This window comes from Pseudophryne corroboree, chromosome 2 (genome assembly GCF_028390025.1).
Source record: "Pseudophryne corroboree isolate aPseCor3 chromosome 2, aPseCor3.hap2, whole genome shotgun sequence".
Taxonomy (NCBI): domain Eukaryota; kingdom Metazoa; phylum Chordata; class Amphibia; order Anura; family Myobatrachidae; genus Pseudophryne; species Pseudophryne corroboree.
Window position 1 is genome coordinate 1,008,650,333 of NC_086445.1, and position 259,048 is coordinate 1,008,909,380.

The 259,048-nt window shown below is 47.5% G+C and overlaps 2 protein-coding genes across 10 annotated transcripts in view; one reads left to right on the plus strand and one right to left on the minus strand.

Moving 5' to 3' along the window:
- Positions 1-1,038: 1,038 nt before the first annotated feature.
- LCA5L (lebercilin LCA5 like) lies at positions 1,039-186,069 on the minus strand. Of its 6 annotated transcripts, XM_063956580.1 has the most exons (9): positions 185,999-186,069; positions 170,061-170,517; positions 148,848-149,365; positions 135,304-135,441; positions 68,900-68,990; positions 20,671-20,771; positions 19,512-19,581; positions 1,673-2,004; positions 1,039-1,594 (listed from the first exon to the last, which is right to left on the minus strand). In XM_063956580.1, the coding sequence occupies exons 2-9, from the start codon at positions 170,377-170,379 to the stop codon at positions 1,472-1,474; spliced, it is 1,692 nt and encodes a 563-aa protein (XP_063812650.1). In that variant the 5' UTR covers positions 170,380-170,517; positions 185,999-186,069; the 3' UTR covers positions 1,039-1,471. The 6 variants fall into 6 exon arrangements, with proteins under 6 accessions (XP_063812650.1, XP_063812649.1, XP_063812648.1 ...); XM_063956579.1 differs by having other exon boundaries at positions 1,039-2,004; positions 68,909-68,990; XM_063956578.1 differs by having other exon boundaries at positions 1,040-2,004; positions 148,848-149,362.
- Positions 186,070-232,011: 45,942 nt separating this feature from the next.
- Positions 232,012-259,048, plus strand: part of SH3BGR (SH3 domain binding glutamate rich protein) — a 154,448-nt gene continuing 127,411 nt past the window's right edge. For 2 of the 4 annotated variants that reach the window (XM_063956585.1, XM_063956586.1), the window contains exons 1-2: positions 232,012-232,163; positions 234,804-235,075. In XM_063956585.1, the coding sequence (XP_063812655.1) occupies positions 235,031-235,075 (45 nt within the window). In that variant the 5' untranslated portion in view covers positions 232,012-232,163; positions 234,804-235,030. Of the gene's footprint in view, positions 232,164-234,803; positions 235,076-242,275; positions 242,401-259,048 lie in introns of those variants that run through there. The other 2 variants (XM_063956587.1, XM_063956588.1) reach the window with 2 other exon arrangements.

Consider the following 259,048-nt stretch of genomic DNA (forward strand, 5'->3'; position numbering starts at 1 on the left):
AGTAGAGTATATAGGGAGTGAGAGGGTTACCTAGGATGAAGATACAGACACATGAGGAAAGTGACAGAAAAGGAAACAGAAGGGACACATGGAAGACATAAGAGAGGTGAGACAAGGTTGTTTAACATATCCTGATACATTGTGCACCACATCTAAAATGTTGTGTGTGTGTGAGTGTGGGGGGGACTGCTGTGGGCATTGTGTGTGTAAGTGGCACTGCTACTGTGGGCATTGTGTGTGTGTGTGTGTGTGTGTGTGTGTGTGTGTGTGTAAAGTGCACTAATATGTGGGGCAATGTGAATATGATTGTGCTACTGTGAGGTGTTATTTTGAATTGGGGGTACTATTGTGTGGCCACGCCCCTTCCTGGTGAGGCCACACCCCTTTTTGCAACGCGCACGGGTGGTGAAGGAGACTAGTTCTCCCACCTCTCCAGGACCACTTTAAGCCCTGAGAATAGCCCCATTGCCAATGGCATCACTTAAAAACTACTGGATGAATTTAACTATTGTATAGCTTAGTGACCTAGAAAGAAACTGAGGTATGTATGATCTCGATGAGACATCAAGGATTGGAGCAATAAAGGAAAAATCAGATGCTTAACACTCGGCGTACTGGAAGTTTGTGCTCTAATCATGCTTCTGCAGAACTTTACTCCACCCAAGTTATACAACAGAACCTGATTTATACTTAGTGACTGCTCTTCAGAGGAACCTAATTGAGGCAGAGATTCGGGATGTGGCGCAGGTGAGACTGTGTTTATACCACGTAGACCCCTTATCCTCAACAATTTTCCTTCTCAATTCAAGTGCCCGCTGTTTCCTGTAAGCATCTGCTTCACTATGACGATCAACAAGTCTCGGGCAAACGCTCAGGACTGCAGGCGTAGATCTCAGGACCAGCTGCTTCTCCCATGGGCAGCTTTACATGGCTTGCTCACGAGTTATTAGCCCCAAGCAGCTTTTTGTGTTAATCCCTAAAGGAAAAACTGCAAATATTTTTTTACAAAGAAATTTTGTAATCAATGTGTACAATATAAAATATATATCACAATATTAGATGGCACTACTGTCTTTGTAAAATTAGTTCCGCTGAGCAATTACAGACATCTACGTAAGCGAAGACGTGGGCCAACGCTAGTAGTAATAATTACAGGCAAAAACTTATATAACCACAAATTAAATATTCATTACAATTTAAACTGTAAAGTAAGTCAAAGAAAATCAATACAGTAAACAAATAGGCAATACTTGTAATGTGCATTAATTTATCATTAAACATTTTATTTGTTTGTCATAAGTTTAAATGTCAATTATCTATTGTAAAGCATGAATATGTTAGAACATTTTATTAATAAACTCTTTCATAATGAATATGTTTACAGAACCTTTGCAAATTGCATAACGATGACCTGGCTTTATATTTGGACTTTAGCTATTTTCTTGTTTAGGAACCATTACTATACATGAAACTAGTTTTTGAAGCTGTACCTAGGTCCAAAGAGTTCTTCCATCAGCATGTTCTTCTTGTCACGATGGGACATTTCTGCTCTTTTTTCTGTCTTGTCTTCCTTGACGTCATTCCACTTGTTGGCCTTGTTTTTTGAAAAAGAAGGTTCAAGGCCAAGACTTGAGTCACCGTGAAACATAAGATTTCTGCGGACACTACTTACGCTAGAAAGTGGTCCAGTTGCTGGAAGACCTTGGTGGAGGTTTTCAGTAGCTTCAGTGAATTTGTAATTCCTTCTGAGCCTTGGTATGAATGATATAGATTGAAAGGTATCGCCTGATTCTCCTCTTCCCTCTCCTGTTTTAAATTTATTTTCATGAAACAACTCATCGTGCCGGCTGTTCGTACACTGTAGGGGGTCCTGTTGTCCTTTACCCAAAAGCTTGTCTAGTTCCTCTTCTAATGTTTCATTTTCAAAATACTGCTCCGTTTTCCCTGAATCGGTTTCCAATAAGCAACTTTCTTCTGTCTGCTGGACGTCATGTGTCGAGGTGTCTGAAAAATTACAAAACAATCTCTAGTATCACAAGAGAGCAACACTACTGCAACTTTCATGTACATGTGAGAAAATGCAGGTGTACCAACCACCATTTGACCATTTTGCACATTTACAGGTCCATACGTCACTTCTGCTATTGCTATTTGTGGGATTGGGGTCTGCAATAGGACTGTGTGGCAACAATAAAAACATGTTTTAAAATCTCTATTTACATGTTATTGAAAGTGATTCGCATCCAAACATTTTTTTTTGTCCAATCTTTTTGTCTAATGCTTTCACCACTGTCGAGTTTTTCCGCACAAAACCGCTAAGAAATTGTCGGGTTTTTTTTATTACTTCATAAAGTTTAAAAAGTGTTTCTAAGAAAATCTTAAAATATTTTCTTGAAATGCAAAAAATAGCTAAGTGGTGTTTTGCACCCCCCCCCAATCTCCTCCCCCCCCCCCCTCCGATGTCCATAGGCCCACATTATAAAATAACCTTCCATCCCCCATTGGCAATAGACCCCCCCAGTGGTCTTAAATCAACATAATAGTACCCCCCACACCATCTTAGTAGTAAAAACATAAATACGTTTTATAAACCGAACCCCCAGTAAAAAATTTTTTACCCCCCACAATACCCTGTGACCAGGGTATATAATTTTTTTATTATATTCCACCCCCTCACTCTTGCCTCAGTATATTTTAAATATTTAACTTTATCTCCCCCCTCACCCACCCACAATGGTCAAAGTTTTCTCCCTGGGTGTTACCTCACCCCAACTCCCCATGCGCATATACACCCCCACGCATTTCCCCATGCAGAGCACTGTGGAGTGTGTGCAATGGGGACTGATGATCCCCTGCTGCACCTGATCTCCGCACATGCAGTGATCAGCTAAACTGCGCAGGGAGAGGAATGAAGTTCCCCGCACGTGAATGCCGCACGGCATTCTGGGGCACGGTTCCGGCAGTGATGTCATTGATCAGGGACCGCTGCATCACTGCTGAGTCCTCCCACACTAAAGAAGCAGCGGACGCCGCGGGACAGTAGGTAGCATGTGATGCGACCAAGCCAGGAATTTATTTAATAAAAAATGCTTGTTATAGAATGTTCACTAGTTTCTATGAAGAGGCTAAAGTGGACCGTACAACTTATGAGTTGGAAATAGATGTTGGGCACAGATGGAACACGCTGACAAAAAATCTTTGACAATTATGACCACCAAAAATTTCTGGAGCCTCGTTTCAGAGTTTTTCTCACTCTATATGACCAGGGAAATGGAAGGTTGTGCCATGATAAGAGTTTGGAGCATAATCCTGGAGAAGGAGTACAATTCTCTTGAGCAGTAAACTTTGGTAAAACACTCCCAGGTTTCAATATGGGTTTATATTCAATAGTACTCCCTTCATCCAAATGAACGAGAGAGGGCATCATCTTTTCAATTCTTCATCTCAGGATGAAAATAAATACTTAGATTGAAATGATCAAAGAAAAGTGAGCACTGTGCTTGCCAAGGATTTCATCACTGAGAACTTTGTAAATATGATAGCGAGTCACAGTGCGCTGGAGCCTAGCTACTCCTTACTGGGTCCGGTGGCACCAGTCTTCCTTGGGTAGCTGTCAGAGGTGGGTGGCCGTCTTCTGCTGTCCGGCGCCCACACCAATAGTCAGCCTTCTCTCTGTTCCCCAGCGATCGGTGCTGCCGGAGCCAGCTCCTTTGCTTTAGCCACCCTGGATCTCCCCGTTGTTTATATCACTGCCAGCTTGTTAGGGTCACAGCCTGTACTCCAGCTTCTGTTCTGATAGAACTCCCATCTGTGTACTAATCTAGTCCATCTGATAATATTATTCACCTGCTCCCTTTCTACTGCTTCTAGTGATTTCCTGGTTCCGACTTTGGCTATCTCCTGACCTGAGTCTGCATACTGCATTATCTGACTGGTTTTGACCCATTTCTGATGACTATGCTCCAGTATGCCTCAAGGCGAGCAGTCTTGCTGCATGTCTTAAGTTCCTCCAGAGTCCACCAACCCTGTACATTAGTAACCAGTAGAGGGCCACAACCTGCGTACTGAAAGCAGTGAAGCCCAATTCTCATGCAGGGGTATATGCAAATCCTACAAGTATCGCCAGTATCCACACCCGTATCCATACCATCCCAGCGAGAGTTGTGACAACTTAGAGGATAAACTGCACCTTCCAATAAGTGATATTTCAATTTTATAGCCAGAAGCTCCTTGTCTACAATTCCATAGTTCTTTTCAGCTGCCAAGTTTTTTGGGGGAGAAGAACTCACAGGGGTGAAATATTCGAAAGACACGTGACTCAGAAATAACTGTCTGAAACAGAAAATTCACCTGAAGAAAAAAATCTGAAGTACTGTAGTCTCTCGTTGATTTAAAATAGGTGCTGTGAGGAAAGCTTAATTAATAATAATAATAATAATAATAATAATAATAATAATAATAGTAATAATAATAATAATAATAGTAATAATAATAATAATAATAATAATAATAATATTTATATAGCACTTTTCTCCTAATAGGACTCAAAGGCCCAAATGTATTAAGCGTTAACAAGATATAAAGTTGAGATGGATTTACCTAACAATTTCCATAAGCATTTTCCTATCTATAATTTTCTCTTTATAAACACCATGCTCCACAAACTGTTTTTCCTCATAGGTATCCTCTATAAAATGACATCGTCCTTCACTATTCCTGTTATGTATCGCTCTGTACACATTGCAGCCTCATTAATCCACACCCCTCTTATTAACACTCATGAGCTTTTAACCTATCTATGTACACTAACTGTCACATCCTCTACCTGTCACCATAAGAACCTATCACACACCTCCCCCAACTATACCTATCTCTCTCTTCTTCTACTTCTACTAGCTGGTGACATATCCCCAAATCCAGGTCCCATCCACATACCACGCTCACATTCAGCTGATTCACAACGGAATATAAAATCAACAAACCTTATCAACATCACATGTCTCCCATCTACCTCCAAGTCACTAAAATGTGCTTTATGGAATGCACGCTCTGTTTGCAACAAATTAACAGCTATTCATGACCTATTCATAGCAAAAAAATTCAATATGCTGGCTATAACAGAAACCTGGCTCACACAATCAGACACTGCCTCCCCTGCAGCACTGTCACATGGTGGCCTCCACTTCACCCCCCCCCCCCCCCCAGGCCTGGTAACATCAAAGGAGGTGGTGTTGGAATATTACTGTCCAAATCTTACACACACATCGTTTTACCACCTGTTCCCTCACTCACATTTACATCCTTTGAAGTACACTCTATTAGGATTTTCACCCCTTTCTCTCTGCGTGTTGCAGCTATCTATCGCCCACGTGGGCAACCCAAAAAGTTTCTGGAAGATTTTTCTGCTTGGCTCCCTCACTTTCTATCCTCTGACATCTCCACCATCATTATGGGTGATTTCAATCTCTCTATTGACAGTCCACAATCTCCCCATGCCTCTAAACTACTCTCTCTAACCTCCTCTCTTGGCCTCTCCCAATGGACTGACTCCCCTACTCATCAGGAGGGCCACTGCCTTGATCTTGTATTCACCAGACTATGCTCTGTTTCTGAACTCACTAACACTCCTTTCCCTCTCTCAGATCACAACCTTATCACATGCATGCTCTCCTCCATTACTTCAAACTCCATGTCCCTAAAGTCTACAAGGACACCTCTTACCCACAGAAATATTAACGCTATTAATTTTCAACAACTATCTACCTCTCTGCAACCACTGCTCTCACCAATTTCTACATTCACCTCTCCAGAGACTGCTGTGTCACACCTTAACCAAACTCTAGTAACAGCACTTGATGAAGTGGCTTCAGCTACCCATCACACTCCACGTAGACTTAGATGTCAACCGTGGCACTCTAAATACACTAGACACTTACAAAAACTCTCACGTAAAGTTGAACGCCAGTGGCGTAAATCTCGTAGTTCAAGTGACTATCTCACATATAAGACCACCTACCACTCTTATCGTAATGCTCTGGACACTGCCAAACAAACATATTTTCAATCTCTCATCTCTGCTCAAGCCTCTAACCCCAAGCGACTTTTTAATACATTTAAATCACTTCTTGTCCCTCCCTCACCTAACCCACCAGCCACTGTCAGTGCGCAAGATCTTGCTTCCTATTTCAAGGACAAGATTGACAAGATCCGAAATGAAATGGTGTGCTCTTCCACAGCAAGTGACCTGCCCAATTCCCTGCCTGAACCCTCTAACACCTTCTCTTCCTTTGATCCTACAAATGAAGATGAAGTATCTGCACTCTTTTCATCTGCCTACTCTAATACCTCTCCCCTTGACTCTATACCCTCACAAATTAGTAAAGCTCTGTCTACTGTGCTCATCCCAACCTTAACGAAAATCTGTAATCTCTCCCTGTCTACTGGCATCTTTCCTTCTCTATACAAGCATGCAGTGATTACTCCCATTCTGAAAAAACAAAACTCTGACCCGAACTCTCTCTCTAACTACCGTCCCATCTCTCAGCTCCCATGCCCCTCCAAGCTACTGGAGAGACTTGCCTACACTCGCCTCACACACTTTCTTAACTCACACAGCCTACTGGACCCACTTCAGTCAGGATTTCGTGCCCAACACTCCACAGAGACAGCACTGACTAAGGTAGTGAATGATTTGGTCACTGCTAAATCTAAAGGACATTACTCTCTACTTATTCTCCTTGATCTCTCTGCTGCTTTTGACACTGTTGACCACTCTCTTCTCATACAAACACTACAATCCCTAGGTATTCAGGACACAGCCCTTTCTTGGTTCTCATCCTACCTATCTAATCGCTCCTTCAGTGTTCGTTTCTCTGATTCCACCTCTCCTTCGCTACCTCTCGCAGTTGGAGTACCGCAAGGCTCAGTCCTAGGGCCTCTGCTTTTCTCTATCTATACCACATCTCTTGGCAAACTAATCAACTCTTTCAGATTTCAGTACCATCTGTATGCGGATGATACTCAAATCTACCTATCCTCCCCTGATTTGTCACCATCTGTATTGGGACGTGTCACTGAATGCCTTTCTGCCATTTCATCTTGGATGACATCTCGCCACCTCAAACTTAATATTTCCAAAACAGAATTAATTATATTTCCACCGGCCAATAGTAGTTTCCAACCTGATATCTCTATCACTGTTGAGAACTCTGCAATCACCCCTACCCCACAAGCTCGCTGCCTAGGTGTCATTCTTGACTCTGAACTGTCCTTTGTTACCCACATTCAATCTGTCTCAAGATCATGTTACATACATCTAAGAAACATATCCAAAATACGCCCTTATCTTACACAAGACACAGCAAAAACTCTAATCCATGCTCTCATTATCTCCCGCATTGATTATTGTAATAGTCTCCTGACCGGTCTTCCCAAACATAGGCTCTCACCACTACAATCCATTTTGAATGCAGCTGCGAGGCTAATCTTCCTTGCCAGACGTTCATCGTCTGCAGATCCGCTCTGTCAGTCCCTCCATTGGTTACCGGTATTCTACCGTATTAAATATAAAATACTTTTACTCACATACAAGGCTATTAACCAAACTGCACCAACATACATCTCTTCACTCATCTCAAAATATCTCCCTACCCGACCTCTCCGCTCTGCACAAGATCTATGTCTCTCATCCACACGCATTACTTGTTCACACTCAAAATTACAGGACTTTATCCGGGCTTCACCCACTCGGTGGAATGCCCTCCCACGCACAGTAAGACTCGTCTCTAGTCTCCAAACCTTTAAATGTTCCCTGAAAACTCACCTCTTCAGACAAGCCTATCAAATTCCAGACCCACCCACATAACCTTCAGTGCTTCCCTATCTAATTACATACTCTGTAGAGTATTCATAACATCACATATCTTGTCTTTCTTTAGTCTCACACCCTCCTGACACTTGGATAACTTTGTGGGGTATCATCATACAACCCATTAAGAACCTAGCAATCTGGTGGACCATTATGCAATAGGTAGCATCTATCCTTGTGTATCTATGCCTATTTCCCTATAGATTGTAAGCTTGCGAGCAGGGCCTTCCTACCTCTATGTCTGTCTGTTTTTACCCAGTTTTGTTCTATTACTGTTGTTCTAATTGTAAAGCGCAACGGAATATGCTGCGCTATATAAGAAACTGTTAATAAATAAATAAATAAATAAAGAGTGATAAATGACCAGCCAACCAGCTCCTAGCTGTCATTTTTCAAACACAGCCTGTGACATGGCAGTTAGGAAGCTGATTGGCTGGTCATTTATCACTCTTTATCCATCTCAACTTTATCTCTTGTTAAGGCTTAATAAATTTGGGCCAACGTGCTTTACATTTGTCTTTACAGCTCAAAATACAAAACAAGCTTAACAGTAGATATTTGTGAAATGCTGAGTAAATAGATAAGTCTTTAGTCTGTTTTTAGATTTCAAACATGGAAACCTCGGATAACGCTTCAGAAAGCCATATTGTCAGGTTAGCTCCCTTTCAGGTAAAGGCGGCGATGGTTGCTACTATAAAAGAATATCTCATGATGAACTGTCTATAGTAATTGGCAAAGCCAAGGAATCGTTGAGTGGCTTTCAGGCCAGAGGGTTGTGGCCAATCCTGTATAACTTTACTTTATCTGAATCCATATGAAGTCCCAGACCAGATTATCTGTATGTACCCCTGGAAGGGTACAGTTGATTTATTGAAGCACATTTCCAGCTTACAGTAAAGATGTTTTTTTCTAAGATAAGAAAGAACTTCCTGAACATGTTTCTGATGAGAGGAGAGTCTTGAAAAAGAATAGCTCAGAAATGAAGGGAAGGGGATATATGTTCTTGACAGTGATGGTATTGAGCCCTCAGATGTCAATGCAGAGATGAAGTTCTCTGTGTTGTAGATGTGCAAAAAGAAGCCTCCTCCTGCTAAAGAAGACAATTTGCAAATAAAACCACATTCCAAGTGTTCCCTAATGTAATCTGACATAACCTGGCTTTCATGCATGGATAGCAGATATACCCGACCCTTGGAAGGGGTTTACCAAAACTTATTTAATAGCACAGTCTATAGTGTTATGGGGAGGAAGCTTTTCAAATTGTTGCTTGCTGAGCACATCAGCAAAACATATGTTTTGTGGAGGGATAGAGACTTTAGATTGAGCCACAAAAATGTGAGACATAGTACAGGGTATTACATTTTGCAGGCATTGGGAATAGCACGCAGATCTCCATAGATAGACTTTGAATAGTGTTCCAGTCCATTGGAGGAGAATGACACTGAAGCCATGGTAGTCACAAAATAATAGAGTTTATTGCTTGAGGTATTTCTTCTTGATGGAGGGCATCAATTGCATTGGTTCCTCCACTGTCATAGTCGGAGAGGAAGGCCGTTGCCCCAAAGTCACATGCAGATTCTCTTTCTTGAACTCACTCTCTGAAATAAATATATACTTTATTGCAGAGCGAGATTTAATCATTGAGATAGGATAACTCATCCATTATTCTTCCATTAAGACTCTGGGAGAAGGCCTCACCAGAGCTTAGAAGCAAAGATTCAGAATTGCACTCCATATTGTTCTACAGGAGAATGTTCTTGGTGTTCTTGAAGGAGACTAATCTGCTAGGCTCATTGAAAACTTTCTTAAAGGCCTCCAAGTAGGCAGAACAATGTTATATTAGAAGATCATTACGCTCCCCGGAGGGGGAGCCCAGGTGAGTGCCTGACCAGATAAGAGGGAAATAATAAATGCTACTTTTTCAGATCCAAAATTTCCTGGTTGAGGCTCAAAATGTATGATCTGCACTTCTTAGGATCATATATTGGGGTATAGTACTGGTGACCGGCGGTCTCCTGACCGCCGGTCACCTTACCGACGCCGGGATCCCGGCAGCATACCGACGCCGGGATCCCGGCGGGGAGGGGCGAGTGCAGCAAGCCCCTTGCGGGCTCGCTGCGCTCGCCACGCTGCAGGCTCGGTGGCGACCTGCGGTCGCCACGGGTTCTATTCCCACTCTATGGGTGTCGTGGACACCCACGAGTGGAAATAGTCCCTGTTGGTCGGCATGCCGACCATCGGGATAGTGAGCCGTCGGGCTCACGGAGGAGGTCATGTGACTGTCGGTCAGCTGACCGGCGGTCACATGAATACCTCCCATATATTGGGGTATTAGGAAGGCAAGATTTGGACCACCTGATGCAGCTGGTGGCATCAGCATGGGGGTATTAACTTGGTCACGTGCCATTATGGATGGCTGTAAAGCATCCAGGCAATGGGCCAATATGACAATAATTAAAATCTACAAGAAAGGGGGTCATTCCAAGTTGATCGCTAGCTGCCGTTGTTCGCAGCGCAGTGATCAGGCATTTCTGCACATGCGTATGCACTGCAATGCGCACACGCGACGTATGGGTACAAAGTTCTTTGTGGTTTTGCACAGGTTCTAAGCTTTCAGTCGCACAGCACAACGCATGAAGAGGGCGTTTCTGGGTGGTAACTGACCGTTTTCAGAGAGTGCTTAGAAAAACGCAGGACAAGTCGTCCCTCCAACGTTAGAATCAATGCACACGAAGAGTAACTACAGGGCTGGTCTTGTTTTGCACAAAATGTTTTTGCAGGCGCTCTGCTGCACAAGCGTTCACACTTCTGCAAAGCGAAAAGACACTCCCCTGTGGGCGGCGACTATGCGTTTGCACGGCTGCTAAAAACTGCTAGCAAGCGATCAACTCGGAATGACCCCCAAAGTCTATAAGGAGGGGAAGTGAGGCATACCAGTAGCCTAGCAATGAGCAGCCAGTAGATGCGATTAGCAGGGTTTTCTTACACGACTCACATTTGTGTTTTTTTGCTGAGTTGTTCATGTGGACAGATGTAATTTGGAAAAAATATTAGATGTATAAAGATTAATTTATCAGAAAATAAACATCATATGAGAGAAGCTCTAAACAATTTCATTAAAGAATTTGATTCCCCTGTAGCAAAAAATATTTGGCAAACAAGCTCATTTTCAGTTCATTTAGGTATGTAATAATTGGTTGTGTGACCCCCATTGAATAGAGGTGGCAAAAGAGATCAGCTCTTAAGAATGTGTTTGGATATTCACACTAAAGAGAGTAACTCCGAAGGGAGTGAGCTGACTGAATTACTCCATGAGGAAATAAAGCATGCCTATAAATATTTTATAAGTTTTAGCTCCTGTGGGTTTTCAGATGTCATTTCTCATTTTGTTATGAATTAAGGGTAACCTATGGATTTTTCAACCTTTCTCTATCCTTTGTTTGATTTTAAAAATAAAACAGGTGGTGTCTGCCACTGTTAACAAACACAAGAGCAAAAGGCCTTGGGATCACTGGATGAATCAATAGGTCCCGTCGCAATACCCATTAATAGATTTTTACTAGCATTAAAAACCACTTGAAAAAGCATAATTTTAATAATATAACATGTACTACAATGTCAGTTAATTGTAATTGAAATTTCATTGAAATTTATATTTTCCATTTCTGTTGATTTAGGCTAGGAAATTAGATTAAAGAATGGGGGAAACATACCAGGTGGCATTTGTTAAAAATTACTCCTGGCTCAATCCTGGTGAGTTGCAAATTCGCCACAAATTCAATTTAGCAGCTATCTTTAAGATAAGGCCCAGCCAGTCAAGAGTTTCTTCATGATAAGACATGGCCAATTAGTAGTTATCATTTGGATAAGACACAGCCAATTAGGAGCTCTTATTTCTCTGTTTGGATTGACTTCAAAAATAATTTGTACAATTGTTTTTTGTATTTCATAGTTTATCATTCAAACAAAAATTTCAACCCTAATTTTAACTATTTTAAGCAATTCCACGGATGGTTTCATGGATAGCATTACTGCCTCACAGCACTGAGGTCATGGGTTTGAATCCACAGCCCTAACTGTGTGGAGTTTGTATATTCTCCCTGTGATTGCACAGGTTTCCTCCTGGTAGGTTAGTTGACTCCTGACAAAAAAAGATCCCTAGTGTGTGTGTGTGCATGTACATATAGTGCATTCAGAAAGTATTCACAGCGCTTTACTTTTTCCACATTTTGTTATGTTACAGCCTTAATCCAAAATGGAATACATTTATTTTTTCCCTCAAAATCTACACACAATACCCCATAATGACAACGTGAAAAAAGTTTTGTTGAGATTTTTGCACATTTATTAAAAATAAAAAAACTAAGAAATCACATGTACATAAGTATTCACAGCCTTTGCTCAATACTTTGTTGATGCACCTTTGGCAGCAATTACAGCCTCAAGTGTTTTTGAATATGATGCCACAAGCTTGGCACACCTATCTTTGGGCAGTTTTGCCCATTCCTCTTTGAGGCACATCTCAAGCTCCATCAAGTTGGATGAGAAGCGTCTGCTGTGCACAGCCATTTTCAGATTTCTCCAGAGATGTTCAATCGGATTCAAGTCTGGGCTTTGGCTGAGCACGCAAGGACATTCACAGAGTTGTCCTGAAGCCACTTCTTTGATATCTTGGCTGTGTGCTTAGGGTCGTTGTCCTGCTGAAAGATGAATCGTCTCCCCAGTCTGAGGTCAAGAACACTCTGGAGCAGGTTTTCATCTAGGATGTCTCTGTACATTGCTGCATTCATCTTTCCCTCTATCCTGACTAGTCTCCCAGTTCCTGCCGCTGAAAAACATCCCCACAGCATGATGATGCCACCACCATGCTACACTGTAGGTATGGTATTGGCCTGGTGATGAGCGGTGCCTGGTTTCCTCCAAACATGACGCCTGGCATTCACGCCAAAGAGTTCAATCTTTGTCTCATTAGACCAGAGAATTTTGTTTCTCATGGTCTGAAACTCCTTCAGGTGCATTTTGGCAAACTCCAGACAGGCTGCCATGTGCTTTTTTACTAAGGAGTGGCTTCCGTCTGGCCACTCTACCATACAGGCCTGATTGGTGGATTGCTGCAGAGATGGTTGTCCTTCTAGAACAGGGGTGGGCAATTATTTCAGCTGGGGGGCCGCTTAACACTTCCAGCGAATATTCGAGGGCCACACACAAAATACTCAAAAAGAGTCCCCTTTTTACACATTACGGCAGACAGCGTGCCCTTTTTTTTACAAATTACGGCAGATAGCGTCCCCCTTTTTACACATTACGGAAGACAGCGTCCCCTTTTTACACATTACAGCAGACAGCGTCCCCTTTTTACACATTACAGCAGACAGCGCCCCCGTTTTTACACATTACGGCAGACATCGTCCCCCTTTTTACACATTACGGCAGACATCGTCCCCCTTTTTACACATTACGGCAGACAGTGCCCCCGTTTTTACACATTACGGCAGACAACGTCCCCCTTTTTACACATTACAGCAGACATCGTCCCCCTTTTTACACATTACGGCAGACATCGTCTCCCTTTTTACACATTACGGCGGACATCGTCCCCCGTTTTTACACATTACAGCAGACAGTGCCCCCGTTTTTACACATTACGGCAGACATCGTCCCCCTTTTTACACATTACGGCAGACATCATCCCCCTTTTTACACATTACGGCAGACATCGTCCCCCTTTTTACACATTACAGCAGACATCGTCCCTCTTTTTACACATTACGGCAGACATCGTCCCCCTTTTTACACATTACGGCAGACATCGTCCCCCTTTTTACACATTACGGCAGACAGTGCCCCCGTTTTTACACATTACGGCAGACATCGTCCCCCTTTTTACACATTACGGCAGACATCGTCCCCCTTTTTACACATTACGGCAGACATCGTCCCCCTTTTTACACATTACGGCGGACATCGTCCCCCTTTTTACACATTACAGCAGACAGTGCCCCGTTTTTACACATTACGGCAGACATCGTCCCCCTTTTTACACATTACGGCAGACATCGTCCCCCTTTTTACACATTACGGCAGACATCGTCATCCTTTTTACACATTACGGCAGACAGCGTCCCACTTTTTTACATATTATGGCAGACAGTCCCTTCCCCCCTCCCCTAAACCAATATTGCAGATTTTAACTCCGCGGCCTCCCCACCCCTAAACCTATATGGCAGCTGAAGCGCTGATCCAGGGGCTGGCTGGACAGGGGGTTTACCTGTTTGTCACAGTGGCAGACGATCCCCACTGTCCGATGATCCACGCTGCTGCTGCTGCTGCTGCCGCCTGGAGTCGCTGCTGATGTGGCCTCCACTGCTCCCGCTCGCTGGCCACCGCTTCTTCTCCTGACTCAGCCGCCGCTCCTGCTCACTGCAGTGCCCGCCCCCCGTGCCGCCCAGCGCGTGCATGGTAACAGAGGAAATCCCGGTCAGCTGACCCTGTGACGTGACCGGGATTTCCTCAGCGGCGCCGCGTCTGAGACCACTCTGGTGGGGCACAGCGGGCCAGGCACGATCGGTCCGCGGGCCGCATCCGGCCCGCGGGCCGCATGTTGCCCACCCCTATTCTAGAAGGTTCTCCCCTCTCCACAGAGGAATGCCGTAGCTCTGACAGAGTGACCATTGGGTTCTTCGTCACCTCCCTGATTAGGGCCCTTCTCCCCTGATTGCTCAGTTTAGACAGCCGGCTAACTCTAGAAAGAGTCCTGGTGGTTCCGAACTTCTTCCATTTATGGATGATGGAGGCCACTGTGCTCAGAATTATTTCACACAACTTTAATCAGTAATTTATCAAGAGTATAGAGAGAACTTTTTAAATGACCCTTGATCCTGGCTGCATTTATCATTCACATACTGTACGCGATCCAGCAGTGGTAACCTGATACATACTAATTAGGTGAATTATTATTTTCATGCATGTGCTCTATTTTGATCTTACTTGGAATAATAGGATTTTGGTTACCTACCGGTAAATCCTTTTCTCGTAGTCCGTAGAGGATGCTGTGGTCCACATTAGTACCATGGGGTATAGACGGGTCCACCAGGAGCCATTGGCACTTTAAGAGTTTGAGAGTGTGGGCTGGCTCCACCCTCTATGCCCCTCCTACCAGACTCAGTCTAGAAACTGTGCCCGAGGAGACAGACTTCTTCCAGAGAAGGATTTTACACAGATAGTTGCGAGATTTACACCAGGTCACACATACAAGGCACATCAAGGTAACCAGCTTGAAACGCAGCAACCGCTGAAACATTACTTACCAAGTAACAATGCAATACTCAACTAAATCGAAATTGTACTTGACCAAATAACGATAGCAGGAAAACGAAGCGCTGGGCGGGCACCCAGCATCCTCTACGGACTACGAGAAAAGGATTTACCGGTAGGTAACAAAATCCTATTTTCTCTTACATCCTAGAGGATGCTGGGGTCCACATTAGTACCATGGGGATGTACCAAAGCTCCCAGAACGGGAGGGAGAGCGCGGAGGGTTCCTGCAGAACTAATTGACCAAACTTCAGGTCCTCAGTAACCAAAGTACCGAACTTGTAGAACTTTGCAAACGTGTTCGACCCAGGCCAAGTAGCCGCTCGACAAAGCTGTAAAGCCGAGACACCCCGGGCAGCCATCTTCCTGCAAGATGGAGATCGTTTCTGCTGAGAAAGTCCGCTTCCCAGTTGTCTACTCCTGGAATGAAGACTGCTGACAGCGCCAACGCGTTTTTTTCTGCCAGAGGATGATTCTTGTTACCTCTGACATTGCAGCTATGCTCTTCGTTCCGCCCTGTCGGTTGATGTAATCCACTGTCGTTACATTGTCCGCCTGCATTTGAACGGCCTGATTTCTCAGAAGAAGGGCCGCTTGGAGAAGACCGTTGTAGACGGCTCTTAGTTCTAGAATGTTTATCGGCAGGCCGGCTTCCAGACATGACCACCTTCCTTGGAAGGTCTCCCCTTGAGTGACTGTGCCCCAGCCTCGGAGTCTTGCATCCGTGGTTAGAAAGATCCAGTCCTGAATCCCGAACCTGCGGCCCTCCAGATGGTGAGGTAGTTGTAACCACCAGAGGAGTGAAATCCTGGCCTTTGGAGACAGACGTATCCCCTGGTGCATATGTAGATGGGATCCTGACCACTTGTCCAGGAGATCCAGTTGGAAGGGCCAAGCATGAAACCTCCCATACTGTACAGCCTCGTAAGAGGACACCATCTTCACCAGAAGGCGAATGCACTGGTGAACCGACACCCGGGCTGGCTTCAGGACATCCCGGACCATTGTTTGTATCACCAACGCTTTTTCCTTTGGAAGAAACACCCTCTGCACTTCTGTATCGAGGATCATTCCCAGAAAGGACAACCTCCTGATTGGTTCCAAATTTGATTTTGGAACATTCAGGATCCAACCATGTTCCCTGAGCAGGTGGGTTGTGAGAAGGATGGACTGTAACAGCTTCTCCTTGGACGGTGCCTTTATCAGCAGATCATCCGGATAAGGAATTATGTTCACCCCCTGTCTGCGGAGAAGAACCATAATTTCCGCCATCACCTTGGGGAAAATCTCGGTACTGTGGAAAGGCCAAATGGCAGAGCCTGAAACTGATAGTGACAGTCCAACAGTGTGAATCAGAGATAAGCCTGATGCGATGGCCAAATCGGAATGTGGAGGTACGCATCCTTGATATCCAGGGATACCAGGAATTCTCCCTCTTCCAGACTTGAAATCACCACCCTTAGAGACTCCATTTTGAACTTGAACTCCTTCTGAAAGGGATTTAGCGATTTTAGGTTCAGAATGGGCCTGACCGAACCATCCGGTTTCGGTAGCACGAAAAGGTTTGAATAGTAACCTTTGTTTTGCAGAGGAGGAGGGACCGGTACAATAACCTGTGCCTCCACCAACTTCTGGACGGCTGCCTGCAGGATAGCTCTGTCTGCCAGCAAAGCTGGCAAGCCTGATTTGAAGAATCGGTGAGGAGAGAGATCTTGAAATTCCAGCCTGTACCCCTGGGACACGATATCTTGCACCCAGGGATCCAGGCCGGACGACACCCAGACGTGACAGAAAAGCCTGAGTCTCGCTCCCACCGGCCCCACCTCCGGGGCGTGAAGTCCACCGTCATGCGGAGGACTTCAGCGTACCTGAAGCAGGCTTTTGTTCCTGGGAACCCACCGCAGCCGGTTTCTTGGATTTGGGCTGGCCTCCCCTAAAGAAGGTGTTGGACGGTCTGGCCTTTCGGGGCTTGGCAGCCTGAAAGTGCTGTGATGCAGTTGAAGAAAAGGGATTCTTCGTAGCAGGTGCAGCTGAGGGTAGAAAAGGTGACTTACCCGCTGTAGCCGTGGAGATCCACGCATCCAAACGCTTCCCCATGGAGAGCCTGACCTGTGTAAGGGTCTCCACACTTCTCCTGTATTCCATGTCGGCAAACCACTATCGCAGCCACAGTCCTCGACGAGCTGAGATAGACATAGAAGAAATTCCTGCAGCCATGGAACCCAGGTTTTTCATGGATTCTACCAGAAATCCTGCCGAATCCTGAATGTTACGCAAAAACAATTCTACATCAGATTTATCCATAGTATCCAAATCTTCAAGTAATGTGCCTGACCACTTTACTATAGCTTTGGCAATCCAAGCACTGGCAATAGTGGGACGTAATATAGCACCTGAAGCCGTGTACATGGATTTGAGCGTATTATCAATTTTACGATCAGCCGGCTTTTTCAAGGCGGTGGATCCTGGAACAGGTAAAAACCACCTTTTTTGAGAGTCTGGATACAGACGCATCAACAATGGGCGGGTTTTCCCATTTTTTTTCTATCCTCCTGAGGGAAAGAAAACGCCACCAGGACCTTTTTAGGGATCTGGAATTTTTTTCTCTGGGTTTTCCCATGCTTTTTCAAAAATAGCATTTAATTATTTTGACGCAGGGAAGGTTAGCGAAGCTTTCTTATTTTCAGTGAAGTAAGCCTCCTCAACCTGCACAGGTGTTGTATCAGTAATATTCAACACATCTCTAATAGCCTCTATCATCAACTGCACCCCTTTTGCAAGAGATGCTGCCCCCTCAACACCTCCCCATCACCGTCCGCAGTGTCAGAATCGGTATCCGAGTCATCTTGCGTAATCTGTGCAAGAGCACGTTTTTGGGAATATACAGCGGGGGGCCCTGAGGTAACAGAACTGGGCCAGACTGCCATAGAGTTCTGTAAAGCCTGAGTTGCAGACTTATTCTGTGCAACCCTAGTAGAAATCTGAGAAATCATAGATTTGATAGAGGATAACCGCTCAGGCTCCCTTGCTGGTATCTGTGCTAAAACAGTGCAATCCTGATTACATGGAATGGGATCATCCTGAGAGGACATATCCTCTGCAGCATATGACACAGAGTCCCTGGACATAGCTTAATGGAGACCACAGACACTCCACACACACACAGGGGAGGGCAGACAGGGTTTCACCCCCAAGAATGACAAGAGAGACACAGAGATTGGAGCCAACCCACACACAGCGCTTTTTAGGTAAATGGAGACCCTCAACCAGCGCGGACTGTGCACCTTAATAGGTTACACAGCCTGTATACAGCCTTTCCCCCCTTCTACAACCCCCTGGTACAGTGAGAGATAGCTGGAGTTGTTCTGGAGGGACTTGCTCTTCACTGACAGCGTTGTGCAAGCAGGAAAATGGCGCTGAACGCTGCTGGGTCCGCTCTGAGGAGAAGCTACGCCCCCAAAATGGCGCTGTCTTCCCGCTCTTCATAGAGTTATAATGGCCTGAGGAATTATGCTGGCAGAGATCCCGGGACCCCGACAGGCTGTGTGACCAGTGTAGTGTTTAGGCGCTGGCTCAGGGCGCCTCTCACAGCGCCGCACTATGTACCGCTGATCCCCGAAGCACAGTTAGTACTGCTCTCCAAACCCTGTTGCTGCCATCTTCACACCGGCCCCCCGCTTGCTAGGGGGGGTCGGTGACTCACTCGCCACCAATCTTCTGGCTCTGTGAGGGGGTGGCGGCATGCTGCTGAGGTTAGCGATCCCCTGTGGCAGGGAACGATCAATCCCCTCAGCGGAGATAGTGGCTCAGACCCCGCAGGGCGGACACTACTCCCCCCCTTAGTCCCACGAAGCAGCCTCCCTGTAAAATAACAAACTCTAAAAAAAACTTTTTCTAAAGAAGCTCGATGCCTTTGCACTTCAGGAGTAACTCCCGGCCAGCGCAGCTTTAGCGTGCTGGCTGGGAGCTACTCCTCGCTCCTTGGCCCGCAGCGGCTGCATATGACGTCACTCAGCCGCTGCAGCCCGCCCCCCGTTTGGACCGGCCACGCCTGCATTGGCCGGATCGCGTCTACGAAACGGCAGCCAAACACCGCCGTTTCGCCCCCTCCCGCCCATCGATTGCCTCTGCCTGTCAATCAGGCAGAGGCGATCGCTGTCCTGCTACGGCCTTCAGCCGTCCCGCATGCGCAGGCGCAGTACGCGCTGGCACATGCACAGCAGGGACCCGTTCGCACTGCTGCGTTAAAACGCAGCGAGCAAACAGGTCGGAATGACCCCCATAGATCTAAAGACAATCATTTATTTTTAGATTTCTCCTTGAGACTAACCTTCATTTGTCCTCTGAGAATCAGAATTGTTTTCTTCCTCTCTTCCTTTGTCAGTTTCAAATTCATTGCTCTGTAATTATAGCCATATTTTATACAACTGATCAGAAACAAAATATATGTTAGAAAAATATTAGATATTGGGCTTATTTAGATAATAATGGTATAATTTAAATTATCCGAACCAAAACCGTTACTGTGCCATATTATTTACACATGATATTGCCATTATGCTATCCCGTCCATAATACATAAATATTAATATGCTAACTATTGCTAGTGTTCGGGTGAAACATCGGCAAGTATGTTTCCATATGAATTAAAGTATGCATTGTTTAAGTATAGAATTAGTGTGATAAATAGGCCCCTAAATCCTCAACCAGTCCCATTTGCTAGACAACCTGTGCTGGTGTCTACTGGTTTCCATTTGGTGTTTCCTCCCTCCGGGACTGCCAGGCCGGGCTGCAATAGGCAGAGAGCAGGCTTCCTATAGGAAACTACTCCCTGCCTCATCGTCAGCTCTATCCAGCTTCTATGGGCTGCTGCCGATGCAGCCCATGGAAGCCAGGGGTATGCGCATGCGACCTCAAGCCACCGCTTGTGCGCATTCGCAGGTCCCGACACCTGCCCGATAAATTGCACAGGCGCCGGCATCTGTGTGTGTATGTGTGTATATATATATATATATACACACACACACACACACTTTTGGAGCTTAAAAAAATGTTCATAATAAATTTTAAACACAACATGAATACATAATGGTGGAGAGGAGTCTGCTCGTCTGTACTGAACTAACTAACAGATTATCAGAGTTGTGGTCTAGCTACCTAATATGTAGTAGTGGGATGAAGTCAATATTCCGGCGGTCAGGATCCCGGCGTTAAGGATACCAACGCCAGTATCCCAACTGCCGAGAATGCCGGCAGTGGTGCCAGGGCTATTCCCACTCGTGGGTGTCCACGACATCCATAGAGTGGGAATAGAAGCTGTGGTAAGCGCAGCGAGCCACCAAGACCACAATGGGCTTTCTAGCGCTCTCGACCCGCTGCTGGCATTCTGGCGGCCGGGATCCGGGGTCGGTATTCTGATCTTTGGGATCCCGCCCGCCGGGATTCCATCCCCAACCCGTAGTAGTAGTGGTAGGTGTGTACTGTGTTACCTGGGCTTGGAGATCGGCTCCTTCTTCCACCACACATATATTTTGCTGATCTAGTACTAACATGTCACTCATTGTCTGGGTGCTTTTTGTCAAAGTCAGTCCTGCAAAACAAAATGGTAGATATCACTCAGGGTCAATCATGTGATATGCGCAGAACGCTGCCGATACAGTCGGCCAATTCCTTTACTCATTTTTCCATGTACCCCATAGAGTAAATGTACTTATTAGCAGTTATTCATATACAGTAGCGCACACATGTTACACAGCTCTTTACAGGGAATATTCAGTCAGTCACATCAGTCCCTCCTATCTGGTATCCGGTCTCTAGGTCGACCACACTTAGGTCAACAATGTCTAGGTCGACCACTATTTGTCGACAGTAACTAGGTCGACAGGGTCTTTAGGTCGACATGTTCTAGGTCGACAGGTCAAAAGGTCGAATTTTTCACAATTCTTCTCTTTTTTTTTACTTTTTCATACTTAACGATCCATGTGGACGACTGGGAATACTAACCTGTGCCGAGCGGAGCGGTAGCAGAGCAAGGCACCTTGCCTGAAGCATGGTGAACGAAGCGAGCCATGCGAGGGGACACGGTGCACTAATTGGGGTTCCAGGTCACTGTACGAAGAAAACGACACCATTTAAAAAACAAACAAACAAACAAACCTCATGTCGACCTTTTGACCTGTCGACCTAGAAACCAAGTCGACTTAGTTACTGTCAACCAATACTGATCGACCTAGACACTGTCGACCTAAGTGTGGTCGACCATCCATACCACACCCCTCCTATATATATTACCTATCACATAAATACATTACGGCCTTTTTCGTCAGAAAAAAGGGGGGGAAAGAGGCGCCTCCTTGATCCTATGTTGAAACGCTGCCCGCTGCTCTCAAAGGAATAGGGTATTAGCGATCCCTAAACAAATGGAGACAGAAAAGACTAAACAAGAGAGCGCAGGCAGACTTAGCAAAATTCACAATTTATTAAAACAGTGATCACAAAATAAGATAATAATAAAATGATTATGAATTAATTCCGTACTACCACTCCATATATTCCACACATTTAGAGTGCACTAGTATACTAGTATAATGACAATATGAAGTAATCCTGGAAATTTTAGGCAGCTGGTGTTTTAAGTGCTGCGGATCTTATCCATATAATAGTCTCATACTTGTATTAATTTGTTCAAAGTGAAAGTCACATGTATACAAAGTCAGTGCACTGTTGATTTGTGTTAAATATCTGTGAGTTACCTCCAATAGACAGAGCACCAGTTCCGTTTGGTTTAGTATATCCTCATATAGGGAATTAACGCTTACCGCTTCCTTGATGTGAATAAAGCACTCCCGAGTGCTCGGGTGTCTGTTTGTTCCAGCGGCTGTATCCACTGCTCTCTCCTTACTGAGTCTTGTCAGACTCCTGACTGCTCACCACTCCTATGGATCATCTGACGGTGCTGTAATTAACCGAAGTGCCGTTGATCCAAGGAGATAAGTTGATAGCCACGGTCCCCGTGTTTGCAAAAGGGACCCGTGCAGGTGGCTTTAATCGGGCAGATTCGGACCCGACAGTGGAAGTGAGCTGGCAGCCACGGTCCCCGTAATTCAAAAACGGACCAGTGCAGGAGGCTGAACTCGGGCAGATTTTTACCCGACAGTGGAGTAGAGCTGGAACAGATAAAGTCCGTGAGAAATGGAGGTAGTAGGATGAAAGGTAGTCGGATCCTATAGCAACCCTGACGCGTTTCTCGACCGGCACAATCTGGTCGTTTCCTCAGAGGGTTATAGTGAACCTATCCTGCTGGTACCTCATATTTAAAGGACTCCCAGGACGGTCATTAGTGCAGGCACCTGCGAGGCACCTGTTTAAATCATTACTGAACGTGTGTGCAGATAGAATTACAATCAATTCCACAGACAAATCTGGCAGTTTTAAAAGAGCATATCTAAACAGACTAATTCGTAACTCAACCAAATAACATAATAAGATAACTTTCAGAGTAATACTTTTATACATTTATGATATTTCATTATTATTATTAGAATTGTTTCATAGCGGAGCGGGAGACAGCAACATATTGATCTCAATACAACAGTTTATAATCCAAATTGTAACAGTATTAAACCATATCTGTTGTATTGATCAATAAATTCATTTATCTATATGGAATATTCTCACTCAAATTGATCCAATAGTATCTCGTAGAATAGGGAGAAATCCATAAGAGTTCCTTATGAAAAAATAAATAAATTTAACTAGACTAATATTATATAAATTATACAAATATAAATAAAAATAAATAGAAAAAAATTAATAATAAAATATACTACTCATCAGTAGGTATATATAATTACTTCCCCAGTACTACAAATGGATAAGCCATTTGCTCTCCATTTGCATAAAATATATGTATATAAATAAATCTAAATAATAAAAATACTAAAAGTAATAAAAATAATAATAAATGGAAGGTGGGAATGGACGAATGCATCACACGATGGTAGAGAGATATATTTACACTCGATCTGCCAAAGTGGGAGGCACTCGCCCACTCCCTCAGCAAGAACAGAAAAGGAAGACATACATAATCAGGACAGCTCATGGAGACACCTGTAATTTACCCTACAATTGGTGGACACAATAATCTTCCATAAGGTAAAAAGAGACAGAGACAGAAGGAGAGACCAATTAAATAGCATTGAGTTCCACTGTGTCATTAAGACCATGTGGGCTCAAAGTATGTAACCGGAAAATCCAAAATGCTTCACGCATGCAAAGTTTTCTGTATCTGTCGCCTCCCCTCATAGTGACTTTTATATGTTCAACTGCTCTAATGGTTAAACCATTAATAGCTCCTTTCTGACACCAAGAGACATGACTAGATAGACTATGCGTTTTAATATTCTTTATAATGTTCCTCTTATGTTCCATGAATCTTTCATGGAGGGGACGAATCGTGCGGCCAACATACTGTATTCCGCATTTGCATTGGATGACATATATCACAAAGTTGGTCCTACAGTTCATAAAGCCTTTTATCTCAAACTCTTCAAATCTGCTGAAGGATTTAATCTTAGTGCATTTATTTTCTGCAAAAAGACACGTCATACATCTATCCTTACCACATTTGAAGAATCCATTCGGTTTAGATGGTAATCTCATTACATTTTCTCCTATTTCTTTGGGTTTTCTTTTAAATAGACTTGGTGCTAGTTTTTGTCTCAGTGAATCAGCTTTTCTAAATACCACTAGGTTTCTTCCGGTTAGGGTAGTCTCTAACACTTTATCTGATTTTAGGATAGCAGAATTCTTTGTGATGATTCTTTTAATATCCTTCGCTGCTGTATTGTACTGTGTAATGAATGCTATTTGTCTATCATTTGGGTCTTGTTTCTTTTTGACTACAGGATGAACTAGTGTGGTCCTCGATTTAGATTGTGTCTCTATAAGAGCTTTATCCAAAATGTGTGCTGGATATCCCTGCCGTATAAATGCCTTATACATGCTTTCTGCTTGGTTCTTAAAGGCCTCCTCAGTGGAACAGTTCCGACGTAACCGCTGGAACTGTCCTTTGGGTATATTTAATTTCCATGGTTTGTAGTGCCCACTGGTGAAGTGTAAGTAATTATTACAGTCCACATCTTTAATATAAGTGGAAGTGACTATTCTACCATCCTGAATAGTGACAGTGATATCAAGAAAATTGATAGATATTTTACTAAAAGTGTTAGTGAATTTAAGACCCAGTGTGTTTGAATTAAGAAAACCAGTGAGTAGTGAAAAAGGTGAGACATCCTCATCCCAAATAAAAAATAAATCATCTATATATCTGCCATAGAGGACCAGGCCCGCACCGAGATGCCCCCCCCAAATGAGGCGCTCCTCGAAGTGCCCCAAAAAAAGGTTGGCAAAACTCGGCGCGAATCTGGTCCCCATGGCAGTGCCCCTAACTTGTGAATAAAATTGTGAATCAAATGAAAAATAATTGTGCTCCAAAATAAACCTCATGGCTGATAAAATAAAAGATCGAAGAGAACCATCAACCTCTGTGTCAAAGTACAGATAATGATTAGCCGCCAAGAGACCCAAATCATGTACTATATTAGTATATAGGGATTCTACATCATACGTGAGAAGTATGTAGGAATCCTTCCAAAATACACCATCCAATTTTTGAAGAAAATGTGTCGTATCTCTAATATAGGAGGGCAAGGCTTGAACATATTTCTGTAAATGTGCATCTATGTATGCAGATAGGTTAGATGTAAGGGATCCCACCCCTGATATGATGGGACGTCCTGGTGGGGAAACCAGTGACTTGTGCACCTTCGGTAGATGGTAGTATATGGGGACAACTGGGTATTTAACCATCAGGAACAAATAAGTTTCTTTATTAATGATCCCCTCATCTAATGCTGTTTCTAATAAGGACTTTAATTCAGCTTGATAAGTGCTTGTGGGATCTTTAGAAATTTTCTTATAGAAGGTGCCATCATTAAGTTGTCTATGAGCTTCAAAGAGATAATCACCAATGTTCTGGATAACCAGGCCACCGCCTTTATCGGCTTGTTTGATGATTATCTCTTCATCTCTCATGAGTCTATTAAGTGCTGATCTCTCGGATTTTGAAAGATTGTCCCGTATATTCATAGCATCCCGTTCGGTACACAGCTCCCTAAACTCCCTCAAGGTGGTGGTGTAGAAACCCTCAATGAAAGGGCCTCTGTGTTGCAAGGGGTAAAATTCAGATGACAATTTAAATTTCTTATAATCCACTCCATTGACATCATAAATTTTACCAGGCCCATTGGTGTCTGGGGTACTAACCATCCCCCCATTTTCACCAAGGATTGATTCTAAAATCCCAAGACACTCATTGTCCTGTGTATCTAGACATACTGGTGCCCCCTTGATATTTTGTCTATGTAGAGATTTATTAATAAAGTAACGTTTTCTACTTAGAGTGCGTACGAATCTATTAAGATCCACAAAAAGCGTAAAAAGATTAGGTTTATTTTCTGGGGCAAATTTCAATCCCTTATTTAGTAAGGAAATCTCTGCAGTTGTAAGAGTTCTTTTAGAGAGATTAAAAATATTCCTTGTATTTAAAACCTTCTTACGCTTTTTGTGGGCATTCTTGACTCCTCCCCTGCAGCCTCTGACCCTTCTTCTCTTCTTCTCTTTGGAGTGATCATCATTCGTGGGTTTTCCCACGATGAGTTCTGTGGGTCTCCCGGTGAGTGATGTCGCCTCTCTAAAAAATTAACCTTAGTTGACTTGTTGTGGAGTTCATCTTTTGTGTAGGTATTACCTGCGACTTTTGTGTCTCTTACATATGGAGCTTCGTATCTATTCCTATCTCTCCAAGAGTCCTTGCTCTGCGATCTAAATCTCTGAGAGCGTTGATTCTGAGGTTTTTTATATTGACTTCTATTGTCATAATAGGTTTGTCTCTGACTTTCTCTCCTGTCCCTAAATGAGTGTCCCCCCCCTCCATTCGATTGGTAATCATAATTGGATCTCCTATTAAATTTGGGGGAGACCCTATTAAACTGTCTTTTGGTAGAAGGGGTTCTATCTCTCTTATTGTATGTCCGTACTTGATCCCTATTGTAGTCCTCTCTATCACGATTAAGTTTCTTATTTTTTAGAGAGATAAGGGTATTCTCAAAATCCTGAACCTTTTTATTCACCCTCTGATCTTTCCCCTCAAAATCTGGGTGATTAGAATGAATTAGTAATGCTTCCTGTATTTTTTCTATTTTAACTTGAATGGTTTGTATTTTCTGTTCCCTATGTTTAATGAGAAGTTTCATCAGATTATGTGAACATCTATCCAAGGTTTCATTCCATTCGATTAGAAATTCGGGGTCGTCTTGAAAAGAGCATGATTTAAACAATCTTAGACCCCTTGGGATCATATTTTTGTCCAAATACTTCTGCAGTGTGACTTGATCCCACCAATGTCTGGTCTCTGCAATGAACAGATCCTCCAATTCATTAAAGAGACCAGACATGTCCACACAATCGTCTGTAGTCAGTTGCTCTACATGGTCGATTTCTTTGGATATATATTGCTGTCTCCTTTCTAAACGCTCCGCCATACATCTCAAAGTAGGCATAATTTAACCGTAATTAATGATCAAATTAATTAAATTAAAATGACACAAAATATCACAAAATACAATCAGATTAAACTTGAAACCCAGATATAATTTTTAAATATAAACCTAGGTGTAATATTTAGTTTAAAATGCACACACTGATCAACATAGGTTCATGTAGGCTGCCTCAAATACTAATAATTTGAAACAAACTAAAAAAAGGGGGGGAAAGAGGCGCCTCCTTGATCCTATGTTGAAACGCTGCCCGCTGCTCTCAAAGGAATAGGGTATTAGCGATCCCTAAACAAATGGAGACAGAAAAGACTAAACAAGAGAGCGCAGGCAGACTTAGCAAAATTCACAATTTATTAAAACAGTGATCACAAAATAAGATAATAATAAAATGATTATGAATTAATTCCGTACTACCACTCCATATATTCCACACATTTAGAGTGCACTAGTATACTAGTATAATGACAATATGAAGTAATCCTGGAAATTTTAGGCAGCTGGTGTTTTAAGTGCTGCGGATCTTATCCATATAATAGTCTCATACTTGTATTAATTTGTTCAAAGTGAAAGTCACATGTATACAAAGTCAGTGCACTGTTGATTTGTGTTAAATATCTGTGAGTTACCTCCAATAGACAGAGCACCAGTTCCGTTTGGTTTAGTATATCCTCATATAGGGAATTAACGCTTACCGCTTCCTTGATGTGAATAAAGCACTCCCGAGTGCTCGGGTGTCTGTTTGTTCCAGCGGCTGTATCCACTGCTCTCTCCTTACTGAGTCTTGTCAGACTCCTGACTGCTCACCACTCCTATGGATCATCTGACGGTGCTGTAATTAACCGAAGTGCCGTTGATCCAAGGAGATAAGTTGATAGCCACGGTCCCCGTGTTTGCAAAAGGGACCCGTGCAGGTGGCTTTAATCGGGCAGATTCGGACCCGACAGTGGAAGTGAGCTGGCAGCCACGGTCCCCGTAATTCAAAAACGGACCAGTGCAGGAGGCTGAACTCGGGCAGATTTTTACCCGACAGTGGAGTAGAGCTGGAACAGATAAAGTCCGTGAGAAATGGAGGTAGTAGGATGAAAGGTAGTCGGATCCTATAGCAACCCTGACGCGTTTCTCGACCGGCACAATCTGGTCGTTTCCTCAGAGGGTTATAGTGAACCTATCCTGCTGGTACCTCATATTTAAAGGACTCCCAGGACGGTCATTAGTGCAGGCACCTGCGAGGCACCTGTTTAAATCATTACTGAACGTGTGTGCAGATAGAATTACAATCAATTCCACAGACAAATCTGGCAGTTTTAAAAGAGCATATCTAAACAGACTAATTCGTAACTCAACCAAATAACATAATAAGATAACTTTCAGAGTAATACTTTTATACATTTATGATATTTCATTATTATTATTAGAATTGTTTCATAGCGGAGCGGGAGACAGCAACATATTGATCTCAATACAACAGTTTATAATCCAAATTGTAACAGTATTAAACCATATCTGTTGTATTGATCAATAAATTCATTTATCTATATGGAATATTCTCACTCAAATTTGAGTGAGAATATTCCATATAGATAAATGATAAATGATTATAAACTGTTGTATTGAGATCAATATGTTGCTGTCTCCCGCTCCGCTATGAAACAATTCTAATAATAATAATGAAATATCATAAATGTATAAAAGTATTACTCTGAAAGTTATCTTATTATGTTATTTGGTTGAGTTACGAATTAGTCTGTTTAGATATGCTCTTTTAAAACTGCCAGATTTGTCTGTGGAATTGATTGTAATTCTATCTGCACACACGTTCAGTAATGATTTAAACAGGTGCCTCGCAGGTGCCTGCACTAATGACCGTCCTGGGAGTCCTTTAAATATGAGGTACCAGCAGGATAGGTTCACTATAACCCTCTGAGGAAACGACCAGATTGTGCCGGTCGAGAAACGCGTCAGGGTTGCTATAGGATCCGACTACCTTTCATCCTACTACCTCCATTTCTCACGGACTTTATCTGTTCCAGCTCTACTCCACTGTCGGGTAAAAATCTGCCCGAGTTCAGCCTCCTGCACTGGTCCGTTTTTGAATTACGGGGACCGTGGCTGCCAGCTCACTTCCACTGTCGGGTCCGAATCTGCCCGATTAAAGCCACCTGCACGGGTCCCTTTTGCAAACACGGGGACCGTGGCTATCAACTTATCTCCTTGGATCAACGGCACTTCGGTTAATTACAGCACCGTCAGATGATCCATAGGAGTGGTGAGCAGTCAGGAGTCTGACAAGACTCAGTAAGGAGAGAGCAGTGGATACAGCCGCTGGAACAAACAGACACCCGAGCACTCGGGAGTGCTTTATTCACATCAAGGAAGCGGTAAGCGTTAATTCCCTATATGAGGATATACTAAACCAAACGGAACTGGTGCTCTGTCTATTGGAGGTAACTCACAGATATTTAACACAAATCAACAGTGCACTGACTTTGTATACATGTGACTTTCACTTTGAACAAATTAATACAAGTATGAGACTATTATATGGATAAGATCCGCAGCACTTAAAACACCAGCTGCCTAAAATTTCCAGGATTACTTCATATTGTCATTATACTAGTATACTAGTGCACTCTAAATGTGTGGAATATATGGAGTGGTAGTACGGAATTAATTCATAATCATTTTATTATTATCTTATTTTGTGATCACTGTTTTAATAAATTGTGAATTTTGCTAAGTCTGCCTGCGCTCTCTTGTTTAGTCTTTTCTGTCTCCATTTGTTTAGGGATCGCTAATACCCTATTCCTTTGAGAGCAGCGGGCAGCGTTTCAACATAGGATCAAGGAGGCGCCTCTTTCCCCCCCTTTTTTTAGTTTGTTTCAAATTATTAGTATTTGAGGCAGCCTACATGAACCTATGTTGATCAGTGTGTGCATTTTAAACTAAATATTACACCTAGGTTTATATTTAAAAATTATATCTGGGTTTCAAGTTTAATCTGATTGTATTTTGTGATATTTTGTGTCATTTTAATTTAATTAATTTGATCATTAATTACGGTTAAATTATGCCTACTTTGAGATGTATGGCGGAGCGTTTAGAAAGGAGACAGCAATATATATCCAAAGAAATCGACCATGTAGAGCAACTGACTACAGACGATTGTGTGGACATGTCTGGTCTCTTTAATGAATTGGAGGATCTGTTCATTGCAGAGACCAGACATTGGTGGGATCAAGTCACACTGCAGAAGTATTTGGACAAAAATATGATCCCAAGGGGTCTAAGATTGTTTAAATCATGCTCTTTTCAAGACGACCCCGAATTTCTAATCGAATGGAATGAAACCTTGGATAGATGTTCACATAATCTGATGAAACTTCTCATTAAACATAGGGAACAGAAAATACAAACCATTCAAGTTAAAATAGAAAAAATACAGGAAGCATTACTAATTCATTCTAATCACCCAGATTTTGAGGGGAAAGATCAGAGGGTGAATAAAAAGGTTCAGGATTTTGAGAATACCCTTATCTCTCTAAAAAATAAGAAACTTAATCGTGATAGAGAGGACTACAATAGGGATCAAGTACGGACATACAATAAGAGAGATAGAACCCCTTCTACCAAAAGACAGTTTAATAGGGTCTCCCCCAAATTTAATAGGAGATCCAATTATGATTACCAATCGAATGGAGGGGGGGGACACTCATTTAGGGACAGGAGAGAAAGTCAGAGACAAACCTATTATGACAATAGAAGTCAATATAAAAAACCTCAGAATCAACGCTCTCAGAGATTTAGATCGCAGAGCAAGGACTCTTGGAGAGATAGGAATAGATACGAAGCTCCATATGTAAGAGACACAAAAGTCGCAGGTAATACCTACACAAAAGATGAACTCCACAACAAGTCAACTAAGGTTAATTTTTTAGAGAGGCGACATCACTCACCGGGAGACCCACAGAACTCATCGTGGGAAAACCCACGAATGATGATCACTCCAAAGAGAAGAAGAGAAGAAGGGTCAGAGGCTGCAGGGGAGGAGTCAAGAATGCCCACAAAAAGCGTAAGAAGGTTTTAAATACAAGGAATATTTTTAATCTCTCTAAAAGAACTCTTACAACTGCAGAGATTTCCTTACTAAATAAGGGATTGAAATTTGCCCCAGAAAATAAACCTAATCTTTTTACGCTTTTTGTGGATCTTAATAGATTCGTACGCACTCTAAGTAGAAAACGTTACTTTATTAATAAATCTCTACATAGACAAAATATCAAGGGGGCACCAGTATGTCTAGATACACAGGACAATGAGTGTCTTGGGATTTTAGAATCAATCCTTGGTGAAAATGGGGGGATGGTTAGTACCCCAGACACCAATGGGCCTGGTAAAATTTATGATGTCAATGGAGTGGATTATAAGAAATTTAAATTGTCATCTGAATTTTACCCCTTGCAACACAGAGGCCCTTTCATTGAGGGTTTCTACACCACCACCTTGAGGGAGTTTAGGGAGCTGTGTACCGAACGGGATGCTATGAATATACGGGACAATCTTTCAAAATCCGAGAGATCAGCACTTAATAGACTCATGAGAGATGAAGAGATAATCATCAAACAAGCCGATAAAGGCGGTGGCCTGGTTATCCAGAACATTGGTGATTATCTCTTTGAAGCTCATAGACAACTTAATGATGGCACCTTCTATAAGAAAATTTCTAAAGATCCCACAAGCACTTATCAAGCTGAATTAAAGTCCTTATTAGAAACAGCATTAGATGAGGGGATCATTAATAAAGAAACTTATTTGTTCCTGATGGTTAAATACCCAGTTGTCCCCATATACTACCATCTACCGAAGGTGCACAAGTCACTGGTTTCCCCACCAGGACGTCCCATCATATCAGGGGTGGGATCCCTTACATCTAACCTATCTGCATACATAGATGCACATTTACAGAAATATGTTCAAGCCTTGCCCTCCTATATTAGAGATACGACACATTTTCTTCAAAAATTGGATGGTGTATTTTGGAAGGATTCCTACATACTTCTCACGTATGATGTAGAATCCCTATATACTAATATAGTACATGATTTGGGTCTCTTGGCGGCTAATCATTATCTGTACTTTGACACAGAGGTTGATGGTTCTCTTCGATCTTTTATTTTATCAGCCATGAGGTTTATTTTGGAGCACAATTATTTTTCATTTGATTCACAATTTTATTCACAAGTTAGGGGCACTGCCATGGGGACCAGATTCGCGCCGAGTTTTGCCAACCTTTTTTTGGGGCACTTCGAGGAGCGCCTCATTTGGGGGGGGCATCTCGGTGCGGGCCTGGTCCTCTATGGCAGATATATAGATGATTTATTTTTTATTTGGGATGAGGATGTCTCACCTTTTTCACTACTCACTGGTTTTCTTAATTCAAACACACTGGGTCTTAAATTCACTAACACTTTTAGTAAAATATCTATCAATTTTCTTGATATCACTGTCACTATTCAGGATGGTAGAATAGTCACTTCCACTTATATTAAAGATGTGGACTGTAATAATTACTTACACTTCACCAGTGGGCACTACAAACCATGGAAATTAAATATACCCAAAGGACAGTTCCAGCGGTTACGTCGGAACTGTTCCACTGAGGAGGCCTTTAAGAACCAAGCAGAAAGCATGTATAAGGCATTTATACGGCAGGGATATCCAGCACACATTTTGGATAAAGCTCTTATAGAGACACAATCTAAATCGAGGACCACACTAGTTCATCCTGTAGTCAAAAAGAAACAAGACCCAAATGATAGACAAATAGCATTCATTACACAGTACAATACAGCAGCGAAGGATATTAAAAGAATCATCACAAAGAATTCTGCTATCCTAAAATCAGATAAAGTGTTAGAGACTACCCTAACCGGAAGAAACCTAGTGGTATTTAGAAAAGCTGATTCACTGAGACAAAAACTAGCACCAAGTCTATTTAAAAGAAAACCCAAAGAAATAGGAGAAAATGTAATGAGATTACCATCTAAACCGAATGGATTCTTCAAATGTGGTAAGGATAGATGTATGACGTGTCTTTTTGCAGAAAATAAATGCACTAAGATTAAATCCTTCAGCAGATTTGAAGAGTTTGAGATAAAAGGCTTTATGAACTGTAGGACCAACTTTGTGATATATGTCATCCAATGCAAATGCGGAATACAGTATGTTGGCCGCACGATTCGTCCCCTCCATGAAAGATTCATGGAACATAAGAGGAACATTATAAAGAATATTAAAACGCATAGTCTATCTAGTCATGTCTCTTGGTGTCAGAAAGGAGCTATTAATGGTTTAACCATTAGAGCAGTTGAACATATAAAAGTCACTATGAGGGGAGGCGACAGATACAGAAAACTTTGCATGCGTGAAGCATTTTGGATTTTCCGGTTACATACTTTGAGCCCACATGGTCTTAATGACACAGTGGAACTCAATGCTATTTAATTGGTCTCTCCTTCTGTCTCTGTCTCTTTTTACCTTATGGAAGATTATTGTGTCCACCAATTGTAGGGTAAATTACAGGTGTCTCCATGAGCTGTCCTGATTATGTATGTCTTCCTTTTCTGTTCTTGCTGAGGGAGTGGGCGAGTGCCTCCCACTTTGGCAGATCGAGTGTAAATATATCTCTCTACCATCGTGTGATGCATTCGTCCATTCCCACCTTCCATTTATTATTATTTTTATTACTTTTAGTATTTTTATTATTTAGATTTATTTATATACATATATTTTATGCAAATGGAGAGCAAATGGCTTATCCATTTGTAGTACTGGGGAAGTAATTATATATACCTACTGATGAGTAGTATATTTTATTATTAATTTTTTTCTATTTATTTTTATTTATATTTGTATAATTTATATAATATTAGTCTAGTTAAATTTATTTATTTTTTCATAAGGAACTCTTATGGATTTCTCCCTATTCTACGAGATACTATTGGATCAATTTGAGTGAGAATATTCCATATAGATAAATGAATTTATTGATCAATACAACAGATATGGTTTAATACTGTTACAATTTGGATTATAAACTGTTGTATTGAGATCAATATGTTGCTGTCTCCCGCTCCGCTATGAAACAATTCTAATAATAATAATGAAATATCATAAATGTATAAAAGTATTACTCTGAAAGTTATCTTATTATGTTATTTGGTTGAGTTACGAATTAGTCTGTTTAGATATGCTCTTTTAAAACTGCCAGATTTGTCTGTGGAATTGATTGTAATTCTATCTGCACACACGTTCAGTAATGATTTAAACAGGTGCCTCGCAGGTGCCTGCACTAATGACCGTCCTGGGAGTCCTTTAAATATGAGGTACCAGCAGGATAGGTTCACTATAACCCTCTGAGGAAACGACCAGATTGTGCCGGTCGAGAAACGCGTCAGGGTTGCTATAGGATCCGACTACCTTTCATCCTACTACCTCCATTTCTCACGGACTTTATCTGTTCCAGCTCTACTCCACTGTCGGGTAAAAATCTGCCCGAGTTCAGCCTCCTGCACTGGTCCGTTTTTGAATTACGGGGACCGTGGCTGCCAGCTCACTTCCACTGTCGGGTCCGAATCTGCCCGATTAAAGCCACCTGCACGGGTCCCTTTTGCAAACACGGGGACCGTGGCTATCAACTTATCTCCTTGGATCAACGGCACTTCGGTTAATTACAGCACCGTCAGATGATCCATAGGAGTGGTGAGCAGTCAGGAGTCTGACAAGACTCAGTAAGGAGAGAGCAGTGGATACAGCCGCTGGAACAAACAGACACCCGAGCACTCGGGAGTGCTTTATTCACATCAAGGAAGCGGTAAGCGTTAATTCCCTATATGAGGATATACTAAACCAAACGGAACTGGTGCTCTGTCTATTGGAGGTAACTCACAGATATTTAACACAAATCAACAGTGCACTGACTTTGTATACATGTGACTTTCACTTTGAACAAATTAATACAAGTATGAGACTATTATATGGATAAGATCCGCAGCACTTAAAACACCAGCTGCCTAAAATTTCCAGGATTACTTCATATTGTCATTATACTAGTATACTAGTGCACTCTAAATGTGTGGAATATATGGAGTGGTAGTACGGAATTAATTCATAATCATTTTATTATTATCTTATTTTGTGATCACTGTTTTAATAAATTGTGAATTTTGCTAAGTCTGCCTGCGCTCTCTTGTTTAGTCTTTTTCGTCAGAAGCCAATTAACCTACTCTACCGGTATGCTTTTGGGTTGTGTGAGAAAACCAGAGTACCTGGATTTAAAACCATGCATATACAGAGAGAACATACAAACTATACACATATAGGGTGCTGGTTGGAATTGAACCCATGACCACAGTGCTGTAAGGCAGCAAATCTATCCATTATGCTATCATTTTTCCCCATGGAAAATTGGCAAAGTATACCTATTAAAAGGTTATGTTGGCAGCAGAAAATCTTATTGGGGCATATATCGGGACATATGTTATACGGCAGGGGCGGATTGGGATGGAAAACCAGCCCAGGAAATTCATGGAAGCAGCCCTAATGGGGGTGAGGTCTGATGAGGGGGTGGGGTCTGTTGATGTTGGCAGGGTGTTCTGGGCTATCTGGTGCAGTGACGTCAGTCCACACACTATGTGACTTAAACAGTAATGCAGGTTTATTTAGTGAACACAGGTGACACAGATGTAACAATTATAGCAGTAATCAGGAGCCCATATATCACACAAGGTAACAGCATTAGGTAGTGGTACTTATTAGGAGATGTCTGTGATGGTAAAGCATGGAGGACTGCACAGCCGTGCAGTCTGACTCCCACTGTAGAGAAGATGATGCATGCGCTGGAAACGCTGTGAGTCTTTGTAGCTGAGATCTGCTCCCAGTCTCAGCTCTGCACTCTGGTACAGCAGGACTCTGTCTCTCAGTCTCTGTGTGTCACACTCTCCTCACTCTCTCTAAGATGGAGGAACAGGAATTACATCATATGACTCCGCCTCCGAGTGACTCCTGGCACTAGAGGTCTAACACTAGGGAATGTACCCATAGACTAATGCACAGAAGGAGACAGGTACAGAGCGCACCATGTCCTAACAGTTGAGTGGGCGAGATTGCTCCTCAAAAGACATGATTGTACGCAATTGCAGCCTTCCTTGTGTATTTTCCTGCAGTTGTGTCTGAGACCAGGGGTGGATTGGGAACTAGGCGGTGATTCAGACCTGATCGCTGGGCTGCTAACTTTGCTGTCCTGCGTTCAGATAGTCGCCGCCCCTAGGAGTGTAAATTCGCTGTGGAAGTGTGCGATTGCATGTGTACTCCGAGGTGCAAAAATCCAGTGTGTTCAGTCTGTGCGCAGCCCAGGACTTACTCCTACAGTGCGATGAAAACAGGCTGATCGGGGCCGGAGCTGACGTCACACACCCTCCCTGAAAACGCTTGGGATCGCTTGCGTTTTCTGGACACTTTCAGTAAATGGTCAGTTACCACCCACAAACGGCTTCCTCCTGTCAATCACCTTGCAAATGCCCGTGCAATCGCAATTTTCACACTATTCTGTCACTGACCGGCGATGCCCCGTTGTTGTTGTCCAACGCGCGTGCACATTGCGGTGCATATGCATACGCAGTTATGACCTGATCGCCTGCTGTTCGAAAACGCCCAGCAGTGATCAGGTCTGAATCACCCCCTAAAAGTGACCCTGTAAAAAGTGGCCCAACATGGGCAGCACAAGAGGTATAACATACTGTGTAGCCATGGCAGCATCATGGCAGAGTTGCTGTACTGCAGAGATGGAACAACAGAATGAATGGGGACAATGCAGTGCACTGAGAGCGGTGGGCTGCCTGTCATGTGGGAGGTGGGGGCACATGACAACACACAAAACAGGCCCCAGACACGTTGGCCTACCAGGATTCTTCCTGGTGACCTTTATGGCCAATCCGCCCCTGACAGGGTCTGAGTTTGCTGGAGGTGCGGGATGCTGGCCAATGTCGGACTATATTTAAAGCAGCAATCATTTACAAGGGAAAACCATGTCTTGTAAATGATTGCTTATGAGATTGAAATACTCGAGAAAAAAATCTCATTAAAAAAAATTATATATTTTTTTGCAGCGTGAAAAATTATGAGGAACAATTGAATTCCCCAAATACAGGTGTGACGATTTAGAACAAGGTCACAAACTGGTAAACAAATTAGAGCTCAATAGGCGTTAAAGTTGTTTATTGGTCTCTATATCCAGTAATCATTATACGCTACAGTACGAATATACAGAAAGTTTATTCACAGTATAATTACTCTTGCATACGCCCATAGCACCCCATCCCTGAGAGCAACTGCTCCTTATATACCATAGCACCACAACCCTGGGGGCACCAGCCCCTCATACATCCATAACTTCCTTCCCTAGTGGCACCAGGCTCTTCATACACCCATAGAACCACGTCCCTGGGGCACCAGCCCCTCATTCATACATAATTCACTTCCCTGGGAACACTGGGGGCCTCATACACCCATAGCCCACCAACCCTGAGGGCACAGCTACTTATACACAAATAGCCCAACGTCCCTGAGGGCACCGGCTCCTCATACACCCATAGCCCACTATCCCTGAGGGCACTGGCTGTAAAGTAATATATTTATGTAATGAACCCCTGGGATGTGTCTGCTACAAACTCCATGTACTGAACAGTAGTTCAAGAACACACATCTCCCCCAGTGAACCAGTGATCAGTCTCCATTCCCTCACCATATCCTGATTTTTAATCTCTCTCTCACAAGTATAGGTCACCCTCAGATATATCTCCACTCTGTGCAGGCCTAGCTACCACATCTTCAAGTCACAACTTGCGCCATCCGTCTAATCGGAACTGGACCCATGATCCCACACTTCCCCACTGGTTGTCATTCTTATGCAAGAGCCCCCCGGGTCATTCTCGGTCCCCCTGTTTATCCACCATATATGCATGCCCTGCCACACCCCACTCCCAGACTCACCTCTCTGGGACCAAACTTTGTCCTACGCCTAGCTATGCCACAAAGTTCTGGAAAGGGGGTGGGGGGTGGAAGGAGGCCTCAAATCACTGCCACAGCCACTTGAGCCTAGTTCCCTAGTTCAGCCACACACCTATCTGGGACCAACCTCCATCCTACGCCCAGCTGTGCTGAAGGGTCCTGGAGGGAGGCGGATCTAATTACTGCAGCAGCTGTTCCACCTCCAGAACCGGCTGTCCACACAGAAAGTCATAGAAGCACTGCCCAACACTACTGGGGGCTGACAGGCGGCCCCACAGGGACATGGGCCTACGGGTAATCTTCCTGGTGAGCTCTATGGGCAATCTGCCCTTGGCCACAAGGGGTCCGCAGCCGAGACAGTATGAAAATAACAAGAAAAAAGTGACTTAACGTATAAAACATTGCCGAACATGCGCATGGTTTATAAATATTTCTTCAGAAGCAGTCATAGTACCCAAATGAGAAGCAGGGTGGCCAAACCCAATGGTTAGGTGCTGTTGTTAGCAGCGGGAGGGTACTTCTCCCAGATCCCCATACAGGTAGGCAAGTCTCTCAGAGCCCCCTCGCGGCCATCCTGTTATGACTAGTTCTTGAGTGAAGTGGCGGCTTGATGCTCCGCCCCCCTGCTTTACAATTCCAGTAATTGTAGCATTATATAGTGGGGCCACAATGACACAATTGTGCCATCACTCCCTGCATCGCCCACTTGGCCGTGCCATGCCCTCCGCTCCTCGCACCTGGCTGGTCCTTCCCAGTGAAGGCAAACAGAAAGTAGGTAAGTATGCAGTAATATTTACTGTAAATGTCTTTACTCATAATGGATGGTGACAAGTTAAGGGGGTGTCACAGAGGGATAGTTGCAATACCGACACCGGGATCCCGAACCCTCATTATCCCACCTGTCGGCATGCCGACCAGAAGGGACTATTCCCACTCGTTATTATCACAATCAGACCACGCACAACAAAGAACAGACCTTTGAAATAATATGCCATAGTGACATCACCAAGGTAATTTCCGGTCCTCTTGAGAAGACGTAGAATTACGCAGGAGAAAGAGATGATTTACCTCGCTCTACAATATATAACTATGTCAGAGGACAATGTGGAGACACTTGTAAAGGAAAGCATCACTTTTCAGCCCAGTAACAATTATTGTAATATGGTGTTAAAACGAGCAACTGCTGACTCGTTGAGGACTCTGGGGATTCTCCAGAAGCTGTGATACTAAAGTCTGTATAATTTCCAAGTTGAGAATTAGGATTTCCTACAAGCAGATTCTATAGGAAACAGATACAGAAGTAGAACGCCCTAAGCCACCCTAACAGCACACCCATCCCTCCGCACTATAGCATAGGTAAGCAGCTCCTGCGATCTTCTATATGAAGCACCGAACGGGCGCCCGGCATCCTCTACGGACTACAAGAAAAGGATTTAACGGTAGGTAATTCAAATCCAATTTTCTCTTACGTCCTAGAGCAGGCCTGGCCAACCTGTGGCTCTCCAGCTGTTGTAAAACTACAAGTCCCATCATGCTTTGCCACAGTTTTTCCGTTAGTGAATGATAAAACTGTGGTAGGGCATGCTGGTATGTGTAGTTTCACAACATCTGGAGAGCCACAGGTTGGCCAGGCCTGTCCTAGAGGATACTGGGGTTCCATTTAGTACCATGGGGAAGTGCCAAAGCTCCCAAACCGGGTGAGAGAGTGCTGAGGTTCCTGCAGAACTGCTTGACCAAACTGAAGGACCTCAGAGGCCAAAGTATCGAACTTGTAGAACTTAGAAAACGTGTTCGAATCCGACCAAGTAGCTGCTCGGCAGAGCTGGAAAGCCGAGTCATTGCGGGCAGACACCCAAGAAGAACCCACCGACCTAGTAGAGTGGGCCTGTACAGATCTTGGAACCGGCAAGCCTGCCGTGGAATAAGCATGCTGGACAGCGAGCCTAAACCAGCGTGCAATTGACTGCTTAGAAGCAGGACACCCAATCTTATTGGGATCATAAAGAACAAACAGTGCGTCCGATTTTCTGTGACGAGCTGTTCTCTTTACAGACACCTTCAAAGCCCTTCCAAAGACTTGAAGTAGCAGAGGTGTAGGTAACCACCGGAACCACAATAGGTTGGTTGTTTTGAAATGCCGACACCACTTTAGGAAGAAATTGCTGACGAGTTCTGAGTTCAGCTCTATCCTCATGGAAAATTGAATAGGAGCTTTTTGTGAGACAACGTCCCCCAGCTCTGACACACGCCTCGCCGAAGCCAAGGCCAACAGTGTGATTGGAGGAATTGCAGCACCAAATTGAGATCCCAAGGTGCCGTGGGTGGCACCAAGGGAGGTTGGATGTGCAGAACACCTTTCAAGAACGTCTGGACCTCAGGGAGGGAAGCCAATTGTTTCTAAAAGAAAATGGATAAGGACGAAATCTGGACTTTTATGGAGCCCAGCGGAGGCCCACATCCACACCTACCTGCAGAAAAGCAGGAAACGTCACAGATGAAATTCCACCGCAGAATAATTTCTGCTCTCACACCAAGAGACATATTTCTTCCAAATACGGTGGTAATGTTTAGACGTTATCCCCTTCGTGGCTTGGATCATAGTCGGGATAACCTTGTCAGGGATCCCTCTCCTGGCTAGAATCAGCCATTTAACTTCCACGCTGTCAAACGTAGCCACGTTAAGTCTTGTTGCAGAAGATCCTCGCTAAGTGGTAAAGGCCACGGATCTTCGAGAAGCATCTCCAGTAGGTCCGCGTACCAGGCCCTTCTTGGTCAGTCCAGAGCAATGAGTATTGCTTGAACTTTTTAAATTTTTATTATTTTGAGAATTCTTGTGATCAGAGGAAGTGGAGGAACACGTACACCATCTGATAGATCCATGGAGTCGTCAGAGTGTCTACCGCCACTGCCTGTGGGTCTCTCAGCCTGGAACAATAACGCTTGAGCTTCTTGTTGAGACGAGAGGCCATCATGTCAACTTGTGGATATCCCCATCAACGTGTCAAGCACCTGAACACTTCCGGGGGAAGGCCCCACTACCCCTAGGTGCAGGTCGTGTCTGCTGAGGAGGTCTGCTTCCCAGTTGTCTACTCCCGTAACGAAGACCTCTGACAACGCCACTGCATGTTTTTATGCCCAGAGGAGAATTCTTGACACCTCTGAAATTGCTGCTCTGCTTTTTGTTCCGCCCTTCGGGTTTATGTATGGCCTGATCTTGAAGAAGATATGAGGCCTGCAGAAGGGCGTTGTATATGGCCCTGAGTTCCAGAATATTGATTAGAAGGATGACTTCCTGACTTGACCATCTTCCTTGAGACTGCACCCCCAGGGTGACTGCTCCCCAACCTCTGAGTCTTGCGTCTGTGGTTAACAGAATCCAATTCTGAATACCGAACCTCCGACCCTCAACGAGCTGAGAAGTCTGTAGCCACCACAGAAGGGAGATCCTGGCGTTTGGCGACAGACGGATCCTCTGATGCGATCCGGACCATTTGTCCAACAGATTGAGCTGGAAGGGTCTTGTGTGAAACCTTCCGTATTGAAGCATCTCGTCTGGGTGGGCTTCAGGACCATTGACTGGATAACTAATGCCTATTCCAACGAAAGGAATACCTTCTGCGACTTCGTGTACAGTATCATTCCCAGGAATGGTAGCCTTCGTGTCGGCTCTAGGTGAGATTTGGAAAGGTTCAGAATCCACCCGTGATCCTGGAGAAGTCTGGTTGAAAGACAAATGCTGTCCAGCAACCTCTCCCTGCACGGTGCCTTTATCAGAAGATCATCCAGCGACGGAATTATGGGGGTCATTCCGAGTTGATCGCTAGTGAAAAATGTTTGCAGCGCAGCGATTAAGTGAAAATGCGGCACTTCTGCGCATGCGTATGAGGCACAGTGCGCACGGGCGACGTACTTTCACAACGGCTGATGTATTTTTACACAAAGTCTAGCAAAGCTTTTCAGTCGCACTGCTTGCCGCAGAGTGACTGACATGAAGTGGGCGTTTCTGGGTGTCAACTGACCGTTTTCAGGGAGTGTTTGAAAAAACGCAGGCGTGCCAGGAAAAATGTAGGGCTGGGAGAACGCAGGGCGTGTTTGTGACGTCAAATCTGGAACTGAACAGTCTGAAGTGATCGCAAGCTAGGAGTAGGTCTGGAGCTACTCTGAAACTGCACAATTTGTTTTTGTATCCGCTCTGCGATCCTTTTGTTCGCACTTCTGCTAAGCTAAAATACACTCCCAGAGGGCGGCGGTTTAGCGTTTGCACGACTGCTAAAAACTGCTAGCGAACGATCAACTCGGAATGACCCCCTATGTTCACTGTTTGCGGAGTAGAAACATCATCTCTGCCATCACCTTGGTGAACACCCTCGGTGCCGTGAAGAGACCAAATGGCAGGGCCTGGAACTGGTAGTGACAGTCCTGCAGTGCAAATCGTAGATAAGCCTGATGAGGCGGCCAGATCGGAATGTGAAGGTACGCATCCCTGATATTCAGAGACACTAGGAATTCCCCCTCCTCCAGACCTGAGATCACCGCTCTCAGAGACTCCATCTTGAATTTGAACGCCGGCTTAGCACTCACCGCTCTTCTTTCTTCTGGCTCTGTTAGGGGGTGGTGGCGTGCTGCGGGAATGTACGCTCGCCGTGGTGGGGCTTGCAAATAGTTCCCTCAGGAGCTAGTGTCCTGTCAGCGCGGAACAGGACCATTAACCCTTCAAAAGTTGTAACTATGTAACTCATAGTCTATAATGGCTAACGCCATTTGGTAATACAGCAGCCCCCGTTGAAACCTATTGTAGGGGGACTACTTTTCCAAGTAAAAATGGAGAACTGCAGGAGAAATGTCTAAAATTTGCAGCAGACCCCTATACTTATTTGTGGGTACCTCTGAAATTGGGTGATTTGGGGGATATCCTGCAAATATTATTTGATAAATAGGCCCCTTCTGTAAGGAGACCTGGAAAACATGCACTGTTCTGAGGGTTGTATTTGAGAAGCACTGAGTTAAATGTTGCCATTCATTGCAGAGTTGTTCCTACTTACTGTACCACACTAGCCAGTCCATGCAGCAATGCAGAACATTATGGGACAGATATGGAGCTGGCTGCAAATGTGCCCCAAATCACTACATACAGTCACAGCTGCGGGCATATGCAGCAAGTACCAGAAGACGCACCAGTGGCATTTGTGTCACTTTTACATTACGCATACATCACATACGCTTACACAGGGCCGGTGCAAGGTCTCTCTGCACCCTAGGCAAAGCTTCATCTTAGCGCCCCCTAACCTGCAAACCACACCCCCTTTTGGAGGGGAGATGCAGGTGGCCACTAGGTGATCTGGGGTGAATGACATCATTATACATATACAGAGAAAAGGTACAATACTCAATAGACACTGCATCTGCATATAGGGTCTGGTGGGTATATTTTATTGTAGAAACCCCCATGGGTTACTTACTTAAAAGTTGTTTCCTTGTTTTCCCTCATAATTGTCATGGTTCCTCTTACAGGCACAGCAGCATTACAGCGACGCTGCTGGGTGCTGACACGTAGTCGGGTGCTGCTTGCTGCTGGAGAGCCGGGATCCAGGGGCCTGGAGGAGGTGCATCAGGGCTATGAGGAGCGGCAGTGGGGGCACCCCTTGGGAGTCACAGTTACATCTGCCTTCACATGACTTGATATTACACGTGTCAGCACAGAGAAAGTGCTGAGACACTATGTGGTACAGCAGCCTGATAGCGGCGGCTGCACCTGATTAGACCCACAGCAGCAACCAGCGAAGTGTAATAGGAGGAGGCTGCATACAGAGACATACTTCAGTTTTTTGCTACATGAATTCGGTGGCGCCCTCCAGGGACGACGCCCCTAGGCAGCCGCCTAAAGCTGCCTAATGGTAGAGCCGGCCCTATGCTTACAACAGTGTCGGACTGGGGCATGCAGGGCCCAGCGGGGGAATGCAGTGGTAGGGGCCCGTGGTAGGGGTGTGGCCAATCTGCAGAGGGGGTGTGGCCTGCCACCTCATTGGTTTGACTAACCATTGGAGAGTGCAACGTCTGGGCCCCTTCATAAATATATACAGTAAATTCAGCTGCTGCATGCATGATAATGTACCAGATTCATAACAGCAATGCAGTGTATAAATATACACCATAGTCCAGTATAAGGTAACATATGTATGATGTATAATTCAAGTGCACAGTCTAGAACCTGATCCTTAGAGCAGGAGGTGGGCCCCCCCAGGCAGTGGGGCTCACCGGTGGCTTCCCCTGTACCCCTGTGGGCCAGTCCAACCCTGACTTACACCCATGCTTTTAAACATTTATGGTGCAAAACACACATTTATTAAGTTGCAATATGACTTAAAATCTTCTCTAACATCAGATACAACTGTCCATTTTGTGTATGAAGAACCCCCCCCCCTCCAAACACACACACACACACACACGCACGCACGCACACACACACACACAAACAAACAAACCCTTTATATATGCAATGAGCACCTCTAAGTATCAGCAGGGCATTTGCAGCCAATCACAAACTGTTCGCTAGAGTTAACATCATCATCATCATCATCATCGTGTATTTGTGTACACCATCGACCACCCGAAACAGCTTTTACAGACATGTATGCGTCAGTGTGTGCCCTGTACCTGATTTCCGCGGCATGAACCTGCTCTTCTTGTACTTGACCTATGTTACAACATCCCGTCCCTCCCCCATTCCACTTCTCAAGCACAGAAATCTGTATAAGTGCGTGTGAGTGCGGCTGGATCTCTGGCCATGGGCAGAGGGAATGTACGCAATGTATGCTACACAAAATGGCGTAGTCCTCACTCTGGCCCTCATTCCGAGTTGGTCGCTCTGTAAAAATCTTCGCATCGCAGCGATTTTCCGCTTAATGCGCATGCGCAATGTTCGCACTGCGACTGCGCCAAGTAAATTTGCTATGCACTTAGTAATTTTACTCACGGCTTTTTCATCGTTCTGGCGATCGTAATGTGATTGACAGGAAATGGGTGTTACTGGGCGGAAACAGGCCGTTTTCTGGGCGTGTGGGAAAAAACGCTACCGTTTCCGGAAAAAACGCAGGAGTGGCCGGAGAAACGGAGGAGTGTCTGGGCGAACGCTGGGTGTGTTTGTGACGTCAAACCAGGAACGACAAGCAGTGAAATGATCGCAGATGCCGAGTAAGTCTGGAGCTACTCAGAAACTGCTACGAGGTGTGTAATCGCAATATTGCGAATACATCGTTCGCAATTTTAAGATGCTAAGATTCACTCCCAGTAGGCGGCGGCTTAGCATGAGCAAATCTGCTAAAATCCGCTTGCGAGCGAACAACTCGGAATGACCTCCTCTGTACCAGCCCCAGGGGCAGATGTATTAAGCTGGAGAAGGCATAAGGAAGTGATAAACCAGTGATATGTGCAAGGTGATAAAGGCACCAGCCAATCAGCTCCAAGATGTAAATTAACAGTTAGGATCTGATTGGCTGGTGCCTTTATCACCTAGCACATATCACTGGTTTATCACTTCCTTATGCCTTCTCCAGGTTAATACATCTGCCCCACAGTGAGAACTTTTCTGCGCTATATAACGAAAAGAAGAAGTAATTGTGGTGTGTTCCTCTCCATATGCATTATTCACCTATTGGCTTTGTTCCCTGAACAGCCTGTAGCCCCTATATGACAAAGGTACGTTATATCTACATGTATGGTGACCATATGTTGTTCATGCCTCAGGTCCAAGACTTTGCTGAATCATCTATAGTTTCTCGTTCTCACCTGAAAACCGTCCTCAGGTAGAAAATTATCTTTTGAAAGTACAGTAGATATGTGTAAATAACTAGACAAAAATGAAAAGAGCTGCTGACCAGGTACTGTTATGTAATGTAGAAAGGAAGCCCGATTAAGCTGTTTTATTGCAACAGTGAGCTATTTATCCAGGCTATCTGTATATAAACCATACAACCTATAGATATGCAGTACAAAGCTGGCTGTGACAGATCAGTTCCCCTAAGAGTTACATTAGATTAGACTAGCAATTCCTATTTATATATATTTATTCCAAAATTATACATTAGGCTCGAGTCAGATGCTGCAGTGTCTGTGTGAGCATCTTTTTCCAGTCTTGCGTATATGACTATATTGTAGCCCTTCCCTGGTCTACAGCTGTCTCTCTGTATATACAGCGACTGAGAAGCTGAAATACAGCGTTGGTCAATCTTTAGATACAACCATCGTTCGTACCATCAAAACTTACACCTGTCCCATGCTAGATGCACAGTCTCCATCAGAGTATGCCCTCCTCCTCCAACGTGAGCCATTAAGCGTCTGAGCACGCAACCAGTTCCCTCACCTAACACGCCCATAAGAAGGAACATTTTTCCTTGTCTGAATAGTCACTGTCCATTACACATCAGATACCATGTGTCTCAATCGGTATACAGCTGCACTACCTGGGTGTGATTGCTCTGGAGTGTGTGAAGGATAAAAGGATTGTGGGATCCAGTGGACGGGGCTTCCGACACTGACTAGAAGCTGGACGATAGCTAGGGCTGGTGGGACATAACTAGTGTCAGGAAGCCATCTTATGTGTATAAATGTGTTGTTATAACACATGTGATGAGTAAAGAAGCCATCGGACTAAGTCAACCGGTGTGAAGAGTCATTTATCTGTACGCAGATTCTTACAAAGTGGTGTTATTCATGGGATCCTTCTGCATGCCGCGTTCTGCTGCCTTGCTGGGTCGGTGACTGGGGTTAACCGGATTGCAAAATCAGTTTATTGGTAAATGTGTAAAGTTGTGATACAGCAACAGGCGGTTTTGGCATTAATGGATTCGGGCAGTGAAGTCACCTTGGTGGCCAACACTAGTTCCAGAAGGCCGGATGGTCTGACTACCTTCATTAAAAGTCTATGTATCAACAGGGCAACCAACGAATATAACCGTGTCTATCTTTACGTTACCATGAGATGGCAAACAGTGCAAGAGGTAGCGGTAATAGTTACAGGGTTGCCATATCCCCTTATTCTGGGGTGAGATTTTCCCATTCCGGGAAATTATAGTTGACTTGCCAGTCTCCTTCATTCAAGTCACAATTATACAGAATCCAGTTTTTCAGCTATTTCTTTCATCCAAGTCATAGGCATTCCCAAAGTCAGATTTCTTCAGCTTCTTTCATTCAAGTCACAGTCACTCCAGAATCCAGTTTTTGCCAGTCTCCTTCAATCAAGTCACAGTTATACAGGATCCAGTCTTTCTTCAGCCTCATTTGAGCAAATCACAGTTTCTTCTTGTTCGTCTTCAGCTTTAGTCATTCCGGTACCAGTGCTTTTAGCAACCAGTTCTCATTCAGTCTCTACTACCTCTGAAATTACTCCCTGGATATACGCATGCCTTAGGTGATCCTGTGGTTCATGAGAAAAAACTATATTTGGCCTCCTCACTTCCTCCCTCCAGAGGCCTCAACTTCTCCAGCTCAGAACAGCTCGTCTGAGACCTCTCTCACGTTTGACCTGACAAGAGGAACCCTACATTTTGGATATATACAGCACAATTGATCTCTACATAGTATAAAATAAATTTACTGGTAGGCATGTGTCTGTTCGGGCTAATCTCGAGAATCACTGAATGGATTTTGATGCGGTTTTCACAATTCTGTAGAGAATTTGTTAAGGAAGGTTTAGGTGTATGAAACAGTAATCTATAACATAAGGGAGCCGAGCAGTGATGATTTTAGTTAAGCAAGAAAAGAAATGGCCATCCGAGCGCTTTCTTGGCCTACGTTGCCTAAACTGTTAAAGATATATCGCAATGATGGACTTTAATTCATACTATGTAGGCATTGATAAGTATTATCCGGTTTCTCCAGAAAAATGTATATAAGTGTTGTTTACTGATACAAATTTTTTCCGTTTTTTCCCCATGCCTACAGTATTTCATTTACAGTATGTGAAAAATTAATCTTTTTCCTCAAAGTAACACTAATGTCGAATGTTTGTTTTTCTATACGTTTTTCTATGTTTTACATTTTTATATACGTTTCAACTAAAGTCAATAGGAACGGAAGTCAAAAGAGGAAGGCCAAACTGGCATAGGACGGGGAAGGTGGCAATCATAGGCGCATGTGCTGACGGGTTGGGTATGGAATCCTGGCAGCTGGGATTTTGGCGGTCAGCATACCAACACCGGGATCCCAGCCGCCAGAATGCCAGCAGCGGGGTGAGCGCTAAAAAGCGCCTTGCGGGCTCACTGCGCTCACCATGCTGCGCTTGTTAGAAGTTCTATTCCCACTCTAAGGGTGTCGTTGACAGTGGGAAAAGCCCTGGTGCTGTTGTCGACATTCTCGGTAGTTGGGATCCCGGTGTTGGTATTCTGACTGCCGGGGTTCCGACCGACCGCATAGTAACTACATCCCGTGCGGCCTGTTGGTGTGAGTGTATACATGGCGCTCGCCCATACACACAAACTGAATTTGAAAGTGGTGGCTCCTATTATATTATTACTAGGTGATTAATCGCGCCCTACGGGCGCTCTTCACACCGTCGTAAGGGGCTACGTCCCCTTAACCCTTGCACATCCTTGTGGCGTGCAATATGTTTAATATATGGAGTATTACATCCAATCATAATTGTGTGAGTTGTTAAATATTGCACGGACAAAGGGCGTGCAATGGTTAAGGGGTGGAAGCCCCTTGCAATGGCGTGAACAGCGCACGCAGGGCTGGTGAATCACCTAGTAGGTGCTTTGGTTGGGGGAGTAGGGGATGCGGGGAAGAGGCAGATGGGATCCTGGGGTGCCATGGGAGGTGCGGTTGCGGTGGTGCCGCAAGTGGGGGAGGGTGCGTGGGTGCAGCGGGTGGTGGTCCGGAGCTGCTGCGGGTGGGGGAGGAGCAGTTGTGGGGTTTCCCCGGGTGGGGGAGGGGAGGATTCGGTGGTGCGGTGGGAGGTACGGGTGTGGCGTCACTGCGGGTGGGGGAGGGGGTCCGGAGCTATCGCAGGTGCTGGAGGGAGTGTGTGGGGGTGCCGCGGATGGGGCCCGGAGGTACTGTGAGTGGGGGAGGGGCGAGTAATGCTTATCCTGCTTCTCCTCCTGTCAGCAGCTAAGTTGCTGTCCTCCCTTTGGCAGTGGCTCTCCCGGAGACTGACACAGCATGCAGTCACTATTGTTTGCGCTGGTGTCCCAATGCGCCGCATTACAGGGAAGAAGATGTACGCAATAAACTACAGCTCCCAGCAGCCCTAAGGTGCGGAATGCTTCGGTGCTAAGGGCTGCTGGGAGCTGTAGTTTATTTAGTTTAGTGTGTCTACTTCCCTGTAATGCGGCGCGTTGGGACACTGGTGATAACAATAGTGGCTGGCTGGCAGAACTGTGTGACTGGCTGAATCAATGTAAAAGGTGAGAGTGCTGTGCAGTGTCAGTGACACTGCACACAGGGCCGGCGCTAGCCGCTCAGCAAAGGGATGCAGTGCAGGGAGGCACCAGGAAGGAGAGACGTTCTCCCTGCTCTGCATCCCTGTGCTGAGCTTCTGCTGCCAGAGCCGGCCCTAACCAATATGATGCCCTAGGCAAGATTTTGGCTGGTGCCCCCTAGCACCACCGCTGGTTCTGCCTCTGAGCTTGCACCTCTTTCCCAGCACCATCACCCCTCACCCATAGCAGTCCTTGTACCCCCTATATTTTAAATAGGAACAGTTCGCACATTTGACGCACAGCCCAAAAAGGGGCATCTTCTTGCTGGGAAGGGGCATGGCCACACAATAGTAACCCCAATTCCAATTACGCCACACAGTACTGCAACTTTATTCACATTTGATCAGGCGATAGTGTCCATAATTCATATTACATCCCACAGTAGTATCATTTTACCTTATAAACGTTACTCCTCACAGTAGAGCCCCTTATTCACATTACATCACACTGAATTGCTCCTTATTCACATTACACCACACCTTATTGCTCTTTATTCACATTAGACGACACAGTAGTGCCCTTTCTATATGCAACGCCACATAGTAGAGCACCTTATACACATAATGCCACACATTAGTAATGCATTTATACACAATTCCACACAGTAATGCCCCTTACACATATGAGACACATTAATGTCCTTATAAACATAATGCACCTTACACATTATGACAACCTTTATTAATGCCCTTTTACACATAATGTCCCTTACACATATGCCGCACATTATTAATGCCCTTATACACATAATGACACACATAGCGCCCCCTACACATTTGCTGCACATTTAGTGCCCCTATACACATAATGACACACATACAGTAGTACCCTGTTACACATATGCCGCACATTATTAATGCCCTTATACACATAATGATAGTGGCCCTTTACACATATGTTGCACATTATTAAAGCATTTTTACATGACACACATAATGCTCCTTACACATATTCCGAACATTACTGCACAACCAACCCACTCACATGCACACAGCACTCACACTTCCACTAACACTGTGACCTCTGCCTCTGCTTGGATACAGCTGTGTCCTCACAAATCTTGCATCAATGCTAACGTCGGGCACCTTTTTTTATGAAAATGCATCTTATTTGCATTGCTATGTGGCTAGGATGCACAAGCAGCTTTTGCTGATTAAACTGATATGCAGCATGCCAATATACTGTGTGAGACTGTGGCTGTATCTGCATATGAAATGCTACATACAGAATATAGGCATGCTGCATATTATTTTAATCAGCAGAAGCTGATGATGCCCCTAGGCATATCAAATGCCCTAGGCAATTGCCTAGTTTGCCTATGCCTATGGCCGGCTCTGTCTGCTGCTATCCCTGCTGCTGCCGGCTGCTGTCACACATGCAGCAGCGCCGGAAGCACAAAACCTTTTCTCCCCCTCGGCGCCGGCAGCACAAAGCCTCCTCTCCCCCTCGGCGCCGTCAGCACAAAACCTCCTTTCCCCCCTCCCCTCCCCTGTGTGACATTCAGTGGACGGGAGGGAGCCAAAGTGGGTGAAGCTAGATGGGAGTAAGGGGCGGAGCTACACGGTACCATGCTGCAGCAGGAGGATGAGCGTAGGGAGGCCAATCCCGGGATCGGGATCGGCGGGATCCCGGGATTTGGGCCCAAAAATGCCAGGATTTGAATCCCGGGATTGGAGCATCCAATCCCGGGATTACACTGCGCATGTGCAGGAGGGAGGGTGTGTAAGTAATACTACTTACAATTAGGCGGGCGGCAGCCATAGACGAACGCTGAACGCGGCGGCACTTCAAATGTGGTGCCGGCCGCCAGCCAATCAGAGCTGGCAGCAGCGGCAGCCAATCAGGAGCGACTGCTGCTGCCACTTCCCTGATTGGCTGCTGGTCCGCCAGCTCTGGTTGGCTGGCGGCCGGCGCTTCATTTGAAATGCCGCCGCGTTCAGTGTGTCCATGGCTGGCGCCCACCTAATAGTAAGTGGTATTACTTACACCCAGTCTCCCTCCCGCGCCGCTACCAACCCTCCCCGCTACCTACTGTACATCCTCCCGCCCAGCTACCTACACCCTCCCGCACCGCTACCTACACCCTCCCGCCCAGCTACCTACACCCTCCCGCCCAGCTACCTACACCCTCCCGCACCGCTACCTACACCCTCCTGCCCAGCTAGCTACACCCTCCCGCACCGCTACCTACATCCTCCCGCCCAGCTACCTACACCCTCCTGCACTGCTACCTACATCCTCCCGCCCTTCCCCGCCGCTACCTACACCCTCCCGCACCGCTACCTACCCTCCAGCGCTGCTCCCTACACCCTTCTTCACCGAACCCTACTGCAATCCCAGGATCCCGGGAATCCCGGGATTGAGCGTTTTTCAATCCCGAATCCCGGGATTGAAAAAACGGCCCGGGATTGGCCTCCCTAGATGAGCGCTATAGCTTTGGCCAGCCAGACTTCATTAGATAAGTGTCTGGAAAGAGAGTGAGTGTGTGTGTATATACAGTGTCTGTGTATATTGAATATATGTGTGACTGTGTATGTGTGTAATGTATGTACAGTATGTATGTGTGTGTGTGTTTGTATATATATGTGTCTGTTGTGTGTGTGTGTGTGTGTGTATGTGTGACTGCTGCAAAATGTGTGTAAGCGTCACTGGTACAGGGGGCGTTATGTGTGTAAGCGTCACTGGTACAGGGGGTGATACGTGTGTAAGCGTCACTGGTACAGGGGGCGTTACGTGTGTAAGCGTCACTGGTACAGGGGGCGTTACGTGTGTAAGTGGCACTGGTACAGGGGGTGTTACGTGTGTAAGCGGCACTGGTACCGAGGACGTTACGTGTGTAAGCGTCACTGGTACAGGGGGCGTTACGTGTGTAAGTGGCACTGGTACAGGGGGTGTTACGTGTGTAAGCGGCACTGGTACAGAGGATGTTACGTGTGTAAGCGGCACTGGTACAGGGGGTGTTACGTGTGTAAGCGGCACTGGTACAGGGGGTGTTACGTGTCTAAGTGGCACTGGTACAGAGGGCGTTACGTGTGTAAGCGTCACTGGTACAGAGGGTGTTACTTGTGCAAGTGTCACTGGCACTGGTACACACAGGGCTATTATATAGGAGATACCTGACATGTGTAAGCGTCACTGGTTCAGGGGGCATTACATGTGTAAGCGTCTCTGGTACAGAAGGCATTGCATGTGTAAGTGTCTCTACTACAGGGGTCATTATGTGCGCTGTGCGTTTGTAAAGTATGAGAGGGTGCAAATTTATAGTTTGCAGGGGGGCGCCAAACACTCTAGCAACGGCCCTGACTGCACACCCACTGCACTGCACAGCACTGTCACCTTTTACATTAATACAGCGTCCAGACATTACCCTCCGCGATATCACCCTCTCTATCCGCTACATTAACCATCTCGGGGCTTCCAGGCCGGCAGCCCAGGTGCTGTGTTGCGGAGTCAGGGCCTCTGGAGATCTGGGCGTGGCTGTGGCGGGGAGGCACTACTGTGACATCACACGCAGAACAGGCTCCAGGGCTCAGAGAGTATGCGGCGCAGGGAGGGCTATGAAAGTCTTCCGCTGCGCCGCTTTCATACACATCTATGCCGGTGGCCGCAGCAGCTTTTGTTCCACCTGCAGCGTGGCTAGGGAGTGGGGATTGTTGATGCCGGAGGGGGCAGGTGGACTGGCAGCAAGACATTGGTGGTCATTCCGAGTTGATCGCTCGCTAGCAGTTTTTAGCAGCCGTGCAAACACTATGCCTCCGCCCACTGGAAGTGTATTTTAGCTTAGCAGAAGTGCGAACGAAGGGATCGGAGAGCGGGTACAAAAAAATTTTGTGCAGTTTCAGAGTAGCTTCAGACCAACTCGGCGCTTGCGATCACTTCAGACCATTCAGTTCCTGATTTGACGTCATGAACATGCCCTGCGTTCGGCCAGCCACGCCTGCGTTTTTCTGAACGCTCCCTGAAAACGGTCAGTTGACACCCAGAAAGCCCTCTACCTGTCAATCACTCTGCGGCTGCCTGTGCGACTGAAAAGCATCGCTAGACCCTGTGTAAAACTACATCGTTCGTTGTAATAGTACGCCACACGTGCGCATTGCGCTGCATACGTATGCGCAGAATTGGCGAGTTTTTGCCTGATCGCTGCACAGCGAACGAATGCAGCTAGCGATCAACTTGGAATGACCCCACAGGACGCTGCAGTAAAAGGATGTTTTCCCCCCTATCTACAGCGCAGAGACTTGCTGCAGATGCAGTGGCATACCCTCCAGCTGCACCTTTTTGGCAGGTACAATCCCTTTTTTTATGGTATGTACCGTTTTTTGACTCTCCAAACTTCCATTGAAAGTATAGGAAAAGGGGCGTGACCAAGCTGCTGTACCCGTGGCCACGCCCCCTTTTCGAATTTGCATCAATGTTTATGTGTAAATTGTTGGAGGGTATGTTGCTGCAGATGCAGTGGGACTAGTTTGGGGTGTGGGGTTGGAGCTGCAGCTCCATCAGTCCCATTGCTAATCCTGCTCTGTGAAAACACAGCAGGCAAAGGGCAGAGCCTCCCATTGGATGTAACCTGTGTGGGAGGGCGTTTCTCGCCCAATCAGCTGTGGACTGGGTGTGATAGACCTGCTGCTAACCCAATGAGAGCTCCTAGCCACGCCCAGCGTTACAGACCCAGGCACAGAATCACATGGCTATTATATAGGAGATGTAATCTAAACCTGCCAAAATTATGCAAAGGGATGCAATTGCAAATAAAAACTTTAAAAAACTTTTTGATTAAAGCTATTATTTTAACTGGCTGTGGCACTGGAGAAATGGTTTAAATACCAAGAATCCCAATGATTCTATCAGATTTGCTGTCTAATTTCAAATGAGTTCAATTCCGGGTAAGAGTCTACTTTGACGTGACAATAAATAAAGCACAGGGACAAACACTTAACGTGGCTGGAGTTGACCTAAGTGAGAAATGTTTTACTCATGGACAACTTTACGTGGCCTTTTCGCATGTTACGTCAAAACAAAATCTTTTCGTGCTGATGTCAGAAGGAAAAATTACTGATGTCATCTACAAGGAAATCTCATAAGACCTCAGTTAAAAAAGCCTATCGCTGTAAATTTAAAATTGCTCCCGTACAAAGCCGAGGGCGGGTCACTAGTTGATAACAGAGATGTATGATGAAATCTTTAGATACATTGCTGAGGAAATTCAAGTTTTTAAGTCAGAAATGGTACAACACCGAATGGTATTAGATTACTTAACTTCAGTGACTGGTGGAGACTGTAATACATTAGAAACAGAATTTGGGGTTAAATGTCGCACCTACTGTATATCGCTAATGAAGCTGACTATCCAAATATATAATTGATCACAAAATGGATGAGATTATTTAAATAAAACAGGTTATTACAAAGGCACATCATGCATCATTGTCTAATATAGGAGAGGACACTGTAGCAGGCAGAACCGTCCATTTGGTCACCAGGGCTTGGTAAATGAGTTAAGGGACTGATGTCAGCATTGGGAAACGTCTTTTGCTGATATTAGGATTCACATGAGGGTGGTTCAGTAAATAAGGTAACAATACCTCTCGTGTAAATTACTTCAACTCACCGGTATAATAGTTTGGCCTTGATTCAGATAATTTTTCCACATAGTCCTCATAGCCTAAGCATTTGTTCCAATGGTACACCAAGAAATCTATCTCAGCATAGAAAAAAATCAATGTCAAGCGCCTGAAGACATTGGCGGCTTGCTGAACTTCACTGTCGGTTGCAAATTGCCTTCCACCCAGGTGCTTGTTCAATGGTCCAAAGAGATAAAAATCACTCAGTGCCAGGTCAGGGATGTGGGGAAAATGGTCCAGTACCTCCCAATTGTATTATCTTGAATGGCTGTCCTGCCGTTATCAAAGGCAGTGCACCAAACCCAAACCTGTTTCCGTGACATGACATTATTAATGTACACTTCAACAAATTGGTGATGAATGTCATCTGCTGACAGTGCCGTTTCTTGCGGCGGGCGAGCCGTGCAACCGCACGGGGCGCCCGCCGCGGCACTTCTTGAACACTTTAAAATCCATTCCCCCCTCCTCCGTCCTCCCGAGTACCTAGCTCGGGGGGCGGAGTTTCGTGGAATGACGCAATTGCGTCGTGACGTCACAATGCAATCGCGTCATTCCACGAAACTCCGCCCCCCGAGCTGGGTACTCAGGAGGACGGAGGAGGGGGAGCCAAGCCGGCGGCGCCGCGAAGAGGAGGGAGAGGCGGCGAAGAGCGGGAAGAGCTTCAACTGTAAGTCAGCCTCTCCCTCTCTCTCTCTCTACCCCCCCTCTGCCACCTGCCATCATATATACAAAGGGGACACTTGCCTGCCATAATATGTTAAATGGGGACACATGCCTGCGTACTGTGTAAAATGGGGACACCTGCCTGCGTACTGTGTAAAATGGGGACACCTGCCTGCGTACTGTGTAAAATGGGGACACCTGCCTGCGTACTGTGTAAAATGGGGACGCGTGCCTGCCGTACTGTGTAAAATGGGGACACCTGCCTGCCGTACTGTGTAAAATGGGGACACGTGTTTGCCGTACTGTGTAAAATGGGGACACCTGCCTGCCGTACTGTGTAAAATGGGGACACTCGCCTGCCGTATTGTGTAAAATGGGGACACTTGCCTGCCGTACTGTGTAAAATGGGGACACTCGCCTGCCGTGCTGTGTAAAATGGGGACTCTTGCCTGCCGTACTGTGTAAAATGGGGACACCTGCCTGCCGTACTGTGTAAAATGGGGACACTCGCCTGCCGTACTGTGTAAAATGGGGACACTCGCCTGCCGTATTGTGTAAAATGGGGACTCTTGCCTGCCGTACTGTGTAAAATGGGGACTCTTGCCTGCCGTACTGTGTAAAATGGGGACACCTGCCTGCCATACTGTGTAAAATGGGGACACTTGCCTGCCGTACTGTGTAAAATGGGGACACGTGCCTGCCACAATGCGTAAAATGGGGACACTTGCCTGCCGTACTGTGTAAAATGGGGACACTTGCCTACGTAATGTGCAAAATGGGGACTCTTGCCTGCCGTACTGTGTAAAATGGGGACACTTTCCTGCCGCAATGTGTAAAATGGGGACACTTGCCTACCGTGCTGTGTAAAATGGGGACACTTGCCTGCCGTGCTGTGTAAAATGGGGTCGCGTGCCTGCTGTAATGTGTAAAATGAGGATTTTTTTTTTTATCCTGTGGTGGCCGTGATGATGAGATCAGATGAGGCCACGCCCATCTTAACAAAACCACGCCCATTTTAACGAGGCCACGCCCCCTTGCCGGGAGCGCGCACATGCTTTTACTCTTTATATCTATGGGGAGGGCGCATTTTTTTTTTAATGCGAATGGGGGGGGGGGGGGGGGGGGTGCATTTTTAAATCTCGCACTGGGAGCCAAATTGGCTAAAAACGGCCCTGTCTGCTGATGTGCCCTTTAGATGCAGGAATCTGATCACACTATGCACCTCAATGTGTGACCAATGTGTGGCCAGCCCCGCCATATTACAGCTGATGTTGGGACAGTATAACTGAGATGAAGCGCAGTATAATGGCCATGAGAGGAAGCAGTGATCTACCTGCTCTGGTCTGGTGGGAAATTGTAATGAAATAGAGATCATTACTCACATGAGTGGTCTTGTTAGTTATTACCTTACTTATTGAACCACCCTCATATTAATACCATATGTATTGACAAAGCGTTTACAATATTTCTTTTAATGAATTGTGATAAAATAAGATTTTAAACCTACCGGTAAATCTTTTCTCCTAGTCCGTAGAGGATGCTGGGGACTCCGTAAGGACCATGGGGTATAGACAGGCTCCGCAGGAGACATGGGCACTATAAAGAACTTTTAGTATGGGTGTGCACTGGCTCCTCCCTCTATGCCCCTCCTCCAGACCTCAGTTAGAGAACTGTGCCCAGAGGAAAGGATTTTGTTAATCTAAGGGCAAGATTCATACCAGCCCACACCAACCATACCATATAACCTGGAATATACACAACCAGTCAACAGTATGAACAAAAAACAGCATCAGTCAAAGACCGATTCCAACTGCAACATAACCCTTATGAAAGCAACAACTATATACAAGTCTTGCAGATTTAGTCCGCACTGGGACGGGCGCCCAGCATCCTCTACGGACTAGGAGAAAAAGATTTACCGGTAGGTTTAAAATCTTATTTTCTCTTACGTCTTAGAGGATGCTGGGGACTCCGTAAGGACCATGGGGTTTATACCAAAGCTCCAAACCGGGCGGAAGAGTGCAGATGACTCTGCAGCACCGACTGAGCAAACGCAAGGTCCTCCTCAGCCAGGGTATCAAACTTGTAGAATTAAGCAAAAGTGTTTGAACCCGACCAAGTTGCTGCTCGGCAAAGCTGTAATGCCGAGACGCCTCGGGCAGCCGCCCAAGAAGAGCCCACCTTCCTAGTGGAATGGGCCTTTACAGAATTTGGTAACGGCAATCCAGCCGTAGAATGAGCCTGCTGAATCGTGTTACAGATCCAGCGAGCAATAGTGTGCTTAGAAGCAGTAGCGCCAACCTTGTTGGCTGCATACAGGACAAACAGAGCCTCTGTTTTCCTAATCCTAGCCGTCCTGGCTACATAAATCTTTAAGGCTCTGACCACATCCAGGGACTTGGAGTCCTCCCAGTCCCCCATAGCCACAGGCACAACAATAGGTTGGTTCATGTGAAAAGAAGAAACCACCTTAGGCAAAAATTGAGGACGTGTCGTCAACTCAGCTCTATCCACATGGAAAATCAAATAGGGGCTCTTGTGGGACAAGGCCGCCAATTCTGACACCCGCCTTGCAGATGCCAAGGCCAATAATATGACCACCTTCCACGTGAGAAATTTTAATTCAACTGTTTGAAGAGGTTCAAACCAGTGATACTTCAGAAAGTTTAAGACCACGTTAAAAGGTCCCACGGTGCCACTGGGGGCACTAAGGGGGGCTGAATGTGCAGCACTCCCTTCACAAACGTTTGGACTTCTGGGAGAGAAGCTAATTCCCTCTGAAAGAAGATAGATAAGGCCGAAATCTGTACCTTAATGGAGCCTAACTTTAGGCCCATATCCACTCCTGTCTGTAAAAAGTGGAGAAATCGGCCCAGATGGAAATCTTCCGTAGGAGCATTCTTGGCTTCACACCAAGAAACATATTTCCTCCAAATACAGTGATAATGCTTTGCCGTCACCATTTTTCTAGCCTTTAGTAGAGTAGGGATGACTTCCTCCGGAATACCTTTTTCAGCTAGGATTCGGTGCTCAACCGCCATGCCGTCAAACGTAACCGCGGTAAGTCTTGGAACACACATGGCCCCTGCTGTAACAGGTCCTCTCTGAGAGAAAGAGGCCACGGATCTTCTGTGAGCATTTCCTGAAGATCTGAGTACCAGGCCCTTTGAGGCCAATCTGGAACAATGAGTATTGCCTGCACTCTCCTTTGCCTTATGAGTCTCAAAATTTTTGAGATGAGAGGAAGAGGAGGAAACACATAGACCGACCGAAACACCCATGGTGTCACTAGGGCATCTACTGCTACTGCCTGAGGGTCCCGTGACCTGGCGCAATACCGTCGAAGCTTCTTGTTGAGGCGTGACGCCATCATGTCTATTTGAGGAATTCCCCAAAGACTTGTTATCTCTGCAAAAACTTCTTGATGAAGTCCCCACTCTCCTGGATGGAGATCGTGTCTGCTGAGGAAATCTGCTTCCCAGTTGTCCACTCCCGGAATGAAGACAGCTGACAGAGCGCTTACGTGATGTTCCGCCCAGCGAAGAATCCTGGTGGCTTCCACCATCGCCACTCTGCTCCTTGTCCCGCTTTGGCGGTTTACATGAGCCACGGCTGTGAAGTTGTCTGATTGAATCAGAACCGGGAGGCCCCGAAGAAGATTCTCCGCTTGTCGTAGGCCGTTGTATATGGCCCTCAACTCCAGTATGTTGATGTGTAGACAAGCCTCCTGGCTTGACCATAGTCCCTGAAAATTTCTTCCTTGTGTGACTGCTCCCCATCCTCGGAGGCTCGCGTCCGTGGTCGCCAGAACCCAGTCTTGAATGCCGAACCTGCGACCCTCTAGGAGGTGAGCACTCTGCAGCCACCACAGAAGAGACACCCTGGCCCTGGGGGACAGGCTTATTTTCTGATGAATTTGAAGATGGGACCCGGACCACTTGTCTAGAAGGTCCCACTGAAATGTCCTCGCATGAAACCTGCCGAAGGGGATGTCCCCGTAGGTTGCCACCATTTTTCCCAGTACTCGAGGGCATTGATGGACTGACACTCTTTTCGGTTTTATCAGGTCTCTGACCATGTTCTGGAGTTCCTGGGCTTTTTCCATCGGGAGAAAAACCCTCTTTTGTTCCGTATCCAGAATCATGCCTAGGAACGATAGCCGAGTCATCGGAACCAATTGTGACTTTGGCAGATTGAGAATCCAACCATGCTGTTGGAGCACTTTCAAGAAGAGCGACACGCTCTCCAGCAGTTTGTCTCTCGATCTCGCCTTTATCAGGAGATCGTCCAAGTATGGGATAATTGTGACTCCCTGCCTGCGAAGGAGCACCATCATCTCTGCCATTACCTTGGTGAAAATCCTCGGGGCCGTGGAAAGCCCAAACGGCAATGTCTGAAACTGGTAATGACAGTCCTGTACAGCGAATCTCAGGTGTTCCTTATGGGGAGGGTATATGGGGACATGAAAGTATGAATCCTTTATGTCTAGTGACACCATAAAATCCCCCCTATCCAGGCTGGATATGACCGCTCGGAGCGATTCCATCTTGAATTTGAACTTTTTTAAGTACAGGTTTAGGGATTTCAGATTTAAAATGGGTCTGACCGAACCATCCGGCTTCGGGACCACAAACAGGGTTGAATAATACCCTTTTCCCTGTTGAACCAGGGGAACCTTGACCACCACTTGCTGTTGACACAGCTTTTGAATTGCAGCTAACACCACCTCCCTTTTCGGTGGTGAAGCTGGCAAGGCCGACTTGAAAAATCGGCGGGGGGGCACCTCTTCGAATTCCAGTTTGTAGCCCTGGGAAACAATTTCGATTGCCCAAGGATCCACCTCTGAAAGAATCTAGATTTGGCTGAAAAGTCGAAGACGTGCCCCCAGCGGTGCGGACTCCCCTAGGGGAGCCCCAGCATCATGCGGTAGATTTTGTAGAAGCCTGGGAGGACTTTTGCTCCTGGGAGCTAGCCAACGCAGGTGTTCTTTTCCCTTTACCCTTACCTCTGGCAAGGAAAGAGGAGCCACGACCTCTTCTGGCCTTATGCGACCGAAAGGACTGCATCTGATACTGTGGAGTTTTCTTTTGCTGTTGGGGAACAAAAGGTAAAAATGTAGATTTACCTGCGGTAGCTGTGGCAACCAGGTCCGCGAGCCCCTCCCCAAACAACACTTCACCCTTGTAAGGTAAAACCTCCATATGTTTCTTGGAGTCTGCATCACCCGTCCATTGGCGGGTCCATAGAGCTCGCCTCGCAGAAATAGCCATTGCATTGGCTATGGAACCGAGCAGGCCAACGTCTCTTTGAGCGTCCCTCATAAATAAGACTGCGTCTTTAATGTGGGCTAATGTTAATAAAACGGTATCCCTGTCTAGGGTATCAAGGCCCTCTGACAAGGTATCTGTCCATGCAGCAACTGCGCTACATACCCATGCCGATGCTATTGCCGGTCTGAGCAAAACACCTGTATGCACATAAACAGACTTTAAAGTAGTCTCCTGTCTGCGATCAGCAGGTTCCTTGTGGACTGCCGTGTCCGGAGACGGTAGCGCCACCTTCTTGAACAGGCGCGTTAAAGCCTTGTCCACCCTGGGAGAGGATTCCCAACGCACCCTGTCCTGAGCAGGGAAAGGATATGCCATAAGAATCCTTTTGGGAATCTGCAGTTTTTTATCTGGAGTTTCCCAAGCTTTTTTAAATAACTCGTTAAGCTCATGAGAAGGGGGAAAGGTTACCTCAGGTTTCTTCTCCTTATACATGCGCACCCTCGTGTCAGGGACAGAGGGGTCATCCGTGATATACAAAACCTCTTTCACTGCAATAATCATACACTGAATACCCTTTGCCACCCTTGGGTGCAATCTTGCATCATCATAATCGACACTGGAATCAGAATCCGTGTCGGTATCAGTGTCAGCTATTTGGGATAGGGGACGTTTTTGAGACCCCGACGGGCCCTGTGACCCAGCCCAATCCGTGGATTGACCCCCAGCTTTTTTCCTGGACTCTGCCAGGTCCAGTCCCTTATGTAAAGAGGCCACACTTGCATTTAACATATGCCACATGTCCATCCATTCATGAGTCGGCGTCGCCGACGGAGACACACCACTCATTCGCTCCACCCCCTCATTGGACGAGCCTTCCGCCTCAGACATGCCGACACGCACGTACCGACACCCCCACACACACAGGGATATGTCTATAAGGGGACAATTCCCCAACAAGGCCCTTTGGAGAGACAGAGAGAGAGTATGCCAGCACACACCCAGCGCTTACAGATACTGGAAAATAACCCAGATAGCACTTTTATCACCAATCAATGTGTAATACACTCACTGCGCCTTGAAAATGCCCCCCCCCCCCTCTTTTCCAGCCCTCTGTCACCGAGTTCAGCAGGGGATAGTCCGGGAAGCCAGCTTCTCTGCAGCGTTCTGTGGAGAAAATGGCACTCTTAGTGCTGAGGGTCAAGCTACGCCCCCTCCAGCGGCGGGCTTTGGTCCCGCTGTAATTTTTAAAAAAATGGCGGGGGATCTCTACATTTACTGCCCAGCAGCCTAATGTGTCCTGAAAAGCCAGTCCGGAGTTTTATTGTTGCCCAGGTTCCCCCCCTGCGCCCTACACCCATCAGTGTCTGTACTGTGTGTGTAGTGTGTGGGAGCGCTTACCTCAATGAAGAACTGAAGTCTTCTGCCGCCTTGAAGTCTTCTTTTCTTCTTATACTCACCCGGCTTCTATCTTCTGGCTCTGCGAGGAGGGCGGCGGCGCGGCTCCGGGACGAACGGCGGGGTGAGACCAGTGTTCCGACTCCCTCTGGAGCTGTCCAGTAGCCTAAGAAGCAGAGCCCATCATTTAAGTAGGTCTGCTTCTCTCTCCTCAGTCCCACGATGCAGGGAGCCTGTTGCCAGCAGTGCTCCCTGAAAATAAAAAACCTAACAAAATTCTTTATTTAGAGAAACTCTGTAGAGTACTGCACCCTATCTCCTCTGGGCACAAAATCTAACTGAGGTCTGGAGGAGGGGCATAGAGGGAGGAGCCAGTGCACACCCATACTAAAAGTTCTTTATAGTGCCCATGTCTCCTGCGGAGCCCATCTATACCCCATGGTCCTTACGGAGTCCCCAGCATCCTCTAGGACGAAAGAGAAAAGAACATTAAAAAATTAGGAAGAAACAAAACACTCTCATTTGGAACTTATGGTAATGGTTCCAATAAATATATCCCAAACTGTATTTATCTAATCTACATAATTATCCTAAACTTGAAAGAGAAATATGATAGTTTTAGGTACTATCAAAGGGTGGATTGTTAATGGCAAAATAAAAATTGAAAGAAGACAATTGAATCTGTGATATATTGTATTGTCTATATTCGTAAACATTCATATATACAGTATTTGCAAACATTTCTTGTATTCACGATCATTTGCAGTTATGCTAGGTACACACTGGTGATATATTGGCCGTTAAATTGAATGGAAGATGACTTCCTGCCCCGCCCTCCATGCTGTGATCATCTTCCACCTGCAGCTCTGTTCTGACCCCAGCTAAATCCTCTTTTTACGGCTGTTTTACAGCCTCCAGCTCGCCTCCAAGGACCTACAGAGTCTCCCCCGGCTCCTCTGCCCTGTATGGAGAGGTTTCTTACCCCCTCAGATGCCGGGAAAAGCACAAAGAAATAGCGCTGACCGGCACCCATCTGAATCCAAGATGGAGCCCACGAATGCACAGCCGGGACCTGGGCTGCTCTCCACAGAGGAAAGTCTCTCCTCTCACACCCCTGCAGGTACCTCTGATGCTTATATTACTTATTGGCAAGTGGTACATGCAATTGCTGAAGCTATGGAACCGATGTTTAAAAAACACACAGATGCCTTCCAGAAGAGCATAGCTGCAATTGGGGGTCAGGTGCAAAAGCTGGCTGAAAGTGTGTACACTACTGAACATACTGCTGAGAATAATTGCCAAGATCTGCACACTTTAAAAACGAACTTTTCTGCATTGCAGAAGTATCATTTCCAGCTACTTTTGAATGTTGACTACCTAGAAAATAGGTTGAGAAGAAAAAACCTCCAGGTCGTGGGGTTACCGGAGACTTTAAAAGGACCTGATCTCTTTAAGTTTCTCAGCGTGACCCTTCCTCAATTACTGGGTATACCTGTTGGTGGTCCGGACCTCATTATTGAAATAGCACACCGCTTAGGCCCGCCGAGGAATACCCCGGATCACAGACAGTGAGTTGTTATATTTAAATGCCTTAACTATGTCCACAAAGAGCAGATCTGGTCTGCTTCCCGTAAGCACTGGAATCTGTCCTGGGGCGGACATAAGCTGCTGATTGTTCAAGACTTTTCTACAGAAGTCACTAGGGCTAGAAAATCGTTCTCTCCTGTCTGTCAGTCTCTGATACAAAAAGGCTGCAAGTTTGGTCTCCTGTTCCCGGCTCGTCTCCGGATTTACGCTGGTGATGGCTTCACTGATTTCACATCTGCCCCTGACGCGGAGAATTATCTACAGGAATTGGACGCATCTTCTCGTGCTGAGTCTCCTGCGTCACTGGCTTTAATTGCTGCTGATTGATTATTCTGATCCTATTTTTGGTCCCTGTTTTCGCTACTCTCCTTACAGCCTGCTATACATAGGTTTTTCTTTAGAGGCGACTCTACTGACGTTTGTTTCATCTACAGCTGGGTGTCATTAGGAGCTATGAAGCAGGACACTTGGCGGAGCACTTAACACTGTGCTAAGCGAAAGTTCACGGTTTGCTATTTGGGCAGTATGCATGTCATGCTGCCGTGTTTTGTTTATTCTCTGTACTATATGTATGCTTTTCTCTTCTGTTTGTACTTCTCTCCCCCCTGTGCGTCTCTCTTCTTCTGTTCTTCCCTATCCCATTCCCACCCCCCTACGTGGCTGGCAAATATATGTTCTGGGGCTCCTCTCTATGTAGACCATGATACTGTTTCCCTTTATGTTAGGTCAACTGTATACTCTGTGTACTCTCTATATGCTTTAATATGTTCTTATGGCTCAATTTAAATTAGGCATTTGGAACATTGGGGGATTTAATTCCCCCATTAAACGTAAAAAAATACTGTTGTATCTGAATAAACTGCACTTAGGGGGTCATTTCGACTTGATCGCACGCTAGCTATTTTTTGCAGCGCTGTGATCAGGTCAAAACTCGGCAAAATTGCCTTACTACATGCAAACTGAAAGATGATTCCTAAGCATTTCCTATTGAGCCCATTGTTTAGAGACACCTATACCGCTTGGTGAACAATTAATCGAAGGATTAAACGTAATTGGAAATTTACTCCCTTTATTCCTATATGTGGTAATCCACTGTTCATCCCGGCCTTGGAGAATGGGACTTTTACAGTTTGGAAACAACACGGTATAATGACCATTAAAAATGTGTTTGACCCTGGAGGGGATATTAAATCCTTCCAATCCCTTAGGGAAGAGTATGACATTTCCAATACCTCCTTTTACATGTACCTACAACTGCGCCATTATGTACAGTCCCTACCTTCTTTCTCTTCTTCCACGCTAGCCAGCGACCCCTTAGTACAACTTATCAGCTCATTGCAGACCCATTCTTATCATACTAAAATGTTGGTTGGCCTGTTAGCTGTTAATAACCATGTTACTGTGTGGAGGGCAACATATGACAGTTGGTCGAAGGATATCCCCTCCTTCCCCAAATCCACATCCGAGTTTTAAACAGTGCCTATATTTCTCAATATCAAAGGAGTCATCTGGTAGATGCAGAATCTGGACACTGCCATAAATGCAAATCACCCAAGGCATCTTTCTACCATAATTTTTGGCAGTGTCATAAGATCGCTCAATTTTGGAATAAAGTTGTGGTCTACATTAATAGACTTTTTTCATTGCAGCTTAAACCAGACCCTTTGGCCCTCCTCTGCTTATATTTCTGTAACTGGAATCTAGGCCCTCATGGTAACTCTATTATGCCTTTGCTTGTAATTAGTATAACTGCCGCCAGAAAGACTATCCTTTTGCATTGGATTGATAAACGCCCACCCTTTCTATCTTCAATGCAACAACTTCTGCTTGAAATATTATATTATGAAAGAAGGGCGGCCTTCCCTGATGTAGAAAAGGGGAAATTAAATTTTTACAAGAAATGGGGCTCTTTCATTGAATCCCTACCTCCACAAATGCAATCTCAAATACTACAGGCATTTGACTCCACCAGCTGGTTTATGCTAACGCAGCTTTCTTAAGGGATTTGTCTTATAAATGGCAATGTATAACATGTACTCCCTCCTCTGATTCTTCTTATTTGTTTGACTGCCTACCATATCAAGATACTATGTTATTATTGCTCTGATCTATTGTATATCCCATTCTGGAATCTTTGTTCATAGTTTGTCTGTTTACTTGCCACTACCCCCCACCCCTCTTCTCCCTCTTGTGTCCCCCCTTCCCCTCTCTTGTTCTCTTTGTGTTCCTCTCACTGTTTGTTGGGTCTTTATATATTTCATTTCTTGGCACGCTCTCAGGTTATTGGTTAGTGGAATAGCCTCCCATCAGAGGTGGTAGAGGCTAAGACAGTGGAGCAATTTAAACATGCATGGGATAGACATAAGGATATCCTTAAAGAGAAATAAAGATCAACCAAGGTTAGAAAAAAAAAAAAGGTAAAAAAAAAAAAGGGGGGGGGGCAGACTAGATGGGCCAAGTGGTTCTTATCTGCCATCAAATTCTATGTTTCTATGTTTCTAAAGTATTCTTCCAACTTTAAGTTGAGCCTGACCTACTGTTCTTTTCCTGTATATATTATGTATGCCACTTTTTATTCTTTACAGGGATGGATGGTGTATTTTTTACAAATGTGGACTTTATATTTCGTTTAGCCTCATCATCGGACTTCTTGGCATACGTATTATATGGACAAATTTGAGCTACTTGCTTGCTCTGTTAGCCCACATTGTGCCTACTTTAAAGACCTGACCCACTGCCCTGTATTGTATTGCTTTTCCTTTTTTGTATCTTGTGATATGATGTTTGCTGAAAACTCTTAATAAACAGATTTGTTAAAAAAAAAAATTGCATGGCAGATATATCGTGGGCGTATTGGCGGGTGTGTACCAGCGATATGTCTGTGAACGACTTCGTCCACAGACATATCACGTCGGCTCTGCAGCACGGCCGATGGTATCTGCAAATATATCAGCGCATGGTGCTGTGTGTACTTTACCATCCACATGGACTACGATTGGGAATAGTAACCTGTAGTGAGCACAGCGGTAGTGGAGCGAGGCACCTTGCCACGGCGACCGAAGCGAGGGGACACGTTACACTTATTGGAGTTCCACATGCTAATACAGAGAAAATAACATAAATATTTACTTAAAAACTGATGTCGATCTTTCCTGTGTCAACCTTTTGTCAACATCGACCTTTTGTAAATGTTGACCTTGCACATGTCGACCTTAGGGGTCGACCTAGACATTGTTGACCTAATAACTGTTGACATTATATAACACACCCATTTGATAATATCTGTAAATCATTTTTTTGTTAGAGGAATAAGTTCTAACAACATTGCCCCAGACACTTTACTACACTTTGTGCTTCAGTGGGAGCGACACATGGGTGATAAACTGCAGCAATGTTGTACCTATGTATCAATAGAAAGTGGACATCGGACCTTTATGGAGACCTCTTTAGATGTCTTACAAAGAGCTTTATTAAGTGCTAGTCATCTGCATTGAGTATACTCTGCTGCCCATTGTGGATTGGGAACCATTTGGCAGATATTATGGACATCCCAAAAGCGGCGATGCTTTTGCATTTCAGGAGTAACTCCCGGCCAGCGCAGCTCCTGCGGCTGGCCGGGAGAACATCTTCGCTGCCCAGGTCGCAGCGGCTGCGTGTCACGCCATGCAGCCGCAGCGGCCCGTCCCCCCAATGGTCCGGCCACGCCTTCTTAATGCCGCCGTCCAGCCCCCTCCCGCCCAGCGACTGCCTCTGCCTGTCAATCAGGCAGAGGCGATCACTACGGTACAACGGCCTTCGGCCGTCCAGCATGCGTCGGCGCATGCGCAGATCCGAACCGATCGCTGCGCTGCTATAAACTGCAGTGAGCGATCGGGTGAGAATGACCCCCATTATCTTTTGACAGCACAACCTATGTTCCTGACATCTGTTGCCTGGTAGTCATCCTCGCCTCCTCCTCTCTTCCACTCCCATATTCAATCTGTAGCACAACACTGTTGCTTCCACCTTTGCAATATCTCTAGAATCAGTCCCATCGTCACCATGGACACCAGCAAACTCCACTTGTCATTTGCCGCCTAGATTACTGCAATCTCCTACTCTCCGGCCTTCCTCTCGCTCATCTGTCCCTAATACAATCTATAATTAATAAATACCTTGCCCCTCTGTGTCAGCCTTCCCCTTCTGCAAATTGCTTCACTGGCTCCCCATAGACCACAGAATACATAATAAATTCTCTACCCTCACTTATAAAGCCCTCAATCACTCCACCACCAACTACATTTCTGTACACACTCCCACTCTTTCTGCTTCTTTACTGACCACTGCCTCATCCCTAGCTCTGATCACCTCCTCTCTCTCATACAGCCTGTGCTGCCCCTATACTCTGGAACTGACCCCCTCAGACTTTCTGCAGCCTCCACACCTTCAAATGAGCCGATAAGACTCACTACTTCCTGCTAGCCCATCAGCCCGCATATCTCACTGCTCAGTTCCCCTGACCACCCACCTACCCTCTCATTCAGTTACTCCACTCCCTTAGACTGTAAGCTCCCATGGGTAGGGTCTTCTTCCTTCGCACCATTCTCCCAGCATAATCTGTGTCACCAGTATGCATATGTCCCCCGTTTTAATTTATCCCATCATTGAATTTGATCCTGTCTGCCCATTAGTAAGTATTGACTTACTGAGTGCTGTTTGCCTCCTCCCATCGCTGCTGCTTCAGCAAGCCTTTACCTACACCCCAGTGTCTTTGTTGGTTTTTATTGTGTTTATAAGTATCCTATATATTTTTGCAATGTGTACGTAGTTTTTATTATTGCTGTATGGCATTGTGGTCATCTTGTTGTAGCCTCTTAGTTGGTCCTGTTTATTATGTAGAACTGACAGATTACGTCTTATGTTCCATAGCTTTGACCCCTTATTGTCAGTATTTCATTGTATGTGGGTGTAGAATGTTAATTTATTTTCAGTACATTTTCTTTTGTATTGAACTGTGAATTAACAATCTAGAAATAACACATACCTCTCTTACCAAACAGGCTCTCATATTTATATAGGTCTCTTGGCATTCGATTGGCATATATATTTTTTATATCCAATTCTCTGTCCTTTTCCTTTAAAAATAAGATATACAAGAAAATTACATGACAACATTACTAGCATAAGTAGGTGTATCTTATATGGCGATCTGTTTTCCAGAAAACTGATAACCAGGATGATAAAAAAGTAAGTGATTGATAATGTTCTTTAATCATATCATTCACAGGGGTTGGTATCGTGTGACTGACATAACACAACTACATCCCCATTCACAGAATTATAATCACAGTACCAGTCACTACCTTCTACAGTCAGAAAAACACATAACACAACACATCCCCATTCACAGAATTATAATTACAGTACCAGTCACTACCTTCTACAGTCAGAAAAACACATAACACAACTACATCCCCATTCACAGAATTATAATTACAGTACCAGTCACTACCTTCTACAGTCAGAAAAACACATAACACAACTACATCCCCATTCACAGAATTATAATTACAGTACCAGTCACTACCTTCTACAGTCAGAAAAACACATAACACAACTACATCCCCATTCACAGAATTATAATTACAGTACCAGTCACTACCTTCTACAGTCAGAAAAACACATAACACAACTACATCCCCATTCACAGAATTATAATTACAGTACCAGTCACTACCTTCTACAGTCAGAAAAACACATAACACAACTACATCCCCATTCACAGAATTATAATTACAGTACCAGTCACTACCTTCTACAGTCAGAAAAACACATAACACAACTACATCCCCATTCACAGAATTATAATTACAGTACCAGTCACTACCTTCTACAGTCAGAAAAACACATAACACAACTACATCCCCATTCACAGAATTATAATTACAGTACCAGTCACTACCTTCTACAGTCACAAAAAGGATCTATATGAAGGTGAAAGAGAACAGAGAGATCCAACTGCTGCTTTGTGATGTCATGCGCCTAAAGAACCCTACTTTCTAGGTAATCCTGTAGATGTGCAGGCCAAGGTGACGCCATCTGTAGAGTGCATTGTCTGCTCTGGTTGGAGTTGGGGAGTATAGGGAATGTTACTAGCAAAGCATTGTATGCTAAGTAATGCACTTATTGAGGCTAATTCTCAGTTGGGAATAGCGCAAAAAAAGGTTTAACTTTGTACCTGGACACACTACGTTGCAATGGCTGCTTTTGCATGTAGCCCACAAATGATGGACCCCCTTTTTTTATTTTTTTTAGCTAGGACACGCCCCTCCAAATATAAATCCCTCTGCACACCTTAAAACTCCCCCACCTGCAGAGCAACATGGCTTTTGCCAAGGTGCAAAGGGCTTAATTCAAAGGTAGATGCTAAGCTGTGACTTCTTTTGCCGCTGCGTATGCAAAAATAAGAATTTACTTACCGATAATTCTATTTCTCATAGTCCGTAGTGGATGCTGGGAACTCCGTAAGGACCATGGGGAATAGCGGCTCCGCAGGAGACTGGGCACAAAAAGTAAAAGCTTTAGACTAGCTGGTGTGCACTGGCTCCTCCCCCTATGACCCTCCTCCAAGCCTCAGTTAAGATACTGTGCCCGGACGAGCGTACATAATAAGGAAGGATCTTGAATCCCGGGTAAGACTCATACCAGCCACACCAATCACACCGTACAACTTGTGATCTGAACCCAGTTAACAGTATGATAACCGTAGGAGCCTCTGAAAAGATGGCTTCCAACAATAAACAACCCGATTTGTTTGTAACAATAACTATATACAAGTATTGCAGACAATCCGCACTTGGGATGGGCGCCCAGCATCCACTACGGACTATGAGAAATAGAATTATCGGTAAGTAAATTCTTATTTTCTCTGACGTCCTAGTGGATGCTGGGAACTCCGTAAGGACCATGGGGATTATACCAAAGCTCCCAAACGGGCGGGAGAGTGCGGATGACTCTGCAGCACCGAATGAGAGAACTCCAGATCCTCCTCAGCCAGGGTATCAAATTTGTAGAATTTAGCAAACGTGTTTGCCCCTGACCAAGTAGCTGCTCGGCAAAGTTGTAAAGCCGAGACCCCTCGGGCAGCCGCCCAAGATGAGCCCACCTTCCGTGTGGAATGGGCTTTTACAGATTTTGGCTGTGGCAGGCCTGCCACAGAATGTGCAAGTTGAATTGTACTACAAATCCAACGAGCAATCGTCTGCTTAGAAGCAGGAGCACCCAGCTTGTTGGGTGCATACAGTATAAACAGCGAGTCAGATTTTCTGACTCCAGCCGTCCTGGAAACATATATTTTTAGGGCCCTGACTACGTCCAGCAACTTGGAGTCCTCCAAGTCCCTAGTAGCCACAGGTACCACAATAGGTTGATTCATGTGAAACGCTGAAACCACCTTAGGGAGAAATTGAGGACGAGTCCTCAATTCCGCCCTATCCGAATGAAATATCAGGTAAGGGCTTTTATAGGATAAAGCCGCCAATTCTGATACGCGCCTGGCTGAAGCCAGGGCCAACAGCATTACCACTTTCCATGTGAGATATTTCAAATCCACTGTGGCAAGTGGTTCAAACCAATGTGATTTTAGGAACCCTAAAACTACATTGAGATCCCAAGGTGCCACTGGAGGCACAAAAGGAGGCTGTATATGCAGTACCCCTTTGACAAACGTCTGAACTTCAGGCACTGAAGCCAGTTCTTTCTGGAAGAAGATCGACAGGGCCGAAATTTGAACCTTAATGGATCCTAATTTTAGGCCCATAGACAATCCTGCTTGCAGGAAATGTAGGAAACGACCCAGTTGAAATTCCTCCGTAGGGGCCTTCTTGGCCTCACACCACGCAACATATTTTCGCCAAATGCGATGATAATGTTTTGCAGTTACATCCTTCCTGGCCATGATCAGGGTAGGGATGACTTCATCTGGAATGCCTTTTTCCTTCAGGATCCGGCGTTCAACCGCCATGCCGTCAAACGCAGCCGCGGTAAGTCTTGGAACAGACAAGGTCCCTGCTGGAGCAGGTCCTTCCTTAGAGGTAGAGGCCACGGGTCCTCCGTGAGCATCTCTTGCAGCTCCGGGTACCAAGTTCTTCTTGGCCAATCCGGAGCCACGAGTATCGTTCTTACTCCTCTCCTTCTTATGATTCTCAGTACTTTTGGTATGAGAGGAAGAGGAGGGAACACATATACCGACTGGAACACCCACGGAGTTACCAGAGCGTCCACCGCTATTGCCTGAGGGTCCCTTGACCTGGCGCAATATCTGTCCAGTTTCTTGTTGAGACGGGACGCCATCATGTCCACCTTTGGTTTTTCCCAACGGTTTACAATCACTTGGAAGACTTCTGGATGAAGTCCCCACTCCTCCGGGTGGAGGTCGTGTCTGCTGAGGAAGTCTGCTTCCCAGTTGTCCACTCCCGGAATGAACACTGCTGACAGTGCTATCACATGATTTTCCGCCCAGCGGAGAATCCTTGCAGCTTCTGCCATTGCCCTCCTGCTTCTTGTGCCGCCCTGTCTGTTTACGTGGACGACAGCCGTGATGTTGTCCGACTGGATCAATACCGGTTGACCCTGAAGCAGAGGCCTTGCTTGACTTAGGGCATTGTAAATGGCCCTTAGCTCTAGGATATTTATGTGAAGAGACGTTTCCATGCTTGACCACAAGCCCTGGAAATTTCTTCCCTGTGTGACTGCTCCCCAGCCTCTCAGGCTGGCATCCGTGGTTACCAGCATCCAATCCTGAATGCCGAATCTGCGGCCCTCTAGAAGATGAGCCTTCTGTAACCACCACAGGAGAGATACCCTTGTCCTTGGAGATAGGGTTATCCGCTGATGCATCTGAAGATGCGATCCGGACCATTTGTCCAGCAGATCCCACTGAAAAGTTCTTGCATGGAATCTTCCGAATGGAATCGCTTCGTAAGAAGCCACCATTTTTCCCAGGACTCTCGTGCACTGATGCACTGACACTTGTCCTGGTTTTAGGAGGTTCCTGACTAGCTCGGATAACTCCCTGGCCTTCTCCTCCGGGAGAAACACCTTTTTCTGGACTGTGTCCAGAATCATCCCTAGGAACAGTAGACGTGTTGTTGGAATCAGCTGTGATTTTGGGATATTTAGAAACCACCCGTGCTGACGTAGCACTACCTGAGATAGTGCTACTCCGACCTCTAACTGTTCCCTGGACCTTGCCCTTATCAGGAGATCGTCCAAGTAAGGGATAATTAATACGCCTTTTCTTCGAAGAAGAATCATCATTTCGGCCATTACCTTGGTAAAGACCCGTGGTGCCGTGGACAATCCAAACGGCAGCGTCTGAAACTGATAATGACAGTTTTGTATCACAAACCTGAGGTACCCTTGGTGAGAAGGGTAGATTGGGACATGGAGATAAGCATCCTTGATGTCTAGAGATACCATATAGTCCCCTTCTTCCAGGTTCGCTATCACTGCTCTGAGTGACTCCATCTTGAATTTGAACCTTTTTATGTAAGTGTTCAAAGATTTTAGATTTAAAATTGGTCTCACCGAGCCGTCCGGCTTCGGTACCACAAACAGCGTGGAATAATACCCCTTTCCCTGTTGTAGGAGGGGTACCTTGATTATCACCTGCTGGGAATACAGCTTGTGAATAGCTTCCAATACTGCCTCCCTGTCGGAGGGAGACGTTGGTAGAGCAGACTTCAGGAACCGGCGAGGGGGAGACATCTCGAATTCCAATTTGTACCCTTGTGATACTACCTGCAGGATCCAGGGGTCCACTTGCGAGTGAGCCCACTGTGCGCTGAAATTCTTGAGACGGCCCCCCACCGTGCCCGAGTCTGCTTGCAGAGCCCCAGCGTCATGCTGAGGACTTGGCAGAAGCGGGGGAGGGCTTCTGCTCCTGGGAAGAGGCTGTATGGTGCAGTCTTTTTCCCCTTCCTCTGCCCCGGGGCAGGAACGAGCGGCCTTTTTCCCTCTTGCCCTTATAGGGACGAAAGGACTGGGTTTGAAAAGACGGTGTCTTTTTCTGCTGAGAGGTGACCTGGGGTAAAAAGGTGGATTTTCCAGCCGTTGCTGTGGCCACCAGGTCCGATAGACCGACCCCAAATAACTCCTCCCCTTTATACGGCAATACTTCCATATGTCGTTTGGAATCCGCATCACCTGACCACTGTCGTGTCCATAACGTTCTTCTGGCAGAAATGGACATCGCACTTACTCTTAGATGCCAGGGTGCAAATATCCCTCTGTGCATCTCGCATATATAGTAATGCATCCTTTAAATGCTCTGTAGTTAACAATATACTGTCCCTATCCAGGGTATCAATATTTTCAGTCAGGGAATCCGACCAAGCCACTCCAGCGCTGCACATCCAGGCTGAGGCGATCGCTGGTCGCAGTATAACACCGGTATGTGTGTATATACCTTTTAAGATATTTTTTAGCCTTCTATCAGCTGGTTCCTTGAGAGCGGCCGTATCAGGAGACGGTAACGCCACTTGTTTTGATAAGCGTGTGAGCGCCTTATCTACCCTAGGGGGTGTTTCCCAACGTGCCCTAACCTCTGGCGGGAAAGGGTATAGTGCCAATAATTTATTAGAAATCAGCAGTTTTTTATCGGGGGAAACCCACGCTTTATCACACACCTCATTTAATTCATCTGACTCAGGAAAAACCACTGGTAGTTTTTTCACACCCCACATAATACCCTTTTTTGTGGTACTTGTAGTGTCAGAAATGTGCAATGCCTCCTTCATTGCCGTGATCATGTAACGTGTGGCCCTACTGGACATTACGTTTGTCTTGTCATCGTCGACACTGGATTCAGTATCCGTGTCAGGGTCTGTGTCGACCATCTGAGGTAACGGGCGTTTTAGCGCCCCTGACGGTGTCTGAGACGCCTGAACAGGCACTAATTGATTTGTCGGCTGTCTCATGTCGTCAACAGTTTTTTGCAAAGTGCTGACATTGTCACGTAATTCTTTAATTACTACCATCCAGTCAGGTGTCGACTCCCTAGGGGGGTGACATCACTAACACAGGCAATTGCTCTGCTTCCACATCATTTTCCTCCTCATACATGTCGACACAATCGTACCGACACCCAGCACACACACAGGGAATGCTCTGATAGAGGACAGGACCCCACTAGCCCTTTGGGGAGACAGAGGGAGAGTTTGCCAGCACACACCAGAGCGCTATATATATACAGGGATAACCTTATATAAGTGTTACTCCCTGTTATAGCTGCTGTATTTATATATTAGCTGCCAATAGTGCCCCCCTCTCTGTTTTACCCTGTTTCTGTAGTGTAGTCTGCAGGGGAGAGTCAGGGAGCCGTCCTTCCAGCGGAGCTGTGAAAGAAAATGGCGCTTGTGTGCTGAGGAGAAAGGCTCCGCCCCCTTCACGGCGGCCTTTTCTCCCGCTTTTTTCAGGAAACTGGCAGGGGATAAATGCATCCATATAGCCCAGGAGCTATATGTGATGCATTTTATTTTAAACTTTTACTTCTAAGCAGCTCAGGAGAGCCACCTAGCTTGCACCCTTCTCGTTCGGGCACAAAAATCTAACTGAGGCTTGGAGGAGGGTCATAGGGGGAGGAGCCAGTGCACACCAGCTAGTCTAAAGCTTTTACTTTTTGTGCCCAGTCTCCTGCGGAGCCGCTATTCCCCATGGTCCTTACGGAGTTCCCAGCATCCACTAGGACGTCAGAGAAATTATGCTAATACTGCAGAAGATGGTCTAACTATTGAGAGGCCCACCAACTACAGCTTTAATCCACCGTGGTACGAACAAGGGCGCACCATCAAGCGGACATCGGCCACACCCTATTGTTGCTCAAAATGTCTGTTGGAATTTGGCCACCAGGTTCAAAGGAACTGCGTCTTCCGACGCAGTCCCTGACATCAGTACATCACCTGCAAGCCGCTCTTACCTTGTTGGGCTGCATGCGCAGATTATCTTGGATGCATGCGTATGAGTAAAACTTCGGACGTTGGCATCCCAGTCTGAATCAGTCCCAAAGTGACTTGCTTTTTTGCTTTACTCCCAACTCAGAATCAGCCCCTTGGATTATAACATTGAATAGACTGGTGGTACTACAAATTACCATACTCAGTATGTATAGTGAGAGGTGAAGTGCCCCTTTAAGCAAATGCCTCCATTCTTCCAACTTCCCAGCCAGGCATTCTCAATTTCCTGTTGAGTAATTACTTTCTGCAATATTTTTTTTTATCCATATCCATTAATCATACAAGTTTTATTATGTTCAGAAAGTGCTGTTCTAACTCCAAAAGAAGCAGCATCAATTGCTAAAGAGAGTGGTTAAGATAAAATGGAATATATGACGAGCGTACTCAGACACTCTGCCAAATCTTTTGACAAAGTTTGGAGCCCTTGGTTGGCATCTCAGCATGTACCTTCCCTTTTTTTCCGCTAATATCCCATATGGGGTCGAAATTATTTATTAAAGTTTTTTAAATTTTCCTTTTTTGGCGGTAATCTTCCGCACGGGGTCCCCACCATGGGGTCACTCCACTTTTCTCCTTCATCTGTTCTTTCTCTTTCTTTTTCTCTATTTCTCTGACGTCCTAGTGGATGCTGGGAACTCCGAAAGGACCATGGGGAATAGCGGCTCCGCAGGAGACTGGGCACAAAAGTAAAAGCTTTAGGACTACCTGGTGTGCACTGGCTCCTCCCCCTATGACCCTCCTCCAAGCCTCAGTTAGATTTTTGTGCCCGAACGAGAAGGGTGCACACTAGGTGGCTCTCCTGAGCTGCTTAGTGAAAAAGTTTAAGTATAGGTTTTTTATTTTCAGTGAATCCTGCTGGCAACAGGTTCACTGCACCGAGGGACTAAGGGGAGAAGAAGCGAACTCACCTGCGTGCAGAGTGGATTGGGCTTCTTAGGCTACTGGACATTAGCTCCAGAGGGACGATCACAGGCCCAGCCATGGATGGGTCCCAGAGCCGCGCCGCCGGCCCCGTTACAGAGCCAGAAGACAGAAGAGGTCCGGGAAATCGGCGGCAGAAGACGTCCTGTCTTCAATAAGGTAGCGCACAGCACCGCAGCTGTGCGCCATTGCTCTCAGCACACTTCACACTCCGGTCACTGAGGGAGCAGGGCGCTGGGGGGGGCGCCCTGAGACGCAATAAAAACACCTTATATGGCAAAAAATACATCACATATAGCTCCTGGGCTATATGGATGCATTTAACCCCTGCCAGTTTTTCCTTAAAAAAGCGGGAGAAAGGCCGCCGAGAAGGGGGCGGAGCCTATCTCCTCAGCACACTGGCGCCATTTTCCCTCACAGCTCCGTTGGAGGGAAGCTCCCTGACTCTCCCCTGCAGTCCTGCACTACAGAAACAGGGTAAAACAAGAGAGGGGGGGGCACTAATTTGGCAGATAAATCAATACAGCAGCTATATAAGGGAAAAACACTTATATAAGGTTATCCCTGTATATATATAGCGCTCTGGTGTGTGCTGGCAAACTCTCCCTCTGTCTCCCCAAAGGGCTAGTGGGGTCCTGTCCTCTATCAGAGCATTCCCTGTGTGTGTGCTGTGTGTCGGTACGTTGTGTCGACATGTATGAGGAGGAAAATGGTATGGAGGCGGAGCAATTGCCTGTAATAGTGATGTCACCCCCTAGGGAGTCGACACCTGACTGGATGGTCTTATGGAAGGAATTACGTGATAGCGTCAGCACTTTACAAAAGACTGTTGACGACATGAGACAGCCGGCAAATCAGTTATTACCTGTACAGGCGTCTCAAACACCGTCAGGGGCTCTAAAGCGCCCGTTACCTCAGATGGTCGACACAGACCCAGACACGGACACTGACTCCAGTGTCGACGGTGAGGAAACAAACGTATTTTCCAGTAGGGCCACACGTTACATGATCACGGCAATGAAGGAGGTTTTGAACATTTCTGATACTACAAGTACCACAAAAAAGGGTATTATGTGGGGTGTGAAAAAACTACCCGTAGTTTTTCCTGAATCAGATGAATTAAATGAGGTGTGTGATGAAGCGTGGGTTTCCCCCGATAAAAAACTGCTAATTTCTAAAAAATTATTGGCATTATACCCTTTCCCGCCAGAGGTTAGGGCGCGTTGAGAAACACCCCCTAGGGTAGATAAGGCGCTCACACGCTTATCAAAACAAGTGGCGTTACCGTCTCCTGATACGGCCGCCCTCAAGGAACCAGCTGATAGGAAGCTGGAAAATATCCTAAAAAGTATATACACACATACTGGTATTATACTGCGACCAGCAATCGCCTCAGCCTGGATGTGCAGTGCTGGGGTGGCTTGGTCGGATTCCCTGACTGAAAATATTGATACCCTGGACAGGGACAGTATATTATTGACTATAGAGCATTTAAAGGATGCATTTCTATATATGCGAGATGCACAGAGGGATATTTGCACTCTGGCATCAAGAGTAAGTGCGCTGTCCATTTCTGCCAGAAGAGGGTTATGGACGCGACAGTGGTCAGGTGATGCGGATTCCAAACGGCATATGGAAGTATTGCCGTATAAAGGGGAGGAGTTATTTGGGGTCGGTCTATCGGACCTGGTGGCCACGGCAACGGCTGGGAAATCCACCTTTTTACCCCAGGTCACCTCTCAGCAGAAAAAGACACCGTCTTTTCAGGCTCAGTCCTTTCGTCCCCATAAGGGCAAGCGGGCAAAAGGCCACTCATATCTGCCCCGGGGCAGAGGAAGGGGAAAAAGACTGCAGCAGGCAGCCTCTTCCCAGGAACAGAAGCCCTCCCCCGCTTCTGCCAAGTCCTCAGCATGACGCTGGGGCCTTACAAGCGGACTCAGGCACGGTGGGGGCCCGTCTCAAGAATTTCAGCGCGCAGTGGGCTCACTCGCAAGTGGACCCCTGGATCCTGCAGGTAGTATCTCAGGGGTACAAATTGGAATTCGAGACGTCTCCCCCTCGCCGGTTCCTGAAGTCTGCTTTACCAACGTCTCCCTCCGACAGGGAGGCGGTATTGGAAGCCATTCACAAGCTGTATTCCCAGCAGGTGATAATCAAGGTACCCCTCCTACAACAGGGAAAGGGGTATTATTCCACGCTGTTTGTGGTACCGAAGCCGGACGGCTCGGTGAGACCTATTTTAAATCTGAAATCCTTGAACACTTACATACAAAGGTTCAAATTCAAGATGGAGTCACTCAGAGCAGTGATAGCGAACCTGGAAGAAGGGGACTATATGGTGTCTCTGGACATCAAGGATGCTTACCTCCATGTCCCAATTTGCCCTTCTCACCAAGGGTACCTCAGGTTTGTGGTACAGAACTGTCACTATCAGTTTCAGACGCTGCCGTTTGGATTGTCCACGGCACCCCGGGTCTTTACCAAGGTAATGGCCGAAATGATGATTCTTCTTCGAAGAAAAGGCGTCTTAATTATCCCTTACTTGGACGATCTCCTGATAAGGGCAAGGTCCAGGGAACAGTTAGAGGTCGGAGTAGCACTATCTCAGGTGGTGCTACGTCAGCACGGGTGGATTCTAAATATTCCAAAATCGCAGCTGATTCCAACAACACGTCTGCTGTTCCTAGGGATGATTCTGGACACAGTCCAGAAAAAGGTGTTTCTTCCGGAGGAGAAAGCCAGGGAGTTATCCGAGCTAGTCAGGAACCTCCTAAAACCAGGCCAAGTGTCAGTGCATCAATGCACAAGGGTCCTGGGAAAAATGGTGGCTTCTTACGAAGCGATTCCATTCGGCAGATTCCACGCAAGAACTTTTCAGTGGGATCTGCTGGACAAATGGTCCGGATCGCATCTTCAGATGCATCAGCGGATAACCCTGTCTCCAAGGACAAGGGTGTCTCTCCTGTGGTGGTTGCAGAGTGCTCATCTTCTAGAGGGCCGCAGATTCGGCATTCAGGACTGGGTCCTGGTGACCACGGATGCCAGCCTGAGAGGCTGGGGAGCAGTCACACAGGGAAGAAATTTCCAGGGCTTGTGGTCAAGCATGGAAACGTCATTTCACATAAATATCCTGGAACTAAGGGCCATTTACAATGCCCTAAGTCAAGCAAGGCCTCTGCTTCAGGGTCAGCCGGTGTTGATCCAGTCGGACAACATCACGGCAGTCGCCCACGTAAACAGACAGGGCGGCACAAGAAGCAGGAGGGCAATGACGGAAGTTGCAAGGATTCTACGCTGGGCGGAAAATCATGTGATAGCACTGTTAGCAGTGTTCATTCCGGGAGTGGACAACTGGGAAGCAGACTTCCTCAGCAGACACGACCTCCACCCGGGGGAGTGGGGACTTCACCCAGAAGTCTTCCACATAATTGTGAACCGTTGGGAAAAACCAAAGGTGGACATGATGGCGTCCCGCCTCAACAAAAAACTAGACAGATATTGCGCCAGGTCAAGGGACCCTCAGGCAATAGCTGTGGACGCTCTGGTAACACCGTGGGTGTACCAGTCAGTGTATGTGTTCCCTCCTCTGCCTCTCATACCCAAGGTACTGAGAATCATAAGAAGGAGAGGAGTAAGGACTATACTCGTGGCTCCGGATTGGCCAAGAAGGACTTGGTACCCGGAACTTCAAGAGATGCTCACGGAGGACCCGTGGCCTCTACCTCTAAGAAAGGACCTGCTCCAGCAGGGACCCTGTCTGTTCCAAGACTTACCGCGGCTGCGTTTGACGGCATGGCGGTTGAACGCCGGATCCTGAAGGAAAAAGGCATTCCGAATGAAGTCATCCCTACCCTGATCAAAGCCAGGAAGGATGTAACTGTGCAACATTATCACCGTATTTGGCGTAAATATGTTGCGTGGTGTGAGGCCAGGAAGGCCCCTACAGAGGAATTTCAACTGGGTCGTTTCCTGCATTTCCTGCAAACAGGACTGTCTATGGGCCTAAAATTAGGATCCATTAAGGTTCAAATTTCGGCCCTGTCGATTTTCTTCCAGAAAGAACTAGCTTCAGTTCCTGAAGTTCAGACGTTTGTCAAGGGGGTACTGCATATACAGCCTCCTTTTGTGCCTCCAGTGGCACCTTGGGATCTCAATGTAGTTTTGGGGTTCCTAAAATCACATTGGTTTGAACCACTCACCACTGTGGACTTAAAATATCTCACATGGAAAGTGGTAATGCTGTTAGCCCTGGCTTCAGCCAGGCGTGTCTCAGAATTGGCGGCTTTATCCTATAAAAGCCCTTACCTAATTTTTCATACGGACAGGGCAGAATTGAGGACTCGTCCTCAATTTCTCCCTAAGGTGGTTTCAGCGTTTCACTTAAACCAGCCTATTGTGGTACCTGCGGCTACTAGGGACTTGGAGGATTCCAAGTTGCTGGACGTAGTCAGGGCCCTGAAAATATATGTTTCCAGGACGGCTGGAGTCAGAAAATCTGACTCGCTGTTTATCCTGTATGCACCCAACAAGCTGGGTGCTCCTGCTTCAAAGCAGACTATTGCTCGTTGGATTTGTAGTACAATTCAGCTTGCACATTCTGTGGCAGGCCTGCCACAGCCAAAATCTGTAAAAGCCCATTCCACAAGGAAAGTGGGCTCATCTTGGGCGGCTGCCCGAGGGGTCTCGGCTTTACAACTTTGCCGAGCAGCTACTTGGTCAGGGGCAAACACGTTTGCTAAATTCTACAAATTTGATACCCTGGCTGAGGAGGACCTGGAGTTCTCTCATTCGGTGCTGCAGAGTCATCCGCACTCTCCCGCCCGTTTGGGAGCTTTGGTATCATCCCCATGGTCCTTTCGGAGTTCCCAGCATCCACTAGGACGTCAGAGAAAATAAGAATTTACTTACCGATAATTCTATTTCTCATAGTCCGTAGTGGATGCTGGGCGCCCATCCCAAGTGCGGATTGTCTGCAATACTTGTACATAGTTATTGTTACAAAAATCGGGTTATTATTGTTGTGAGCCATCTTTTCAGAGGCTCCTCTGTTATCATGCTGTTAACTGGGTTCAGATCACAAGTTGTACGGTGTGATTGGTGTGGCTGGTATGAGTCTTACCCGGGATTCAAAATCCTTCCTTATTGTGTACGCTCGTCCGGGCACAGTATCCTAACTGAGGCTTGGAGGAGGGTCATAGGGGGAGGAGCCAGTGCACACCAGGTAGTCCTAAAGCTTTTACTTTTGTGCCCAGTCTCCTGCGGAGCCGCTATTCCCTATGGTCCTTTCGGAGTTCCCAGCATCCACTACGGACTATGAGAAATAGAATTATCGGTAAGTAAATTCTTATTTTGTTTCCCATACTTTGTCCTCTTACGGTTCACTTTACCGTTATGTGTGAGCATACTCTTTTCTCTACAAATAAAATGGATCACTCAGTTGAGTGTAATGATTTCGTTTATTGCAAATCTTCTTGCTATGTGAATTTCTGTAACTGTTATACATTATTTTTTTTGTACTGCACTGTGATCTTTTCAATAAAAAGTTTATTAAAAAAAACCAACAACAACAAGTAAATATTGTATACGTATGGTATGCATCAAACCATGCCATAGCAGAGGCAGGAGAGGTGGTTCCACTTTGCATGGGGGAAGCATGACTGATGGTTGGTACCCTGTGTGCTCTGGCTAGTCCCCAGTGCAAGAGCCCCGGACACTGGGACAGACTGAGTGCCTCTGCCAGGTGGTTAAGAAGAAGCAAGATGCTTTAGTTCAGGGTTGAAAATGCAGAAACTGCTCATGATGACCACTTGTCAGGGTTAAAGAAGTTATGGTAGTTATAACATAATACTTGGTCCTCATGGAGCCCCAACTGTGCGTGTTTTCAAGTTATCCGCAGGAACAGTGGCTTCAAGGGGGGGGAGTGGGTACAAATTACCTGGGCCCGGGCTGCTGGGCCCCCCAAATATACCTGTGCTGTGGCCAGCTGATGGCACCATCTTCTTGGTGATATCTTCAGGAAGATGGTGCCGCACATATGGGTAAATGTGTGAAGCAGTGATAAGAGTGGAGAAGTGAGCCAGTGGAGAAGTTGCCCATGGCAACCAATCGGCTGCTCTGTATAAATTTATAGTATGCAAATGATAAATGTTACTTCAGTGCTGATTAATTGCCATGGGCAACTTCTCCCTTGCCTCACTTATCCACTCTTATCACTGCTTCATACATTTACCCCATAGAAAGCAAAGACTCTGGAACTGTGTCAGAGTCTTTGATCTCTAGTGACCAGCATCATCTTCCCAATTATCACTGGGAAGATGGCGTTGTCTGGGGAGGAGGGAACCGCTTCCAGATCAAGTAAGGTAGGAAGCGGGTGCCCTCCCCCCTGCCCCGTGTTAAAACTAGAGATGTGCACCGGAAATTTTTCGGGTTTTGTGTTTTGGTTTTGGGTTCGGTTCCGCGGCCGTGTTTTGGGTTCGAACGCGTTTTGGCAAAACCTCACCAAATTTTTTTTTGTCGGATTCGGGTGTGTTTTGGATTCGGGTGTTTTTTTCAAAAAAACCTAAAAAACAGCTTAAATCATAGAATTTGGGGGTCATTTTGATCCCAAAGTATTATTAACCTCAATAACCATAATTTCCACTCATTTTCAGTCTATTCTGAACACCTCACACCTCACAATATTATTTTTAGTCCTAAAATTTGCACCTAGGTCGCTGGATGACTAAGCTCAGCGACCCAAGTGGCCGACACAAACACCTGGCCCATCTAGGAGTGGCACTGCAGTGTCAGGCAGGATGGCCCTTCCAAAAAATACTCCCCAAACAGCACATGACGCAAAGAAGAAAAAAAAGAGGCGCAATGAGGTAGCTGTGTGAGTAAGCTAAGCGACCCTAGTGGCCGACACAAACACCTGGCCCATCTAGGAGTGGCACTGCAGTGTCACGCAGGATGGCCCTTCCAAAAAACACTCCCCAAACAGCACATGACGCAAAGAAAAAAAGAGGCGCAATGAGGTAGCTGTGTGACTAAGCTCAGCGACCCAAGTGGCCGACACAAACACCTGGCCCATCTAGGAGTGTCACTGCAGTGTCACGCAGGATGGCCCTTCCAAAAAACACTCCCCAAACAGCACATGACGCAAAGAAAAAAAGAGGCGCAATGAGGTAGCTGTGTGACTAAGCTCAGCGACCCAAGTGGCCGACACAAACACCTGGCCCATCTAGGAGTGGCACTGCAGTGTCAGGCAGGATGGCCCTTCCAAAAAATACTCCCCAAACAGCACATGACGCAAAGAAAAAAAGAGGCGCAATGAGGTAGCTGTGTGACTAAGCTCAGCGACCCAAGTGGCCGACACAAACACCTGGCCCATCTAGGAGTGGCACTGCAGTGTCACGCAGGATGGCCCTTCCAAAAAACACTCCCCAAACAGCACATGACGCAAAGAAAAAAAGAGGCGCAATGAGGTAGCTGTGTGAGTAAGCTCAGCGACCCTAGTGGCCGACACAAACACCTGGCCCATCTAGGAGTGGCACTGCAGTGTCAGGCAGGATGGCCCTTCCAAAAAATACTCCCCAAACAGCACATGACGCAAAGAAAAAAAGAGGCGCAATGAGGTAGCTGTGTGACTAAGCTCAGCGACCCATGTGGCCGACACAAACACCTGGCCCATCTAGGAGTGGCACTGCAGTGTCAGGCAGGATGGCCCTTCCAAAAAATACTCCCCAAACAGCACATGACGCAAAGAAAAAAAGAGGCGCAATGAGGTAGCTGTGTGACTAAGCTCAGCGACCCAAGTGGCCGACACAAACACCTGGCCCATCTAGGAGTGGCACTGCAGTGTCAGGCAGGATGGCCCTTCCAAAAAACACTCCCCAAACAGCACATGATGCAAAGAAAAAAAGAGGCGCAATGAGGTAGCTGTGTGACTAAGCTCAGCGACCCAAGTGGCCGACACAAACACCTGGCCCATCTAGGAGTGGCACTGCAGTGTCACGCAGGATGGCCCTTCCAAAAAACACTCCCCAAACAGCACATGACGCAAAGAAAAAAAGAGGCGCAATGAGGTAGCTGTGTGACTAAGCTCAGCGACCCTAGTGGCCGACACAAACACCTGGCCCATCTAGGAGTGGCACTGCAGTGTCAGGCAGGCTGGCCCTTCCAAAAAACACTCCCCAAACAGCACATGACGCAAAGAAAAATGAAAGAAAAAAGAGGTGCAAGATGGAATTGTCCTTGGGCCCTCCCACCCACCCTTATGTTGTATAAACAGGACATGCACACTTTAACCAACCCATCATTTCAGTGACAGGGTCTGCCACACGACTGTGACTGAAATGACGGGTTGGTTTGGACCCCCACCAAAAAAGAAGCAATTAATCTCTCCTTGCACAAACTGGCTCTACAGAGGCAAGATGTCCACCTCATCATCATCCTCCGATTCATCACCGTGTACATCCCCCTCCTCATAGATTATCAATTCGTCCCCACTGGAATCCACCATCACAGCTCCCTGTGTACTTTGTGGAGGCAATTGCTGCTGGTGAATGTCTCCATGGAGGAATTGATTATAATTCATTTTAATGAACATCATCTTCTCCACATTTTCTGGAAGTAACCTCGTACGCCGATTGCTGACAAGGTGAGCGGCGGCACTAAACACTCTTTCGGAGTACACACTTGTGGGAGGGCAACTTAGGTAGAATAAAGCCAGTTTGTGCAAGGGCCTCCAAATTGCCTCTTTTTCCTGCCAGTATACGTACGGACTGTCTGACGTGCCTACTTGGATGCGGTCACTCATATAATCCTCCACCATTCTTTCAATGGGGAGAGAATCATATGCAGTGACAGTAGACGACATGTCCGTAATCGTTGGCAGGTCCTTCAGTCCGGACCAGATGTCAGCATCAGCAGTCGCTCCAGACTGCCCTGCATCACCGCCAGCGGGTGGGCTCGGAATTCTGAGCCTTTTCCTCGCACCCCCAGTTGCGGGAGAATGTGAAGGAGGAGATGTTGACAGGTCGCGTTCCGCTTGACTTGACAATTTTCTCACCAGCAGTTCTTTGAACCCCTGCAGACTTGTGTCTGCCGGAAAGAGAGATACAACGTAGGTTTTAAATCTAGGATCGAGTACGGTGGCCAAAATGTAGTGCTCTGATTTCAACAGATTGACCACCCGTGAATCCTTGTTAAGCGAATTAAGGGCTCCATCCACAAGTCCCACATGCCTAGCGGAATCGCTCTGTGTTAGCTCCTCTTTCAATGTCTCCAGCTTCTTCTGCAAAAGCCTGATGAGGGGAATGACCTGACTCAGGCTGGCAGTGTCTGAACTGACTTCACGTGTGGCAAGTTCAAAAGGTTGCAGAACCTTGCACAACGTTGAAATCATTTTCCACTGCGCTTGAGACAGGTGCATTCCACCTCCTATATCGTGCTCAGTTGTATAGGCTTGAATGGCCTTTTGCTGCTCCTCCAACCTCTGAAGCATATAGAGGGTTGAATTCCACCTCGTTACCACTTCTTGCTTCAGATGATGGCAGGGCAGGTTCAGGCGTTTTTGGTGTTGCTCCAGTCTTCTGTACGTGGTGCCTGTACGCCGAAAGTGTCCCGCAATTCTTCTGGCCACCGACAGCATCTCTTGCACGCCCCTCTCGTTTTTTAAATAATTCTGCACCACCAAATTCAAGGTATGTGCAAAACATGGGACGTGATGGAATTTGCCCATATTTAATGCACACACAATATTGCTGGCGTTGTCCGATGCCACAAATCCACAGGAGAGTCCAATTGGGGTAAGCCATTCTGCGATGATCTTCCTCAGTTGCCGTAAGAGGTTTTTAGCTGTGTGCGTATTCTGGAAAGCGGTGATACAAAGCGTAGCCTGCCTAGGAAAGAGTTGGCGTTTGCGAGATGCTGCTACTGGTGCCGCCGCTGCTGTTCTTGCGGCGGGAGTCCATACATCTACCCAGTGGGCTGTCACAGTCATATAGTCCTGAGTCTGCCCTGCTCCACTTGTCCACATGTCCGTGGTTAAGTGGACATTGGGTACAACTGCATTTTTTAGGACACTGGTGAGTCTTTTTCTGAGGTCTGTGTACATTTTCGGTATCGCCTGCCTAGAGAAATGGAACCTAGATGGTATTTGGTACCGGGGACACAGTACCTCCAACAAGTCTCTAGTTGGCTCTGCAGTAATGATGGATACCGGAACCACGTTTCTCACCGCCCAGGATGCCAAGGCCTCAGTTATCCGCTTTGCAGCAGGATGACTGCTGTGATATTTCATCTTCCTCGCAAAGGACTGTTGGACAGTCAATTGCTTGGTGGAAGTAGTAAAAGTGGTCTTACGACTTCCCCTCTGGGATGACCATCGACTCCCAGCGGCAACAACAGCAGCGCCAGCAGCAGTAGGCGTTACACGCAAGGATGCATCGGAAGAATCCCAGGCAGGAGAGGACTCGTCAGAATTGCCAGTGACATGGCCTGCAGGACTATTGGCATTCCTGGGGAAGGAGGAAATTGACACTGAGGGAGTTGGTGGGGTGGTTTGCGTGAGCTTGGTTACAAGAGGAAGGGATTTACTGGTCAGTGGACTGCTTCCGCTGTCGCCCAAAGTTTTTGAACTTGTCACTGACTTATGATGAATGCGCTGCAGGTGACGTATAAGGGAGGATGTTCCGAGGTGGTTAACGTCCTTACCCCTACTTATTACAGCTTGACAAAGGCAACACACGGCTTGACAAATGTTGTCCGCATTTCTGTTGAAATACTTCCACACTGAAGAGCTGATTATTTTGGTATTTTCACAAGGCATGTCAATGGCCATATTCCTCCCACGGACAACAGGTGTCTCCCCGGGTGCCTGACTTAAACAAACCACCTCACCATCAGAATCCTCCTGGTCAATTTCCTCCCCAGCGCCAGCAACACCCATATCCTCCTCATCCTGGTGTACTTCAACACTGACATCTTCAATCTGACTATCAGGAACTGGACTGCGGGTGCTCCTTCCAGCACTTGCAGGGGGCGTGCAAATGGTGGAAGGCGCATGCTCTTCACGTCCAGTGTTGGGAAGGTCAGGCATCGCAACCGACAAAATTGGACTCTCCTTGTGGATTTGTGATTTCGAAGAACGCACAGTTCTTTGCTGTGCTTTTTCCAGCTTAAGTCTTTTCATTTTTCTAGCGAGAGGCTGAGTGCTTCAATCCTCATGTGAAGCTGAACCACTAGCCATGAACATAGGCCAGGGCCTCAGCCGTTCCTTGCCACTCCGTGTGGTAAATGGCATATTGGCAAGTTTACGCTTCTCCTCCGACGATTTTATTTTAGATTTTTGAGTCCTTTTTTTACTGATATTTGGTGTTTTGGATTTTACATGCTCTGTACTATGACATTGGGCATCGGCCTTGGCAGACGACGTTGATGGCATTTCATCGTCTCGGCCATGACTAGTGGCAGCAGCTTCAGCACGAGGTGGAAGTGGATCTTGATCTTTCCCTATTTTTGGAACCTCAACATTTTTGTTCTCCATATTTTAATAGGCACAACTAAAAGGCACCTCAGGTAAACAATGGAGATGGATGGATACTAGTATACTTATGGATGACGAGCGACTGCCGACACAGAGGTAGCTACAGCCGTGGACTACCGTACTGCGTCTGCTAGTATAGACTGGATGATAATGATATAAAAAATATATATATCACTACTGCAGGACAGGTATATATTGTATAATGACGGACCTGCTGGACACTGTCAGCACTGCAGACTCCTAAACTACTAGTATGAAGAAGATAGAAAAAAAAACCCACCACAGGTAGGTATACAATTATGGACGAGCGACTGCCGACACAGAGGTAGCTACAGCCGTGGACTACCGTACTGCGTCTGCTAGTATAGACTGGATGATAATGATATAAAAAATATATATATATCACTACTGCAGGACAGGTATATATTGTATAATGACGGACCTGCTGGACACTGTCAGCACTGCAGACTCCTAAACTACTAGTATGAAGAAGATAGAAAAAAAAAAAACACCACAGGTAGGTATACAATTATGGACGAGCGACTGCCGACACAGAGGTAGCTACAGCCGTGGACTACCGTACTGCGTCTGCTAGTATAGACTGGATGATAATGATATAAAAAATATATATATATCACTACTGCAGGACAAGTATATATTGTATAATGACGGACCTGCTGGACACTGTCAGCACTGCAGACTCCTAAACTACTAGTATGAAGAAGATAGAAAAAAAAAAACCACCACAGGTAGGTATACAATTATGGACGAGCGACTGCCGACACAGAGGTAGCTACAGCCGTGGACTACCGTACTGCGTCTGCTAGTATAGACTGGATGATAATGATATAAAAAAATAAGAATTTACTTACCGATAATTCTATTTCTCATAGTCCGTAGTGGATGCTGGGACTCCGTAAGGACCATGGGGAATAGCGGCTCCGCAGGAGACTGGGCACAAAAGTAAAAGCTTGAACTAGCTGGTGTGCACTGGCTCCTCCCCCTATGACCCCCCTCCAAGCCTCAGTTAGGATACTGTGCCCGGACGAGCGTACATAATAAGGAAGGATCTTGAATCCCGGGTAAGACTCATACCAGCCACACCAATCACACCGTACAACCTGTGATCTGAACCCAGTTAACAGTATGATAAACGAAGGAGCCTCTGAAAAGATGGCTCACAACAATAATAACCCGAATTTTGTAACAATAACTATATACAAGTATTGCAGACAATCCGCACTTGGGATGGGCGCCCAGCATCCACTACGGACTATGAGAAATAGAATTATCGGTAAGTAAATTCTTATTTTCTCTAACGTCCTAAGTGGATGCTGGGACTTTGTAAGGACCATGGGGATTATACCAAAGCTCCCAAACGGGCGGGAGAGTGCGGATGACTCTGCAGCACCGAATGAGAGAACTCCAGGTCCTCCTCAGCCAGGGTATCAAATTTGTAGAATTAAGCAAACGTGTTTGCCCCTGACCAAGTAGCTGCTCGGCAAAGTTGTAAAGCCGAGACCCCTCGGGCAGCCGCCCAAGATGAGCCCACCTTCCTTGTGGAATGGGCTTTTACAGATTTTGGCTGTGGCAGGCCTGCCACAGAATGTGCAAGCTGAATTGTACTACAAATCCAACGAGCAATCGTCTGCTTAGAAGCAGGAGCACCCAGCTTGTTGGGTGCATACAGGATAAACAGCGAGTCAGATTTCCTGACTCCAGCCGTCCTGGAAATATATATTTTCAGGGCCCTGACTACGTCCAGTAACTTGGAGTCCTCCAAGTCCCTAGTAGCCGCAGGCACCACAATAGGCTGGTTCACGTGAAACGCTGAAACCACCTTTGGGAGAAATTGAGGACGAGTCCTCAATTCTGCCCTATCCGTGTGAAAAATCAGGTAAGGGCTTTTATTTAATTCATCTGACTCAGGAAAAGCTACTGGTAGCTTTTTTACTCCCCACATAATACCCTTCTTTGTGGTACTTGTAGTGTCAGAAATGTTCAATGCCTCCTTCATTGCCGTGATCATGTAACGTTTGTCTCCTCACCGTCGACACTGGACTCAGTATCTGTGTCTGGGTCTGTGTCGACCCACTGAGGTAACGGGCGTTTTATCGCCCCTGACGGTGTCTGAGACGCCTGGACAGGCACTAATTGATTTGTCGGCTGTCTCATGTCGTCAACAGTTTTTTGTAAAGTGCTGACATTGTCACGTAGTTCTTTAAATACAACCATCCAGTCAGGTGTCGACTCCCTAGGGGGTGACATCACTAACACAGGCAATTGCTCTGCTTCCACATCATTTTCCTCCTCATACATGTCGACACAATCGTACCGACACCCAGCACACACACAGGGAATGCTCTGATAGAGGACAGGACCCCACTAGCCCTTTGGGGAGACAGAGGGAGAGTTTGTCAGCACACACCAGAGCGCTATATATATATATATATATATAGGGATAACCTTATATAAGTGTTACTCCCTTTTATAGCTGCTGTTTATAATTTAGCTGCCAATAGTGCCCCCCCTCTCTCGTTTTTACCCTGATTCTGTAGGACTGCAGGGGAGAGTCAGGGAGCCGTCCTTCCAGCGGAACTGTGAGGGAAAATGGCGCTTGTGTGCTGAGGAGATAGGCTCCGCCCCTTCACGACGGCCTTATCTCCCGCTTTTTTCTGGAAAACTGGCAGGGGTTAAATACATCCATATAGCCCAGGAGCTATATGTGATGTATTTCTTTTGCCATCCTAAGGTATTTCAGTTTTTATTGCGTCTCAGGGCGCTCCCCCCCAGCGCCCTGCACCCTCAGTGACCGGAGTGTGAAGTGTGCTGAGAGCAATGGCGCACAGCTGCAGTGCTGTGCGCTACCTTAGTTGAAGACAGGAACGTCTTCTGCCGCCGATTTCACCGGACCTCTTCGTTCTTCTGGCTCTGTAAGGGGGCCGGCGGCGCGGCTCCGGGACCCATCCAGGCTGAACCTGTGATCGTCCCTCTGGAGCTAATGTCCAGTAGCCTAAGAAGCCCAATCCACTCTGCACGCAGGTGAGTTCGCTTCTTCTCCCCTTAGTTCCACGATGCAGTGAGCCTGTTGCCAGCAGGACTCACTGAAAATAAAAAACCTAAAATAAACTTTTACTCTAAGCAGCTCAGGAGAGCCACCTAGCATGCACCCTTCTCGTTCGGGCACAAGAATCTAACTGAGGCTTGGAGGGGGGTCATAGGGGGAGGAGCCAGTGCACACCAGCTAGTTCAAGCTTTTACTTTTGTGCCCAGTCTCCTGCGGAGCCGCTATTCCCCATGGTCCTTACGGAGTCCCAGCATCCACTTAGGACGTTAGAGAAATATATATATATATATCACTACTGCAGGACAGGTATATATTGTATAATGACGGACCTGCTGGACACTGTCAGCACTGCAGACTCCTAAACTACTAGTATGAAGAAGATAGAAAAAAAAAAAAACACCACAGGTAGGTATACAATTATGGACGAGCGACTGCCGACACAGAGGTAGCTACAGCCGTGGACTACCGTACTGCGTCTGCTAGTATAGACTGGATGATAATGATATAAAAAATATATATATCACTACTGCAGGACAGGTATATATTGTATAATGACGGACCTGCTGGACACTGTCAGCACTGCAGACTCCTAAACTACTAGTATGAAGAAGATAGAAAAAAAAAACCCACCACAGGTAGGTATACAATTATGGACGAGCGACTGCCGACACAGAGGTAGCTACAGCCGTGGACTACCGTACTGCGTCTGCTAGTATAGACTGGATGATAATGATATAAAAAATATATATATATATCACTACTGCAGGACAGGTATATATTGTATAATGACGGACCTGCTGGACACTGTCAGCACTGCAGACTCCTAAACTACTAGTATGAAGAAGATAGAAAAAAAAAAAACCACCACAGGTAGGTATACAATTATGGACGAGCGACTGCCGACACAGAGGTAGCTACAGCCGTGGACTACCGTACTGCGTCTGCTAGTATAGACTGGATGATAATGATATAAAAAATATATATATATCACTACTGCAGGACAGGTATATATTGTATAATGACGGACCTGCTGGACACTGTCAGCACTGCAGACTCCTAAACTACTAGTATGAAGAAGATAGAAATATAATGAATGACGGACCTGCTGGACACTGTCAGCAGAATGCGTTTATAGAATAAAAAAAAAAAACACCACACGAGTGTTTAACTTTTTCAGGCAGACAATATACTGGTGGTCACTGCTGGTCAGTCACACTGGCACTCTGGCAGCAAAAGTGTGCACTGTTAAATATGTACTCCTGCTATAACTGCTCCCCAGTCTCCCCCACAATTAAGCTGTGTGAGCAGTGAGCACTACTCAGCACAGTCAGATATACATAGATGATATTATCATGCAGCACACTGAGGCTGAGCACAGATATGGTATGTGACTGTGTATCGTTTTTTTTCAGGCAGAGAACGGATTATATTAAATAATAAATAAAACTGGTGGTCACCACTAGTATAACTATCAGCAAAACTCTGCACTCTCTGAGTACTCCTAATGCTCCAGTAAATCAAGTGTCTCACTCTCTATCTAAACGGAGAGGACGCCAGCCACGTCCTCTCCCTATCAATCTCAATGCACGTGTGAAAATGGCGGCGACGCGCGGCTCCTTATATAGAATCCGAGTCTCGCGATAGAATACGAGCCTCGCGAGAATCCGACAGCGGGATGATGACGTTCGGGCGCGCTCGGGTTAGCCGAGCAAGGCGGGAAGATCCGAGTCTGCCTCGGACCCGTGTAAAAAGCGTGAAGTTCGGGGGGGTTCGGATTCCGAGGAACCGAACATGCTCATCTCTAGTTAAAACGTCACCTCCTTGTGGAGCGCTGAAGCGGCCCCGCAATTATTTTATTTGTAAAATACTTTTAGAATAAAGGGCATAGTAACGCCCACTTTATTAAGCCACAACCCCTTTTTCCGGGTCCCAGCGTGACTCTCGACGGGTCTGCTTGGGAATAATAGGTACCACTTGTAGATCTATTGTGTCAGTCTACTAACACGTGTGCTTCATCTGGAAGTGTGAAGTGTTAGGGTTCCATGAGGATGGGGTTGGAGAAAACTACAGTCTAATAATGATTGGCAAGTATCAAGAAATCTGACCTACAGTACAATATGGTGTAATGGCCATTATCTTCTAGATGTTACAGAACATCTTAACATCAAGTAGATTTAAATAGGGGTTTTGGGTGTGGTTTACAATGTCTAAGTTGACAGTCAATAGGTCAACACCATATGGTCGACATGCATCAGGTCAAAAGGTTGACAGTGATTAAAGTCAACAAGTACAAAAGGTCGACAGTGTCAAAAGGTTGACATGACAATGGTCGACACACAACTGGCAGACTCAAGTTGTCTGAGTTTTTTTGGGTGAAATCTTGTATGTTTGATCATATCTGACCATCACTAGTAGAGACATGTTCCCTTGTGGGCTCGCTTTGCTCGCCACGCTTTGGACAGGTTGCTATTCCCAACCGTTGTCCATGTGGATAGTAAAACCAAGCAAACGATGGGGAAAAAACCCACTCAAAAAATGTCGACCATTTGTGTGTCGACCACTGCCATGTCGACCTTTTGTACCTGTCGACCTTCTGTACCTGTCACCCGAATGCATGTCAACCATACGGTGTCAACCTATTGACAGGCAACCTAGACACTGTCTGTCATCCGGATACCAGGGGCTTCATGCTGTGCATGAAAGAAAGGTCTACAGTACATCATTATGTAGACCTGGCCACCATGCTGTACACTTCAAGTCATGTGCACTGAACAATTTAAAATAAAGGTATTAAGAATTTAAATTTTTTTCCCCAGGGAATATTTTAGAATAAATGGCCAGAATTGCAGATTAGTACAGATTTCCCAAGCACCAGAATCTCTGCATTTGGAGAATAAGGAGAGATAACAAATTATGGACCAGAACAAGATATCATCAAGAAGCCAAAGTGGGGGAAAGGTGCCCAGTGGGTCTCAGTCACTGAGCAGTGTGTGAAGGTATAGAACATCTTGTGTGGTCTGTAGGACAAAGGTGGAGTGACATATCCAGAACGGCGGGTATCTCTCAGTTCAAGATCATTGACTGAGCAACTATGTCTTTGTAAGAGAAGAACCTACAGTGATGCTCCAATACTGACTCAGTCGCACACAGGCATACATGTGTTGCATACCAAAGTAATCAGCAGTCTCCTGGTGCATCCTAGTTGTATCACATTGTGACTTAGATGCACTTTTAGGTAAAGAGACGCAAGAATAACGCCCCTTGAGATTTGGAGGCTCACTTGTGTAACATGGAATATTGGGGTTAGTTGTATTGAGGACACGTCTGTATATTATTAATGACATCTAGGGTGGTGAAAAGGCCAAAGAGAATTACAAGATACTTTTTGTACCCTACTCAGTTTTCATTGGGCCCCTGAGCATTGATACAAACAAAATGATAGGCTCCATGACAGCCATGTCTAGTGAATATGGATGCCCAAGGCATCCAGGAAAAAAGCTCAGAAAACAAATGGTGGCGTAATGTAAATAAATATTAATAATAATAACTATTCTAAACCCAATGTTCAGAATTGAACTATACTTACTGCATATTGTAACAACTCACTGTTCTAGAACCTTGCCTGAGGTAGTGCAGGTTAGTAGAAGCAGATTTAATCTGACCAGGGTCATCAAACTTCTTATAAATAGTTGGGATGTAGGATTACCAACAGTGGATCTTAGGCCAGAGAGTTTCCAGGCAAAAGTGCAAAATACTGTAAGTTATCATAAGCTTGAATACCCGCGGTGACTAAGATCCCTAGAAGTAATTTCATTAGTTTATTTTGTACAGATTATATTAATTGACTTGTGTACTATTAGGACATCTTGATATTGTTTCACAATCCTATTGCTCCTTGTATATTCCTGATTACCATCTGATGGCCAGAGTGGCGGTGGGCGAACATTATTCCCCTCATGTTGTGTGCTGCGGCTTGTTAGTCTTTTAATGCTGTGAGAGTATCTCCTGGGGCAGCGGTACAGGGAGACCTCCTGTTACATATAACTGCATCAGACACTTGGTTTCAGTTAGAATTTGGCTCTCAGCTTTTTATACCAGGAAGCTGCCAAACTCCCATTACGAGCCGACATCCTATTCCTAGAACAGAGGAAATCTGTACTCACTCCTCACTTTACATACTCACTGGTTCAGTGCACTTTTGTATTGGCTGTTTTTCTTTTCTTTTCTTTTCCCGTTAAGATAATCAATTGTTTCCAGCAGAAGTCCCTACCATCTGCATATATCTGGCACAATAAACATACTGTATGTGGTATTGGGTCATGTTTTGGGAAGACATACTGGAGGTTGTTTATAGAGCATACCTGGTATGCACCGCAGAATGCCTTGGTTTGGCCTAGGTACAAGGTGCATGCTTAGACTCTGCTGACTGAATATACCATCACAGATATAGGCCAGGGTCCTAAAACTGGGTACACACTGGCATACCTCCCAACATGACCCTCTCCAGGAGGGACACAATGCTCTGCTTCTGGACTTTTCTCTTAATTTATGATCGCTGGCACCTGTGTTGAACAGGTAGATGGATAAGAAAGGTGTTTCACCACAGGTGATGGCTGTCATACATTAAGAGAAAAGTCCAGGAGCAGAGTATTCTGTCCCTCCTGGAGAGGGTCATGTTGGGAGGTATGCACTGGTGATCGATCCCCGGCTAAACACGTAAACTCTCCTTATCAGCCGGGCTGTGTCTATATTCAGCTGTGACCCCCTGTGAACTCCTGTAAGGCAGTGACAGCGGAGGAGGGGGGTGGGGGGGTGGAGGAGATCCGGCTGCTACAGGAGTGTTAGAAGCCATTTATTGGCTATTGATCCTGCATCCAGTGTACAAACCTATACGCTGTATGGCCCGACCTGATGATTGTGTAGTTCAACTAAGTTGTGTACTTACCTGAGCACTTAAAACCAAGCCAATTTTTTTTTAAATTACCCTTTTTGCTTTTCACCCAAACAACTATTCATCTTCACCTCTATGGCTTAAATTGATCATGAGATTGAGGGGACACTGAGACTGCCTTTCTACATTTTGGCAACTGTACAGTACATGTCTGAAAATATTGTTCTCTACTGAAGTGTAACATGAAGGTACATAATGGGTCTTTTTAAAAGCTCAAAACAAAACTGCAAAACTGAAGCCCCTTTGTACAAGGAAAATGGATGTCCCCAAAGTACACCCTCTCCAAAACCTTTTTTCAGGAGCAGACAATTTGCACTTTGTAAACTAGATATTTGTTCACTTTCCAAACATGTGCAGACTTCCCCTCACTATGGGGGTTGATCGCAGCAGGAAATTTTTTAGCAGTTGGGCAAAACCATGTGCACTGCAGGGGGGGGGGGGGGCAGATATAACATGTGCAGAAAGAGTTAGATTTGGCTGGGTTATTTTATTTCTGTGCAGGGTAAATACTGGCTGCTTTATTTTTACACTGCAAATTAGATTGCAGATTGCACACACCACACCCAAATCTAACTCTCTCTGCACATGTTACATCTGCCTCCCCTGCAGTGCACATGGGCCCTCATTCCGAGTTGTTCGCTCGGTATTTTTCATCGCATCGCAGTGAAAATCCGCTTAGTACGCATGCGCAATGTTCGCACTGCGACTGCGCCAAGTAACTTTACTATGAAGAAAGTATTTTTACTCACGGCTTTTTCTTCGCTCCGGCGATCGTAATGTGATTGACAGGAAATGGGTGTTACTGGGCGGAAACACGGCGTTTCAGGGGCGTGTGGCTGAAAACGCTACCGTTTCCGGAAAAAACGCAGGAGTGGCCGGAGAAACGGTGGGAGTGCCTGGGCGAACGCTGGGTGTGTTTGTGACGTCAACCAGGAACGACAAGCACTGAAATGATCGCACAGGCAGAGTAAGTCTGGAGCTACTCTGAAACTGCTAAGTAGTTAGTAATCGCATTATTGCGAATACATCGGTCGCAATTTTAAGAAGCTAAGATTCACTCCCAGTAGGCGGCGGCTTAGCGTGTGTAACTCTGCTAAATTCGCCTTGCGACCGATCAACTCGGAATGAGGGCCATGGTTTTGCCCAACTGCTAAAAAATTTCCTGCTGCGATCAACTTGGAATTACCCCCTATGGTGTGCATCAGAAGACCATGGGGTTTATTTACTAATATTCGTGTTTTGTCCGTTTTGAAGGGTGTTTGAACTAGAGATGAGCGCCTGAAATTTTTCGGGTTTTGTGTTTTGGTTTTGGGTTCGGTTCCGCGGCCGTGTTTTGGGTTCGAACGCGTTTTGGCAAAACCTCACCGAATTATTTTTGTCGGATTCGGGTGTGTTTTGGATTCGGGTGTTTTTTTCCAAAAACACTAAAAAACAGCTTAAATCATAGAATTTGGGGGTCATTTTGATCCCAAAGTATTATTAACCTCAAAAACCATAATTTACACTCATTTTCAGTCTATTCTGAATACCTCACACCTCACAATATTATTTTTAGTCCTAAAATTTGCACCGAGGTCGCTGTGTGAGTAAGATAAGCGACCCTAGTGGCCGACACAAACACCGGGCCCATCTAGGAGTGGCACTGCAGTGTCACGCAGGATGTCCCTTCCAAAAAACCCTCCCCAAACAGCACATGACGCAAAGAAAAAAAGAGGCGCAATGAGGTAGCTGTGTGAGTAAGATTAGCGACCCTAGTGGCCGACACAAACACCGGGCCCATCTAGGAGTGGCACTGCAGTGTCACGCAGGATGGCCCTTCCAAAAAACCCTCCCCAAACAGCACATGACGCAAAGAAAAAAAGAGGCGCAATGAGGTAGCTGACTGTGTGAGTAAGATTAGCGACCCTAGTGGCCGACACAAACACCGGGCCCATCTAGGAGTGGCACTGCAGTGTCACGCAGGATGTCCCTTCCAAAAAACCCTCCCCAAACAGCACATGACGCAAAGAAAAAAAGAGGCGCAATGAGGTAGCTGTGTGAGTAAGATTAGCGACCCTAGTGGCCGACACAAACACCGGGCCCATCTAGGAGTGGCACTGCAGTGTCACGCAGGATGTCCCTTCCAAAAAACCCTCCCCAAACAGCACATGACGCAAAGAAAAAAAGAGGCGCAATGAGGTAGCTGACTGTGTGAGTAAGATTAGCGACCCTAGTGGCCGACACAAACACCGGGCCCATTTAGGAGTGGCACTGCAGTGTCACGCAGGATGTCCCTTCCAAAAAACCCTCCCCAATCAGCACATGATGCAAAGAAAAAGAAAAGAAAAAAGAGGTGCAAGATGGAATTATCCTTGGGCCCTCCCACCCACCCTTATGTTGTATAAACAAAACAGGACATGCACACTTTAACCAACCCATCATTTCAGTGACAGGGTCTGCCACACGACTGTGACTGATATGACGGGTTGGTTTGGACCCCCCCCAAAAAAGAAGCAATTAATCTCTCCTTGCACAAACTGGCTCTACAGAGGCAAGATGTCCACCTCATCTTCACCCTCCGATATATCACCGTGTACATCCCCCTCCTCACAGATTATCAATTCGTCCCCACTGGAATCCACCATCTCAGCTCCCTGTGTACTTTGTGGAGGCAATTGCTGCTGGTCAATGTCTCCGCGGAGGAATTGATTATAATTCATTTTAATGAACATCATCTTCTCCACATTTTCTGGATGTAACCTCGTACGCCGATTGCTGACAAGGTGAGCGGCGGCACTAAACACTCTTTCGGAGTACACACTTGTGGGAGGGCAACTTAGGTAGAATAAAGCCAGTTTGTGCAAGGGCCTCCAAATTGCCTCTTTTTCCTGCCAGTATAAGTACGGACTGTGTGACGTGCCTACTTGGATGCGGTCACTCATATAATCCTCCACCATTCTATCAATGTTGAGAGAATCATATGCAGTGACAGTAGACGACATGTCCGTAATCGTTGTCAGGTCCTTCAGTCCGGACCAGATGTCAGCATCAGCAGTCGCTCCAGACTGCCCTGCATCACCGCCAGCGGGTGGGCTCGGAATTCTGAGCCTTTTCCTCGCACCCCCAGTTGCGGGAGAATGTGAAGGAGGAGATGTTGACAGGTCGCGTTCCGCTTGACTTGACAATTTTGTCACCAGCAGGTCTTTCAACCCCAGCAGACCTGTGTCTGCCGGAAAGAGAGATCCAAGGTAGGCTTTAAATCTAGGATCGAGCACGGTGGCCAAAATGTAGTGCTCTGATTTCAACAGATTGACCACCCGTGAATCCTTGTTAAGCGAATTAAGGGCTGCATCCACAAGTCCCACATGCCTAGCGGAATCGCTCCCTTTTAGCTCCTTCTTCAATGCCTCCAGCTTCTTCTGCAAAAGCCTGATGAGGGGAATGACCTGACTCAGGCTGGCAGTGTCTGAACTGACTTCACGTGTGGCAAGTTCAAAGGGCATCAGAACCTTGCACAACGTTGAAATCATTCTCCACTGCACTTGAGACAGGTGCATTCCATCTCCTATATCGTGCTCAATTGTATAGGCTTGAATGGCCTTTTGCTGCTCCTCCAACCTCTGAAGCATATAGAGGGTTGAATTCCACCTCGTTACCACTTCTTGCTTCAGATGATGGCAGGGCAGGTTCAGTAGTTTTTGGTGGTGCTCCAGTCTTCTGTACGTGGTGCCTGTACGCCGAAAGTGTCCCGCAATTTTTCTGGCCACCGACAGCATCTCTTGCACGCCCCTGTCGTTTTTAAAAAAATTCTGCACCACCAAATTCAAGGTATGTGCAAAACATGGGACGTGCTGGAATTTGCCCATATTTAATGCACACACAATATTGCTGGCGTTGTCCGATGCCACAAATCCACAGGAGAGTCCAATTGGGGTAAGCCATTCCGCGATGATCTTCCTCAGTTGCCGTAAGAGGTTTTCAGCTGTGTGCGTATTCTGGAAAGCGGTGATACAAAGCGTAGCCTGCCTAGGAAAGAGTTGGCGTTTGCGAGATGCTGCTACTGGTGCCGCCGCTGCTGTTCTTGCGGCGGGAGTCCATACATCTACCCAGTGGGCTGTCACAGTCATATAGTCCTGACCCTGCCCTGCTCCACTTGTCCACATGTCCGTGGTTAAGTGGACATTGGGTACAACTGCATTTTTTAGGAGACTGGTGAGTCTTTTTCTGACGTCCGTGTACATTCTCGGTATCGCCTGCCTAGAGAAGTGGAACCTAGATGGTATTTGGTAACGGGGGCACACTGCTTCAATAAATTGTCTAGTTCCCTGTGAACTAACGGCGGATACCGGACGCACGTCTAACACCAACATAGTTGTCAAGGACTCAGTTATCCGCTTTGCAGTAGGATGACTGCTGTGATATTTCATCTTCCTCGCAAAGGACTGTTGAACAGTCAATTGCTTACTGGAAGTAGTACAAGTGGGCTTACGACTTCCCCTCTGGGATGACCATCGACTCCCAGCGGCAACAACAGCAGCGCCAGCAGCAGTAGGCGTTACACGCAAGGATGCATCGGAGGAATCCCAGGCAGGAGAGGACTCGTCAGACTTGCCAGTGACATGGCCTGCAGGACTATTGGCATTCCTGGGGAAGGAGGAAATTGACACTGAGGGAGTTGGTGGGGTGGTTTGCGTGAGCTTGGTTACAAGAGGAAGGGATTTACTGGTCAGTGGACTGCTTCCGCTGTCACCCAAAGTTTTTGAACTTGTCACTGACTTATTATGAATGCGCTGCAGGTGACGTATAAGGGAGGATGTTCCGAGGTGGTTAACGTCCTTACCCCTACTTATTACAGCTTGACAAAGGGAACACACGGCTTGACACCTGTTGTCCGCATTTCTGGTGAAATACCTCCACACCGAAGAGCTGATTTTTTTGGTATTTTCACCTGGCATGTCAACGGCCATATTCCTCCCACGGACAACAGGTGTCTCCCCGGGTGCCTGACTTAAACAAACCACCTCACCATCAGAATCCTCCTGGTCAATTTCCTCCCCAGCGCCAGCAACACCCATATCCTCGTCATCCTGGTGTACTTCAACACTGACATCTTCAATCTGACTATCAGGAACTGGACTGCGGGTGCTCCTTCCAGCACTTGCAGGGGGCGTGCAAATGGTGGAAGGCGCATGCTCTTCACGTCCAGTGTTGGGAAGGTCAGGCATCGCAACCGACACAATTGGACTCTCCTTGTGGATTTGGGATTTCAAAGAACGCACAGTTCTTTGCGGTGCTTTTGCCAGCTTGAGTCTTTTCAGTTTTCTAGCGAGAGGCTGAGTGCTTCCATCCTCATGTGAAGCTGAACCACTAGCCATGAACATAGGCCAGGGCCTCAGCCGTTCCTTGCCACTCCGTGTGGTAAATGGCATATTGGCAAGTTTACGCTTCTCCTCCGACAATTTTATTTTAGGTTTTGGAGTCCTTTTTTTACTGATATTTGGTGTTTTGGTTTTGACATGCTCTGTACTATGCCATTGGGCATCGGCCTTGGCAGACGACGTTGCTGGCATTTCATCGTCTCGGCCATGACTAGTGGCAGCAGCTTCAGCACGAGGTGGAAGTGGATCTTGATCTTTCCCTAATTTTGGAACCTCAACATTTTTGTTCTCCATATTTTAATAGGCACAACTAAAAGGCACCTCAGGTAAACAATGCAGATGGATGGATTGGATACTAGTATACAATTATGGACGGGCTGCCGAGTGCCGACACAGAGGTAGCCACAGCCGTGAACTACCGCACTGTACTGTGTCTGCTGCTAATATATAGACTGGTTGATAAAGAGATAGTATACTCGTAACTAGTATGTATGTATAAAGAAAGAAAAAAAAACCACGGTTAGGTCACTGGTATATACAATTATGGACGGGCTGCCGAGTGCCGACACAGAGGTAGCCACAGCCGTGAACTACCGCACTGTACTGTGTCTGCTGCTAATATATAGACTGGTTGATAAAGAGATAGTATACTCGTAACTAGTATGTATGTATAAAGAAAGAAAAAAAAACCACGGTTAGGTCACTGGTATATACAATTATGGACGGGCTGCCGAGTGCCGACACAGAGGTAGCCACAGCCGTGAACTACCGCACTGTACTGTGTCTGCTGCTAATATATAGACTGGTTGATAAAGAGATAGTATACTCGTAACTAGTATGTATGTATAAAGAAAGAAAAAAAAACCACGGTTAGGTCACTGGTATATACAATTATGGACGGGCTGCCGAGTGCCGACACAGAGGTAGCCACAGCCGTGAACTACCGCACTGTACTGTGTCTGCTGCTAATATATAGACTGGTTGATAAAGAGATAGTATACTCGTAACTAGTATGTATGTATAAAGAAAGAAAAAAAAACCACGGTTAGGTCACTGGTATATACAATTATGGACGGGCTGCCGAGTGCCGACACAGAGGTAGCCACAGCCGTGAACTACCGCACTGTACTGTGTCTGCTGCTAATATATAGACTGGTTGATAAAGAGATAGTATACTCGTAACTAGTATGTATGTATAAAGAAAGAAAAAAAAACCACGGTTAGGTCACTGGTATATACAATTATGGACGGGCTGCCGAGTGCCGACACAGAGGTAGCCACAGCCGTGAACTACCGCACTGTACACTGGTTGATAAAGAGATAGTAGTATACTCGTAACAACTAGTATGACGACGGTATAAAGAATGAAAAAAAAACCACGGTTAGGTGGTATATAATACAATTATGGTTGGACGGACTGCCTGCCGAGTGCCGACACAGAGGTAGCCACAGCCGTGAACTACCGCACTGTACACTGGTTGATAAAGAGATAGTAGTATACTCGTAACAACTAGTATGACGACGGTATAAAGAATGAAAAAAAAACCACGGTTAGGTGGTATATAATACAATTATGGTTGGACGGACTGCCTGCCGAGTGCCGACACAGAGGTAGCCACAGCCGTGAACTACCGCACTGTACACTGGTTGATAAAGAGATAGTAGTATACTCGTAACAACTAGTATGACGACGGTATAAAGAACGAAAAAAAAACCACGGTTAGGTGGTATATATTATAATACAATTATGGATGGACGGACTGCCTGCCGAGTTCCGACACAGAGGTAGCCACAGCCGTGAACTACCGCACTGTACACTGGTTGATAAAGAGATAGTAGTATACTCGTAACAACTAGTATGACGACGGTATAAAGAACGAAAAAAAAACCACGGTTAGGTGGTATATATTATAATACAATTATGGATGGACGGACTGCCTGCCGAGTTCCGACACAGAGGTAGCCACAGCCGTGAACTACCGCACTGTACACTGGTTGATAAAGAGATAGTAGTATACTCGTAACAACTAGTATGACTATGACGACGGTATAAAGAAAGAAAAAAAAAACCACGGTTAGGTGGTATATAATACAATTATGGATGGACGGACTGCCTGCCGAGTGCCGACACAGAGGTAGCCACAGCCGTGAACTACCGCACTGTACTGTGTCTGCTGCTAATATAGACTGGTTGATAAAGAGATAGTATACAATACTACTAATATACTGGTGGTCAGGCACTGGTCACCACTAGTCACACTGGCAGTGGCACTCCTGCAGCAAAAGTGTGCACTGTTTAATTTTAATATAATATTATTTATCATGTACTCCTGGCTCCTGCTATAACAACCTGCAGTGCTCCCCAGTCTCCCCCACAATTATAAGCTTTATATACAATACATTGATGTGCAGCACACTGGGCTGAGCAGTGCACACAGACTGAGTCACTGTGTGACTGTGTATCGTTTTTTTCAGGCAGAGAACGGATATATTAAATAAAACAAACAACTGCACTGTCTCTGGTGGTCACTGGTCACTGTGGTCGTCAGTCACTAAACTCTGTCTGCACTCTGCACTCTCTTCTAATCTACAGTATCACAGCAATCTCTCTCTCTCTCTCTCTTCTAAATCTAATCTAAATGGAGAGGACGCCAGCCACGTCCTCTCCCTATCAATCTCAATGCACGTGTGAAAATGGCGGCGACGCGCGGCTCCTTATATAGAATCCGAGTCTCGCGAGAATCCGACAGCGTCATGATGACGTTCGGGCGCGCTCGGGTTAACCGAGCAAGGCGGGAAGATCCGAGTCGCTCGGACCCGTGAAAAAAAAAGTGAAGTTCGTGCGGGTTCGGATTCAAAGAAACCGAACCCGCTCATCTCTAGTTTGAACTCGAATGGTATCGGGTGCATTTTACTGCAACTTTTTGAATCCTGATACTGTCATTCACTAAGCTGCCGAGTTTTGCACAATCGTTTTTTCCGATGTCGATGTGATTCGTAATATCAGGCAGTGTTTTACGGGAGTGATGAGTAAAACACTGCCTGAAAAAACACAAGGAAACCCGTCCAGATCTGTGAGATCCATGCAGGGCTTCATTGTGTACCTTAAAAAGTTCATTAAAGTCTTTAAAATTCTGTAAAAAAATGCGTGGGGTCCCCTCTCCTAAGCAAAACCAGCCTCGGGCTCTTTGAGCCGGTCCTGGTTGAAAAAATATGGGGGGGAAAATTACAGGGGTTCCCCCATATTTAATCAACCAGCACCGGGCTCTGCGCCTGGTCCTGGTTCCAAAAATACGGGGGACAAAAAGCGTAGGGGTCCCCCGTATTTCTGAAACCAGCACCGGGCTCCACTAGCTGGGGAGATAATGCCACAGCCGGGGGACACTTTGATATCGGTCCCTGCGGCCGTGCCATTAAAACCCCAACTAGTCACCCCTGGCCGGGGTACCCTGGAGGAGTGGGGACCCCTTCAATCAAGGGGTCCCCCCCCTCCAGCCACCCAAGGGCCAGGGGTGAAGCCCGAGGCTGTCCCCCCATCCAAGGGTGGCGGATGGGGGGCTGATAGCCAAGTGTGAAAGTGTGAATATTGTTTTTAGTAGCAGTACTACAAGTCCCAGCAAGCCTCCCCCGCAAGCTGGTACTTGGAGAACCACAAGTACCAGCATGCGGTGGAAAACCGGGCCCGCTGGTACCTGTAGTACTACTACTAAAAAAATACCCCAATAAAAACAGGACACACACACCGTGACAGTACAACTTTATTACATACATGCACACCAACATACACACATACTTACCTATGTTCCAACGAGGCTCGGTCCTCTTCTCCATGTAGAATCCTCGGGGTACCTGTGAAAAAAATTATACTCACATAATCCAGTGAAGAATCCGTCCTTTGAATAATCCACGTACTTGGCAAAAAAATAAAACGCAAACCCGACCACGCACTGAAAGGGGCCCCATGTTTACACATGGGACCCCTTTTCCCGACTGCCAGGACCCCCCCCTGACTCCTGTCAAAGAGGGTCCCTTCAGCCAATCAGGGAGCGCCACGTTGTGGCACCCTCCTGATTGGCTGTGTGCTCCTGTAGTGTCTGTCAGGCAGCACACGGCAGTGATACAATGTAGCGCCTATGCGCTCCATTGTAGCCAATGTGGATTATTCAAAGGCCGGATTCTTCACTGGATTATGTGAGTATAATTTTTTTCACAGGTACCCCGAGGATTCTACATGGAGAAGAGGACCGAGCCTCGTGGGAACATAGGTAAGTATGTGTGTATGTTGGTGTGCATGTATGTAATAAAGTTGTACTGTCACGGTGTGTGTGTCCTGTTTTTATTGGGGTATTTTTTTAGTAGTAGTACTACAGGTACCAGCGGGCCCGGTTTTCCACCGCATGCTGGTACTTGTGGTTCTCCAAGTACCAGCTTGCGGGGGAGCCTTGCTGGGACTTGTAGTACTGCTACTAAAAACAATATTCACACTTTCACACTTGGCTATCAGCCCCCCATCAGCCACCCTTGGATGGGGGGGGACAGCCTCGGGCTTCACCCCTGGCCCTTGGGTGGCTGGAGGGGGGGGACCCCTTGATTGAAGGGGTCCCCACTCCTCCAGGGTACCCCGACGGGGTGACTAGTTGGGGTTTTAATGGCACGGCCGCAGGGACCGATATCAAAGTGTCCCCCGGCTGTGGCATTATCTCCCCAGCTAGTGGAGCCCGGTGCTGGTTTCAGAAATACGGGGGACCCCTACGCTTTTTGTCCCCCGTATTTTTGGAACCAGGACCAGGCGCAGAGCCCGGTGCTGGTTTTGCTTAGGAGGGGGGACCCCACGCAATTTTTTACAGAATTTTAAAGACTTTAATGAACTTTTTAAGGTACACAATGAAGCCCTGCACGGATCTCACAGATCCGGACGGGTTTCCTTGTGTTTTTCCAGGCAGTGTTTTACTCATCACTCCCGTAAAACACTGCCTGATATTACGAATCACATCGACATCGGAAAAAACGATTGTGCAAAACTCGGCAGCTTAGTGAATGACCGTATCAGGATTCAAAAAGTTGCAGAAAAATGCACCCGATACCATTCGAGTTCAAACACCCTTCAAAACGGACAAAACACGAATATTAGTAAATAAACCCCCATGAGAAACAATTCTTAGCAACACCTGCTGGTCAGAAGTGGTATTACGGCCTTGTGGTATTTTTCTCTACTTTTCTGTAACTGTGGAGAAGTACAGTAGGCAGAGCGAGGTGTCTTGCCACCTAATGTAAAAAGTTTCCAAATTGTGCCCAAATAAAAGCAACAAACTGTATACAATGCTATCAGAGGCGGATTTAGACCTCATGGGGCCCTAAGCAAGACATAATCTATTGTACTATAGGGTATTTACGTTCCTAATTTATGTGTGTGTATCTCTAAAGCTATTGTTATGTAATAATACAGTCAAATATCAAAGCGCAATAAAATATGGTAGCGCTGTAAAAGTAATGGGTCTTATAAGGGATGGTAAACTTGCTAATAAGGGCTGGGGGACAGTTTTATAAATTTTATTTTAAATTAATTAAGGTTTAAGATAATTTTTTAATTAATTTATTCACTTTTTTTTATTTTTTTTGTGTTTTCACATTGGTGCAATTGAAATCCAAATCTGTGGGGTATGCATATGCACATCTGCAAAAACTAGAAACATTAAATTTGACAGTAGATAAAAAAACATTTGGCCCATCTAGTCTGCCCTTGAATGTGTACCTAAAGAAATTATTTTGTAAAAAAAAAAGAAGAAAAAAAAAAAAAAGCAAAATGATTGAGTATTCACTCAAGCCCAAAATGAAAATTAGTTATGCAATAACAAAACAGTTGCCACAGGTCAAAAAGCCCTCACTGTTCCTATTCAACAAAGCAAAGGTAACAGGAAATGGATGCATCTGACATGCTGATATAATACCTCCCAACTATTCAGTAGTTGATAGTGGGACTCCCGTGCGCCTCCGGAAAGGGAGCGGCCCTTGAGACTGAGGGTGTCAGGCAGAGAGAAAGAGAGAGAGGAAGATAGAGAGGTAGAGAGAAAGAGATGGAGCATGTCGGAGAGAAAAATAAGAATTTACTTACCGATAATTCTATTTCTCGGAGTCCGTAGTGGATGCTGGGGTTCCTGAAAGGACCATGGGGAATAGCGGCTCCGCAGGAGACAGGGCACAAAAGTAAAGCTTTTACAGGTCAGGTGGTGTGTACTGGCTCCTCCCCCCATGACCCCCCTCCAGACTCCAGTTAGGTACTGTGCCCGGACGAGCGTACACAATAAGGGAGGATTTTGAATCCCGGGTAAGACTCATACCAGCCACACCAATCACACCGTACAACTTGTGATCTAAACCCAGTTAACAGTATGATAACAGAGGAGCCTCTGAAAGATGGCTTCCTAAACAATAACCCGAATTAGTTAACAATAACTATGTACAAGTATTGCAGATAATCCGCACTTGGGATGGGCGCCCAGCATCCACTACGGACTCCGAGAAATAGAATTATCGGTAAGTAAATTCTTATTTTCTCTATCGTCCTAAGTGGATGCTGGGGTTCCTGAAAGGACCATGGGGATTATACCAAAGCTCCCAAACGGGCGGGAGAGTGCGGATGACTCTGCAGCACCGAATGAGAGAACTCCAGGTCCTCCTTTGCCAGGGTATCAAATTTGTAAAAATTTACAAACGTGTTCTCCCCTGACCACGTAGCTGCTCGGCAGAGTTGTAATGCCGAGACCCCTCGGGCAGCCGCCCAAGATGAGCCCACCTTCCTTGCGGAATGGGCCTTAACAGATTTAGGCTGTGGCAGGCCTGCCACAGAATGTACAAGTTGAATTTTGTTACAAAACCAACGAGCAATCGACTGCTTAGAAGCAGGTGCACCCAACTTGTTGGGTGCATACAGTATAAACAGCGAGTCAGATTTTCTGACTCCAGCCGTCCTTTAAATGTATATTTTTAAGGCTCTGACAACGTCCAACAACTTGGAGTCCTTCAAGTCGTCTGTAGCCGCAGGCACTACAATAGGCTGGTTCAGGTGAAACGCTGATACCACCTTAGGGAGAAAATGCGGACGCGTCCGCAGCTCTGCCCTATGTCGAATGGAAAATTAAATAAGGGCTTTTATAAGACAAAGCCGCCAGTTCAGATACTCTCCCGGCCGAAGCCAGGGCCAGTAACATAGTCACTTTCCATGTGAGATATTTCAAATCCACATTCTTTAGTGGTTCAAACCAATTGGATTTGAGGAAATCTAAAACTACATTTAGATCCCACGGTGCCACCTTAGGCACCACAGGAGGCTGTATATGCAGTACTCCTTTGATAAAAATCTGGACCTCAGGGACTGAGGCCAATTCTTTGTGGAAGAATATTGATAGGGCCGAAATTTGAACCTTAATAGATCCCAATTTGAGACCCATAGACAATCCTGATTGCAGGAAATGTAGGAAAACGACCCAGTTGAAATTCCTCCATCGGAGCACTCCGCTGCTCGCACCACGCAACATATTTTCGCCAAATACGGCGATAATGCTTCGCGGTGACTTCCTTCCTTGCCTTTATCAAGGTAGGAATGACTTCTTCTGGAATGCCTTTTCCTTTTAGGATCTGGCATTCAACGCCATGCCGTCAAACGCAGCCGCGGTAAGTCTTGAAAAAGACAAGGACCCTGCTGAAGCAGGTCCCTTCTCAGAAGTAGAGGCCACGGATCGTCCGTGACCATCTCTTGAAGTTCCGGGTACCAAGTCCTTCTTGGCCAATCCGGAGCCACTAGTCTTACTCCTCTTTGCCGTATAATCCTCAATACCTTTGGTATGAGAGGCAGAGGAGGAAACACATATACCGACTGGTACACCCAAGGTGTTACCAGCGCGTCCACAGCTATTGCCTGCGGATCTCTTGACCTGGCGCAATACCTGTCCAGTGTTTTGTTGAGGCGAGACGCCATCATGTCCACCATTGGTTTTACCCAACGGTTTAATAGCATGTGGAAAACTTCTGGATGAAGTCCCCACTCTCCCGGGTGAAGGTCGTGTCTGCTGAGGAAGTCTGCTTCCCAGTTGTCCACGCCCGGGATGAATACTGCTGACAGTGCTATCACGTGATTCTCCGCCCAGCGAAGGATCCTGGCAGCTTCTGCCATTGCCCTCCTGCTTCTTGTGCCGCCCTGTCTGTTTACATGGGCGACTGCCGTGATGTTGTCCGACTGGATCAACACCGGTCTTCCTTGAAGCAGAGGTTCCGCCTGGCTTAGAGCATTGTAGATTGCTCTTAGTTCCAGAATGCTTATGTGAAGAGACTTTTTCAGGCTCGACCACACTCCCTGGAAATTTCTTCCCTGTGTGACTGCTCCCCAGCCTCTCAGGCTGGCATCCGTGGTCACCAGGATCCAATCCTGTATGCCGAATCTGCGGCCCTCCAATAGATGAGCCTCCTGCAACCACCACAGAAGGGATACCCTTGTCCTCGGCGACAGGGTTATCCGCAGGTGCATCTGAAGATGCGACCCTGACCATTTATCCAACAGATCCCTTTGCATGGAATCTGCCGAAAGGGATTGCTTCGTAAGAAGCTACCATTTTTTCCCAGGACTCTTGTGCATTGATGTACAGACACCTTTCCTGGTTTTAGGAGGTTCCTGACCAGGTCAGATAACTCCTTGGCTTTTTCTTCGGGAAGAAAAACCTTTTTCTGAACTGTATCCAGAATCATCCCCAGGAAACAGCAGACGAGTTGTCGGCATTAATTGGGATTTTGGAATATTCAGAATCCATCCGTGCTGCTTTAGCACCTCTTGAGATAGTGCTAAACCCATCTCTAGCTGTTCTCTGGACCTTGCCCTTATTAGGAGATCGTCCAAGTATGGGATAATTAATACGCCTTTTCTTCGAAGAAGAAATATTATCTCGGCCATTACCTTTGTAAAGACCCGAGGTGCCGTGGACAAACCAAACGGCAGCGTCTGAAACTGATAGTGACAGTTTTGTACAACGAACCTGAGGTACCCCTGGTGTGAGGGGTAATTGGAACGTGGAGATACGCATCCTTGATGTCCAAGGATACCATAAAGTCCCCTTCTTCCAGGTTCGCTATCACTGCTCTGAGTGACTCCATCTTGAACTTGAACTTCTTTATGTATAGGTTCAAGGACTTCAGATTTAGAATAGGCCTTACCGAGCCATCCGGCTTCGGTACCACAAATAGAGTGGAATAATACCCCTTCCCTTGTTGTAGAAGAGGTACCTTGACTATCACCTGCTGAGAATACAGCTTGTGAATGGCTTCCAAAACCGTCTCCCTTTCTGAGGGGGACGTTGGTAAAGCAGACTTCAGGAAACGGCGAGGTGGCTCTGTCTCTAATTTCAACCTGTACCCCTGAGATATTATCTGCAGGATCCAGGGATTTACCTGCGAGTGAGCCCACTGCGCGCTGTAATTTTTGAGACGACCGCCTACCGCCCCCGAGTCCGCTTGCGAAGCCCCAGCGTCATGCTGAGGCTTTTGTAGAAGCCGGGGAGGGCTTCTGTTCCTGGGAAGGAGCTGCCTGTTGCTGTCTCTTCCCTCGTCCTCTGCCTCGTGGCAGATATGAATAGCCCTTTGCTCTCTTATTTTTAAAGGAACGAAAGGGCTGCGGTTGAAAGGTCGGTGCCTTTTTCTGTTGGGGAGTGACTTGAGGTAGAAAGGTGGATTTCCCGGCCGTAGCCGTGGCCACCAAATCCGATAGACCGACCTCAAATAACTCCTCTACGCATCGCCTGTCCACTGTCGTGTCCATAAAGCTCTTCTGGCCGAAATGGACATAGCACTTACCCGTGATGCCAGTGTGCAGATATCTCTCTGTGCATCACGCATATAAAGAAATGCATCCTTTATTTGTTCTAACGACAGTAAAATATTGTCCCTGTCCAGGGTATCAATATTTTCGATCAGGGACTCTGACCAAACTACCCCAGCACTGCACATCCAGGCAGTCGCAATAGCTGGTCGTAGTATAACACCTGCATGTGTGTATATACCTTTTTGGATATTTTCCATCCTCCTATCTGATGGATCTTTAAGTGCGTCCGTCTCAGGAGAGGGTAACGCCACTTGATTTGATAAGCGTGTTAGCGCTTTGTCCACCCTAGGAGGTGTTTCCCAGCGCTCCCTAACCTCTGGCGGGAAAGGGTATAAAGCCAATAACTTCTTTGAAATTAGCAGTTTTTTATCGGGGCACCCCACGCTTCATCACACACGTCATTTAATTCTTCTGATTCGGTAAAAACTACTGGTAGTTTTTTCACACCCCACATAATACCCTGTTTCGTGGTACCTGTAGTATCAGCTAAATGTAACATCTCCTTTATTGCCAAAATCATATAACGTGTGGCCCTACTGGAAAATACGGTTGATTCGTCACCTTCACCACCGGAATCAGTGCCTGTGTCTGGGTCTGTGTCGACCGACTGAGGCAAGGGACGTTTTACAGCCCCTGACGGTGTTTGAGGCGCCTGGACAGACACTAATTGAGTGTCCGGCCGCCTCATGTCGGCAAACGACTGCTTAAGCGAGTTGACGCTATCCCGTAATTCCACAAATAAAGGCATCCATTCTGGTGTCGACCCCCTAGGAGGTGACATCCTCATATTTGGCAATTGCTCCGCCTCCACACCAATAACGTCCTCATACATGTCGACACACACGTACCGACACACAGCAGACACACAGGGAATGCTCTATACGAAGACAGGACCCACTAGCCCTTTGGGGAGACAGAGGGAGAGTCTGCCAGCACACACCAAAAAACGCTATATATGACAGGGATAGCCTTATGATTAAGTGCTCCCTTATAGCTGCTTTTATATTAATATATTGCCATTTATTCTGCCCCCCCTCTCTGTTATACCCTGTTTCTGTAGTGCAGTGCAGGGGAGAGACCTGGGAGCCTTCCTGACCAGCGGAGCTGTGACAGAAAATGGCGCCGTGTGCTGAGGAGATAGGCCCCGCCCCTTTTTCGGCGGGCTCGTCTCCCGCTATTTAGTACATTTAGGCAGGGGTAAATATCTCCATATAGCCTCTGGGGCTATATGTGAGGTATTTTTAGCCTTTTTAAAGGTTTTCATTTGCCTCCCAGGGCGCCCCCCCCCAGCGCCCTGCACCCTCAGTGACTGCCGTGTGAAGTGTGCTGAGAGGAAAATGGCGCACAGCTGCAGTGCTGTGCGCTACCTTAAGAAGACTGCAGGAGTCTTCAGCCGCCGATTCTGGACCTCTTCTTGCTTCAGCATCTGTGAGGGGGCCGGCGGCGTGGCTCCGGTGACCATCCAGGCTGTACCTTGCAGTGATCCTGTTGCCAGCAGGAATCACTGTAAAATAAAAAACCTAAGCTAAACTCTCTAAGCAGCTCTTTATGAGAGCCACCTAGAATTGCACCCTTCTCGGCCGGGCACAAAAATCTAACTGGAGTCTGGAGGGGGGTCATGGGGGGAGGAGCCAGTACACACCACCTGACCTGTAAAAGCTTTACTTTTGTGCCCTGTCTCCTGCGGAGCCGCTATTCCCCATGGTCCTTTCAGGAACCCCAGCATCCACTTAGGACGATAGAGAAAAGGGTAGTGAGAGAGCAAGAAGGTGTCACAGAGCGAGAGAGAGAGAGAGAGAGAGAGAGAGAGAGAGAGAGAGAGAGAGAGAGGGTGTCAGGAAAACAGAGAGAGGGAGGGGAGAGATAGAGGCAGATAGAGAGCTAGGAGGCAGAGAGAAAGAGATGGAGCATGTCAGAGAGAAAAAGGGTAGTTAGAGAGAGAGCAAGAAGGTGTCACAGAGCGAGAGAGAGAGAGGATGTCAGGAAAACAGAGAGTGGGAGGGGAGAGATAGAGGCCGATAGAGAGGTAAGAGGTAGAGAGAAAGAGATGGAGCATGTCAGAGAGAAAAAGGGTAGTGAGAGAGCAAGAAGGTGTCACAGAGCGAGAGAGAGAGAGAGAGAGAGAGAGAGAGAGAGAGAGAGAGAGGGTGTCAGGAAAACAGAGAGAGGGAGGGGAGAGATAGAGGCAGATAGAGAGCTAGGAGGCAGAGAGAAAGAGATGGAGCATGTCAGAGAGAAAAAGGGTAGTGAGAGAGCAAGAAGGTGTCAGAGAGAGAGTCAGAAAAACAGAGAGAGGGAGGGGAGAGATAGAGAGGTAGAGAGAGAAAAAAGAGGGGAGTGTGAGAGACAGAGGGTGTCAGAGAGAGGGTGAAGGTGTTAGGGAGAGAGGGTGCCAGAGAGGGGATGTAGTCACTATCCTGGCGGTCAGGATCCCGGCAGTCAGGATCCCGGCGGTCAGCATACCGACGCCGAGATCCCGGCCACCAGAATGCCGGCAGGGGGCTGAGGACTATTCCCACTCATGGGTGTCCATGACACCCATAGAGCGGGAATAGAACCAAGCCCCCAGTGTGGCAAGCGCAGTGAGCACGCAAGGGGCTTCGCTGCGCGTGCCCCCTGGCGCATTCTGGCGGCTGGGATCCCGACACCGTTATGCTAACTGCCGGAATCCCATACCCAACCCGCCAGAGAGAGAGGGGAGAGAGAAAGATTATAGTGCCAGAGAGATGGGGCGTGGGGGTGGGGGGAGAGTCCTTGGAAGAGTGAAAGTGGAGAGTGAGAGACAGAGGGTGTCAGAGAGAGAGAGAGAAGGTATCAGAGAGAGAGACCGAAAGGGGGGAGAGAGATAGAGAGAGTGCCAGGGAAAGAGAGGGGGGAGGGGAGTAGAGACCCAGGGAGAGAGTGGTGGGAGGGACACTACCTTTTCTAGCATCAGGTCTGATGGATGCTTCATTGTATTAGGCCCCGCCCCTTCAACATACACCCGTGAATTTGCGGCATTATACCCATGAAAGGGCGGGGCTACGCTTGTCAGTCACAAAGCTGTCTCCATTTCAAAACTCACCAACTGCGCTCCCGCCTGGGGCCGGCAGTTAGGCAATGTCTGACTGTGCTGCAGTGGGGTTGGGGGGTGGGGTGGTCTTGGCCGGCCTCCCCATCCACCCTGCCTATAATCCGGCCCTTGCCCCGCCCACTCGTCTATGCAAAGAGCTTAAACAGGTAATATCAGCGATACTCATGTAAAGATAGCAGCTCAGAGCTGTGCTGGGGGCAGTGCTTGGGACATTTCCCTAAATGTAACTGAGGCTGCAACGTTAGGACACCTGGGAGATACGTCAAGGACTTTCCCAGCACAGCAGCACTACCACAGCTATACCTGCGCCCAAACAGCGGGTCTCTGCTAACATAACTATCCCACACAGCAGGGGCTGATTGGCCATTGGGCTCACCAGGAAGATCCCTGGTAGGCTGGCAAGTTTGTGGGGCCTGTTTTGTGTGTTGTCATGTGGCCCCACCCCTCACATGACAGACAGCCCACCACACTCAGTATACTGCGTTGTCCCCATCCTTGCAGTACTGCAGTGATGCTGCCAACGGCTACACGGTATGTTATACCTCTTGTGCTGCCCATGTTGGGCCACTTCTAATAAATGTTACAGGGCATGCAGCTAGACAGTACCTCTGTGACATCACAATGCATTCAGCTGCAAGCAGCTAGACAGTACCTCTGTGACATCACAATGCATTCAGCTGCAGGCAGCTAGACATTACCTCTGTGACATCACAATGTATTCAGCTGCAGGCAGATAGACAGTACCTCTGTGACATCAGAATGCATTCAGCTGCAGGCAGCTAGACAGTACCTCTGTGACATCACAATGCATTCAGCAGCAGGCAGCTAGATAGTACCTCTGTGACATCACAATGCATTCAGCTGCAAGCAGCTAGACAGTACCTCTGTGACATCATAATGCATTCAGCTGCAAGCAGCTAGACATTACCACTGTGACATCAGAATGTATTTAGCTGCAGGCAGCTAGACAGTACCTCTGTGACCACACAGTGTATTCAGCTGCAAGCAGCTAGACAGTAACACCATGACATCACAATGCATTCAGCTGCAGGCAACTAGACAGTACCTTGGTGACATAAAAATGTATTCAGCTGCAGGCAGCTAGACAGTACCACTGTGACATCACAGTGCATTCAGCTGCAGGCAGCTAGACAGTACAACTGTGACATCACAGTGCATTCAGCTGCAGGCAGCTAGACATTACCTCTGTGACATCACAATGTATTCAGCTGCAGGCAGCTAGACAGTACAACTGTGACATCACAATGTATTCAACTGCAGGAAGCTAGACAGTACCTCTGTGACATCACAATGCATTCAGCTGCAGGCAGCTATACAGTACCTTAGTGACATAAAAATGTATTCAGCTGTAGGCAGCTAGACAGTACCACTGTGACATCACAGTGCATTCAGCTGCAGGCAGCTAGACAGTACCTCTGTGACATCACAGTGCATTCAGCTGCAGGCAGCTAGACAGTACAACTGTGACATCACAGTGCATTCAGCTGCAGGCAGCTAGACATTACCTCTGTGACATCACAATGTATTCAGCTGCAGGCAGCTAGACAGTACAACTGTGACATCACAATGTATTCCACTGCAGGAAGCTAGACAGTACCTCTGTGACATCACAATGCATTCAGCTGCAGGCAGCTAGTCAGTACCTCTGTGACATCACAATGCATTCAGCTGCAGGCAGCTAGTCAGTACCTCTGTGACATCACAATGTATTCAACTGCAGGAAGCTAGACAGTACATCTGTGACATCATAATGCATTCAGCTGCAGGCAGCTATACAGTACCACCATGACATCACAGTGCATTCAGCTGCAGGCAGCTAGACAGTACTGGGGCGGATTGGCCATTGAGCTCACCAGTAAGATTCCTGGTAGGCTGACATGTATGTGGGTCCTGTTTTGTGTGTTGTCATGTAGGCCCACCCCCAACATGATAGGCAGCCCACCGCTCTCAGTACACTGCATTGTCCCCATTCATTCTGTTATTCCATCTCTGCAGTACAGCAACTCTGCCATCCAGTGATGCTGCCATGGCTACACGATATGTTATACCTCTTGTGCTGCCCATGTCAGGACACAACTACTAAATTTTACAGGGCCACTTTTAGTTCCCAATCTGCCCCTGGTCTCAGACACAACTGCTGCAAAAGATGCACAGAAGGCCCAATTGCATATAATCAGGCCCTATGTGAAGGGATTCCACCCCCTCAACAGACCCCACCCCCTCATCAGACCACACCCCCATTAGGGCTGCTTCCATAAATTTCCCTGGGCTGGTTTTCCATCCCAATCCGCCCCTGCGCACATGTAAGCAAATACTGTAGGAAACAGCGGTTAGCGCTGGGGCCCTGTCAGCGGGCCCCCTAAGATCCCCGGGCCCTAAGCAGTCGCCTCGGATGCCTATCGGTAAATTCGCTTCTGAATGCTACGAGACACAAATTTTATCATGTGGTGTTTTCTAATAGTTACACTTTAATCTGACAGAGTGTAAGTAAGCCATCAGGGAGGAAGCGTCAGACATTATCAGTGCTGGGTCTGAGCCGCAAACAGCTGCCTCTTCTCCTGTCTAACCCTAGTCACTTTCAATCTGAAATACTGTACTAAATGTCTAAACTTGTCACCAAAATGGACAATTTATGCAGTAAATGTATTGTAAAATGCCAGGATGTCAGTAGTAATATTGTATATCTGTCTTAGCTTGGTGTCAGCGTTGGGATCCAGCTGCTGGCTGTTCTATGTTCGGGATGCAGTTATGTGACCGGTCACATTACCTACGCCGAGATTCCGAACGCTAAATAGCCCGCCGGTAGGCATGTTGACCAACAAGGACCATTCCCACTCCCGGGTGTTCACGACACCCAAAGAGTGGGAATAGAACCTAAGGCGAGCGCAGCGAGCCTGCAAGGGGCTTTGTTGCGCTCGCCCCCGACCCCCAGAGCCGGATTAAGGGGGGGCCCGGGGTGTACGTACCCCGGGCCTCCCTTCCTAAAAGGGCCCCCAGCCACAGATCGGAGCTCTTACCGATCTGCGGCGCTGCGGTGCATTCCCGGCTCCCATTTGGTTGCCCTGGCAACCTAACACTTGAGCCGTGGCGCCGGCGCCGCCTATCAGTACAGGACAGCTGAGCGACGGCTCAGCTGTCCAATAGTGTGTAATGTAACAGCCTGCGGCTCAGTCACCGTCTGAGCGCGCAGGCTGTATGAGAGACTGTAGTGCAGTTCTTCTCCAAACACCGTACGGAGCGGTGTTTGGAGGAGAAGGAGAGGAACGAAAACTCACTCTCCTGTCTCCTGTGCTACAGCAGCCTGCCAGCAAAAGTAAGGCTGGCTGTATAATTATAGCTCACGTTTGTGTCTATACATATGTGCAGAAATGTTTGTTATATCTATCTATCTATCTATCTATCTATCTATCTATCTATCTATCTATCTATCTATCTATCTATCTATATGTGTGTATATATATATATATATATATATATATATATAGATATATAGATAGATATATAGATAGATACAAAGAACGCGGCACTCCTGGTGTCTCAATCAATGGCTCTCTTAGGCAGGTAGTGGACAACGTTTCAATGACATTTATTAAGTAATTTTCCTCAGGTCAAAACAACCAAGTGAACAAATCTTACCTTATAAAGTGTACCATCACCCATGTGCAAATGCACGCTGCGGGCACCATGGTTACAACATACAATAAAAACCATGTATGTTGTAACCATGGTGACGGGGAGCACGGTACGGGATGATGACGTAGCGTTACGTCATCCCCAGGCGCGCTGGACGGAGCGGGCGGCGTCCCGTAGCCCGCAGCGTGCATTTGCACATGGGTGATGGTACACTTTATAAGGTAAGATTTGTTCACTTGGTTGTTTTGACCTGAGGAAAATTACTTAATAAATGTCATTGAAACGTTGTCCACTACCTGCCTAAGAGAGCCATTGATTGAGACACCAGGAGTGCCGCGTTCTTTGTATCTATGCATGGTTCTACACGGAGGCACCCGGTGCAGTAAGGTATACTATAGGAGAGCCGGATCTAATGGACATTATCTATCTATCTATCTATCTATCTATCTATCTATCTATCTATCTATCTATCTATCTATCTGTGTCCGTGTATATATCTGTGTGTGCACATACAGTATATGTAAACATATACTGTATATGCGTGTGTATATATGTATTTATATGTGTATGCATGTATACATGTGCGTGTGTATATATATATATATATATATATATAACTCAGCTGCCTGCCTTTTAATTAGGGGCCTCGCTCTCTGAAGTGCCTCGGGCCCCCCAGAGCCTTAATCCGGCTCTGCCGACCTCACCCCACCCCACCGGCCATCTAAAATCTGGGATTCCAGCGTCAGTATGGTAACCGGCGGTCTCCCAACTGCCGGTCACGCGAACCCCACCCCTATGTTCAGCTGTTATACTACAATGCCTTGCTAAAGTATTCACCCCCTTGGCTTTTCACCTATTTTGTTACATTACAACCTGTAATTTTTTTATTTTTTTTTATCTGAATTTTATGTGATGGATCTGCACAAAATAGTCTAAGTTGGTGAAGTGAAATGAGAAAAATGTATATTAAAAAGAATTTTTACAAATAAAAACCTGAATATACATATGCATATGGCATGTGCATATGTATTTACCTCCTTTGCTATGAAGCCCCTCAAAAGTTCTGGTGCAACCAATTACCTTCAGAAGTCACATAATTAGTGAAATGAAGTCCACCTGTGTGTAATCTAAGTGTCACATGATCGGTCAGTATAAACACACCTTTTATGAAAGGCCCAAGAGGCTGCAACACCACTAAGCAAGAGGCATCACAACATGAAGACCAAGGAGCTCTCCAAACAAGTCATGGACAAAGTTGTTGAGAAGTACAAGTCAGGGTTGGGTTATAAAAAAAATATCCAAATCTTTGATGATCCCCCGGACCACCATCAAATCCATCATCTTCAAATCGAAAGAACATGGTTCCACAACAAACCTGCCGAGAGAGGTCCGGCCACCAAAACTCACAGACCGGGCAAGGAGGGCATTAATCAGAGGCAGCACAGAGACCAAAGGTAACCCTGAAGGAGCTGCAGAGTTCCACAGCAGAGACTGGTGTATCTGACCACAATAAGCCGTACACTCCATAGAGCTGGGCTTTATGGAAGAGTGGCCAGAAAAAGCGCCATTACTTAGTGTTATAAATAAGAAGGCACGTTTTGAGTTTGTAAAAAGGCATGTGGACGACTCCCCAAATGTATGGAGGGAGGTGTTCAGATGAGACAAAAATTTTACTTTTCGGCCACCAAGGAAAACGCTATGTCTGGCGCAAACCCAACACATCCCATCACCCCAAGAACACCATCCCCACAGTGAAACATGGGGGTGGCAGCATCATGCTGTGGGGATGTTTTTCAGCAGCAGGGAATGGGAAACTGTTTCGAGTTGAGGGAAAGATGGATGGTGCTAAATACAGGGATATTCATGAGCAAAACCTGTTTCAGTCTGCCTGTGATTTGAGACTGGGGTGGAGGTTCACCTTTCAGCAGATCAATGACCCGAAGCATACTGCTAAAGCAACATTAAAATGTGTTAAAATGGCCTAGTCAAAGGCCGCATCTCAATCCAATTGAGAATCTGTGGTCAGACTTGAAGATTGCTGTTCACATGCGGAAACCATCCAACATGAAGGAGCTGGAGCAGTTTTGCCTTGAGGAATGGGCAAAAATCCCAGTGGCAAGATGTGGCAAGCTCATGGAGACTTATCCAAAGTGACTTGCAGCTGAAATTGTCACAAAAGTGGCTCTACAAAGTACTGACTTTATGGTGGTGAATAGTTATGCACGCTGAAGTTTTCTGTTATTTTGTCCTATTTGTTGTTTGCTTCACAATAATAATAATAATTTAAAAAAAACATCTTCAAAGTTGTAGGCATGTTCTGTGAATGAAATTATGCAAACATTCAAACAATCCATTTTAATTCCAGGTTGTGAGGCAACAAAACATGAAAAATGCAAAGGTGGGTGAATAAACTTCACACGTCAGATGCATACGCACGCCACTCAAGCACACTTATCTTAGTAAATAAAGACACAACAACCGTAATTGGCGTGAATGGGATCAGCTTTTTATTTTGACTGAGAGGGAGGCCTATTAATACTAAAACTAAGAATGCAGACTTCCCTCTCTAACTAAGGTGGCGGGGAGAAGAACGGTTAAGCATGATAAACCACTTAATAAGCGTGATCCAAAATTATATGACGAAATAGAGCAATAAACATGTGTGTGTGAGGGGGCCTTCTGCCCCAGATGTTCCGGGATTGGCCTCCTGCCTCCATCCCGAGCAATAAAAACATATGTGTGAGGGGGCCTTCTGCCCCAGATGTTCCGGGATCGGCCTCCTGCCTCCATCCCAGACATCGGAAATCCAAAAATCCAAGGCCAGGGGTCGACCTTCTACCACTACCCCTGCCCACCAACAGTTGTAGGGACGGAGGTACGCTCCGCCCCTATGGGGTAAAAAATAGGGCCACCGGCCCTGATATCCACACATGTTTATGATCTATCATATGGGCCCACCAGGTACGGTGGTGCTCATCAATTCATAATAAGACTATAAGATTACCTAAAAGTTCACCCGAACTTACTAACAATAAAATCCTTAAGTTAAACTAAAATAACCGTTCAGAAACCGGCCAACTGCCAGGTTACCAACCTGCCACCGCCACCTGAACCGAAAACTCAACTCAACTAAACAAAGAATAACACGAAGAAAACTCACTCAACTCAAACTAAAGAAAACAGAATATGAAACTAAAAAGACCTGAAGACCCGGCGCACTAGATAATTGCCACCCACGGCCGACAAGCCATATAAAGCGCGGATCTAGCCGCCTGCCTGCAAAAGAAGGGTGTTACTGAGGTTAAGTAATGAAGTATATGGAGAAAATGGGTAACCTAACCTGCATCCCTAACTGGAAGGGGAGGGAGAGGGGTCGCCCAATTTGACTTGGGGCAAAAACACAAAACTTCGTTAGCCGGCAAAAACCGTAATTAAAACCAACTATAAAACAAAAATTCCTCAACTGCGACGAGCGGCTAGTCCTCAAAGGGGCGCACTGGGAGGAAAAGGCCTGATATAGCGGCTGACTGCACCAGACCTCCACCTGCCCAGCGCCCGGACGTCGACCTCGGACCAACCCGCCGCGGCGGCAGCTGAAGCAGCACCGATGCGGAAAGAGTGAGTCCCATAGTCGGCCGGATATAGACCCAGGTACAAAATACAACGCCCCAAAACCGACCGGAATTAGATATCTGGTCAACGGGGAACCGTCAGTATGGACGAGCCACCCGTGAGGCATTGGAGGCTGTACGGACGAATAAGACCGGGCCGCGACAACTGGACAAATGCCCCGCACACGAGCCCGACCCACTCGAACCCCCCAGCCCCCTGCCGACTATGTCAGTCTTGGAGCGCTGAATCCTACACCACAAACTGTCGGGGGGTACAACGACGTGGGCCGCCAGCATGGGCGAGGCAGAAGTCCGGGAGACGAACACCAGCTCACCCGCCCTGACGCACCGTGGTAAGGGCCGCCATGAAGAGGCGAACCGCGTATCCCCGTATCGTGAGCGCTGAATCCTACACCGCAAACCGTTGGGCATACGTCAACGGCTTTTATTGACTGAAAGGAAGACCTATTAAATCTAAACTTGGATGAAAAAACTCCCGCTCAAACTAAGGGACGGTTGAAATATTTATCACACATAGTAGACAACATACAGCACATGAAAATAAAATATCTCAAAACGATAATTGAAATAATATCCTAAATGTTGGAGGGCCTGTCGTCCCTATGTTCCGGGATTGGCCTTCTGCCACCATCCTGGAGGGCCGGCTGCCCAGATGTTCAGGGATCGGCCTTCTGCCACCATCCCTGACATCCCGAGTCCAATGCCCCTATGGGCCATCTGCCTTGTGAGGGGTCTGACCACTATGGCCCCTCTCCAGAAGGTAACGACTCCACCGCTCCCAAGCGGCCAGACAAGCCACGAAAGTTGCAGGAGCCAAAGACCTGTGGGCTAAATCCTCCAATCCGCACACAGAAGCAGGCCAGAAGTCCCTTAGGATTAGAGCAGCAGGAGCCAACTGCCTAAACCGCTGCCAGTCGCCGCGAGAAAGGGTATCAGTAATTTTGTTGCGCTCGGCCGGGACACCGAACATAGCAAGACTATCTGCGCGAAGACCTGCAGTACCGGCAAGGATGAGGACCTCTGCCTAATGATGGCAAAAACCACGTCCAAATTGTCGCACCAGAAGACCACCTGCTCGTTACGCAGGGCATAGCGTCAGAGCTCCAATGCGCCCAGTATGGGAAAATTGTCAGCAACAGCAAGTGTGTCGTGAAGCGCTCGCCAATCGCAAGCGCCAGAGGCATCCGTGAAAAGCTCCAGGGAGGTGCCAGACACGACCGCCTCCCTCCCAACACAGACACCGAGAGCCGAAATTCATCCCTTGTACATAAATACCGCCGAATTTTGAGGGACAATATGAGAAAATGATGCGGGCGTCGAAGTCCCACCGTCGCCCGCGCCCATTGTGCAAGCAAAATTAAACAGGCCCAAAGGGGGTTGAGCCTGTATGAAAGCAAGCTTGCCCGCAGCAAGCGCATAAAGGATAGCAACGTGAAGACGGAACACCTTATCCACTGGAAGCCTACAGAGGCCGGCGACCGAATCAATCTGATGTCCGAGATAAACTACGGATGCAGAGGGCCGCTAAAGCCGCTCCGGCGCCACCGGAACCCCGAAGTGTGCGAAGAGGGCGAGTGCCCTCCGCAACAAGCTAGCGCAGCGATCTGAGTCCTGTGGCCCGATCAAAAGGAAACATTCAAGCCGTGCGAAATTCGCTGATCGCCCGTCGCATGCTCCAGGCACCAATGGAGGAAAGAACCGAATTCCTCGGAGTATGCGCAAGAGAGAGAACAACCCATGGGGAGGAACCGATCTATGTAATAGCCATCGCCCAATATAAGAAACCCATAAACCGAAAGGCCGGAGGGTGCAGAGGGAGAAGACGAAATGCCGACTGAATGTCCAAGTTACACATCACGGCCCCGTTCTAAAGGACCTCATGGTGGCTATGGCCGAAACAAAGGACAGGTAAATGACTCTACACTGATAATCGGGGATAGCATATTTACGGAGGAGTCTAAATTCGCCCGCGGTCGTCTTGGGCACTATCCCGACGGGGGACAAGACCAAATCCGGTAAGGGGGGGGGGATATTCCGAAAAGGGGGGCCTATCCTCCTGCCCAACGTTTTCCGGAAAGGGCCTATCATCCTTCCCAACGACACTGCAGTCTCAACCTCCTGCCGGAGCACTTCCGGAAACTCCCGGGCCGAACGTAGGATCGAACCAGCCCCGGGATACACCAGTCCATGTATCGGCAAGTGTAAGAATTGGGCGACCACCGACCGTGGGTACTGTCGCAGCCGGGGTATGAGCGCCCGAAGTCAAAGTAGGGTGGGGGCTGTGGCCAGCACCTGGGGCCGCGGGAGCGCGGCTCTAACGGGTCTGTGGGCCGGAATTACCCCCGGTCCCAGGTCTGGGGCAGTCCTTGATCCCATGGCCTAAGCCACATCTGATGCAGGAGTGGCGAAAACGACATCGCCCACCCCAGGCACATTGGGTATTATAGAAAGCGAAGCATATACCATGCCCCGCGCTAAATGAACCCCCTCAAAAGCCAGCAGAACGAGAGGCAGGTCGTTTTGCCCATCGTCACGCTGTACCGGCCACCTCAGTGTCGGCTGAACCCTGCGTAAGCTCCGAGCACAAATCCACATCCATTTCACCGAAGGTATAGATCCGTCGCCCGTGCGGTTTGCGCCGGAATCCCGCATCGTGACGTCGCCAAGCCGACCCTGTGTACTTATGGTACAGCACGTGTATAAGGAACTGATAGCGTATAACGCGCATGTGTTTGTTCGGGCGCGTCTGTAAGTAACACGCCGCGAAGATCAACATGCCTCTAACCCAATTCGTGTAGGAGAGCAAAGCGCCCTCGCTACCCTTTTCCTATGTATTAACTGAAAGCAGGGCCGTACGATTATCGCTAGTAAGAGCAAAAATATTGACGTATAGGCCCTTACGGATCCGGTCCCGGACCCGGGGCCTGAGTCCATGTTGCACTGCCGTGTTGGCGCAGTGAATGGAGTACGACTCCACTGACACTTGCGAGGCGGAAGAGGTTGAATACCGGCGCTCTTGCCATTGGCGACGCTTGACCCTGTGCAAACCGCCGTCGGAGGAGGACACACCCTCCGAGGACGTGGAGGCGAGGGAAGAGTCCGTGACCCGACACCTGCGCCTGTGTCTACCTGCGCTCGCTGGAAACCCTGCACGTACTGCTTCCCCCGCAAGAGGAGGGGAACTGAGTACTTGATCCCCAAACCGCTACGGGGTTAACCGCGCTCCCCTTGGACCAGTCAGGGTCCAATGAAGACTCACCCACACGAGAGGGAACCCGTCCATCCCAACACCCGCCGGACGACTTGTTGAGGCACCGACTGACTCAATTTCTGTCCCGACGTCCACGGCTGGGGAGACAAAAGAGACATTGTTCCCCTGCCCCCCCCCCCCCTCACCACCACCACCGGCCCTTGAGCCGCCGCGTGCAGGGCTGGCGGCATGACCGTCGCACCAGTGGACGGGAGCGGCGTAAGAGATCGCGCAGTGCTATCCGCAAAAGAAGCAGTGGCCTGCCCCTGCCCCCCGGGTGCGGAGGATAACAAGGGAGCCACCGCCGACACGTCAGCGGCACCAATGGCGGACCAGATGGTGGCGTCTACCAAGGGGGCGGTCGCTGTTGCCGGCGCTCTAAGATCGGACCCGACACGTGAGACGCGTGCCCCACGGGAGGTTCGCAACCCCCCCGTTGGGAGCAAGGACCCGGAAGATCCCCCACTGTCGGGTATCATGGCATAGCCATCCTGCTGCCATAAATCCTGCCTTAAACCGCCTGCGCCACGATCCCCTCCTATCCCGAGCATTGGCTTCAGGATGAGATACCGGAGCGGCGTCACCGCCAGAAAGGGGGGCAGCGCAACATCCGACGGAGGGGTGTCCGCAGCAGCATCAGAAGAAGCAGCCTGGATGCGGGGCCAGACCGCTCGCCACCCGCCTGCGCACGCCGACCCCATGTGAGGTGAGAGACCGGCAACCTGGGCCCCGGCCCGTGACCGGCAGGGGCCACACGGCCAAGTCTGGAAGAAGTACTAAGCGCCGCGCGAGCGAGTCCGGAAGGGGCCAGCCACGGCAGGAGAGGCTAGGAGGCCCGTCCCACCGCAGGTGGATGAGACGCGACCCCGGCTGATGGGCCTGCAAGGTCTGTCGGAGGCAACAGGCCATACACAGCTGAAGAGCGGGCGTGTCGCCCTGCCCTGTCGCGGGAGAGCGCCGCCCGTACCGAAGCCTGCATGTTATAATTTGCACGAGCGGGGGCAGGCCTCATATGGGCTCCCCAGGTGACCAAAGTATCTGCAGCACGCGCGCGCCGCACGGACCCAACACGTCCGGCAGCCGCGCGGCCCCCCGCCCGCCCGCTGGAGCGTGTCATTATAGCCTCCCTTTCTTTTTTTCTTTTTCTTTTTTTTTAACGATGGGGGCTGCCCCCCCTGGCGGCAGAGAGCCAGCGAGCGGCAGGGCGGGATCGCTGTCCCGGCCCCACGTGACTCGCGCGGCCGCCATCTGCCACGGGATTCAGGAGAATCACTGTGTTCCCCAGCTGGCCGCAGTAGCCGCCCCCGGACCCCCGGCGCTCCGTCCCCAGCCGCAGCCAGCAGCGGGGATGGAGGCGGAGAGCGCGCGCGCCCTGGGTCTCCCGCACCGCAGTAGCAGCAGGCCCACCCCGGGCCGGCCGGATCTCAGCAAAGTCCATGAGCCGGGCGGGGAAGGCCGCGCTGCACCCGGGTCCGGCAGCCAGCACAATAATGAAAGTACAGACGGGATATTTGCACTGGGGAATGCACTGGGGAATAGATGACTGCTCTGGTAAGGTAATGAGTAGTCCTATCTCCGCAGTGCATCCACTGACAAGCAAAGTAAGTCAGAGAAAGATGCAGAAAGAAAGGACAACAGGGGAGTAGAAGGAAGAATAGGGAAAGCCCAAGGGAGAAAGAGAGCTAGGAAATGAGATGAAGTAAGGAAATGAAATAGGTAATGTAAACCAAGTACTTGCAGTGGGTCACGGAAAAAAACAGGAAAGAGGCAGGCTGTCCTAGGTCTGAAGACTATATGTATGTCAGACCAGCCCCTATACAGAATCTAGCCAATCACAATCCAGGCAGTTTCCCTTACATTCCTCCCACAAAAACTATAACCCCTTCCGTGCCAGAGTGATGCATTAAGAGGCGTGCCGCATGCCCAGCCGGTGAGTTTATGCTGTCTCGGCCACATTCATGACCTACACAGTCTTACTTTAGCAAGGCACTGTATGTAACACTAGCAATACAACACTGGAACATGGCTGATTATTTTAATAACTTTCATTTTCAATTAAACATTTCCAGCAATTACTGTAAGCTAAGCAAAACGTAAAGGAAACATATGGGCTACATGGGGAATTAATGTACAACAGTATTTCAGGTAGCTGTTATCATACAGGCACTCAATGGAGATTTGCCCAATAGAGTAAGAGCTGCAATACAATGCATACTGTGGCAAAAATGATAGTTTTGCAGAGACTAAAGCTTCCTCTGAGAGTCTGTAGGCTTGTGCTGCAGACAGGGTTAATCCATTGCATTTTTTTGCACACACAACACAGTGTCACAGGTGGACCACATGGGTGTGATTGTTCAGCTAGTCAGTGCTTGGGAGGAGGCATAAGTAGCTGGTCTTGTGTTGGGGGCAGGGTGTCCGACAATTAGTTAGTTGGCCAGTGACTAGAGAGGCGACAACAGTGTCTAATCAGTGTCACTGGAATTATTTTTTTGGTGTGATGGCTGGAACCAGAGGCTGGTTATGACTGTAACGTCCTGACATCTCAATAAACAGCAGTGTGGCATCATTTATTACTGTGTTTGCCACATTACAATAATACATCATATTTAAAATACAATAATACACATTAATACAGAAAACCACCTTACATGGAATTACATCCAGCGTGAGCTTAACCACTGTGGTAATGGCCTTTTTGTGAGCTCGGCCAATATTCATGGGAATAGAGCATATCAATTCACAGAGGAACCAGTGACAGGACTGAGGCATAATAAAGGGAAAGATATTTTGGGATGACTCAATATTTATGGGAATGCTGCCTATTGGTTCCTATACGAGGAACCAATGATATTTCCTAGTGAATTAAAAGGCTGCATTATGAATATTGTCTTAAAGCACGAAATATCCGGCTTTTGTTAAGCATGGGCAAAAATATACTTTACCATTCTTTTATCACCATTACTTTTTATATGCACAAATGTGATATATTAATCAAATAATAAGAATTTACTTACCGATAATTCTATTTCTCATAGTCCGTAGTGGATGCTGGGGACTCCGAAAGGACCATGGGGAATAGCGGCTCCGCAGGAGACTGGGCACAAAAGTAAAAAGCTTTAGGACTACCTGGTGTGCACTGGCTCCTCCCCCTATGACCCTCCTCCAAGCCTCAGTTAGGATACTGTGCCCGGACGAGCGTACACAATAAGGAAGGATTTTGAATCCCGGGTAAGACTCATACCAGCCACACCAATCACACCGTACAACTTGTGATCTGAACCCAGTTAACAGCATGATAACAGAAGGAGCCTCTGAAAAGATGGCTCACAACAACAATAACCCGATTTTTGTAACAATAACTATGTACAAGTAATGCAGACAATCCGCACTTGGGATGGGCGCCCAGCATCCACTACGGACTATGAGAAATAGAATTATCGGTAAGTAAATTCTTATTTTCTCTAACGTCCTAGTGGATGCTGGGGACTCCGAAAGGACCATGGGGATTATACCAAAGCTCCCAAACGGGCGGGAGAGTGCGGATGACTCTGCAGCACCAAATGAGAGAACTCCAGGTCCTCCTCAGCCAGGGTATCAAATTTGTAGAATTTAGCAAACGTGTTTGCCCCTGACCAAGTAGCTGCTCGGCAAAGTTGTAAAGCCGAGACCCCTCGGGCAGCCGCCCAAGATGAGCCCACTTTCCGTGTGGAATGGGCTTTTACAGATTTTGGCTGTGGCAGGCCTGCCACAGAATGTGCAAGCTGAATTGTACTACAAATCCAACGAGCAATCGTCTGCTTAGAAGCAGGAGCACCCAGCTTGTTGGGTGCATACAGGATAAATAGCGAGTCAGATTTTCTGACTCCAGCCGTCCTGGAAACATATATTTTCAGGGCCCTGACTACGTCCAGCAACTTGGAATCCTCCAAGTCCCTAGTAGCCGCAGGCACCACAATAGGCTGGTTTAAGTGAAAAGCTGAAACCACCTTAGGGAGAAATTGAGGACGAGTCCTCAATTCTGCCCTGTCCGTATGAAAAATTAGGTAAGGGCTTTTATAGGATAAAGCCGCCAATTCTGAAACACGCCTGGCTGAAGCCAGGGCTAACAGCATTACCACTTTCCATGTGAGATATTTTAAGTCCACAGTGGTGAGTGGTTCAAACCAATGTGATTTTAGGAATCCCAAAACTACATTGAGATCCCAAGGTGCCACTGGAGGCACAAAAGGAGGCTGTATATGCAGTACTCCCTTGACAAACGTCTGAACTTCAGGAACAGAAGCTAGTTCTTTTTGGAAGAATATTGACAGGGCCGAAATTTGAACCTTAATGGACCCTAATTTGAGGCCCATAGACAGTCCTGTTTGCAGGAAATGCAGGAATCGACCCAGTTGAAATTCCTCTGTAGGGGCCTTCCTGGCCTCGCACCACGCAACATATTTACGCCAAATACGGTGATAATGTTGTACGGTCACATCCTTCCTGGCTTTGATCAGGGTAGGGATGACTTCATCCGGAATGCCTTTTTCCTTCAGGATCCGGCGTTCAACCGCCATGCCGTCAAACGCAGCCGCGGTAAGTCTTGGAACAGACATGGTCCCTGCTGGAGCAGGTCCTTTCTTAGAGGTAGAGGCCACGGGTCTTCCGTGAGCATCTCTTGAATTTCCGGGTACCAAGTCCTTCTTGGCCAATCCGGAGCCACGAGTATAGTCTTTACTCCTCTCCTTCTTATGATTCTCAGTACTTTTGGTATGAGAGGAAGAGGAGGGAACACATACACTGACTGGTACACCCACGGTGTTACCAGAGCGTCCACAGCTATTGCCTGAGGGTCCCTTGACCTGGCGCAATACCTGTCCAGTTTTTTGTTGAGGCGGGACGCCATCATGTCCACCTTTGGTTTTTCCCAACGGTTCACAATCATGTGGAAGACTTCTGGGTGAAGTCCCCACTCCCCCGGGTGAAGATCGTGTCTGCTGAGGAAGTCTGCTTCCCAGTTGTCCACTCCCGGAATGAACACTGCTGACAGTGCTATCACATGATTTTCCGCCCAGCGAAGAATCCTTGCCACTTCCGTCATTGCCCTCCTGCTTCTTGTGCCGCCCTGTCTGTTTACGTGGGCGACTGCCGTGATGTTGTCCGACTGGATCAACACCGGCTGACCCTGAAGCAGAGGTCTTGCCTGACTTAGGGCATTGTAAATGGCCCTTAGTTCCAGGATATTTATGTGAAGTGACGTTTCCATGCTTGACCACAAGCCCTGGAAATTTCTTCCCTGTGTGACTGCTCCCCAGCCTCTCAGGCTGGCATCCGTGGTCACCAGGACCCAATCCTGAATGCCGAATCTGCGGCCCTCTAGGAGATGAGCACTCTGTAACCACCACAGGAGAGACACCCTTGTCCTTGGAGACAGGGTTATCCGCTGATGCATTTGAAGATGCGATCCAGACCATTTGTCCAGCAGATCCCACTGAAAAGTTCTTGCGTGGAATCTGCCGAATGGAATCGCTTCGTAAGAAGCCACCATCTTTCCCAGGACCCTTGTGCATTGATGTACTGACACTTGGCCTGGTCTTAGGAGGTTCCTGACTAGGTCGGATAACTCCCTGGCTTTCTCACACCTTTTTCTGTACTGTGTCCAGAATCATTCCTAGGAACAGCAGACGTGTCGTCGGAATCAGCTGCGATTTTGGAATATTTAGAATCCATCCGTGCTGTCGTAGTACTACTTGAGATAGTGCTACTCCGACCTCTAACTGTTCCCTGGACCTTGCCCTTATCAGGAGATCGTCCAAGTAAGGGATAATTAAGACGCCTTTTCTTCGAAGAAGAATCATCATTTCGGCCATTACCTTGGTAAAGACCCGGGGTGCCGTGGACAATCCAAACGGCAGCGTCTGAAACTGATAGTGACAGTTCTGTACCACAAACCTGAGGTACCCTTGGTGAGAAGGGCAATTGGGACATGGAGGTAAGCATCCTTGATGTCCAGAGACACCATATAGTCCCCTTCTTCCAGGTTCGCTATCACTGCTCTGAGTGACTCCATTTTGAACTTGAACCTTTTTATGTAAGTGTTCAAGGATTTCAGATTTAAAATGGGTCTCACCGAGCCGTCCGGCTTCGGTACCACAAACAGCGTGGAATAATACCCCTTTCCCTGGTGAAGGAGGGGTACCTTGATTATCACTTGCTGGGAATACAGCTTGTGAATGGCTTCCAATACCGCCTCCCTGTCGGGGAGAGATGTTGGTAAAGCAGACTTCAGGAACCGGCGAGGGGGAGACGTCTCGAATTCCAATTTGTACCCCTGAGATACTACCTGCAGGATCCAGGGGTCCACTTGCGAGTGAGCCCACTGCGCGCTGAAATTCTTGAGACGGGCCCCCACCGTGCCTGAGTCCGCTTGTAAGGCCCCAGCGTCATGCTGAGGACTTGGCAAAAGCGGGGGAGGGCTTCTGTTCGTGGGAAGAGGCTGTCTGCTGCAGTCTTTTTCCCCTTCCTCTGCCCCGGGGCAGATATGAGTGGCCTTTTGCCCGCTTGCCCTTATGGGGACGAAAGGACTGAGCCTGAAAAGACGGTATCTTTTTCTGCTGCGAGGTGACTTGGGGTAAAAAGGCGGATTTCCCAGCCGTTGCCGTGGCCACCAGGTCCGATAGACCGACCCCAAATAACTCCTCCCCTTTATACGGCAATGCTTCCATATGCCGTTTGGAATCCGCATCACCTGACCACTGTCGCGTCCATAACCCTCTTCTGGCAGAAATGGACATCGCACTTACTCTTGATGCCAGAGTGCAAATATCCCTCTGTGCATCACGCATATATAGAAATGCATCCTTTAAATGCTCTATAGTCAATAATATATTGTCCCTGTCCAGGGTATCAATATTTTCAGTCAGGGAATCCGACCAAGCCACCCCAGCACTGCACATCCAGGCTGAGGCGATTGCTGGTCGCAGTATAATACCAGTATGTGTGTATATACTTTTTAGGATATTTTCCAGCTTTCTATCAGCTGGTTCCTTGAGGGCGGCCGTATCCGGAGACGGTAACGCCACTTGTTTTGATAAGCGTGTGAGCGCCTTATCCACTCTAGGGGGTGTTTCCCAACGCGCCCTAACCTCTGGCGGGAAAGGGTATAATGCCAATAATTTTTTAGAAATTAGCAGTTTTTTATCGGGGAAACCCACGCTTCATCACACACCTCATTTAATTCATCTGATTCAGGAAAAACTACGGGTAGTTTTTTCACACCCCACATAATACCCTTTTTTGTGGTACTTGTAGTATCAGAAATGTTCAAAACCTCCTTCATTGCCGTGATCATGTAACGTGTGGCCCTACTGGAAAATACGTTTGTTTCCTCACCGTCGACACTGGAGTCAGTGTCCGTGTCAGTGTCTGTATCGACCTGAGGTAACGGGCGTTTTATAGCCCCTGACGGTGTTTGAGACGCCTGTACAGGTATTAACTGATTTGCCGGCTGTCTCATGTCGTCAACAGTCTTTTGTAAAGTGCCGACACTATCACTTAATTCTTTCCATAAGACCATCCAGTCAGGTGTCGACTCCCTAGGGGGTGACATCACTAACACAGGCAATTGCTCCGCCTCCACATCATTTTCCTCCTCATACATGTCGACACAGCGTACCGACACACAGCACACACACAGGGAATGCTCTGATAGAGGACAGGACCCCACTAGCCCTTTGGGGAGACAGAGGGAGAGTTTGCCAGCACACACCAGAGCGCTATATATATACAGGGATAACCTTAGATAAGTGTTTTTCCCTAATATAGCTGCTGTATATATTAATATGCCAATTTAGTGCCCCCTCTCTTGTTTTACCCTGTTTCTGTAGTGCAGGACTGCAGGGGAGAGTCAGGGAGCCTTCCTCCAACGGAGCTGTGAGGAAAAAATGGCGCCAGTGTGCTGAGGAGATAGGCTCCGCCCCCTTATCGGCGGCCTTTCTCCCGCTTTTTAATGGAAAAATTGGCAGGGGTTAAATGCATCCATATAGCCCAGGAGCTATATGTGATGTATTTTTTGCCAAACAAAGGTTTTTTATTGCGTCTCAGGGCGCCCCCCCCAGCGCCCTGCACCCTCAGTGACCGGAGTGTGAAGTGCGCTGAGAGCAATGGCGCACAGCTGCGGTGCTGTGCGCTACCTTATTGAAGACAGGACGTCTTCTGCCGCCGATTTTCCGGACCTCTTCACTCTTCTGGCTCTGTAAGGGGGCCGGCGGCGCGGCTCCGGGACCCATCCATGGCTGGGCCTGTGATTGTCCCTCTGGAGCTAATGTCCAGTAGCCTAAGAAGCCCAATCCACTCTGCACGCAGGTGAGTTCGCTTCTTCTCCCCTTAGTCCCTCGGTGCAGTGAGCCTGTTGCCAGCAGGTCTCACTGAAAATAAAAAACCTACTTTAAACTTTTACACTAAGCAGCTCAGGAGAGCCCCTTAGCCTGCACCCGTCTCGTTCGGGCACAAAAATCTAACTGAGGCTTGGAGGAGGGTCATAGGGGGAGGAGCCAGTGCACACCAGGTAGTCCTAAAGCTTTTTACTTTTGTGCCCAGTCTCCTGCGGAGCCGCTATTCCCCATGGTCCTTTCGGAGTCCCCAGCATCCACTAGGACGTTAGAGAAAATATAAAGTACTTTTAATGATGCATCTGTACTCAGTAACTCCTGAACTTATGGTTCTGTTTATTAATATTGCAATCAGAAGTACTCTGTTTTGTATTACTGCAGCGATACATGGGGGTAATTCAGAGTGATCGCAGCAGCAAATTTGTTAGCAGTTGGGCAAAACCATGGCCCTCATTCCGAGTTGTTCGCTCGCAAGCTGCTTTTAGCAGCTTTGCACACGGTAAGCCGCCGCCTACTGGGAGTGAATCTTAGCTTATCAAAATTGCGAACGAAAGATTAGCAGAATTGCGAATAGACACTTCTTAGCAGTTTCTGAGTAGCTCCACACTTACTCTGCATCTGCGATCAGTTCAGGGCTTGTCGTTCCTGGTTTGACGTCACAAACACACCCAGCGTTCGCCCAGACACTCCTCCGTTTCTCCAGCCACTCCCGCGTTTTTCCCAGAAACTGTAGCGTTTTTTCGCACACACCCATAAAACGGCCAGTTTCCGCCCAGAAACACCCACTTCCTGCCAATCACATTCCAATCACCAGAACGAAGAAAAAACCTTGTAATGCCTTGAGTAAAATACCTAACTGCATAGCAAATTTACTTGGCGCAGTCGCACTGCAGACATTGCGCATGCGCATTAGCGTCTAATCGCTCCATTGCGAGAAAAAAATACAGAGCGAACAACTCGGAGTGACCACCCATGTGCACTGCAGGTGGGGAAGATATAACATTTGCAGAGAGTTAGATTTGGGTGGATTATTTTGTTTCCAAGCAGGGTAAATACTGGCTGCTTTATTTTTACACTGCAATTTAGATTTCAGTTTGAACACACCCCTCCCAAATCTATCTCTGCACATGTTACATCTGCACCCCCCCCCCCCCCCCCCCCCATCCTGCAGTGCACATGGTTTTGCCCAACTGCTAACAACTTTGCTGCTGCGATCCACTCTGAATTAGGCCCCATGCTCTGGGATTCTTCATCAATGCTTCCTGCCCAGCAATGTGTGGCAGTATTGTCCTGCATAGTATAGTCCTCCTCTGGCCTACAGCTGCTAGTGAAGGGTCAGTGTAAAATGCACACGTACGGCAGTCGTCCACGCAGCACAGTGCTGTTTAACCTGGTGGGGATCCTGTGAAACTGGAGGGGCATTACTGGTCTCCATTGCCGTCTATAGGCAAGGTACAAGTAACGTCATTTTAAAATGGCATTACCTAGTAAAGAAAAGTTTGAGAAAGAGAAATAGATGTCCCGATAAGGTATATAGGAATAGGGATATTGGGCCTAACCCGTGTTTGCATGCAATGCCGATGTTTTTGCAATGTAGCGGTTGTCTACTTAAATTGCATATGATCTATTCCAGCTTCTCACTAATTGTGCGAGCTCACTATCGCTAGTTTGCTACAGAACCCTGACGTATCGTAGTAATGTATTATCTAGTGGCTATATGTTCTTTACTCAGCGCTCAGCTGTATTACAGGACAGCTCTGTACGGTACCTTTATCTTTTTCTGCAGGGACAGAATCTCATCTTGCAGTTTTTGGGTGGTGTCCCGGGCGTCAGACAACTTCTTTCTTTCTAGATATAATTGGCGATCATAGAAGCTAACTGTCAGGTGATGCTGTCTCTCCAGTGCCTGCAAGAAAGAGACAAGTAAACGGATTCAGCCACCTGATCACCCAAGAGCACACCTCTGGCAGGGGAAGGGTTATTACTGCACCAGACCTGGAACTTACAGCATCGCGCCATAATAAACATGCACTAAGAAGATGACTTTGTATCCTGACAAAGTTATACAGTACTTGGACCAATGAGACTGAATACTCAAGATTAGGCCTCAGACCAGACCGCCCTACCCTCCCGTTCTTATGCCTGAGTCCCCTGCTGCCCCGCAAATTGAACTGCAGCTCCTGGATTACCACTGTGCATGCACGAGTCTGGAATTAATGAGGCGGGGCCTGGAAGGGAGGCTGGTTATCTGTGTGCTAAAGCCATCATATTCCCTGTGTGTCCTCCTGCAGTACCAGTGCTCTGCTGCTACAATAGCTGCTGGTGCCCAGCAGATGCTCTTCTCCATCTTCTTGGTTGGCAGTCCATCACTAGCAGGTGACGTAGGGGCAAGTGTGGATGTAACAGGGGTGGGTGGCTGGTTATTGTTGGGGTGCAATATGTACAGCCACGGGCAAAAGTTTTGAGAATGACATAAGTATTGATTTTCACAAAGTTTGCTGCTTCAGTGTTTTTAGACCTTTTTGTCAGATGTTACTATGGTATACTGAAGTAAAATTACAAGCATTTCATAAGCGTCAATGGCTTTTACTGACAAGTTTATGCAGAGTCAATATTTGCCGTGTTGACCCTTCTTTTTCAAGACCTCTGCAATTCGCCCTGGCTGCTGTCAATCAACTTCTGGGCCACATACTGACTGATGGCTGCCCCTTCTTGCCTAATCAATGCTTGGAGTGTGTCAGAATTTGTGGGTTTTTGTTTGTCCACCCGCCTCTTGAGGATTGACCGCAAGTTCTCAATGGGGTTAAGGTCTGGGGAGTTTCCTGGCCATGGGCTCAAAATTCAAATGTTTTGTTCCCCGAGCGACTTAGTTATCACTTTTGCCTTATGGCAAGGTGCTCCATCATGCTGGAAAAGGGTATGTAGTAAAATTCCCGAAGAACGGGATCCTGGCGGTCGAAATATCGATGATGGAATCCCAAAGGACGACATAAGACGTCTAAATCCGGACAGAAGTCAGGATGCCGGCATCAAAATACCGATGCCAGGAATCCGAATCGTTCTTTCAGGGGACGCATTTGTGTCCTGCCATGGGGAGTGGGAGGTTAGGTTTAGAAATTAGAAGGGGGGTTAGGGTGCAGGGATGGGGAGGGTATGGTTAGGTACCAGGGAGTGGGGGTTATGGTTAGGCAATAAGAAGGGGAGGTTAGGGTTAGGCACCACCGGAGAGGGTTAGGGTTCGGCAACCACAAGGGAGGGTTAGGGTAGGGAACAGGTGAGGGTTATGGTAATTTCTAGGTGGCTGTCGGGATTCAGATGTCGGGATGCTGCTGTTGGTATTCTGACCGCCGGCATCCTGTCCATCGGGATATCATACTGAATCCCTGGAAAAGGCATTGTCTGTCACCAAACTGTTCTTGAATGGTTGGGAGAAGTTGCTCTTGGAGGATGCATTGGTACCATTCTTTATTCATGGCTGTGATCTTAGGCAGAATTGTGAGTGAGCCCACCCCCTTGGCTGAGAAACCACCCCACACATGAATGGTCTCAGGGTGCTTTACTGTTGGCATGACACCGGACTGATGGTAACGCTCACCTTTCCTTCTCCGGACAAGCGTTTTTTCCAGATGCCCCAAACAATCTGAAAGGCGATTCATCATAGAAAATGACTTTACCCCAGTTCTCAGCAGTCCAATCCATGTACCTTTTGTAGAATATCAGTCTGTCCCTGATGTTTTTCCTGGAGAGAAGTGGCTTCTTTGCTGCCCTTCTTGACACCAGTCATCCTCCAAAATTCTTTGCCTCACTGTGCGCGCAGATGCACACACACCTGCCTGCTGCCATTCCTGAGCAAGCTCTGCACTGGTGGTGCCCTGATCCCGCTGCTGAATCAACTTTAGGAGACGGTCCTGACGCTTGCTGGACGTTCTTGGGTGCCCTGAAGCCTTCTTCCTACATAGCTTTCACCTTCCATTGCAGGACACACCCCTGAGTGGAAATAGATATGCCCATATGTGGAGCTAGACACGCTCTTTGGGCAGGACAGGACAGTACACGTGCTGCAGTCTGCTAACACCTAAAATCTCCATGAATCTAGTTAATCTGTCTGCTGCGAAGTGGTGAAGTGTTCCGCTTCCTATACGCAGAGTCCCGAGTTCGATTCCTAAAGTACGAATGCATGTTAGTTTTTTCCAGACACTTTATTATTATTTTTATTCACATAAACCAGGGCAAAGCTGCAGGAGCGGTTCTACTGTTAAGGTTCTATACACCTTACAGTACACATACAATTCTGTAGCAGGGCAGACTCAATAGAAACGGCTACCACCTATGACTCCTTGCCCCACGGAGGCCCTAGGCTACGGAGCAAGTAACAGTCCAGATTTTGCAGGCTATGGGGCAATGCTGAAGGAGCGTCACAATCCCCTAGCTAAAATACACAGGGGCAATAGGAATAAGCGAGGTCTATGCACATTACGGTACACCGGACTCAATCGCATAGCACACTGGCAAAATGGCCGCCGCCCCTCAACCCCCACCATATGGCAGGCAGCGCTCGGATATGGAGTGAGAGATGGCATAAGTTTTGCAGGGTACGGGGCAATGCTGAAGGAGCGTCACAATCCCCTAGCCAAAATTCACAGGGGCGATAAAGATAAGCGTGGTCTATGCACATTACACCGGGCTCGATCGCATAGTGTTATGAGCCACGGCTGTGGCTCATTCCTGTTTTGCAGTTTTGTTCTGTATTTCATGTTATACTTCTGTTTATGTTCCCCGTGGGTGTCATGGGGTGCTCGGAGCTCACCCTTAAGGAGGGGATACTGTTATGAACCACAGGTAGTGGTTCATTCCTATTTTATGTTTATTTAGTTGTCTTGCATGCCAGGATTTCCCATTGCTCTGTTTTGGATTTCTCTTGTCTGCTGCCGCTGGTGAGTCTGTGCAATTGCAGCTTGTTCCCATGTGTTCAGCCTCATCTGGCTGCTGATTGCATCTTGTCAGCTTAGTCGTGCAGCAGGCCAGCTGCAAGAGATAATTAATTAGGCCTCTCTGATATATGCTGGCTCACTGCAGTTAGCAGATGCTGATGATATTCCTTGGTTTGCAGTCTGCTTTAAGTTTGAGCTGGTTCCTGTCAGTCCCTGTGTGGATTCCTGTGTCAGTCCCTGTGTGGATTCCTGTGTCAGTCCCTGTGTTGATTCCTGTGTCAGTCCCTGTGTCTGATCCCGTGTCCTACCCTGAGTTCCAGTGGATTCTGCCTGTCCTCCAGTTCTGAAAGTCGGTGTCGGCAGCTTCCTGTTTGCCTATGTCAGTTGCAGAAAGTATCCAGTCCTGCTCAAGCCGGTTGTTCCTGTCCTCAGTGGTCCTGTACTCAGAGATTTGTCATCTTTTCCTGGAGTCTGACTGAGCACCTTTAACATCCTGTGGTGTTCGTGAGTCACGGCGCAGCCGTGTGTTGCGGCTTGTCCGCTTACTGTTTATTATTTAGTATATTTGTGTCCTGGAGCTTTTGCGGAGGATTCCGCTCTCCCTGATCCACTCTGGTATCCAGCGGTGCTGGATAGGAGTAACGGATCAGTGGATCTTTGGTTGTCCTTTTCCCTGGCGGCTAGTCCGCACATACCTTTTGATTTAGTTAGTTAGCTTGTAACCCCTGGCCTGGTTGCTTAGTCAGAGGGCCCCTTGTTATCACCCTGTCTCGGATTTCCCTTTGTCTCCCATTAAGACCTGAGGGGGCATCGGGGTTGGGCAGACATAATCCGCCCTTCGAACGCGGCTGCCATGGGCTCAAGCAACCATAGTCTCGCAGGGGATTTCTGATAACACGGGCGAGACAACGGAGTTAGGGCGCCAGGGGTTACTAGGCTTTCCTGCTCCCACTACCAGCATATCTTCCCAGTACTCTGACCTCAGCCATACGATCTCCTCTGGTCTGGAGTACGGGAATCATAACATTATCATCAGCCATACCACAAAAAAGAAATAAAACTTTTTTTTTCTTTTTTGGCCCAATCCAGTCCGGTGTTTAGAATCCAATCCAGTCCGGTGTTTAGAATCCAATCCAGTCCAGTGTTTAGAATCCAGTCCGGTGTTTAGAATCCAGTCCGGTGTTTAGAATCCAGTCCGGTGTTTAGAATCCAGTCCGGTGTTTAGAATCCAGTCCGGTGTTTAAAAAAAAAAAAAAAAAAAAAAAAAAGTCTTGTTTTGTTTAGCAAAATTTAGTCTTGCCTTGTCTTGCCTTGTCTTGTCTTGCCTTGTCTTGCCTTGCCTTGCCTTGCCTTGTCTTGCCTTGTCTTGTCTTGTCTAGTTTTAAATCCTCCTATGTCTACTATGCAAGCCCTGCAGGCATCTCTCGCAGCCCTGAACTCTGTATTCAGTGCTTTGAGACCAGAGCGACTAGAAGTTTTGCAGCAATCCCTAAAGCAACTGCAAAACCTTCTGACTAAAATCTTGCTTATTTTGCCAGAAGTCGTTGAGAGTACATCTATCTCTAAAGAGACTCTTGTTCACAGTATGGTGACAAGAGAATCCTCTGGTTTAATTGAAGAGAAAAAGTTTAGAAGTTTTCTGCGGCCCAGGCTCTCAGAAGAGGAGCGTCTGCGTCGCAGAAACTTAAACTTATGCCTATATTGTGGGGGTTTAGGCCATTATCTGCAGACCTGTGAGTTGCGCAAGCCAAAGTGTGGTGACGAGTCTTGCCCTCTGGCCAAGTTGAGTCATGATACAAGACCTACTCCTGTCTCTACTGTGGCAGAGGTACTTGTCACACAACCCACACAAAAAAGCTCTCTGTCCTATAATTGGGGTCCTTGGGCAAGGGAGCCCCATTATAGATTCAGGAATCAAAAGAGAATGTTTCTCTCCTCTCTTGAGGTTCCTGTGGAAGCGGAGTTGCAAGTCCCTGGAGTGGTGCCCGTAGCCCAGGGTCCTGGAGTGGTGCCCGTAGCCCAGGGTCCTGGAGTGGTGCCCGTAGCCCAGGGTCCTGGAGTGGTGCCCGTAGCCCAGGGTCCTGGAGTGGTGCCCGTAGCCCAGGGTCCTGGAGTGGTGCCCGTAGCCCAGGGTCCTGAAGTGGTGCCCGTAGCCCAGGGTCCTGGAGTGGTGCCCGTAGCCCAGGGTCCTGGAGTGGTGCCCGATGCCCAGGGTCCTGGAGCAGTGCCCGATGCCCAGAGTGCTGGAGCGGTACCCGATGCCCAGAGTGCTGGAGCGGTACCCGATGCCCAGAGTGCTGGAGCGGTACCCGATGCCCAGAGTGCTGGAGCGGTACCCGATGCCCAAGCTTATAGAGGGACATCAAATATTGTAGCTCAGGTTTCCATACCAGAAGGGGTCTCAGAAGCTGTTACCCCAGGTAGGGACTTGAGGAGCGCAACCTCAGAAAGGGTATCTAAAACCATAGTTCTTGAAGGGAACTCGAGAAGCAAAACCCCAGAAGGGATCTTTGAAGTAATATCCCCAAGTGGGGTCTCGAGAGACGCAGCCCCAAAGAAGGGTCTAGAAGTCGCTTCCCCAGGAAAGAACTTAAGAAGCATAGCATTAGTGGAGGATCTGAACGTTATTGCTTCAGCAAAAGTCCCGGAAGTCATAGTCCCGGGAGAACTTTCGATTATTATCGACTCAGAGAGGGAGGCCGATGGCCCGATCCCAGTCAGGGAGGCCAACGACCCGGTCCCAGTAAAAGAATCCGAGGTGCTGGCCCCAGCGGGGTTCCCGGAGGCCACTGCCCCAGCGGGGTTCCCGGAGGCCACTGCCCCAGCGGGGTTCCCGGAGGCCACTGCCCCAGCGGGGTTCCCGGAGGCCACTGCCCCGGGTGGGGTTCAGAAAGTCACTGCCCCGGGTGGGGTTCAGAAAGTCACTGCCCCGGGTGGGGTTCAGAAAGTCACTGCCCCGGGTGGGGTTCAGAAAGTCACTGCCCCGGGTGGGGTTCAGAAAGTCACTGCCCCGGGTGGGGTTCAGAAAGTCTCAGCCCCGGGTGGGGTTCAGAGAGTCTCAGCCCCAGGTGGGGTTCAGAGAGTCTCAGCCTCGAGTAAGGTCAATAGTGACCAGGTCCTAGCAAAGCACTCCAGTCAGTCAGATGAGAAGGAAACAGATCCTGACTCTGATATCTCAACATCCATAATCTTTGATGGGGACTTAGCCCAATTTCTGGCGCTTTACAAACACTATTACATTATTATGTTGTCTAGACCATTTCTGGGCATCACTCCAGAGAACCTTGTGCTCTATCTTATTTATTCTTTTAGAGGAGAGCCTTTTGAGTGGGCGACCAGCCTAATGAAAGCTGAAGATCCCATTCTTCAGGATCCCCCAGCATTCAGTGATGCAATTATTAAAAGATATGGTTCCAAAGAAATTGGTTCAGGTTCCTCTAAGTCACCCGTCTTGTCTGCTGAGAGTCCACAAAATACTGTAAACTCGGCACAGGAGTCTCAGCCCGTTGTTGTGACTGCAGGATGTGCTTTTCTGACTACTTCTTCTAATAATAGTACTTTACCAGAAAGTTCAGCTCCCAAGGGTAAGAGACCTGTCTCTGATTTGAACGCAGCCTTGCTGGGTGGTACCATCAGTTCAGACAATGTTTGGGGAATTACCTTGGTCAGACCTAAAGAGCTTTGTAAAAAGAAGAAGAAGAAAAAGAAATAATTTTTTGACTCTTGCCTTGATAAAAAAAAAAAAAAAAAAGATTTTTTTTCCCTTGTCTTGTGTCCAGTGGCCACCATCAAGGGGAGGGCACTGTTACAAGCTGTGGTTGCAGCTTGTTTCTGTTTTCGTGTCTGTTAGACCAATGTGTCAGGTTTTTTTTTTTTTTTTGTATCCCTTGTTCTGGATAGTCTGAATTTTGGGGTCTTTTGACCCCTCCTCAAGGGGGGGGTACTGTTATGAGCCACGGCTGTGGCTCATTCCTGTTTTGCAGTTTTGTTCTGTATTTCATGTTATACTTCTGTTTATGTTCCCCGTGGGTGTCATGGGGTGCTCGGAGCTCACCCTTAAGGAGGGGATACTGTTATGAACCACAGGTAGTGGTTCATTCCTATTTTATGTTTATTTAGTTGTCTTGCATGCCAGGATTTCCCATTGCTCTGTTTTGGATTTCTCTTGTCTGCTGCCGCTGGTGAGTCTGTGCAATTGCAGCTTGTTCCCATGTGTTCAGCCTCATCTGGCTGCTGATTGCATCTTGTCAGCTTAGTCGTGCAGCAGGCCAGCTGCAAGAGATAATTAATTAGGCCTCTCTGATATATGCTGGCTCACTGCAGTTAGCAGATGCTGATGATATTCCTTGGTTTGCAGTCTGCTTTAAGTTTGAGCTGGTTCCTGTCAGTCCCTGTGTGGATTCCTGTGTCAGTCCCTGTGTGGATTCCTGTGTCAGTCCCTGTGTTGATTCCTGTGTCAGTCCCTGTGTCTGATCCTGTGTCCTACCCTGAGTTCCAGTGGATTCTGCCTGTCCTCCAGTTCTGAAAGTCGGTGTCGGCAGCTTCCTGTTTGCCTATGTCAGTTGCAGAAAGTATCCAGTCCTGCTCAAGCCGGTTGTTCCTGTCCTCAGTGGTCCTGTACTCAGAGATTTGTCATCTTTTCCTGGAGTCTGACTGAGCACCTTTAACATCCTGTGGTGTTCGTGAGTCACGGCGCAGCCGTGTGTTGCGGCTTGTCCGCTTACTGTTTATTATTTAGTATATTTGTGTCCTGGAGCTTTTGCGGAGGATTCCGCTCTCCCTGATCCACTCTGGTATCCAGCGGTGCTGGATAGGAGTAACGGATCAGTGGATCTTTGGTTGTCCTTTTCCCTGGCGGCTAGTCCGCACATACCTTTTGATTTAGTTAGTTAGCTTGTAACCCCTGGCCTGGTTGCTTAGTCAGAGGGCCCCTTGTTATCACCCTGTCTCGGATTTCCCTTTGTCTCCCATTAAGACCTGAGGGGGCATCGGGGTTGGGCAGACATAATCCGCCCTTCGAACGCGGCTGCCATGGGCTCAAGCAACCATAGTCTCGCAGGGGATTTCTGATAACACGGGCGAGACAACGGAGTTAGGGCGCCAGGGGTTACTAGGCTTTCCTGCTCCCACTACCAGCATATCTTCCCAGTACTCTGACCTCAGCCATACGATCTCCTCTGGTCTGGAGTACGGGAATCATAACACATAGCAAACTGACAAAACACAAGTTTTACATAAAGCAGGGCAAATCTGCAGGAGAGTTTCTACTGTCAAGGTTCTATGCACCATACAGTATACATACAATTCTATAGCAGGGCAGACTCAATTGAAATGGCTACCGCCTGTGACTCCTAGCTCCATGGAGGCACTCGGCTATGGAGCAAGTAACAGCACAGATTTTGCAGGCTATGGGGCAATGCTGAAGGAGCGTCAGAATCCCCTAGCTAAAATACACAGGGGCGATAGGGATAAGCGAGGTCTATGTACATAATGTGATACACCGGACCCCATTGCATCGCGAAGTGACAAAATGTCCGAGGCACATGAACCCCTGCCTTGTGGCAACACTCAGCTTTGCAGCGAGCAATGGCATAGGTTTTGCAGGCTATGGGGTAATGCTGAAGGAGCGTCAGAATCCCCTAGCTAAAAAACACAGGGGTGATAGGGATAAGGGAGGTCTATGCACATAACGATACACCGCAAAGTTCCCCATGGTTTTGATTATGCCTTTTCTTTGAACACGGTATTTTCCACTGCCTCGCCCTACCCCCATCCCACTTTCCCCTTCCCCCCTGGGAGCCTGCAAAGTACATGCAGTAGACAGGGAGGGAGTTCCGATCAGGTTACAAGACACGTGCAACAGTATACTACTGTATGTAGGAAAATCTCCTGCCCACTCTGATTTATGTGAAACCTGTGTGCACCCTTCCATACAAAGAAAAAAAAAATAATAAAGTGAATGTCACAGGAACATATAAAAAAAAAAGGTTGGCACTTTGGGACTCAAACCTGGGACTCTCAGCGTGGGAGGTGGGAGCCTTCATCGCTAGGTTGGTATGGAAGGGGAGACAATTAGCTACCAACCCCAAGTTTCTGTGACCCCCACAAGGCTCATGGCAAGCGTTGGAACCCATGGTGGGTCTGAATTAATGGGCCCATTATAGTCTATGGGAAAATGGGTCCACTCTGTGTACTAATATCTCTGGTTCTGGGTGTCCCAGAGACTCAGGACTGGTACCAAACAAAAGAAGAGACTCTTGGCTTTCGGGGCAGACCAACCACTAGTTTATGTGACACTGGAAAGGGAAACGGGAAGCAACCGTGTATCGGATCCCCTCCAGTTGTCCGCCTAGATTGCACAGGATGCAGGGTTTCTGGCTAGATATGAAATACTGTACAGAAATGCTAAGCATGGTATTTGACATCCAGGAACATAGGGAGGAGTTTTTATCTCTCTCCATTATACTTAGAAAAATTACACTTGCCACTGTACGTTACAAGCTGTTCGTGCTCATTAGTACACTAGTAGAACATACTGTACAGAGATACTAAGTACAGTGATTTGGCATCCACGAACTTAGGGTGGAGCTTTAATCTCTCTCCATTGTAATCTTTCTAAGTATAATGGAGAGAGATAAAAGCTCCTCCCTAAGTTCCTGGGTGCCAAATTACCGTCCTTAGTATCTCTGCACTCTATGTTCTATTAGTGTACTAATTAGCACGAACAGCTTGTAACGTACAGTGGCAAGTTTAATCTTTCTATGTATAATGGAGAGATAAAAGCTATTCCCTAAGCTCCTAGATGGCAAATCACTGTCCTTAGTATCTCTGTACAGTATGTTCTACTAGTGTACTAATTAGCACAAACAGCTTTTAACTGGATGCCAAATCACCGTACTTAGTATCTCTGTACAGTATGTTCTATTAAGGTACTAATTGGCACGAACAGCTTGTAACGTACAGTGGCAAGTTTAATCTTTCTATGTATAATGGAGAGAGATAAAAGCTCCTCAGTAAGTTCCTGGATGCCAAATCACCATACTTAGTATCTCTGTACAGTATGTTCTATTAGGGTACTAATTAGCTGTTCGTGCTAATTAGTACCCTAATAGAAAATACTATACAGAGATACTAAGGACGGTGATTTGGCAACCAGGAACTTACTGAGGAGCTTATATCTGTCTCCATTATACATAGAAAGATTAAACTTGTCACTGTATGTTACAAGCTGTTCGTGCTAATTAGTACACTAGTAGAACATACTGTACAGAGATACTACGGACAGTGATTTGGCATCCAGGAACTTAGGGAGGAGCTTTTATCTCTCTCCATTATACTTAGAAAAATTACAATGGAGAGAGATAAAAGCTCCTCCCTAACTTCCTGGATGCCAAATCACTGTCTGTAGTATCTCTGTACAGTATGTTCTACTAGTGTACTAATTAGCACGAACAGCTTGTAACATACAGTGGCAAGTTTAATCTTTCTATGTATAATGGAGAGAGATAAAAGCTACTCAGTAAGTTCCTGGATGCCAAATCACCATACTTAGTATCTCTGTACAGTATGTTCTATTAGGGGGGTGGTCTTCTGTATGCCGACTGACCGGATCCCGGCGCACAGTGATTTGGCATCACTGTACTTAGTATCTCTGTACAGTATGTTCTACTAGTGTACTAATTAGCACGAACAGCTTGTAATGTACAGTTGCAAGTTTAATCTTTCTATGTATAATATAGAGAGATAAAAGCTCCTCCCTAAGTTCCTGGTTGCCAAATCTCCGTCCTTAGTATCTCTGTACAGTATTTTCTATTAGGGTACTAATTAGCACGAACAGCTTAATAGTACCCTAATAGAACATACTGTACAGAGATATTAAGTACGGTGATTTGACATCCAGGAACTTACTGAGGAGCTTTTATCTCTCTCCATTATACATAGAAAGATTAAACTTGCCGCTGTACGTTACAAGCTGTCCGTGCTAATTAGTACCCTAATAGAACATACTGTACAGAGATACTAAGTACGGTGATTTGGCATCCAGTTAAAAGCTGTTCGTGCTAATTAGTACACTAGTAGAACATACTGTACAGAGATACTAAGGACGGTGATTTGGCATCTAGGAGCTTTTATCTCTCCATTATACAAAGAATGATTAAACTTGCCACTGTACGTTACAAGCGGTTCGTGCTAATTAGTACACTAGAAGAACATACTGGGGACTCGGACTCATACAGTACTTGCATTTCAAAAGCACTGTATTTTCCACCGCCTCCCGCTAGTCCATCGCCCTTCCCCCCTGGGAGCCTGTACAGGTCATGCAGTAGACAGGGAGGGAGTTATTCACATAAACCATGGCAAAGCTGCAGGAGCGGTTGTACTGTTAAGGTTCTATGCACCATACGGTACACATACAATTCTGTAGCAGGGCAGACTCAATTGAAATGGCTACCGCCTGTGACTCCTTGCCCCATGGAGGCCCTCGGCTATGGAGCGAGTGATGACATAGGTTTTGCAGGCTTTGGGGCAGTGCTGAAGGAGCGTCGGAATGCCCTAGCTAAAATACACAGGGGTGATAGGGTTAAGTGAGGTCTATGCACATAATGCTACAAGGAGGGGGTTCATGTGCCTCGGACATTTTGTCACTTTGTGATGCAATGGGGTCTGGTGTATCGTTATGTGCATAGACCGCGCTTATCCCTATCGACCCTGTGTATTTTAGCTAGGGGATTCTGACGCTCCTTCAGCATTGGCCCATTCTTTGAACACAGTATTTTCCACTGCCTTGCCCTACCCCTATTCCACTTTCCCTTTCCCCCCTGGGAGCCTGCACAGTTCATGCAGTAGACAGGGAGTTCCGATCAGGTTACAAGACAAGATTTATGTGAAACCTGTGTGCACCCTTCCATTGAATGTATAACAAAGAAAAAAATATATAATAAAGTGAATGTCACGGGAACTCGGAAGCTCATACTGTACATGTATTTCAAAAGCATGGTGTTTATGCATTGTACATACTTCCTTTTACACAATTAGTTGCATCTCCATACACAATCTTGCGTCTGCATACACAAGTGTTTTAACGTGTTCGTTTGTGTCTGTATAAACGATTTATTCATATTGAGAACTCTCACCGTCTGACCATTGGTTACCATCTATTAACATTCCAGTCGTCACTGACCATTTGCCAGAGCTGTAGATCAATCCGCCGCTATACGATCGAAAGTACTGGATTAATGGAGCATTAGCCACCCAGTGGTGGAGATGTGTAATGCATGCTGAGTATCTAGAATCGCCTCAACGCGCCTGCCTGTGATTAAACTCAGCAAGCTAAGCTATCGCCTTAGCGTGACTAAACGTCCGTCTAGGCGGAGAATCGGTCAAGTTAAAGGTGGCTACATCTGTATGTTTAAAATGTCATCAAATCAAATGTAAAACGCAAGTATATGGTATGACTGTTTTAAATTTCCTGTGTAAATAGGCTTACCATACTATGCCTTTAGAGCGGGATATTCATGAATTACACAGGGTCTGTGGCTGCCTGACTTCAAGCCTGCATTTCATCTGATTTTAACCAGTCACAGAACCTGTGTAATTCATGAGTGTCCCAGGTTAAAGGTACAGTATGGTCAGCCTATGATGCTAATTCAGGTGCGGTCGCAAAGAGGATATTGGGGGTCGTTGAGACCTGATTGCATGCTAGCTTTTTTCGCTGTGTGATGTGATCAGGTCAGAACTGCAAATGCATATGCACCGCAATGCGCAGGTGCGTAGCACGGGTACAAAGTGGATCGTTTCTGTGCGATGGGTTTTACGAAGAATCCATTTGCACAGCCGATCGGAAGGTGATTAACAGAAAGAAGGCGTTTGTGGGTGGTAACTGACCTTTTTCTGGGAGTGGTTGGAAAAATGCAGGCGTGTCCATGCGTTTACAGGGCGGGTGTCTGACGTCAATTCCGGTCCCGGATAGGCTGAAGTGATTGCAGCGGCTGAGTAAGTTCTGGGCAACTCAGAAACTGCACAAAGTTTTTTTGTACCGCTCGACTGCACATGCGTTCGCACACTTGCACAGCTAAAATACACTCCCCTATAGGCGGCGACTATCTGATCGCAGGACTGCAAAACATAGCTAGCGAGCGATCAGGTCTGAATGACCTCCATTGTACGCACATCAGTTGATGTTTCTTACTGCGCATGCGTCTGAGCTGCACTGGAAAAACAGCAGCTTTTGCAAGCTGTCATGTAATAAATTTTCCCCCAAACCCTAATTATAATCCCCACTGCTGAGAAACTAAACTACGGTAAATTGCCATACAGTAGGTTTACTTACTTACGTGGCAATATTTTGAATAAATGTACTGTAGATTAAACAATAATTTACCTTTACTTTCTTTTCATCAATTTCCATCTTCATTACAAGTTCAGATAACCTATTGCTCAGCTCGTCCCTCTCGGCTAAGTTCTTGTCTTCTGAGAGTTTCTGCAACTTCTGTAGCTGATCATTTGTCTTCAGCAATTCACTTTCTGCCTCTTTAAGTTTCTTTGATAAATACCGTTCACGTTCTTGCGAGGACTTTAGGATCTCTTTCAATGCTCTGACCTCGCTGTGATGTCTGGTAACAAGTTGGTGCACACTGCTCTCTGGGGATTCATATCTCTGCAGAGCCTTGGTGTGCCTATGCTGCAGGCGTGTCAGTAACTTGTTTTCAGAACTCGCCTCATCCAACATGCGCTGAACACTGTGTAACTCACTGGACAGTGCTTTAATCTTGTGAAGTTGTGCTGAGGAGACGCGCTCTATGATGGCATTTTCTGCTTTTGCACCCTGTAGCTGTTGAGATTTGGAATATAAACTTTTCCATGGAAATGACTTGCTCCACCAAAATCCTTTGCTTCCTGCTAACAAAAATATTAACTTAAGTTTATAAAGGTTTCGCCTTACCCCTGAGGTGCACTGAGCATACTATAGTGGTCATTCCGAGTTGATCGCTAGCTGCATTCGTTCGCTGTGCAGCGATGAGGCAAAAAATCGGCACTTCTGCGCATGCGTATGCGTCGCAATGCGCACGCGCGATGTACTATTACAACGAACAATGTAGTTTCACACAGGGTCTAGCGAAGCTTTTCAGTCGCACTGCTGGCCGCAGAGTGATTGACAGGAAGAGTGCGTTTCTGGGTGTCAACTGACCGTTTTCAGGGAGTGTTCGAAAAAACGCAGGCGTGCCAGGAAAAACGCAGGCGTGGCTGGCTGAACGCAGGGCGTGTTTGTGACGTCAAACCAGGAACTGAACAGTCTGATGTGATCGCAAGCGCTGAGTAGGTTTTGAGCTACTCTAAAACTGCACAAAAAAACTTTGCCGCCGCTCTGCGATCCTCTCGTTCGCACTTCTGCTAAGCTAAAATACACTCCCAGTGCGAGGCGGCAAAGCGTTTGCACGGCTGCTAAAAACTGCTAGCGAGCGAACAACTCGGAATGACCCCCTATGTTTAGATACCAGTGGCCCTCTTCTGCTTACACATGTGTGCATAGTAATATCCACTTCGTAACATAATGCATGTGAATATAGGAAGTAATTGGGGCATATGCAGTGGCAAATTTCCCATCAGTCACTTGAGGCACTTGCCTAGGAGCGGCACTTGCTTGGTGGGGGCACTTGGACGCTTGTGTTGGTACTGTCATCCCAAAAAGTGCCAGTAACTGCTAAATATTTCCACTGTCCTGTACCATATGCCATCTTGAATGAAGTGTAAGTGGTGATAGTACATTGCTGACAGTACCAATACAAGCATCCAAGTGTGCTCCCCCACATTTGAAGTGCTGCAGAGGGCAGGGCCACACAGTGTAATTGGCCACATGTGGCTGTAATGCGTTGCGTGTCCTAGGCTACAAATGCCTGGTCACTAAGCTGCTGGCCCTATTATTGTGGAGGTGAGGGGCCTCCCTGCCTCATTGCCCTCATGAGACCCCACCTGCAGCACTTGGAGCTTGGAGGAGAATACTTCCATTTCCTAGGCCCCTTTTTGAAAGTGGTGTGACCCTCCACCTAGTCCATGCACCACCTGGATGTGACTGCAATATCCACTCAAACCTTGATCTTTAGTTGGTCCTGGATTTCTATTCTGTTTTTAATATATAATTTTATAGAATTAAACCATTTTCTCCTTTTCATGGGGGGAGTCTAGTATGGATGTCATTCATGCACACAGGTTCTGACACAGCAGTACATGTGAAAGCAGAGTGTGGAGAAAGAGGGGGAAGATTTTAGGGTTCCTAATGTTGAAAGAACTCAAGTGGCTGTTTCAAAGTATTACTATCATCTGTCATGTGACTGTGGTTGTCTTGGTAGCCATATGAACTGTTAAAATTCTTTACATTTATAAATCATTAATAGCAGCCGGAAGAAACAACCAAAGGAAAAAGGGTAATTCCGAGGTTCTACATTTCTGTGCACTTTCATTAAACTACCATGGTGATAAGGTACAGTGGGGCAGATGTATTAACCTGGAGAAGGCATAAGGAAGTGATAAACCAGTGATATGTGCAAGGTGATAAAGGCACCAGCCAATCAGCTCCAATATGTAAATTAACACTTAGGGGTACATTTACTAACATTCGTAATTCCCGAAAATAGGTCAAAGTTCAATCACGAATGACATCGACAGTGTAAAACTGCAACTTTTTGAATTTATTACGATGGATTTACTAAGCTGTCGTATTCGTGTTTTTCTTTTCTTCCGATGTCGATGTCATTCGTTTTTTTTTTACCTAATTTTACGGCAGTGATTAGCAAAACACTGCCTTTTTTTTTTTACAATCAATCTCGGCCGGATCTGTGTGATCCGTGCTGGGGTTCTTTTTTTTTTTTTTTTTTAATTAAACAATGTAAAATCCCCAAAAAAATTGCGTGGGGTCCCCCCTCCTAAGCATAACCAGCCTCGGGCTCTTTGAGCCGATCCTGGTTGCAGAAATATGGGGAAAAAAATGACAGGGGTTCCCCCATATTTAAGCAACCAGCATCGGGCTCTGCGCCTGGTCCTGGTCCCAAAAATATGGGGGACAAAAAGAGTAGGGGTCCCCCGTATTTTTAAAACCAGCACCGGGCTCCACTAGCTGGACAGATAATGCCACAGCCGGGGGTCACTTTTATATAGTGCCCTGCGGCCGTGGCATCAAAAATCCAACTAGTCACCCCTGGCCGGGGTACCCTGGGGGAGTGGGGACCCCTTCAATCAAGGGGTCCCCCCCCCCCAGCCACCCAAGGGCCAGGGGTGAAGCCCGAGGCTGTCCCCCCCCATCCAATGGGCTGCGGATGGGAGGGCTGATAGCCTTTGTTGTAAAATAAAAGATATTGTTTTTAGTAGCAGTACTACAAGTCCCAGCAAGCCTCCCCCGCATGCTGGTACTTGGAGAACCACAAGTACCAGCATGCGGCGGAAAAACGGGCCCGCTGGTACCTGTAGTACTACCACTAAAAAAATACCCAAAAAAACACAAGACACACACACCGTGAAAGTATAATTTTATTACATACATACACACATACATACATACTTACCTTATGTTCTCACGCAGGTCGGTCCTCTTCTCCAGTAGAATCCAAGGGGTACCTGTTGAAAAAATTATACTCACGAGATCCAGGGGTCCAGGCTCCTCGGGAAATCCAGGGATAATCCACGTACTTGAATAAAACAAAAAAACGGTTGCCCGACCACGAACTGAAAGGTGACCCATGTTTGCACATGGGTCACCTTCCCACGAATGCCAGAAACCCACTTTGCCTTCTGGCTAAGTGGGTTTCTTCAGCCAATCAGGGAGTGCCACGTTGTAGCACTCTCCTGATCAGCTGTGTGCTCCTGTCTTCACTGACAGGCGGCACACGGCAGTGTTACAATGTAGCGCCTATGCGCTACATTGTAACCAATGATGGGAACTTTCTGCCCTGCGGTTGACCTAAAGTGACGTCACCGCTGAGCAGAAAGTTCCCATCATTGGTTACAATGTAGCGCATAGGCGCTACATTGTAACACTGCCGCGTGCTGCCTGTCAGTGAGGACAGGACCACACAGCTGATCAGGAGGGTGCCACAACGTGGCACTCCCTGATTGGCTGAAGAAACCCACTTAGCCAGAAGGCAAAGTGGGTTTCTGGCATTCGTGGGAAGGTGACCCATGTGCAAACATGGGTCACCTTTCAGTTCGTGGTCGGGCAACCGTTTTTTTGTTTTATTCAAGTACGTGGATTATCCCTGGATTTGCCGAGGAGCCTGGACCACTGGATCTGGTGAGTAGAATTTATTCAACAGGTACCCCTTGGATTCTACTGGAGAAGAGGACCGACCTGCGTGGGAACTTAAGGTAAGTATGTATGTATGTGTGTATGTATGTATGTAATAAAATTATACTTTCACGGTGTGTGTGTCTTGTGTTTTTTTGGGTATTTTTTTAGTGGTAGTACTACAGGTACCAGCGGGCCCGTTTTTCCGCCGCATGCTGGTACTTGTGGTTCTCCAAGTACCAGCATGCGGGGGAGGCTTGCTGGGACTTGTAGTACTGCTACTAAAAACAATATCTTTTATTTTACAACAAAGGCTATCAGCCCTCCCATCCGCAGCCCATTGGATGGGGGGGGACAGCCTCGGGCTTCACCCCTGGCCCTTGGGTGGCTGGGGGGGGGGGACCCCTTGATTGAAGGGGTTCCCACTCCCCCAGGGTACCCCGGCCAGGGGTGACTAGTTGGATTTTTGATGCCACGGCCGCAGGGCACTATATAAAAGTGACCCCCGGCTGTGGCATTATCTGTCCAGCTAGTGGAGCCCGGTGCTGGTTTTAAAAATACGGGGGACCCCTACTCTTTTTGTCCCCCGTATTTTTGGGACCAGGACCAGGCGCAGAGCCCGATGCTGGTTGCTTAAATATGGGGGAACCCCTGTCATTTTTTTCACCATATTTCTGCAACCAGGATCGGCTCAAAGAGCCCGAGGCTGGTTATGCTTAGGAGGGGGGACCCTACGCAATTTTTTTTGTAAAAATAAGCACTTTCCCACCCCTTCCCACTGATATACATGCACGGATCTCATGGATCCGTGCATGCCTATCCAAACACGAATAAAAAAAAAAGTTCTGTTTTTTTTTAGCACTTTTTTACGAGTTGTAATTTTTCACGGCAGTGTTTGTTCTTTTTTTGCTTTGCACTTCTTAGTAAATGACCGAGATTCATACTTAAACAGCCGCGTTTTGACCGATGGTGTATTCATTCGTAATTTTTTACCTGAACTAGCAAAAAATTACGAATGCCCTCATCACTGCCGTGATTAGTGTTTAGTAAATGACCGAGATTAACCGAGATGACACTTTGAAGAAAAAACGGCATCTCGGTCAAAATCGGGAGCTTAGTAAATATACCCCATAGGATCTGATTGGCTGGTGCCTTTATCACCTTGCACATATCACTGGTTTATCACTTCATTATGCCTTCTCCAGGTTAATACATCTGCCCCACTATACTGAATGCACTTGTTTTGCCTGACCTGGCACATATGCTGGTGTTTGTAGTGCAGCATACATATTGATATATGTTTAACTGAATAATATATGCATGTAAATGCACTTTTTTTGATGTGTTCTTGGGGTTCAAATGCATCCAACTCTTTATAATCCCAGTAAGTGTTAGCTTTGTGACCCATTGTTTAGTACCCTTTCATGAAGTCCTTTCTTTTAGTGACTTTTTGCGCTCTATTGTGAAAATCTAATTAGTCAAGAAATATAATGACATCAAACATGATTAATAACGTGGTGCATCCGGAAAGTATTCACAGTGCTTCACTTTTTCCACATTTTGTTATTTACAGCCTTAATCCAAAATGGAATAAATTAATTTTCCTCTCAAAATTCTACACACAATGGGAGTCATTCAGACCCGACCGCCTGTCTTTAGCTAGCAATGGCCTCTGCCTGATCGACAGGCAGAGGCGGTCGCTGGGCTGGAGGGGGCGGGACAGCGGCGTTAAGCCGCTATTTAGAGGGTGCGGTCTGGCCAACGCAGGCGTGGGTGGACCGTGCGAGGGGCAGGCCGTCGCGGCTGTGTGACGTCACACGCAGCCGCTGCGACACAGGCAGCGACGAGTAGCTCCTGGCCAGCGCGCAGGAGCTGCGCTGGCCGGGAGCTACTGCTGAAGTACAAAAGCATCGTCGCTGTGTGATGCTTTTGTACTTTTGCGATGGGGCAGGGACTGACATGCGGGGCGGACTAGCCCTGTGCTGGACGTCCCCCCGCATGTCAGTGTGCCTGATCATAGCTGTGCTAAATTTAGCACAGCTACGATCAACTCTGAATAACCCCCAATATCCCATAATGACAACGTGAAAAAAGTTTTTGGGAGATTTTTGCTAATTTATTAAAAATCACATGTACATGAGTATTCATAGCATTTGCCATGAAGCTCAAAATTGAGCTCAGGTGCTTCATGTTTCCACTGATCATCCTTGAGATGTTCCTTCAGCTTAATTGGAGTCCACCTGTGGTAAATTCAGTTGATTGGACTTGACAGTGCATGTCTGAGCACAAACCAAGCATGAAGTCAAAGGAATTGTCTGTAGACCTTCGAGACAGGATTGTCTCGAGGCACAAATCTGGGGAAGGGTACAGAAAAATATCTGCTGCTTTGAAGGTCCCAATGAGCACAGTGGCCTCCATCATCCGTAAATGGAAGAAGTTCGGAACCACCAGGACTCTTCCTAGAAATGGCCAGCCATCTAAACTGAGTGATCGAGGGAGAAGGGCCCTAGTCAGGGAGGTGACCAAGAACCCGATGGTTACTCTGTCAGAGCTACAGCATTCCTCTGTGGAGATAGGAGAACCTTCCAAAAGGACAACCATCTCTGCAGCAATCCACCAATCAGGCCTGTATGGTAGAGTGGCCAGACGGAAGCCACTCCTTAGCAAAAAGCACATGGCAGCCCACCTGGAGTTTGCCAAAATGCACTTGACGGAAATAAAATTCTCTGGTCTGATGAGACAAAGATTTAACTTTTTGGCGTGAATTGCAGGCGTCATGTTTGGAGGAAACCAGGCACTGCCAGGCCAATACCATCCCTACAATGAAGCATGGTGGTGGCAGCATCATACTGTGGGGATGTTTTTCATCGGCAGGAACTGGGAGACTAGTCAAGATAGAGGAAAAATAAGAATTTACTTACCGATAATTCTATTTCTCGGAGTCCGTAGTGGATGCTGGGGTTCCTGAAAGGACCATGGGGAATAGCGGCTCCGCAGGAGACAGGGCACAAAAGTAAAGCTTTCCGATCAGGTGGTGTGCACTGGCTCCTCCCCCTATGACCCTCCTCCAAGCCAGTTAGGTACTGTGCCCGGACGAGCGTACACAATAAGGGAGGAATTTTGAATCCCGGGTAAGACTCATACCAGCCACACCAATCACACCGTACAACTTGTGATCTAAACCCAGTTAACAGTATGATAACAGCGGAGCCTCTGAAAAGATGGCTCACAACAATAATAACCCGATTTTTGTAACTATGTACAAGTATTGCAGATAATCCGCACTTGGGATGGGCGCCCAGCATCCACTACGGACTCCGAGAAATAGAATTATCGGTAAGTAAATTCTTATTTTCTCTATCGTCCTAGTGGATGCTGGGGTTCCTGAAAGGACCATGGGGATTATACCAAAGCTCCCAAACGGGCGGGAGAGTGCGGATGACTCTGCAGCACCGAATGAGAGAACTCCAGGTCCTCCTTAGCCAGGGTATCAAATTTGTAGAATTTAGCAAACGTGTTTGCCCCTGACCAAGTAGCTGCTCGGCAAAGTTGTAAAGCCGAGACCCCTCGGGCAGCCGCCCAAGATGAGCCCACCTTCCTTGTGGAATGGGCATTTACATATTTTGGCTGTGGCAGGCCTGCCACAGAATGTGCAAGCTGAATTGTATTACACATCCAACTAGCAATAGTCTGCTTAGAAGCAAGAGCACCCAGTTTGTTGGGTGCATACAGGATAACAGCAAGTCAGTTTTCCTGACTCCAGCCGTCCTGGAACATATTTTCAGGGCCCTGACAACATCTAGCAACTTGGAGTCCTCCAAGTCCCTAGTAGGTGCAAGGCACCATAATAAGCTGGTTCAGGTGAAACACTGACACCACCTTAGGGAGAGAACTGGGGACGAGTCCGCAGCTCTGCCCTGTCCGAATGGACAAACAGATATGGGCTTTTTTGAGAAAAAACCACCAATTTGACACTCGCCTGGTCCAGGCCAGGGCCAAGAGCATGGTCACTTTTCATGTGAGATGCTTCAAATCCACAGATTTGACTGGTTTTAAACCAATGTGATTTGAGGAATCCCAGAACTACGTTGAGATCCCACAGTGCCACTGGAGGCACAAAAGGGGGTTGTATATGCAATACTCCCTTGACAAACTTCTGGACTTCAGGAACTGAAGCCAATTCTTTCTGGAAGAAAATCGACAGGGCCGAAATTTGAACCTTAATGGACCCCAATTTGATGGCCCATAGACACTCCTGTTTGCAGGAAATGCAGGAAACGACCGAGTTGAAATTTCTTTGTGGGGCCTTCCTGGCCTCACACCACGCAACATATTTTCGCCACATGTGGTGATAATGTTGTGCGGTCACCTCCTTTCTGGCTTTGACCAGGGTAGGAATGACCTCTTCCGGAATGCCTTTTTCCCTTAGGATCCGGCTTTCCACCGCCATGCCGACAAAACGCAGCTGCGGTAAGTCTTGGAACAGACATGGTACTTGCTGAAGCAAGTCCCTTCTTAGCGGCAGAGGCCATAAGACCTCTGTAAGCATCTCTTGAAGTTCCGGGTACCAAGTCCTTCTTGGCCAATCCGGAGCCATGAGTATAGTTCTTACTCCTCTACGTCTTATAATTCTCAGCACCTTAGGTATGAGAAGCAGAGGAGGGAACACATACACCGACTGGTACACCCACGGTGTTACCAGAACGTCCACAGCTATTGCCTGAGGGTCTCTTGACCTGGCGCAATACCTGTCCCGTTTTTTTGTTCAGACGGGACGCCATCATGTCCACCTTTGGTATTTCCCAACGGTTTACAATCATGTGGAAAAAACTTCCCGATGAAGTTTCCACTCTCCCGGGTGGAGGTCGTGCCTGCTGAGGAAGTCTGCTTCCCAGTTTCCATTCCCGGGATGAAACACTGCTGACAGTGCTATCACATGATTTTCCGCCCAGCGAAAAGTCCTTGCAGTTTTTGTCATTGCCCTCCTGCTTCTTGTGTCGCCCTGTCTGTTTACGTGGGCGACTGCCGTGATGTTTTTCCCACTGGATCAATACCGGCTGACCTTGAAGCAGAGATCTTGCTAAGCTTAGAGCATTATAAATTTACCCTTAGCTCCAGTATATTTATGTGGAGAAAAGTCTCCAGACTTGATCACACTCCCTGGAAATTTTTTCCTTGTGTGACTGCTCCCCAGCCTCTCGGGCTGGGCTCCGTGGTCACCAGCATCCAATCCTGAATGCCGAATCTGCGGCCCTCTAGAAGATGAGCACTCTATAACCACCACAGGAGAGACACCCTTGTCCTTGGATATAGGGTTATCCGCTGATGCATCTGAAGATGCGATCCGGACCATTTGTCCAGCAGATCCCACTGAAAAGTTCTTGCGTGAAATCTGCCGAATGGAATTGCTTCGTAGGAAGCCACCATTTTTACCAGGACCCTTGTGCAATGATGCACTGTTTTTAGGAGGTTCCTGACTAGCTCGGATAACTCCCTGGCTTTCTCTTCCGGGAGAAACACCTTTTTCTGGACTGTGTCCAGAATCATCCCTAGGCACAGCAGACGTGTCGTCGGGATCAGCTGCGATTTTGGAATATTTAGAATCCACCCGTGCTGTTGTAGCAGTATCCTAGATAGTGCTACTCCGACCTCCAACTGTTCCCTGGACTATGCCCTTATCAGGAGATCGTCCAAGTAAGGGATAATTAAGACGCCTTTTCTTCGAAGAAGAATCATCATTTCGGCCATTACCTTGGTAAAGACCCGGGGTGCCGTGGACAATCCAAACGGCAGCGTCTGAAACTGATAGTGACAGTTCTGCACCACGAACCTGAGGTACCCTTAGTGAGAAGGGCAAATTTGGGACATAGAGGTAAGCATCCCTGATGTCCCGGGACACTATATAGTCCCCTTCTTCCTGGTTCGTTATCACTGCTCTGAGTGACTCCATCTTGATTTGAACCTTTGTAAGTGTTCAAAAATTTTTTTTTTTAGAATAAGTCTCACCTAGCCTTCTGGCTTCAGTACCACAATATAGTGTGGAATAATACCCCTTTTCTTGTAGTAGGAGGGGTAATTTAATTATCACCTGCTGGGAATACAGCTTGTGAATTTTTTCCCATACTGCCTCCTTGTCGGAGGGAGACCTTGGTAAAGCAGACTTCAGGAGCCTGCGAAGGGGAAACGTCTCGACATTCCAATCTGTACCCCTGGGATACTACTTGTAGGATCCAGGGGTCCTGTACGGTCTCAGCGCCATGCTGGGAACTTGTCAGAAGCGGTGGAACGCTTCTGTTCCTGGGAATGGGCTGCCTGCTGCAGTCTTCTTCCCTTTCCTCTATCCCTGGGCAGATATGATCTTATAGGGACGAAAGGACTGAGGCTGAAAAGACGGTGTCTTTTTCTGCAGAGATGTGACTTAGGGTAAAAACGGTGGATTTTCCAGCAGTTGCCGTGGCCACCAGATCCGATGGACCGACCCCAAATAACTCCTCTTCCTTTATACGGCAATACACCTTTGTGCCGTTTGGAATCTGCATCACCTGACCACTGTCGTGTCCATAACATCTTCTGGCAGTTATGGACATCGCATTTACTCTTGATGCCAGAGTGCAAATATCTCTCTGTGCATCTCGCATATATAGAAATGCATCCTTTAAATGCTCTATAGTCAATAAAATACTGTCCCTGTCAAGGGTATCAATATTTTTAGTCAGGGAATCCGACCAAGCCACCCCAGCTCTGCACATCCAGGCTGAGGCGATCGCTGGTCGCAGTATAACACCAGTATGTGTGTATATACTTTTTATGATATTTTCCAGCCTCCTGTCAGCTGGTCCTTGAGGACGGCCCTATCTATAGACGGTACCGCCACTTGTTTTGATAAGCGTGTGAGCGCCTTATCCACCCTAAGGGGTGTTTCCCAACGCGCCCTAACTTCTGGCGGGAAAGGGTATACCGCCCATAATTTTCTATCGGGGGGAACCCACGCATCATCACACACTTTATTTAATTTATCTGATTCAGGAAAAACTATGGTAGTTTTTTCACATCCCACATAATACCCTCTTTTGTGGTACTTGTAGTATCAGAAATATGTAACACCTCCTTCATTGCCTTTAACGTGTGGCCCTAATAAGGAATACGTTTGTTTATTCACCGTCGACACTGGATTCAGTGTCCCTGTCTGTGTCTGTGTCGACCGACTAAAGTAAACGGGCGTTTTAAAAACCCCTGACGGTAACTTAATTTATTATTGTCTCATAAGACTGAAATGTGCCTTAGACGTCTCAACCAGATTTACTACGAAAAAGGGGATAAGGCGGATAAACTATTAGCCAGGAAATTGAGGGCTAGGATTTCCTCTAAAAATATCTTATCCATTCGTACCAAACAAGGGGCTCTGACCCATGATCCTGACCGCATTCTGGGTGAATTCGAGGAATTCTATAAATCGCTGTATAACTCGGAAACTACCCCCCCCCCCTCACCACCGAGGCTTGAAAAGGGAATTGACTCCCTTCTAGACAAATGTAACCTACCGTCACTGAGTGACGCGACGGTGTCCCAATTAGGCTCAGAGATTACCATCGAAGAAATAGAGAACGCACTTAAAACTCAGAAACCGGGCAAGGCCCCTGGACCCGATGGGATGTCAATTACTTATTATAAGAAATTTAAGGGGATGCTTCTGCCTCATCTCTGCCGGCTCTTCAATGGTTTCTTACATGGTAATCCTCTATCACCCCGTGCCTTAGAGGCACGAATAGTCTTAATACATAAACCTGGGAAAGATCCCAACTCCTGTGCCAGCTACCGCCCCATTTCCCTATTAAACAACGATATTAAATTATTCGCAAAAATTATAGCCTTAAGGTTAAACCCTGTTCTCCCGCGCTTAATACACGCTGATCAGGTGGGCTTCATCCCAGGCCGACAAGCCAGAGACAATACACGAAGAACTATTAATCTGGTCCATCTTATTAACAAAACTAAAATGCCTTCTGTCCTTCTCTCGCTAGACGCAGAGAAGGCTTTTGACAAAATACTATGGCCTTTCATGTTTGCCACTCTACGCAGATTTGGTCTGGGGGGAAGCCTACTTCAAGGTATTCAGGCACTTTACTCCAACCCCTCCGCTAGAGTACGGGTCAACGGCAAGGACTCTCAACTCTTTCACATTAGCAATGGAACACGCCAGGGATGTCCCTTGTCTCCACTAATCTTTGCCATGACGATTGAACCTCTGGCGTGTATGGTTAGGACCAACCCCGATATCAAAGGCATCCATGTGGGTGAGGAGGAATTCAAATTGTCATTATTCGCAGATGATGTCCTCTTGACTATCTCCTCTCCCAATATATCCATCCCTAACCTATTTAAAACCCTTTCACTATACTCTCATTACTCTGGATATCGCATTAATTACTCCAAATCGGAAGCCCTCCCACTGCATCTTGATGAGAGTGCCAGGTCTCTCCTAGCTGCTAACTATAACTTCTCTTGGCGCTCCAAGAAAATCAAGTACCTTGGCGTGTACATCACAAACTCCTACGACTCCTTATACTCCGAAAACTTCCCTGCCCTTTTTAAGTGTATAGAGTCTGACCTTAGAGTTTGGGACAAACAGATTATAGCCTGGTTCGGACGGATAGTTTCAATTAAAATGAACATCCTTCCGAGAATCCTTTATCTGATCCAAACAATCCCCGTGAGCATCCCCGCTAAGGCCTTATGTCGAATGCAGAAATTATTTGTAAAATTTATATGGTCTGGTAAGCCCCCTAGAATTAGGACCTCCACTCTGATACGTGACCCGTTGGCGGGGGGTAGGGGACTGCCGGACATTCGTAAATATTATCATGCAACCCACCTGAGTCAGGCTCTGGCATGGTTCTCCCCTGCCCCCCATCTGCCCTGGATACGAATCGAGCTTCTGGCAGCTGGGATCTCCTCTTTGGTCCCCCTCCTCTCACCGACCAAGCCACTGCGGTCGTTACAAACCTGTGTCCCTTCGACGAAACTCACTTGCGACTTGTGGCTTTTCTGCATTCGACATTATGGCCTGTCCACTTTCCCATCTCCTATCACCCCCATCTGGGATAACAGGGACTTCCCCCCAGGTTCCACCTTACAATCTCATTCGTGGCTTCATCTGAACCCACGCCCGGGTCTCGTATTTGATTTTACAGAAGGTTCCTCATGGCGTTCCCTACAATCTTTATGTGACAAATACGATATCTCCCAACCCGTATTTTACGAATATTTACAACTCCGCTCCTTTTTAAACTCCCTCCCCAAATCCCAGGTTATTCGCCAACTCACCCCCTTGGAGCGTCTATGTATTTACTCCCCTATGAGGCAGGGTATTATCTCTATACTCTATGGTTTACTACGATCCCTGAAGGCAATAAGCACCCTCCCCCATGAACAGAGGTGGGAGCGGGACCTAGGCCCTCCACCTGATGAAGACTCATGGGAAACCATTAGACAAAAAGTAGCCCAATCATCAATTTCCTCTCTTGTGAAGGAAAACTCTTATAAAGTCTACACCAGATGGTATCGGGTCCCAGCAACAATGCATAAGATCTTCCCCGGGTCCTCCCCACTGTGCTGGCGTGGTTGTGGCCAGATTGGAGACTTTAAACACATCTGGTGGTCATGCCCCAAAATCCATACGTTCTGGTCTCAGGTGGAGGCGCTCTTAGGCTCTGTCTTTTGTTCACGGATAACTCTGGGTCCCTGGTCAGCTTTGCTGGGCCTACCCTTACCCAACCTAGACAGCCAAGCTAATAGCTTAGTGCTCCAAATCCTACATGCAGCTCGCTGTGTAGTAGCAAAAAATTGGAAAAACACCAATGCTCCCCCTAGGAGCATGCTAATAGCAAAAATCTGGCATATCTCCACGATGGAGAAAATCACAGCCTCCTTACATGACAGATCGGACAAATTTAGGAGGATATGGGAACCATGGTTCACCTATACTACGCCCCCCGCTACTGGAACCTGACGAGATGTGTCACACGGTGAGGCAGTTCTCTATACCATACAGGACCCAATAAACATAAGAGATGTAATACAGACCCTGGGGGTACAGATGGTATGATTTGTAGCTGGGAAGTATTACCCTCCCATCTTATGTATTCACTTAGACCGCTTCTCTGACGAACCACCATTTTCCCATCCCCCTCCCCCCCTCCCTTTCCTCTCTTTCCCCCCATTATTTTTCTCTCTTCTCTTCTCAGAACCTTTCTTATTATTTTATTATTATTTTCTTTTTCTTTTTTTCTGCTTGTTTGATGTTTAAACATAAAAAATTATGATGGTCGTGACATGCATATACTGGATATTGTTACAATTTACCCTTGTTTCTGTAATATTTGGTTACCCCCCTAGGGGATAACTTGTATATGATTAAGCATCTACTTGGAGCTGTCATCTCTTGTCTGTTCTGTACCTGCATGCTCGACTTTTCTTTAATAAAAATATTAATTAAAAAAAAAAAAAAAAAACCCCTGACGGTGTTTTTGAGACGTCTGGACCGGTACTAATTGTTTGTCGGCCGTCTCATGTCGTCAACCGACCTTGCAGCGTGTTGACATTATCACGTAATTTCCTAAATAAGCCATCCATTCCGGTGTCGACTCCCTAGAGAGTGACATCACCATTACAGGCAATTGCTCCGCCTCCTCACCAACATCGTCCTCCTACATGTCGACACACACGTACCGACACACAGCACACACACAGGGAATGCTCTGATAGAGGACAGGACCCACTAGCCCTTTGGAGAGACAGAGGGAGAGTTTGCCAGCACACACCAAAAACGCTATAATTATATAGGGACAACCTTATATAAGTGTTTTCCCTTATAGCATTTTTTATATATTTCTAACGCCAAATTAGTGCCCCCCCTCTCTGTTTTAACCCTGTTTCTGTAGTGCAGTGCAGGGGAGAGCCTGGGAGCCTTCCCTCCAGCCTTTCTGTGAGGGAAAATGGCGCTGTGTGCTGAGGAGATAGGCCCCGCCCCTTTTTCGGCGGCCTCGTCTCCCGCTCTTAACGGATTCTGGCAGGGGTTAAATATCTCCATATAGCCTCCGGAGGCTATATGTGAGGTATTTTTAGCCAAAATAGGTATTCATTTGCCTCCCAGGGCGCCCCCCTCCCAGCGCCCTGCACCCTCAGTGACTGCCGTGTGAAGTGTGCTGAGAGGAAAATGGCGCACAGCTGCAGTGCTGTGCGCTACCTTTAGAAGACTGAGGAGTCTTCTGCCGCCGATTCTGGACCTCTTCTTACTTCAGCATCTGCAAGGGGGCCGGCGGCAAGGCTCCGGTGACCATCCAGGCTGTACCTGTGATCGTCCCTCTGGAGCTGATGTCCAGTAGCCAAGAAGCCAATCCATCCTGCACGCAGGTGAGTTCACTTCTTCTCCCCTAAGTCCCTCGTTGCAGTGATCCTGTTGCCAGCAGGACTCACTGTAAAGTAAAAAACCTAAGCTAAACTTTTCTAAGCAGCTCTTTAGGAGAGCCACCTAGATTGCACCCTTCTCGGCCGGGCACAAAAATCTAACTGGCTTGGAGGAGGGTCATAGGGGGAGGAGCCAGTGCACACCACCTGATCGGAAAGCTTTACTTTTGTGCCCTGTATCCTGCGGAGCCGCTATTCCCCATGGTCCTTTCAGGAACCCCAGCATCCACTAGGACGATAGAGAAAGATGAATGCAGAGACATCCTGGATGAAAACCTGCTCCAGAGCGCTCTTGACCTCAGACTGGGGCGACGGTTCATCTTTCAGCAGGACAACGACCCTAAGCACACAGCCAAGAAATCAAATGAGTGGCTTCAGGACAACTCTGTGAATGTCCTTGAGTGGCCCAGCCAGAGCCCAGACTTGAATCCGGCTGAACATCTCTGTAGAAATCTGAAAATGGATGTGCACCGATGCTTCCCATCCAACCTGATGGAGCTTGAGAGATGCTGCAAAGAAGAATAGGCGAAACTGCCCAAAGATATGTGTGCCAACCTTGTGGCATCATATTCAAAAAGACTTGAAGCTGTAATTGCTGCCAAAGGTGCATCAACAAAGTATTGAGCAAAGGCTGTGAATACTTATGTACATGTGATTTCTTAGTATTTTATTTTTAATAAATGTGTCATTATGGGGAATTGTGTGTAGAATTTTGAGGGAAACAATGAATTTATTCCATTTTGGAATAAGGCTGTAACATAACAAAACGTGGAAAAACTGAAGCGCTGTGAATACTTTCCGGATGCACTGTACTAACCACGTATGTGTGGAAATATTTATTGGGTTCCACCCAAAATAGCATAGATTTGGATTAAAGACTAATAGGTATTGTGACAGGACGATACCGTACGGAAGCACTCGCAGCTTCCGCGTCCCGTCGACTGCGCACAGAATGGAAGGTCAAGCCGCACGAGGCCTGACCACATAGGGGATTCCCGCTTACCGTCAGTAACCGCCTGTTACTGACTCCACCCACTGCGCTGTGGGCGGGTTCTCGCTGCCACCACCAAACTCCTAACCTGCCGTGGCGCTTGGAACCACGGTTCTGCTCTGTATGTGCCGACGCACTGCCTTCCCACACCTGTGTGGTGTTGACGAATCCCCTCTAGCCACTTGCTAGGTCTCTACCGGTAGCTGGCGGAAGGCGGAGCTTGGAGACGTCAGGTGCTTCCCTGGACAGCCGGAGAACGGGGCTAGGTTTGGCCTAACCCTGTTGGTCACAAGATGAAGCAGTCTTCTTGAGGCAAAGGTGTTTATTGCTCAAATAACCTTTAAAAAGGCTCCTCCCTATTGCTAGGGGCAACAGCATACAATCAAGATCTTTTCAGCAGAAGAAGATGTTACAATACACACTGGAGGCACGCAGGTCTCCTTTTTATGTCAGTTTTCCACACAGTACCCCAGGGGGGTAAGCCCTCCCTGTCTTCTCCAACCAATCAGGTTATTTTACAAAATACCAATAAATTACATTTTACAAGGATATAAGTGCAATAAAACAATATCCTCCTTCCTGTCACCCAGACAACGTTTGGTATCAGATTAACATTCACTATTGATAAATTTATCACATATCTTCAAAATACAAATGTGTCTGGTCATTCCCATCTGCAGGCAATCTCAGTGTTTAAGATTACAACAGGAATGGCTACAATACAAACAAACAGTCTTCCTTCCTTTAACTTCCATTCAGGGATCGTATATCAAATCCAAGCCCATAAACCCAATGATTAGCATATCTCTCTAAGGAACTTACACATCAAAAGGTATTGTCCTTCACACCTCTCTGATAGAACAGGGCCATTAGCATGCCACTTCCTATTTCCAGAGGATAAGAGATGCGTATTCAGACATCTATAGTAACTGCATTTTTCCTTTAAATATACACCAAGCCTGTCTTGAATATAAAATAGATACAGTTAAACATGTCTTCCTGCAATGGTGCACAGAGCACTACATATGACATGTTAAAAGTAAAACACATAATTAAACAAACTTTTAAACAGTCCGTGCCCAGCGCCGTAAGTACGTTTAACAGTGACGCCCAGCGCCCATTGTCCCTTAATATGGCGCCAGGCACGAGGGTTAACACCTTCAGTGCCGCAGCCGCCATTTCACGTGTGGCTGGTTGGTCTCTCCGGCCACACTCCTCCCCCCCCATTCAAGCGGGTCAACCAGGGACCCATGTCCCAACGATTTGGGTCCTGGTCCCGCAGTCCGTTGGGGTGAAGGGGACGCTACCTGGGGGTTGTAGGCTCTGGCCTAGACAGTTCATCCATAGTGCAGTGGGCCTCTCTTCGTGGGTGCACAATGTTCAAATAGTCCACCTGAAGTCCAAGTTCAAGGCTCCACCACAAAAGTCTGTCCAATTCCCCCAAGGTAGGTTGCAGCCACCTAACAGGTAGGTGGTAAGTCACCACGGTGGGGGGCCGGTTACAAACAAGTGCCACCCACGGTGTCCCAACTGTGGCATACCCCACCTCCCACAATAGCAGTATACTGCTCAACCAGGCCACAGGGTGCTCCTGCCCATATGGCTCTTTCTGGCTCGGTACTGCTCCCAGTCCGTGCAGTGGCGCAATAGTTCGTAACACACAGTCCTGGTCAAGAATGTGCGCCATCAGCACTGGAGCGGGTACCCGAGCCTCCTTCAATGACTGGAATGCCAACTCGCAAGCGGGTGCAAAGTCCACTGACTTGGGAATGCCCTTCCTAGCCATCTCTGTCAAGGGGTTCACTACAGGACTAAAGTCAATGACAACATGTCCGTAGGGCCTTACAGGTTCTAAGGTCAGTACCGGTCTGGGTGATGTGGGTCGGGGACAGCCTCTGGTTGCCTCCACCCCCTCTGGGTTGGGCCTACCCCTGTCTCCTCCCACATGGTGCCCCAGGCACTGCACCTCCGTCATACCTATCTGGCAACGGTCTGCCCTAACTGTCAGACCTGCCCTCCAATCCTCTTCTGTCGACCTATGACTCGGGAAACCTACCCTGTCACCTAGGCCTACTCTTCCCTCCTCGTCCACTACCTGTGCCACAGTGATGGCGGCCAGACCACCAGCCTCTGGATCCTGTGTGGCATCCACTACAGGGAGGCTGCGTGTCTTCCCCGATCTACTGTGCACAGGCAAGGGACCTGCTATGTCCACAGCAACTTGCTGCAAGGGTTCTCCTATGGGCAGAGGCCCAGAGACAACACAACCGCTGGAGTGCCCCGGCTGCCAACGCATGGCACCAGCCTTACATGTGGTCTGGGCGTCATCCGACATTCCAGACCAGGGTAAGCTCTGTGTCAGGCACTTCAGGGTACGGTCTGTCTCCTGGTTGCTGTCCAAAGGGGCTTCGCTGGCAACCGACACCGGTTGCGCAGGAACGTTCCCTGAGGGGACCAGTTGGACACATTCCCTATCTGGTCTATCCCCTCCCACTTTCCTGGCTACCCTGTACCTTAACCCTTCCCGCCAGGTCAACCTCCCCGCCCCAACCCTGTCAATGCCGCTGCCGGAGTGGCGCCTCATGCCTTTCGGGGATGGGTCAGAGAGTTGAGCCTCCCTAAACTCCTGCCTGTGGCCCTCAATCTCTCCTAAATTGGGACACTCTACAGGGGGATCTAGGGGGGGACTACTAGGGTCAGTCTGGTAGGGGTCAGTCATGGAAAAGTCAACGTGGTTTCTCATACTCACCGCCGGAGTTGGCAAACCACTTGGGTCAGGAACATCATTGGGCACCCCCACAGGATCAAACGAGCTGGAACCGACATCCTCTGCGTTGCTAGGGGACGTAGGCATACCAGAGGCAAAAGGCATGCGGGGTCGATGTACTGATCTAGCCGCTGTGATCTTTTCCTCTGGGCTGGTTGATGCTGTGGTTGGCTGTGCTGGCAGTTGTCTAGCAGCTGTAGTCTTTTCCTCTGGGCTGGGCTGTGCTGGAGTAGCTGATGTCAACGGTGGTTTTGGAACTTGACTCCGGGGAATGGCGCCAACAAACGTAGTGACGATCCCACCGCTGCCACCAATTTCTGTGACAGGACGATACCGTACGGAAGCACTCGCAGCTTCCGCGTCCCGTCGACTGCGCACAGAATGGAAGGTCAAGCCGCACGAGGCCTGACCACATAGGGGATTCCCGCTTACCGTCAGTAACCGCCTGTTACTGACTCCACCCACTGCGCTGTGGGCGGGTTCTCGCTGCCACCACCAAACTCCTAACCTGCCGTGGCGTTTGGAACCACGGTTCTGCTCTGTATGTGCCGACGCACTGCCTTCCCACACCTGTGTGGTGTTGACGAATCCCCTCTAGCCACTTGCTAGGCCTCTACCGGTAGCTGGCGGAAGGCGGAGCTTGGAGACGTCAGGTGCTTCCCTGGACAGCCGGAGAACGGGGCTAGGTTTGGCCTAACCCTGTTGGTCACAAGATGAAGCAGTCTTCTTGAGGCAAAGGTGTTTATTGCTCAAATAACCTTTAAAAAGGCTCCTCCCTATTGCTAGGGGCAACAGCATACAATCAAGATCTTTTCAGCAGAAGAAGATGTTACAATGCACACTGGAGGCACGCAGGTCTCCTTTTTATGTCAGTTTTCCACACAGTACCCCAGGGGGGTAAGCCCTCCCTGTCTTCTCCAACCAATCAGGTTATTTTACAAAATACCAATAAATTACATTTTACAAGGATATAAGTGCAATAAAACAATATCCTCCTTCCTGTCACCCAGACAACGTTTGGTATCAGATTAACATTCACTATTGATAAATTTATCACATATCTTCAAAATACAAATGTGTCTGGTCATTCCCATCTGCAGGCAATCTCAGTGTTTAAGATTACAACAGGAATGGCTACAATACAAACAAACAGTCTTCCTTCCTTTAACTTCCATTCAGGGATCGTATATCAAATCCAAGCCCATAAACCCAATGATTAGCATATCTCTCTAAGGAACTTACACATCAAAAGGTATTGTCCTTCACACCTCTCTGATAGAACAGGGCCATTAGCATGCCACTTCCTATTTCCAGAGGATAAGAGATGCGTATTCAGACATCTATAGCAACTGCATTTTTCCTTTAAATATACACCAAGCCTGTCTTGAATATAAAATAGATACAGTTAAACATGTCTTCCTGCAATGGTGCACAGAGCACTACATATGACATGTTAAAAGTAAAACACATAATTAAACAAACTTTTAAACAGTCCGTGCCCAGCGCCGTAAGTACGTTTAACAGTGACGCCCAGCGCCCATTGTCCCTTAATATGGCGCCAGGCACGAGGGTTAACACCTTCAGTGCCGCAGCCGCCATTTCACGTGTGGCTGGTTGGTCTCTCCGGCCACAGGTATATTCAATTATTATCGGAATTTCAGACAAGTCGGAAAAACGTCACTTTCCAACTTTATTAGGTCGAATCTGGATTCGATCTATTCAAGACCAGTGTTGTTTTCCGATTTGTCGGGAAACACGTGGATTGGCGGATTAGCCGCGGATCCACGTTTCATGTCGAAATTTGCAGGCGTTTCCAACAGGTTTTTAGCCCGTTTTCGACAATGCCGATTCGACTTGTCGGATCGGCATTGTCGGAAACGAACATAAACATGTTGGAAAAGCCCACAAATTGAATAGTGAAGTGTTGGATCCTCTCTGTCGTAGAGGATCCGACACTAATTGATTAATTTAATTAATATGTAATAATGAAAGGAACCCTGACAACAGCGGCTTCTCCTACTGTAGCTTCCTACCGGGAACAGCTGGAAAGGTTGACATAATTTGAAAATACTATTAATAACTACCACATTCTTACCAGCTTTTGATTTAGTGTTGCAATCTCTGTTCTGTTTCATCTCTGTGTTTGGACGTGTTTGCTCCTGCTCCTTGAGATCTTTTCTAGGGAATTCTGATGTCTTCTGTATATTTCCACCATCAGATCCACCTGAAGGCAAGTTGTACCTGAGCGAGCAGCTGCTACAACTGGTATAAGACTTGTCATTGGGGCTTTCGCAGTCAGAGGCACTGTTGTGACCATGGATTATGTCTTGATCACTGGTGTGGGGATTTTGCTTTGTGTTGGTAGAAGGAACTGGATTCCAAACTCCTTTTTCACCTGAACCATCATCACTCATCCTAGATGATCTAGCAGTAGAATGGATCAGTGGCAAATCCCATACAGTCACTTTATTATGTTCCCACTATTCACACTCAGTTAGGAACTGCAAGTATTCCAGAAGGTCACGTTGAGTCCAGAGATGACATATTTTACCCTGTCAAAAACAAAGTAAAATAGGTCAGAATTTGTTTTATTTGGTATTTTAAGCATTTATAAAATACCAAATAAAAAAACTCCAACAACTATAAAACAAAAGCAGACATAAAATGGAGAGGAGACTATTATTTACCATGTAGTGTAAAACTTACAGTAACTAGCTGTGTAAAAATTAATTCACTGTAATTCTAACCACTGGATGACTGAATCTGCATTAGTCAGTTGCATTGGTATCCAGATGGTAGATAGACAGTACATAGATAGTCAATAGGTCAACACTAGATGGTTGACATGGTAAAAAGGTTGACACACAAATGGTGGACACAAAAAGGTCGACATATGGGCTTTCATGATTTTAGGGTTAGGCACTTAGGGGAGGGATAGGGTTAGATTGCCGAACAGTTAAGGGTAGTCAGTTGGCGGAGGGATAGGGTTAGGCAGTAGGGGGAGAGTTAAGGTTAAGCACCAGAGGGAGGGTTAGGGTTAGGCAGTAGGGAGAGGGTAAGTGTTAAGTACCAGGTAGAGGGTTAGGGAGTAGGGAGAGGGTTAGTGTTAAGCACCAGAGGGGGGGTTAGGCAGTAGGGGAGGGTTAGTGTTAAGTACCAGGGGAGGGTTAGGATTAGGCAGTAGGGGAAGGGTTAGTGTTAAGTACCAGGAGGAGGGTTAGGGTTAGGCAGTAGGGGGAGGGATAGTGTTAAGCACCAGGGGGATGGTTAGGGCTAGGCAGTAGTGGGAGGGTTAGTGTTAAGTACCAGGGGGATGGTTAGGGTTAGGCAGTAGGGGGAGGGATAATGTTAAGCACCAGGGGGATGGTTAGGGTTAAGCAGTAGAGGGAGAGTTAAGGTTAAGCACCAGAGGGAGGGTTAGGGTTAGACAGTAGGGAGAGAGTTAGTGTTAAGTACCAGGGTTAGGGTTAGGCAGTAGGGGGAGGGATAGTATTAAACACCAGGGCGATGGCCAGGGTTAAGCAGTAGGGAGAGGGTTAGGCAGTAGGGGGAGGGATAGTGTTAAGCACGAGGGGGATGGTTAGGGTTAGGTAGTAGGGGGAGAGTTAAGGTTAAGCACCAGAGGGAAGGTTAGGGTTAGGCAGCAGGGAGAGGGTTAGTGTTAAGTACCAGAGGGAGGGTTAGGGATAGACAGTAGGGGGAGGGATAGTGTTAAGCACCAGGGGGATGGTTGGGGTTAGGCAGTAGGGAGAGGGTTATGGTTAGGCAGTAGGGGGAGGGATAGTGTTAAGCACCGGGGGATGGTTAGGGCTAGGCAGTAGAGAGAGGGTTTGGGTTAAGCACAAGGGGGAGGGTTAGGGTTAGACAGTAGGGAGAGGGTTAGGGTTAGGCAGTAGTGAGATGGTTAGGGTTAGGCAGTAGGGAGAGGGTTAGTGTTAAGCACCAGGGGGAGGGTTATGGTTAGGCAGCAGGGGGAGGGATAAAGTTAAGCACCAGAGGGAGGGTTATGGTTAGGCAGTAGGGAGAGGGTTAGTGTTTAGTACCAGGGGGAGGGTTAGGGTTAGGCAGTAGGGGGAGGGATAGTGTTAAGCACCAGGGGGAGTGTTATGGTTAGGCAGTAGGGGGAGGGATAGTGTTAAGCACCAGGGGGAGTGTTATGGTTAGGCAGTAGGGGGAGGATAGTGTTAAGCACCAAGGGGAGGGTTCGGGTTAGGCAGTAGGGGGAGCATTAGGCAGTAGGGAGAAGGTTAGGCAGTAGGGAGAGGGTTAGTGTTAAGCACCAGGGGGAGAGTTCGGGATAGGCAGAGAGAGGGTTAGTGTTAAGCACCAGGGGGAGGGTTATGTTTAGGCAGCAGGGGGAGGGATAAAGTTAAGCACCAGAGGGAGGGTTATGGTTAGGCAGTAGGGAGAGGGTTAGTGTTTAGTACCAGGGGGAAGGTTAGGGTTAGGCAGTAGGGGGAGGGATAGTGTTAAGCACCAGGGGGATGGTTAGGGCTAAGCAGTAGCGGGAGAGTTAAGGTTAAGCACCAGAGGGAGGGTTAGGGTTAGGCAGTAGGGAGAGAGTTAGTGTTAAGTACCAGGGTTAGGGTTAGGCAGTAGGGGGAGGGATAGTATTAAGCACCAGGGGGATGGTTAGGGCTAGGCAGTAGGGAGAGGGTTACGGTTAAGCAGAAGGGGGAGGGATAGTGTTAAGCACCAGGGGGATGGTTAGGGTTAGGCAGTAGGGGAGGGCTAGTGTTCAGTACCAGGGGGAGGGTTAGAGTTAGGCAGTAGGGGAAGGGATAGTGTTAAGCACCAGGGGGATGGTTAGGGTTAGGCAGTAGGGGGAGGGATAGTGTTAAGCACCAGGGGGATGGTTAGGGTTAGGCAGTAGGGGGAGAGTTAAAGCTAAGCACCAGAGGGAGGGTTAGGCAGTAGGGAAGTACCAGGGGGAGGGTTAGGGATAGACAGTAGGGGGAGGATAGTGTTAAGCACCAGGGGGATGGTTGGGGTTAGGCAGTAGGGAGAGGGTTAGGGTTAGGCAGTAGGGAGAGGGTTAGGGTTAGGCAGTAGGGAGAGAGTTAGTGTTAAGTACCAGGGTTAGGGTTAGGCAGTAGGGGGAGGGATAGTATTAAGCACCAGGGGGATGGTTAGGGCTAGGCAGTAGGGAGAGGGTTACGGTTAAGCAGAAGGGGGAGGGATAGTGTTAAGCACCAGGGGGATGGTTAGGGTTAGGCAGTAGGGGAGGGCTAGTGTTCAGTACCAGGGGGAGGGTTAGAGTTAGGCAGTAGGGGAAGGGATAGTGTTAAGCACCAGGGGGATGGTTAGGGTTAGGCAGTAGGGGGAGGGATAGTGTTAAGCACCAGGGGGATGGTTAGGGTTAGGCAGTAGGGGGAGAGTTAAAGCTAAGCACCAGAGGGAGGGTTAGGCAGTAGGGAAGTACCAGGGGGAGGGTTAGGGATAGACAGTAGGGGGAGGATAGTGTTAAGCACCAGGGGGATGGTTGGGGTTAGGCAGTAGGGAGAGGGTTAGGGTTAGGCAGTAGGGAGAGGGTTATGGTTAGGCAGTAGGGGGAGGGATAGTGTTAAGCACCAGGGGGGTGGTTAGGGCTAGGCAGTAGAGAGAGGGTTTGGGTTAAGCACCAGGGGGAGGGTTAGGGTTAGACAGTAGGGAGAGGGTTAGGCAGTAGGGAGAAGGTTAGGGTTAGGCAGTAGGTAGAGGGTTAGTGTTAAGTACCAGGGGGAGGGTTAGGGATAGACAGTGGGGGGAGGGATAGTGTTAAGCCCCAGGGGGGTGGTTGGGGTCAAGCAGTAGGGAGAGGGTTAGGCAGTAGGGAGAGGTTTATGGTTAGGCAGTAGGGGAAGGGATAGTGTTAAGCCCCAGGGGATGGTTAGGGCTAGGCAGTAGAGAGAGGGTTTGGGTTAAGCACCAGGGGGAGGGTTAGGGTTAGACAGTAGGGAGAGGGTTAGACAGTAGGGCGAAGGTTAGGGTTAGGCAGTAGGGAGAGGGTTAGTGTTAAGCACCAGGGGGAGGGTTATGGTTAGGCAGTAGGGGGAGGGATAAAGTTAAGCACCAGAGGGAGGGCTATGGTTAGGCAGTAGGGAGAGGGTTAGTGTTAAGCACCAGGGGGAGGTTAGGGTTAGGCAGTAGGGGGAGGAAGTGTTAAGCACCAGGGGAAGTGTTAGGGTTAGACAGTAGGGGGAGGATAGTGTTAAGCACCAAGGGGAGGGTTCAGGTTAGGCAGTAGGGGGAGCGTTAGGCAGTAGGGAGAAGGTTAGGCAGTAGGGAGAGGGTTAGTGTTAAGCACCAGGGGGAGGGTTCGGGATAGGCAGGGAGAGGGTTAGTGTTAAGCACCAGAGGGAGGGTTATGGTTAGGCAGTAGGGTGAAAGTTAGTGTTAAGCACCAGGGGGAGGGTTAGAGTTAGGCAGTAGGGAACGGTTAGTGTTAAGCACCAGGGGGAGGGTTAGGGTTAGGCAGTAGGGAGAGGGTTAGTGTTAAGTACCAGGGGGAGGGTTAGGGATAGACAGTAGGGGGAGGGATAGTGTTAGGCACCAGGGGGATGGTTGGGGTTAGGCAGTAGGGAGAGGGTTAGGGTTAGGCAGTAGGGAGAGGGTTATGGTTAGGCAGTAGGGGGAGGGATAGTGTTAAGCACCAGGGGGATGGTTAGGGCTAGGCAGTAGAGAGAGGGTTTGGGTTAAGCACCAGGGGGAGGGCTAGGGTTAGACAGTAGGGAGAGGGTAAGGGTTAGGCAGTAGGGAGAAGGTTAAGGTTAGGCAGTAGGGAGAGGGTTAGTGTTAAGCACCAGGGGGAGGGTTAGGGTTAGGCAGTAGGGGGAGGAAGTGTTAAGCACCAGGGGGAGGGTTCAGGTTAGGCAGTAGGGGGAGCGTTAGGCAGTAGGGAGAAGGTTAGGCAGTAGGGAGAGGGTTAGTGTTAAGCACCAGGGGGAGGGTTCGGGATAGGCAGGGAGAGGGTTAGTGTTAAGCACCAGAGGGAGGGTTATGGTTAGGCAGTAGGGTGAAAGTTAGTGTTAAGCACCAGGGGGAGGGTTAGAGTTAGGCAGTAGGGAACGGTTAGTGTTAAGCATCAGGGGGAGGGTTAGGGTTAGGCAGTAGGGAGAGGGTTAGTGTTAAGTACCAGGGGGAGGGTTAGGTATAGACAGTAGGGGGAGGGATAGTGTTAAGCACCAGGGGGGTGGTTGGGGTTAGGCAGTAGGGAGAGGGGTAGGGTTAGGCAGTAGGGAGAGGGTTATGGTTAGGCAGTAGGGGGAGGGATAGTGTTAAGCACCAGGGGGATGGTTAGGGCTAGGCAGTAGAGAGAGGGTTTGGGTTAAGCACCAGGGGGAGGGCTAGGGTTAGACAGTAGGGTTAGGGTTAGGCAGTAGGGAGAAGGTTAGGCAGTAGGGAGAGGGTTAGTGTTAAGCACCCAGGGGGAGGGTTATGGTTAGGCAGTAGGGGGAGGGATAAAGTTAAGCACCAGAGGGAGGGTTATGGTTAGGCAGTAGGGAGAGGGTTAGTGTTAAGCACCAGGGGGAGGGTTAGGCAGTAGGGGGAGGACAGTGTTAAGCACCAGGGGGAGTGCTAGGGTTAGGCAGTAGGGGGAGGATAGTGTTAAGCACCAAGGGGAGGGTTAGGTTAGGCAGTAGGGGGAGCGTTAGGCAGTAGGGAGAAGGTTAGGCAGTAGGGAGAGGGTGGTGTTAAGCACCAGAGGGAGGGTTATGGTTATGCAGTAGGGTGAAAGTTTGTGTTAAGCACCAGGGGGAGGGTTAGAGTTAGGCAGTAGGGAACGGTTAGTGTTAAGCACCAGGGGGAGGGTTAGGATTAGGAAGTAGGGAGAGGGTTAGTGTTAAGTACCAGGGGGAGGGTTCGGGATAGACAGTAGGGGGAGGGATAGTGTTAAGCCCCAGGGGGGTGGTTGGGGTTAGGTAGTAGGGAGAGGGTTAGGGTTAGGCAGTAGGGAGAGGGTTATGGTTAGGCAGTGGGGGGAGGGATAGTGTTAAGCCCCAGGGGATGGTTAGGGCTAGGCAGTAGAGAGAGGGTTTGGGTTAAGCACCAGGGGGAGGGTTAGGGTTAGACAGTAGTGAGAGGGATAGGGTTAGGCAGTAGGGAGAGGGTTAGGCAGTAGGGAGAGGGTTAGTGTTAAGCACCAGGGGGAGGATTATGGTTAGGCAGTAGAGGGAGGGATAAAGTTAAGCACCAGAGGGAGGGTTATGGTTAGGCAGTAGCGAGAGGGTTAGTGTTAAGCACCAGGGGGAGGGTTAGGGTTAGGCAGTAGGGAGAGGATAGTGTTAAGCAACAGGGGGAGTGTTAGGGTTAGGCAGTAGGGGGAGGATAGTGTTAAGCACCAAGGGGAGGGTTCAGGTTAGGCAGTAGGGGGAGCATTAGGCAGTAGGGAGAAGGTTAGGCAGTAGGGAGAGGGTTAGTGTTAAGCACCAGGGGGAGAGTTCGGGATAGGCAGGGAGAGGGTCAGTGTTAAGCACCAGAGGGAGGGTTATGGTTAGGCAGTAGGGTGAAAGTTAGTGTTAAGCACCAAGGGGAGAGTTAGAGATAGGCAGTAGGGAACGGTTAGTGTTAAGCACCAGGGGGATGGTTAGGATTAGGCAGTAGGGGGAGGATAGTGTTAAGCATCAGAGGGAGGGTTAGGATTAGGCAGTAGGGGGAGTGATAGTGTTAAGCACCAGGGCGAGGGTTCAGGTTAGGCAGTAGGAAGAGGGTTAGTGTTAAGCACCAGGGGGAGGGTTAGGGTTAGGCAGTAGGGAGAGGGTTAGTGTTAAGCACCAGAGGGAGGGTTAGGATTAGGCAGTAGGGGGAGGATAGTGTTAAGCACCAGGGGGAGGGTTAGGATTAGGCAGTAGGGGGAGGGTTCGGGGTAGGCAATAGTGGGAGGGTTAGGGTTAAGCACCAGGGGGAGGGTTCGGGGTAGGCAGTAGTGGGAGAGTAAGGCACTAGGGGGAGGGTTTGCGTTAGGATCATGGCTAAAATAACAAAAAAATCCACGTGTCAACCATGTTGACCATTTGTATTGAAATTTTGTCCCTGTCGACCTATCGCCTGTCGACTATCTGGAGTCGACCTATTGGCTATCTATGTACAAATTTATTTACTTATAAATTTATTTATTTATTATTATTATTATTATTTATTTATTATTATTTATTTATTATTTATTTATAAATTTACCTTCAAATTTATGGTCCTTCCTCAGAAGCATCTGCTTCTGAGGATGCTTCTGAGGAAGGACCATAAATTTGCAGGTCCAAAACCCGTTAAGCAGGTGTCTCCATGGAACTTTGAAGGGGCAGAACTGGGACTTGTTACCGGGTGTGGACATCCAGAACATTTGGGACGAACATTCCGCTGTTTGTGAGGACCAGAAAACTCCCCATGTTTTTATGCTGTTATTGTTATGCTGAATGTGAGTGTACTTTTAATTAAATTTGTGTGGAAATCCAACAGTGTGGCACTAAATACATTTCCCTCTGAGGTTTAATTTGAAGAAATGCAGAAAGGGATCTAGTGCCTGAATACATCTTGAGATTTACTACATGCGTTTTTTCTACTTCTACATGTGAGTGGAATTTATTAATAAAATAAGATCTCACCTATCCGACAGTGTTGCACTAAAATCGTTTTTCTTTTGAGGTGACAACATCTGGAGTGGAATTGTGTATATCAAGATTTTGACAACTACATCCATAGAAATTATTCAGGTTGTGTTGTTTTTTGTCATGTACCCCATTTCTGCGCCACTGGTTCTACTCTCTTTTTAGCATATCTTCATTTTGTGTAAAAAAGAAAGTGCGCAGCCCCTTTTATATGCACAATGCCAGTGTGGGTACACAGCAGGCACCGCAGACCGTAGCCGGGTGATCGCTGTCCCTTCATGCCGTCATTGTCTCCGGGGACCCACTAACTGGGACCCCCGATGTCTCTACTCACTGCACTGCGTCTTTGGCATCTGTTAGGGGTGGCGCCATGCTGCCGGCGTGGGCTCACAACCTGGGGATGTGAGAAACAGCGCCTCAGGAACTCAGTGTCCTGTCAGCAGGGATACGAACCATAAACTCTGAGGAAGTTGGTTCGTCCCCCCACAACCAGTGTGCCTGAAAATATTCAAGTAAAATACATTTCTGAAGAAAACTCTCTGGAGAGCAACGGAATGCACCCGGCTCCTTGGGCACATTTTTCTAAACTGAGTCTGCAGGAGGGGAATAGAGGGGAGAAGCCAGCACACACTATTCATTTCTTAAAATGCCAGGCTCCAATGGACCTGATCTATACCCCATGGTAATCTACAAGTCCCAGTATCCACTAGGACGTTAGAGAAATTTGGGTTTCTTAAAATGAGTCAAATGGCTATTACTGTATGCATTATTCTAAAACAGTGAAAAAATGATAGAAAGCAAGTGTTTTTCAGCAAAATAAATGCTCTAATTAAATTAGGCGTTTATAAAAAAAATGCAAAGTAGTATGTGTTTGTGTCATTTTAGGGGACTTTTTAAAAATATTTTCCTGCACTTTGCATTTTTTTCACCCCAAAAATGGCAGGTCATTATTGGCCAAATTAAGCAAATAAAAAAAATGCAAAGTGTCTAATTAGTCATTAAGGAGGGTGTCCAAGGGTTTCTAAACTAAGGGGGTAATTCCAAGTTGATCGCAGCAGGAATTTTGTTAGCAGTTGGGCAAAACCATGGATGGGAGGGGAGGCAGATTTAACATGCAGGGGAGGCAGATTTAACATGTGCAGAGAGAGTTAGATTTGGGTGTGGTCAGGGCGGCAATAGGGGGCGGGGCTACGTACAGGGGGCGTGGTCATTTACGCCCCCTGTACAGACTGAAATGATGTGCGGTGCGCAATGACGTCATTGCGCACCGCACAGTAAAGGACCTCTCCACGAAGGGAAACTAGACGCGTACGCGTCTAGTTTCTCTTCACAGCGGCAGCGGGGGGCAACGGGCAGCGGGGGCACAGCAGCAGCGGATCTTGCCCTGGTGCGGCGCCCTCCGAATGGCGCCCTGCGCCCTCCGGAAGGCGGCGCCCCGGGCAAAAGTCCTGCTTGCCTATGGCAAGATCCGCTACTGGGTGTGGTGTGTTCAATCTGCAATTTAATTTGCAGTGTAAAAATAAAGCAGCCAGTATTTACCCTGCACAGAAACAAAATAACCCACCCAAATCTAACTCTTTCTGCACATGTTATATCTGCCTCCCCTGCAGTGCACATGGTTTTGCCCAACTGCTAACAAAATTCCTGCTGCGATCAACTTGGAATTACCCCCCAAGTCCCGACATTTTTACCTTAAAAGAGAGATTTTCACCAACTTTTCACCTACTCAGGAAGTGGTGAAAAGAAATGCCTAATTATTTGCGTTTTCACGAGTCGTGATAAAACCCATTTTTAACACGAAAATGGGTTAACGCGGTTAATTGAATTCCCCCCTTTATCGATTTTTTTATACAGCACTTTTTTTCCTCATTTTTATTCCTTAATTAGTGGGGCTGAAAGCCCAAATCCAAGACGCATATGCGGGCAAGCTAACTGGCTCACACGTGTACAAATATGAGAGACGCTTTGAGATATTTCATCAATAAACTGTGTAGATAATTGTAAGGTCTTAGGGGCCTACTTATGGTTTCTGAAGAAGCGGCATTAACAATGGCGCTTACTGCAGCAATGAAATTCTGTTTTCCTTGCTAAGACTTCTACTCAGCCGCCTCAGCTATACTGGGCCCTAATACTTCACAGGGTCAGTCAAAATATGCGCATAAAAGAATAAGCAGGGGAAGTTACAGTTCAGATTTGTGCTTTCTCGATCAACTAATAAAAATAATTAAATTGCAAAAAAATAATAAGATTTTACTCACTGGTAAATCTATTTCTCGTAGTCCGTAGTGGATGCTGGGGACTCCGCAAGGATCATGGGGAATAGCGGCTCCGCAGGAGACTGGGCACAGCTAAGAAAGATTTAGGACTACCTGGTGTGCACTGGCTCCTCCCACTATGACCCTCCTCCAGACTTCAGTAAGGATACTGTGCCCGGAAGAGCTGACACAATAAGTAAGGATTTTGAATCCCGGGTAAGACTCATACCAGCCACACCAATCACACCGTATAACTCGTGATATTATACCCAGTTAACAGTATGAACACAACAGAGCCTCTCAAAGGATGGCTCAACAATAACCCTTGTAGTTAACAATAACTATATACAAGTATTGCAGACAGTCCGCACTTGGGACGGGCGCCCAGCATCCACTACGGACTACGAGAAATAGATTTACCGGTGAGTAAAATCTTATTTTCTCTGACGTCTTAGTGGATGCTGGGGACTCCGTAAGGACCATGGGGATTATACCAAAGCTCCCAAACGGGCGGGAGAGTGCGGATGACTCTGCAGCACCGAATGAGAGAACTCAAGGTCCTACTCAGCCAGGGTATCAAATTTGTAGAATTTTGCAAACGTGTTTGCCCCTGACCAAGTAGCAGCTCGGCAAAATTGTAAAGCCGAGACCCCTCGGGCAGCCGCCCAAGAAGAGCCCACTTTCCTCGTGGAATGGGCTTTTATAGATTTAGGCTGCGGCAGGCCAGCCACCGAATGCGCAAGCTGAATTGTGCTACAAATCCAGCGAGCAATAGTCTGCTTTGAAGCAGGAGCACCCATCTTGTTTGGTGCATACAGGATAAATAGCGAGTCAGTCTTCCTGACTCCAGCCGTCCTGGAAACATAAATTTTAAAGGCCCTGACTACGTCCAGTAACTTGGAGTCCTCCAAGTCCCTAGTAGCCGCAGGCACCACGATAGGTTGGTTCAAGTGAAAAGCTGATACCACCTTAGGAAGAAACTGGGGACGAGTCCTCAATTCTGCCCTATCCATATGGAAAATCAAATAGGGGCTTTTACATGACAAAGCCGCCAATTCTGACACACGCCTTGCCGAAGCCAAGGCCAAAAGCATGACCACTTTCCACGTGAGATATTTTAAATCCACGGTTTTGAGTGGCTCAAACCAATGTGACTTTAGGAAACCCAACACCACGTTGAGGTCCCACGGTGCCACTGGAGGCACAAAAGGAGGCTGAATATGCAGCACTCCTTTAACAAATGTCTGAACTTCAGGCAGTGAAGCCAGTTCTTTTTGGAAGAAAATCGACAGAGCCGAAATCTGGACCTTAATGGAACCCAGTTTTAGGCCCATAGTCACCCCTGACTGTAGGAAGTGCAGAAATCCACCTAGCTGGAATTCCTCCGTTGGGGCCTTCCTGGCCTCACACCACGCAACATATTTTCGCCATATGCGGTGATAATGTTGTACGGTTACATCTTTTCTAGCTTTAATAAGCGTAGGAATGACTTCCTCCGGAATACCCTTTTCTTTTAGGATCCGGTGTTCAACCGCCATGCCGTTAAACGCAGCCGCGATAAGTCTTGGAACAGACAGGGCCCCTGCAGCAGCAGGTCCTGTCTGAGCGGCAGAGGCCATGGGTCCTCTGAGATTAATTCTTGAAGTTCCGGGTACCAAGACCTTCTTGGCCAATCTGGAACAATGAGAATAGTTCTTACTCCTCTTTTCTTTATTATCCTCAGTACCTTGGGTATGAGAGGAAGAGGAGGGAACACATAAACCGACCGGTACACCCACGGTGTCACTAGAGCGTCCACAGCTATCGCCTGAGGGTCTCTTGACCTGGCACAATATTTTTCTAGCTTTTTGTTTAAGCGGGACGCCATCATGTCCACCTGTGGCTTTTCCCAACGCTTTACAATCAGTTGGAAGACTTCTGGATGAAGTCCCCACTCTCCCGGGTGGAGGTCGTGCCTGCTGAGGAAGTCTGCTTCCCAGTTGTCCACTCCCGGAATGAACACTGCTGACAGTGCTAACACGTGATTTTCCGCCCATCGGAGAATCCTTGTGGCTTCTGCCATCGCCGTCATGCTTCTTGTGCCGCCCTGTCGATTTACATGGGCGACTGCCGTGATGTTGTCTGACTGGATCAGAACCGGCTGGTTTTGAAGCAGGGGCTTTGCTTGACTTAGGGCATTGTAAATGGCCCTCAGTTCCAGAATATTTATGTGTAGGGAAGTCTCCTGACTTGACCAAAGTCCTTGGAAGTTTCTTCCCCGTGTGACTGCACCCCAGCCCCGAAGGCTGGCATCCGTGGTCACCAGGACCCAGTCCTGTATGCCGAATCTGCGGCCCTCTCTGAGATGAGCACTCTGCATCCTCCACAGCAGAGACACCCTGGTCCTTAGAGACAGGGTTATCAACCGATGCATTTGAAGATGCCATCCGGACCATTGGTTCAACAGGTCCCACTGAAAGGTTCTGGCATGGAACCTGCCGAATGGAATCGCTTCGTTTCCGAAGGAGTATCATCATATCGGCCATTACCTTGGTAAATACCCTCGGTGCCGTGGACAGGCCGAACGGCAACGTCTGGAATTGGTAATGACAATCCTGTACCACAAATCTGAGGTACTCCTGGTGAGGATGGTAAATGGGGACATGCAGGTAAGCATCCTTGATGTCCAGAGATACCATGTAATCTCCCTCTTCCAGGCTTGCAATAACCGCCCTGAGCGATTCCATCTTGAACTTGAATTTTCTTAAATATGTGTTCAAGGATTTCAAATTTAAAATGGGTCTCACCGAACCGTCCGGTTTCGGTACCACAAACATTGTGGAATAGTAACCCCGTCCTTGTTGAAGTAGGGGCACCTTGACTATCACCTGCTGGGAATACAGCTTGTGAATTGCCTCTCACACAGCCTCCCTTTCTGAAGGAGTCGTTGGTAAGGCAGATTTGAGGAAACGGCGGGGGGGGGGGGATGTCTCGAATTCCAGCCTGTACCCCTGAGATACCACTTGAAGGATCCAGGGATCTACCTGTGAGCGAGCCCACTGATTGCTGAAGTTTTTGAGACGGCCCCCCACCGTACCTGGCTCCGCCTGCTGAGCCCCAGCGTCATTCGGCGGACTTAGCAGAAGAAGCGGGGGAGGACTTTTGTTCCTGGGAAGTGGCTGTATGCTGCAGCTTTTTCCCCCTACCTCTGCCTCTGGGCAGAAAGGACGCGCCTCTACCCCGTCTGCTCTTTTGGGGGCGAAAGGACTGCACCTGATAATACGGTGCTCTCTTTGGTTGTGAGGGGACATGTGGCAAAAATGCTGACTTCCCAGCTGTTGCTGTGGACACTAAGTCTGAAAGACCATCCCCGAACAACTCCTCACCCTTATAAGGCAAAACTTCCATGTGCCTTTTAGAATCTGCATCACCTGTCCACTGCCGGGTCCATAACCCTCTCCTGGCACAAATGGACAGTGCACTTATTTTTGATGCCAGCCGGCAAATATCCCTCTGTGCATCTCTTATGTAAAAGACAGCGTCTTTAATATGCTCTACGTTTAGCAATATAGTGTCCCTGTCTAGGGTGTCAATGTTTTCTGACAGGGAATCTGACCACGCAGCTGCAGCACTGCACATCCATGCTGAGGCAATAGCTGGTCTCAGTATAATACCAGTGTGTGTATATATAGCTTTCTGGAGAGCCTCCTGCTTTCTGTCAGCAGGTTCCTTTAGGGCGGCCGTATCCTGGGACGGCAGTGCCACTTTTTTTGATAAGCGCGTAAGTGCTTTATCCACCCTAGGGGGTGTTTCCCAACGTGACCTATCCTCTGGCGGGAAAGGGTACGCCATTAGTAATTTTTTTGAAATTACCAATTTTTTATCGGGGAAAGCCCACGCTAGTTCACACACTTCATTCAATTCTTCAGAAGGGGGAAAAACTACTGGTAGTTTTTTCTCCCCAAACATAATACCCTTTTTTGTGGTACCTGGGGTCACCTCAGAAATGTGTAAAACATTTTTCATTGCCTCAATCATATAACGAGTGGCCCTATTGGACATTACATTAGTCTCTTCGTCGTCGACACTGGTATCAGTATCCGTGTCGACATCTGTGTCTGCCATCTGAGGTAGCGGGCGTTTTAGAGCCCCTGATGACTTTTGAGACGTCTGGGCAGGTACGGGCTGAGAAGCCGGCTGCCCCGCATTTGGCATGTCGTCAAATTTTTTATGTAAGGAGTCGACACTTTCGCGTAATTCCTTCCACAAGTCCATCCACTCCGGTGTCTGCCCCGCAGGGGGTGACAACACATTTATAGGCACCTGCTCCTCCTCCACATAAGTCTCCTCATCAAACATGTCGACACAGCCGTACCGACACACCGCACACACACAGGGAATGCTCTGACAGAAGACAGGACCCCACAAAGCCCTTTGGGGAGACAGAGAGAGAGTATGCCAGCACACACCAGAGCGCTATATAAATCAGGGATTAACTAAATTATATCCCCTTATAGCTGCTATATGTATATTGCGCCTAAATTTAGTGCCCCCCCTCTCTTTTTTACCCTTTTCTGTAGTGTAGACTGCAGGGGAGAGCCAGGGAGCTTCCTTCCAGCGGAGCTGTGAGGGAGAAATGGCGCCAGTGTGCTGAGGGAGATAGCCCCGCCCCTTTTTCGGCGGACTTTTCTACCGCTTTTTTATGGATTCTGGCAGGGGTATTTATCACATATATAGCCTCTGGGGCTATATATTGTGATATATTTGCCAGCCAAGGTGTATTTATTGCTTCTCAGGGCGCCCCCCCCCCAGCGCCCTGCACCCCCAGTGACCGGAGTGTGAAGTGTGTATGAGGAGCAATGGCGCACAGCTGCAGTGCTGTGCGCTACCTTGGTGAAGACTGATGTCTTCTGCCGCCGATTTTCCGGATTCTTCTTGCTTCTGGCTCTGTAAGGGGGCCGGCGGCGCGGCTCCGGGACCGAACACCAATGGCCGGTTCCATGCGGTCGATCCCTCTGGAGCTAATGGTGTCCAGTAGCCTAAGAAGCCCAAGCTACCACCAGTTAGGTAGGTTCGCTTCTTCTCCCCTTAGTCCCTCGCTGCAGTGAGTCTGTTGCCAGCAGATCTCACTGTAAAATAAAAAACCTAAAATATACTTTCTCTCTAGGAGCTCAGGAGAGCCCCTAGTGTGCATCCAGCTCAGCCGGGCACAGGATTCTAACTGAAGTCTGGAGGAGGGTCATAGTGGGAGGAGCCAGTGCACACCAGGTAGTCCTAAATCTTTCTTAGCTGTGCCCAGTCTCCTGCGGAGCCGCTATTCCCCATGGTCCTTACGGAGTCCCCAGCATCCACTAGGACGTCAGAGAAATATAGTTTTGTCCAACAATATATTTTTTTTAAAAAGTGAATAACTGCTGGCTCTAAAAAAAATGCTCTATTCAGGTACTGTATTAAAGCTTTTATTAAATTCAAATATTTTGGATACTGCCATCCTGAAATGCTGCAAAACGCGGTCATCTGTCCCCCAATGCACCTGATTTAGGGCCACAAGGTTTAAGTTTAGGGTGCAGGGAGCAGGGGTTATGGTTAGGCGCCACCGGGGGGTGGGGGTGGGGTGGGGGTGTTAGGGTTAGGCTGCGAGAGGGGGGGTCTGACGGTTAGGTTTAGGGTGTGGGGAGGGGGGATAGGTTTAGGTGCTACCCGGGCGGTTTAGGTTAAGCTGCAGGGGGGGGGGGGGGGGGGGGGGGAGGGTTAGACACCTAAAAGGGAGGGGTAGGGAAGGGGGAGGGTTAGACTACTTACCGCTCCTTGCCGGGATTTCTATACTACATTTTAGTCAGATGCACTCTCAGAGGTAAATTTACTAAGGTGGGTGTTTTTTTTAGAACTGGTGATATTGCTCATAGCAACCAATCGGATTCTACTTAACATTTGTTTAGTTGCTTCTAGAAGATAATAGATAGAAGCTAATTGGTTGCTATGGGCAACATCACCAGTTCTAAAAAAAAACCTCCCACCTTAGTAAATTTGCCCCTCAGTGTGTGTATGTTTCAAATATATTTGTATTAAGGCTCAATGCAGTACTATGTGATTTTCAGATATTTAAATGGGGCATTCATCTTCTAATATCACTAATAATAACATGCACACTGCTTTTCCCACTTCATCCTATGTTTCCTGTTTATACAGCAGTCGCTCGCCCTCTATTACCTAATTACCTGCGCTCTGCTCCCATCAACAAGCACCAACAGATGTTTCCTTTGGTAAAAAAAATGTATCTTGTTGCTATGGAGACAAAGAATCAGCAATGCATGCTGGGAAGTGTAGTGTCTGGAGCCAGGACTCCATCTTGTGGACAGTTTATAGTACAGGATTTCCAGTTCTTGCCCTAAAATTGCAATAGCTTGACAGGAGCGCCCTGTAACATAATAAGCTTATGTTTTCTAATCTTTTGTAAAATATTTTTCTGTGCTTAGTAAAGCCACATACCTGAAATAAAGATTGCTCAATCTCTGTAGTAAAGATGTACAAAAATACAGTAAAGGAGCTGTGTCCTTACATTGAGCTAGTATGAATTACTACAAGGCCGAGTCACATTATTATGACCACCAGCTAATAGCCAGAGTAACCGCCGTGTGCAGCACGGACAGTGGCTAGACGGGCTGAACTGTCATCTTAAGGTGGGTACACACTAACAGATATATCTGCAGATCAATTGATCTGCAGATATATCTATGGACGGATCGGGCAGTGTGTTCAGCATACACACTGCTCGATCCGTCGGGGACTGACGTCATGAACTGGGCGGGCGTGTACACACGCCCGCCCAGTTCACCTGTCAATCACCGCCGGCCGCCGCAGCATGTGTACGGGCGGTCGGCCGACCGCCCCGTACACACACAGCGACGCGCCAATATATCGGTAGATATATTGGCCATCGGCTGTGCTGCGCGGCCGACGCGATACGTCTGTGAACGACGGAGTTCACAGACGTATCGGCCGTACACACTGGCCGACGGTCCCGCGATATATCGGCCGTTCAGGAGAACGCCCGATATATCGACCAGTGTGTACGGGCCTTTAGACACACGTCTGGTAGCCCCAGGTTCATTCTGACGGTGAGCTGCTCCACTGTAGCGTGTCGGTCAGCCCTCACGCACCTTCGCAGCCAACGTTCACCTCTCACATCAATGGCACGTGGTGCTCCGCAGTTTCCACATCAGTTATTCGCAATGGTGCCATTTGTCTAGTCACGATACACCTTCACCACAGCAGGCGCAAACAGTTCACACACTGCGCTGTGTCAGAAATACCGCCACCCTTGGCCCGAAAGCAGATTATCCCCCCTTTTAGTCATGACAGCAACGGGTGGTATGTGTGTAGAGCCTATTGCACTCCTTATATACCCACCAAGCCAGCGCATGACACGTGACGTACTTCATGTGCTACGCGCTGCTGACGTCAAAAATGTAGGAGGTGGTCATAATAATGTAAATCGACTGTGTATTTTTATTATTTTTTTCACAAGCTTTGCAGATATGTGTTTGCATCAGATTTTGTAATGTAAAAAACAAAAAGAATAAATAGATTTGTTCTGGTCACCTGCACCCAGTGCCGGATTAAGGGCCACATGGGCCTGGAGCTGAAAATATTCAAGGACCTATTGTGAGAAATGGGGGAGGTGTGTGTCAGTGCTGTGTGGGTGTGGCCAGAGCCATGTGGGCGTGTACACCCCTCACAATCAGCTCCAATGTCTCCCTAAATATGTAAAAATATTTTAATAAATGCATAATTTTATGAGAAAAATAGAAATGCAATCTTTATTGTTATGATTATGACTGACCATGTGACCAGCTGGTGGCTAGTGATCATCATGCTGCCATGATGATGGGCCTATTTTTATGTGGAGGCCTTGAGCTCCTTCCGCCCCATTGTTAATCTGACCCTGCCTGCACCTCCTAACCACACAATAGAATGAAGTGGTTGCCAAACTGTACATTCAGCAAATTTGCAAATACAGTGTATGTCCTACTGGTGAGGCATAGGGGGATCAGAGAAAGGGGATATTTGGGACTTTATACCTTTCCTGATGTGAGACATGACTTGCATGAAATGTTGTGACAATTTTGCTCATCTCTAGTTCCACCTATAGTAGAACATAATTTCCATAATAATAAAATACACAACTATAACACATAATTTAATATTATTTCTGTGAATGTATAATCTAACAACCTAATTCCACCACTGTATTAATATTATGGGATTCAAATCTACATTTCTGTTAAACATTAAAACATTAATACTGGTTGTCTCTGTATATCTATGTAGTTTTATTATCTTGAATTACACACATATTACAATAAATAATATTCACAGCTACTCACACTTTATTTTACCATTTCATTTATTTATGACGTGACCTTCTACCTGTACCAGGACACCATTCCCAGAATCAGTAGCGTATTGCTACCATTTATCCTCACCACTGCACTCTATTTTTTTCCTGCACACTATTGGGCAGAGGTATGCGGACTCTGGGTCGACACCATTTAGGTCGACACCCATTAGGTCGACAGTGGCTAGGTCAATACTAGAAATAGGTCGACACGGCCATTAGGTCATGTTGACCTTTTTCATATCGACCTTGTTCATGTCGACCCGATGGCCGTGTCGACCTATCTCTAGTGTCGACCTAGCCACTGTCGACCTAATGGGTGTCGACCCTGAGTCCCATACCCCGCGCAGATGTATTAACCTGGAGAAGGCATAAAGAAGTGATAAAGCAGTGACAAGCGCAAGGTGATAACGCACCAGCCAATCATTACGGATTTGAAAAATGACAGGAGCTGATTGGCTGGTGCGCTGTCACCTTGCACTTATCACTTCTTCATCCCTTCTCCAGGCTTAATACATCTAACCCTTTGTTTACTATAGTTTTAGAATTGCACATAAAGCATTCCTCCCAACTTTTGTCTCTTTGGAAGAGGGACACGTCGCGCCGAAGACGCGACCGCGGGCGAAAAGGAGGCAGAGTTTAGAGTAGAGGGGCAGGCCTCTCTGTAAGGGGGCATGGCCTGTTGGCGCTGAACAGTTGGGAGGTATGCATAAAGAGCCTGCTTCAATTGTGGCAATGTCACACGTAAGTGGGTTATCGTCTGCACATGGGCATGTGTTCCGTTAGTTAGCGCTAGGAGACACAGACCAAATTTGGACTCAGTGAGTGTGGTTTTTAGTGTGCGTTCCAGGGAGGTAACAGCAGGGTGACGTGTGTGTGTCACCAGAGTTTTGAAGGCAGCCTCTGCATCTAAAGATGCAGAACCTCTCACACAGGAGGCCAGGTTCAGATGGAGAAACTGCACCTGGGACCGATGGTTCATCTAAAGACATACCAAGACGGATTTGTAACACAGCAAGTGGGCGTCTCACAATACACAGAATCAGTCACATTAGCATAAAGACGCAGAAGCTGTGGATCATAACTGCTGCACTTGGGACACTCCCTCCAGACTCCTAGCCAGTGGGATTCTGAGATCAAGGAAGGAGAAGCTGAGTGCAGCATTTCAAGTGTGGCAACTGTGATCTGCAGCGCTGCTGATCCACCGGGTCAGGCAGCCATCACAGCATACTTGCCTACCTGACCCTCTCCATGAGGGAGAAAATGCTCTGTTCCTGCACTTGGTAATGTATGATTGCCATCACCTGTGGTGAGCTAGTTAATTGATAAGAAAGGTGTTTCACCACAGGTGATGGCAATCATACATTACCAGGAAAGTCCAGGAACAGAGCATTTTCTCCCTCATGGAGAGGGTCAGGTAGGCAAGTATGCATCACAGGTTTTAAAGCATCTATAAAGGTACTATAAGCCTTCTATACGAGGGTGGTTCAGTAAGCAAGGTAACACTGCGTGTAATGTTCTCTAGTTCACTCTAATTTCCTGCCAGGTCAGAGCAGGTAGGTAGACCACAGCTCCCTCTCACAGCTATTAGACGGCACCTCATGTCAGTCACACTGTCCCAACATCAGTTGTTGCCCTCCAGGTATTTTATACCACATTACAATGAGCAGCGTAACTGGGTGTATTGTAGGCCCCCAAAAGTTTGTAAGGGCCCCTATGCCTATGTGTCACCCAATGATGAAAAATGTATAACACAACAAGTTACTGTGACAGGGAAGGTGGGCTTCTCTCAGCTCTGGGCTCCATAGCAGCTGCACTCCCTGCAACTCGTTAGGATCTCCTGCTCTGTGCTGCCACGTCGCCATGGCAACCGGGAGGCAAGTGTTAGCGAAGTAACCTGAGCGCAGCTGATACTCCGGTCCGGGTTTTTACTGTGTAGTGGTTACAGGCTCTGTGCACGGCAGGGAATCCGGCGCTGGTTTTGTGCTCACAGTCTGTGAGGTCTGAGTGGGGCGTGGACAGCACCTGCTATATAAACCATCCTCTCAGGCTAGGCAAATGCTGCTGAATCTTTGTTTGTTAGTCAGTTCCAGAGAGTTAGCTAGTACTGTGTGACTTTGTATTTACTTGTTGCTTACTGCGAATAGGCCTTGGGATTCGGTACTTCATTCTGCCAATCCGGACCTAGCAGTAAGACTGGAGTCAGTTGTTTGACCTGCTGGGGTTCTTTTGCTATTCTGTGAACCCAGCAGGTTTGCGGCTGTACTCTCAGACCTGCTTGCTTAATCCTCCCTAACTGTGCAGGGCGTCCAGGTGTCAGTTTAGTGGCAGTAAGCTGAACCTGTGCCCTGCAAGTGGGGGTTAGGATTGTGGATACTCTCCTTGTGTCTATATTTCTATCTCTGACCAAGGAGTTTATTTCCACACCCGTTGGTAACCCTTTGGGGTTTTTTCTGTTGCTCTTAGCAACATCATTTCAGGTGCTCCACATGTTAAATCACTACACATCGCTTCATTGTCCGCTCTATTCCATCTGAGCATTCCTGACACTAGGGAGACACCCAATTCCTGAGCCTTTGGGCTTCTCCGTTCACTTTGTGTTTATTAGTTATTCCATCACCTCCTGTGTATGTTATGTTATACTGTCTGTGAGTTCGTTTGCTTCGCTTCCCTCTCTGTTCATACACCGGTATACTCCTGTTAGCACTGGTGTGCGTAACATATTCAGCAGCCCTACTCCTGTTGAAATTTTGTGGGAATATGGAGCATACCCCTCAAAATACTTTGCAACAGGTGGTCGATCAGGTGCAGGTCCTGACTCGACAATTTAATGAGATGTCCATTAAAATGAACACCCCGCAGGCCGCTAGCGGAGCTCCCGCAGCAGCAGCGGCAAGTTCAGGGGTTAAGGAGCCGAAAGTAAATCTCCCGGATCGTTTTTCTGGAGATCGCTCGCAGTTCTTTTGTTTCAAGGAGAGCTGTAAGCTATATTTCAGGCTTAGGCCCCAGTCTTCTGGGTCGGAGATTCAGCGGGTGGGCATGGTGATTTCCTTGCTACAAGGAGACCCACAGGTCTGGGCATATGGGTTACAGCCTGACTGTCCGTCGCTTAAAAGTGTTGATGCTTTTTTTACGGCACTGGGCATTTTGTATGATGACCCTGACAAGATGGCTTCAGCCGAGGCTCAGATTACGGTTCTTAAGCAAGGGCGACGGCCAGCTGAGGTTTATAGTACGGAGTTTCGGAGGTTGGCTCATGATACCCAGTGGAATGACCCAGCCCTGAGAAACCGGTACCGAAGGGGCCTTTCTGACCAGATAAAGGACCAACTGGTACAATATCCCTCGCCTGATAGCTTAGATCAGCTGATGCAGTTATCCATCCGGGTGGATAGACGGCTGAGAGAGCATAGGCTTGAAAGGGAGACCGCAGTTTCCTTTTTTCCCAAGGGAACCTCAGACTCTGAGGAATATTCCGAGGAGCCTATGCAGATTGGGGCTACCCGCCTCTCCTCGCGTGAGAAGACGCGGAGGAGACAGCAGGGTTTGTGTTTGTACTGTGGGAATAAAGGTCATGTTGTAGTATCATGCCCAGAAAAACCGGAAAACTTCAGGGCCTGAGGGTGCTGGGAAATATCCTGTCAGGCCAGAAGTCAGAATTTCCTAAAAAGACTTTTCTCATTCCGGTGACTTTGGAGATCCTCGGTCAAACTGTCAAGACTGAGGCCTTTGTTGACAGTGGGGCCGAAGGGGTTTTCATGGACCGTCAATTCGCCCTGGAACACTCTGTTCCCTCAGTACCTTTGGCATCAGAGATTGAGATCTGTGGGTTAAACGGGGAACCATTGTCCCAGGGTAAAATTACCTCCTGCACCAGCCAAATTCCTTTGTTTATTGGAGCCACACACTCTGAAAAATTGTCTTTTTATGTGACTGTCTGTTCTTTTGCCCCATTGGTTTTGGGGTTACCCTGGTTAAGGGCCCATAACCCTCAATTTGACTGGGTCTCTGGGGAGATTCTTAGTTGGGGTAGTGATTGTTTCAGGAGTTGCTTGACCCTTCCAGTCAGGCTCTCGCAGCTAAGTTTGCCAGGATTGCCAGGATGTTATGCAGATTTTGCGGATGTGTTCTCCAAAAAAAGTTGCGGAGGTACTACCTCCCCATCGCCCCAATGACTGTGCCATTGATTTGTTGCCGGATGCTAAGCTTCCCAAGAGCAGGTTGTACTCCCTGTCACATCCTGAGACTCAGGCTATGGCAGAGTACATTCAGGAGAACTTGGCTAAGGGATTTATCAGACCCTCACAGTCCCCAGTTGGGTCGGGGTTCTTTTTCGTGGGTAAAAAGGACGGTTCGTTGCGACCCTGCATCGACTTCAGGGAATTGAACCGTATCACGATTAAAAACTCGTACCCACTGCCTCTCATTTCGGTTTTGTTTGACCAGCTTCGTACTGCCACCATTTTTTCTAAGATTGACCTACGCGGTGCTTACAATCTAATCCGAATAAGAGAGGGGGATGAATGGAAGACTGCCTTTAATACCCACTCAGGGCATTATGAATATTTGGTGATGCCTTTTGGGCTCTCTAATGCCCCGGCAGTCTTCCAGGAATTCATGAACGATGTGCTCAGGGAATATTTGGATAGATTCTTAGTTGTTTTATCTAGATGACATCCTAATATTCTCTCATTCCCTGGAGGAACATCGGAAGCATGTACGCTTAGTCCTCCAGAAACTCAGAGACCACCAGCTTGGGGCGAAGCTGGAGAAGTGCGAGTTTGAAGTCCAGCAAATCGCATTTTTAGGGTATATTATCTCCTCAGAAGGTTTCCAAATGGAGTGTTCTAAGGTACAGGCAGTCCTGGATTGGGTGCAGCCCACTAGTTTGAAGGCGCTTCAGCGTTTTCTGGGCTTTGCGAATTTTTATAGACGGTTTATCGCTGGATTTTCGTCTATAGTGGCCCTCTTGGTGGCACTCACTAAGAAATGGGCGGATGTTGCTCACTGGTCTTGTGAGGCCAAAGCGGCCTTTGCCCGTCTCAAAAGGGCATTTGTCTCGGCCAAGGTGCTGCGACACCCAGATCCAGAGCGTCCTTTTGTGGTAGAAGTGGATGCCTCTGAGATAGGTATTGGGGCAGTGCTCTCTCAGATGGGGGTGTCTGATAATCGCCTTCATCCCTGTGCTTACTTTTCCCGTAAATTTTCGTCTGCCGAGATGAATTATGATGTGGGTAACCGGGAATTGTTGGCTATAAAGGATGCACTCGGGGAGTGGAGACACTGGCTTGAGGGGGCTAAGTTTGTGGTCTCAATTCTCACCGACCATAAGAATCTGGCATATTTAGAGTCAGCGAAGCGGCTCAATGCCAGGCAGGCACGATGGGCTTTGTTTTTTGCTCGCTTTAATTTTTTGATAACATATCGCCCTGGGTCAAAAAACATCAAGGCTGATGCGCTCTCGCTGAGTTTTGCTCCAGTTCAAGAGACCACCGAGGAGCCATTGCCCATTGTGTCCCCATCATGTATTAAAGTGGGCATTACCCAGGACCTCTTGTCATTAGTCCTTAGAGCACAGGAGCAGGCTCCTCCAGACCTTCCGGTAGGTCTCTTGTTTGTGCCTCCTAGGTTAAGACAGCGAGTGTTCCTGGAATTCCATGCCAAGAGGTCGGCAGGGCATCCGGGTATTGCCAGAACTCGGGAGTTGCTGTCTAGGGCGGAGTGGTGGCCCTCGGTGGCTAGGGATGTGGATCAGTGGGTTCGGGCATGTGACGTTTGTGCCCGAAATAAAACTCCTAGAGGGGTTCCTGTCGGCCCATTACATCCACTCTCTATTCCGTCTAAGCCATGGACCCACATTTCCATGGATTTTGTGGTGGACTTGCCCAAATCCTCGGGGATGACAGCCATTTGGGTTTTCGAAGATGGCGCATTTCGTTCCACTGGTTGGGTTGCCATCGACCAGACGCCTGTCTGAGTTATTTATGCAGCATGTTGTGCACCTCCACGGGTTGCCACTTGATGTGGTCTCTGACCATGGATCCCAGTTTGTGGCCAAATTCTGGAGGGCATTTTGTTCTGATCTCCAGATTTCTGTGAGCTTGTCGTCAGGCTACCATCCACAGTCTAATGGGCAGACTGAGAGGGTGAACCAGTCCTTGGAGCAGTTCCTCAGGTGTTATGTCTCCAAGTGTCATACTGACTGGGTTGCTCATCTGTCCATGGCGGAGTTTGCCTATAACAACGCTGCTCACTCTGCTACAGGGATCTCTCCCTTCCTTTGTGTGTATGGGCATCATCCTAAGGCCAATTCTTTTGACCCCCTGGATTCCACGTCTGGTGGTTCCTCTGTTGTTTCGGTCCTTAGGGGTATTTGGAGGAAAGTGAAGAAAGCCCTTGTGTCTGTGTCATTAGTGACCAAAAGGGTTTTTGATAAGCGGAGAAGACCCTGCAGCTTCAAATTAGGAGACTTCGTCTGGTTGTCCACCAAGAATTTGAAGTTGAGACAGCCATCTCATAAGTTTGGTCCCCGGTTCATCGGCCCTTATAAGATCACCAGGGTTATCAATCCGGTGGCATTTCAGTTAGATCTGCCCCGTTCATTGGGTATCAATAAAACATTTAATTGTTCCCTTTTAAAACTGGCGGTTAGTAATCCTTCTTCCAGTGGAAGACCTTCTCCTCTTCTGATACGGGGTCAGAGGGAGTTTGTGGTTGAAAGGGTTCTTGACTCCAAGATGGTTCGGGGTCAGCTGTCATTTTTGGTGCACTGGAAAGGGTATGGCCCGGAGGAGCGGTCGTGGGTGCGCAGTTGTGATCTTCATGCCCCCAGACTGATACGCTCTTTCTTCTCGCAGTTCACCGATAAACCCGGTGGTAGGGGTTCTTTGACCCCTCGTCAGAGGGGGGGTACTGTTAGGATCTCCTGCTCTGTGCTGCCACGTCGCCATGGCAACCGGGAGGCAAGTGTTAGCGAAGTAACCTGAGCGCAGCTGATACTCCGGTCCGGGTTTTCATTGTGTAGTGGTTACAGGCTCTGTGCACGGCAGGGAATCTGGCGCTGGTTTTGTGCTCACAGTCTGTGAGGTCTGAGTGGGGCGTGGACAGCACCTGCTATATAAACCATCCTCTCAGGCTAGGCAAATGCTGCTGAATCTTTGTTTGTTAGTCAGTTCCAGAGAGTTAGCTAGTACTGTGTGACTTTGTATTTACTTGTTGCTTACTGCGAATAGGCCTTGGGATTCGGTACTTCATTCTGCCAATCCGGACCTAGCAGTAAGACTGGAGTCAGTTGTTTGACCTGCTGGGGTTCTTTTGCTATTCTGTGAACCCAGCAGGTTTGCGGCTGTACTCTCAGACCTGCTTGCTTAATCCTCCCTAACTGTGCAGGGCGTCCAGGTGTCAGTTTAGTGGCAGTAAGCTGAACCTGTGCCCTGCAAGTGGGGGTTAGGATTGTGGATACTCTCCTTGTGTCTATATTTCTATCTCTGACCAAGGAGTTTATTTCCACACCCGTTGGTAACCCTTTGGGGTTTTTTCTGTTGCTCTTAGCAACATCATTTCAGGTGCTCCACATGTTAAATCACTACACATCGCTTCATTGTCCGCTCTATTCCATCTGAGCATTCCTGACACTAGGGAGACACCCAATTCCTGAGCCTTTGGGCTTCTCCGTTCACTTTGTGTTTATTAGTTATTCCATCACCTCCTGTGTATGTTATGTTATACTGTCTGTGAGTTCGTTTGCTTCGCTTCCCTCTCTGTTCATACACCGGTATACTCCTGTTAGCACTGGTGTGCGTAACATATTCAGCAGCCCTACTCCTGTTGAAATTTTGTGGGAATATGGAGCATACCCCTCAAAATACTTTGCAACAGGTGGTCGATCAGGTGCAGGTCACTGTCTGTGAGTTCGTTTGCTTTGCTTCCCTCTCTGTTCATACACCGGTATACTCCTGTTAGCACTGGTGTGCGTAACACAACTATGGTAGCTACGCCCTTTGCAGATGCGCCTTCCGGGCTTCTACAAGAAGCAGACTCTGGGCCTTATTCAGTTTTGTTAGCAAACCCAAAAAGTTAGCAAATCTAACTCTCTCTGCACATGTTACATCTGCCTCACCTGCAGTGCAACATGGTTTAGCCCAATTGCTAACTTTTTTGGTTTGCCAACCATCCTGAATAACCCCCTTGATTTATTGGTTCAGGAACTGTTCCCTTGTCCATCACTTCTGGCTTAACGTCAGGAGGTGGAAGCTCATTTAGCTATATTCCCTTTAGTCTAGAACGGGCTGTACTAATAACGGATAACTAGAGGTTGTCAACAAATATTACTGACTTTGAGTGCAGCAGCTAAGAACACAAGGAGAGCGAAATGACTGCATAGGAATAGAGAGAGTTAAACCTCCTGTGAGGGGTGGACCTAACTGTGAGGAAAAGTACAGCCCATGTTAGAGAGGGGAGGGTTCAGTATATATGGGGACTGCTAGGCCAGCTTGGTCTCTCTTGCTGCTGAATTGCCTCTGGTGAGTGCTGCTTTGCAGAGTCACTAGAAGTTTTTGCTGTTTTATTGCTTTAACATTGGTCACTGTGTTTTCTTTTGCCCCACTACCATCCCACACTCTGCTTGAGATGGCCGCCTCTCGCCCACGCCGTGCCGCCGGGACCCCAGCTCGCTACCGCTCATCAGGCGGTGGGGCTGGGCCCGAGGATGGGCTGGCTGGCCCTGCTGCCGGCTACCCGTCTTCCGGGGCCGACGCGGGCGCCAGTGCAGCGGTGGCTCGGCGGACTCGGTCCTCCTTGCCGCTGGTTTCCGGTCCGGTGTTACCGGCCGGGCGCGGGCGGCGGGGAGGGCTGGGGACACAGGCAAGACGCACGGAGGTGGCCGGGCATCGGCCCTCACCTCCGGGTGCAGAGTTTGCGGCTCCGGTGCTGGGTTCGGGCGCCCGCACGCGCGAATTCGCGCCAAGTTGGGCGGCCGACGGAGGCTGCTGGTTCGTCTCCCCTCTCTTCCCCCTTGTCGCGGCTGCGAGGTGGTGCCGGGCGGGGGGGGCGGAGCGGGCGGACGACGGCGGCGAGTTGGACGAGGCCTGTCGCGGGGTCTCGTCCGACGGTCCTCTCAGCTGGGCCCAGTGGTAGAGAGATAGTGGCGGGAAGCGGCGGGCTGCGCGCACGGGGTGTGCGCATGCCCGCGCTTTCAGCAGGTGGCGCCGTTCGCGCACGTGTGCGCGCAGCGGCGCCACTGGTGTCCTTATCTCCCCTGCTGCCTCCCTTGCAGCCGGAGTCCGGCGGGGAGCGGCGACGGGGGGGACGTACCGGGGGCGAGCAAGGCAGCATGGAGTCCCGCCGAGGTGCCCTCCCTGCGGGCGGAGGGAGCTCCGGCCTGCGGGGGGAGGGCGCGCGCGGGGGGGCGATAGCGGCAGGAGCAGCGCTGGCGAGGGACAGCAGGCACAAGTTGGGGGCGGTGACTGGTGGGGGAACGCGCCGCTTGTGGTCAGGGGCGCCAGCAGTTCCCCGGCAGGCCAGTCGGAGCTTCGGCCATCGGGCCCCCTGTTGGCGCCTGCCGGGCAGGGAGGCGCGCGCCGGTATCTGCGGGGGCCCCCGCGGGTGCCGGCAGTGACTTTTGGGGAGGGCAGGACCCCTTCGGAGAGTTGGCGTCGGCCCTGTCGACGGTGGTGGCGGCATTGGGCCCGCTGGCCACGGCCGCATCCCCGGGGGCGTCAAGGCGTTCCGGCACGCGCGCGCTAGCGAGCGTGTCCGGTGCGCGGCCGGGGTCGGCGGCTCAGCATATTGCTCACGCTTGCCGTGATCTGGGGGTGGCCGCGGCGCAGCTGGGACACCGTCCCGTGCGGGACGAGCGGGGGCGCAAGGTGGGGACACCTTCGCCCCGGAGTGCTAGGCATGCGCCACGAGTGGTTTCTGGGTCCTTTGCTCCGTCTTCTTCTTCTTCAGGTGATCGCGGTGAAGTTGAGGTGGTTGGGAGCGACGAGGAGGATTTCGCAGCTTCCACACCGGAGGATTCCCAGTCCGAGCAGTCGACAGCATCAGGTGAGGTTGAGCAGTCGGCGTCTGGCTCCAGCACGCGCTCCAGTTCTCTCAGTTCTTCCTCTTCTTCTTCCCTGTCGTCGCCGGCGTCCGAAGTCAGTAGCACAACTTGGGCGAAAAAGCGCGCGACTAAATATGCCAAGAGGGCGGTGGGGCAGCAGGAGAGGCGGAAGAGACGTAAGCGGCTTAGCGAGGACGCTCGCAGGGCCAAGAAGCGCCGCAATTTGCCTGGGGTAGTCCACTGCGATTACACGGCCGTGCTGCGGGGGTTGCAGGATAGCTGCCGTAGGAAGATCTGCAGGGGCGATTACATTGATATGTTCGTCCTGACGAAGGACGCAAAGAAGGACTATAAGTCAGCGGCAGCTAAGAAGGACATCGGAGCTGAGGCTTTCCGTACTTTCGACAACTGGCTGGCCGGTTTTTGCGTCTTTGCGGCTTGTTACCTAGAAGATAGGCCTGGCGAACATATGAACGTCATACGATACCTGCACTTAATACACGATATGCAGCGCACATCGTTAGGGCATCGAATGGCGGATGTATGACGAGAAATTCCAGGAGAAACAGGACTGCTTGCAGGTGATTGACTTTGGTTGCAAGGACGTGGAAGTCTGGCTCCAGGTCACCCGGACTTCTCAGTCCGCTAGGGAGCCCCGGAATCCGGGGGGGACGGGCACCGCGCAGGGTCGTCCGCCCAAGGGACCGGCACGGACGGCGGAGCAGGTAAGACAGGTTGATTGGCCGTCCGTGGGGGGGGGGGGGACAGGCCGCCGCGAAAGGGAAGTGCTTCTCATTTAACAATGCGTCCTGTTCCTTCGGCAAGCAGTGTCGGTTTCGACATTTGTGCTTGCAATGTGGCGGCTCCCACCCAGCCTCTACCTGTTTTAAAGGCAGTCGCCAGGGTGCCCGGGGTAAGCAAAGTTACGCAAGACCCGGCGCGAGCGGGAGCGCTCCGCAGGGCACCAACGCCAATTAATTTGGATGCAATGGCCAAATGGTTGGATTGGTATCCAAATAGTGCAGACGCCCTGTTTTTGTTTCAGGGTTTTCAGTTTGGTTTTCGCTTGCCTGTTGCGAGCGAGGTATCGGTCCGGGCTCACCGGAACCTCCAGTCTGCTCGCGCCTTGCCGTCGGTTCTGCGAGAGAAAGTTGATAAGGAGTTACGGCTGGGTAGGATGGAGGGACCGTTTAGCTCACCCCCGGTGGATGACTTGGTCATCTCCCCAGTGGGGGTAGTTCCCAAGTAGACTCCAGGTGCTTTTCGGCTCATTCAGCATCTTTCTTACCCGTCGGGGTCATCGGTTAACGAAGCGATACCACCGGCTCATTGCTCGGTGGTGTACCAGTCGTTTGATGAGGCGCTTGAGTTGGTTCGTAGTTACGGCCCTGGGGCCCTGATGGCTAAGATCGATATGGAATCCGCGTTTCGGCTGCTACCGTTGCTTCCGGACTCATTCCGTTTTATGGGTTTTCGGATCGGATCGGAGCGGAGTATTTCATCGACAAATGTTTGCCGATGGGATGTTCCGTTTCCTGCTCGTTTTTTTAAGGTTTTAGCACATTTTTACATTGGTGCGTGGAGTCTTCGTCAGGGGGTCATGGAGTTGCACATTACCTCGATGACTTCCTGTGTGTGGGTCCGGCGAATTCGCCACGCTGCGGCGACTTGCTGTTCAGCATCCGAGCTCTGTTTTCTCACTTTGGCGTTCCTGTGGCCGAGGATAAAATAGAGGGGCTGGTTTCCTGTTTGTCATTCTTGGGGATCGAAATCGACACGGTAGCGGGAGCGTGTCGCCTGCCTCAGGCCAAGGTTGGGAAGCTCCGCGAAGCTATCTGCCAGTTCGTTAGGTCGCGCAAAGTCACGCTGCGGCAGGCGCAGTCCTTGCTGGGCCTTTTGAACTTTGCTTGTCGGGTAATCCCGATGGGCAGGGTTTTCTGCCGGAAGCTGGAGAGGGCGACTGCAGGGTGTGCCAGGCCGCATCATTTCATCCGCTTGTCCTCCGAGGTTAAGAGGGATTTGGCCGTGTGGGCCTCGTTCCTGGGGGACTTCAACGGGGTGCGTATCTGGCAGGCCCCGACGGTCGACAGCGCTCGGCTGCAGCTGTTTACTGACGCGGCGGGTTCCTCTGGGTTCGGTTGCTACCTAGAGGGGTCTTGGTGCGCGGCCTCGTGGCCGGAGGAATGGTATCGCAAGGGTTTAACTAAGGACCTTTTGCTGCTGGAGCTTTTCTCTATTATGGTGGCGCTGGAGGTTTGGGGCGATCGTCTGGCTCATCGCAGCATCTTGTTTAGATGTGACAATCTGGGCATGGTGCATGCGATCAATAACCAGAGGGCGAAGTCGCTGGTGGTCCTGCGGGTGCTGGGGCGGTTGCTGCTGACATGCTTGCGTGAGAATGTATGGTTCCGTGCGCAGCATGTGCCTGGGCTGGAGAACGGAATTGCCGACGCGTTGTCCCCAGGTCAGTGGGAGAGATTTCGTTTGTTGGCACCCGAGGCCGATGAGCAGGGGTTTCAATGTCCCGGTTATGTCTGGCAGGTGATCGGGCCGGACTGGAGGGTCTAGCGATGCGGTCGGTGGCTCCGAACACGCTCAAGGCTTACGGACAAGCTTGGAGCGAGTGGGAGGAGTTTGTCCGAGGACGAAGTCAGGAAGGTAAGAGCGGGCATCGGATGCTGCTTTCTTTTATTTGGCAGCTGTTTGTTACGGGTAGGTCCAGAGCGGTGGTGTCCCGGTACTTAGCTGGAATTTCGTTCTTTAATAAAATCAAGGGGGTCCCTGACGTGACAAAGAGCGGGCTTCTGCTTAAGGCGATGAAGGGGTGGGCACGCGTGGCGCCAACGCCGCCTGTTAGGCGGCGGCCCATCGATGCGGCCTTGCTACCGGCTGTCATCAGGGCGGTTGGCGGTATCGCGTCGTCTATTTTTGAGTCGCTGCTGTTCCGGTTGGCGTTCTCCATGGCTTACCACGGAGCCTTTCGGGTTTCGGAGCTGGTAGCGCCATCTAAGCGGGCGGATTCGCGCATGCTTCTCGAGGACGTGGTGGTGGGTGAGAGGTCCTTGTTGTGCAGATTGCGTCGCTCTAAGACGGACCAAGTAGGTAGAGGTCGATGGGTCACCTTGGTTTCGTCGCTGGAGGAGAGCATTTGCCCGGTGAGGTTGGCATCGAAATATGCCGCAGTTCGGCCCGGTGGGCGGGGGTCGTGGTTGCTGCATTATGACGGTTTAGCCTTGACGAAAATATCAGTTTCGTTGGATGCTGGGTCGCTGTCTGGCGAGCTTGGGCCTAACACCCGCTGCTTTCGGGACGCATTCCTTCCGCATCGGGGCTGCAACGTCGCCTGCGTCGGCAGGGTTTTCCGTGGCGGAAATCCAGGCAGTGGGGCGATGGAAGTCGTCGAGTTACAGACGATATATTCGCCCCGTTGCTTGATTTGTTTGTTTGACTAACGGTTCTGTTTATTCGTAGTTGTATAAGTTCATGTTATGAAGTTCAGTACGTCCTTGTGTAGTGTGTCTGTTTGTCTCCCCTGTTTATCCTACTCAGGGATTAGCTACTCGCCGCTGCTGGCAGCGGGGGTCTGGAGTTCTTTTGCGATTTTTTGCCTGACTTGACGGACTGAATTCTAATCTACAATTCGGCTGATCAGTTCTAATCAAAGTCCCTCAGCAGGTTTTTACGCTTTCACCTCCAGCTGAGTTCTTACATGTTTTTTCTAGAGATGAGCGGGTTCGGTTCCTCGGAATCCGAACCCGCCCGAACTTCAGGTTTTTTTTACACGGGGCCGAGCGACTCGGATCTTCCTGCCTTGCTCGGTTAACCCGAGCGCGCCCGAACGTCATCATCCCACTGTCGGATTCTCGCGAGGCTCGTATTCTATCGCGAGACTCGGATTCTATATAAGGAGCCGCGCGTCGCCGCCATTTTCACACGTGCATTGAGATTGATAGGGAGAGGACGTGGCTGGCGTCCTCTCCGTTTAGACTAGAGTACTAGAGAGAGACACAAATTTTGGGGAGCATATTATTAGGAGGAGTACTACTTGCTGCTGATAGTGTGACCAGTGACCACCAGTTTAATTAATCCGTTCTCTGCCTGAAAAAAAACGATACACAGTGTGACACAGTCACATACCATATCTGTGCTCAGCCCAGTGTGCTGCATCATATGTAATACTGTATATCATTATCTGACTGTGCTGAGTGCTCACTGCTCACACAGCTTAATTGTGGGGGAGACTGGGGAGCAGTTATAGCAGGAGTACATATTTTAAGTACAGTGCACACTTTTGCTGCCAGAGTGCCACTGCCAGTGTGACTGACCAGTGACCACTGACCACCAGTATTGTGATTGTCTGCTGACCACCAGTATATTGTGATTGTCTGCCTGAAAAAGTTAAACACTCGTCGTGTGGTGTTTTTATAAACGCATTCTGCAGACAGTGTCCAGCAGGTCCGTCATTACATAATATATACCTGTCCGGCTGCAGTACTAGTGTGATATATATATATTTTAATTTTATCTCATTATCATCCAGTCTATATTAGCAGCAGACACAGTACGGTAGTCCACGGCTGTAGCTACCTCTGTGTCGGCAGTCGCTCGTCCATCCATAATTGTATACCACCTACCCGTGGTTTTTTTTTTTCTATCTTCTTGATACTAGTAGCTTACTTTAGGAGTCTGCAGTGCTGAGTCTGACAGACAGTGTCCAGCAGGTCCGTCATTACATAATATATACCTGTCCGGCTGCAGTACTAGTGTGATATATATATATATATTTTAATTTTATCTCATTATCATCCAGTCTATATTAGCAGCAGACACAGTACGGTAGTCCACGGCTGTAGCTACCTCTGTGTCGGCAGTCGCTCGTCCATCCATAATTGTATACCACCTACCCGTGGTTTTTTTTTTTTTTCTATCTTCTTGATACTAGTAGCTTACTTTAGGAGTCTGCAGTGCTGACAGACAGTGTCCAGCAGGTCCGTCATTACATAATATATACCTGTCCGGCTGCAGTACTAGTGTGATATATATATATATTTTAATTTTATCTCATTATCATCCAGTCTATATTAGCAGCAGACACAGTACGGTAGTCCATGGCTGTAGCTACCTCTGTGTCGGCAGTCGCTCGTCCATCCATAATTGTATACCACCTACCCGTGGTTTTTTTTTTCTATCTTCTTGATACTAGTAGCTTACTTTAGGAGTCTGCAGTGCTGAGTCTGACAGACAGTGTCCAGCAGGTCCGTCATTACATAATATATACCTGTCTGGCTGCAGTACTAGTGTGATATATATATATATTTTAATTTTATCTCATTATCATCCAGTCTATATTAGCAGCAGACACAGTACGGTAGTCCACGGCTGTAGCTACCTCTGTGTCGGCAGTCGCTCGTCATCCATAAGTATACTAGTATCCATCCATCTCCATTGTTTACCTGAGGTGCCTTTTAGTTGTGCCTATTAAAATATGGAGAACAAAAAATGTTGAGGTTCCAAAAATAGGGAAAGATCAAGATCGACTTCCACCTCGTGCTGAAGCTGCTGCCACTAGTCATGGCCGAGACGATGAAATGCCAGCAACGTTGTCTGCCAAGGCCGATGCTCAATGTCATAGTACAGAGCATGTAAAATCCAAAACACCAAATATCAGTAAAAAAAGGACTCAAAAATCTAAAATAAAATTGTCGGAGGAGAAGCGTAAACTTGCCAATATGCCATTTACCACACGGAGTGGCAAGGAACGGCTGAGGCCCTGGCCTATGTTCATGGCTAGTGGTTCAGCTTCACATGAGGATGGAAGCACTCAGCCTCTCGCTAGAAAAATGAAAAGACTCAAGCTGGCAAAAGCACAGCAAAGAACTGTGCGTTCTTCGAAATCCCAAATCCACAAGGAGAGTCCAATTGTGTCGGTTGCGATGCCTGACCTTCCCAACACTGGACGTGAAGAGCATGCGCCTTCCACCATTTGCACGCCCCCTGCAAGTGCTGGAAGGAGCACCCGCAGTCCAGTTCCTGATAGTCAGATTGAAGATGTCAGTGTTGAAGTACACCAGGATGAGGAGGATATGGGTGTTGCTGGCGCTGGGGAGGAAATTGACAAGGAGGATTCTGATGGTGAGGTGGTTTGTTTAAGTCAGGCACCCGGGGAGACACCTGTTGTCCGTGGGAGGAATATGGCCATTGACATGCCTGGTGAAAATACCAAAAAAATCAGCTCTTCGGTGTGGAAGTATTTCAACAGAAATGCGGACAACATTTGTCAAGCCGTGTGTTGCCTTTGTCAAGCTGTAATAAGTAGGGGTAAGGACGTTAACCACCTCGGAACATCCTCCCTTATACGTCACCTGCAGCGCATTCATAATAAGTCAGTGACAAGTTCAAAAACTTTGGGCGACAGCGGAAGCAGTCCACTGACCAGTAAATCCCTTCCTCTTGTAACCAAGCTCACGCAAACCACCCCACCAACTCCCTCAGTGTCAATTTCCTCCTTCCCCAGGAATGCCAATAGTCCTGCAGGCCATGTCACTGGCAATTCTGACGAGTCCTCTCCTGCCTGGGATTCCTCCGATGCATCCTTGCGTGTAACGCCTACTGCTGCTGGCGCTGCTGTTGTTGCTGCTGGGAGTCGATGGTCATCCCAGAGGGGAAGTCGTAAGCCCACTTTTACTACTTCCACCAAGCAATTGACTGTCCAACAGTCCTTTGCGAGGAAGATGAAATATCACAGCAGTCATCCTGTTGCAAAGCGGATAACTGAGGCCTTGACAACTATGTTGGTGTTAGACGTGCGTACGGTATCCGCCGTTAGTTCACAGGGAACTAGACAATTTCTTGAGGTAGTGTGCCCCCGTTACCAAATACCATCTAGGTTCCACTTCTCTAGGCAGGCGATACCGAGAATGTACACGGACGTCAGAAAAAGACTCACCAGTGTCCTAAAAAATGCAGTTGTACCCAATGTCCACTTAACCACGGACATGTGGACAAGTGGAGCAGGGCAGGGTCAGGACTATATGACTGTGACAGCCCACTGGGTAGATGTATGGACTCCCGCCGCAAGAACAGCAGCGGCGGCACCAGTAGCAGCATCTCGCAAACGCCAACTCTTTCCTAGGCAGGCTACGCTTTGTATCACCGGTTTCCAGAATACGCACACAGCTGAAAACCTCTTACGGCAACTGAGGAAGATCATCGCGGAATGGCTTACCCCAATTGGACTCTCCTGTGGATTTGTGGCATAGGACAACGCCAGCAATATTGTGTGTGCATTAAATATGGGCAAATTCCAGCACGTCCCATGTTTTGCACATACCTTGAATTTGGTGGTGCAGAATTATTTAAAAAACGAGAGGGGCGTGCAAGAGATGCTGTCGGTGGCCAGAAGAATTGTGGGACACTTTCGGCGTGCAGGCACCACGTACAGAAGACTGGAGCAACACCAAAAACGCCTGAACCTGCCCTGCCATCATCTGAAGCAAGAAGTGGTAACGAGGTGGAATTCAACCCTCTATATGCTTCAGAGGTTGGAGGAGCAGCAAAAGGCCATTCAAGCCTATACAATTGAGCACGATATAGGAGGTGGAATGCACCTGTCTCAAGCGCAGTGGAGAATGATTTCAACGTTGTGCAAGGTTCTGCTGCCCTTTGAACTTGCCACACATGAAGTCAGTTCAGACACTGCCAGCCTGAGTCAGGTCATTCCCCTCATCAGGCTTTTGCAGAAGAAGCTGGAGACAATGAAGGAGGAGCTAACACAGAGCGATTCCGCTAGGCATGTGGGACTTGTGGATGGAGCCCTTAATTCGCTTAACAAGGATTCACGGGTGGTCAATCTGTTGAAATCAGAGCACAACATTTTGGCCACCGTGCTCGATCCTAGATTTAAAACCTACCTTGGATCTCTCTTTCCGGCACACACAAGTCTGCTGGGGTTCAAAGACCTGCTGGTGAGAAAATTGTCAAGTCAAGCGGAACGCGACCTGTCAACATCTCCTCCTTCACATTCTCCCGCAACTGGGGGTGCGAGGAAAAGGCTCAGAATTCCGAGCCCACCCGCTGGCGGTGATGCAGGGCAGTCTGGAGCGACTGCTGATGCTGACATCTGGTCCGGACTGAAGGACCTGCCAACGATTACGGATACGGACATGTCGTCTACTGGCACTGCATATGATTCTCTCCCCATTGAAAGAATGGTGAAGGATTATATGAGTGACCGCATCCAAGTAGGCACGTCAGACAGTCCGTACTTATACTGGCAGGAAAAAGAGGCAATTTGGAGGCCCTTGCACAAACTGGCTTTATTCTACCTAAGTTGCCCTCCCACAAGTGTGTACTCCGAAAGAGTGTTTAGTGCCGCCGCTCACCTTGTCAGCAATCGGCGTACGAGGTTACTTCCAGAAAATGTGGAGAAGATGATGTTCATTAAAATGAATTATAATCAATTCCTCCGTGGAGACATTGACCAGCAGCAATTGCCTCCACAAAGTACACAGGGAGCTGAGATGGTGGATTCCAGTGGGGACGAATTGATAATCTGTGAGGAGGGGGATGTACACGGTGATATATCGGAGGATGATGATGAGGTGGACATCTTGCCTCTGTAGAGCCAGTTTGTGCAAGGAGAGATTAATTGCTTCTTTTTTGATGGGGGTCCAAACCAACCCGTCATTTCAGTCACAGTCGTGTGGCAGACCCTGTCACTGAAATGATGGGTTGGTTAAAGTGTGCATGTCCTGATTATACAACATAAGGGTGGGTGGGAGGGCCCAAGGACAATTCCATCTTGCACCTCTTTTTTCTTTCATTTTTCTTTGCGTCATGTGCTGTTTGGGGAGTATTTTTTTGAAGGGCCATCCTGCGTGACACTGCAGTGCCACTCCTAGATGGGCCCGGTGTTTGTGTCGGCCACTAGGGTCGCTTATCTTACTCACACAGCTACCTCATTGCGCCTCTTTTTTTCTTTGCGTCATGTGCTGTTTGGGGAGTGTTTTTTGGAAGGGCCATCCTGCGTGACACTGCAGTGCCACTCCTAGATGGGCCAGGTGTTTGTGTCGGCCACTAGGGTCGCTTATCTTACTCACACAGCTACCTCATTGCGCCTCTTTTTTTCTTTGCGTCATGTGCTGTTTGGGGAGTGTTTTTTGGAAGGGCCATCCTGCGTGACACTGCAGTGCCACTCCTAGATGGGCCAGGTGTTTGTGTCGGCCACTAGGGTCGCTTAGCTTAGTCATCCAGCGACCTCGGTGCAAATTTTAGGACTAAAAATAATATTGTGAGGTGTGAGGTGTTCAGAATAGACTGAAAATGAGTGGAAATTATGGTTTTTGAGGTTAATAATACTTTGGGATCAAAATGACCCCCAAATTCTATGATTTAAGCTGTTTTTTAGTGTTTTTTGAAAAAAACACCCGAATCCAAAACACACCCGAATCCGACAAAAAAAATTCGGTGAGGTTTTTCCAAAACGCGGTCGAACCCAAAACACGGCCGCGGAACCGAACCCAAAACCAAAGCACAAAACCCGAAAAATTTCAAGTGCACATCTCTAGTTTTTTCCCTTTTTATACCCCCCCCCCCCCTGTTTATTTTCCTTATATTATTTTGATTTTTCCCGTTGTGTGTTTATGTTCTGCTTCAATTGGCTGAAGCTTGTGCAGATCGGCTAGGCCGTGACTTCTGCAAGACACGAAAACCCCATTTTTTCTTCTGGCTGATCCTTCAGGTTAATGCGTTTAATAAACTCTGCTTTAGATTTTAATTAACCGAATTTTTACCCCTTTCCTTCTCTTCAGGTTGGGTAGAAGATGATTTGGCAATCTGGGTGGTTGGCCACTCTTATGTGTACTGGGCAGCCAGGTTTTTGGCCTCGGAGGGGGCACAGATGTTTCCTAGGGCTCATGGCGTTTGTTGGCTTGGTTGGCGGGGGATGATGTGGAAAGATCTGAAGAGTAGACTGGTCAGTCAGGTCAGCGAGCATGGAGTCCCTAGGGTGCTGGTTGTCCATTTAGGTGGCAACGACCTGGGGAAGAGGACATCTTTGGAGCTGCGGTGGGCCATGATGAAGGATCTGGCCAGTGTGGCCACAGCATGGACCAATTGTGTCTTGGTGTTCTCTATGATGGTACCAAGGTTGAGTTGGCGAGGTGTGGCGGATGGTCGCCTGATTGATGAGGCCAGGCAAAAGGTGAATGGGGCGGTGGCGAAGTGGGTGTTGGCCCACGGAGGCAAAGTGGTTCGCCACCCTAGGATTCGGTTTCGTGACAGTCACCTTTTTCGGCCTGATGGTGTGCATCTGTCCAAGGAGGGGATGGTGCTTTTCCTGGAGGATCTGTTTCTGGTGCTGCAGGAGTTAGGTTGAGGGTATGGTGGCGGTGCGAAGACTCTGGGGAGGAGTCTTTCGCTGTTGGCGGAAAAGAACGGCAGGTTGTAGTTTGTCTTGTTAGTTGCAGTGATTTACAGTTTTGGTGTGGTTTAGGTGCACTCACCTCCATTGACTTTTAAGGCCGCTTGACCACCCGTCCGGGGGCAGCGTCATCACCCATCAAGGTGGGTATTCACCGTGGGGGTCTGAGTCGGGCACCTATTACCAATTTTATAGTTTGTGTTAAATTAGGATCGTTTGGAAATGTAATGTTTTGAGGTTATCGTCAGTTGATATATAGCCGTTCTTTTTTCTGCCACCATATGCCGGCTGAATCGGCATGTTAACTAAAAATTTTAATTTTACAGGTTTTCTAATGGTTAGGGTACAATAAATAGCTAACAATTTTCTGCCAAATTCAAGTCTCCGTGTCATTATTTCTGGGTTTTAAAGGTACTGAATGCTTTACTTTTGAGTAAGGGGTCCACACATTATCATTAGGAGGTTTAGGAGAGCGAAATGACTGCATAGGAATAGAGAGAGTTAAACCTCCTGTGAGGGGTGGACCTAACTGTGAGGAAAAGTACAGCCCATGTTAGAGAGGGGAGGGTTCAGTATATATGGGGACTGCTAGGCCAGCTTGGTCTCTCTTGCTGCTGAATTGCCTTCCCGCCCTCCCACCCTGTTTGGTAGAGGTTCTGGCACGGAGTGCTTTGGCTTTGAATTGTTAGTGTGGTTTTATCGTTGGCTATTTGTTGGCGGAAAAGAACGGCAGGTTGTAGTTTGTCTTGTTAGTTGCAGTGATTAACAGTTTTGGTGTGGTTTAGGTGCACTCACCTCCATTGACTTTTAAGGCCGCTTGACCACCCGTCCGGGGGCAGCGTCATCACCCATCAGGGTGGGTAGTCACCGTGGGGGTCTGAGTCGGGCACCTATTACCAATTTTATAGTTTGTGTTAAATTAGGATCGTTTGGAAATTTAATGTTTTGAGGTTATCGTCAGTTGATATATAGCCGTTCTTTTTTCTGCCACCATATGCCGGCTGAATCGGCATGTTAACTAAAAATTTTCATTTTACAGGTTTTCTAATGGTTAGGGTACAATAAATAGCTAACAATTTTCTGCCAAATTCAAGTCTCCGTGTCATTATTTCTGGGTATTAAAGGTACTGAATGCTTTACTTTTGAGTAAGGGGTCCACACATTATCATTAGGAGGTTTATGCTCCAGTACTGGATGCTCTCTGCACCACCATTTTCCCTTTCCATATGGAGAAGATATTCCATCTATGTCGTGTTGAGGAGTGAACCCCCTTTATCACCAAGAACATAAGACACAAATTATTTTTTTGTTTGATGGTTGATAAACTGACGGTATATATTTTCACAATTACACTCACATCTCAAATCCAAAGCTATCTTGTTTGGAGGGTGACCCACAGATTATTCTCTAATTGGGGGTAGAGGGCCTCATTCAGAAATGGACACAAATGGCATCACAGCTGTGACTTAGGCCGCAGCAGATGTGTGAAAATATGCAAATGTTGCAGCCGTCGCTGGATTCCCACTGGAAGTGCCTGAGATCCGTTGTTTGTGTACTAATGTGATAGCCGGGAAGCGCCAGGTCCGTCAGTGATTTTTAAAGCATTGAACGCCAGGCCGTCTCATCACATAAGCAAGCAGTTTATTTAAAGTTCAGACAGGGTTATCACGACAATAACATTTAACTTCTTGTTCTCCTCTCCAGCACAATATTCATATGGGTTACATCAGGTTAGCATTTCCTTCCATTCGCTTCACTGGCAATAACAGCATTAACAATGATTGGACAGAATTACAGTACATACCAGCGCAGTATCTGGGATCAGTAGTGCGGCGTACGCAAACTGAGATTCATTTCGGTGCGTTTTCCCCCAATTCGCTTGGGGATATCTGCAGTCTATATAAACGGGATTTCTCATGGACTCATCACTGGGGGCCTTCTGCCACACGTGGTTTCCTACCACTCACCCAGGTAGTCCTTTCCCGAAGACTCGCACCTCCCGTCTTGCTTCTTGGCTACCCGTGAAGGTGGGGATCCCCTTTGTTTCTTCCACTGATTGCTCATGCTGTTGTTGATCTCACACTGCACATCTGGATATCTTTTGCTCTTCCTAGCAGCACCTACATGCTGCTCCATAATGCCAGGGATTGTGGAGTACCATGCTTTTTCCACAGTTCCCAGACTGCATTTCTCCTGGACAGTAGCCTGTGCCCTCCATCCCAGTCCTCAGCTCACGCTGAACCCTAGCCTGTGTTTTTTCCTTGTACTAAAACCCCCTACACTTCCTGTCCTAATCCCCTACATGTAACAGAGTCTGCAAGTAACTGGTTTAACTGGTTTTGGGGTCATAAACTCCCCCACTCGCTGATAAGAATCAAATGGCTTTTGGAACTTTCCAATATCTCTTGTCTCCTAACATTCCAGTATGCCACACTAAGGTGCAACCATCGTAAGCAGTGGCATCACTGGGGGGTGGTGGTCTGCACCTAGTGTCACACTTGGAAGGGGTGACACCAAAATGAGGAGGAGCCAACAGTGCAGGCAGTAGTTTCCAGGGGCAGCCCAGCATCTCTGGGGATACTGGACACCCCCCTGTAGTGATTGGAACTCCCCATGGTGCCACACCCCCTTTAAGTTAGGCCAGAGTGCGTACCAGGTGTCACTAGACCTGGTGATTAGAGATGAGCGGGTTCGGTTCCTCGGAATCCGAACCCGCCCGAACTTCAGCTTTTTTTACACGGATCCGAGCGACTCGGATCTTCCCGCCTTGCTCGGTTAACCCGAGCGCGCCCGAACGTCATCATGACGCTGTCGGATTCTCGCGAGGCTCGGATTCTATCGCGAGATTCGGATTCTATATAAGGAGCCGCGCGTCGCCGCCATTTTACACGTGCATTGAGATTGATAGTGAGAGGACGTGGCTGGCGTCCTCTCCGTTTAGAGAAGAAATAGATAGGAGAGTGAGAGTGAGACAGTGACACTTCATTTACTGGAGCTTAGGAGGAGTACTCAGACAGAGAGTGCAGAATTTTGCTGATAGTATTAGTTAGTTATACTAGTGACAGAGTGAGACAGTGACACTTCATTTACTGGAGCTTAGGAGGAGTACTCAGACAGAGAGTGCAGAATTTTGCTGATAGTATTAGTTAGTTATACTAGTGACTGACCAGTGACCACCAGTGCAGTTTTATATTATTTAATATAATCCGTTCTCTGCCTGAAAAAACGATACACAGTGACTCAGTCACATACCATATCTGTGCTCAGCCCAGTGTGCTGCTGCATCATCTATGTATAATATCTGACTGTGCTCACACAGCTTAATTGTGGGGGAGACTGGGGAGCAGTTAGGTTATAGCAGGAGCCAGGAGTACATATTAAAAAATTAAACAGTGCACACTTTTTTTCTGCAGGAGTGCCACTGCCAGTGTGACTGACCAGTGACCTGACCACCAGTATATAGTATACTATATTGTATTGTGAATGTCTGCCTGTAAAAGTTAAACACACGTCGTGTGACTTGTGTGGTGTTTTTTTATTCTATAAAATAAAAAACTCATTCTGCTGACAGACAGTGTCCAGCAGGTCCGTCATTATATAATATATACCTGTCCGGCTGCAGTAGTGATATATATATATTTTTTATATCATTATTTATCATCCAGTCGCAGCAGACACAGTACGGTAGTTCACGGCTGTAGCTACCTCTGTGTCGGCACTCGGCAGTCCATCCATAATTGTATACCACCTACCCGTGGTTTTTTTTTTCTTTCTTCTTTATACATACTACATCTCATTATCATCCAGTCTATATTAGCAGCAGACACAGTACAGTACGGTAGTCCACGGCTGTAGCTACCTCTGTGTCGGCACTCGGCAGTCCGTCCATAATTGTATACCACCTACCCGTTTTTTTTTTTCTTTCTTCTTTATACATACTACATCTCATTATCAACCAGTCTATATTAGCAGCAGACACAGTACGGTAGTCCACGGCTGTAGCTACCTCTGTGTCGGCACTCGGCAGTCCGTCCATAATTGTATACCACCTACCCGTGGTTTTTTTTTTCTTTCTTCTTTATACATACTACATCTCATTATCATCCAGTCTATATTAGCAGCAGACACAGTACAGTACGGTAGTCCACGGCTGTAGCTACCTCTGTGTCGGCACTCGGCAGTCCGTCCATAATTGTATACCACCTACCCGTGGTTTTTTTTTCTTTCTTCTTTATACATACTACATCTCATTATCAACCAGTCTATATTAGCAGCAGACACAGTACGGTAGTCCACGGCTGTAGCTACCTCTGTGTCGGCACTCGGCAGTCCATCCATAATTGTATACCACCTACCCGTGGTTTTTTTTTCTTTCTTCTTTATACATACTACATCTCATTATCATCCAGTCTATATTAGCAGCAGACACAGTACAGTACGGTAGTCCACGGCTGTAGCTACCTCTGTGTCGGCAGTCCGTCCATAATTGTATACCACCTACCCGTGTTTTTTTTTTTCTTTCTTCTTTATACATACTACATCTCATTATCATCCAGTCTATATTAGCAGCAGACACAGTACAGTACGGTAGTCCACGGCTGTAGCTACCTCTGTGTCGGCACTCGGCAGTCCATCCATAATTGTATACCACCTACCCGTGGTTTTTTTTTCTTTCTTCTTTATACATACTACATCTCATTATCATCCAGTCTATATTAGCAGCAGACACAGTACAGTACAATAGTCCACGGCTGTAGCTACCTCTGTGTCGGCACTCGGCAGTCCGTCCATAATTGTATACCACCTACCCGTGGTTTTTTTTTCTTTCTTCTTTATACATACTACATCTCATTATCATCCAGTCTATATTAGCAGCAGACACAGTACAGTACGGTAGTCCACGGCTGTAGCTACCTCTGTGTCGGCACTCGGCAGTCCGTCCATAATTGTATACCACCTACCCGTGGTTTTTTTTTTCTTTCTTCTTTATACATACTACATCTCATTATCAACCAGTCTATATTAGCAGCAGACACAGTACGGTAGTCCACGGCTGTAGCTACCTCTGTGTCGGCACTCGGCAGTCCATCCATAATTGTATACCACCTACCCGTGGTTTTTTTTCTTTCTTCTTTATACATACATACTACATCTCATTATCATCCAGTCTATATTAGCAGCAGACACAGTACAGTACAATAGTCCACGGCTGTAGCTACCTCTGTGTCGGCACTCGGCAGTCCATCCATAATTGTATACTAGTATCCATCCATCTCCATTGTTTACCTGAGGTGCCTTTTAGTTGTGCCTATTAAAATATGGAGAACAAAAATGTTGAGGTTCCAAAATTAGGGAAAGATCAAGATCCACTTCCACCTCGTGCTGAAGCTGCTGCCACTAGTCATGGCCGAGACGATGAAATGCCAGCAACGTCGTCTGCCAAGGCCGATGCCCAATGTCATAGTACAGAGCATGTCAAATCCAAAACACCAAATATCAGTAAAAAAAGGACTCCAAAACCTAAAATAAAATTGTCGGAGGAGAAGCGTAAACTTGCCAATATGCCATTTACCACACGGAGTGGCAAGGAACGGCTGAGGCCCTGGCCTATGTTCATGGCTAGTGGTTCAGCTTCACATGAGGATGGAAGCACTCAGCCTCTCGCTAGAAAACTGAAAAGACTCAAGCTGGCAAAAGCACCGCAAAGAACTGTGCGTTCTTCGAAATCCCAAATCCACAAGGAGAGTCCAATTGTGTCGGTTGCGATGCCTGACCTTCCCAACACTGGACGTGAAGAGCATGCGCCTTCCACCATTTGCACGCCCCCTGCAAGTGCTGGAAGGAGCACCCGCAGTCCAGTTCCTGATAGTCAGATTGAAGATGTCAGTGTTGAAGTACACCAGGATGAGGAGGATATGGGTGTTGCTGGCGCTGGGGAGGAAATTGACAAGGAGGATTCTGATGGTGAGGTGGTTTGTTTAAGTCAGGCACCCGGGGAGACACCTGTTGTCCGTGGGAGGAATATGGCCACTGACATGCCAGGTGAAAATACCAAAAAAATCAGCTCTTCGGTGTGGAAGTATTTCAACAGAAATGCGGACAACAGGTGTCAAGCCGTGTGTTGCCTTTGTCAAGCTGTAATAAGTAGGGGTAAGGACGTTAACCACCTCGGAACATCCTCCCTTATACGTCACCTGCAGCGCATTCATAATAAGTCAGTGACAAGTTCAAAAACTTTGGGCGACAGCGGAAGCAGTCCACTGACCAGTAAATCCCTTCCTCTTGTAACCAAGCTCACGCAAACCACCCCACCAACTCCCTCAGTGTCAATTTCCTCCTTCCCCAGGAATGCCAATAGTCCTGCAGGCCATGTCACTGGCAATTCTGACGAGTCCTCTCCTGCCTGGGATTCCTCCGATGCATCCTTGCGTGTAACGCCTACTGCTGCTGGCGCTGCTGTTGTTGCTGCTGGGAGTCGATGGTCATCCCAGAGGGGAAGTCGTAAGCCCACTTGTACTACTTCCAGTAAGCAATTGACTGTTCAACAGTCCTTTGCGAGGAAGATGAAATATCACAGCAGTCATCCTGCTGCAAAGCGGATAACTGAGGCCTTGACAACTATGTTGGTGTTAGACGTGCGTCCGGTATCCGCCGTTAGTTCACAGGGAACTAGACAATTTATTGAGGCAGTGTGCCCCCGTTACCAAATACCATCTAGGTTCCACTTCTCTAGGCAGGCGATACCGAGAATGTACACGGACGTCAGAAAAAGACTCACCAGTGTCCTAAAAAATGCAGTTGTACCCAATGTCCACTTAACCACGGACATGTGGACAAGTGGAGCAGGGCAGGGTCAGGACTATATGACTGTGACAGCCCACTGGGTAGATGTATGGACTCCCGCCGCAAGAACAGCAGCGGCGGCACCAGTAGCAGCATCTCGCAAACGCCAACTCTTTCCTAGGCAGGCTACGCTTTGTATCACCGCTTTCCAGAATACGCACACAGCTGAAAACCTCTTACGGCAACTGAGGAAGATCATCGCGGAATGGCTTACCCCAATTGGACTCTCCTGTGGATTTGTGGCATCGGACAACGCCAGCAATATTGTGTGTGCATTAAATATGGGCAAATTCCAGCACGTCCCATGTTTTGCACATACCTTGAATTTGGTGGTGCAGAATTTTTTAAAAAACGACAGGGGCGTGCAAGAGATGCTGTCGGTGGCCAGAAGAATTGCGGGACACTTTCGGCGTACAGGCACCACGTACAGAAGACTGGAGCACCACCAAAAACTACTGAACCTGCCCTGCCATCATCTGAAGCAAGAAGTGGTAACGAGGTGGAATTCAACCCTCTATATGCTTCAGAGGTTGGAGGAGCAGCAAAAGGCCATTCAAGCCTATACAATTGAGCACGATATAGGAGGTGGAATGCACCTGTCTCAAGCGCAGTGGAGAATGATTTCAACGTTGTGCAAGGTTCTGATGCCCTTTGAACTTGCCACACGTGAAGTCAGTTCAGACACTGCCAGCCTGAGTCAGGTCATTCCCCTCATCAGGCTTTTGCAGAAGAAGCTGGAGACATTGAAGGAGGAGCTAACACGGAGCGATTCCGCTAGGCATGTGGGACTTGTGGATGGAGCCCTTAATTCGCTTAACAAGGATTCACGGGTGGTCAATCTGTTGAAATCAGAGCACTACATTTTGGCCACCGTGCTCGATCCTAGATTTAAAGCCTACCTTGGATCTCTCTTTCCGGCAGACACAAGTCTGCTGGGGTTGAAAGACCTGCTGGTGAGAAAATTGTCAAGTCAAGCGGAACGCGACCTGTCAACATCTCCTCCTTCACATTCTCCCGCAACTGGGGGTGCGAGGAAAAGGCTCAGAATTCCGAGCCCACCCGCTGGCGGTGATGCAGGGCAGTCTGGAGCGACTGCTGATGCTGACATCTGGTCCGGACTGAAGGACCTGACAACGATTACGGACATGTCGTCTACTGTCACTGCATATGATTCTCTCAACATTGAAAGAATGGTGGAGGATTATATGAGTGACCGCATCCAAGTAGGCACGTCACACAGTCCGTACTTATACTGGCAGGAAAAAGAGGCAATTTGGAGGCCCTTGCACAAACTGGCTTTATTCTACCTAAGTTGCCCTCCCACAAGTGTGTACTCCGAAAGAGTGTTTAGTGCCGCCGCTCACCTTGTCAGCAATCGGCGTACAAGGTTACATCCAGAAAATGTGGAGAAGATGATGTTCATTAAAATGAATTATAATCAATTCCTCCGCGGAGACATTGACCAGCAGCAATTGCCTCCACAAAGTACACAGGGAGCTGAGATGGTGGATTCCAGTGGGGACGAATTGATAATCTGTGAGGAGGGGGATGTACACGGTGATATATCGGAGGATGATGATGAGGTGGACATCTTGCCTCTGTAGAGCCAGTTTGTGCAAGGAGAGATTAATTGCTTCTTTTTTGGGGGGGGGTCCAAACCAACCCGTCATATCAGTCACAGTCGTGTGGCAGACCCTGTCACTGAAATGATGGGTTGGTTAAAGTGTGCATGTCCTGTTTATACAACATAAGGGTGGGTGGGAGGGCCCAAGGACAATTCCATCTTGCACCTCTTTTTTCTTTTCTTTTTCTTTGCGTCATGTGCTGTTTGGGGAGGGTTTTTTGGAAGGGCCATCCTGCGTGACACTGCAGTGCCACTCCTAGATGGGCCCGGTGTTTGTGTCGGCCACTAGGGTCGCTTATCTTACTCACACAGTCAGCTACCTCATTGCGCCTCTTTTTTTCTTTGCGTCATGTGCTGTTTGGGGAGGGTTTTTTGGAAGGGCCATCCTGCGTGACACTGCAGTGCCACTCCTAGATGGGCCCGGTGTTTGTGTCGGCCACTAGGGTCGCTTATCTTACTCACACAGTCAGCTACCTCATTGCGCCTCTTTTTTTCTTTGCGTCATGTGCTGTTTGGGGAGGGTTTTTTGGAAGGGCCATCCTGCGTGACACTGCAGTGCCACTCCTAGATGGGCCCGGTGTTTGTGTCGGCCACTAGGGTCGCTTATCTTACTCACACAGTCAGCTACCTCATTGCGCCTCTTTTTTTCTTTGCGTCATGTGCTTTTTGGGTAGGGTTTTTTGGAAGGGCCATCCTGCGTGACACTGCAGTGCCACTCCTAGATGGGCCCGGTGTTTGTGTCGGCCACTAGGGTCGCTTATCTTACTCACACAGTCAGCTACCTCATTGCGCCTCTTTTTTTCTTTGCGTCATGTGCTGTTTGGGGAGGGTTTTTTGGAAGGGCCATCCTGCGTCACACGGCAGTGCCACTCCTAGATGGGCCCGGTGTTTGTGTCGGCCACTAGGGTCGCTTATCTTACTCACACAGTCAGCTACCTCATTGCGCCTCTTTTTTTCTTTGCGTCATGTGCTGTTTGGGGAGGGTTTTTTGGAAGGGCCATCCTGCGTGACACTGCAGTGCCACTCCTAGATGGGCCCGGTGTTTGTGTCGGCCACTAGGGTCGCTTATCTTACTCACACAGTCAGCTACCTCATTGCGCCTCTTTTTTTCTTTGCGTCATGTGCTGTTTGGGGAGGGTTTTTTGGAAGGGCCATCCTGCGTGACACTGCAGTGCCACTCCTAGATGGGCCCGGTGTTTGTGTCGGCCACTAGGGTCGCTTATCTTACTCACACAGTCAGCTACCTCATTGCGCCTCTTTTTTTCTTTGCGTCATGTGCTGTTTGGGGAGGGTTTTTTGGAAGGGCCATCCTGCGTGACACTGCAGTGCCACTCCTAGATGGGCCCGGTGTTTGTGTCGGCCACTAGGGTCGCTTATCTTACTCACACAGCGACCTCGGTGCAAATTTTAGGACTAAAAATAATATTGTGAGGTGTGAGGTATTCAGAATAGACTGAAAATGAGTGTAAATTATGGTTTTTGAGGTTAATAATACTTTGGGATCAAAATGACCCCCAAATTCTATGATTTAAGCTGTTTTTTAGGGTTTTTTGAAAAAAACACCCGAATCCAAAACACACCCGAATCCGACAAAAAAAATTCGGTGAGGTTTTGCCAAAACGCGGTCGAACCCAAAACACGGCCGCGGAACCGAACCCAAAACCAAAACACAAAACCCGAAAAATTTCCGGCGCTCATCTCTACTGGTGATGCCTCTGCTCGTATGCACATTGGTAATCAGCCTTCTTAGTAATCCTATAGATGCACAGCATGGCCACAGGAAGTAAGCTGTGCACGGGATTGCAGTCGCCAGCTGTGACACCCGCCAGCCGCGACACACCTGTGTTTGAGTCACTACTCCACCGTTGTCTCCCAGCAATAAGCTCTGCCTGTCACACACTTTGCAAATAAATCCTCATGGCGACCGCCGCCGCAAGACCAGTGTGTGCGCTCTACAATGTACAACATTGCGTCCATCACTGAATCAGGTCCAGATTTTCCAGTAAAATGGGCGGTCTGAGGATTGATGATGATGATCTGCACATTGTGGTCCTGTCCCCCCTCCCTGTTACTGTCAGGGCTGGGATGACATGATTCACGTCGACGCAACACAGCCACCTACAACTTCTGCCTCGTAGGCAAGTATTCAGCAAATCTGCACCCCCAAATGTCCGTCCAGAGCCTAATTCTGCTCATTCTCCCAGAGCAGTTGCATGTTACATACAATGACAGGTCTATATTTATACTGGAGTAAATGGATGTCCTTTGCAGTCTGTGTTACTCTATAATGAGGGATAATGTCAGGATCTAGATAATATTAGAGAAGCAAAGATCCAGTAATACACAGGTAATAAATGAAGGGTCGTGTATATTAACGTAGGGCCTGATTCAGAGTTGTACTCTAATGCATTCGCAGCTGTGATTCTGTACGCCGCGGATATGTGAATATATGCAAATGACACAGACACCCGGGTTTCTATCGAGACACCCACCGGCGGCTTCACAGCTCCAAGCAACTGTGTACAATATACAGAGCGCGCAGATCCTACAATAATCAACTCCCTGACTATATGGTCATGCAGAACGTTCGCAGGAATTGAGCACCATGTATTGTGATTATGGGATCGCAGTTGTAGGAGACACACCCCAAAAATGGTCTTGACGCACCTGTGTTTTTTGCTGCCTGTTACATCCCCCCAAGAGCTCCCTGACTGTCAGCCGCACAGCAAATAAAGACTTGGGGCCTAATTCAGACCTGATCGCTAGCAGGCGATTTTTGCACTGCTGCGATCAGATAGTCGCCGCCCATAGGGGAGGGTATTTTAGCTGTGTAGCAGAGCTGTACAAACAGATCTTGTGCAGTTTCTGAGTAGCCCAGGACTTACTCAGCCGTTGCGATCACTGCAGCCTGCCCGGGACCGGAACTGACGTCAGACACCCGCCCTGCAAACGCTTGGACACGTCTGCGTTTTTCCAGACACTCCCAGAAAACGGTCAGTTGACACCCACAAACGCCTTCTTCCTGTCTATCTCCTTGCAATCGCCCGTGCGAACGGATCCTTCGCACAAACCCGTCGCTGAGTGGCGATCCGCTTTGTACCCGAGCGACGCGCCTGCGCATTGCGATGCATATGCATGCGCAGTTTGGACCTGATCGGCCGCTGTGCAGAAAACGCACAGCAGCGATCAGGTCTGAATTACCCCCTTGGTTATGTACTAAAACACATGCACAGCGTGACTTAAACACACGGCAGATTATCGATAAAAATCGGCATAGCGTACAACTCTTCATCAGGCTCCTTCTGTAGTGTGCAAATCTGCTGTAACCCATAGTAATAGTACATTTAATCAGTCCCTTTCTCCATACAGATCACTTATTCCATCCTCCATTCACCTAGCAAAAGCAGGGATACCCTGTGATGACCCAATCTTGGTGCAGGCATGGAGATGTTACAGGAGTCCCCAAATAAGCCCCTTGCAAACAAATGTATGCTGATATCTATACTCATACTGACCACATGGTGGCGTCCTAGTAGCTGTCTCCAAACCAGTGTTACAGAGACCCGACCGGCCCCACTCTGGGGGTAATTCCAAGTTGATCGCAGCAGGACTTTTTTTAGCAGATGGGCAAAACCATGTGCACTGAAGGGGAGGCAGATATAACATGTGCAGAGAGAGTTAAGTTTGGGTGGGTTATTTTGTTTCTGTGCAGGGTAAATACTGGCTGCTTTATTTTTACACTGCAAATTAGATTGCAGATTGAACACACCCCACCCAAATCTAACTCTCTCTGCACATGTTACATCTGCCCCCCCCTGCAGTGCACATGGTTTTGCCCATCTGCTAACAAAAGTCCTGCTGCGATCAACTTGGAATTACCCCCTCTATTCTAGCTCTGCATCTAATTTTTGTTATAGGGATTCCCTTTTACAGTTTTCCGCAACAGTATATAATTAGTACCCTGATTAGGGCAATAAGTATAGTGTTTTATCAGCAATTAGTGTGGCATAAAGCCCCCACTTACAGTATCACTTATATTTACTGAAAAAAAAATGTACCGCATCACACCGATGTAATTTACCTCTTGCTGGGCCAGTCCCCGCTGTGGTTGCATTGTCAGTCCCAGATTGGTGGTATGCGTGTACGCAATAGAAGACCCAGAGCCCACATTTCCCGTTTGGGTTTTGTAAAATAATAATAATTAAAAAACACAAACATATAAATATAGTGCAAAAAAATAATAATAATAATAAAAATAATCCCAGATTATTACAAAAATTAGATAAATGTTTGTAAACATGAAAGCAATACAAATTACTTTATTCTAAGCAATTCAGATTAAGGCTTGTAGAGAGCCCCAGTGCAACTAACTGGTGGGGGGCCCCTACCAATAAATTTGTTAATATGATATGCTGGCGAAGTTATTCAAAAGTATAATATTCCCATTATCGAAAATGTATTAAAGTCCCCAGGTCACATTATGCCACACAAAAATACCAGTTCACATATGCCACAGTGTCCCCAACACTGGTGATGTAGCTATAAGTGGGGGCCCCCAGTGTGAATGGGCCCCAGGGAGACCGTAATCCAGCTCTGATTCTAGGAACAATTTTTTTTTTTAATACTTTTGTTCTGCTAACGTCATTCTAAGATGGTAATAACTGAACAGCCATCATGACAACACTTGTTAAACCCTTGGGGGAACCTTCGCCAGTGGAGGCCATAATGGGCTCATTTGATGTCCTAAGTACCCACAACATTTTATGTCCGTACAGTTAGCTTATGTGATATAATGGGGCCTGTGTATTGGGGAAGTGTCCAAAAATATACTATCTGCTTGTGACATACCATAGGTTGTCCAGCGTCCTGGTAGTAAAGTATGCATATGTAACTCCAGCTCAAAGGACAGGAGCTTATTAAGAATAGGGCCTGGCAAGCCTTAATGTTCACAAATCATTGTTACTCCCGTTTATTTCTAATTGTGACTTCAAGGAAGGTCAGGCTTCCTACCCCTTCACTCTATGGTGTATTGGAAGAATACTAAACATTGGGTGCCTGGGACTTAAATTGGCCAGAAGACCTCATACGTTCCAGGAGGCTACTGAAAACTGAGAGGCGCTGACTGCCTACCCTGTCGTGTTTCTTTTGGTCCTATACTATTTTTCTAAAGCGGATTGGCCAAATAACAAAAATAAATTATCTGATTATCTTCCAGCAGCCGCCGGCATTGGATGTGACCGCGTCAGTGTGGCTGCACTGCTCTATACCTCTGCAATTGGAGTCTAATATCTGAAATTGTTGCGTTATTATGCGCATATCATTGTGACATTCTAAAAGATAATCCCCACTGCCCAAGGTGGGCTCCAGTCTGAACTTGCCTCAGTCTCTCATTGTATAATAATATACATTACATACATTCAGTGATATGCGATATATGTCTGATTATCAATAGTTACAGCAAATGTTATACCCATATGTGCAATATGTCACCTAATTGATATTGGTCATTAGTGTTTTTTAATTAACACGTCTAATTATAGTGCATATGCATAACTGCTAACCTGCATGCATCTTACCCTGCAGGAGAAGGGAACAGGGTGAGGGCAGGAGCGTTCTGTTGTAGGCCTAGGGGTCTATGTAGTAAGCCTTGGAGAGAGATATAGTGGAAGTACCAGCCAACCAGCTCCTGTCATTTTTCAAACATAGCCTATGACAAGGCAGTTAGGATCTGATTGGCTGGTATTTTATCTCCATCCAAGGCTTAGTAAACAGACCCCTTTATCTCTGTACACTTTATCTCTCTCCAAAGCTTAATACACAGACCCCCTAGTCCAGTAAGGATGTGTTACTCAGATGCGACATGCAGACCGCCAGTTATGAGTTTATTTTTGGGAGATGTTTCCTGCTATAGATCAGGTGTAAACATAGATTGGTATTGATGATGAGAAATTGTCATAAACTATGGGCACATGCTCCTGATGCAGAGGATTACCCATGCACACTATGGGGTATATTCAATAACTGTCGGAAGCTGCCGTCTTGTCGGAAGCTGCCGTTTTGTCGGAAAGACGGCAGCTTCCGACAGTTTTAGGTCAGAAGGGGTTCACTTCCGACCTATTCATTAGCGCCCCATTTATTCCAACAAGTCGGGAAACTCGACTTGTTGGAATGCTGTCAGAATGCACACTGATCGGCGGCTTCAGCGTGCACTGTCGGAAGCGGGGCCAAACCCGACAGGTTTTAGTCCCGTTTCTGACAATCTCAATCCGACTTTAAAAAAGTCGGATTAAGATGAGGGATCTGAGAGCAGGAGACGGGGGGGGGGGGGGGGGGGGAGCAGCGCTGCAGCGGGGAGAGCATGAATTCAGCGGCAGCGCCTACCCGGCTCCAGCAAGTGCGGTCACGCTTGCTGGAGCCGGGTGGACGCCGCCACGAGCCTCCGCTGCTTGCCCCGTCTCCTCCTCTCCGTCTCCCCTCCTCTGCTGCTTTCCCGCTGCTGCCCCCACCGCCGCAGACACGGCAGCCGCTGACAGCTCTCCCCCACCCCCCACCCTTCTTGGCGCCGCTGACAGCTCCCACCGCCGCTGCTGTCAGCGCACCCGGTAGCCGCTGACAGCAGCGGCAGGAGAAGACTCCGGGAGCGGACAAATCCAACAGTCGGATTTGGCCGCTCTTTGAATAGGGGTTGTTGGATCCATTCCGAAAACTGCATGTCGGAATGGACCCGACTCTTATTGAATATACTTATTGATGTGTGGAATATGCTGTTTGTGCGTGCACTTTTTGCCTGAGTAATTTGCACCCATTGTGATACCAACCATGCATCAGCCCCATACGCCATCCTTCCCAAACTACACACAGCCATCTGAACCTGACAATGCTGGCAATTAAATAGGGGAAAACTGGAGGTAAATGGTGGCATTAAGCATGCAACTGATTTACCCCCGATTTAATGACATCTTACCACTACTTTCATACTTATGGGGACAATCAATATGGTTAAGGCTGATCTTCCTTTGCTGCTTGTAAATGCTTGTACCAAGTAACACAAGTCAGACATGCATACGCAGCGGCACTGGGATGCCAGGCTTGGGCTATAGGTTCCACAAATAAATGATTAAATAAATACATAAAATAAGTTTAAAAACATCCTGAAAGAAACAAAAAAGTATTTTACTACTATTTATAGTACAGTATTATTTTTCAGTATTTTTCTGCTATCCCCACCCTGAACTCTATGCTATACTTTTCTCTGACTGGGGCTACCACCTGTGATACCAGCACTGTTTTCGACAGTGACCCTTTGATAGATAGGGAGAAGCCTGGAGCATGGCCAGAACTTTGTGGGCCCCATAGCAACATTTTGAACTGGTCCCTGTCCAGTGCTCTAGAGAGACACCTCTCCACAGCCGTTGTTAATTTTATGCCCCATAATAGTGCCCTAGTTTATTTTATGAACCTTAGTATTGCCCTAGTTCAATTATGTCACATTGTAGGGCTGTCAGTACACATTATACCACACAGTACCCTCAATTCACATTATGCCACATTACCGTGGGACATGAAGGGTCCACCGAGGGGATGCAGATGTAGGGTCCATGTTTAGCGGCATGGCCAGTATCCAGAGGAGGTGTGGTCAACTGCCACAGAGGCTTGGCTAACCATTAGAACTGCATGGCTTGGTCCCCTTGATAAATATATCAAGTATAAATATAGTATAAGGTGACATATGCAAGTGCCAGTCTGTAACTTGATCCATAGAAGAAGGAGGTGGGGCCCTCCATGCAGCGGGCCCACAAGGGGTTCTACCCTGTATCCCTGTCCAACCCTGCCCCTAGTTCATATAATGCCAAACTATAATGCCTTCACTTCATATTATACCACATTACCATGCCCCCAGTTAATATAATGACAAACTATAGTGCCTTCCCTTCATATTATGCCACATTAGGTTTGGGACACACATAGCGTTTTTGTTGGACACGTTCAACGGGTAGGAGCCTGCACATGGTCTTCTATCTGGCCGTCTACACATATGCAGCGGTGCCGCACCCGCCGGTTCCAGCCGCAGCATGCTGCGGTTGAGCAGGATGACTGGATTTCAAGTAGAACACATTTATTTGAACGTATGTGTTCACACGGTGTGGCTGTGCCGCACTGTTTTCTACTTGAAATCCCGTTGTGGCACTAGCCAGATCCTGTTCTGTGGTATCCGGTGAAAAGGCATACGTATGAATCCAAAAGGCTCCTTCCTGTTGAACGGTTCCTGCGAAACGGGCGTAGCAAAACACTATTTGAGGCCCAAGCCTTACTGTGCCCCCAGTTCATTTAATGCCAAACTATAGTGCCTTCACTTCATATTATGCCACATACCAGTGCCCAATTTCATATTGTGTAACAGTGTAGTGCCCTCCTGTTCATTTTATACCACATTATAGAGCAGGTCCAGGGACATAACTACACATGTTGTAGGCCTCAACGCAAAAAATTGTAAGTGCCTCTATGTATCACCCAGTGGGGAAAAATGTATATACAGATGGATCCACGCTAATCGTGGATCCGTCTGTGACACGGCATCCATAGGGACAGGGGCTCCGAAAGAAGCCCCTCCCTGCAATGAGCTCTGCGAGCTGCTGGGGGTCCTGTGCATGCACGATCACTAGTACCTGCGATGCACTAAGGCATTTCCAGCAGAGGGTTCCAGAGAACTCAGCCGGATCTACTTTCCATTATACGTAGCCCATAGGCTACAATAGGCTACCGCAATCAAAAGATTGTGGTAGTGCGGGGAACAGTATCGGGAATGCGATTGATACATCGGGCACAATCGCATCCCCCATAAGAAACCTATGGGGAATGTGGCTGCGGGTGGAATTGTAGGGATCTAAGCAGGTTTCGCTGCAGTCCCTCCTTTTTACATTCCAGTTTACTTCATATTTGTGGCTCACCCCTAAAACCGGGTGTTTTCATGGACATAATCGCAAATATTATTTCATAAATGGGCCCTTAATCAGTTCACCAAGACAGCAGGGATGGAAAAATTTTGCTTGGAGCACAAGGATGGGACAGTGTTGGGAGGGGGATATTCAGCTAGGACTGGACTTAATGGTGGACCCCAGGAGCTGATTGACATCAGAGCATCATAGACACCGAACCCCCTGTATATTTAAATAATAATAATAATTATTATTATTATTATTATAATATCCATCTCTGGGGGTCATTCAGACCTGATCGCTCGCTAGCATTTTTTTTACAGCGCTGCGATCAGATAGTCGCCATTTACAGGGGAGTGTATTTTATTATTATTATTATTATTATTATTATCTTTTATTTATATGGCGCCACAAGGATTCCGCAGCGCCCAATTACAGAGTACATAAACAAATAATCAAACAGGAAAACAGCAACTTACAGTTGACGACAATATAGGACAAGTACAGGGTAAATAAACATAGCTACATCAGCAGATGACACTGGAATAAGTATCAGGTGGCAGAAGACTGCTGGATTTGGTGCAGCTGAAGATTATTAAAGTAAGAAAAGGGTAAGCACATGAGGGAAGAGGGCCCTGCTCGTGAGAGCTTACATTCTAAAGGGGAGGGGTAGACAGACAGGGGTGAGACAGATGGGGTACATAGAGAGCGTGGAACAGAGGTTTAGGATGAGATTTGGCTGAGTTTGGTGAAGAAGTGGGTCTTGAGAGCCCGTTTGAAGTTTTGTAGAGAGGTAAAGAGTCTGAGGGGGAGAGGTAGGGAATTCCAAAGAAGTGGTGCAGCACGTGAAAAATCTTGGAGGTAGGAGTGGGAGGAAGTAATCCGTAGGCAGGAGAGTCGGCGAGCATTAGCAGAGCGAAGAGGACGGGTGGGAGTGTAAAGCGATATAAGATCAGAGATGTAGATGGGAGAGGAGTGGGTGAGGGCTTTGTAAGCAAGTGTGAGAAGCTTGAAATGGATTCTGAAAGGGAAGGGGAGACAGTGAAGGTCTAGTAAGAGAGGAGAGGTGGACGTAGTGCGTTTGGTGAGGAAAATGAGCCGGGCAGCAGCATTGAGGATAGATTGGAGTGGAGAGAGGTATTTGTCAGGAATGCCAGTCAGGAGGAGATTACAGTAGTCCAGTCTGGAGATGACCAGTGAGTGGATAAGAGTCTTAGTAGCATCCTGGATCAGAAAGGGTCTGATCCTGGAAATATTTTTTAGATGAAAACGGCAGGTTTGTGAGAGGCGCTGAATGTGTGGTTTGAAGGAGAGGGAGAAGTCAAGGATTACTCCAAGACAGCGCACTTGGGGGGTAGAGGAGATAGTAGTGCCATCAATAGATAATGAGATTGTAGGAGGTGAGGTTATGTGGGAGGGAGGGAAGATGATCAGCTCGGTCTTAGACATGTTAAGTTTAAGAAAGCGCTGGGACATCCAGGAAGAGATAGCAGAGAGACAGTTGGAGATACGAGTGAGGAGAGTAGGGGAGAGGTCTAGAGAGGAAAGATAGATTTGAGTGTCATCAGCATAGAGATGATATTGGAAACCAAAAGAACTAATGATATTACCTAGTGAGGACGTATAGAGAGAAGAGAAGAGGACCAAGGACAGAACCTTGGGGTACCCCTACAGTTAGTGGAAGTGAGGGGGAGGTGGAGTCATGAGAGGAGACAGAGAATGAACGGTCAGAAAGGTAGGACGACAACCAAGAGAGGGCAGTGTCACGCAGACCAATGGAGTGAAGGATTTGCAGTAGGAGAGGATGGTCCACAGTGTCAAAAGCAGCAGAGAGATCAAGTAGAATAAGTAGAGAGTAGTGTCCCGTAGATTTAGCAGCATGAAGGTCATTGCATACTTTTGTAAGGGCAGTTTCAGTGGAGTGGAGAGGACGGAAGCCAGACTGGAATGGGTCAAGCAGTGAGTGTGAGGAAAGAAAGGAAGTAAGGCGGTTGTAGACAATACGCTCAAGGAGTTTGGAGGCAAAAGGGATGAGAGAGATGGGTCGGTAGTTGGAGAGAGTGTTTGGATCAAGGGTAGGTTTTTTAAGAATAGGAGAGATGAGTGCGTGCTTGAAGGCAGAGGGGACAGTGCCTGATGAGAGGGAGAGATTGAGAAGGTGGGAAAGAAGGGAACAAGCAGAAGAAGAGAGGTAGCAGAGGAGGCGGGAAGGGATAGGGTCAAGTGGGGAGGTGGTGAGGGGACAGGAACGAATGAGGGCCATGACTTCCTCTCCAGATGCATGGGAGAAAGATGACAGAGTTGGTGCGAGGGATGGGGAGGGTTGGTAAGGGATGGGAGAAGGCTGGTTACTGATGGTATTTTAGCTTTGCAAGTGTGCGATCGCATGTGCAGCCGAGCAGTACAAAAAAACTTTGTGCAGTTTCTGAGTTGCCCAGAACTTACTCAGCCGCTGTGATCACTTCAGCCTATCCGGGGCCGGAATTGACGTCAGACACCCGCCCTGCAAACGCTTGGACACACCTGCGTTTCTCTAACCACTCCCAGAAAACGGTCAGTTGCCACCCACAAACACCCTCTTCCTGTCAATCTCCTTGTGACCATGCACATGGATTCTTCGTAAAACCCATTGCACAGCAACAATCCGCTTTGTACCCGTGCGACCAGGCCCGGCGCTACCCACTCAGCAGAGTCTGCAAAGCAGGTAGGCGCCGGGCATGAGAGGCGCTTTCCCTGCTCTCTCTGTGACCCTGCTGCTGCCGGATGCCACTGCGCCTGTCAGACTGTATGACAGACAGCGGCGTCGGACGGCAGCATGAAGCTCCAATTCACCTACTGCTCTCCCCACCCCTTCTTCCCTCACTCCCTCCCTCCCTCACAGTAGCACATACAGGAGGAGTTTCATTAACAGCCTGAAACTCTGTCCGCACGGGCTGTCGCACGGGCTGTTGGAAGTATCCGCTCTCTGATGCTGTCTGTCCTATTCTGGTGAACCTTTCTCCCTGCAGTGCACTCGGGTTTCTGGACCCTCTTCCTCTACATGCTGAAACGCAGGAGCTGTCTGTGCTCAGGGAAGCCTGACACTCACAACAATGAGTTTAACTCTTTGAAAACCTTGTTTTCTACAGTGATTGGCAGTCACTGCCTCCTAAATGTGAGCTGCGGCTCCCATACTAATAGATCAGGGGGTAGGCGGCACTAGACTTTTGCAGACTCCCCTAGCCCGCCTTGCCTAGTCCACCTCTGATGGCGCTAGACTACGGCATGAATGAGGTCATGTGAAGAGGAGCCAGCGACACACCTAGGAGACAGGACCCGCGCGGACGCTGATAGGAAACAGCAGTGACACACGAGGCAAGTGGAGGTTGGCATTTATTATGTGTATAAGCGCTACTGTGACCATGGGCAAGTGTATAAGCGGCACTGATACCTTGGCCATTTGAATAAGGATGGAGAGGCCGACTTACCGGCGCCCCCACCTGGGGGCCAACCAATAACTGAGACAAGACTACGCAATTTTGGGCAAATTAAATCGGTCACAGCTTTATTTATTAATCACTTAAACACAACAAACCAGATCGCAGGGCAAGAGGGGAAGCGGTGCGTAAAGGCTCTATCAACACTGTACCACCTGGGGCATGCCCGTCCCAACCTTGTAGGTGCGCGACCCCGCCCCCTACCATTTTGGGGCCAGCTACCATCCGCACAGCACCCTGACCTGGCGTGCAACCCGTATGGCCCATGCCGCATTATTGCTGGAACCAGGCGTGCGGCCACCTATCGGTGAATATGCGAGGCATTCTGACAATCCCCTACTTTCATGCCTTGTGCACCGCTGCTTCAATTAAATCATATCAGGAACAAAAGTACATAAAATACGAATATTTGTTAAATTTGTATTTATATATATTTGTTTTTTTTATTCATTATTATTCTTTATGTGTTTATTGAATTTTTTTTATACACTTCAAAATAAACATACCATAAAATTAGTCATGACACTACTACGACTTTACCACTGGCTGTCCTTTCTTTGGCTCCCTGGGACAGCTATCTCCCCCTTTCTTTTGCCGCTCACCGGGCTGGGTGTGTGGGTGTCCTGACCGGGCTGTGAGGTAAGAGGGCCCTCTCCTCCCCGACAGCCCGTTTTAACCCCCCGTCTGCCTCCTCCTCCGTAATTAGCCCCTCTTGCTACCACTGGCCGGCGGGGCCGGCCAGGTGTTAGGAAGCGGACCGGCCAGCCTGCCAGCGCCCCTTCCCCCCCCTCCGGGATTCCCGTCGTTGGTCCCCGGGCCGCCTGGCGTCCCTCCCCCTTGTAGGGCTGTAGTGGCCATCTTTGGCCCCTTCGCCCCCGTAACCAGCACTGATACTATTGGCATGTGTACAAGCGGCACTGATACCGTGGGCATGTGTACAAGCGGCACTTATACCGTGGGCATGTGTATATGCGGCACTGCTATCATGGGCTTTATTATGTGTATAAGCGGCACTGCTACCCTTGGCATTATGTGTATAAGCGGCACTAATATTGTGTGGCCATGCCCCTTCCTTGTGATACCACACCTGTTTTTTGAAGCATGTGCCTTCAGCGTGCAACTGTTCCTTTACACAGTATGGGGGTTAGGGCACTGTAGTTTTGCAGAGGGCGCCGAACACCCTACTATCAGCCCTGGCACGACTTATGGGAAGGGAGTAGGTGGCGAGGGAAATGAGTTCCACAGCCTCTCCAGGACCTGAAGAAGAGGCTCTACTGTATGTTGTAAAGTAGCGTAATATGAATCAAGAGCACTGTATGCAGTGTAATGTGAACTAGATTGTGCTACTGTGTGGCGTAACTTTAATTAGGGGTACAATTGTGTGGGAACACCCCTTCCTTGTGAAACCACAACCCTTTTTGCTGCATGCGCCTTCGGTGGAGCGCTGTCCCTCTCTTAAGTATGGGAGAGAGGGCGCAAATTTACAGTTTGCAGGGGGCGCCAAACACCCAAGCACCGGCCCTGCGTGCGACGCACCTGCGCATTGAGGTGCATATGCATGCGCAGTTCTAACCTGATTGCAGCGCTGCGAAAAAAACTAGCGTGCGATCATGTCTCAATTACCCCCTCTGTTACAGACATACTTTGCATACATTTACTGTGCATTTTTTTAAACTCACGCTGCGGATCCCTTGTGGCACGATATAAATAAAGGATAATAATAATAATAATAATAATAATAATAATAATAACTCTTTCCTTTACTTTCACTAAGACTATGGAAATGTTTCCCAACCTGCTGTATGCTATTACCCTGCTTCATGCTAAGAATTACACAACAGTAAATTAGAAGATCATGCTTATATTTGTTTTGTGTTTGTCCGCCTTTTGCAAAAGTCGATAAAACAACGACGCTTTACCCCGCAGGGTACTCTGACACAATCTAAATGCTTCTCTCTCATACAAAGGGGATAGCCAACCCCAAACAATCAACAAATACTAAACACAGGAGAGAGCGCAGAAAGATTGAATGAAAATGTATATTTAATTAAATAACTAATGATTTATGTAACCCAAATATAAATAGACAATACAGAACTACTGTTATAGGGGGTTATTCAGAGTCAGTGGTCGTTTTGCTGAAATAGTAAAAACTGCTACTGATAAAATCGCGCATGCTGGGGCCGCCCAGCACAGGACAAAGACACCCAGCATGTGTAGCGCTGCCCAGAATTGCGATCACATTGCAGAAATCATGAAATAGAGGGAGGCTGCGTGTGCAGGCGGTCTGGCGCCATGTTTCCCATTGCAGGCAACGTCATCCCTGAAAGTGGCCACATGTCTGCGTTTCCTGCACCACTCCCCACCAACGCCGCATCGCCGCACACGAACGCCCGCCGTCTGTCAGTGACAATGCAATCGCATCCTTCCGGGGTCGCGCACGCGCAATATGACCGCTGCACATGCGCAGACGGGCAAAAATTGTCCATTTGTGAAAATGCAACTTTACGATCAGGTCTGAATAACCCAGAAATCCTATATCCGCTGCAGTGACAGGCTTACATATACACACAATTGTCATTCTCTCTAATCTGGATCTCCTGATCTGCACTCAGATATTTACATTGTGCTAATTGAAAAGGTGGTGAGTACACAATCAATACAGAAACTCTGTATTTAAGTCTGCATTTGTGGATCGTTACAGGATATGTGGGATTAATCACAGTAAATGTTATAAAAAGCTACAACTGTTGCAATATACTGTATGTAATTATCTACTTTTTAAATACAGAGGTGGTCATTCCGAGTTGTTCGCTCGCTAGCAGTTTTTAGCAGCTGTGCAAACGCTATGCCGCCGCCCTCTGGGAGTGTATGTTAGCTTAACAGAAGTGCGAACGAAAGGATTGCAGAGTGGCTCCAAAATATTTTTGTGCAGTTTTAGAGTAGCTTCAAACCTACTCAGCGCTTGCGATCACTTCAGACTGTTCAGTTCCTGTTTTGACATCACAAACACGCCCTGCGTTCGCCCAGCCACGCCTGCGTTTTTCCTAGCACGCCTACGTTTTTTCGAACACTCCCTGAAAACGGTCAGTTGACACCCAGACACACCCACTTCATGTCAATCACTCTACAGCAGCCAGTGCGGCTGAAAAGCTTTGCTAGACCCTGTGTGAAACTACATAGTTCGTTGTAATAGTATGTCGCGCGTGCGCATTGTGCCGCATACGCATGCGCAGAAGTGCCGTTTTTTTGCCTCATCGCTGCACAGCGAACGAATGCAGCTAGCGATCAACTCGGAATGACCACCATACTTACTATGTGGGCAGTACGGACGGTGTAATGGTTAGCATTACTGCCTTGTAGCACTGAGGTCATGGGTTCTATTCTCTCCATGGTCCTAACTGTGTGGAGTTTGTATATTCTCCCCGTACTTGTGTGGGTTTTCTCCGGGTACTCCGATTTTCTCCCACAATACAAAAATATACTTGTAGGTTAATGGGATCCCAACAAAATTATCCCTATCATGAATGTGTGTGTGTGTGTGTACATGTGGTAGGGAATATAGAGACCGATTCAGACCCGATCACTGCTGTGCGTTTTAACACAGCGGGCGATTATCGGACTACTGCGCATGCGTATGCACCAAACAGCGACAGGATGGTGCAAAAATTTAGATTGCACGGCGTCCGCAAGGTGATTGACAGGGAGAGGCCGTTTGTTGGTGGTAACTGACCGTTTACTGGGAGGGTCAGGAAAAACACAGGCGTTCCCAAGCGTTTTCTGGGAGGGTGTGTGACATCAGCTCCAGCCCCGATCAGCCTGTTTTTTTCGCACTGTAGCAGTAATGGTGCCCATACACTTGTGCGATATCGCGCTTCGATTTCCCTTGAAGCTCCCCGTGCCGAAAAATCGCATCGAAAGTATTTATTTTGTGCTTTCGATGCGCATACAATCATGCGATTTATCACTTGCCCCTTGCGACCAGGGTGGAGGGGAGTGTCCAGGAAGTGAGCTAAGTACCTCACAGATCGCACATCGCAGTGCGATAAATCGAATGTGGTAAAAACAGCATGCGATCGCACGTGCGATCCGATAAATATTAAGACAGCACATAATATCTTGAGATTTGACCAGCGTGCCCGCGCATCGCGGGACACATTCGATGTGCATACAATCCTGCGATTTATCGCACCGATGCGGTCGAAAACTAAGGATTGTACCAGATATCTCACAAGTGTATGGACACCTTTCGTCCTGGGCTGCGTACAGACTGCACACACTGGTAAAACCATTCGATGGTGAGTGAGTTGCGAATGGATTTGCAACTGTCCGCTGACTGAGGGGAATTTTCGCATGGTGCATGCATGAGATCGCAAACTTGCACGAGCGAATTTATACTCCCCCTCGGGCATACTTGCCTACTCTCCCGGAATGGCCGGGAGGCTCCTGAAAATCGGGTGACCCTCCCGGCCCCCCGGAAGAGCAGGCAAGTCTCCCGATTCGCGGGGTCCCCCTGCCCGTCCGCCCACTTAGTGTGTAAAGTGGGCGGTCCGGGCAGTTGATGACGCGATTCTTGCTGAATCGCGTCATGATAGCCACGCCCCCTGCAGTGTAATGCCGGTGATCGCGGCATTACAGTGTGGGGGCGTGGCTTAAAGGCAGTGTCATCGTGACTCCGCCCCCGCTCCGCCCCCATCCCGCCTCCGGACCACCCCTTCATCCACGTCACAGCCTCCCCTGCCCGCCCTCTGAGACGACCTGGCTGCTCTCTCCCGCAGAGAGCAGCCAGAATGTAGGTAAGTATGCCCTCGGGCGGTGACTATCTGATCACAGGACAACAAAATTTGCAGCACAGCAATCAGGTCTGAATCACCCCCACAGTCTGTAAGCTCCACTGGGGCAGGGTCTGATGTGAATGGCCAAATATTCTCAGTAAAGTGCTGCAGAATATGTGTGCGCTATATAAATAACTGGTAATAAATAAATAAATACCAGAGCATTCACTGGTAGTTCTGCAGACTGACAATTACTTGTCACTGCCGCCGATATAGGATTTTAACAGTAATTCTGTATTGTCTATTTATATTTGGTTTACATCAATCATAAGTTATTTAATGAACTATATATTTTTATTTAATCTTCCTGCGCTCTCTCCTGTGTTTATTACTTTTGCACAAGTGCCTTCACTCGTGTTTTAAGCAGTTTACACCCCACACAGTACAATAAATGAATTCTCCTCTTCAAGAACATTCTGATTGGTGTATTGTCCTCCCTCACCATTTAGGGATTGAGGCCAACCTAACCTGATGAGATGCAGTTGCTAGACACAACAGATGCCCTTTAAGAACCAATCGCTCCCAAAAATATCTCCCAGCCAATCATCAGGTTGCAACGTGCAGAGAGCCCAGAGAGCTGGTTAGGGTTACTCGCACTGCACTGGGAGTCTGCCTGGGGAACACACTTGGGATCCTTCTTACGTAGTAACAGGCTTCTTGCAATTCTGCAGCCAAAATGGTCATTAAGGTGTTTGTTGCTACTGTTGCAGGATCCACTGCGGTAAGTCTGTGTAATATTTACTACCTGATACTTAGCATATGGTAACTGTCAGTGCTGCTTCTAGACAAAGTCTTAACGTTAGCACAATGAAGCAAGTGTGTGTGTGTGTGTGTGTGTGTGTGTGTGTGTGTGTGTGTGTGTGTATCTATCTATCTATCTATAATGCAGATATATTATGTATATGTGAATCCCTCATCACTGTAGTCTGATGTGCTGTGTTACCCGGCTGCCTAACATCCATTAAATTATTCAAGCACAGCAAGTGGTCAGCATGAAGTGTATCCACTCTTGTGCTTTGTGCGTTCTTCCAGCAAACCAATGTGTTGGATAATTAAATGTATAAAGGCCCGTACACACTGGCCGATATATCGGCCGTTCTCTTAAACGGCCGATATATCGCGGGACCGTGTGTACGGCCGATACGTCTGTGAACCTATCAATATATATTGGCGCGTCGCTGTGTGTGTACGGGGCGGTCGGCCGACCGCCCGCACACATGCTGCGGCGGCCGGCGGTGATTGACAGCTGAACTGGGCGGGTGTGTGTACACGCCCGCCCAGTTCATGACGTTAGTCCCCGACGGATCGGGCAGTGTGTATGCTCAACACACTGCCCGATCCGTCCATAGATATATCTGCAGATCAATTGATCTGCAGATAGATATATCTTTCTAGTGTGTACCCACCTTAAGAAAGGTTCTTGAAGTATTGTCAACTCAGTATAATAGTATTAATATTCTGTAATCGCATTGTGCATACCTATGAAGCATTTCCGAATTCAGTTGTGTTGCTGCAGCAGCTGTTCCTACAGTATGTTATATTTTTTTTTTATTCAAATTTTAATTAAGCTACAAACCTACAGAAGTTCCTGAAGTTCATTGTGCATCCTATTTGTAAGCATGTCATCGTGGGTCGATAGAAACCCATAATATACTGTACAAGTGGTGTCTCTGTGTTGCCCATAAATTGCAGTTTATACCGTGCAAAGTGAATCAATGTGGGGGGTTACGAATTAGCGCATGTCGGCTAATATCTAAGTATATAGAAGTCCCGGATGACCGGGTGCATTTATTGGAATGAAAGATCTGTTTACTGCGAGACCTGACTGAAAAGCCTGGAAGTGTATATTTGATCGTCCCGTTGAGCAGGGATGACACAGAGGGAGTGTGGGGGAAGGGACACTGTTTCCTTATATATCCCTGCTTGACAGCTGATCTCCAATGAATTTGAGCCTAGTATGTAGCAGCTACTCAAAGACTGTTCTTGTGGAGCTGCCTGAGATAATAAGGGAATGTTCGGAAACTTCCAGACAGCTAGTTCTGGAAAGCAAACAATTCTAATTAATGTCTAACATATGAATGACCAAACTTTAAAGCCTCTTTTAAATACTCTTAATGTCACTCATTTTCAGCAACATGATAGGCTGTATTCCAGTGGCGTAGCCAGCTTTTGATCCGAGGGGAAGTGTAGTTGGAAAAATAAGGCCCTGGTGTTTGAAAATTCAAATATTAACATCTGAATACATTATTGGCATCTGATATTACATTAATACCCCCCATAGACAAACGCAGAATAGAAACAGTATAAGGCAACACAGACAGAACTTTTTGACTACCTTACAGTATACACAGCCTCCAGTGACCGCCATACAGTACACACAGGGGGGGTCATTCCGAGTTGTTCGCTCGTTATTTTTTTCTCACAACGGAGCGATTAGTAGCTAATGCGCATGCGCAATGTCTGCAGTGCGACTGCGCCAAGTGAATTTGCTATGCAGTTAGGAATTTTACTCACGGCATTACGAGGTTTTTTCTTCGTTCTGGTGATCGTAATGTGATTGACAGGAAGTGGGTGTTTCTGGGCGGAAACTGGCCGTTTTATGGGAGTGTGTGAAAAAACGCTACCGTTTCTGGGAAAAACGCGGGAGTGGCTGGAGAAACGGAGGAGTGTCTGGGCGAACGCTGGGTGTGTTTGTGACGTCAAACCAGGAACGACAAGCACTGAACTGATCGCACTGGAAGAGTAAGTCTCGAGCTACTCAGAAACTGCACAGAGAAGTCTTTTCGCAATATTGCGAATCTTTCGTTCGCAATTTTACTATGCTAAGATTCACTCCCAGTAGGCGGCGGCTTAGCGTGTGCAAAGCTGCTAAAAGCAGCTTGCGAGCGAACAACTCGGAATGAGAGCCAGTGTCGCAGTGACCGGGTGTAGTACTGGTGACCGGCGGTCTCCTGACCGCCGGTCACCTTACCGACGCCGGGATCCCGGCAGCATACCGACGCCGGGATCCTGGCGGGGAGGGGCAAGTGCAGCAAGCCCCTTGCGGGCTCGCTGCGCTTGCCACGCTGCGGGCTCGGTGGCGACCTGCGGTCGCCACGGGTTCTATTCCCACTCTATGGGTGTCGTGGACACCCACGAGTGGAAATAGTCCCTGTTGGTCTGCATGCCGACCATCGGGATAGTGAGCCGTCGGGCTCACGGAGGAGGTCATGTGACTGTCGGTCAGCTGACCGGCGGTCACATGAATACCACCCCAGTGACCACTACACGGTACATACAGTGTTGCAGTGACCGCCATACAGTACATGCAGCATAGCAGTGATCACCATACATAACGTAGTTGCAGTGACCGCCATACAGTACACACAGTGTCGCAGTGACCACTATACGGTACATACAGTGTTGCAGTGACCGCCATACAGTACATGCAGCATAGCAGTGATCACCATACATAACGTAGTTGCAGTGACCGCCATACAGTACAGACAGTGTCGCAGTGACCACTACACGGTACATACAGTGTTGCAGTGACCGCCATACAGTACATGGAGCATAGCAGTGATCACCATACATAACGTAGTTGCAGTGACCGCCATACAGTACAGACAGTGTCGCAGTGACCACTACACGGTACAAACAGTGTTGCAGTGACCGCCATACAGTACATGGAGCATAGCAGTGATCACCATACATAACGTAGTTGCAGTGACTGCCTTACGGTGCACACAGTGACAGGGGGCCCGGGAGAAAGGGGTGTGTATATTAGATTGTTAGAGATGGTTCATACCTCCCAACATGCACCATTCCAGGAGGGACAAAATACTCTCTACCTGGACTTCACTCTTAATATATTATTGGCGTCACCTGTGTTGAACCACTTTATTGATAAAAAAAGGTATTTCAACACAGGCGAAACCAATCATATACTAAGAGGGAAGTCCAGGTAGAGAGCATTTTGACCCTCCTGAAATGGGTCATGTTGGGGGGTTTGGATTGTGTATATTAAATATAAACCAATGGTGTATGTTAGATTTAAACTAATAGTTTAATAATGCCTGGGTACTGTCTATAGCTCCAACTAATTGAGAGAGAACTATTTTATAAAGTGTTCTTGTAGTGGAACACAGACAACTTAACCTTAAAATACACATAGAAAAATAAAATCTATCATTTATCTTGCAAAAATACAATAGCAGCAGCCTCTGTGCTACTTACACACTGGGACAGGACTCAGGAGGACTCTGTGTGTGTGTGTGTCTCTCTCTAGACCCAAATGCTTTTATTAGATAACAGGTAACACAGGACCCAGACACCCAGGTGGGGAGGAGGAGAAGCTGGGATCCAGGGTCACATACAGCTCTCTCCCCTCTGCTATCTCTCCTCTGGTCAGGAAGCTTTGTTGGTAGCTCATGAAACGTGATACTTATGTGTTTCTGCCTGCACTGCTTTCTGTCCTGCTCACACTCTGTCATCGACAAGATCCGTAGGCGCTCTGCTCCTCAGATGTAAGGTTCCAGTCAAATGGCTTTTTCTGACCATTTCTTTCTGGCAACCGGTTATTCGGTTATCAAATCTCTCATGCTCTCAAATGCAATCCTGTTAAATAGCTGTTAAACAGCACGGATCTTGTCTGTGACTTTTGTTTAACTTATAAGCACTTTAATAGTGTGTGTTGACACTATTTTGTACCAAGGAACTTGTGTGGCTGCTTTAGTGCTCGTAGACTGATCCACATCACATTTTGGTTGCCTGGTTCTGCTGCTGCACAAGAGGAAGAGCTAGTGATGTCAGTATCCTCCAGTTGGGGGACCCCCATACTGAGTGAGGCCCAGTGTACAGTATCCCCTGCAGCCCCGCTCTTAATCTGGCTATGCTACACATGGAATCTTGTTTTTTATTCTGGAAAAGTGGATTAATGCCAAAGCAAAAAAGCTGGTGCTTATTTAAGAAAAAATATATATTTTAATTCACTTTTTTTTAATTCAATAAACACTTTTTAAGCCATTTTAATTTTTTGATGTGTTAGAAAAGGAGCAAATAGACTACTGCTAGTTCTGAAAATGGAGTGTCTTACAAAAAACCCAAGGAATATAATTTGTCTGGTTCTGGATAAAAGAAAATAGTGATATTGATGTAGGAATGTGACGAGTTCAAACATTTGAAAAATGAGCTCAGCACTTCAGTGAGAAAACCTTCAGTAGTGAAGGGGTTAAAGTTTGGTGAAAATGGAATAATGCTTTTTCAGGCTTCACTAAACTTAATTTACAATGAGCAGTTACTTTAAGACAGGTAGGACCAAGGGGGTTTGGGGTTGGATGGGTTCTAATGACCCAGCCAGCCCGGCACAGCTGTTGAGGGGAATAATTGTCCCCCTTTGTAGTGAGCAGTTTTTTTGTTTCTTTTTAGGGGTGTGACCACACTCCCTTCAGTACTTGGACCCTGTTGATGTCTCAATGGCCCTGCTTCAAGCACATTACAATTTTGACCTGATATTGTTTTTTATTAAATTGTTTACAAAGATCAAACATCAGATTGTTCCATGTGTTATGCAAAACCTTTGAACTTTAAAAAAAAAAAAAGTATTGTGGTTGGCAGAGCCGGCCCTAGGCAAGATTTTGGCTGGTGTCCCTAGCACCCCCGCTAGTTCCGCCTCTGACCCTGCACCCCTTTCCCAGCACCATCACCCCTCACCCATAGCAGTCCTCATTTTGGAACTCTTACCCCCTATTTTTAAAATAGGAACAGTGTGCACATACGCCGCACAGCCCAAAAAGGGGTGTTTTCTTTCTGGGAAGGGGCATGGCCACACAATAGTACCCCAATTCAAATTACGCCACACAGTAGTGCAACTTTATTCACATTATATCATGCAATAGTGTCCCTAATTCACGTTACATCACACAGTAGTACCACTTTACCTTATATACATTACTCTTCACATTAGCACCCCTTATTCACATTATACCGCACCGTATTGCTCTTTATTCACATTAGACCACACAGCAGTGCCCTTTCTATACGTTATGCCACACAGTAGACCCAGGGCTGGGTTAGGCATTAGGGGTGCCCAGGGGGAACTTAAGACAGGGGGGCCCCGATGGAAGGTGAGGGTTTTATATTAAATTGTGCATACCTCCCAACATGTCCCATTCCAGGAGGGACAAAATGCTCTCTACCTGGACTTCCCACTTAATTTATGATTGGCGTCACCTGTGTTGAAGTATTTAATTGATAAGAAAGGTGATTGCAATCATAAATTAAGAAGGAAGTCCGGGTAGAGAGCATTTTATCCCTCCTGGAATGGGTCATGGTGGAAGGTATAGATCGTGTATATTAAATTTGAACCAGTGGTGTATATTAGTTTTAACTAATAGTTTAATAATGTCTGGGTACTGTTTATAGCTCCACCTAATTGAAAGACAACTACTTTATAAACTTTTCTTGAAGTGGAACAAAGACAACCTAACCTTAAAATACACATAGAAAAATAAAATCATTTATCTTGTCACATTCAAGAATAGCAGCAGCCTCTGTACTACTTACACACTGGGACAGGGCTCAGGAGGACTTTCTGTGTGTGTCTCTATCTCTAGACCCAAGTGGTTTAGTTGCATAACAGTTTACACAGGACTCAGACACCCAGGAGGGGAGGAGGAGAAGCTGGGATCCCTGCGTCACTTACACGTCTCTCTGCTCCCCTATCTCTCCTCTGGTCAGAAAGCTCCGTCCGTAGCTCATGAAACATGATATTCCTGTGTCTCTGGCTGCACTGCATACTGTCCTGCTTGCTTTCTGGCTGCTGGTTCTGCTGCTGCTTAAGAGGGAAAGCTAGTGATGTCAGTGTGCTCTGGAGGGGGGGGGGGTACAGTACGCCCTGCATCCCGCCCTTAATCCTGCTATGAGTAGAGCACCTTATACACATAATGCCACACAGTAATGCCCCTTACCCATATGACACAAAATATTAACGTCCTTATTAACATAATGTGCCTTACACATTATACCAACTTTTATTAAGGCCCTTATACACATAATTTATTTTACACATATGCCCTGCATTATTAATGCCCTTATACACATAATGACACACATATTTTCCCTTTCACATATGCTGCACATTTTTAATGCATTTATACACGTGACACACATAATGCCCCTTACACATATGCCGAACACTACTGCAAAACCAACCCACCCGCACACAGCACTTACATGGCCGCTAACACTGTGACCTCTGCCTCTGTTTGGATACAGATGTGTCCTCATACATCTTGCCTCAATACGCCATGCAGCAGGAGATGCCTGGCGTGAGTCAGCTGGCATCTCCGCTAAAGTCGGGTGCCTTTTTTGATGAAAATGTGTCTTATTTGCATTACTATGTGGCTAGGATTAGCATTTCATATGCAGATACAGCCACAGTCACACACAGAATATAGGCATGCCACATATCATTTTAATCAGCAAAACCTGCTTGCGCCCCTAGGCATTTGCCTAGTTTGCCTATGCCTAGGGCCAGCTCTGGTGGCTGGAATAGAAGCTTACAATGATTAAGGTTTAGCTTATGCAAGATGATCAAAATCATAATAATGAAGTGAGAAAATAACTTTTGGCACATGAAATCTAGTAAAGGGTTAATGCTGAACCTGTGAAACACCAATAAGGAGACTTTTTGAGTCTTTGGATGTAGTTTTATAATGAAGGCACATTAGTGTCTGAACGAACAATGGTTAAATTGGTGGAGACGGAATACAGCTCTGCAAGTGGCAATAACCAGATCTGTGGTCAGTTTGGAGAGTCAGATTGTGCAGGACTGATCATTTGGCAGCTGCGCTGAATAACTGCATAATCATGGCCCAATAATTGTAGTTGGTTGTTGGCCAAATGCACACTGTGATCCATCCTGAGGTTTTTCTGGCCAGTCCGATCAAGATGCGATCTCTGCTAACAAGATTTGGATCTAATGTGTCTGACTCACATACTGTTCCAGCAGTAGAACTATATTAATTCACACAAGTTGATGAAGACCATGAAGGGTCACTTATCTGAGTAAGTGTTCTGTAGTGTGTTTCCAAATCTTGCATATCTCAGGAATAGGGAGAGAGTTGAGGGAGAGTTGCAGCCTCTTACATGACACAAATTCTACTAATAGCCAGATACTTCAATGTAGATGGGGCCAAGTTTTAGGTACAAGCCTAAATATTGGCACCTAAATTTCAGGCTCATGCCCTGAAATGTAGTATCCTGGGCAATTTTGTACAATTGTGTTTTTCTTTTTTCTTTTTAAAATGTATTTATGGATAATCTATATATTAATTCTATAAGGTTTTTTACTGTGAGACCTATTTTGACGGCTGAACGTAAAAATATGGTTGAGGTTTCAAAATAAAAGTCTTACCATGTAGATGTGCCAGTGGAAGAGAAAAATGAGATTGGAGCAATGGTTCGGGTGTTGTGGAGCGGCAAAGTCCCCATGTAAAATCTACCTCTAGATACAAAATATCCACTTTATTTGTTTACCTTGCGCGTGGTCATCGTCCTTATCTACATAAGGCGCTCAGTTCAGTGTTAGGCTTGGTGTGTGCATGGTGTTCCATGATCAGTCCTAAAGTAAGTAAATACTTTAATGCATACTCTCCTAACCCCCCCCCCCCCCCCCAAAAAAAAAAAAAAAAAAAAAAACGAAACATAAAAACCCCCACAAAAAAACGTAGGAGCCTTACTGGAAGGTGTGAACCTTAAAAAAAAAGGAACCATCAATTTTGTCGGGTTTCCACTAGTTACACTTTAGAACTATTTGTTAATCACGCATTGCTAGATTTTCCTGGACTCCAAGGGTTCATATCTGATATGCTGTCAAATCTGCTATGTATTATCTTTCCACTCTAATGCAGACCATTAAAGCTTCTCCTGCATCTTTAGATCTCCTACTGGGATCTAAACCAGGTCAAAAAGCAGAGACTGAGGGGTGAAAAAAGTGGAGAAGTGGACCAGTTGAGTAGTTTGCCCCTAACAACCAATGAGAATTTAGCTATGATTTTCTAGAGTGTACGTGATAATACTTCCTTCCTAAAAGCTAATTGGTTGCTATGGGCATCTTCTCTTTTCACTGCTTCATACATCAACCCCTGAGTTGCTGTGACAACACTGCCCCCACCCCCGTATATTAATCATCCAATCCACATGTCATTTCTGCAACTCAAATCATCCAAGCTACTGTATCAGTCTCTGCCTGTTTATGTGGGATTCTTGCGGAGTAGTTGTTGTTAGTGGTGACCACTTCTTCACTAGTTTTGGAGAAAGGGCGTTGCCTGATGCTGAAGCAACAACTCAAGTGACTGAACACTTTTAAAGCAATGATCTAGATTAGTAGGGCATTGGACAGAATGAGCAAAAAGATAATCACAAGGAATCGATTAGTTCTAAACTGTTGCAGTTAGTTTCTTTAGGCCCTTTCTAATCCAGAATAGCCCTAGAGTTGTTAAAGTTCTGTTTGCTGCCAGGGGCTAAGCTGAGTTGAGTTTGATCCATTTATTTAGTGTAACATATGCAAATTTGTACTGAGCATGCCCACACAAAAAAAGCACACACCTATGGAGTAGGATTGACAAGATTTTTGGGGGGTAATTCCAAGTTGATCGCAGCAGGATTTTTGATAGCAATTGGGCAAAACCATGTGCACTGCAGGGGAGGCAGATATAACATGTGCAGAAAGAGTTAGATTTGGGTGGGTTATTTTATTTCTGTGCAGGGTAAATACTGGCTGCTTTATTTTTACACTGCAAATTAGATTGCAGATTGAACACACCCCACCCAAATCTAAGGGGCCCTACACACTGGCCGACCCGCCGCCGAGCTGCCCGACGGCGGATACGGCCGACGAGCGACCCGGCGGCGGGGGGGCAGTGACGGGGGGAGTGAAGTTTCTTCACTCCCCCCGTCACGCGGCTCCATAGAACTGCAGGCAAATATGGACGAGATCGTCCATATTGGCCTGCATGCACAGCCGACGGGGGACCAGCGATGATCGAGCGCGGGACCGCGCATCGTTCATCGCTGGAGCCTCCACACTGAAAGATATGAACGAGTTCTCGTTCATTTATGAACGAGATCATTCATATCTTTCAAAAAATCGGCCAGTGTGTAGGGCCTATAACTCTCTCTGCACATGTTATATCTGCCTCCCCTGCAGTGCACATGGTTTTGCCCAATTGCTATCAAAAATCCTGCTGCGATCAATTTGGAATTACCCCCTTTATTAATTAGTTTATGATGTTGTGGTACAGTAAATAAATAATCACATACCCTGAAGTTGCCTTCTGTTTCTGCATTCGGAAGAAATGGCCCTTGTCCCATTTCTTCTATTTAGCAACACTCTCTTGCCACTTCTCCTTTTCACACCACAGCAGAGAGGCAAGAATTTCTCTCCCAGAGATCAGAGCTAAAATAGATGACAAAATAAATCAGTATTTTTTAGTAAAGTACTAATGATCTAGTAGCACTGTAAAGTAATATTAAAAATCGGGTATATCATATCGGACACTATTTCTTAATCTACTTAACTAAACCTTACATAACTATAAGTTTCTACTAACTTATTTAAAATAAAACCATAATAGCCTAATATCACATATGGGGGGGGGGGGTTTCAATTGTTTTGGTCATCTAAAAAATCCCATCTAAACTGGACTGTTTAGACATCAAACAATTGTCATGATTCAATTGTTTGGGCGCACATGCACATCGCTCATGTTGCACCCAAACAGACAGGGTTTATCCACATAACAGAACTAAACCCGCCTAAAGTCCAGCTTTGAGCTTCCAAAGTCCTGTTCAGATGCCCAAAGCAGTGAAAGCACACATTTCTTCTCACACCTCAGGAGGCTGTGAGAAGAAATGTCATCCCTGTGGCTACTGGGCATCTAAATGCAGCAACAATTGAATTGCTCTGGATGCTACGGTGGCATGCAGTTAACCCCATGAGTGTGATCAAAATACAGCCAACTCTGGCAGCTGCAATGATGAAAGGCTAAGTTCTGGACACTAGGGACCATAAGCCTAGCTCCCAGCGCCCCAGAACTTCCCAGGCTGCATGAAGGTGAGCCCATTACAAAGCGCCGGCCACTTGGTTTGTTACAGTGTTCTGTGGGCTGGGGCAGTAGCTTCTGACACCACCAGCAGTAACATAGTTAAAGTCCCTCTAAAGTTATAATACCAGGTTAAAAACCTTTAAAAAAAAATAAAAAAAAATAAATCATATTTTGTGTTATAGGGCTGCATGTGTAAATATACACACAGAAGAAAAGCGCTGGTAAATGGTAAAAATATTTTACTTTTTTTTTTTTTTAAAGACATAGGGGGTGATTCAGACCTGGTATTTAGCTCATCTACAATCAGCTTCCCTGACATGCGAGGGGACGCCCAGTACAGGGCTAGTTTGCCCCGCATGTCAGGCCCTGCCCCCCCCCCCCCCTTCCCTGCAGAAGTACAAAGGCGCTTTTGTACTTCAGGAGTAGCTCCCTACCAGCGCAGTTCCTGGGAGGGAGATACCCATCGCTGTTCGGGTCGCAGTGGCTGCGTGTGATATCACGCAGCCACCGCGGCCCACCCCCTCAACGGTACGGGCACGCCTGCGTTGCCTGGATCACGCCCCCTAAATGGCAGCCAAATGCCGCCGGCCCACCCCCTTCTGCCCAGCGACCGCTTCTGTCTGTCAATCAGGCAGAGGCGATCGCTAGCCTAGGACAGCCATCGGCGAAAATGCACAGCAGCGATCGGGTCTGAATGACCCCCATACTGTCTATAAAATTCACACAATATATAACTATATAGAGATAAGCATCAGCTGGCCGCATTCTCTACAATGGCCCTCATTCCGAGTTGATCGCTCGCAAGGCGATTTTAGCAGAGTTGCTCACGCTAAGCCGCCGCCTACTGGGAGTGAATCTTAGCTTCTTAAAATTGCGAACGAAGTATTCGCAATATTGCGATTACACACCTCGTAGCAGTTTCTGAGTAGCTTCAGACTTACTCGGCATCTGCGATCAGTTCAGTGCTTGTCGTTCCTGGTTTGACGTCACAAACGCACCCAGCGTTCGCCCAGACACTCCTCCGTTTCTCCGGCCACTCCTGCGTTTTTTCCGGAAACGGTAGCGTTTTTTCCCACACGCCCATAAAACGGCCTGTTTCCGCCCAGTAACACCCATTTCCTGTCAATCACATTACGATCGCCAGACCGATGAAAAAGCCGTGAGTAAAATTACTAAGTGCATAGCAGATTTACTTGGCGCAGTCGCAGTGCGAACATTGCGCATGCGCACTAAGCGGAAAATCGCTGCGATGCAATGAAATTTACCGAGCGAACAACTCGGAATGAGGGCCAATATCAGATTAAATACACAATTAAAAAGATAAAAAATGCAGCAGTATAGATAACGATTTGCTACTCATTAATCAAAATCAGTCACCAACAGGTGTATGTTGAGTCAAAGATTTTGTTTAAGTTAATGTGTAGCGATGGTAAAGCAATATATTTAGCAATATAAGTAGAAGTTTGTTTTCCACAATCAAGTAATTGGCAACAGTTCTCAACAATTAGTAACTTTTGAATGATAGAAGAGTTAGGAGAATAATATATGCAAAAAGGTGTATTTACCACTTTCATGGAATTGGATACGCTCACTATCCTCGTGGCCACTGGTGCTAATATCCTGCTACCTCTGTATATGTTGTCGCTACAAAGTAGCTGGCGGCTGTAATAGACGCTGGGTCACTCTCGCTGTACGCGGCTGCAGAGCGCTCTCCGCTTTCTATGTGCGCCTTGCCTGTCCATCTGTGCCGCAGTTCTACTCTTCTTGCACAGCCAGCCTGTGCTCTCTCCGTAAATTATAAGGTGACGCGTTTCCCCGCTTAAGCGATCATCGGCGGCTTCCTCAGATTGGTCCTTGCCAGCAATACGATTCCTCCCAGTAGATACAGCAGTAATGGAGCACAGCGCTTCATTGGCAGCGGTGCAAACTGCCCCACAAAGGGACACAACGAAATTTACAAGGAGTACAAGTGGAGATATTTTTGCACTAAACACAGCTCTGGATTTTGCCACCCCAAAAGGATATTAGCACCAGTGGCCACGAGGATAGTGAGTGTATCCAATTCCATGAAAGTGGTAAATAAAATAATACACCTTTTTGCATGTATTATTCTCCTAACTCTTCTATCATTCAAAAGTTACTAATTGTTGAGAAATGTTGCCAATTACTTGATTGTGGAAAACAAACTTCTACTTATATTGCTGAATAATAGTCTCTTTACCATCGCTACACATTGACTTAAACAAAATCTTGGACTCCACATACACCTGTTGGTGACTGATTTTGATTAATGAGTAGCAAATCAGGGAGCAGACGGAGAGTTGTGGGGGCGGGGCGTTGCGAACGGGGGCATGTCAGGGGCATGGTCGCGGCGGCTGCGTGATGTCACCCCGGACCGCAGCTAAGCTGCTCCTCAGTTTCTGCTGACGAGCAGAAATTGCGAGGCGATCGCAATTTCTGCTTGTTACAGTGAGGGAGGCGCCGGTCAGCATGCTGGGCGGCCTTGCCCAGCGTTGGGCGGCCCCTACCACGCGAGCAAAAGGATAACAAATTCTGCTGATTAGCAGAATTTGCTATCCTTACTGAATTGGCCCCTAAATCTGATATTGTAGAGAATGTCAGCCGGCTGATGCTTATCTCTATATAGTTATATATTGTGTGAATTTTATAGACAGTATGTCTTTTAAAAATAATAAAAGTAAAATATTTTCTGCTGCGGGTACACTGGGCTCCACAGGGAATGACATTGGGGGTGTAGAGTAGGATCTTGATCTGAGGCACCAACAGGCTCACAGCTTTGACCTTCTTCCCAGAATGCATAGTGCCACCTCCTCTACAACCCCGCCTCTATGCACAGGAGCTCAATTTTGTAGTTGGTGCCATGCAGTAAGCAGGCATACAACAGGGGGCTGCTCCAGCAGCCCTGAGAAGAAGCTTTTAATAATAAAAATAAATTATAGAGAGCGCTTGAATGACTATGAATATATGGGGTGATATGTGTAGGGTAAATGTGTATTGCAATACCTGTAAAATAAAAAGGTTTATTAGGTAAAATGTTTAAGCTCCTTTGGGCATGTATATTAATAGCAGTCCGTGCGGGTAATGACAGCGGCGGGTCCCGGTAATTGCCGGCGGCTGGAGCCGCAAAGGTAGTAGCTGAGTCCAGTACTGACTGTCTGTCCCTAGCTAACTAACCTTTGTTTGTGGGTCTTATCCTCTCCGGCCGGCTGGTTCCCTTGGTGTTTTGCTGACAGGTGCTTCTCCGTCCGCTGCTCGGAAACTGCAGCGCTGCAGCGCTGATGTTAAAGTCACTTTCCTCTGTCTCCACAACGAGCACAGCTAGCAAGGCGTCCAACGCGTTTCGGGCTATTTCCAGCCCTTTGTCTAGGATAACGCCCATGATCTGACGTCTCTCCTTTATAGTAAAACATGCTACTTTAATTAGTTTCAATTAAAAATCAGTAGCATATATTTTTATTACTATTATCTTTTCAATAGGAGCAGCTAAATACAATTTTTCAGCGCAGTACTATTCCATAGTTATCATAAGAAGCTTTTAATGAAAAATGAAGACTTCAAGGGCTGCAGCAGAGACACTGTGTTAGATGTCAGTCAGACATCTCCTGCTGCAGCTCCATCACCTCCCCCAGCGGCGCTGTATACTTCCGCACCCTGATTGCCGGGTATTTACAGCGGAGGCTCCGGTTTTCTTCCTGTTAGTCACACACATGACCGCTGTTCTCCTGGATCGCGTGGCCGCACTCAGGGAGGAGGTAAGTGGGTCCCCCCGGCGGGACCCGCTGTAAATCGCGATCCCGCACGGCCGGTGGGAGGCGAGCCGCGCGCACTGGCGTGGACACTGTGGTAGTACAGGGACCCCACTAGACCACCAGGGCAAGGGCACAGGTCGGTTTTCTCTCATAAACCATTTATATAAGCCCCAGTGGCGTAACTACTGCCCACGCAGTCCTCGCGGTGGCTTGGGGGCGAGGGGCTGCGGGGGCGCCACTGACTTTGCACAGATTGACATGCGGACGAGCGTCCGCATGTCAATCTGCGGTCTCCTTCCCTCCGCTGCTGTGTTGGAGGGACACGGAGGGCACAGCGCGCGCCTCTCCCGTGTCCCTCCCTGGCTCTCCCCCAGCCTGTCTAATAAAGGAAGTGCCGTTCGTGAGCTCTGATTGGCTCACGAACCGGCACTTCCTTTATTAGACCGGCCGGGGGAGAGCCAGGGAGGGACACGGGAGAGGCGCGCTATGCGCTCCGTGTCCCTCCAACACAAAGGAGGGGGAGGGGAAGCAGGCACTGGGGGGGCATATACCTGGCACTGGGGGCATATACCTGGCACTGGGGGCATATACCTGGCACTGGGGGGGAAGCAGGCACTGTGGGGGAATATCTGGCACTGGGGGGGCATATACCTGGCACTGGGGGCATATACCTGGCACTGTGGGGGAATATCTGGCACTGGGGGCATATACCTGGCACTGGGGGGGAATATCTGGCACTGGGGGGGAAGCAGGCACTGTGGGGGAATATCTGGCACTGGGGGGGGGGCATATACCTGGCACTGTGGGCATATACCTGGCACTGTGGGGGAAGATCTGGCACTGGGGGCATATACCTGGCACTGTGGGGGAAGATCTGGCACTGGGGGCATATACCTGGCACTGTGGGGGAAGATCTGGCACTGGGAGCATATGTGGCACTGGGAGCACGGCCCTAGCAACAAGCACTACCCCCTAGCAACGAGCATGACACCCAGTGCATGAAACCCCTGGCAACGAGCATGACACCCTGAGCATGAAAACCCCTGGCACCGTGCATGGAACCAAGAGCATGAAACCCCTGGCAACGAGCAGGTAATTTAAAAGTAATTGGAAGCCTTACTGTAGAACTTAATGTGTAATGGGCATTACGGTGTGTGGTATACTATATCACGGGCATTGTGTGGTATGTGGTATAATGTCTCAGGGTCACTGCAGTGTTTGGCATAATGTATCACGGACATTGCGGTGTGTGTCATAATGTGTCAGGCATTACGGTGTGTTGTATAATATATCACGGGCATTGTGGTATAATGTCTCAGGATCATTGTGGTGTGTGTCATAATGTGTCACAGACATTGTATGTGCTATAATGTATCAGGGGCATTGCGGTGTGTAGCATAATGTATAACGGGCATTGCGATTCCTGTCATAATGTGTCACAGGCATTACGGTGTGTGGCATAATGTGTCGGGGGCACTATGGTGTGTGCATATTGTGTCATGTGCATTATTGTGCGTGGAATAATGTCTAAGGGCCATTGCAGTATGTGGCATATTGTATACTGGGCATTACTATAAGGAGGAAAAATGACAAATAATGTAAGGGGCATGAATCGGGATTATTTTTCTTTCCTGTGGTGGCTAACGTCTGGGCGTGCAGGTTGCAGAACTGGGGTATAAGGTAGTCTTTTCCTGCAATGCCACGCCCCTTTACGCGAAGCCACGCCCATGTCAACGAAGCCACCACCCTTTTTGGCGGCGCGCGCATATTTGTCCCTTTTACTAGTGCCAATTATGGGGGGGGGGGGGGGGGCGCCGAAGGATTTTTTGGCTTGGGGGAGAAAAATTTCTAGTTACGCCACTGATAAGCCCACAGTACCCCGTGGTGAAGTCTAGCAGGGGGATAAGGCTTTGACCTGTAGCCCCTTCCCCAGCCCCAGGGCGCAATTTAGAGTAAATGTTCCCGCCCTGGAGCTGCATCTCTCTCTCCCTCACTCCCTGTCAGTGTTTGGTCGCCATTAGGACAAGCTGAGCTGATCCTGGGACTGTTTGGGCAAATCCTCCTTTGTAAAGCCGCCTGCATGTCAGCGCTGTGCATTTTACAGGACACTTAAGTATTCTACATGTCTGCTGACAGTGTTAGTTAAGAAAGAGTGCATTTAGTCAGGGTTATGTAGTATAAGTACTCTGTGATATACATCCAGTCTTTACTGTGCATTGTTATATCTATTGAGTGTATAGCTATACATAATACTACTCTGTATTGCTAGTCCAGTGCAGTTTTATTGTATGTCATAATTTCTGCATTGTATAATGTGACTATGTGTGTGTGTGCATATAGCTGCTGTGGGACCTCCATTTCGTGTATAACCTGATGGGGCTTAGGGTGTGTACACACGGTGAGATCCTTGCTATGCCCGATTTTCACTTGCGATTTCCCTTGAACTCCCCGGAGCGCAGCACCACCGATTTTGACTAACTTTTCTTGAGATATGGACTATGTGTGCTTACGATTTTGGCTTATGTGAGATTTTGGCTTATGTGAGATGTCATTGACATGTGAGATGAACTAGATAGTACACCGATCTAGCAAGGATTGACTTGCATGCACAGTCTATCTTTTCTTGCGATGCTGACCTGGCGGGACCGCGCATCGGGATCGCAAGATGACTTTCACCTTGCGATCTGCACTAACTTTTCTTGCAATTTTGACTATATAGTCAAAATCGAAAGAAAATATCTCACCGTGTGTACACACCCTAAGTGCGTCAGGTTTATCATTTAATATAGGCCGTTCACAGGATATACTCAGTGTGTATTTTTTAGTCACGATATATACCTCTTGAATTCCCTGTTTGTGCTCATACACAGGGGGTTCTTGTCAGGTATTGTGCTGCTGATATTGTACTGTGTTGCCTTGCATTGAGCTTTCGGATATGTCCGCTACAAAGGGCAATGGTGCTGGTGCTGATCCCACATTGCGTGGTGGTGATGCTGCAGACACATTTGAGGAAAACATAACAGCTGAGGGTTCAGTTTCTGGGGGATCCTTACCCCCAAGTGGGACTGTAGCAACGGGGGTTCAAAATGACCCACCTTGGGCCACCTTCTCCACGCTATTGAATACGCTGGTAACTAGACCAATGCCCCCTATGGGACCTCCTGTGCCGGTACAACCGCTTATGGTCCCCGCGGTTATCCCGCCATGGGCAGATCAACTGTCTGCTCAGTTACAGCAATTGAACCAATCACTGACTACTCAGAAGTCTAACCCTCGCCCGCCTAAGACCAAGGGGTCCTCTAAGCGGGCCATTACTTCCTCACAATCCACCAACGTCCCAGACTCCTCATCTGATGAGGATGGCGTTTATACTGACCCCACAGATTCTGATCCCGACGCTTCTGATGGGGAATCTGTTTCAAAGGTGGATCTTCCTGACTTGTTGGAGGCTATCAGGACCATTCTTCAAATTACTGATGACCCGGAACCTGATGCTGCCCCTAAGAAACCGGACAGGTTTAAACGTCAGAAAGTGGTTAAACAAGTTTTACCTCATTCTGACCATTTAGTTGACATACGTCAGGAGTCCTGGGAAAATCCAGGAATGAAATTCACGCCTCACAAGAAGATGCTGGCTTGCTACCCACTTGCAGCGGAGCTTAGTAAAAATTGGGAAACACCCCCGCCAGTGGATTTGCAGGTGGCGCGGCTGGTGGTATCCTCAGTTCTGCCAGTAACTACCGTCACGTCTCTGAAAGAACCAACGGATAAGCATAGGCCCACCATTGCAGCGACATGGGCTGCACAGGCTGTTGAAGCGTGGGCTCAGGAGCTGGAGGCGGAGTTGCCTTCCAACGCTTCTGATCATGCTAGACAATGTCTATCTTATGTTGTCACAGCTTCTCATTACATTAAGGAGGCGGCTTCTGATGCCAGTATTCTGGCGGCCAAGGCTTCTACTACGTCCATTTTGGCTCACCGGATTCTCTGGTTACGGTCCTGGTCTGTGGATCTGGACTCTAAGAAAACCCTGGACGTACTCCCTTTTAAGGGAGACATTCTTTTAGGAGAAGACCTCAACAAGATAGTGGCTGACTTAGCTTCTGCTAAAACAGCCCATCTACCTAGTACTGCTTCTTCGGTGCCGAAGGCTAAGAGTGCTCCATTTCGCTCCTTTCATACTTCAGGGAAAGCAAAAGGTCAGGCGTACCCGAAACAGGTTCGCACTTCCAAACCCAATAAGCCGAAACCCAAACGGGTCTGGTCAGCCTGCTTCCAAAACTGACAAGCCTGCCGCATGACGGGGACGGGCCTTCATCTGGGGGATCGCAGGGTGGGGGCCGATTTCTAGGGTATACCCAGGAATGGTTGAGGACCACTTCTGATGCCTGGGTATGGGAAGTCGTCACTCGAAGTTACGCCGTATCCTTCAAGAATCATCCCCCTCATCGATTTTGCCTGACAGACGTCCCTTCGGATCAGGTGAAGGCAAAAACTCTTCATTCGGTGGTACAGTCCCTCCTGGACACAGGAGTGGCAGTACAGGTGCCTCTGGCTCAGAGAAGCAAGGGGTACTATTCACCGCTGTTCCTAGTCCCGAAACCGAATGGGTCATCCCGGCCCATTCTCAACCTTAAGTCCTTGAACAAATTTGTGAGGGTCTCCAAGTTTCGTATGGAAACTCTTCGCTCTATTGTTCTGGCCTTGGAACCTGGGGATTATATCTTCTCCCTGGACATACAGGATGCTTACCTGCATATTCCCATTGCAGTGTCGCATCAGCAGTACCTGAGGTTTGCGGTTGGCAACCTTCATTACCAATTTCGGGCGTTACCTTTTGGTTTGACCACGGCTCCGCGAGTCTTCACCAAGGTCATGGCAGTAATGACGGCTGTACTCCGCCGTTAAGGGGTCAGGATCCTACCATACCTGGACGACTTGTTGATCCTGGCAAATTCTCCAGAAATTATCCTACACCATCTGGTTCTGACGGTCCAGTTTCTGCAAGCCCATGGGTGGCTCATCAACTGGAAGTAATCTTCCCTGGTCCCTGCTCAGAGCATGGTGCACCTGGGGGCGTTGTTGGACACTCACAACCAGCGGTTGTTCTTTTCTCAGGAGAAAGTCATGAAGCTTCAGGACAGGATTCGATGCTTCCTATCTCGTCTGCAAGTGTTGATACATTCTGCAATGCAAGTGCTAGGTCTCATGATGTCGGCTTTCGACATGGTGGAGTACGCTCAATTCTATTCCCGCCCTCTGCAGAAACTGATTCTTGCCAAGTGGGATGGCCTGCCTCACCGGATCAGGTCTCAAATGATTTCCTTGTCTCCTGAGGTCCGTCTGTCACTGAGCTAGTGGCTTCAGGACCAACGATTGAGCAGGGGTCGTCCCTTCTGGATCTCCAACTGGGTCCTTCTGACGACGGATGCCAGTCTGAGAGGTTGGGGCGCGGTGTTGGAGCAACACTCTCTTCAGGGTCGGTGGACCAAGGAGGAGTCTCTCCTCCCGATAAACATTCTGGAATTGCGGGCGGTGTTCAACTCATTGAACTTGGCCAAGCATTTAATACAGAACAGACCTGTTCATGTACAGTCAGACAACGCCACCACGGTGGCGTACATCAATCATCAAGGCGGCACTCGAAGCCACATGGCATTGAGGGAAGTATCACGGATTCTTCAGTGGGCGGAACGCCATCTGCCAGCTATATCGGCAGTGTTCATTCCGGGGGTCCTAAACTGGTAAGCGGACTTTCTCAGTCGTCAGGACGTACACGCCGGAGAGTCGAGCCTCCATTCATAAGTGTTTCAACTCCCCGTGGACAAGTGGGGCCTTACAGATGTGGACCTGATGGCATCCCGACACAATCACAAGGTTCCAGTCTTCGGAGCAAGGACAATGGATCCTCAAGCAGTGTTCGTGGACACACTGGCAATTCCATGGAACTTTCGGCTGCCATATGTTTTCCCTCCATTGTCACTCCCAGAGTAATAAGGAAGTTCAAGCAAGAATGAGGAATCCTACTTCTAAACGCTCCAGCGTGGCCCAGACGGCATTGATTCTTAGACCTTCAGGGTCTCTCAATAGAACGCCCCCTTCTACTTCCGCAGCACCTGGATCTCCTCATTCTGGGCCCCTGTGTATATCGGGATTTAGCCCGATTGGCTTTGACGGTGTGGCTCTTGAAGCTTTTGTCTTAAGGGCCAAAGGATTTTCTGAGGCGGTCATTCAAACCATGTTGAAGGCCCGGAAACCGACTTCTGCTCGGATTTATCATAGGTATACAGGGGAGGGGTCCTGGGGTGCACACCGGTAATGAGAGGTGCGACCCTGCGGAGACCTTTCAGTAGAACTGCATACAAAGAAAAAGGTTGCAGGTGCACAATTCAAACATTACCAATTTATTAATAATAATAATTGCAATAAAATTTTGCATTTTAAGCGAGATTCTGCGCATAGTTATGGCCATAAGTAACTGCTTGCCCACCGCGTCCAGGTGACCTCATTAGTCGGGCAAGTCACTAACATTTTGGGGGGTACAAATCTAGGGTGCGGGACCCCCCAAAATGAAGCAGCTGAGTGACCCCAGGGCAACACAAAAGTGAAAAAATATATAGTGAAAATAGGTTAGTGAGAGAGGCTGCTGAAAACAGCAGGGGTAAATTAGTGAGAGGTAATGAAGGGGGAGATAAAGTAGTGAGAGGTAAAGTAGTGAAAAGTGAAGGTAGGAAATGAATTACATTGAAACAAAACACACGATAGGGATGAAAATAAATATGAAAATAAGTGTTAATATGTGTTGTTCCTGAGGCAAAACAGCCACAACAGTCCAGGGGGACCCACACCCCGGAAATGCACCCCCCATCTGAGGCGGTCATTCAAACCATGTTGAAGGCCCGGAAACCGACTTCTGCTCGGATTTACCATAGGGTCTGGAATTCTTACTTTGCTTGGTGTGCATCTAACAATCATGACGCTTACAAGTTTAGTATGGCCAAACTTTTCGTCTTTCTACAACAGGGCCTGGACTTGGGCCTTCATCTGGCCTCCATCAAGGTTCATATTTCTGCCTTGTCTGTTTGGTTCCAGAGAAAAATTGCAACTTTACCTGATGTTCATACATTTACTCAGGGTGTGTTGTGGATTCAACCTCCTTACGTCCCGCCTGTGGCTCCTTGGGACTTGTCGGTGTTTCTGGAGGCGTTGCAAGGTCTCCATTTGAGCCTCTTGAATCGGCAGACCTTAAGTGGCTTTCCCTTAAGGTGTTGTTTCTGCTGGCTCTTTCCTCTGCCAGATGGGTGTCATATTTGGGTGCTTTGTCCTGTAAGTCACCATATCTGCTTTTTCACCGTGACCGGGCGGTTCTTAGAATACATCCCGGGTACCTACCTAAGGTGGTGTCTTCTTTCCACCTTAATCAGGAGATTGTGGTTCCAGCCTTTGTTTCTCCTGAATTGTCTTTCAAAGAGTGGACTTTGGATGTGGTATGGGCACTCCGTATCTACGTGAAGAGAACTGCCTACATCAGGAAGTCGGATTCTCTCTTTGTTCTGTTTTGATTTTCACAAACATGGCTGACCTGCTCACAAGCGGACCCTGGCCAGATGGATTAGAATTGTGATTGCACGTGCTTATGTACAGGCTGGCCTTCCAGCTCCTGCTACCATTAAGGCCAATTCTACTCGGTCGGTTGGACCTTCTTGGGCGGCCCGCCGTGGTGCGACCCTTGAACAATTGTGCAAGGCGGCTACGTGGTCCTCAGTGAACACGTTCATAAGGTTCTATGCTTTCGATACTTCCACCTCCCAGGATGCTTCCTTTGGACGCCAAGTTCTTGTGCCCGCTACAGTGCGTCTCCTCCCATAAGGAACTGCTTTAGGACATCCCCAATGTCATTCTCTGTGGAGCCCAGTGTACCCAGCAGCAGAAAGTGAGATTTCTGGTAAGAACTTACCGTTGTTAAATCTCTTTCTGCGAGGTACACTGGGCTCCACACAGGGCCAGTTCTGGGGCTTTGTGCGCCCTGGGCGGCAATGGGGGGGGCGTGGCTTCGGACAGGGGGAGTGGTCATTTACGCCCCCTGTACAGACTACTGTAGCGCTCTGAAATGTGCCCCCCGCTGCCGCTGGCCACTGTGAAGCCCTTCGTGGAGAGGTCCTTTAATGTGCGGTGCGCGATGACGTCATCGCGCACCGCACAGTAAAGGACCTCTCCACGAAGGGAAACTCTAGTTTCCCTTCACAGCGGGCAGCGGGGGGCACAGCAGCAGCGGATCTTGCCCTAGTGCGGCTCCCTCCGGAAGGCGGCGCCCCGGGCAAAAGTCCTGCCTCCACAGGGCGCCCACCCTGACGCACTTGGCTTCTTTGGGTTGGTATGGCATTAGCCGCTGACACTTTTTCCTGTCGTGAGAATGTGGTATATGTGGCTACTAACAGTTGTTGTCTCTTTTGCCTGCTACTGCATTGGACTGGTTAACAAAAACTGAGTTCCTGTGCACGGAGGCGGGGTTATAGAGGAGGAGGTGCTAGGCATTCTGGGAAGAAGGTCAAAGCTTTGAGCCTGTTGGTGCCTCGGATCAAGATCCTACTCTACACCCCCAAAGTCATTCACTGTGGAGCCCAGTGTACCTCGCAGAAAGAGATTTAACAATGGTAAGTTCTTACCATAAATCTTATTTTTACCATTTGCCAGCGCTTTTCTGCTTTGTATATATATTTCTTGTTTGTTTCGGGTTGAGTATACCCGTAGAAAAGCAGCAGGTATCTGGGTATACTAATAGGCCCCTGATCATTTCTAGTTCATTTACTGCATGTGTAAAGCCTGGTGCAATACACCAGGCAGAGTATATTTTAAAGATCAGGAAAAAATGTATAAAATGAAAGTATGTATTTTACAGTGAATTTTAAAACATTTATGTTACCATGTATTGTAAAAGGTATGGGCAACACTGAGCCAGCAGTTCCTGAGCTGCAGAGTGTAAAGCCTGATGCTGTGCTACGTGTTATGGCCCTCATTCCGAGTTGTTTGCTCGCTAGCTGCTTTTAGCAGCATTGCACACGCTAGGCCGCTGCCCTCTGGGAGTGTATCTTAGCTTAGCAGAATTGCAAAAGAAAGATTAGCAGAATTGCGAATAGAAAATTCCTAGCAGTTTCTGAGTAGCTCGAGACTTACTCCTACACTGCGATCAGTTCAGTCAGTTTCGTTCCTGGTTTGATGTCACAAACACGCCCTGTGTTCGGCCAGCCACTCTCCCGTTTCTCCAGACACTCCCGCATTTTATCCTGGCACGCCTGCGTTTTTCTGCACACTCCCAGAAAACGGTCAGTTTCCGCCCAGAAACACCCACTTCCTGTCAATCACACTCCGATCACTTCAACGATGAAAATTCTTAGTTCGGACGTGAGTAAATCTACTTAGTTTTGTGCTAAAATACTTAGCGCATGCGCGCTGCGTACCATGCGCATGCGCACTTTTGCCATAATCGCTCCGTTGCGAAAATCGGCAATGAGCGAACAACTCGGAATGACCCCCTATATCTTTAATGTAAAAAAAAATTAAATGCATTTATATGTAAAATACATTTACAGTGCATCCGGAAAGTATTCACAATGCTTCACTTTTTCCACATTTTGTTATGTTATAGCAATGTTCCAAAATGGAATAAATTCATTTTTTCCCCTTAAAATTCTACAGACAAAGGGGGTCATTCCGAGTTGATCGCTAGCTGCCGTTGTTCGCAGCGCAGCGATCAGGCTAAAAATTGGCATTTCTGCACATGCGTATGGGCCGCAATGCGCACGCGCGTCATACGGGTACAAAGCCCATTGTGGTTGT

Bases quoted from the DNA above. Each gene is read 5' to 3' on its own strand.
- LCA5L (XM_063956577.1), bottom strand. From the start codon at position 170,379: ATGAGTGATGATGGTTCAGGTGAAAAAGGAGTTTGGAATCCAGTTCCT. The intron at 135,442-148,847 runs GTAAATTATTGT...TCTTTCTTGCAG, and splicing joins TTGATGAAAAGAAAGTAAAG to GCACTGGAGAGACAGCATCA. The intron at 2,005-19,511 runs GTTAGTCTCAAG...GTAATTTTTCAG, and splicing joins TTCTCAGAGGACAAATGAAG to ACACCTCGACACATGACGTC.